Source organism: Dryobates pubescens, chromosome 20 (assembly GCF_014839835.1).
Source record: "Dryobates pubescens isolate bDryPub1 chromosome 20, bDryPub1.pri, whole genome shotgun sequence".
In the NCBI taxonomy this organism is placed as follows: domain Eukaryota; kingdom Metazoa; phylum Chordata; class Aves; order Piciformes; family Picidae; genus Dryobates; species Dryobates pubescens.
In genome coordinates this window covers 9,936,688-10,221,604 of record NC_071631.1, presented here as the reverse complement: position 1 = coordinate 10,221,604, position 284,917 = coordinate 9,936,688, and the positions used below count along the sequence as shown (strand labels likewise).

General features: G+C 47.5%; 7 protein-coding genes and 1 non-coding gene across 11 annotated transcripts; 3 read left to right on the top strand and 5 right to left on the bottom strand.

Annotated features, from left to right (window-relative positions):
• Positions 1-91,656: 91,656 nt before the first annotated feature.
• TRNAT-CGU (transfer RNA threonine (anticodon CGU)) lies at positions 91,657-91,728 on the bottom strand. The gene has a single exon. It is a non-coding gene; the product is annotated as a tRNA-Thr (tRNA).
• A 9,891-nt stretch (positions 91,729-101,619) lies between these two features.
• On the bottom strand, positions 101,620-206,070 carry RAB11FIP4 (RAB11 family interacting protein 4). Of its 3 annotated transcripts, XM_009911493.2 has the most exons (15): positions 205,663-206,070; positions 170,353-170,440; positions 160,732-160,820; positions 114,613-114,836; positions 110,647-110,838; positions 109,073-109,207; positions 107,631-107,666; positions 106,866-106,965; positions 106,541-106,644; positions 105,896-106,036; positions 105,277-105,358; positions 104,883-105,020; positions 104,250-104,408; positions 103,761-103,904; positions 101,620-102,250 (listed from the first exon to the last, which is right to left on the bottom strand). In XM_009911493.2, exons 1-15 carry the CDS (start codon positions 205,804-205,806, stop codon positions 102,134-102,136), a joined length of 1,893 nt encoding a protein of 630 aa, XP_009909795.1. In that variant the 5' UTR covers positions 205,807-206,070; the 3' UTR covers positions 101,620-102,133. The 3 variants fall into 3 exon arrangements, with proteins under 3 accessions (XP_009909795.1, XP_054026306.1, XP_054026307.1); XM_054170331.1 differs by lacking the exon at positions 110,647-110,838; XM_054170332.1 differs by lacking the exons at positions 160,732-160,820; positions 170,353-170,440; positions 205,663-206,070 and adding an exon at positions 125,978-126,053.
• Positions 206,071-212,591: 6,521 nt separating this feature from the next.
• On the bottom strand, positions 212,592-223,467 carry SCPEP1 (serine carboxypeptidase 1). Its single transcript, XM_009911492.2, has 13 exons — positions 223,367-223,467; positions 222,120-222,265; positions 221,149-221,238; positions 220,162-220,317; positions 219,641-219,715; positions 219,398-219,470; positions 218,422-218,459; positions 218,115-218,243; positions 216,658-216,742; positions 215,754-215,867; positions 214,737-214,874; positions 213,162-213,325; positions 212,592-212,799 (listed from the first exon to the last, which is right to left on the bottom strand). Exons 1-13 carry the CDS (start codon positions 223,416-223,418, stop codon positions 212,734-212,736), a joined length of 1,326 nt encoding a protein of 441 aa, XP_009909794.2. The 5' UTR covers positions 223,419-223,467; the 3' UTR covers positions 212,592-212,733.
• Positions 223,468-223,585: 118 nt separating this feature from the next.
• Positions 223,586-230,312, top strand: COIL (coilin). The gene is made up of 7 exons (XM_009911536.2): positions 223,586-223,842; positions 224,374-225,535; positions 225,877-225,963; positions 226,424-226,471; positions 227,025-227,100; positions 227,988-228,076; positions 229,377-230,312. Exons 1-7 carry the CDS (start codon positions 223,592-223,594, stop codon positions 229,464-229,466), a joined length of 1,803 nt encoding a protein of 600 aa, XP_009909838.2. The 5' UTR covers positions 223,586-223,591; the 3' UTR covers positions 229,467-230,312.
• A 2,292-nt stretch (positions 230,313-232,604) lies between these two features.
• On the top strand, positions 232,605-241,665 carry TRIM25 (tripartite motif containing 25). The gene is made up of 10 exons (XM_054170919.1): positions 232,605-233,256; positions 234,341-234,436; positions 235,066-235,299; positions 236,430-236,685; positions 237,180-237,255; positions 237,483-237,490; positions 237,587-237,691; positions 238,345-238,371; positions 239,535-239,630; positions 240,476-241,665. The coding sequence occupies exons 1-10, from the start codon at positions 232,648-232,650 to the stop codon at positions 241,006-241,008; spliced, it is 2,040 nt and encodes a 679-aa protein (XP_054026894.1). The 5' UTR covers positions 232,605-232,647; the 3' UTR covers positions 241,009-241,665.
• Positions 241,666-246,462: 4,797 nt separating this feature from the next.
• Positions 246,463-250,290, bottom strand: LOC104310127 (meteorin-like protein). The gene is given in 5 exon segments (XM_054170918.1): positions 246,463-246,560; positions 247,622-247,681; positions 248,581-248,988; positions 249,456-249,704; positions 250,194-250,290. Coding segments are annotated over 5 exon segments (912 nt in total).
• A 5,233-nt stretch (positions 250,291-255,523) lies between these two features.
• DGKE (diacylglycerol kinase epsilon) lies at positions 255,524-265,867 on the bottom strand. Of its 2 annotated transcripts, none has more exons than XM_054170578.1 (11): positions 265,058-265,867; positions 262,763-262,922; positions 262,167-262,286; positions 261,774-261,917; positions 260,100-260,257; positions 259,787-259,838; positions 259,527-259,640; positions 259,314-259,385; positions 258,681-258,808; positions 258,140-258,251; positions 255,524-256,152 (listed from the first exon to the last, which is right to left on the bottom strand). In XM_054170578.1, exons 1-11 carry the CDS (start codon positions 265,513-265,515, stop codon positions 256,144-256,146), a joined length of 1,527 nt encoding a protein of 508 aa, XP_054026553.1. In that variant the 5' UTR covers positions 265,516-265,867; the 3' UTR covers positions 255,524-256,143. The 2 variants fall into 2 exon arrangements, with proteins under 2 accessions (XP_054026553.1, XP_054026552.1); XM_054170577.1 differs by having other exon boundaries at positions 255,524-257,617; positions 265,058-265,866.
• Positions 265,868-268,339: 2,472 nt separating this feature from the next.
• C20H17orf67 (chromosome 20 C17orf67 homolog) lies at positions 268,340-271,757 on the top strand. The gene is made up of 3 exons (XM_009911491.2): positions 268,340-268,442; positions 269,149-269,249; positions 271,590-271,757. Exons 1-3 carry the CDS (start codon positions 268,388-268,390, stop codon positions 271,704-271,706), a joined length of 273 nt encoding a protein of 90 aa, XP_009909793.1. The 5' UTR covers positions 268,340-268,387; the 3' UTR covers positions 271,707-271,757.
• Positions 271,758-284,917: the final 13,160 nt, after the last annotated feature.

Sequence of the window (284,917 nt, the reverse complement as noted above, 5' to 3'; positions counted from 1 at the left end):
AAGTCTGGTTTTCAAAGCATTTTTGGGGGCCTGAAGTGAGTACAAAGCCTGATGGGATGTGGAGAGTGCTACAGGGAATGGAGCTCTTGTGCTGCGCGCCGAAGATTTACAATTATTTTAATTTAACCCAAATGAGAATATTATGAGCCAAGTTATTTTGCAGACATCTTTTCTGGATGGTTATTTGATTCCTTACACTTCGTATGGAAGATTTAAGTTGAGGTTTGGCCACTCTGTTTATGTGTCCAAAAGTATTCTGGAGTTTGGGTTTTCAAGGCAGGCCTCCTTAGCTTTTGCAGGTGCAGATTTTTGTCCTTGCAACAATGCTGCCTTGTGAATGACATTTGGAGAAGACTCAGCACAGCATGCAGAACATCACAACAGGGTGGGCAGCACCCAGGCTCCTGGGGTGGCTTTGAAACCCTTCTGCAAGTTTCTGCAGGGATGGGAGGAATCAGGCCATCTGTGCTCGCCGGCTGAAGGCTTCAGTGCCAGGCACTGCAGATGTTTTCATGCTTTACTCTGAAGTGGAGGGGATGCTGATGTGGGCATGACCTGTGGGATGGAAACCTGTCTCTGCAGTGCCCTGCCAGCTGTGGATCCCGAGGCTGGCAGTGTGAAAGCCTGCCTTGGGATCACAGGGTGCTCTGGGCAAGAAAGGCTGCTCAAGCTGAGCTTTTTTTTTTCTTTTTTTTTTTCTTTTCTCATTTGTGAGAGAAATAGTTGCTGCTTGGTCCCCCCAAGTGCCTTTGTGAGAGCCAACTGAAGTGACCTCTAAAAGCAGATCCTGAGGCTGTTCAGTGCAGACGTCATGAAGAAAGGGCCATCGTGTCTTTGGTGGCTCTGCATCAGCATTCATCTTCTGTGTGGGGTGGCTGTAAAGTCAGTTGTGATCCTTGGCTTGTGTTGTAAAGATGCTCGCTGAGCTACTGGAGGGGAAGAAATGGCCTGCAGAGATTTTCAATGTGTTTGTTGGGCCTCAAGTGCAAAGTCTGGGGGTTGTTTTAATTGTCACTTCTGCAGAGAGGGGAGATTTCCACTAGACAGATGGGAGACACTTGTTCTCCTTTCATTTCTGATATTAGCTGGGGATTGGAGCAAGTTGCTAAGGATTAAGCCAGGCACATTCTTGGCTTGGACCTGCCTCGTTTTCTGTCCCACTCATGCGACTGCTCAGGATTATCACCAAAGACTGAAAGATCTAGAGAGGAGGTCCCCCCAGTATGATGAAGCTTGAAGCTGGACTGGCTGGGATCTAGCTCCTACTTACATGGAGAGGAGCCTGAAGTAGGGACCTTGGCACAATGGTGATAGAGCTGGCCTGGGACAAGTCAAAAACTGCTGTATCAGGACAGTGGGAGAGGATAGAGCCCAGGCCAGGCAGAGAAATCAGAAGTTTGTGAGGTAATTTCCAGAACTGTTCCTGCTGCTTGCTGCTCTCGCCTTGCTCCTCTCCATCGCAGATCTCAACAGGCCTGGGGGGTGCCAATAGGCTGACCCTGCTCCCCTGCTCCTGCTGACCCCAGCAGAGGGTTCCAGTGGTTCTAGTGGGAATGGGAACTTGGGAGCAGAGTGGTGCCATCAGCTTCCAGGGGCCACCCTTCACCCTTCCAAAAGGCCTCACATTAATGAGGAGGTTTTTTGTCTAACTTGTGAGCCTGTTAAAGCTGCTCCCGGAAATGTTCTCTCTTCATATTTTACATTCCAGCATCCTTTTGTGGAAGTTAACAATGCCATGGAGATGGTCTAATTGCACAGAGCCTTGCTCGAGCTAGAGTCAACATTTCCTTAACCTCTTATTAAGCTTGTCAGAAAGGTACTATTATTTTTTTTGAGGTCATATTGCTAGCATGATATGCTTGGCTCCACGTCCTGTGGAAGTGCTCTGAAGATACTGACACACACTGCATTGAAGGAAAGAATGAAGATGATGATGATCTGAAGCCCAGGAATTTTATGTCTGTTAAAAGTTTAACTACAAAACCGTGGTTGCTGAACCATCTGCTTTTAATCTTCCTATTGCTATGCAGTCTTCTGGGGACTTGGGCTTGGTGAGAGATTTCCAGATCACTAAATTAATCTTGTCAGCTACAGGAAGCACCAGAGAACCCTTGGGAGGTGGATTCTGTGCTCAGTTACACCTGTGTGGACTCACCAGCCTCAGCTAGCACAGTCACACTACGTTTTCTCTCTGTAAGCAAATATCCAGACACATTGATCTACAAACTCCATTCTTGCTGGATTACTTCTCCAAAGCCTCTTATGGATAAATGGCCCTGGAATATTCAAAGCAATCTCTGTTATCATCAAGCAGGCTCACATGTCCATGTGGATATTGAATACATTCTGTGCAGATGAGAGGTCCACAAGTGCCGCCCCTTGCTGTCATGGCCTGATTGAGGGAGCCACAGCAAAAACTTTAAGTACAAAGTCTCTCTCTACAAAGGAAAAAAACCAAACCAAACAAAAACCAAACAAACCAACTAACCACACACCAAAAAAACACCCCCCAAAAAACACCCCCCCCCCCGCCAAAAAAAAAAATTACCCCAAACCCCCCAAAAGTTTAACCTGCTTCAAGTTCTTTAGATTTGGATGGCAAGCAGAGCTGGAAGCGGTCTTCAGACACCTGTTAGCTTCAGGAAATAGCCATGCAGAGACTAATTTCTTAATGTGCGTGTCCAACAGCATGACAAGTGCTCAACAAGTGACGCAACGGAGATGGCTGTTGCTGCCAGAGGGTTTGCTGGGATTCCACTCTTACAGAAGGTGCCAACTCTGCATTTCTGGTCTCCTCATTTAAGGGCCACATCACTGAGCAATGTGAAGAAGTGGTGGTCAAGGTCTGGGAGGTGTCTGAGCTGAGTTGGGGGCAGCAGCAACAGCAGAAACTCCTGGCACTGTGGCTTCACAGCTGCCTCTGCCCCAGAGAAGCTGTCTGGAACCTCAGGCAGCAGTTGAATGATTTTGTTAGAAAGCTGCATTTTCTGAAGCCTTGCTCTGCTTCTGTGCTTGGTTTTGCTGCAGAGTATCTCCCCAGAGTGTTTTCAGGTTCCATGTGTCTCAGATGTAAAAGATCTGCAAATCTTCCTAGTACTGGGAACCTCCAGGTGCTTGCTGAACAATCCAGTCCTGTGGGGTTGGGTCCTTTGGAGCTTTGCCTGGAGTAGCAGTGGTGGAGCTCCCAGCAGCACAAGAAGGGAAGCAGATTTTCCTTTCCCCGCCCCCCCCCCAGTTCTCAGGGAAAAGCCTTGTCAGTCTCTGTTGTGAAATCTGACATACAGCCTAAAAATAGCACCTCGGTGAGAGCTGAGTGTGTCTGCAGTGAGCTGACTGGAGGAATAGGAGTTGGCAAACCCACACTGATCAACGTTTCCAAAACTAATCTTCCACATCAGGTCTCCTCTTCCTTTTCTCTGTGCTGTTTAAACACGAACGTAAAAAGAAACTGTTAAGGAAACCCACATATGTAATTGTTAGGGGAGGTAGAAAGTTTTGTGGCTGAGAAAGAGGAGAAGAGCCAGATGATCCTGTTACTTCTCCTGCCACAGGCTTACATGACCTTGGCAAGCCTACATTTCCCAGATGCTTGACTGATGTTGGCTGCTGGTTCCCTGGACACGCTGCATGGGACAGTTGGGCCGGGTGTTTGCAGGAGTGTTGAGCAGCCAGATTTCCACTGGGCTGCTCCAAATCACAAGATAAATTTTTCAACCCTGCTCCTGAGATTTGTGTTCCTTGACCTAACATGATGAAAGTTGCTTTCCCTGAGAGGGGAGTGGTGGTAACTGGGACTGCAGTTGGGTGCTGGCTACGGAGCTGTGATCTTCCATACCTGCCAAGCACTGCCCCTTGTTGTCCCAGATTTCCTCATCTGCAGGATGCTCAATCCTGAAGAGTCAACAGTGAGTTCCTGTGTTAAAAAGAAGAAACAGCTGTGCCCAGAGGAGTGGGGCTCTCTTGTCAGTGGTGTCCTGTGAAAGGACAAGGGACAATGGATGCAAACTGGACCATGGAAAGTTCCACCTCAATAAAGCTTCTTTAATGGGAGGGTGTCAGCCCTGGAGCAGGTTGCCCAGGGAGGTTGTGGAATCTCCTTCTCTAGAGGCTGTCAAGACCCAACTGGGTGCATTCCTGTGTGACCTCCCTAGGTGACCCTGCTTTGGCAGCGGGGGTTGGACTTGATGATCTCAGGAGGTCCCTTCCAACCCCACCATTTTATGATTCTACTGCTGCTTCTCAAGAGAGTTACAGTTCTCAAGTGCCATTTGCCATCTGGGTGTTTGTGTTTAATTTCTATGTCAGTAGTTAGAGTCTGGTGTGAGACAACAAAGGATCTATGCTAGGTCAAGACAAGCAATGAAGCCTTCGTGCCCTAGGAGGGGAAAGAAGAGATTGTTTGTATCCTGCACCTTCCCAAATTATGAGGGAAGACTTTGAAGTACAAAAATAGTTGCTGTATTATACACATATTGTAGGATGTTTACCACTGGGGACTAATACCTAAACAATGAATGTCCAAGGCACTCCAAATGTGAGCCTGCTTCATTCTAAACAATCAGGGGGGGAAAAGTCTTGCTTACAACAAATGGAACTCAGCTATTTGTTTTCTTTTCACAGTGAGAGATTCTGTACACATAGAGAAGTTGCTTAGGGTCTGAAAGTGTTTATCCTGCCAAAAATAAATGTTCTAAAAATGATCACTTAGCATTCTCTGCATATTTATTTACCATGAAGAATCTGCTTACAGAGTTTATATTGTTGGGGTTTGGGTAATTTTTTTTTTAACATTTCAGCTTCAGTGGGGAAAAAATTGCAGCATGCTTCTTTCCCAACACCCATTTCTACTCAGTCATAAAGCTGGTTTGTAACTATTTTTGTGCAGGCTATGGTTAATCACCAGAGAAGTTTATTTAGCAACTAAAGGTGATTCTAAGAGCCAGATTTTCAAAGCAGCCTTTTAAATACAGCAGGGTGTTTGGAATGGCTTCTGCTTGTGTGTGAGAGCTTGGGAGCTTGCAGGTTTTCCTGAATACAGATGGGTTTGTACCCAGGATTAGTAAATTTAGAAGTAATAATATTGGGGTGTTGAACCAAATTCACATTTCCAGAGCCCTGCATGTATCAGAACAGCCTTTTTCCAGGAACCTGCAGGAGGAGGAGGTTGGTGGGGGAGACTTCCAATTCTGGATGTTCTCAGCCCCACCCATGACTTCTCCTCCCTGCCAATGCTGGTTCAGTTGTGGATTTGCATATTTAGAGAGAATCTTTGCTGCTGTATTTGAATGTTTTCAGAGGTAATGAATTGATCCTCCTGTAAAGCTTTATCACTGCTGTACAGGGAGAGAATCTGGGAAAGTGAAATGACTTAACCTGAGATCACATAAGATGCCTGAGGAGCTTTGGAAAATGCACAGATCTCATTCATTGGGAGATGCAAGCATTTTACCTGTGCCCATCTCTGCTCCCTCTGGCTGTGCCATCACTGGGAGAGTGCAGAGGGATATTGACTCCTTCTCTGGCCTTACTGACGGTCTCTCAGGGAAGTTTTTGTAGTGCTTCCACACTCTCTCTCCCTAATGTAGAAGTTTGCCTGTCTGCTCTCTTTCAGACCTGTAGAAACCACTCAATGAATTGCTAATGTGCAGTGGGAGGAAAAAGCCTCTAGAAGCCTTGCAAGTGCAAGATCTGAGAGCACTTAGAAAAGCAGAAGCACAGTTTCCCCTTTGGCAAAGGGCTTGGAAATCTGGATGTCTGCCTAAGGCTTATTTGGTGCTGGGAATCCTTTCCCATCTAACTCAGGTGAGCAGAAAGAGTAGATGACAGGAGCTTCCTAACCAGAAGGAGCATCTTGTGGGTATTGTGTCCTGGAAGTGTGAGACTCAAGCAACCTGGCTGCTCCCTTCTGCCATGCAGGCAGATTATGGTCTCTTGGCATGGGCTGGCCTTGTGCACACCTGCTGTGGCCATCATCTACAACCACCTGAAAGAAGGTTGTAGTGAGGTGGGTGTTGGTCTCTTCTTCCCTAGTAGCAAGTAATAGGACAAGAGAAAATGGCCTCAAGTTATACCAGAGGAGGTTTAGATTAGAGAGTAGAAGAAACTTCTTCTCTGATAGGGCTCTCAAAGGCTGGAATAGGCTTCCCAGGGAGGTGGCTGAATCCCCATCCCTGGAGGTGTTTAAAAGACAGAGCAGGCTGTCTGAATCATCATTGCAGAGGTTGTGCTGCTTAAAATGGTCTTTACAGCATGCAGGAGAATGAGCACCAAAAGTGCACAGCCAGGGACTTCCCATGCTTTGTGGTGACAATGCCCATAGTTACTACTCCCAATGTGTGCCCATGGGCACTGTGGGCACTAGTGCTCAGTGCTGTTGCATTTTGCCTCTCCGAGTGCTCCAGCATATCCCTACACCTCTGGAGACACCACACCTCAGGCCACAGCAAACTTTAAGGACACTTTGACTTTCCTGAGTTATTTAGAAAGGGCTTGGCATCTTCTCAGCCAAGGGGGTTCATCTCTATTGCTGTGACTGTCTCTAGCATGGAGACAGGAGTGTCCTTTACAGACAGAACATGTCCAGCACATGCTGGTTGCTGGCAGACAGGTACATAATGTTGCTTTTTAGCTTGCCCATCACAGTAGGTGTATATTAAATGAGTGTCATGGCACCCATTGCTCAATGGAGAAGACATGATGATCAGCCATAAAGGTGAGGAACAGCTCTCTGTGCTTGCAGTGAATAGCAATCAGGCAGCTAAACTCTTTACTGTGCCATTGTCAGATGTCCCTGTCACCATGGAAGGACAGAGGACAGGGCTTTTGTTATCACAGAGTTGAGTGGAGCACATCTAAATAGAAGTCATTGGTCACTTAACATGACTGACAGTTGCTATGTCATAACTCACAGATACCTGATCTTGGGGTGCTTAGCAGAGCTTCTGACCCAGTTATTTGCCAGGCTCTCTGCAGGCCACTGGTCTGTGTGTTAGATACGGCTTGGCAGAGCTGTCCTGCTCTGTTGTCACTGTAACTTGTCTTCTGACAGCTTGTGCTTGGATCCAGAGGCTTGGTGGGAAGGGTCTCACATGTAACAGCCATTTCACCTCCTACAGCAGGGATGGTCGTTGAAGTTTGGATGCCGTTACAGTTCCATGACCTCAGGAGACAGCTCTGCATTCACACTGCCAGGCTGGGAATAGTTGGCATGAGGCAAAAATTGCTATTGTGTCAAGGATTTGGCCTGGTTCCCTACATGATGGGAAACAGGCACAGAGCCCAGGCAGCATAATGCACTTGGTTTCTTGCTGAATGTTACCTGCCAAATCTGGAGCAGAATAAGCACTTCTGGCTGATGTCATTATTTTTTAGGTTCTTATTTATTTTTACAGACATCTGACCAGCTAGACGAGTGAGATCTAAACTCATCCTACATAGCTCTGTGCAAATACCTAACATGGCTACTTCTACATTTCAGGTTTGGGTGGTAAAGTACGTCCTGACCTGCCTTATAAATGCCTGTGGTCTAACTGAAGAGCTCATGACTTCTCTAAATAACTAGTTGAGATCTTTCTGTTTCTACTTACTGCAAGGCAGCTTTTTCCTCTTCCCCCCCCCCCCCCCTTTCTATTTTTCACCATTCAGCTAAAATGAACCACCCAAATATATCCAAAAATTGCTTTTAATGTGGTCCTGGCACCACCAAGTCCTAAGTTCAGTAGTGAAGGCAGGACAAGCTAATCCCATTCCATAATTAAAGGATTTCCCAGTGCTGGGGTACAATAAATTGCCCACATATCAATACTCCCCTGGCCTCACGTGCATCCTGTGCAACATCTTTCCATTTCACAGGATAAGAAGAATTCTGTGCTCCGGGCAGAGAAGTCAAATTCCACTGCAGTTGTTCCCTTCCTCAGCAAGCAGCCCTGCCACTGTGACAGCCTTCTTCCCTTCCTCCCAGCAGAGCTCAGCTGTGCCCTTCTCCTGCATGGCTGAATTGTGCTCAAACCCTGACAAGTGAAAAGGCTTGGTTGTTTTGGCCTAGAGAGCTCAGTTTCAGTGCAAGGCTGCCTGGACAGGACTGTTTCCCTGCTGGCTTCCTGCTTTCCAATGAAAACAGCCATGCTGGGCTTGTGTGCTCCTTCGGGTCGCAGTGGCGCTGGAGTGACAGGCAGAGCAGAATGAGATTGGATCCATCCCTTTGGTGCTGGGCTTTGTAGCCCTACAGCCCAGGTCCTGAAAGCAGATCCTTGAAGAGAGACCTGAGCTCAGGCAGATCAGTTTGCAGGACTGAGCCTGGAGAACCACAGTAATTAATAACAACTTGGCAAGCCTGTCCTGGATTTCAATCGGAGTTCTGCACTAGAGAGGGATGAGAATCCAGCATTAAAGTAAGGCAGACAGTTCACAGCAGGCTGAGGAGAGAGGCCAAGATCAACAGGATAAAACTCTCCTTTTACAAAAACTGCCCTAAACCTTTTTGTCCACACACAGGGCCTTAATTCAAGGCTCGTTGAAGTCAATGGGGAAAAGAACCCTCATTAATTTCAATGGGTTTGAATCAGTTTGAACCTCAATTCTGGCCAGAGGACAATTATTTCTAACTGGCTATGGATGAATTTAAGCTGGAAGTTAGAGGACAGGCTCCAAGTACAGAGCAGAGAAGTTCTGGAGCCATCTTCAGCAAAAGGCGAGGGAGCCTTCATAAGGTACTGGGTGTGTGGTAACCGAGAAGAGGTCTCTGGCCCCTTCCCACCCAGCAGTCCCACATTAGCCATGCAGTGGGCACTGGCCTGCCACATTCCTTCTTTTCCTGTAACTGCTATGCAGAAAACCCTATTTTAGGTAACTACTATTTTTTGCTTCTGACACACCTTCCTTTCACATGGAGATGATTATGAAATTATTGATTATTGAGGGATGTTGTGCGGCAAGGGCTGTTGACAGGTCTCACAGAACCACCGTGCTGTCTGATACTCACCTAACTTGGCTTTCTTGTTATTGTACTGGTGATGTGCCATTTCCAGGCATGGAACATTTTGTTACGGACCACATGCTTAAAATACCTCTTTCTTAAGCCCCCCTGCATTTTAGCTGAGCTCCCATTCCCTCCCCAGCACATGCTGTTACTGGGGAGCTGGAAGCCTCAGTGATGAGAATTTCTGGTGGCTGAACTACGAAGTTTGCTGTTGTTCAGGTTATGTGGCTGTGCCTTGCAAATGGCTTTGATGTGGCTGGGCCAGCATCCTCTCTACTTTCCCAGACTCTCATCTTCTTCTTCAAAGTTTCTGCTCCTTTGCTGTGTTTCACTTTTCTTTTTCAAGGAGGGGTGTGTCTGTGTACTGCCATATGAAGCTGGAGGAGGAGTTACATAGGCTCTGCAGAGTATTGAGGCATGTTGGATTGACAAACCTTCAGCTTCCAGTCATGCAAAGAAGGATGCTCTGTACTGGCACCTGAAGTGGGCACAGTTTACAGGCACTGTATTATTTGTAAGCAGCTAAGTATAGAAAATTCATGTCCTAGATGTCAGTGCAGTTAGTAGGAAATGCATGATTTAAGGAAGTACATGTTGGGTGTTACCTTGAGGATCTAACTATACTCTGTACAGAGTTCCCTGCCACTGTGTAGTGCTGTCAATGGCTGGCTGGTGGAGAAAGTGTAGTATTAGGCTTTTAATTAACATTAAATTAAGTATATGTGATTCAAGTAGCACCCAGTCCTCACTACTGAAATTAATTAGACTCTAAATGAAATTAAACCTACTTTATTGGCTATTGAAGTTAGCCCCCGTTCACGGCAGGATGACAAATTGCTGGCCGTACACACGCTGTAGGACTAAACGTAGCTTTGATCCAGCTTTGATTCCTCCTAAAACCCCTTACAAACAAAATTACTTTCTACTGTCAGATACTTAACTTACTTTCTTTTATCTGATATTGCAAATTATAACAAGAGAATCTGCAGTATCGCTCTCCTTACAAAAAATAACCACATTTAAGACAGTGATAGCTTTTCACAGAGAGCTGGTGATATTTTCTGAGAAGAAAAAAAACCAAACTGCAAGACAAAAAAACCAACACAAACCCAAAACAAACCCAAAACTCTTGTCCTGAGTGGATGCAAATTATAAAATTATTTCAAAGTTAAAACCAAGTTATGTTCTTTCTTCCTTGTCTTAATTGAGAGTGGAGCATTGCCAGCAGTTAATGAACTTTTTAAATGAGATTGTGAAAAGTTCTGACACAGAATCTAGCAAAATCAATAACCCTGTTAGGAATGCTGTTAATTTGTGGGAATAAGATTTTGATGCTAATGACATGGTAGAAAACCCCCCTGATCTCACCTAATTGAATCATCCCTTATGTCAGACCAAGAGCCACGGTGCGATCAAGGACAGAGCAGCATGAACCTGGAAAATATCAAATCAGTGGAGTTGCTCTGGCTTTGCACCCAAGTAAATCAGGGCAGAATCTGCCCTTTTTTTCTTGTTGGTTTGCCTTTTTTTTTTCCACAACAGCAAACCAGAAACGTGAGTGCTGTGAAGCACGTTCATGATACAGATTTGTTTTTCTTAACAACTGTGAAACGAACTGGCTCAGAGCTGGTGCCAAATGCAGCTGAGCTGCTGCCAAGTCTGGTGTGCTGATTTGTATGGCAACATTGGCAGGCGAAACGAAGGTTTACGTTGACTGCTACATTACACATTTATACAAGAGTGGGGAAGTGGTTCCAATTACCTCCTCTTCTGCTGCCTGCCCACAGCCAGGCTGAGGGGAACAGGCATCTTTTAATGAGCTCCTAATGAAACGCTTGGGCTGAGCTTTCAAAGCCCTCTACAGGGTGTGTTAGGGCCTTCTCTCAGCACCGCTGCGAGCACAACACAGCAGAGACCCTTTTGGTAGTGGGAATTAAGCTATTTGTTTTATGTATAAGTATAGTCACAGCTATTTCCTGCACATTCCAGGGACGGAGATGTCGCCTTGCCAATTCGTTCTTGACATATTTACAGAGGCAGAAGCCACCTTTGGACTAGTTTTTTTGCAAACATCATGTTCCATTATGAAAATGTTCCCAAGGCTGAGGGTGAAGAGTCCAGCTCAGAATATCTCCAGCCCCAGACAGTGTGGGCCAGTGTCTGATCTCAGCCATGCTGGGGAATGTCTGAAGTAATTCCATTAGGTTTTCAGCATGTGTTCTGGACAAGTAGTGGAGGAGCTGAGGTTAGAGCTTGACCTTCAGTCTTGAGTAGGTCCAAAGTGGGCTAAATTGCTGAGTTTGTGTTTTCTCTATTTTGGAAGTAGGAAATAGCCCCACTGAGTCCTTTTATGGGCTCTGCTTTCTCCACAGTGAGAGGAGAAACCATGAGGAAGTCCACTAGTATCCAAATTCCACAATTAGTGGTGCACTTCCAGAGTGGAGAGGGGGATTGCTGCTGTTGCCAACAAGGGCTGGCAACTCCACAGGTCAAAAGCAGTATTGACAAGCAGGCAAGCTCCAAAGACAGCTCCAGTACTGTTTGGGCCATGAATAATGAATGAAATGATGCACAGTTCTGGTACCAACCAAGTTTTTAACCCCTGGGACTAAAGCTCATGCCCGTGTGCTGGACTGAGCAGAGCTGGCCTGCTGAGCTCTAGCTTGATTTAGGTAAAACCACGTATAGCAAAATAAAAATAAACCCAAACAAATGCAAATCAACTGGGCAGTGGGTTGTGCTTTGATAGGACTCTGGAAGCTGATGGGGAAATTCACACTTCCCTCTGGTGTGCTTTAAATGAAACTGTGTGGTCTGGTAGGACAGATGAGAAGGCAAATAACCTCTCTAGGAAAGTGGTGACCCTGGTATCACAGTCCAGCCACTTCAGTGCTTGAATGGAGGGGTATCAGTTTGCGTTTGAGCCAAGACAGTGTCAATGCAAAATGCCAGAGTAAAACTTCTATGACTGAATTCTAATCTCTTGGAATAGGGAGAGAGGTGCTAAACTCCTCCTACCAGCCTCATACAGCCCAGATTGCTCTTCTGCACAAGGAGATGGCTTGGGTTTATCCACCATGGTCAGGAGTGGGCAATGCAGATGTTACAACCATGTGATGTTTAGGCTGTATTTTGCAACAGGTAGATTTCTGGGCATTGGAGCTTGACAGCCTAGTTTGCAAACTTGCTAAGGTGTATTCTGCATGTTCCCACATGTGCACTGCCACTGCTGAAAACTGGTGTCACCACAGCAGCAGCTGGCCTGTGGTCTTGTCTTCTGTATCATCAGCCACAAGAGCCTCTTCTCTAGTGGCAAGCCTTAAAGATAAACCTTGTTAGGAGCAAGTAAGATACAGTAAAATGGTGGAACTGTCTAGTAATAGAAAATAAGTCTGAAAGCAGGCCTGGCAGGTCACCTAGCCTGTGTCTGCCTGGTGGATGATCTTAAAGCTCTTCTCCAACCAAAATTATTCTGTGATTCCAAGCTCCAGAGAGCTTGCAGCTGACTGCCTAGCAGCAGAATGCCACAGCCAGAGGCTTATGGGTGATGCCTGCAGTCTCGCAGTTAACCCTGCTTGTGATAAGCTTTGCTGAAACACAGATACTGAAATCACTGGATGTTAGCCACTGGCTTTGTGACAGCCAAGATGGGTCTGGAATGAGGCTGTCCAGGAAAATAAAGGGCTTTAAACCAGACCATGGAAATGGTGCACTTGGCTGTAGTTTGGATGAAGCCTCCTCACAGGATAACACTGGTGAATATGAATTTGCTGTTCAAGGGCTGGGTGCCTTCTGTGGGTCTGGTTGTCTTTTGTGGTCAGGGGTGGGGTTCTGGAGCATCTTTTACCTTCATTGGAAACACACAAACAAGACAGGTGCTGCAGGGAGGCAGAGGAGCTGCCTGCTTGGGACGGAGCCTGCCTGACTCCAAGGAGGAGCAGTGGGCAGCAGTGCTGGTAAGTGTAGCCCAACCTGCCCTGTCCAAGGGCTGTGTTATGCCTGCAGCCCTCAGCCACTCCTCTGAAGGCAAGAAGAAATGAGGCATCTCCAGCTATGGGAATGGTGCGTGGTGTAGGTGGTTCAAATTGTGTTGCCATTGGTGAGAGACATTGGAACAAATCTGGAATAAATGGACTTTATTTTTTAAGGGCTGAATGTGGCAGCCCACCGTGAGGAGATTTTTTGGTAACAGACATCTGGATCCCCATGGGTCTGGTTTGTGCTGTCACTTGGTGGAACAAAATACATGAAATGCTGCAAAATACAGAATCACTGGATAGCAAACATGAGAGTGGATTCATGGCACCTTGTGACCTCACTAAATGACAGCCTGTGGGTCACTATCACCTAAGGGTATAGCACAGGGAGGCCTCCCAGCTCTTGAGCCTCTTGTTGCTGTAGCTTACAGGTGAGTTTCTCAAGTTCCTTACAGTATCTCCTTGCTGGCTTCTTGCAGTTGATCAGTATTGATTGCATATGTGTGTATGTGTGTTCAATAGAGAAAACCCAGCCAGGCTGGAGATGTGACTCAGGTGGTGAGTCAAAGAAGAGTGGGTTTTGTAGTGAGGGCTGCTCCTTGGCTTTAAGGCTGACACTGCAGCTGAGAATTTGGCTTTTATTTACTGATGCATTCCAGATTTGCACACAGCATATCAAAACCTAGGACAAGCCTAGGGAAGGGTGGGGTGCGGTGCTTAGATACTGTATCTGACTTGCCCTCCAGCCCGCAAGAGAAATTCTTTCCATCTGAGTCCTCCTGAGGTGGTGCTGGGTGAAACAGAGCCTTTGGCAGATGATTGTCTTGTCCCTGCTCCTGCCCCTGAGACACCCTAGAAGGTTCTCTTTGATTTTGTCCACTTCTGCCTCCTCTCTGGCATCCTGTCTGCCTTCAAGGGTGGTACCTCCCATCTCTGTGCTCACCAGGGTGGGGAACTTGTCATCTCATCTGCCTGCTTTCTTTTTTCACTTGTGGTGTTGGAATGGGCCTCTGGGATTAGTCAGGTGACTCTTCTCAGGAGGCCATCTTCATTGCCTAGACCATGGCGTGTCCTGACACTACTCCTTTACTTCCCAAACCTATCCATGTGTTCCCTGAGAACATCATATGGGTAGGTTTAGGAGGTAAAGGGCTTGCAGCCCTCCCAGGGCTCTCACTACCCACGGTGAGTGTACTACACCATGTAGGTACAAGAGTTGCATCTTGAGGCAGAGCTTCTAACTAAGGTGTTGCTGATGTGCAAGCAGAAAGCAGGATTGAGTCTTCTCCCCAGGGCTGTGCTGACTCTGCAGGCTTACAGGTATGGTAACCACATCCCTGTGGTCATTGCATTGAGATGCTCTGAAACTCAGCTTCCTAGTGAGCAGGTCTAGCAGTAAGCAGACATTGGTTAAAGATGGCAATCACTTTGATGGCCTTTGAAGTCAAGAAGCTGCTGTCTGCCCATGCACAGGTGATAAGCTCCATCAGATTCTGCATATCTTCTCTGCAGAAATAAGGGGCTGAAATGACTCAGCTGGGGCTGGAACCTGTGACTCTGTGTGTGGGTGTGCTGTGATTTTTCCACATGCAGGTTGAGTGTCAGGGCTGGCACCAAGTGGTAGGGTTGGTATCAGTGAGAGGGGATGCCCAGCACACACAGCCTGGGCCTGCCTCTTTTAAAGGCTGTAAGAGGTGGCACCTCCACCTCTCAGCTGCTGCTACTCCTCCCTGCAAGTGCAAAACCTGATGCCAGGGCCTTAGTGATCTCCATTCAGACCCAAAGATGGTCAGCAACTTAGGAGATGCTTCTTCAGGATGGCTTCAGGTATCAGACATGGCTTTCAGGAGCCCACAGTTGTGATAGGTCTTTGCCCTTGAACTGTGAGGTTTCCAGAACTGGCTTGGGCTAGTTCAGCATTGAGCCATTGCTTGTGGGGTTCCTCTGGGTTGTACATGGGGAAGAGATACAGAGCCGGGCTGAAGTCAGGCAGCCAGAGATATCAGGAGCATTAAGGCAGAGTAAAGTTATTTACAAAGCAATTGAACATTTTGCCTCCCTGCCCATCACATTTTTAATGAGCTTCTTTTACCACTAAGAATTTCATCCAAGAGAAAACTAGCAGATATCTGAGAGGCAGATGTACACCTCCAGCTCACCAGGAAGGCAGCTGGGAGAGGGCTTACTCTGAAAGGAAGGCCATTGAGAAATTGCTTCATCATCTGAATTTACTAAACCTTCCTAAGCTGTCAGTTAATGCAGCAACAGCACTTTGCAGTAGCTACTGCTTGGCAGATATAGGTATTGTTAAGGTATTTTATTTGTCAGTAAAAAAAATCACCTAGCATAACAGAGGGCTTGTGTGGAAATGGGGAGAACAGGGATTACTGGCCAGGGAATGGTCCATGGAGTGGCCAGATGATGAGTGAGCAGATGAGTCTGCTTCAAATCAGCAATTGTGTTGTGCTAAACCTTCTGTGGCCATGCCTGATTGCATGTGCAATGAGATAATCACAGTGTACTCAGAGCCCTAATAGCTCTACATAGACTTTTCTGACCCAAAGAATGTACATTCCACCTTGAGGCAAAAGGGGGGGGGGAAGACAAGATAGAAGAGTTAAACCAAAAAAAAAAAAAAAAAAGAGAGAGAGAGAGAAAAAAGAGGGGAGAGAGAGGAAAAAAAAAGGTTATGTGTTCCTAACTGCTGATTTGAAGCCAAAAAATTTAATGTCAAAAGTCTCTCAGATCCCTGCAGTAATTGCAGGCAACACATAGAAGATCTGAGCTCAAATAGCTCCAAGTGTTGAAATCCAACCCATTTTGGGTCAAGCAGCCAGTGGGGAAATGCTGCCTTTGTCAAAAGACAGTCGAAGCTGGTTTAGAGCAGATACACAAAGTGCCTGGGAGCTCTGAGCGGGGCTGGCAGCAGCACGTTTCACTTTCCAGGCTAAAATGCAATTAGGGCCTGATTCAGCTCTGGTACTAAGTGCTGCAGGCACTTCCATCGACCTCCTGGTGCTGAGTGGCTGCTGAGTCACCAGCCCCCAGTGGCAGTCAGGGCTGCTGGAGTCCTGGGCTGAAGGCAGCTCTGATTCAGCTGGGAATTAGAGCTTATTTTTATGTATAATCTAATCCTGGGTTGTGTGGTTGCTTTGCCTGCAGTGGCAGTTTGCAGAGCTGCCTGGCAGCTGGTGAAATCAATGTGTCTTAAAGTCCCTCCTGAAATGACAACTGCTTTTTGTCCTGAAAATATGTAGGAATTTCACCAGTGTTTCCTTCTTGGCTTCTTCTCCCACCTTCTGTGGGAAAGAAAGTAAAGGGGAAACCAGCTCTTTAAGAACCAAGAGTGAATTCACTGCCTTCTGCTTTTCAACAGGCTGCAATCACAACATGTCAGGCACATCTGAGTGCTGTGTCCATCTCTGGGGGCCCCAACAGAAGAAGGACATGGACCTGCTGGAGAAGGTCCAAAGGAGGCCACAAAGATGATCAAAGAGCTGAAGCACCTTTCCTACAAGGACAGGTGGAGAGAGCTGGGATGCAAAATCATCTTTTCCTCCTCTCTGGATGGCCTCACAAGTTTTCTCAGAACTCTGGGGACTAGCTGGAATGTATTTCCTCTGCCCCATTCTTTTAATTTTCTTAGTTGTAAAAGATGAGCATTCCACAGAATCACAGACTGCATTGGAAAGGGATCCTCAAAGGTCACCTTGTGTAGCCCCCTGTGTGAACATTGCAGGGTACAAGCTGGTGATTCATCCCTGCTGAGCAGGTGGCCTCTGCCCCAGCCAGGTGCTGGAGGCACACAGAGCAGCACCTCTTCTTCACCACCTTCCAGTAATTGCACAAAGTTCCCAGCCTTTCTAAAGCCTTTCCTTTACCTGTTGAGCTTCACCCCTCATGGACCAGGTTAGGGACAGGCTCACAGTCACTTCTAGTCCCTGGTTGGAAGCTCCTAACCACAGAGCTGCTCGAGAGGACCAGCCTGTGTGTGGTTGGTTGTAGAGGAAATACCAAGCGGTACTTGAAGTTGAAAAGCTCAAAGTGTGTTAGTATCACAAAATCTAATCTCTGCATCTGCTGTTCCAAAATCATGAGAGAGCAGCAAGTATCAGGAGGTCATGGAGATAAGTAGGACCCAACCAATGCAATGCTGTATCTGGTAGAGAAGCTCTTACTCAAGCCCCAGTGCTAAGGGGACTCACTTTCCTTTCCTCTATGTTCTGGTGCTCCAGACAAAGTTGCTCAACAGCCTACTGACAGTCAAAGAATTTTGATAGGAAAAGCAATAGTCCAACACCCAGAGTAGCCTCTGACACCCTCATATTGGATGGTAGTGGTGGATGGATGGTAGGACACACAGCAAATCATGCTTCTCTGGAGCCTCTAGGGCTGACATGAGAAGTCTGCTCAGAGACCTTGCTGCCCATGGTAGGAGTTGGTGGTGCACACAGGCAGGAGGAAGCAGAAGGTAACAGTGGTGATCATAAAATCAAGAAATTATTTGGGCTGGCAATCCCTTCAGTTTGAAGTGCAAAACTGTGTCTGATCTTCAATTCTAAGGGCAGGAACTACACACAGCAGGGCTGGCTGGGACTGAGCTGTGAATTCCATCTTGTTTGAAGATATAAAAGGGGGCAGAAAAACATGTTTACAGTCTTGCTCTGGTATTCCTGGGTACTTGACAGTATTTTTAGATCTGTGGTAGCCATAAATGACAGGTTTTACATGAAAACCATGACATTTGGGGCCTTTCCCAAGTGATGACATCACCCAGGTGCATGCTGTCAGTGCCCAGCACAGCTGTGAACACAGAGCAGTAGGTAAGAGAAGAGTTTGATCCAAAACTCCTCAATCTGCCTCTTTCCACCTGTAGCACATCAGCAGCTCATCTCTGGCATGCCCTGTTTCTGGTATCTCTGATCTCCCCTGGAAATCACTCCTTGACATCTGAGGTGTTTTATCTCCCTACAAGATGCCTATCTTGTCATAAAGTTTCTCATGGCTTATCAGCACTTGACTATTAGATGCTTAACATCCCACTTAATGCAAACCAGATTACATCCTGGGAATTAACAAAACAATGAAATGCCTTAAGGGGCAGAAGGGAAGATTCCCTGCAGATGTGTACATGTTTATGTGTGGATGTGTTTATCTACACACAGACACATGGAGCTGGGAAATCTGGAGATGCCCATCATCTTTCACTGTTTCCTTGGTTTCCATGGCTCATTCCTGTGCCTGTATCTGTGTGACCTTTCTTTTGTAGAAATGGTGGTGTCTACTGAAGTGCTGCATGGTGACCTTCTAAAGGTGTGATGAGAGGCTGAGGGCTGGTGAGGGGTCCCCAGCCTGGGAGCTGAGCTCTCTCCACAGTACCCAGCTGGCAACATTGCTCACTCTTGTGGCAAACCCAGTCTGGTCTGCTCCTGAGCAGGGGGTGACTTATCCCACTTGGCAAATATCCACGGAAGGATGCCTCCTCCATGGGAGGTTGCATGGCTGTGCAATGCCATGGCCAGCCTCATTCCTTCTTGGGAATCCCTCCCTGGGTCAGGGATGTGGGTCTTGTCCTGTCCTCTGTTCTCCGCCACAGATGAATCTTGGTTGAGTCTCTGAGTCTTCTCCAACATTGCCAAGGCTGCAGACCCACGCCCAGCCTTACCTCCATGAGCCACAGGCACTGCTGGCACAAGGCAGCCTCCCACGTGCTCCATGCTGCTGGAGAAAGCTCAAGTCCTGGGGTGCTCCAGCTTCATGCTGCATTTCATTTGGAGTTTTTAAAGCAGTAAATGACTCTTGAAGCCAAGGAAATGCCTGGCATTTTGCTATGCCTGTGTTTTCCTGTGGCCAGGCTGACCTTTATGAACACTAGACTCACAGCTATGACAGGCAGCTCACTTGAGCTCTCCCTTCTGGGAGCTGCAGAGGTTTTGTGATTGCTGGAAGAGGCAAAAAGTCTTTCTTCAGACCTTGATTTTCCCTTAGCAACCAACTTTCCTCCTTTCTCTTCACCTTTTACTTCTGTGCAACACACAGCTGATGCTTATTCTTGAAACAATCCTTTTATTGATGAAGAAGCAATCAGCCAAAATAGGCATCAGATGCCGAGTTTAGCCCAACTCTAGAAAATCCCTCACTCTGGCTGTTCTTGTGCTCACTCTTAAGCATGAGCTTAAGTCTGTTGTTCTCTCACAGTCACAACTGGGTCGTGCTGGTTACCCCAGTAATGGCAGGATGAGGAAGAGGCTCTTGTTGGGATCTCTGTGGAAGCATTTGCCTGAGCCGATGGTCAGTGGTCTGCTCTGCTGGGAGGTGAGTGCAATTTGTGGCTGTCCAAAGAAGGAGTAAAGCATGGGATCCCCTTTTAAGATCCTCTTAGACATGTCTGCAAAATGCTGAGCAGTGAGTAAGGAACCAGTGGCATGGCTGCTGCACACTGTGCTGTCCTCACCGCTCACAGTTACTTGTCTGTCTTCTCTAACATATTCTGGGCCTTACCAAGTCTTCAAACAAGCAATCAAACCAACCCCCCAAGCTCCAATCTCTCATCATAGAGGAATGAAATAGATTTTTTAATTTAAGTCTTTAACTGGGATTTGCTGCTCTGCTTTGAGGTGTGCTCGAGATACTTTGACTTTACCTTGAAACTGTGAGCAGCAGACCTTATGCTCTGCAGTGGGTACAGAGTGCTGACCTAATGGCTTCACTTAAGGAATGAAGAGAGAGCTATGCACTCGTTTATTGCTATGTAGTAAAGTCCTACAGAAGCTGTGGTTAGAGTGTGATTTGCTAAATCATAGAATCATTTGGTTGGAAAGGACCTTAAAGATGATCTAGTTCCACCCCTGCTGTGGGCAGGGACACCTCCTACTCGACCAAATGACTGAGAAGCACATAGATACCATAAGACATGTTTTACAGCTGGGAGCTGACACACACTGCTCACTTCAGTTGCACATTCTCTGTGGCATGGGCTGCTCCTTGTTGTGCCCTGCACAGCACCCAGCACTCTGTGGGATGGTTCTCAGCACCTGCTGAAGGCAAATCATGATAATCAGTTCTAATAGCTGCTCTGCTTCACACCCCTTCTAGCCAGCCAAGGCAGATCCCAAGGAGATGCCACCACATCAAATCGCTCCCATACTGCCAAATGGCTGAGCACTATTTCAGTGCCTAGCACCAGTGTTTGTCTGTGTGACCCAGCACAGAGGTGCTGAGCTCCTGTAGCTTTCCCTCCCCAGTATGATTTGTGTTCCCAGCTCATGACCTGCACTGGTTCTGGGTCTATGCTGAGGGCTCTGATGTACATGTGAGTTACCACAGCCTAACAAGCTCCTGCTTGCCATGTTCTTCACCACGATTGCCTTATTCATGCTCTTCCCCTAGCAGAGGCAGCAGTTCTCCCTTTTTTTGTGGAAAGGTGAAATTTCTTTGGCTTACTTTGGATTTGCCAAGGTGGGAGGGCAAGCACAAAGGTAGGTAGCACAGAATAGCTGATACCTGTTAACTTGAGTTATTATTTGTGATCCTAAAATTCCTTTATATGTTGGGATCATGCTCATCACTTAAGATATGAACCTGGTACCAAACAGGCAAACATCTCCTCATTACCTTCAAACCATAAGGAGCTATCTCCATTGGATGAGTGTAATAGATGTGCCTGGGGCTGTTCGAGCTAGGGCAAGATATCACAGGCAGGAAAGAATCAACACAGGAATATTAATGATACTTTACTTTGTTGGTGCAGTTTTCCCATATGATTACAAGTGATGAGTGCTCTGTGGGAGTAAGGAGGGAAAAAGCTGAGGTCCATGGTGATAGCCCATGCTCAGCTGTTCAGTCACACGCCACTCTTCATCTCCATTCATCTGTTTGCTCTTAGGCTGCTGTATTCTGTCCCCAAGGCTAACCATATATCATATATATTTAAAAGAATGGTAGAGTATAACTGGTAGAGATCTTAGGGTCTCTTTCCCAAACATCCCCGAGAATATGAAGATAAAGGCTTTAATCCTTGGGAACAAAAGGGTGTGAGTAATTCCATTTCATTGCATGACCTGGAATCTCCACCCATATAAATACATCAAAGAGTAGCTATGATTTCACTCTTTGACACCCATGGGTTGAGGTTCTCACCCTGGGAAGCAAAGAGCTCCTGTGGTTGGACTAGAGAGTGCCCACAAGGCTGGGTAATATGGATGTTTTCAGTGGTCTTTGATCTTCCTACTGGCCCCAAATTATTCACATCTCCCTAGTGCTGCTGAAAACTTATCCAACCACTCAAGGCAATTATTTTTAAATGTGTGTATGTTTTGGGCCAACTCCATGAATCCTGACTCATGACTGACTCAGCCCTTACTTAAGCAAAACTCCACTTGATGTCCTTATAGTGGAGGCAGGACTGTGATCTAGCCCCCTGCCACTGGGAGCTGGCTGCAAGAGCTCAGCACCAGCTCTCAGGGCTGATGCCCTCCTGCAGTTCCTGGCAGACTGTCAGTGCTCTGAACTCTCTGCACCTCTGCATCTTGCATGGCAGTGATGCTGGCTGCTGGGCAAAAAGCCCTGTCCTGCCTGATGGCATTGCTCAAACCACCACTTGTGTGATGGAGACCCATGCTGGCCTCATGCTTTGTTGGCTAATGGCTCTCTCAGCTAATCCCACCAGCTGGCTGTAAGGAATTCTGTGGCCCCGGGTAACCAGGAGCTAGTCTAGATGGTGATCAGGAGATAGTCTAGATGGTCTTGATTCGCTGGCTGTACGGCTAAACACTGGCACTGCAGGCTGGCTGGAACTCATCAGGGTGTTTTCTTTTTGTTATAAATGAATTTCAGACATGGTCAGCTCGCCATTACCTGCTAGAGGCTGGGGCAGTTCAGACAAGGGAAGAAATGAGGGAAGAGCAGTCTGGAGTCAGGTCTAGATAGCCCAGGTCTGGCGGGTGCCAATGACCTGCTCAATGCCAGCTCCTCTGGGCCGAGTCTCTCAGCTCTCCTGGCTCCAGGCAAGGGCAGAGCTGATGCAGGAGCTGCTCTGGCTGCCTGCACTCCTGCCTGCAGGAGTCAGCTCAGGTCTCACCAGCCTTATTAGCTCTGGCTCGGCACCAGCAATTCCTACCCAGGCTGGTTCCACACAACGTGCCTGGATGTAGGAGACCTGCACATACCAGCATGGGAGTGGTGTCCTGGTGTCAGGACTGTGGGAGAGAAACACTGGGGCTGCTTGCTGAGAGCAGGCAGGTCACATCCACGCCACACAGAGCGAGGGGCTCTGCCGAAGCAAGCTGCCCTGCCTGGAGGCAGCCGAGTGTCTCTGGCCTGGCATGGCTGATCCGGAAGCCACCCAAGGGAGACTGAGAGTGAGATAATAGAACTCATACAACTCAAATGTCTTGCAGTGTTCCTGCTGGCCAGCACTCCTGGCAGAGCCCATCAAAACCCCACCTTAGTGAGCGGGGCTGCCAAGATGTGGCTAAAGCAACCAAAGCCTCTCATGGAAAGGTCCTTTCCTTAGGCCTTGGTAATACTGTCATGCTTTGCATGTCTGTCCCTTGACAAACGGCCTGACTGGGTTTATTCCTCACTACAGCTAGAAATAACAGAGCTGCTGGGCCTGTTCTGTCCTTGGTGGTATTTAGGTGTTTGGTCAGAAGAGGAAGGATTGGCAGGATTGGGCTCAGATGTTGCTGTTGGCCTGCCAGATGCTGCTGCACCCTTTGTTGCCCGTAACCATTTCTTTCATCAAAGTAAACAGGTTTGAGTGCAGTTTGAGTAACTCACTGCTCTGTCTTTTGTAATGCTGCATTAATAGGCTTTGAGGAGATTCGTTTTCTGCCAACACAAACACTTTCTCGAGTGTAACAGAAATGAGTCCTTGCTTGCATTCGTTTGCTGTGAACATTCTGAAGGCTATAAAATAGTCATAAGTAGATGTCCCTATCTGAATCTTCTTTAGGCTACTCCAAGGCTTCCACAGCTGACTAAATGAGGGCCTCCTTTCAACAGGCAAGGGTTTTTTTGTTTTTTCTTTTTTTTTCTCTGTCTTTGTGAAAGTGAGGAGAGCTGGAACCTGCCTGACCCAGTGATGTTCACTGTCCCTCTGTCTTCCCCATCCCACCCCAGACTTCCTGGGAGGACACAAGAAAAGTTTCTTTGCACAGCTCCATGCTCTACACAGCACTCCACCTCTGTGATGTTTGAAAAGGAGTTTTGCATCTCTTAGATATTCTGAAGTTGTCAGTGAATTGTACAGAGGGGTTTAGTCCTTTTTGTCTCTGGCTTAGGTCACAATGCTCTCTCTTACTTGCCACAGTACCTGGTTTGCTGCCTAGACTTGAAATCTAAACCCCACCATAGTAAAAATGAGTCCTGTTGACTCCACAGGTGTTAGCTCAGCCCTTTATTTCCTTTAAGGCCACTTAAGGCTCAGGCAGCATCAAATGTAGACAGCACTATAAAGAAGTGCTGTAAATATCTCCAGCACTTTCACATCAAGTACAATTTGGACTCTAGTTGTGAACAGATGCAGAAATTGGTAGAGTCACCAAGATCTGAGTCAAGCCTGGGTAAAGCTGGTGAGTAAGGAAATTCTTCAACCCTAGCGCTTCTGTTCTCACATTCTTAGGACTTTAATTCAAAGCTGCCCCACACTGAAGAGCCTGGAAACAAGATCTTCAGGTCTTTCCTAGTTGTAATTAGAACACACCCAGACAGAGTACATGAGGAGAATTAAAGGAAGGAGATTTGCAAACCTTCTTGAAACAGCGAGCTTCTTAATTTTCCTTTAGAATTCAAAGGAGCCATCAGCCAAAAATATTTAAGGACTGAAGCAGCTAAGCCCCAGCGGAGTTCATGGCTGGCTTGGTTTGCTCAGGCTTATCTGAACTGTGTCCTGCAAAAGTGTGAGTTATTGACTCTCCCCTTTTCTCTGCTTTACAGTCTTCAGGTACCTGGAGGGTATCCCAGAAAAACAGGAGGCTGAGCCAGCCCTCTCAAACCCTGGGGTTTTGTAAGTGCTTTCTGAATCTGACTGGCTAAGCCCAAATTCGAATATTTAAAGATCTTCAGAGTTCCCAGGTAACACCCCCCAGCCCCAAAGGCAAAACCAGCTCAGCAGCAGTGCTCCCCTCTAAGCCCAGTCCATGGCTGGGGAGTGGTGCTGGGAGCCAGGAGCTGCTGCAGGGATGCTGTTATTTCAGCCTGGTAGTTTCTAGAAGCTGGGTTTGTATTGCTGTGGGTGAAATTCCTGCTGCTCATGGAGAGAACCAGCAAGGCTGAGAGTGTGGTGGGACTGAATAATGCAGAGGCCTCTGCTAGTCCTGTTGCATAGGAATGATTCTCATGTCCTTCAGGCAAAGCAGGGTGGATTGCTTTGGAAGAGCCTCTGCAGCAGTACTGCAGCAAATCAGGAAAACTATTGCAATGAATAAAAGCCTTTGGGGCATATGCTGTAGTTTTTGGGTGGCCATTGGGCTGTTCCCCTGCCTGAAGTGGTGTATTTGTCCTTGCAGCCCTTGGAGTTAACAGGCTTCAGGGAGCACCCTGTGCTTTTACTTCCTTGGACCTGCCACCCCAGCATCCACCTCCCTTCCCATCTGTCCTCACTCTGGTAGGATCCAGCCAGGCTGTGCCATGCCCACCAACCCTGCCTTCTTTCATCCTGGGCTCTGGGGCTGCCACAGAGCTGAGTTCTGCAGCATCCTGGCCTTGCTGTGCTTTCAACAGAGTCCTTTGCTCTCTAGCCCTACTCTGTTTGCCTCTTTGGGCAGGACAGCATTTAACACTCTCCCTTGTAAAACCTTGAATTAAAAAGCAGTGTCTTAGGAGGCTTAACTGGGATTAAGCAGCACAAACCTCTTACACAGAGCTAACACTAAGTAAGCTTTTCTAAATCACCAGTAGGTGAGGTATTGAGAGCTCTCCTGTCCCTCTCCATCTTAGCTGGGCGGTTTCAAGGGACATGATGGAAGCTGATTTTATTGGCTTCCACTAAGACTTGGGTGTTCAGTGCCTTTTTGGTCTTCTGGTGTTCCAGCCATAATGTCTAAAAGCACTTGCTGCCTTCCCAGGCCTCAGTGAGAACTGGTGTGGGCAGGAGTGGTTTCAGGTGATTCAGCAGATCCATGCCGAACTGCAACTCCAAATCTGGAGGCAGCTTTTGTGGGCAGCTAAAAGCAGAGGACATTGGCTAATTCTAGCCCTGTTGCTGAGTTACTGTGGGACTTTATCTGCAGCTCTGCTGTCCCCTCAGCTATCTTTACAGACACGACCTCTGGATAGGGATTCCTTGATTATTCTTTTATGCTGGAGTTAAGCTAAGGGGCTACAGTCATGCACCGCTTAAATTGACCCCTAATATCACCTGCATTGCACAATTCAGGGTGTGAAAGGCTTTCCTGTCCCATGGAAAGGCGGCCTGGAAATGAGGGGAAAGCACCTTTGTCTGCTCTTTCCTTGACTGCCTTGCCCTCCCCCCTGCCAACACTCTCATTTGGAAGATATTTATTAGGTGGGGAAAAGCAAAATGTAGACCTTGGGTATCTGGAGCTGCATTGCTCTGCAAAGCAGCACCTTCTCCCCCTCCCAGGGTTCTTGTGTCTTTAAAGAATCATAACAAAGAAAAGGAGCTGACACCATGAATTTTGATCTGGAAAATGAAATCTGACATAACCAGTAGTTACATTTTTCTTATTCCCTGCTAGTTTGCCTAAAGGCAGCTTTTAAATAATTCCTGCTTTTCACCTCCTGAGAAAGAATCTATTTGCTTCTGAATTAATTAGGCAGCATCATAAAACCCTCCAGAGACTTTGAAAGCTGCTGATTTAATATATAGTGGGCCTGATCCACAGAAGCTGGGTGGTCAGGGAAGTCAGAGCTCCTATGGCCATAGGTGATCATTTCAAACTTGGCTTTGAGATCCTAGCCACACTGGTACTCACTAACTTAAATCAACATCCATCTGGTAAAGTAATTTTCTAACAAGAACTTAGTTTTCTGTTAATCTGAGAGTTGAAAAGGGTTGAATTTTTGTCTCATTGATACGATTTTTTTTTTGACTGAAAAAAACCCAACCAAGTGGGCTTGCATTGACCACATGAAAATGTCTGTGCCAGGCTGTTTACAGGGTGGAGGTGGAAAAACTTTTATTTGACAAGGCAGAAGCAGAAGAAACAGATAGCAAAAAGAGCAAAGTTTGCAGGCAGGTGAGTTTTTCCTGCACTTGGCTTTTATGGCCTGGCTGGCCTCTCACTGTTCTGTATTCTTTGTTACATTCCTGACTTTGCTTCTTGGCATTGGCAATATCACCAATGCAAGTCAGGACAAGGATTAGATCAAAAGATGCATGAAGAACCAAAGATGGCTCTGAGTGAGATCTGGAGCTCAGATTAGGAGATCTAAACACCTGTATGTCTTTCAGGTGTAGGTTTGTGTACTGCTGGCATTCTGCTGAGGGCTTTGCTCACATAGCTGAAGGAGTATTTGTGGTCAGGATGACATCTGGCAAACTTGTCTGATGGAACAATGCTGCTCTTCTGAGCAACCTGGGCTAGAAATGCATGGATTTGCAGTATGGCCCAGACAAGAAAGACTTGTTTCAGGGATCACTATGTCAAACATCATCATGCTGCATTTTCTTCCCCCAGTAAAGCCCAGATAGTGAGTGGGAGCAAGAAGGCAGATCCAAGTTTGTAATTATCAGTCCGATTATTCGCAGCTATCCCTTCAAAAGTTGGCTAATTGGTGCATTCTCTGTCAAGGCACTGGGCATTGCACAGGTTCCTGGGGACTCCAGCAGTTTGGGAGGTGTGGGCTCAGGAGCCAGCACTAAGCCCAAGTCAACTCATCTCCAGCAAGATCTATATGGAAAGGAGCAAAAAAGCCCTAGGTTCAGAGAGCTGCTTTCTGGCATGTTCTCTTAAAGGCTGATGACAGAGGTTTGACTTGTGGGGTTTTTGTTTGGTTTGGTTTATTTTTCAGATCTGCTCACATACATTTCATACACTGGAGCTTTGCACAGCACAAATAACTTTTTCTAAGATGGAGAGGTCAGTTGCTTGTGTTCCTGGCATCAGCTTGGTCTTCCATGTCAGTCTGCCCTAGGAGGTTTTAAAAGTCAGTGTGTTCTCCTTCTCTATATCAAGCCTGAATTTCTTCTCAGGAAAAAAAAACAACCCCAAAACATTGTTGTGGGCAAAGTCCAAAGAGTTATAGCTTTATTTACAGTTCAGCTACCACCTACAGCAACATAGCTCATCACTAGCAGTGCCTTGGGCGTGTTTCCACTTTATAACTCAGTGAGACTGCTTACAGTGTTGTCAACAGGAGAAATGAAGAACCAGGGTGAAACTATGGCCCAGAAAAATCAATGGCAGAACCTCCATGGGCTTCTGTGGATCAACATTTCCCTTAGTACTGTGTGTGAGGAGCATGCATGTTATTGTCACCGTGGTGTCTGCTTGTTCAGCTGCTTTTCTCAAAGCATATTCAGTCCATGGACAGCCCCATAGGGCCTGGCAGTCCCTGAGGTACCTTTTCTGTGCTGTTAAATTGCTGGTTGTGTTTTCTGTCACATCCATCACTGCTTTTTCTGTCTTCAGATCACAGCTCTCTCTCTCTCTGGCTCTTGGAAATGATTTTGCTTCCTTTTCTATAGTAGCTCTGGATTTGAATCCATGTAACACAGGGAAGAAAAGCAGAAAGGATGTTTATGGACTTTGCCATGGCTACAAAAGATCAGAAGTGAACTGTGCCTAGTTCTGGTGTCCCCATCATAAGATGGGCACAGAGCTGTTGCAGTGAGTACAGAGGACGGCCACAAAGGTGATGCCAAGGCTGGAGCACCTCTGCTGTGAGGACAGGCTGAGGGAGCTGGGGTTGTGCAGCCTAGAGAAGAGGAGTCTGGGGAAACCTTAGAGCTGCCTTCCAAGACCTGAAGGGATCCTGCAGGAAGGTTGTAGAGGGACTTTTCATAAGGGTGTCTAGAGACAGGACAAAGAGGAATGGTTTGAAGCTGAGGCAGAGCAGGATAAGAGCGAGGAAGAAGTTCCTCAGTAGGAGGGTGGTGAGACTCTGGAATAGGCTGCCCAGGGAGGCTATGGATGCCTCCTCCCTGGAGGTGTTCAGTGTCAGGTTAGATAAGGCCTTGAGCAGCTGAGTCTGGTTGAGAGGTGTCCCTGCCCATGGTGGGGAGACTGGAAGAGATGATCTCTGACGTCCCTTCCAACCTAGGCCATTCTGTGACACTGAGTCCCTGGGTTGGGTCAGCAGGCCAGCACTCACACTGGGCTAGTGCTTCACTCAGCATTCCCTAAACTGACAAATCACCCAGTTTAGAGAAGAAATGGATGCATCCTTTTGTTCCCTCCTCACAGCCTTCCTTACCCTCTACCCAGATGACTTCAGCTGTGAGGTTCTGGGCAGGTTGGTTGTGCACAGACCCACCAGGTCTGCTTTGCAAAGACACAGGTATGCACCTGGACAAGTACCCTGCACAAGCCTGCCCTCCACACAGCTTTGGCAAGAGTCTTTCCAGCAGCTAATCTCTCTCTTGCTGGATTTGGGCAGATTCCTGTCTGATCTCCAGAAAGAGAATTTCTTTCTATATCCTGAGTGTCAGTGATATGCAAAGGCCAAACTGTGCTGCATGGTGCCCTTTGGGAGGAGCCTCCTGCCTTCCAGACCTCGGCTGTCACAGAAGACTATATTTGGCAGGTTGGGAAAGCAACATGAGAGGCACATGGAGCAAAAGCTGTGAGCATCAGCAGTTTACCATAAGTAAACAGTTTCACTTCTCTAGCTGTTGTGTTCATCAGTCTTGTAAACAGGGTCTCACTACAGTAAGGTGACAAAGCTGTCCCCTTGTGTTGCAGTTTGAGTTACAAATTGCCAACGCTCCTGTCAGCCATTCTTGTTTCATCCCTCTGTGATCCACCATTGCAGTGTTTAACTTGCCCCTGCAGAGCCCTTTGCTTTGCTGGAAGCAAAAATTCACCAACCTTGCTCTTGCAGGGATTAACAGAAGGACTCAGTTAAGTGTCTGGGATCAGCCAGCATTCTAAATCTCTCCAAAGCTGGAGAGTAAGATCTGACTGACCTGGTCAAGAGGCAGACAGTGGTGGCAACTTGCTGCTGTCCTGTTTAGAGGAGAACTGTGTGATCTGGACACTGATGGTGCAGTTTTGTCTGATAGCATCTGCTTTCCCTGAATAATTACGGACATTGCCACCTCTCCACCCATCCCTCCAAGCACCTTGGAGTCATAAGTTGCAATGCTGGAGCAAATGGAGTCATGCTTCGGGAATGATCTTCCCCACTCAAGGTGAATCCTTATGCCTGATGCATGAGAAGAGCAGGCACATGCTACAAATTCCTTACTAATTTGGGTTGCTAGTTCATCAAAAACATCCTCTCAAACACGCACAGGATGTATTAAGTTATGGTATAGTAAGCGATCAGCTTCTCATACTGACATTTCTGCTCCTTGCCAGAAACTCCTGGACTTCATTATCTCTCTCAGGAAACCAGATCTGGTAGTGTCACCCTGCAATAAATTTGTGTAACTGGAAACCTCTGCCCAGGCACACAAACATAAGAGGACAACTGAGCATTGCTCTTCTCTGAAGGCTGATATATAAATATATCCTGGACTGACCAGCAGCATCTTGTCTCTGCTGTGGGTCATGCAAAGTCTTAGCCTCCAGATCTTTATTTTCCTCTTTGAGCCTTGGTCCAGGAGCACTTCACCATAGGCACATAAAATGGCTTAGGTTGGAAAGGACCTTAGAAATCATCTACTCCAACCTCCCCACCATAGGCCAGGGACATTATCATCATCAACACTCAACAGCATCAGTAGATGCAGGTGATGGTAAAACCCTTCACACTCTTTAAATCATCTCTTGAAGTTCTGGATAACTGGGAATGCTTTTTGGTTGGAGTCCACCACGATGACTTCTTGGTGTGGTGTCACCAGCAGTGTTAGACCATGCAGCACATGGCTGAAGGCTCTCTCAGTAGGGCTAGAAAGGAGCATCCAGGCTGATATGATCATGGGACAAGTTCATGCAGATGATGAAATTGGAGGTGAGGACTCTCATGGAGTAATCCTTTACCGTGTCAGCTTTCAAATGCAGTGCAGCAGGTAAAGGTTTACCAGGCACTTCTTGAGTTCTTTGTGAGGCTGGTTTCTGGATGCTTTCTCAATTTAAACTTTTTTTAAATTGGTGTTCTTAAGGAATATCAGTATCAGTAGCCTGCTGCTTTGCAGAGCTCACACCAGCCCATGTTCTGTTTTATCTGGTTTCATACCAAGGCTTTAGCCCACACCGTTGCCTCTTATTTGCAATCTTGGCTCATTAAGGTGCTAATTTGATGAAGCAGGTTGTTGTCTTTACCTTGGGGGGATCTCTTGTGGGTTGATGCATTGATACTGTGGACAGCTCTGTCAATATGCTCCTCTTTGTTCTCAGCAAGTGCTGCAGCACGTCCTGCACGGTGATTTATGGTCCCCACCTCGTGTGTGCTTGGCAGGGGTAGCCAGGGTGTGTCCTGGGAACATGCTGGGTTTGGGTCATGGGGAAAAGGCTGGGAGAGGTTTCTGAGGAGACTTTCCATGGCTATGTCTCTCCCTGACTCCTTTCAGGTAAGAGCTCAGGGGTGGAGTTGGTTCAGCTCTTCACAGGGAGAGCCCATTTCTTCTGTAATCAAATGCTGCAATGGATTGAGAAGGTTACAGAGGTCCATGAGGCTGCCCCAGATAAATTCCCCTGATGGAGATGTTAAGACAACACACAGAGTGGAGATGGGCTGGGTTATTTCAGGGTAGGGCTTGGCTGACACCAGCCTGCTTCTCTGAGGCTCAGTTTGTCTTGATGGGATTCAAGGGATTGAAACCTCACCAGCCCTGTGAAGGGCTCCTGTCCCCTGCAGGGACAAGGCAGGTGTCAGAGACATCTCCAAGTGAGTGGATGGCAATGGTGAAGCTGAGTCCTGAGCACATGGTGGTTTGGGGAGCACCTGCAGGGCAGCTCCTGTCCCATCATGTTCTCTTGTCTGCTTGAGAAACCTGCATCTAAGCCTGCTCAGCACCAAGAACAGTCATTCCCACACAGGACTGGCTTGGAGACTAATTAGTGGCATACAGTGCATGTTATATATTACTGGTAAAAACATTTGGGGGGATGGAGTACTGATAAAGAGCTGTTTCTGAGGAGAGGAGGACATTTGGCATTGTCACAGTGTTGCAGAGCAGGTCTGGAGCCTGGTCACCTGTGGGAAAAGGCAGAAATACACCAAAGCAGCTCCCTCCCTTTCTTCCTACACAAACTTGGTGCTGAAAACTTGGGCCTGAGCCTCCCTGGTGATAAAAGTTAAATAATTATTAATAATCTGAGTCTCAGTGTGGCTACTAAATAATTTTCAGTTGGACATTATGTAAATTTGCAGCAATTTTTTGATTGGTCATGCATAATAAAGTAACTACAGTGATTAATTTTTCACCCTCAGAGTTTAATTAAGATCATTCAGGAGGTTTGGGCTGATGCACCATCCCATAAATCACAGCCCAAGCCACTGCCTGGCTTTCAGGTTAGAGAATGGTATTTTGGGGGGTGGAGATCTTGCTGACAGATAGTCACTGAAGTTGTCCTCATCGGGAGGGCCACCAATTAGTCTTCTGAGCACTGAAATGATGTCCACTGGTTATTAACACATGTGATTCTCTGTGTGCTTTTCTGGGTTTAATTTATAGATGGTCTCACTCCATGGTCTTTATTTCTGCTTCACTCAGGGCAGAATGAAGAGAGCCTTGTTCTGTGTTGGCCTAATCAGCTTGTGAAGCCAGGGTGACTCAGCTATCCAAAGGGATAAGGCAGAGAGCACCAGGTCACATTTTATTGCAGAATAAATGTGTCCAGGTGTGGCCCTTTGCAGGGACAGCTGCTGTGCTTTGAGTGCACAGCCTTCTCAGGCTCAGCAGAAGCTCTGCAGGATGCCCAGGTCACTGTTGGTTGTGTGTTCTAATTAGAGACCTCAGAGCTCCTCCACAGTGCCCCAGGTCCCGTGCCACTGAGCTCCTTTTTCATGCATGTGCTGCTTTCAGTGTGTGCAGCAAAGTGGGCAAGGTGTTGATATCCTGGGCAAACCTGGCTGGGATATGTGAGGGATGGCAGCTCCTGGGATGCAGTTTTCTCTCTGCTTTCTTTGGGTGCCTTCCTTGCCACTGGGCTGTATGCACCCACAGCTCTGCCCCACAAGTCATTGCAAGCTGGCAGGATGGACCCTGCTTGACTCATGGGAAAAGCATGAATGGAAAACCTTGCCCTGCTCCTACTGATGCTTGGGTTTCTTTTCCACTTGATTTTTTTTTTCCTTTCCATTTTAAATCAATCAGGACTTCAGCTAGGAAAGGATGCTGAAAGGAAGTGGTGCAGGTGAGCCCTGCAGAATTTCACACTGTGTATATGAACAGAAACTCATCTCAGGGGTGGGTTTGAAAAACATGAGGTGAAGGGAGGGTAGTTTCTCTGATGCCCAGAAGGTAAAGCATGAAATGGCCATCTTGCTAAATCCTCACCGCTCCACTTGTTATTCCAGAGTTATGAAATAAGCAGAAGATGCTCCTCTGGAATACTTGTCCCTAAATTGTCCTGGCTTATTCCAGAACAATGAATATCTTTGTTGTAACTCAGTTGTAGTCTGAGGAGCAATTAAAAAATAACTACTGAGCTTTTAACTCTTACCCCTCATCAAATTCTAACCTTCCTTTTAGTTTCCTTGCTGTCAATCCAGAATAATCCTGTTGAGATGAGGCAGTTTTCAGTTGGATCTCTGCAATGTGTCATTGCAAAGGAATGGTTCTGGATTTTACTACACAAACCTGGCTCAGGGTGTGTGAAAAGAGATGGGCTGTGTTAACCACAGCAAACCACTCCCTGGGCTGGAGTGTCTTCAGCCTCAGCACAGCAGTGCAGCAGGCAGCAGTTCTCAGGAGGACCAGACCATCAAGGCAATAATTAACATCTAATTTAGCAGTTAGATCAGCATCGAGCTGGGTTCCTGAATTAAGGAATGACTTCCAGAGGTGAGCAAGACTGGGGCTGCTTGCTCTGTTCTGCTCCACAAGGCCAGGCACCCATCTCCCTTCAGCTGCTTGGTGGTGAGGGAAGGCAGCTCCATTAATGGTGCTTCTGAGGGCTTGTGAAGGTCTAAGGAGTCCCTCCCCTGCTGTGATTTAAAGACAGCAGGGACATAAGCAGAGCCCTACACTCAGCATCTTCCTTTTGCGTAGGCAGTGCAAATGGCTTTAGGCACCTCCTCATTTTATTGAAGCTGAGAATCTCAGTATAAATCCACTTAAAAATCTGTCAAAGGCTTGTGGTTTGTGTTGGAGAAGTTGCAGACAGCTCTTTTCTGGAGAAGTGTGCTTTGCTCTGCCATAGTCTTGGTGACCAAGTCCTACCTTCTGCAAGTTTGGGTGGCAGTGCATAACAGAGCTCTGGGACCTTCCCTGCCAAGCAGCCATCCTCTATGCTGCCATCACCAGATGTCACCTCATGGTGACACAAGATCATCTCCTTAGGGCTTCAAGGTTTTACATCCCTGCTCTAACCCTGTGGACTTAAAGCTGGTGGGGATGGTTGAACCATAGGAAGAACAGTCTGTGCATTTCCCTTTGAGAAAGGTCTGTGAGGAAGCTTCATGATCTTTCCTGCTCCTAAAGGCAAGAGCAGGTGGGGGCTCAAGCTTCCTGCCACACTCATGGTGCCTTCATAGCCACCTCCTATAACCAGGTCCCCCTTAAGCTTCTCTTCTTGGCTCAGACCCCAGCAGCTTTGGCTTTCCCTAGCATTTGGCTCCTCCCCAAGGAGAGTTCATAGCTTCAGCACTTCTCTGCCTTTAAGTCCTAGGTGCAGATTCTGGCTTTGATAATTTCTTGCTGTTTGAAACATCTTTTTTATTTCTGCAGCCTCTTGCTGCACCTCCTTTCCCCCACAGCAGGTGAAGGACCTCCGGAGGATGGAGACAGAGTGCTCTGCAAGCTGCTTGCAGGCAGCTGCTTCAGAGATTGGAACTTCTGTCACTGACTTTCTGGTGCCTTTGTTCAGCCCTTTAAATTTTCCTTCTTTGTTTTAGCCTGTCTGCAGATATATTTTGATTTTCTTCCAGAAAAGCCTTCGCTTGCTCAATTAGCAGGAGAGCTCTTTGTGGAGAGTAGCTCTCCTCCTACCATAGCATTTGGCTTTCCCCAGAGAGGATCTGCCCCTGCCATCCTCACACTGGGTTCTGCTGGGCATCTTACTGCATGTTTTGCTGTCTGGTGCTTGCAGAGAAGGAGTTGTTGTGGCAGAGGATTCCAGATATTGTCACAGGTCAGGCCAATCCATGGAGTCCCAAGCTCCAGTTTGAGCTGCAGTTGCTGCTCTGTGCCCTGCTGGGTCAGTGCTGTGTTTTACACACACACAGAGACAGACAGGCTCTTTCACCATCCACAGTTTTTTATTTGCTTTTGTCTTACTTAATGATTTTGCTGCTTTGTTCAGAGCAGAGGTTATGAGGATACAAGTTAAACCTCTCACATGTTGGGAGGGAAAGGGAGAGCTGGGAATACCTTCTGAGCTTTATGTCCTACCCACACCATCAGATCTGGGCCCTGGGTTGAGACCCCCACCCTCGGCTGGGACCTGGGCATGGCCCATGCAGCACAGGAGGAGTTTGCAGAAACAAGCCTTGATCTGGAAGGCACCTCCCTGCCTGTCCCCAGGGCAGATCTGGAGGTTGTCCCCTGCCTGCCCTGCATCCATCTCCAGCCCCATCCACCACAGGATAGCCTCCTGTGGAGAGCTGCCCTCCTGCTGCTGGGCAACCAGTGGGAAACCTTGCAGAAGGCTCTGCCATTCCGTGTGTTCAGTCTCTGCCCGGACACTCGATGAAGAATTTCTCCTCTCAGGGGGTTTGTGGAAGTTTGTGTTGCTGTTTTCCCTCTTCTCACAGTCTGTTTTAATTGTGGCTTTGCCCTCATAAGCTGGGGGCTAAAGCCTAGCAGATTTGACAGTGTTGCTTCCAAAATCTTCTAGTTGAGGGGCTGCTTCAGCAAGACCTTCCTGAAGAGTTCTTCACATTGGCCCCAAACTCTTCCCTCACACACTTTGCGTGCTGTGGTGCGACAGCTCGACTAAGCCAGGGGAGCTGCCTCCTTCTCCGGGCTTTAGCCACCAAGACCAAATGAATGTCAGGACTTGACTTGACATGAGCACAGGTAAATATTAGGACAACTTCTGGAGCCTTGCAGCTTGGCTGAGCTGCCCTGGCCTACAACTTGTGCTGAGCTTGCTTTGTGTTTTCAGGACTAAACTTCTTATTGGGACCGTGGTGTTAGGTTCACATTCATAAGGACCAACTCTCACAAGATCCTGTGGTCTGCTTTGAAGCCCCTGCCTCATGTGAGTGGGGAGGCTCGAGGGGTTGCTGCTGGCACAGGGGTGACATTTGGCCTGGCTGGAACCAGGTGGCTGTTGGAGCTGGTTGTTTGCTCTGTGTGATTGATGACATCGGTGTGGCACACAGCACCGCCTTGCGACACAGCCCTCTGACGTGGCGGCCTGGCTCCCAGTGTGCCCTGCTGCAGAGGGAAGGGAATATTTCAGCAACAACTGAAACTCACGGACAACCATGCTACTTTTTTTTATTAGTATTTTCCTCCTGGAACAAAAGGCCTTTGTTAGCTTACAGGAACAGGGCACTGTGTCCTGCAGGGTCTGCTGTGATGGCTGTGGACATGGGAGCTGTGCCGTTAGCTGCTGAAACACTTTAGCCCACTGCCCCCAGCTCTCCAAGGTGAACCCATCCAGCTCACCCCAGTGTCATTTGATGAAGGGGCTGAGGGAACAGGCCTGGCTTCCCCTGCTTTGCTATACTCTGCTGTGTGATCTCAGGGAGGTCAGTGCGAGCCACTCCACAGCAGCCCTGAGGCCCCAGGTTTGTAGGAAATGTACATCTTTCAAACCCCAGGTGGTCTGCCAGTAGGAACTGGGCATCTAAACCAGATCCTGCTTTCCTTTCCCCATCTGCTTTTTGCTGGTCAGCTTGCACATGAGGTTTGCTTTTACACAGGGAGGTCTCTGCAGCCCCACTGGGGTCTTTATGCACTTGCTTAGTGTTAATGCTGGGACTGTGGACCTGTTGGGCTGGCTCCTAGCCTGCTATGATTACAGGGCTGGAGTTACTGGGAGGGTGGGCTTTGTCCCATCAACACCTCCCTGTCACTGTTGAAGCAATGCTACCCTTATATGTCAACACTGAGAGCATATCTGCTGCAGCAGCCCATCTGCTGGCAGCAGTGAGAGATGCCCTTTAATTCCTGTGCTTCAGAACAAGCCATCTGCAAATGGACCTGTGCCTGGAGCCAGGAGCTCCTGCATGTGCTGCAGGGCTGCTTGTGTGAGGAGGGGCTCCTCATGTGTATCATTTGTCTAACTGGCTCCAAATGCCCAACCTTCAGCTGCCTGTGGGATGCCCTGGAGGAGACTCCCCTGCCTTGCACACCACTGCTGTGTCCAAGCAGAACTGAGCTGCAGAGAGCCATGAACTGTGTGTGGCTGTGACTTGACACACTCCTGCGTCAGACACCTGGTCAGGGGCATAAATTTTAGGCATGGGATGGGATGTGGGTGCTATGATGAAGATGCCAGGCCATGTGAAGCTGCAACCTTGGCTGCATCCCTGTGCACAGCAGGAAAACCGGCAACAGCAGCGAAGTGAGAGACCAAGAGGTCTGAAATGAGTTCAGAGTTGGCCTTTTTGTCTGAATTGGAGTAAACATACAATGCTGTCTTCTCTTTTCAATCCAGAAAGCCTTTCCATGATCCAGCATTGAAGCACTGCATGTTTGGCTCTCTTCTGACTCATCCCTTTGAATCATAGAATCATAGAACCATTGAGATTGGAAGAGACCTTTGAGATCATCGAATCCAACCCTGGCAGTGACCAGAGGGTGAGATGCTCCAGGGTGCATTTCCTATCTCTGCTTAATCATGAAAGACAGAAAGGAAAAGAGACCTTGTGTTCAAATGAATTAACAGGGTCTCAGAAAACTGAGAAAGCCTTTCCTGGAGCATTGAGCCCTGTGCCCTGCCCTGCATGGGATTTAATGTCCTTAATGCCCATGGAACCTGGCTGCACACACCTTGGGCAGAGCCAAGGCGAGGAGCTTGGCAGCTGGGCTGTCAGTGCTGCCTTTGAGTCCTGCCTGGGCTTGGGCTGAAGAAGACAGATGAGCCATCACTGCATGCTTGTTTCTCTGGCCACAATGACTACAATGAAGTGCCTTTTTTTTTCCTCCCCAGGGAAGCCTGAGCATTCTGTACACAGGCCTGTCCTGTCAGCTTTAGGGATCTGGGTGCAGATGGAGGATGGGAATTCAGCCCAGCCCTTTGGGAGCTGCTGTCCCTGCAGGAACCATCGCAGTGCCGCTGCCGAGGGTATGTTGACTCTTTCTACTTTTAACAAACCCAGTGATTAAAGTGTCTCCTGTAGAGTTGTGCTAACTCCATGTGAATCTTGCACACAAACCCACAACAGCTCAAGATCTCCTCATGCAGCTCCCATCCCTTAGTGAGTCCCCACCATGCAGAATGGCTTAGCCAAGCATCTGCTGGCATCAGGCTGTTGCTTTTCTTCTAAGGAAGTCCATGGATGTCTTTGTCCATGAGAGCTGGGCCAGCACATGAATCTGCACGATGACACTTGCCATCAGGCACCAGAAGCACCAAAACAGCAGTGAGAACAGCAGCTTTCAGAGTGAAACTTGAGCGGAAAAACTGAGGGGAAGCAGTGCCTGCTTTGGCTTGGTCAATAGAGCCTTTTCCCAGTGTTTCCTGGGGAAGGAAAAACAAATCCACAACTCTGCTAGAGGCAATTACATCTTAGGTTGAAGCAAATATTTGATGTTATCTTGAAATACTCCTTTCAGCCTGGGGGTGCAGTTTGGCTTGGTAGCAGAAAGCTTGTCAAAGAGTAAGCTGCAAAGGTGAAATCTTTGAGAGAAGCTGCATATGTTCAGGGCAGTCTTAGCTCTGGCCTCTTCCTCTGAACATCTGTGGGGTGAGGGTTAATAGGGATGAGGATGTGTCAGCCCTGTGCCAGGTAGTGGATTTCAGCCTGCAGCAACACCAGCTTTTGCCATTTCACCACAAATTGTGAGAGAGTTGTTTTTCAAAGCTCTGGTTCCTCCTATCCTGTAATTATCTGAGAGTCTCAGCATTCTTTAAAGCTGAAGGTGAACTGACAACTTCAGTGATTGTATAGAATCCCTTGAAAACAACCCAAACATTTTAAAAGGAAGAGGGGCAAATAGAGGAAACCTAAAATTATGTTTCTTTGAAATCTGCAGATCTATTTGTAAGGCAAACTTGTGATTTTGTGGCCCAGGACAGGGCTCCTAAGTGCTCAGGGTTGGCAGTGCCGAGTTTATTTTCCATTCCTGGATTTCTGCGTGGCCTTACAGCAGGAAAATGCAAGTTTTTCTGCTATTCTGTAAAAGGAAGCAGATCTCTTTGTTGGGTGATCTCCAACCCAGACTGTAGCATACAATAACAATTCTGCAGGGCACTGCAAAAGGCTAAGATGTCACTTGAGCAGCACAGAACCCAGGCACATAAGCGATGTACCTCACAACGCTCTTCCTCCCTCGTGTTTCTGGCCCAGAGGGGAAGGAGAAGCATACAGTGTGTGTCCTGCAAAGTGAAATTACAGAACTCCATTTAATTAGATCTTTATAAATAAAATCCACATCTGCTGATTTATGATATATTTATTTCTCAGCCTTTGAAAGGATGGCTGCACTCACTTTGCAAACCAGTCATTTGCAGACACTGGGTCTGTAATTCACCAACTGGCACAACCAGAAGTTTGTGGATTTGAGTCTGGCCAATGCCAGCCCCAGCAGATCTGTTCCAGAGGCACGGGCTGGGATTCCCAGTGAAGGAGGCAGGGGAAGCAGACTGCAAAGGGCACCGAAAACATTTTTTTTCCTTTTCAAATGTGTAATTATAAAGATTGCTGGGGTTGTTCATTAAAACCCAATACTAATGTAATACATAATTATAGCCAAAGAGGCATCCTCTTTGTAGGCTCCAGCTAAAGGTCCCCTTCCCTAGGGAATATTTCGTGCTCTTTGTGCAAAAAATAGGTGATTACTGCCCAAGTTGTGAGTGAGAACTAAAAGCAGTTGGAACAGACCTTTCCCGTGTGAGGCAGAGAGCTCAGGACTGGATGAAGACCTAACGAAAGGTGCCTGTGAAAGGCTAGATGGAGATGGTTTTGCTCACATTAAGGAGGTGTCAGCTGTCCTGCAGTGTGTTGCTGTACCATGGGTTTCCGCTTCTTTGCCCCAGCACTGTAAGCAGGTTAGACACCTGCTCTCCTCTCCACCCCTCAGCAGGTTTGGATGTTGGTGCCTAGATGACTCCCAAGAACAGGAACTCAAGTGTGAGCTCTTGATGTGGTTTGAGCCACATTATGGTTTGTTGCTGCTGGAAGAGGGAGATCCTGTTCTTCCCTCTGCCTTCCAGCTTCTGGCCACATACTAGAGCTAGTCAAGCTCTGTCACTCAAACCAGTGGTTGGGGCACAGGGTCTCAATGTGAAGTCCTCAGCTTCTGCATGGACACCTTTGCTGCTGGACACAATGTGGCACACATTTTCCAGAGTACCATTTCTTCCTTTTTGCACAGTCGCAGAGCTACCTTCAGCTGACGCAGATGTCTTCAGGGAGTGAATACATACAGACTTGCCACCAGCTAACTGGGAGTGTTACTCAGAAGGTCTCAGTTGAAGCCCTGGAGGAAGGTGGTGGCTCAGGGTGAAACTGGAGTGTCAGCTCTCCTTTCACCTCTCTCAAACTGTAGCTACCTTAAAGAACATTTCTGTTCCAGTTGTAGAAACAGGAACTCAGCTGGAGACAAAACAAGAGCTACTAGTTGTTAGCCACTTCTAACAGAAGGTAAAATTGGATTTTAATCTTTAAAGTTGAATCCCTGAAGGACTAAGGCCTGTGACAGCACACTGGGTGTGTTCTGCTGCTGACCAGAAGGAGCCTGTAACAACTGATTTTGACTTCAGGGAAAGAAATTCATAGTTGTAACCACATTAGCCACTGCTACAGGGATGTAACTGGCTGTGATGGGTCAGGAGATTAGTTTTACCTCCAGTCCTAAAAACAGGTTCATTTCATCTGCTGTGGAGATTGCTTTGTGTCCTTTACTGTGGAGCCTTCATGTCATGGGGCACAGCTCTCCTCTCTGAGTGAGCAGGCAGAGGCTGAACAAGGCAGCTCTCCAAAGTGGGACTGTCACTGGGTGATGGCTCTGTCTCCACGACATTACAAACAGGCATCAAGGCACTTTTCACCAACACATTCCATCAATGCTAGAGACTTGTCATGCAGGGAGCAGACAGTGACTGCAGCAGAGGAAGCAGTGACAAGCTGCTGCCATGCAAGGAGACAAGATAAATCAATAGGAGCTAAATCAGCACAGCCAGCAGCCCTCGCACCTCCTCTGGAAACTCCATTAAAATCCACAGCCTAGGATCTGCAGAAGGGGTTGTGTGTGTGAAGGGTGAGTCAGGATTTGAAAGTGAGCTAATGTAAGTGACACCCACTTCTCAAACTGCCTGAAAACACTTACTGCCAGAACATGCTGCCAAAGACAAGAGTCCTACTAAGTATTTGCTGGCTGTCACTGGCCTAAGATAAATACCTTGGGAGGGGAATAGTGGAGGAGTCAATCAAAAGATAACACTGAGTAAAAGCTCAGTTGCATAACACGACAAGAAGTCAAATTTACCCAGAGCTGAACACACGTCTGAGTACTGGGGGCACAGTGAGAAGTGTGATGGCTCAGTCACAACCCAGAGAGGTGTGTTTGAGAACAACATACAGCAACAAGCTCTGACAGATGCCTCTGTGATGGAGCTGCTTGTGTTACCGTCCTGCTCTTGGGTGACCTTTATGATTCAGCTCAACTGATATCTGCCCTAGGTGTTCACAGAGCTTTGCCGATTTCTGACAGCATCCCACTGAGCACTGAGGTGCAGGCAGGCTTGTGAAAAGTCAGGCTGAGGGCCTGAGCCTAGCAGAAGTCTGCGCATTGGCATGGTGAACACAGGGTTTGCAGCACCCAGGGGGTGTGTGCAGCACATGCATAAGAACCTCAGGCACTGGGATCGGTGCAGAGGCACAGAGCAGCTTTGGATCTGTGGTAGAGTTGGTCTCTGTGTATGTGACAAACCAAGGTTTGCCAGAAGTCCGGCAGTCACTACTCCCAGCCTGGCTGCTGGATAACTAAGGGATCTCAGGCAGTGTATAAAAGCCTCTGCTTCTGCCAGGCTTGACTTGTATGGGAGAAAAAGAAGCATCCAGGGAAACCTGAACACATGGCAGCTCTGTACAGAGAAAATAGCAGCAGCAGTACACTCAGCGCTGGCTCCCAGACTCTCACAGCACCTTCAGGAGAATTTCCCTTTTTTCTGGTGCTGACAGGAGCAGGCTGGGAAAGCCCTCAGGATTCACAGGGGAAGAAGGGCTGGATCAGGGCTGGCTGCACAGCAGTGGATTTTTCATCTCTGCCACTTTCCAGAGCTTCCCAAGGAGTTCAGTATGTGCAGGCCTGGCTCTGTGCTATGAAAAGGGCAGAAACCTGAGAGTCACTTACCCAGTGCCTGCTAGAGGAATTGCAGGGATAAACTAGTCTGGTCCTGCACCAGTTTGGCAGCCCTTTGCAGAATGCTTCATGCAAGAGCAGAAGGGCACCACTCAGCAGTTACAAGACAACTTAGAGTTGTCAAAGCAGTTACAGAGCAGGAGATTCTGCCAATCTTGGAGGTATTCTTCAGCTTCAATCCCATTTCTCAAGTATTTTGAGCTCTCCACCTGGGAGGTGCTCTAGAAGCAGAAGGCATTAATAGCATGGAACACAGAGTAAAGGCTGCACAATGTAAAACACATGCAGCATGAGCAGGAGGAGAATGCTGTGCATGCTCTCTGCACTTGCCTGGGTCTCAAGCATGCATTAAATTCCAGCAAGTAAAGGCTATGGAGTACGGATCGTAAACTCGAATTCCACAGCAAAGATGTCAGGGCAGAGATCTGACCAATGCTATAAAATATGAGAAGTGATTTTAGGAGCCTCTGCTGTGATGAGAGGGATTCTGGAATGGCTTTTCAAAGGTCGGCTGCACAGCGTTTGCAGAGCAGGAGGCGCCAGGGCTGCTCTGCTCTTTTGTACCCCCCCTGATGCTGCTTCAGCCTTGGCTCTGCACCTCGCTGGGGGAGACTCTGCTTCACAATGGGATATTTGGGCACTGTGGTAATGGGAACTGGGAAAAACTCAGAAGGGCTTTCCTGCTGAATCACAGCTTATCTTCTGCACAGGAGAAAAGAGGATTCCAGATATTTTTTTCTGCTTTCATCAGATGCATGGCAAAGATCTTCCAGAAAGATCACAGGAAAAAAAAGAAGTTGTCCATCCTTGCTGTTTTCTTTCTACAACAGACAGCTGGGAGATAATTCACCCCTTATAGTGGTCAGGGTTACCTGTGCTGGCTTTGGTGTTGTGTGCATGCTGGAAATAAACTGTGGCTGGTGATGCCACCTAGATACCTGGTATGTAGCAGGTGGCACCCATATAGTGCAGAGCAGGAACCAAAGCCTGGAAGATAGGCTTGTGGAGCTTCTGTAATGGATTGCTGGTGGGAAGGCCTAGTGCTCATCCACAGACCAGATGCTGTAACCAGACTGCTCTGATGTGCAAATTCCCTCTGATCTGTTTTGGGGGACCTTTGGGGCTGCATGGGAGGTGAAGGTGAGAAGGGCTGCTCTGGCAAAGCCTTCATGGTTGTGCTTAAAATTGTTAGTTTATGTAAGTCATGTAAGTAAGATTGTAAGTTTAATGTGGAACAGGTTTTCTCTTCTACCTCTGTAAAGTTTGGTGGGTCTGGAAGAGCTTGTGGTGCTGGCACTCTGCCTTGGATGAGTGGAAAGGACCTTCTGGGGCTTCACTTAATGGCTCAGAGTCCTGCAGGCCTGGACCTTCTTCCTACTCCAGCACATCTGGTTTGGTGATAGTGCCTGCAGGTCTGTCGTGGACCAGACACCACATAAACCAAGAGCAGCTGATTTCCCATCCCAGCAGAAAAATGCTCTTGGGGAGGAGAGATGGAGGGTTTCAGGTGGTTGTACCAGCACCATGGAGCACCTCAGGGGAGTTCCCTGGAGAGAGATAAGGCAGAAGGTAGGGGAATGTCCATGTCAGATGCTGGTGGACAGTGGCTGTTGTGGGAAGTGCCCAGGTGGCTGGCACTGAGCTTGGCCTTGGGGAGCAAGGGGGAGGTGTCTGTGGGCTTGGCAGCAGGAGAGTGGCAGGATCCTCCAGCTACGCCAGAACGCGAAGTTCCACCATGCTCAGCCTCTGCTTGTGCCTCTGAAGCACTGAGCTCAGCCCAGAGATGGACAAGATCTTCTATGGGTGTCTAAAGAGATGTGCATGGTGCCCCTGTCTGAGCAACACCAACCTTGTGCCATGTTTCCTCCAGGACACGCACCAGCAGAAAGGCAAGGGACTTCATTAGGGCTAGAAAACAGGACAGTTTTGGATTCCCAGGGATATTTGCTGGCTTTTCAAATGCACCCAGTATGGGCTTACAGGAATTCAGACTGAAACAAGCTGAGCAGAGCTCACAGAGCTCCTGTCCCTGCAGGCTGTGGAAGTACAAGGGCTGCTCTGTCCTGCCATGCCCAGGCTGTGCGCTTCGGGCATGGCACAGCTCCAACACAGAGCTTCTCCTTGGCGCTTGAGCTAGGTCATTCTACAGCTCCCCTGCATCCCTGGGTGTTATTAATGGCACACCTGGTGCCAAACAGGATCCTTTCCTTTCTTAATCTGTGATTAACAAGGCTGTTAAAGTCATTCCCGGCTCTGCTGAAACCAAACAGAATTTTATATGACACACTGGGCAAAGGCTCTGTTTGAAGTCATCTTGAATCTTACTTCTAGGATTAAATTCTATGTAAGCAGTCACATTTTATCAGCTCAGCGACAAAGTAATTTATTTGTTAGTCTAATTTTAGTAACTTGTAGGTAATTCAATGTTATTTGAAAGAGGCTATAGAGGAGGGAGCAGATCTAATTTTCCACCAGCAGAGCAAGGAAAGGAGTCCCCTGGTCCCGCAGAAGGCTCTTGCCTGTTGTGGAGAGTTCCATGGAGTTCAGAAGAGCTGTTCCAAGTGTGTGAGGCAGCAGAGGGGCTGTGCAGGACCAAGGCCTGCCATTGTGTTTTTCTGGCAGCTCTGCTTGCCATTGCAGTGCATTTTTTTCAGTGTTGCATCTTCTTTTACTGTGTTGTGCAATGGCACTTTTAGTACAGAGCTGTGAGTGCTGAGCGCTGTACTGGGAGCTGCTGCACCCATGGAGGTGATCACTTGGGAGATCCCCTTAGAACCAGGGGAGGTGTCCCAGTCTCTGTGGCAAAGAGTTTTAGTGCCACGGCTGTGCCAGCTCTTCCGTGCAGCTGGACTGCAAATCCTTTATCAGCCTTATGTATTTCATGAGCATTCAGAGGCAGGGAGAGAACCTTGTGAACACAAAGATGAGATCAGATTAGCCTTTGCTAGGGGACTTGATTTTTCTTCTTGGAAAAAATCTTCTATGCTGAAAGCTGTGTGAAATCTGATGTGCAGGCCGTGGGGCTCTTTCTCTGCGCATGAAGGCATTCCAAGATGATTGCTGAGTGACCATGGATATTGTTTTATTGCTGCTTGGTGCTAACAGCTGAAGTAGGTTAGAGGAGTAGAGGGGCTGAAAGTTGATAGCACAGTGGAACTTTGTCCTGGAATGCTTTCCAAATGGAGACTTTCCTCTTCTTACAGCACCTGGGATTTCCAGGTGATTTTGATGGGATTGGGAGGCTCTCAGCAGGCTCCTCTGAAGCAATATGACTCTATTTCCTACTCCTGCTTCTAGCTAGATATTGTAGAGGCTGCTTCCCAATGGCCTGGCTGTGCGTGCCTTAACTCCCATTTAACAGTCAGCCTCATTGTGTCAGGGGGGAATTTCACCCCTAAGTGCTGCTCTTTTGTTTTTCTGTTGGGAAATTCAGGCTGAATAAAGGCCAAAGAAAGCTTAAAAGTTTCCCCTGTTTTTCTGCCCAGGCACTTGCATGCTACAGTACTGCTTGTACCCAAATCACGATTAACTCACACTGGTAACTGAAATCCCCCGTTAAGGGATCACAGTGGTGTGACCTAAAGTAGGAATGCCTTAATTTGGGGGAAAATGGTCTCATCTGGGATTCTGCAACATTTCTAGCAGCTGGCCTGACTTCTGGGCCATACACATCCCAGTCCTTCAGAGAGGCAATGTTTGCAGAAAACATTCCCTCCCTGTATTTGCAGTTCGGCTATGTAAAGCCATTTCATTATCTGCCTGACTTGTATGCCTGTGTTTGGGGAGGATTTAGAACACTTTAAAGAATACTCTGAGATCATAACTGCAGGGCTGTCTGTTGGTCCACGTGGTTGGGAAATCTGGATACCAGGAGAGGAAAGGCCAATATGAAAAGAATGATGTGACTCGATTGACTGTGAAATTGCTGTAGGAACAGGTGTAATTGTGATCGTAAACACTTGTGAGATGGTTTACTGCCAGCTTTAATCCCTGCAGAGGGGATCTTTAGGAGTAAGAGGAGAAATGTGAAAGTAACTTCAAAGGCTGACTTAAAAGATCAGGAACGGGAACCTCAGGTCTGGCCAATGAGCAACTGAGCACGGAGGGGTCTGTTGACTGCTCTGATCCATTGTGGTCCTCCAGGTAGATGCATCTGGAACTTCAGGAGCCCCCAGTGGGAATCCTTAGGGTGGTGGTCACCTCTAGCGGTCCGCTCTATCATGACCTTCCTTTTTCCATTGGTCCTATTTGTTTAGCAGGGTAACAAAAACTGTGTAGCAAATTGATCAGAAACCCCAGGAGGAGGGAAAATGAAGAGCAAAACTTGGCAGCTGTGGCACTGTCTCTGCCAGAGAAAGTGGTGCTGGGTTGGAGTCTCCCTTTGGGGAGGGAGGCACCAAAAAAGTGGGTGAAAAAGGTCGTATTTCCTTCTGCCCTGTGGAGGGCACAAAGCTTTCCTTTAATGAATGCACAGGAAATGTAGAGGCAGGCAAGGGGCTGATAGCTGCCTAAGGAAGTTCATTAGGGGCTGAAAGTCCTTCCTGTGCTGAGGGCCAGAGCCAGAAGCAAAATGCCACTGGAGCTCAAGGCTGCACAGTTCCTTGCAAAGGCCTCTTTGCTGGCTTGAGTTTTTCCCATTGCCCTTAAGGAAACACAACTCAGTGGTGATTTCAAAGAGGGAAAATGAGAAGCTATAAAGACAAGCATGTAGGAAGTGCTAGAGAGTGATAAGGAAGCCAGGGTGGTAAATCAAAGCCTGAGGAGGAAGGATATGGAGGGCCAGGCAAGTATAAATCTTTCTAAACCCATCAAGGAGCTGGCGGGGCCTTAGAGGGATGTGAATGGAGAGTCAGTGGTTGGAGTAGCTGAGAAGCTGAATGAATTCCTTGACTTGATAAGCAAGAGAGAGCAGCTAAAAGGTCACATGCTGTAAGGAGGACAGGGGAACACAGTGGTTTTCTATGTGGGGAGAGAGAGAAGGAGTATTATTGAAAAGTTTTATGTGTGTAACCCAAGCAGACAGTTGGGAAATTAAAACTATTAGCATAGACAAGTCCCCAGTTTTAGATGAACTGCAACCTACAATTCCTGGCCTTGGTTTCTGGTCTTGGTGTTTGAGAGGTCCCTGGGAGCAGTGGTGTCTGAGGAAGGAGACACAGAAAGCATTGTCTCCTTATCTGAAAAAAATTAAAAGGATATAACAGCAATTTAAAAGAAATAAAAATTAGGCAAGTTGTAGGGCAAGCAAAGTAGATACTGCAAGGGGGCAAGCAGCTGGCAAGGTTTGAGAGCTGTTCAGTGGACAGTGAAGTGGCCCTCAGTACCCAGCACCTCAGCTCTGAGGTGCTGTGAGCAGGCTGGACACGTGTTGAGTGCTCTGTGCTGGCACAGCACCAGCTTCCCACCACAGAGGTCTCCTTTCACAGGCAGCGCTGAGGGGCTGCTGCATCACAAAGCCTGTCACAGAGAAATGCAGTGCCTGGGGCTGTGCAGGTCCCCGGGAGCAGCCTGCACACCAGTGTCCCCCAGATTCCCCGTTCAAATGACAAGGGCAGCCACGGTCCAGTCTTCATGTTGTGATTTTTCAGGGAGTGCCAACAGCTTTCAGAGGTTGATACTCTGTGCCACTTGTCCCCAGCCACTGCAGCTCAGAGGCTGGGAGCTGGGTCAGATGGGTCAGTGCTTCCAGTTGCCCTGCTCTCCATCTCCCACTGCTCTGGTTCAAGGGGTGCAATCAGGGTGCAGCTCTGTGCTCAGATGTCTTAGTTCCAGTCAGAACCATTGCACCATGGATTTGATTTGTTGCAGGGCTGAGCTTTGGACAGGATTTCTCCTACATCCAGCATGAGTGGTGAGATCTCATCCTGTTGAATGGCAGAGGGCCTCTGTCAGGTTATCTCAGCCAAGTCAGTGTTGTCCAACCTTATTTTGAATGTATGGAGCTCTAAACATTTGGCACTACAGACCTGAACTCTCTTACAGCAAACTTAAGCCTCTTTACTGTCTCCTTGCTCATGGAAGTTCTTTGGAGCTTTTCACAGAGCTACAGAAAGAGGCTGTGCCTAAAGGCAGCACGGCTCAACGCCCCCACTGGGTTAATGAAGCTGTTGCTGCTCAGAGCCTTTTGTTTTCATAGCTGTGTGAAGATGGAGAAGCAGAGAGGAGGATGCAGTACCACAAGCTCTTCTCTCCTTCAAGAAATGAGGAATACTCTTTATTTAGAGAGGGTTGCAACAGAGTTCCCAAGACTCATGTCCCACTAAAGAGCAGAGGCACAAGGCTCCTCTTGTGAGGTGTCAAAGTTTCCCAGGAGACAGACTGAGCAACAGAGAAATGTTGCAAGTTTTTGGAAGAGAGATTTATATATATATGTGTTAGGGGAAAAATACCTCAGCTCACACATATGGAGATTCTTCTGTTGGCCTCTGTTTGCTATCTTTCTTTCTTAATTGTTTTCAAGGATTTAAAGGAACTTAATTAAAAAGGTACTTTTAACTACCCTCTTCTTTCCAGATATCAAACACTAAAATAAAATGAAGTATTGGAGAGGCTGTTTTATACCCCTTTTAAAACTGAACACAAAAGCCAAATGAGATCAGAGGGCTTGTTGGGGAAGCAATTTCCAGCACAGATGAGGAGCTGCTCCTGCCACTGTACAAGGAACAGCTGAACCTTTGTCTGGAAACCCACAGGCAGCTCTCATCATCCATCTTTGGGAAGTATAAATCCAAAGTGGAGCTCAGAAGGTGACTGGGACAAGGGGTGATACTTACAAGGAGTAACCAGAAGAGTGAGGCTTTTTCTGCATAGCTGAGCTGAGGCCACTGCTTTCTGTAGATGCAGCAGAGGAAGAACATCAGATAAAGAAAGGAAAGCTGTGGTTGGCAGGATGATTACAGAGTGTCATGGAGTGGCACATCTGTCCCCTGCCCCAGCTTTTGCAACTCAGTCAGGTTTCTTGGCTTCTGCTCTGGCCTTGGGAAAGGACCCCATAGCTCATGAAATTACCAATTTTGCTAACTGATCTGAGCCACAGCTGTATCCTCACAGCTCTTCTGCGCCATGAAAGCCACGACTGCACATCATGCAGTGAGGTGGTCCTTGGACAGCCTGAGTTTCCCAAGGAGACCAAGCTTTAGGTGTGGTCATCCTGTGTCCCTGGGGGTAGTTCAGACAATTTCAGTGAGACAGGATTTCTCAAAGCTCTGAAGCTCCTTGAAGTGCACTGGAGATGACAGGTGGAGGACACAGACACCATTAATATCCCCCAAGGAGAAGGCAGCAGTGAGTGCTCCTTCCACAGCAGAGACACCACAAGGGTGCTCACCAGACCTGCTGGTCAGGAATTGACTTCTTCATAACCTGCTGTGCCTGATCACCTCCTCTCACCACTCACTTCTGGATCCTGCTGGGTGGTTGTGTTGACAGCTTTCCTCACTCACCTGCCCATCACCCCGAGGCCTTAAGCTCTGCTGAGGAAGATACCTCAGAAGTAAAGGAGAAAACAAGGAGAGGATGAAGGTGCAAGAGGAGGGGAGCTGCAGCGGGTGACAGCTGCCCCTCAGCACATCCGTTGTTCCTGTTCAGAGGAGCAGCCTTTAAGAAGTGGTGTCAATTCCAGGAGCTGGATCACTGACTTCACCAATGTCAGCACGTCCCTGTGAGGGCATTCACTCCCCCTGCAGTGGGAAGCGACAAGTTATTATTTAACAGCAGAGCTCACCCAGAGGAATGCTTTTCTGTGTTCATGACCTCTAACAAGTATAGTGACTGTTTACTATACTCTGAGCCACCCAGCCGTAGCTATAATGTAATAATTATAGAGAAACCCTCCTAAAAATACATCTCTGATGCATCAGCAAAAACCCAGCAGGCCCCTCCAGCTGGCATTGAGCATCTAAGCTGAGCCCAGTTTGATAATCAGATGGTGCACTGCATTTTGTGCAGCTCTACAGAATCTCTCTGGAGGAGCCGTGGAGCCAGTGGAGGGAAGGACAAGAAGCGGCAGAGAAGCAGACAGGGCAGGAGCCACAGGTTCTCTTCCCAGTGGTCAGCAACAAGGGAAAACACCCAGGATGTGGCAGCACTCTTCATGGAGTGTTCAGGGAGTGAGAGTTCATTCTGGTTAGTTTAGTTCAGCCCTGCTCACTAGAATAGCATCTGGAGGTTCCTGCAAGAATCACCTCTTCTCTGTGTTCAGTGTCAGCAAGCCACAGCTGATGTTCTTTGAGGAAGTATCTTACAAAGGCTTCAGATGCTGCTACCTGTTAGCAGAGCCACCAAAAAGCCTCTCTTCTGCTGCTGCCATTCAGAGCTCTATGGCCATGGATGGGGTTATCCATGCTGGTTTAGCTCATCAGACTGGAGAGGAAGTCCAGGGTTCAGGTGTTTGTTTTCTTCTTCCAGCACTGCTGCAGTACAGCACATCCCTGGAGACAAGTTGGAATCTTCAGAGACCCTGCAGTACTTTGGTAGCCCTAAACGCTTCTGTGCCTTAATTTCCTCACCTGCAAAAAAAAAAGCCAAACACCAAAACCAAAGGCCAAGATGAAAACCCCTCAACCTAGGGCTGTGTTCAGGTTTGGAAAACACTTTTAGCAGCTTGAAGGAAGGTTTCTATGGAAGCCCAAACTGTAATTTATTGCTTCAATTCCAAAAGTGTTGTGTTCTACACTCCACACATCTGCTTCTTACAGCTATCTCACAGAAAAGAACTCAGCTCTGGTAGCTCCTGGCTTTGGCACAGCTTGTTGAGTCTGAGGCTCACCAACCTCTCCACAGCACACAGTGCTTCTGTCTAACTTTGCAGGCTGTGTTTGACTTGCCTGAACTTGAACAGTCACCACTGATTGATTGGCTTCTAAAAATATCCACCCGCCATGGTTCGAAGTCCAGAGAGCTCTTGTTGATTTCAATGGAGACCTTCCTGCTGGCCAGAGGCTAAGACAGACATCTGACAGCTGGCTGCTGCTCTCTGGCCTCTGCTTTCTGCCTCCTGCCCAGGGAGGGACTAGCAGAGACCCTGGTGCTGGGCCGTGCATGTGTCTGGCACAGCCCTGCTCCACCACACCAGACAGCTCTAGGTGCCCATGAACAGAGCCAAGGGCAGGATGAACACAACTCTGCAGGTCCCTTCCCTTCCTGCATCCCCATTTCTAGGCTCCCTCCCCCTGCAGCTATTGGGAATCAGTGGGGTGAGCTGCAGCTACAAGCAGCCCAGGAGGTGCTGTAGGTGTCCCCAGCTCTGGGAGTGCTCTAAGAGCCAGGTGTGCAACTGCTGCAGAGGAAGGGATGGCAGCATGCCTGGGGGAAAGCTGCAGGCACATTACTGAGGTCTCCCAGTACCTCTCTGTGCCTGGGGGTACTTGCCCCTGGTGAGATGGTCAAAAGCATGGTAAGTGTAAGAATTTAGTCTGCAAGGAGCTCAGCAGGGCTGTGTAGGAGCTGATTAGAGCTTTTCAAAGTCTTTCTAGAACCACTAGCTGGTAAAGATTGGGGCAGGGGGCGGGGAGGGAAGAGGCTCTTCCATGGTGCTGCATGCAACAACTCACTGGTGCTGGTGGTCTGGTCAGCAGGGCCAGGCTACATATGGTTGTCCAAAGAGAGCCAAACCTCTGTTTTAACTGTTACCTGGTTTCTGTGGGGAGCTGTGTGATGAACTCAGATGCTTTAAGGCTGTGCAGCTCATGGATGGGCTGCTGATACAGGCAGTTACTTAGGGTGTGACTAGTTGCAAGCTGAGGAAAAGTCTTACATGCATTGGGCCTCGAGGTTTGCAAAGGACTGTAGAGATAGAGGAGGGTCCTTTGCAGAAGAAGCCCTAAGAGCTTGAAGTGCATCTAGCTTGAAATGCATAGCAGCATATGCAGGTGTGATGCTGAGGTGAATTAGGATTTGAAGATGACTAGTTAAGTTCAATGTCTGTGACAATCTGGTCAATATTTGCAGCCCAGGAGGCTGACACAAGTCCCAGCTGCTGCTGCTGGCGTGGTGGAATGTCCATTGCTGGTGTTTGCTCAGCATCCGCTGCAGCTGCTGCGATTCATGGGGTTGGTGGCAGACAGGACACAATCCACAAACCTAGAGAGGAAGAACACCTTAGGTGCATAGTGGAGCACAGACTTGTCTGTAATGATAGTTTGTGTTGATTGGAGTGAGATACAGCTGAGGATGGACTCTTGTTGCCTCTGGTGAGATTGCACTGAAGCAAAACTCTCACAGAGCCTTTAGTTTTGGGAGCTCAGCACTTCTGAATTATCAACTTGTATCAAAGCAAAGTATCTGCCCCCACTTCTGACCTTGGCAGCCATCCTGGCACTGGGGGAAGGAGCCAACCTCAGATACAGATCTGAGACTTCCCAGACACACGGTGGCCATTGGGCCATTCACCCCTCCAAGTAGCACTGTGACACTCTCCATATTGAAGAGGGTGACTGAAGCAGGGAATGGCAGCTCTGTTCTCAGCCCCCTTCCAGAGAAAGGTTTGCTTTGCATGCTCCATGGTGGGCATCTGGAGCTCTCTTATTAATGCTTACTGCTTTGTCTAATAACACTGAACACTAAGATCCAAATCAAACAAGTCATGCCAATAAGCTAAAGATCTCACCTGAACCAGCAAAGTGGATGCCTCTTACCCCTACTCAAGCTTAGAGGTGGAAACCAAGGACCTCACTGCTCAGCAGGGGGAACACAGCAAATGGCAGCTGTGGGGCAGAAGCTGCCATGTCCCCCTCCCGACATGTGCTGCTCTTATCACCCTGGGCTTGAGGTGGAGGCAGATCAAGGTGAAGGGCTGGCTGTTCTCAGGGTTGTAATGTGGCATCTTCTTTCATGGGCTTTACCAAGCTGGGTCTTGTTTTGCTGTGGTGTAAGTGCCTCTGAAGCCCTTGGCCTTCAGTGGAAGCTGGAGTTTGTGTTGTGTGGTGCTGAAAGCCCTCTCATACAGCTAAAAAACAGCCCCAAACCTCCTCCCCTGGTGTTGAGCAGCGGTGTGGTGTTGATGTAAGCCTGATAGAGTCTGGCTTAAAGCAGCTGGGTAGCTGGCACTTTCATAGGGCACTTTTCTTTTTATTCTCTCTCTTTTGCACAATATTCCTCAAGTTTTTCTCTGCTTTCCCCCAACAAGCCCCAGCATTCATCTCTGTCCTCTTAGCTCTGCTTCCTGTTGTTCTCTGTGATCTCCCTTGTTCCATCTTTCTTCTCTTCTCTGGTTTCCTCCCTTTCATTTTAGCCCGTTTTTGTTCAGCCTGGCTCAGCCCATCCTTCCAAAGGGGAAGTGTATCTGTTTCATTCCCCTGTCTCCACTTCCCTCCCAGCCCCACAGCTGTTCCCTCTCTTTCCCGTTCCTACAGGCCCCTCTCCTGCTCACAGCACCAGCCACTGCCTTCTCTTTTTCCTCTCCATGTCCAGCCCCCTTCCTCCAATACTGGAGGTCACCACCAGCAAAGACAGAACACGAACCCGGAGAGGGATGTTGCAGCCAAGAGTGATTGTGCCTGGGAGATGCCAAGTATTGTCTCAACAGCATCAGTCTGGGCTGCTTTCATCTGGCTGGACCAGTTGCAGCACCAGCACTGACATTCCTATTCTGGTGGCTGGTGCCACACAATCTGTCATCACACCCCAGACATCTGAGCCTTTCCCTCTGCCCCAGCCTGAACGGCAGCAGGGATGTGATGGGCTGGGAGTGTTCGCTTCATTTCAAACTTGCTTTTCTCCCCGCCTTGTGCTGCACTTTACCAGCTAAGCACCAGGCACTGTGGCTGCAGATCTCTGTGCTTTGGCATGTTCTAGTTGTGCTCAGTTGAAAGTAGTCATGGAGCTACAGTCTCAGCTGGGGCAGACAATAACCTAACCGGCTCATGTGCAGGTACAGAAGATGCCTCCTGGCTCTGACTTGTTCTGCCACTGTTGTGCCCTCCGAAGTGGAACATGCTGGGGGAGCAGATGAAGAGGGAGTGTGGCTGGGCTGCATCGCAGCTCTGCCTGTAGTCTGGGCTAAGTTCAGCCTGCAGCTTAAAGGTGTGAAGAGGGAGCTAGGCTGCACTGTGAGTATCTGCCTCAGAAACCATCTGAGCCCTGCCTCAGGCATCTTATTACAGATGTAAGGAGTGACCAAATCTGGAAGGAGAACCTGTACGGTTGATCTGGCAGCGAGCAAACAAAACCCCACTGGAGCCCCCAGGCACGCTGTCTGCAGCCCTGGCAGCGGGCTGAGGCCCCAGAGCTGCTGTTCCGCTCACGCCCCAGCTGCCATCGCATCTCCTACCCTTTCCCTTCGCCTCTCCCCACAATCCTTGACTCGGGAAAGCCGAAGTCTCACAGCCCTCCTTGCGCGGTGCGGCAGGAGGCTGCGGTACAGACGCGGCCGGGGGAGAGCGCGGAGCGGTGCTGAGCTGCCCTGTTCCTGCCATCTTTGTTCTCTGCTGCATGTTGCAAGCAAGCGAGAAGACGACGCAGTCGGTCCTTCTGTAACGACCCCCCGAGACCCCAGCCTGGTCGGGTAGCTGAAGAGCTTCACAAAGGACGCTGCTGGGTAGGAGTCGTTCAAGTGAAGTCCGAGTGTTTTCCTCTGCAGGCACTGACCCGCTCTCACAGGTTCCCTCTCTCCAAACTTGACTCAGAGCAGCATGTGGATGAGTCCTTTGAAGTGACCATCCGCATTTTTAGGGGCAAATACCTTCGGAACTGAGATGGAACAAAACTCAAGTACCGCTATTAGCTGGCATTACCCCTGGCTAATGATGATGATTGAAGGAAAGGAGAAAGTTGAGTTACTCTAGCAGCCTGTCCAGTCTGAATGTATCCTAATGACCCTCTGGCAAGCTCCACAGCTCCTAAAAGTGCCCACCCTGCTTATAGCATTTAATCGTTTTAGCTTCTGATAAATCATCTGTTGCGGTCTGTTGAACTTTCTGAAGCGTTTCTTGCTAATGGCTTTTCACAATGTGATTTAAGGGCTGTTGTTATTAATGAAGGTAACTGCACTGAATGGTGATTTGATAAAGATGAAATAGGCATTTATGAATTCCACTTCCCTTTCAGCTGTTGCTAGGAATTCTCACTACTTTGGAATATGTTGAATTTAATCTTGATTTCTTCTTGTTAGAACTGGGCTATTGCATTCTGATTGTAGAGACAGAATATTAGTAGGGTTGGGCTAGTTGTGAAGTCCCTTGTGGTGGTGAAAAGCCAGTTCCTCCCAGCACAACCCAGCTCTCCGCAGCTCTTCTCAGCATACCAGAGAGGTTTCCTTGCTGTGAGAGAAAACAAGACTGGTTGAGGAATCCCATAGAGCACCAGTGGAAGAGTAGAGAAGCAGTTTGGGATCAGGGTAGATGTTTTTTTAAAGATGATGAATGGATCTTAATATTGATGGAAACATGAAAAGAAAATAATTTGTCCATGCTGGATGGGCAGTTTTTCTTAATGGGCTGTTCTCCATTACGTTGTCATTGCAATGAGTGAAGCACTTTGTTGTGTATAAATTAATTAGGGACCTGCATTTCAGTGCTGAGCTGTGTGGGATTGGCTCCAGTGAAACAGGAAATGTGGAATGTCTAAAGGCTGGTATCTGCCACAAAAATGGCTCTGTAAACACTTGTGGCACACAATAATGGGAAGTACTGTGAGTTATGTTGGGACTGCATCATAAAATTATCATAGGGCTAAACAAGGGCAATTGTGAGGAGGAATGTTAGCAGAAAAAATGGAAAACATGTTCTGTTCTGAGAGAGCTTTGCTTGATTGGGGTTTGATCCATGCAGGGAATGACGTCTGTGGCACAGGAGACAGGTATTAATCACAGGAAAGTATTTGTTTGCATAAGTAGCAGAAAGCCAGTTCTCTGGAGAAGAAAGAAAAAAAAACCCTTTCTTTTTCTGGACTGAGCTTCTGGTTAAAGATGGATCACATCCATGTGCAGAACCAGCAAGGACCAAAAGGCAGCGGGAAGCTGGAGAGGGCTGAGGGACAAGGGATGTGTCCCTGCCTGCCCACTGCCTGCTGTGTGATGTTGTAAGGCTCCTTCTCTTTTCTGAGCTCTTCATTACATCCCACCTTCCATGTATTTTCTTTGTTAGCTCTTCTCAAGAGCAGAGAATTCCTCATACCTTGTGTTAGTGCTGCCTGCAACTTCCCCAGGTGCTACAGACATATCCAGACTGCTGCTGCTCTGTCACCCTGCTCGTCCTCTCAACTCATTCTTTGCCACGCTGCACATCTTGGTGGGCCGGCAGCTGAGGCATTTCAAAAGCTGATGGAGATGTGATGCTGTCACTTTGCTCTGCTCTGGTGAGGCCTCACCTGCAGTATTTGACTAGATGACCTTTGGAGGTCCCTTCCAACCCAAACCATTCTATGATTCTATGCTATATAAAACAGTAATGTGGGTCTGCCTCTGATCTGCAGGATAAATCCAGGATCACTTCAGTGAAACTGAGTAGGAATGAAATTGGTGTTTGCTAGAGAGGAACTGAGACATTCTGTACAAAACACAGGACTCACAATGAAGTTTGTAATTCAAGACAGGAAAATGGTGTGAGATCTTGGCTGACTGCACCTTGCACTAGACTCCTCCCATGGGATGGCTGTGTTCCAGTAGAATCAGTCAGGTTTTCTGCACTGCTTTCCTCGCAGAGTGGCCTATAAATAATCATTATTGGTATTGTAAAGGAGGCTGTGGGCTCCTGAGCAGCCACAACTGAATTCTTAACTTGTCAGGTACTGATCCAGCTATTTTCCTAACAATTGTAATGATGGCTTGTGTGCAAAGGAAGGAATATAGTACTACTTTTTTTTTTTTCTGCCTAGGTTCATGAACTGATTTGAGCAGAGCTACCTGTGGCTGTCTGATGTTCAGGGGTAAGCATTTTTTTGTGCCACTTAGCAATGTTAGACCCTAGACCCCAGCTACTCTCTGCAGACAATACCAGTATGTTACCAACCTCCCATGGGGCACACCTGATTACTGAGGGAAGATTCTCAGCAATGAAAATGCAGTTTCATCCTTCTCAAAGTGCTGCTTCCCAAAGTCAGCCATGGGCCCAGAAGCACTCACTCTGTGATGAGTGCTGCATCATTAATATCCTGCTAACTTGCTAAGTGTGCAGGGCAGACACAGACTTCCTGAGATTTCAGTTCCTATCATGGTCAAGCATTGCTGTCCCCATTTCTTGTGGCCTAACCATGTCCTCTTGGACAACCAGGGCCTGACAAGTCTAATTTCATAGCATTCAATGGACCCAATGGTAAGGCATTGATGTAGGAGGGAAGTGGATCAGTCCCACTGATGGCAGTGATCAGGACTGCAGTCACTGTCACACAGGTGCTGAGTGCAGGGTGCTTTAATGACTTGGTCCTCAGGTGCCCAACTCAGTGACCATGCTGTAGGAAGGGAGCACAGCTACCTAGGAAGGGGTTCTGAATGCTGACACGTACCCCAACACATGGTTGTTGCCAAAGGGAGTTATTTCCTCTTGCAAATCTAGTCCGAAGAGCTCCTGATGTCGTCCTGCTCTCCTCTGTGAGCCCTCAGCCCTTCTGCAGCTGCATCAGGCCCCACACAGTCACAAGTCTCTGCTGGGAGGTGACAAGCACAGAGCTGACACTGGCTCTGTGAATACTTTTCCTCTGCAAAATTCAACAGGTGAGCACAACCCTTCGGTGGCCCAAGTGCTTTTGTTTGGCTGAGCAGCAGCCTTGAGCAGGGAGGGAGCATGCCTGCAGCTGCCACTGCTCTCAGGAGCAGCTACCACCTGCAGCTCCTCCGAAGCTTTTTCCCACAGCAGAGCAGCTTTGTCCTGAGCTGCTGGTTCTGCAGCAGCCAGACAGGCTGTGGAGTCAGTGTGGAGGAGGGACTGAAGGGTGTCCCTCTGATTTGGCATCACTGGTAGGTGGTGCTGGAAAGTCTGGGATTGCCAGTTAGACCCAGCACAAACTGGTGTCTCACTCCCCTCAGCAATTCCAGCTGGAAAGGCTTTCCAGGACAGATGGAAATGTGGCCCCTGGACTTGTTATTCTGACTGCAGAAAAGCCTCAGGCATCCAGGCTCTGTCCTGTCTGACCAGTTGCTGTGTGCTTCTGAGGATGCTCTGCTGCCTTTTCACTGGAAAGCAAAAGCAGTTTTGTGCCCAGCAGGCCGTAGATTTTTCTGTCACTTTTAATGGGTCTCCTCCACGCCTTCCCCTGCAATGGGGGAGCAAAGGGGTGGTACAGGCTGTGGGTTTTAACTGGACACCATCCCTTTAATGTGGAGCTGTGTTTTTCTTTCAAGGCCAAAAATAAATGCTAGTGAAGGAATAAACAGACGTGAGAAGCAGGCTTGGACACTTGGGAGACAAGTCTGCTTTGTGCTTCCCAGAGCAAAGAGCCTGCTCACAAGGAGGTTACTCTCTTAGAAAAACACAAGTCCTGTGACACTGCCAAGGTCAGTAGGTGCCCAGCAGAGCAGTGGGCATGAGAGGGGTATATTTCTCTAGGTATATTAAGGGAGAGGAGAGAGGAGAGGAGAGATTTCCTTTGGTCTGCCATTTCATCTCTTTCTACAGGGTTTGATGTGCAAGTTTGATAGCAGAAGATAGCTTCCATCTGTCAGCCTCACAGTGTTTTGGGAAGTGAGGGCTTTGCTGCTGCTGTGCTGCAGCTGGAAAAGCAGGTGAAGCAAGGACACATATCATGGACAGGTTCCCAGAGCACTTCTCACAGGAGCAGGGAAGACTGGTGGGGTTCAAATGCCAGAGTCAGGACAGATAGGCTAAATGACAGAAAGGCCAGGCCTTTTGAGGGGCTGAGGAGATGAGCACACCTTGTGTTGAGGGCAGGGCTTCTCTCCTCTAAGGCTGGCCCTGTACAGCCAGTCTCAGGCCCTTGCTGCCTGCCTTGGCTGTGTCTCTGGTGCTGGGTGACCTGCACTCTGGATGTGCTTTGCTTTCTTCAAAAACCAGACAGGATTTGAAGGAAATAGCTTGGCATTGACACCCTAGTTTTCAAGTGAGCAAGGTTAGACTGCTGCAGGGATCCCAGGGGGATTAGAAAGCTTTGTACTTCAACTTAGGTGCTTAACTAGTTCCTCATACAGTGCAGTATCTTCTGAAATGTGATCTTCAGATCCTTTATATCTCAGTTGTTCATAAAATGAAAATCCTTATTAATACTGAGAAGTGCCATGGTGCTACAGAGCCTCACACAGAAAGACAAGTGCAGTTCTTTTACTGTCTCTAAAGCACCAAGCTCTGAGTCATCTGGAGCCTCTGAAGGCTCTGGTTAAGAAACATCAGCTTTTAAATGTACCTCATTAGGGCTGAATCTCCAGCACTGTCTGTAGTCACACACCAGCTATACTCATCTTGAAAAGGGCAAGTGTTGAGAAATTAAGGGAACTAATTAATGGAATCAACTACACTGAACAGCTGAGGAGTTGAATGTGATGGAAACCAGATTCCAAAACTGGCTGGAACATGCAGAAGAATGAACCCTGAAGGGAAGAACACTGAATGTGGTGGGGTGAAGGATCAGCCCCAAACACAAGAGGCAAGTTACCTGGGAGCAGGGCAGGAGTGGGCAAGAGGTCTGGGCATCACAGGGGGCTTCCGTTCACAGGCAGCCAGGGACTGAAATCTGATGTCCAAAATCTGATGTCACTGCAGAGAGTGACCACCTGCTTTGCTCTTTGCTGGAGCCCATCACCCTACCACAGGGTTGACAGAACAGCTAATGCAGCAGGTCCTGAACAGCCATGGTGCCAGTGATGTGCTCAGTCCACCCACTCTGGCTTCTCAGGAGCTGTTCTGTCATCTTTACCACAAGGGTGGCACCAGAGCAGAGTGGTGGGGCAGCCTCATTCATACAATTCTGATTTCCTGAGGTCAGGAAATGTAGAAATGTCAAAAGTAAAGCTGTGAATTAGCCTTCAAAAAGGAAATCAAACAGATGGCAGAAGGTTTTGGCTAGATAAATACCAAAGAGAAAAAGAGATGTGGTCATTATGGAGTGAGAATGGGGTTAAGACCAGTCTACATGTGGTCTAAAAATGAATTAAAAGCACTTTGCTCCATTTTCAGCAGAGGTGACCATAGTGAAGAGTGATGCAAGGACAGGATTCTCGTAGGAACATCCATAAGGGAATGGAAGTCACCACATTTAAGACTAAAGGGAAAGCTTAAAGAATTCAATGTGCTCAGATCAAGGTGCACTGGCAGATTTCCATCCCAGGATTTGGAAAGAACTGGCACATTGAAGGAGCTCAGCTTAACCTCATATTTCCCTTTGCTGACTGATTTTTTTTCCTAGACAAATGAAATGCAGGTGATTGACTCGATCCAGACCTGAGTTGAGAATCTGATCTTGCACCACGTGGGAAATTAGTGGTTGAAGCTGAGAAGATGGGGATTAGTGTGGATGGCAAATGCAGAACTGCTAAAGCCAGTGACAAGGAGCTCTGTGGGAAGGAGAAATGCTGGACAGAGGCAGTTAATAAGTGGAACTCCCCAAGGGTCAGCCTTGAGCCTGTCTTTCTTAGCTGGTTAATGACTCTGGCACAGAGGAGGAATGTGGTGGAGAAATGTGCTGAGGACAGGGGCTTTGTTAATACAGGGGAGGATCAGAACATCAATCAGCAGGAACTGAATGAGGGAATTTGTCTGAGATTGAACAGACAAAGCAAAAAGACATGCAGTTAGAAATGAATAACTAGAATATCACATTGCTCACTTGAGGATGACAAAAGCAGGGTGGTGGGGAGAAAAAAAAAAAGAGAATTAGTTGCTCTGAGGGATAACTGTGAGCCACTGATCTGAGATGGAAGAGCAAACACAGTCCTAGAAGGTACAGGTTCACGCATGTTCAGGAAAGATTAGCAGGTACAGAGAAGGGCACTGGGGCTGATCAGAGGGTTTAGAACAAGAGGAGACTAGAAGAGCTCCATTTGTTTAGTTTCTCCAAACAAAGAGTAGAGCAGATAGGATTGTTTTCAGTAAATGCATCTGATAGGTAAAGATCTGTGAAAAAAGAGAATTGTTTAAACTAAATTACGATGCTGGCACAAGAACAAATGATAGTAAAGGCTGGAAATTTAAAATAAGTGCTGAATTGCCTGCCAAAAAGTGAGATACGAGGTAATTGACTCTAATAGGGCGAGACTGAAGCAGTAATCCAGAGCCTCGTGTTCCTAGATAACTTCTGGGCAGGGAGTCAGCCATGGTGATGGTTACAGGCAGGGAGCTGAAAGCAACAGCCTAGACCCACACCTCAGATGCGTTCCCAGCCATGGATTAGTGCAATAAATGACTAAGCCCCACACTGCCCCTCCCCAGTACTGATCTTTCTTACTGCCTCATGAAGCCTCCTTGGCTCTCCCCTGGAAGCAGGCGATGTGCTTGGCCCCCAGCCCTTCCCGCTTCTGATGTCCTGTCAGCTGTCAGCCCAAGGGCCTGGCCAGGGGATAGTGCTGCACACCTGCAAAGGGAAACCTGCAGCAGTGGGCACTGACCACTAACAAGCACTTTATGGGTGAAATTTGTTGACTGATTCATGCCTCAGGAATGCCCCCACAGTGGCAAGAGTTCCCCTGATCCTGGCACTCATCTGGGTGATCCCACAGGCCCCTCAGGAGGCCTGGGAGTGACAGGCAGTGCCCTTGCCCAGGGCCAGGGGCTCCCAGCTCTGCTGTGCTCTTGACACAGGCTGGGAGCTCCATGCTGCTTGTGTGAGCACGAGGAAATGTAAGCAGCTAGTCATCAGCTTTGGAAATGGGAGAAAAAAAGGAGGCTGAGAGTGAATCTTTTATTTCAACAGCTAAAGTGAGGTCCTTCCCTCCTCCTCCCTGTATGGGAACTGGCAAACTCAGCTCTTTAACAGTACAAGCTCATCTCAGCCCTGCCTATAAATAGATAAATGAGATTCCTCCTGTCCCAGTGAGTAATTCTGACATCCTCCTGGTGCCTTGCAGAGAGCTGAGTCACAGGCACTCTGCACTTCAGTCCCTGCATTACTTACATGGTCTCAAAGGAAATTTTAACACATCCAATGAATCATCAGGGGTTGGATCATGTTTAAAGTTATTCCACTGGCATTTCCCTTCTACTGTAGCAAGTCTGCCAACATCTAAAACTTCATCTAATCTGGACTCAAAATGCATTGAGGAAATGGCATGTTGACACAGACAGCTACGAATAAAAAGAGTAAGAAAGGTCTTTTTAACTCTCCATCGATAAACAAGTGACCTTCAGTGGAGTCTTTCAGTGCTTTGGACCCATTGATTCTGTCAGACTCCTGCCCTGCTTTTTAGCGGCTTATTCAAAAGGACTCAAAGCTTGAAATGTTTTAATATTCAATGGTTAGGCCTCTAATTTAATCTCCTGCAGGTTTCCTGCCAAAATACTATTTACATGGTGCTGAAGCCTGCAGCCCCATGCTCATTCTCTCACAGACACATTCCTGCTCCTACCCCTGAGAAATACAACATGCCTGCAGAGAAGAGAGAGAACCAGAGCAGTGCTGAGCACAGGGCACTACCATGCTGCTGCACAAGGCACTGAGCTCCTGCCTGAAGCAGTGACTCCTGATGGGGCACTCTTGTTTACTGCCTTGCCTTCCCCCAGCTGGTACAGGGTGAGCTGATAGCTTAGAAACACTTCAGATCAGACTAGGTCTTTCTCGCTTCCTCAGAAAACATCTGGAAGAAGGGAAAATTCTCCAGCAGAATTTGGGAGCTGTGAAACAAATATAAAACTTTCTCTCTGCTGGTTTCCTGGCTTGCCTTTTGTATGTTAGGACTGGCTGGGCCATTTCACCCCTGATTACCACACTCTGTTTCAACACTTGAGAAATGCCAGCTTACATTTGCTGGGTTGCTGCTGGGATTTAGTGTTCTGAGACCTCAAACCTGTGTCTTATTTAAACAGCATTTTCCTGGTACCTTTTCATCAACCGATTCTCCACCTGTGCACAGATTGTTAACAAGTGTTTGTTCAACACATTCCAGCATGAGCTGCAGTTGCTCCAAGAGACACTGCTGTCTTCTGCACTGAGGCTCACTCCTGACTTCTCAGCCCAGCACAGCCTTGGCTGCCTGTTTTCTGCCAGCTGTTAAGTGCCGTGGCCAGGCAGAAAGGGACTTGGGGGTACTGGTTGATAGTAGGCTGAACATGAGCCAGCAGTGTGCCCAGGTGGCCAAGGCGGCCAGTGGCATCCTGGCCTGTATCAGGAACAGTGCGGCCAGCAGGAGCAGGGAGGTCATTCTGCCCCTGTACTCAGCACTGGTTAGGCCACACCTTGAGTCCTGTGTCCAGTTCTGGGCCCCTCAGTTTAGGAAAGATGCTGAGTTGCTGAAACGTGTCCAGAGAAGGGCAACAAAGCTGGGGAGGGGTTTGGAGCACAGCCCTGTGAGAAGAGGCTGAGGGAGCTGGGATTGTTTAGCCTAGACAAGAGGAGGCGCAGGGGAGATCTTATTGCTGTCTACAACTACCTGAAAGGAGAGTGTTGCCAGGTGGGGGTTGGTCTCTTCTCCCAGGCAACCAGCACCAGAACAAGAGGACGAAGTCTCAGGCAGCAGCAGGGGAGGTTTAGGCTGGGTGTTAGGAAAAGGTTCTTCACAGAAAGTGAGATTGGCCATTGGAATGTGCTGCTCAGGGAGGTGGTGGAGTCACCATCACTGGAGGTGTTTAGGAAGAGACTGGATGGGGTGCTTGGTGCCATGGTTTAGTTGATTAGTGTTGGATTGATCTCAAAGGTCTCTTCCAGCCTGGTTAATTCTATTCTATTCAGAAATATTGGGGAGGGGGGGCGGAATCTGCCAGCAGAATTGGATATAATTCAGCTACCTGTTGACAAATGATGATTTAACAGCATGACCTATATTTTTATAGCTGACAGTTTTTTCATACTCTGCAGCTGGCAAACACCTGAGCTATTCTCAGAAGTTCCTCACTTGTGTCTTTTTCAGGTTTTTCTTATAGTGATGCCTTGCACAACAGAGATCCTTAACAGGGCAAGTGGCTGGTGTCAGCAGGATGCTGGGAGAGGGCAGCTCCTTGGTTGGCCTCCTTCCAACTGCAGCTCTCCAACACCTCCAGGCTTCTGCCTGGTGGGTCATGGGTGAGGCGACAGTGCTGCTCTCTGGTTCAGGTTGGGTTAGAATTACACAGGTTAGAAATAGGAGCTAATAATTTGAGATACATGAGGAAGCTGATCATAAAGGAATGTAAAGTCTAACCAGCTAGCTCCTGCTTGGGCCTTTGAAATGTGCCTGGGCAAATGAGTGTCTCTAAGGAGAACCAGATTCTGTAGGATGTGTCATCAGCAGCTCAGAGGAGACCACTAATCATTAGTGTGCCTTGGTCCCTGGCTATTTTAATCCTTGTTGGAATACACATGCAGTTCCCACTCCTAAAAATGGTATTTGACTCCAATGCACATGACTTACTTTGCCTTTCTTTCCCCAGTTAAGAGCAAGCTGTAACTACTTGGAAGTCCATGTGGTGGAATCCATAGATTTGCTTCTCATTTTTCATGGAGATAAAAAACCACCTTGGTGCTACACACAGCAGATCTGTGCTGCCAACCATAAATATCAGAATGTATTAGCAGCAGGAGTGTGGTGTGGATGTGCAAGGGCTGCTGTGATCAAAGACTGCTGGCCAAAGCCTGGCCTGTGTAAGGGAGCACTGGAGATGCCATTGGGCCCTACTCTATTATTAGTCCTTTTCTGTTGCACTTTATTATGTAATGATTAAAAGTGCCTCTTGCATATGCTGGCACTAATTAGGGCATGTCAGTCTGTTGTGGGAGAAGTGAATGAATCATCTGAAGTGGATGAGCTCGGAGTGTATTTGTAAACTGCAGGCTGCTGAAGCCAGCAACTCTTTCTTTAATTTTCCCTTTAAAAATGATGACCAAAAGTCACCCAAGTTTAAAGAGCAAAGTGCTCATCCAGAGGGGCAGGAGCACAGTGAATCCTTCTGCTTCTCAGGTTCTCTCAGGAGGCAGGTGAGCAGCCTGACAAGTCTGGGGCTGTGTCATTGCCTTCCCTTAATTACAGACTAATAAATACATAGCTCATGCCCATCTCCGTGGGCTTACAGGGACATGACTTACACACTGGATTGCTGCGGTTCTGACTTTCTCTGCTCCCCTTCTTCATCTATGAAGATGCTTCTGCTGACCTCTCACCCTGCACTCTTTGTACTGTTTTGGGTCTGTTCTTTGTGGGCTGTTGGAACACCAGTACCAATGCAGATGCACCTTCCAAGGATGTGCCATGTAGCAGGAAGGGTGGCTCTTAGTCTGCCCACTGTTACCCATTTTTCAGAAACAGAACTGTGGGAATGCCAGTCCCAAGGTGTTTTACCTCAGTAGGGTCATCCTACTGAGTATGATTAGGGAGGGCAGCTTCAAGGAAGTCTGGGGCAGTGCCCAACTGCAGCAGAAGCTGAATGCATCATGTGAGACTGAGGCTGAGAAAAGCCATGCCTATGTGTACCTTGCACACCACCTTTAGTTTATGTATTTCTGCATTCTTCCAAGCCAAATTGGAGGTGCTAATGACACTGAGCTTTCAATATAAAAAAACCCAACAAGAACCAACAAACCAATCCAAATTTGTTCTTGAAATCTCAGTGGCTCAGCCTAAACACTGTGAAATGGACTCACAGGTCTGCTGAGACCTCCCGGAATGCCAAAGAGGGACTGGCAGGGCTGGATCCCACCTGCAGAGTATGCACAAGGGATCCTGCATAATCCCTTGGCCACATCCCAAGTGTCCCTACAGCCCTCTGCTGCACCTACCCTCTGCTGTGACAGGCAGTATGGCAGCTGGAGGGGCTGTGTGTGACCTGCATGACTGGGAGAGCTCTTTCAGGAACAGAGGATAAAAATAGCCCTGAAGTGCTGTGTGCTGCCCCTGTCCCCACACGCAGTCACACACAGGAAGGGGGTCGTCCACATAGGCCCTACAAGATGTGTACAGAGAACTTGCAGCTTGCCATAAGGTACAGGACACAAGGGTGCAAAGGACTGGAACAGCTCCTCAGGCATTTACACAGGCAGAGTTCCCAAGGCATGTAAGAAAAAAATCCATTCATCAGGGCCCTGGCTCCAGGATGAATTGCAGGGGTTGCTCCGTGTGCATCCTCTACAGAGGTTCAGGATTGTCCTTCCAACTTAAAAATCCATGAATGGGTTTCTTTTCACAGTGGCAGAGCTGATAGGAAGAAGCTGGGGAGGCATATTCCAGCATTTCAGATTAAAAGTGCATTTATTTCAACACATAAATATTCCTGAGTAAGGTGCTGATACTAAAGATAAAACCTGTAACATAGAAACACATCCAAGAAAGTTACAGACCCTTCTTCCTGATTGTCCTGTTTTCAGCACAAAGAATATTCCACTGGAGTAGGTTGTTGCTCTGCAACCTGTTGGCAGTTGAGGTGAGTGGGTCCAGCAGGCTTGGTAGATACCAGAATCAGAGCCGATTAATTCCATCCACACATCTGGCAAGGAACCATTTAAGCCCTCCCATCTTGGTTCAGTGTCATATGAAAACATGCGTGGCTAGATGAAGAAATCGTCACGGAGAGCAGCAGATGATCTGGGGCTCCCTATGATGGGCCAGTGTCAGAAAGCGGTGGTTTCAAAGCAGGATGTCCTGAAATAAGCAGTTCCAAAGTGGCACATTCCTGGGATCAGCCTGCAGGGAAGGGCACTCCCAAACAGTCCTGTGGGGCCTTGAGTAGCTAAGTTTCCTTTGCTCCCAACTGGTTGAACAGTACCCATCCTTAGCTGATAGCAAGGTGCTTTCCTTGTGCCCATTGTCTCTTTTATGTGGTGCCACAGTCCCAGGGACAAGGATTGCCTTTTAGGGCTGGCTGACCCAGCCACACGTGGCTGGCAGCGGCAGGGTGGCTCCATGTGAACAGGCTCCCTCCACAGCAGCTGGTGGAGCTCCCGCCTCATACCATACCTTAACTGGAGCAGCCTCAGTCTGCCAGGGCGCCTCACAGAGCTAAGCCAGACCTGGGACTGGTTCAGGGGCTTCACTCTCTTCTCCTTTGCAGAGAATTTGGGTTTAAGAAAAGCAGTGGAAATGTTCCTGAGAGTAACAAATGACAAATGAGTAACTCTTGCTCCAGGGCCATAGAGCCCAATGAAAACTGAGTGAGGGATGTGTAAAGCAAGGCAGTGAGGTTGCTGTTTGTGTTTGTAATTCATTGGTGCTGGCAAGCAAAGCAGAATTAATTGATAAACATATCAATTAATTGATAAACACAACCACAGCCTTTCCAGAAAGGTGAGGAGTAACCCAACCAGACAGAGCGAAAGGGTTTGCTGCAGCCATGGGGCCAGGCTGGTCTGACTATCTACACACCTAGGCAGAGTTAGTAAAGGATTAAAGCTTTGAACATTGCTGCAGAATTCAATAAAATTAAAAACTTTAGCTCAACATTCAGAAGCTCTCAGAAAGACAAAGGAAGCATTAGAATGCGTAAAGGTAGCAAAGAACTAAGGAGTCTGGTTCTGTTTAACAAATTGCTGCTTTGCATGCAACTGCTGCATCCCTGGGCTGAGCTGAAAAATGAGAGCAGAAATAAAGCTCAGAGACAGGGGATGTGGATGAGCAGAAACTTAGAGCAGCTGGCTGAAGCAGGAGTAAACCAGGGAACTGGGAGGCTGGAGGAAGGACTGGTTTGGGTAAGGGTTCTTTCTCTGGGGTTGGATCCAGTGTGTCTCCCTCCAATAGGAGGAAACACAAACCAGACACAACAGGGAGGGAAAGAGCTCGATTTGTCCATCTTCCCCACTCTAATGTTCCAGTTCTTGTGCCCTGAGCTTCATACCAAGTACAAGCTCCACACCACAGCTCACATCTCTTCAGCTCCACTCCATCAGAAATACCTTCCCCAGTCTGAAACACTGCCCTGACCTGCAGGCAGCCTGCCATGCTTGCCCTGCCCCAGGCATTGGCGCTCTGCTCCCAGGCTGCAGGCCACAGTTGACCATTGCAAGAACAATAAGGATTTTTAGGGGCATTATGACTGGGTTAGTAAAACACAGCTGCCCCTGAAAGTCCCTCATTTTTCTTGCTGCCGCTCAGTCCGTCCCTGGGAGGGCAGAGGTCTGCCAGGCTCCTTTCTCCCCAGCATGGCTGTGCTGTCTCATGTGGGCAAGCAGGGCTCTGCTGGCTTGCCCAGTCCTCACTCCAGCCCTGCTGCCCAGCCGTGATGTGGCCAGCGAAGGTGTGGAGCTGCTCTGTCATCCCTGCAGGGCTCCCTGCTAACCAAATGTCACACTGCCTGTGAGCCTAACACCAGACGGTTCGTCTGTCATGGGCAGAAATGCCACCAAAGCCTGGCACAGCTAGCTGCAGGCAGCCTCCAAGCACCCCAGACCCCTAGGGCAGCTGCAGTAATGCCCTGTCCTGCAAACACACATAGTGCTGTCAGTCAGCTGAGTCCAGGAGAGCAGGGACTCTGGTGCTGAGCAGCTCATGCATGTCTTGGCCCTGGGCATCATAAGGGTTGGGCTCAATAATCTTGAAGGTCTTTTCCAACCAAAATGATTCTACCATTCTCTGAACCTGCAATCCCCAGGGCCTGGCTACAGCTCCCCGTGGGAGCAGGTCACACCCATCTGCCCACTGCACAGGCAGTTACTTTTAATTTATTAGTAAAGCTGGGATTGTAATTAGGAAATGACTACTGATTTCTCAACAACTTTCAGCTTAAGTAATATCTGAAAAAGATCTGTAAGTTCCATACTGAAATGGCTGGGAATTTTCAATCTCCATTCACAAGTCCTCCTGGAAAACCCAGCCCAGCCTGTCCATAGGGCAAGGAGTAACATTTTCCTGTTTAATTGATTGCTAATTTGAATTTTGATGGAGGTGGACTCAACAGAAACCACAGGCAGACTCCTACAATTCTGCTGCTGCTCCCCCATGAACCCTGTCTGTACGGTGCTGGGATGGCCCCATCCCCATGGTGGGGCTTGGATGTGTCCCTGCAAGCTGTTGCCCTTGAGAGGGACTGTTTGTTATGCTTGTCTTCCACAGCACTGTGGCAGAGCAGGGAACTCCTGAGCACTCTCAGGGCTTTTCTTCTTCTGGGCTTTCTCCCTGCTCCAGTTACAGGCTAGGAATAACACGATGAGTTGAGCATCTCTGAAAACCCAGAAGTGAGATGAGAGGGGAAACACAGTGATGTTCCAGAGCACAGCTCCCACTCTCCCTACCCAGGCACTTGCAGGCCTCACCCCGAGGTGTTAAACATTCAGCTCCAAAAGAAAGGCTGAGCTGCCTCACTCAGCTGCCCTGAGCAGCAGCTTGTTTGGAGTTGCTGCCATTCAAACATGCCATCTCCAGGGACACAGCAGGCTGGCGTGGCTCCCCTGCATGCAATGGAAACTCCAGGGCTTGGGGCAGTCACAAAGATCACAGCCAGGTGCCACACAAGACCAATCTCCTCAGCCCTGCTAACAGGAGAGGACACTGCAATGGCAGGGAACCTGACATCCAAACCCCCCTGAGGCCCTGTTGCTGCTGTACAAAACCATTTCATCAAGAATGACAACACCAATAAAAGCAGAGGCTATGCCCTGATTTGGTAATCAAACATGAGCCATGATTCTGCTCCAAAGAGGATTTGCATATTTGAACAAAAATACATAATAATAATAATAATAATAATAATAATAATAATAATAATAATAATAATAATGGCAGCAGCCCTCTCAATGCTGATGACGTTGGTGGCCTAAATTAAGCGTAAAAGCCAGAACCTGCAAGAAGCTCAAGCATGAGTCAGAGCAGCAGCAGTCCCACACTGAAAGCAGCACTCAGGGCTGCTTCATTCATTTAAGGAATCAATTCCTTTGTAATGAGCATCAAGTAGTTTTTAGGACTAAAAGTGAGATGCATGCTGTTATTATTTGCAGAAGTTCTTGGAGGGAGTCCCAGGTAGGTCCCTGCAGCACTAGGATGAGCCCCTGCCCCAAAGAGACCACCACTTCCCCAGCAGCCAGAACCCCACCACAGACAAACAGAGCATGCCCAGGGCACAGAAAAGCAGTATCAGTCATGGCAGATTGCAGCCTGGGTGGGCTGTCTCACCCCCCATTTTAATTTACAAGTACAGATGCCAGCAAGCACAGCTTCGTGCTGCTGCAGGGAACCCTTGGTGGAGGCTTTCCAAGCTCCTTCTCAGATTGCATAGACAGCACAGACTGTGTGTACCACAAGAAGGGGATACTGCCCAAGCTGCTCTCACCTGTCACCCCAGCGCCACTTCCAGCTAATGCACAACCAGATTTGAATCAGCAGAGCACCGATCTCTGTGTGACACTGATGTCAGCAGGCTGATTCGGGACTGAAGGCTTTTTGCTTTGATTTGACTGAGAAAACGCAGCCAACCCAAGGTAGAAAGTGACTGTAGTTGCTAGACTTGTTCCAGCTTTAGTCATCCAAGGGGATTGTTACAAACAACAAAAAACTGTTTCCCTGAATTTTTTAAGTGTGAATTGTGTCTTGACAGTTTCCTTTCAGAAACAAACATGGAAAACAAATCGTCCCCCCCACAAAACAAAGGGGCAGATCCTCAGCTGGATGGGACTGGTATTGCCACCAGTAACACCCACTCACAGGAGAGGCTCTGGCCATTCTAACACAGCTCCTGAGCCTGCTCTGAGATACAGCAGCAAGATGACTGATACCAACCAGGCCCTGAAATGAACGAGCTGCTTTAGTGAAATGCTGGCAAAGCAGGCTTCCAGGAACCACTTACTTGTGGGGTTTGCTTTCTGAAACTTGGCTTGTCTCAGGTTTGTCTCCCAATACCAAGATAGGGCTGATCATCACCTCGAAAGTGACATGCAGGCTCCCCAAGAAAATAGTACCTGTACAGCACAGGGGAGCAAATGCATGACTGGGATCCATCCTAGTCTAGCCCCACCCTGCAGCCAGCACTGGGGAAATGCCCTCAGCCCTACAGGTTATGGACAGCTTCTCAACAGGCTGTCCTTTGTGCAGGCCAAAGCATGCTCCACAACTGCTGATGTCAGCTGAGTTCCCCAGTCTCCCTCATCCACATAAAAATAAAAATACACATCAGGAAAACTCAGGAAATCTTTCACTTTACCAAGGAACTGACAACAAAGGCCTCAGCTGTAAGGATAGGCTCAGTTGGGGTTGTTCATCCTGGAGAAGGCTCCAGGGAAACCTTCCAGGGGCCTTTCAGTACCTAAAGGGATCAAGCAGAAAGCTGGGGACAGACTTTTTAGCAGGGCCTGTTATGGCAGGACAAGGGGTGATGGGTTTCAACCAAAAGAGGGAGATTCAGACTAGAGAGAAGACAGTTTTTACAATGAGAGTGGTGAGACACTGGTACAGTTGCCCAGAATGGAGGGAGAAGTCCCATCCCTGGGGACATTCCAGGTCAGACTGGACAGGGTTCTCAGCAACTTGCTCTAGTTGAAGATGTCCCTGCTCACTGCAGGGGTTTGGGCTAGAGGAGCTTTAAAGGACCCTTCAACACAACCCAGTCTATGATTCTATCCTCAAGACCCAAGGCACAGGATACACTGTACTGGGACCAAAAGGTGAAAGAACCTGAGCTTCAGGACTGGCAAGGGGTTGGTTTGGCCACATGGCTTTTACATTCCTACTTCTTTGCAATCCTCAGCTGTGAGCATCACTCCTCTCTGCCTGCCCCAACATCAGCAGAGGAGCTGGAAAGCCAAATTTATTTTTAGGAGTTGGTACATTCAGGCCCTGTTAATCTTGACTGGGTCCTTTTCAAAATGGCAGGGTTGGATAATCAAACACATTACACAGACTTTCCATGGAGGCCACTTTGAAAACCAGCCTCCCACCACCCACCACTGTAGGAGACATCAATTGGGAGGGTAATGTTTGATGCTGCACTGACTTGCCTCATTGTGGTGACCTCACTAGCATTTATATGTGGAGGCCTTGAAGCACAAGGAAATTAAAGCAGTTAAATGACTTTAAGTACATAAAACAATTAGTCATCAAAACATCTTCTAGAAGCTGCCACATTACACCCATCTTGAATGGCATGGGACCATTGCCTGGCTCACACTGGTGAGGAAGAGGATGGCAGTGCTGCCTGCTGTGACTAACATATTAAACTGGTTGGCATCATTACACTGGGACAGAAAGGGAGAAAAGTACCAGGGCAGGAGCTCTGGCGGGAGAGGTGGCACAGCCAACCAGCCCAGTGTGGCTACAGCTGCCCTCTTAAAGTCTCTTAGCCACCAATGGAAGGAGGGCCACATCCAAACAGCACACTGATAACAGTCCCTTGCTTGTGCTGACTTTCTGATACTATACAGGCCTGGCTGGACAAAACCCAGGCCAAAGTTCTGCCCAGGACCACTCTCAACACCCAGCTGCTGGGTTCACTAGTGCAGCTGTAACCCAAGGGTATGGCCCCCAGCACTGGCCCATCAATGCTGGAGGAAAGCCACGCATGTGAGTAGGTGTATGGAGAGCAAGCAGCAGCAGAGAGATGTCTGCTAGGACCCAAAGTGTGAGACCACCGAGCTGTGCCTGGATTTACCACCGCCAGGAAAAGCAGCTGGGCTGCTGGCATCAGCCTGCCAGTGCTGCCTCCAGTTCTGAACTTACCTAAACTTTGACCAGTGAGTTAGGAGTCAAGCTGACAGCTAGAGCCTGCCCAGCTTGGGCTTTACTGGAACAGAACCTGGGCTGGCTGGCATCAAGGGAAGCGAAGAGTTGTAGGAGAGTGGGAGGAAATTGCCAAGCAAAAGAGAAGTTTAAACCCTGTCACTTTAAACGAATGTAGAGCATTACCATAAAAGTAAATGGACACACCTTGCTCCTTGCATGGCTCTGCTACCCAGACCTGCTTTTCCACAGCTAGTCAAACACAACAGTCTTGGGTGCCTAACTCACTCTTTTAAGCTCATTTCCAAACTCCAGCCAAAAATCACTTTCTGATTCACCACTTTCTCAGGCATAGCAGCATTTAGAGAACGCCTGCAGGCTGGTGCTGTGCTACACAAAGTACATAGGAACATGTTTAATTGCTCCATGGACCAGGGATGTGATTAATCATATTCTTACAAGTTAAGCATGCACTTAAGCATGTCACTGACCCAGAGCTTTAAGTGGATCTATCAGGGATTCTAGTGCTCCCCATTTTCCAGTTCTTTGAGGCTTAGTAAGTAGAAAGATAGGATATTCCTGTGGTTGTACACTCCACAGAGTTCACCAACGTCTGGTTTCTGCCTTCTGTTTTTAAAAAACTCACAACTTCTGTACTACTTCTCCACACCAGTGTTGATCTGGTGTATTACAACAACATGGTTGTTATCAGAATATATTAGCATTATACCACCAGCTCATTATTATCATTCACAAGCTTTGAAAAAGCTTTGGGCTTTAGTTTTACTTTGCCTGAAAAAGGCTGCAGGTAAGAGCTGACATTCAGCTCACTCGCACGCTTTGGGGATTAGTTCCCTGCTGTCTGAGCAGTGTACAAAGCCCTGGAAAAAATAAATAATTATGAAGCATATAATTAAAGTCACTGCCCCTGCTAGCAGTGGACTCCTCGGATGGAAGAAGTCAAGCATAAAATGTGCATCAGCTATGGGTGCTCACGTAAGCTCACATTTCATTAGCCACGGCGCACACCATCCTGGGCATTTTGTTCACTGTGCTCTTCCACCTTTCCAGCAAAGTTCCCAGTCCACAATAATTTCAGGAAGGTCAAATGGTGTCCGTTCCCCAGGGAGGAACAAGCAGAGGAGACTGGGAGCTGAAAGCTCCATTTTTTTTAAAGACACAAGCGCCTCTTTCATGACTAAGGAAATCCCTACTCGGGGAGGTGGATGGACAAGAGCTGCTTCACAAGGCAGGAGCATGACCCGTGCCTGCTGCCAGCCGGGGCATGGCAGAGTCAGGGAACACCCATGCCCAAGCTCACCCCGTCAAATCCCTTCACAGACAAGCCAAGAGACTTCAATTAGAGCAAAGCCTGTGCAAATCAATTTTCAACAACCAAGAGCATGCAGGACTTGATCACAAGTCCTGAGGCACGTGCCTGAGGGAAGCCTTGGGAAGAAAAGATACAACTGATAAATGTTTTGGCTGTTCCTCTAACTAACCCCATCACATGCTGTTTATTGCCATCAAAAGTGCCGAGTATTGATATGGGGACACAGCAGAGAAGAGAAAAACTCACAGTCCCCAGAGCGACAGCTGGCTGAGCACAGCTACAGCCCTACACAACAGCCTTATCAGATGTGTTTTCAAGCACTTAAGCCTGTGCTTGCTCCCTGCAAGCAACTGACCATGATGCAGTGCTAATGTAACACCAATAGCCAGTTAGGAAGTACTTCCACATGGAAAATGCACTTCAAAGTTAGTAAAGATTTGAAAGTGACAAATTTCCAACCATTTATAGCCATACACTGCTCTAAAATGACAGCAGTGCTTGTGGCTGTTCATCCCAAACCATTACCAGCCATCAAATTTAGAGCAGGGACAAATCCTGAGCTGGTGAAGGGCAGGCAATCTCCAGTGACTGCAGGAGATGTTTTTATTTAGCAGTGAGCACATCTGCTCTTCCTTGGGAGAGCTGCAAGTCCATTCTGTGGTGCAGACAATCCACACACCCAACTTGTATTTTAAGATTAAACTCCTATCAGGTGTTTTGAAGTTAAACTGCAGTTTGTGTTCTTTCTGAAGGCAGTGGTATCTTAAAAAGCATAAAGAGATCCAAAACTTTATGTAACTGCTATTACATAACACCTTACACTGGCTCCTAAGCCCTTTCCTTACTCTGGATGTATTACATTTTCATTTGGGGCATGTGAAACAATACACTGTACAAGAGCAGTTACTCACATGGGGCTGGGCTGGGGTAGGGGTAAAGAGTTCACTGCAATGGAAATCCAAAGTGAGAAGCTTATTACTAACTTTGCAAAGACATCTGCAAAGAACAGGCATTAAAAATGTTGTTTCGTTGTCTCATGTAATAGCCATAGAGAGATTCAGTGCAGGCCTTGAAGGAGGCTGCAGGTAGTGATAAAGGCTGAACGCATGCAGAACTGCACACACAGCATTAATGTCATCGATGACTGTGAATGTACTCACTCAGGCTGTGACTTACACCCCAAGGAAAGGCCAAACTGGTTCAAATGTGCTCTGTGCAAAGCAAACTCTTCCAGGGAAGTGAGTGCAGTATGTGAATCCTGGAGCTAAATTTAGGCTGGGACTTGGCGTGAGGCAATTCTAATCTCAGTGTAGTGCTTGGACTAACAAACACCACAAGAGGACTCAGTGAAGCTCTGCTCCTTGTTACCATCAGTTCAGCAGGAAGTGCTGGAAGCTCTTTACTAACTCAGATTTAAGAAATTCAGCTTAAGTTACTCAGCTGAATTTCATTGTTCAGAGCAATTGTGTTCTGTTTGGGTTTTGTGTTTTTGTTTTGTTTTTAATTAATACTTTTTAAAAGGCAAACACAAGCTGGGGTTTGGGTGCATACAAAAGTTCATGTGAAACAGACAATACATTGAAAGCTCTACATCAAGCACCTTTAACTGTGCTGCTGAATAATCCACAACACTGACAAAAAGTGCACACTGTGAGTATCTGATTCAGTTTCATCACAAATTACATTCTTGGCCCAAGGTTAATTAAAAAGGGACAAGCTCACTTCTGATTAAAGGCCTTTTAGTTTCTTGCTCTGTAGAACTGTTAGATTTGCATGGGAATGTTTTCCTCCTCCAAAAAGATTTCCTTCCAAATGAACAGATGAACTCACAATTATACAAAATATCTTTGTAGTCAAAGCAGATTTTGTAATTAAAAAAAAAAAAAAAAAGGAGAAACTTTTAAATGCAGCTGAGACTTCAAGTCTACCTTTGTAGTATCCTTCAGGTGTAAAATACACCCAGAATGCCAGAACTGAGGAAACTTTTATCTTTCATAAACCATCCAAATGGCACTTCACTTATAGTTTTAAATCAGGCATATTTTAACGGAACTACATTCAAATGCTGCTTTATGAAACAAGCTCTCTTTTCACACAAGATTTTTCATGCATATTCTGGCTCCAAAGCACCAGATCAGTTTGCCACAACTTGTTTCACTGGAATTAATCAAAAGACTACACACACACACACACACAAAAAGCCAAGTGCCAAGGAGTCGAGCTCCTAGCCTCAGCACAGTGTCCTACCAAGCAGCACAGCCTGGAAAGTGCCAGCTGTCAGGAGCTGGTGTTTTAGACAAGAGCTCACAATCAAACTCCCAATTCCTGAGAAAGCCTCAGTATTTTGCTCCATAAATTCTTAATTCGTTTTCCAGCGTTTGCAGGTCGCTGCTGGCGCCACCCGCTCCAGGATCAGCAATTGCTGCTGCTCCTAAAGAAAATTCCATGTTGGGGAAATGTGATCTTCTTCCAGATGTTCCAGCACACAGCACTTCTGCCTAACCCAACCTGATCTTTGCTCCGTAACGAAGCTGGGAGTTAAACAGCTCCTGGAATTGATATTCCTTCAACTCCTGCACTTGCATATTTGAGTTTAACCCTATTGACAACATCTCTGCCAGCCAACAGAGCTGCTCCTAAAGAGGCTTTCTGCAAAACCAGAAAACCATGACTAATTTTAGCAGGCCTTCGGGCCTCTGGTAGATCAGTTCCTACAGGCTGCTGATTGAATTAAATTTAAGTGTTTTAAATTGTGTTCCTTGCTATATTTTAAAAGTTATCAGGCAAAAAGATCTTGCTGAACAAAATCTGCTTCCAAATTTAATAGTTTGAGGAAATTCCATACTTAGAACCACCAAAAAAAAAGTAAGATGCATGTATAGATTCAATCCAGCTGCAAGAATTGGTATGTCACAATTCCATTTCATCAAGATTTCAACAGGAAAAGGACAGGACAAGTCCTTGCCCTACCTGGAGCTGTACAGGACTGGGCCCTTCACCAGACTGGACTGCTCAGGGCAACATTTGCTCCTCAAAACGACCCCCAAAGCAGCTCACATTCCTCCCTGCTCTGTCAGCTGCAATGCAAGTGCCTGAGTGCTGTACTGTAACTGTCTGAGCAAGGCTCCCAAGCTGCTCAGATGGGACACTGTCATTCAAATAATAATAATGAATGACCACACGAGCGGGCATGATCTAGGGGTCAAGGCTCCAGTTCTGGATCTATAAATGGTGTCACTAACAAATCTCTGTTGGGAAAATGCTGAAATCCTGCATGATGCCATGGAATGTGGGCACATCATCCACCCACGTGGACATGCAGGACACCAGGAAGGACTTTCTGCCGAAGGATAGGAAGAACAAAGGCCTGTTGCCTGCTGCTACAGAAGGGAAAAAACCCAACAGCTGAAGCCTCAGTGGCCTATCAGCTCAGGAGTTCCAAATAAAATCCAAGAAGTCTACACTAAGCCAAATCTACCAAGTGATGTCTTGGAAATATTTTGATTATCCAGTGCCAGAGAAATATGCCATGAATCTGTGGTCCATCATCTAGGTGGGGAAGAGGAAGAATCACCCCTGCTTCATGTCCTTCCATCTGCAGCCATATGGTTTCTTTTCCGCACTGTGCTGGCTCACACTAAAGTTCACAAAGACATGAAGGCAAGTGGTGGGATCTGAAAGACCCATTCTGTAAGGATGGGTTTCCCCACTCCAGTATCAGACACTCCCCTCTTTGGGATCCCAGCAGTTGTAATCCTCCTGTTAATAACACCACACACCCCTGCCCCTGCTCACTCACTCCCCCAAAGCAGTTGAACCCAAGCAGAAACCCCACTACACCAAACAAAGCACTGTGCCTTGGGAATGCCACCCAGATGCCACCAGTCTTTCTTCTGTTACAGGAAAGTCAACTGGACTTCAAGGAAGGGGCTGAAGCCTTGGAGGGGTTCAGGTCAGCTCAAGCTACCCTGGAGCCCCTCCTAGGCTCTCATGCCCTGCTCTTCTCCCCTCTGGGTCCTGCAGAACGGAAGTGATGAAATCAGGAGCTGGAAGGGTTTTCTCAAACCAGCAATGGAAGGTACAAGCACATTCTCTTCCACATCTAGTTTGCCTCTGCATGCATAAGAGCTGGCCTGCAGCAGTAGCTGGCACAGAGCACACCCCTGCTCAGGGTTTGCCATCTGCAGATGGGGCCAAGAACAGAGGGGAAAGTGCCTGCAAGCTGGGTGCACGCTGGATGCTTCACTCCTACAAAACTCAGCCCTCACTAAGCGCGCAAGCTCTGAGACAAGTGTGTCCAGGCTTCTGTGGAAGGTCTGTCCTGAACAACAGGCACAGTCTAACTCTAACCTGCCCCTGATTACACCTATAACCCAGACACCGCAGACTTGCTACGCTCTCTGCCCTCCTGCAACCTAAAATACAACCTGGCTTGAAGGTCTGTGTTTGCAAACACAGAGGAGCAGCAGTTCCTAAACTACAGGAATATCCTGCATGAACCCCACCCTCCTGCCCAACAGCTCGAGCCCTTAATGCCTAGATAGTTTTCTTTCAGGCCTTATCACAGATAAAATATGGCCTATTTTTTTGTTGTTGTTGAAGGAGCAGAACGTGCCAAATATTTACCAACTCTTTCAGAAGGCTGAAAATGTCACTCCTACAGTGTAATAAACTTCCCCGGAAAGGCCCTGATAAATAGAGAGCCTTGCTGTACTGCCCAGAACTAGTTTAGTGTGGCCTGAGCATTGCCAAGTCTGACTGAGGAAGAAAGCATATTTGTACACACAGAAAGATTAGTGAGAGGAGCATAAAGTTTAGAAGTGAAAATAAAACAAAGCCCCATTATTAACCGGGGGGAAGAACTGAGGCTGCATCCCAGAGAGAGAGAAGAACATTATGAAAACTTCAGAGCTCACACTGTAATTTAAGAGCCTGTCCACAACTTGCAGCAGAAGCTTGAACCATCTTCTTTAGCATTTGGGAAATGCTAAACTACAGCCGATCCCTCCCACCCCCCACCCCTCCCGCCCAGCCTTCAGAGCAATATTATTTAAAAATAAAATCAAATATTTTTACTTTGTAATTCGACCCACAAAAAAGTCATTTGGGGCATGAGGGAATGTTCCCTTCCAGCCTGAAGTTTAATTCAGAGAGAATGTTTCAAGTCAGCAGTGTAAAACAGATGCTGAGGAACGCTGCGTGGCACCGCGTGGCCTCTGGGGCACTCCCAGGCGCTGGGAAGCGCCTGTCAGTGCGGCGTGTGCGGCTCGGCTCTAAGTAATCACCAACGGTCCAGATGAATGGAGGAAAAAATACATTCCTAGTACCAGCAAATCTATCAACAGAGCTCTAGCTGCTATAAACTACATCCACGCTAGCTCAAACAGATGAATGTTGCTGAAAAGATTGTGTCCTTTCACCTTGGCAAGTGCCATTACGGGAAAAAAAAAATAGTTCTGTAAATGCCTAGGGAGCTGCAAGCTGAAATGAACACGTTTAACAAGTCCCAACGACCGTAAAATGCTGAACGCTCACTCCCTACAGAAACCAGCTTTCGACTGAATCCTGAATGATGCACAATCGAAAGACAGTAACTCAAATTATGCTTCACAGTGCTCCCAAATAGGTCTGTGGAGGGACACACAAAATTTGCCAGTTACTTAAAGGCAGGAAGAAACCAATTACTGCTGGATAAAAAAATAAATTCCAGATTATGGTAAACCTGACAAAAGCTAAACCCAGCAGTTCACCCAGCTTTACAAAGCAAACCACAATTAAGACCATCTCTTATGAAAGGGAAAACTACAGCTACTCCAAGAGCCTCCACAGCAACACCGACACCCTCAGCAAAGATCACTGCTTGCCAGTGACACCTAAGAAGTTGTCCAAGAAGTTGGAAGGAGCTTGCTAAAGAGGCACAGAAACCTACTCCCCATTCCCCCCTTTCACACCATCAGGTTTTAATGGTAATGACATGGCTCCGTGTGCTGGAAGTATTTTTACACCATGCTCATCTCCTTGTAGCGCTGGCTCATTCCAGGGTGGATGATTAGAATCAGATTTCTGTGATTTCACTGCAGATTAATTTCCTTAAGAGATGTGGATCTGCAGAGAGGAAAGAGCTGCAAACAGCCCAACAGAACTGTCTCTAGCAGTACTCCCTCCAAATAGGCTAACTATTTTTGCCTTTACTCCTCACTTTCACATACTTTTCCTTTTTGTGGCCTCTAGATGAGAGTTCTCTGGGAAAAAATGGGCATATGGGAGAAAGAAATGTGGAAAAAAAAAGTTCCTTTAAATGTTGGGTTCAATGCAAGCCCCCAAGCAGTATGTGGAATAGGTCAGGAAGATCATCAATAAACCTGATGAAGAGGTTTACAAAGAAGCCCAAAGTAGAGTTGACTGTCCCCAAAGTTAGAATCACTCAAGGCACTGCACAGGAAACCATTCTGATAGTTGGAGGTCTGCATGCCCAGCGCGTGGCAGAGGGCACATTCATACAGATCTTGGGCTGTGTTTGGGTACAGAGGGCTGAAGAAAAGTATGCAGAGCTCTACAGTTCCATTTGCGAGCTCTTCCTAACTGTGAAACACTAAGTAAATATTGTTATTTTTATGAAGAAGTTCTACAGAATACAGCAACTGAAAACAGGGCTTGTTTGCAAAAAATGTCACAGGATCAGAGGATAAACCTGGTGTAGAGTTGTAAATTTCTCTGTACACATGCAGAGTATGGAGCCCTGCAGTGCTGCATCAAGAGAGAACTAAATTCTAAGTGACTCAAAAAAACACAGAAGAAGATCTTAGTTTTCCATTTCATAGACCTGAGCCATGAGAAGACTGCTCTCACTTGGCCTTTTTCCTGTTCTAGGTAAGTATCATTGACTTCACAAGTGAAGTAAAAGCAGCTATACATAAAATAAAATAATTAAAAAATGATGAGTAGCCTCAATTCTAATCTAAGAACTTAGAATGTAACAGAACACAGAAAGGCATGAGAGTTATAAATATAGTGCTATATAAGCAAAGAGTCATATACACACAGGGAGCTGGATGTACAGTGCCCAAAGAAGGAGCAGAAAGCAGTGCCGAGCCCACACCAGAGACAAACAGGGAGGACGTCGGGAGGGTGGGGGGCAAGCGCACTTGGCGAGTAAGAGGAGTTGCCGTACCTACGGGGCTACATTTATTAAATCAATCATAAAAATGGGACACAAAACGGAAAGCAGATGCGCTCGCTGAAAGTGAAAGCGGCAGAGGATGCCCACAGCCCTGCCGGAGCAAAGCCGGGCACTAGCTCCCTACTAGGGCAGGGCCCGGGCACTGCATCCTGCCAGCCCGCAGCCGGGCACGTAGCGGCCCGCCGGCCGCCAGCACCGGCAACAAGCGCAACGGTTAAAGCCCTTCCCGAGGTGGAAGAAACCAAAATGCAATTACGGTTCGCGGAGACCCAGCTCCGTCCTCACCCTACAGCCCACCCGCGGCGAGCTAGGGTCACCAACCGGCAAGAGCCGCCCGAGTAACTCACGCCGGTGTCCCGCCGGGAGCCGCCCCGGGCAGCTGCCCCGCCGCGCTCCGTCTTCGCCCGCTGCGAGCCCGGCAGGTCCTGGGAGCCGAGAACTGGGACTTTGTAGGCCAGTTGAAGACACAAACCTCTCATCTCGCCCGCAAAGACCCAGCCCTCAGCTCGCCCATCAGGCGCAGGCGGCGATTTCCTATCACTGTTTTTAATTGAACTCCCCTCACTGGCCGGTGCCCATCGCGGAGCCCCGGCCCCGGGGCTACCGGGGACTCCACCGAAGCGGAGTCATCCCTCGGCATCAGCCACCGCCCCCGGCCGCCGTGGAAAGCAGCGATCCCCGCCGCCCCCTCCTCGAACTTGCGAGGCGGCTGCTGCCGGGTCCCAGACTCGCGGACGCCCCGAAGCCAGCTCCGCACTTCGCGCCGGGCCCGCAGCCCCCGGACCGGGCCCCGACGCGCATCGTGACTCGGCACCGCCGAGCCCGATCCTGATCTTGCTCCTTCGGGAACTTCGTACGCTGGGAGGTGCGAGGGGCAACAAAAACACCTCTAACGGTTCCAACGGACAAAAAACGCCTAAAGTCCTCCGTTACCTGAGGAAGGAGCAGTGGGAAGTGGCTGGACGGGACCCTGCGGCCGCCTCTCCACCCAGAGCCGCAGGTCCCCAGGATTACGCCCGGGAAGGGCTCAGGCTGAACTACAACCGACAGGGGAGAAGCGGCGGCGAGCGCAGTCCGGTCCCTTCTGCCTCCCACAGCCCGGCTGCTCCCAGACGGGTATTTAAACTGGTATCGATCATGCTGGGATGTTTTCCACCCTTCCTCTTTGCCCTTGCAAAAGGCAAAATAATAAAAAAAAATAATTAAAAATTCGTTGCCACAGGGACACTGCAACATTCCTCCCGGCTGCTCAAACTGCCTTTGCCTCAGCGAGCTGAAAAGTCCCGACCCAAAAAGCAGGAGAAAGAGAAAAAACAACCCCAAAACAAACAACAAAACCAAACACCCCAAAGCAGCAATTCATAATTTAAAAAAAAAAAAAAGAAAAAAAGAAAAGGTCAAACCCCACCACCCGAAAGCCATCAAACCAGCCAGCGGCGAGCTGCTCCGTGCACACAGTCCCGGTGCGGCGGAGTTTCTGTCCGGCGGCAGACGCACATCCCTCGAAAGTTTGCTCCACGTGTTGCGACCGCGTCCCGGGAGGGTCGGCACTGCCCGGCACACCGGGGCGGTACAGGCCCGCTCCCCGCCGCTCCCGCGCCGTTTAAGGAAGCGGCCAGTCCCCACCCCTGCGCCGGGCAGCTCCCGCTGCAGCCCAGCTCGGCAGATTTGGAGTCTCTCCCGGGCTGCCCTCCCCACCCCCCTCCCGGCCCTCCGCTGGCCCATCCGGATCAGCACGAGGCAGCAGAAAATAGGCATCGCGGCTCCCAGTGCCCTGCCGGTGCCGCCCGGTGCCGCGACGCTGCCGCCGCCTCCCGCCCTTGGCCGCGCTCCTCCCGCCGGCGCCTCGGCCGGGGCAGCCCCGCGCCGCGCACCGCCGCCGGCGGACGGCGACCCCTGGCGGCCGCTCACGGGTAGCGCGGGGCGGTGACCGGCACCGGGACTGGAGCGGCGCCCTGAAGGACAGACTGCCGGAACCGGTCCTGCCCAGCGCCAGGACAAATTCTGTAAGAGCCGAGCTGCAGGGTGAGCCGCGGGGATGGGCATAGAGATCCCCCTGTAGCAAGGCCCCCTGCCCTCGCCCCGCAAATACCGCCAGCATCTCCCGGTGCATCTCCCCAGTCCATGTCTTTGTGAGTCCAGCCTTCTCCTGCGTACTCCACAGGGGCCGTGTAGATGCCCAATCTCTGTCTGGGCTGTTACAGGACCTGCTTTCTCCTCCTGCGTGTCCCGTTCCGGTACAGCATATCCACGTGATGGGCGAGCACATCTGTGCCCAGCAAGCACAACCATGGGAGCAGCAAACCTGGGGTGCACAGCACAGCCAGCTGTTGTACACGAGCCAGAGGGGTTTGTCAAGACTCCTTCATTCACACACATTCGGTTAAAATCTGTCCTAAGGAAATGCCAGGTGGCCCTCAGTCATATGAAGTCTGCTCAGCAGGGACAGCTGAAATGCCATGAAAAAGAGGATTTTCTTTCTTCCTGCTTTTCAGTCTCACATCACTCCTTAGCACATCCTCACCTGCCTTATGATTTTCAGCTTTCTGGACTTTTGGGAATTAAATTTTTATATGCTTTGGGTAGGTACCAACCCAACATGTCAGGGCCAGTCTGTTCTCCCAACATACAAGTGACAGAACAGGAGGAAATGGCCTCAAGTTGCAGCAGGATCAGTTTGGGTTGGACATAAAGAACAATTTCTTCCTGCAAGATGTCAGCAATCAAGGTAATGTTCCCTGAAGATCACAGCAAGAACACAGCTGAGCAGCAGGCCCACAAGAGGCACAGCCTAGAGTGAGTTTATGCAATGGGATGCATTTACCAATGAATACCTCCGTCACGTCTTCTGTATCTAGTGGGAAGACCCCAGCTAAGCAAGCAGCTCCAAACTGGGCTTCAAGAGCTAAGGCTAAAAAAGACCAAAACCAGCATCCAGAGGACTTATCTTTTAAATAGTTTGGTCCAGCAGGACACAAGGGCACACACCTGGATGTTCTCCTGTGTCTATACTGAAGCCAAATAAGACAGCCCTGGATGTGCAGGTTGAACTAGAAACCTTCATGTACTCAGAGCTTTATGGTACCAGCATCATTATGGATGTGGTAAGTGACTCTCCCTGGCTTGCATAGAGAGAACATGACAGAGAGAATGTGAACTGATCCATCATGAAACTGCTCTCTATCAACACTATGAAGCCATCCTCTACACAGAAGAGCCTGTTCCTTGGCTGGAAGCCTGATGAACATTTAGAGCCAAAGAACATGTTGTTTAGAACCAACACTTGAATGCAAAGTGCATCATGAACCATGGGCTAAAAGGTTGGAAAGAGAGAAGTTGTGTGAGGTGGAAAGAAGATGTACTGGTGGAAGGTCTAAAAATGAAAAATTTCTTGACCATCTGGAATGGTGACACCCATGAAGTCGTTCTGCAGTGATGATGCCTGGTGAGTACTGGGAAAAATGAAGGCTCTCAAAACCTGTGTAAGAGACAGTAACCTCTCTGGCGATGGATGGTGTAGAAATCACTTAGATGTAATGAGAAAAGACCTCAACAGCTTTATAAATGATGAGACTTAGAGACACAGCAAGTTACACCTACCAACCTCTTATTATCAGTCTCTCTTCACAGCCCCCCCCAATACTGTTCTTGCTCTTTGGCTGCATCAAGGATCTGCTCATAACACCATAGACCAGTGCTGAGCACAACAAATTCATAGAAAACAATGTACCTGCTACATGTCTGGAGGAAAGAGCACAAGCCAGGGAATGGAGCAGTTTCCTCCTACTGAAGCTGATGGCACACAGCTTAGCTGGTGTCCTGACCAACTGTTTGCTATTTTCAGCAGCCTCATACATGTTGCCTCTTGCCCCCACTGGTACTGATGCCATGAGAGCAGGGCAAGACTTCAACATTTTTTCCCCAGCAGGAGCTCAGCTGCAGGGAGCCTGATCCCATGAGACGTGCGGAGCTGCTGGCAGCTCGCTCCCACTTCCACTGATGGCACTGCCAGCCCTGTGGTGGTAACTGGGTAAGGCACATTTTCAGGCAAGTCTTCCCTTGGCAGGAGGCACTTCTGTACCCGAGAAGGTCAGGTCTTTGGACATCGTCCCCTCCAACAAATACCTTCTGACTGCTCTCCATGGTGTGCAGAACCCATGTGCTGGGAATGCACGACTGTAGCCCCTGTCTGGATGGGAGCTGGGCAGAGGATTAGCTCTGCATTCAGTTCAGATGTAATCACGAGCATATCAAGTTGTGAAGCATCACCACTTTCACAATTCTAAAAATAAACACAAGCAGCTCATTTGGAGCAGTTTGGCAGCCAAAGGGCTAATACATTAATAACATTAGCCCAACAATAGCCCAGAACAATAACTATGGAACAATAGATTCTATCACTTCTGAAAATAGCCCTCTTTGGAAAAAAAAGAAAACACTTTTACAGGAGCCAGGAACCAGATGTAGCGGCTTCTTTATAGGTCTTCACAGAGCAGAAGGCTGGTGTGATACCTCTGAAGCCAGGAGGGATCTTCTGTGAGTGGGAGCCTGGACTGCATGTTGCTGAGCTGGGACACACTTAGATCCCGTGGATGCAGTTTGGTCTAGTTGAATGCATCTGTTAATCTGAGCTTTTCTTTCTCCATCCTGTCCATGCTTATGTTGTATCTCTCTGAGATGAGATCCCTTGTTTTGCTAACTTTCCAGCCTGTGGTACTAGGCAGCAGGTAAGCAAGTGTGGCTCCTAGCCAACAGCTTGGGATTTCAGTATCAGACCTTGTTGACAGACAAACCTGAAGAAGCTAAACTGGAGAGGTAACTGGAACTGCACTACTGGCACAGGATAAAATTCACTGGTCTTCACCAGAAAATTGCTCCATGCTGGAGACTTGGAGTCAGATAATTTTTCTTATATCAGAACAAAAAAAGAATAGCAAGTTTATGATTCAAAGTTCTGAAATGTGCAAATGCAACATAGTGCAGGGAGCTGGCCTGACTCCATGTACCTCTGCAGGAACACTGAGCAGGCAAGTCCATTAAGGATTTAGAGAAGCTGCAGCTCACCTGAGATCTTCACTGCGACCTGGTCAGCTCTGAGCACCCTGTAATACTAGTGAGCTCCAGCCTCCATTTGCCCCTGAGACCCAGTCTGCTCCTCTGCTCACTGAGCAAGGCACTGCCCATCCAAAGAACCTCTGGCAAATTGTCAGCACCAGATGGATGCCCCACCTTAAATACCACCTTCATATTTAACATGTGTGCTGGTGTGTATATGGGGGAGAGGAGAAAAAAAAAAAACTCACAGGACTAACAAGCTATGATTAAGCCCAGAAATAATGATTTCCTGTTCAAACACAGAGCTGTGTCTCCTCTTAGCACAACTACCTCATCCCCAATTGTGTCCATTAAAGACAATTACTGGGGGAGACAGATAGGTGCAACCAGATGTGGAAACAACGGTCATGTTATACTCGGTGCCATATGCAGTTTAAATTCTTTGGGGCTGAAGAAGTTACATCTGAAAAAAACGTTTGTGTGCTTGTACACACAGGAGCAGCTGTCAGTGGGGAAATCCCCTTAGTCCACATTAATCCTATGTCCCACAATCCCCAGGGATTAAACAAATGTTCTAACATTATTTACCATAATGCCCCCTCCCTGCAGGGTTTCAGTCCATGAAATCCACTCCAGCCTTTGCAAGTTCCAGTTGTGAAGCAGGCTCTGCCCATTCTATATTTGGTAGCTTGCAAGAGCTCCTTCAGTTGGTCTCGGAGTGATGAAAGGACAGGAGTCAGGAATTCATCTCAGGCAGAGGTTCAGGGGAGCAGGCTCAGGCTCTGACTGGGAGCTCATCTCCCACTCCACAAGGCTGACAGAGGCACCAAGGCACTGCAGAGACTGCTGTGAAGGGACATTGTTCACAGGACTACACAAGACGCTTTCTTAAAATTAAAGGTGCTGCCACATTATCATTCCTCCTGGGAGTGTGAAATGAAGCTTTAAACTCAGCTACACCAGTAAAGCACCAGTAAATGCCTTTTGCTTCTTTTTTTCCTATGATGAAATATGTGAACTTGTGTACAATCCCTCTGAAATTAGTGGCAAGGATTCCATCACCCTAGATGCAGAGGCCTTTCAGTCCCAGTGAGGCTGTGACAGGGCAAACAGCACAATGACATCAAGCTATTATGACCAGCTGCACTCAACTGAGAGCCACTGTGTCCAGCAACAACACAAAAAAGTTTCAGGCTGGGGCTCCTGAGGACCTTCTGACATATTTGCAACCCTAGCTGATGTGTCCATTCCTGGCCTGAACTTCCTGCCGAAGTTCAGCATAGATCCTTTGAAGACAGTTAACATAAAATACTGCATTGGCTTTTGCATAAATACTGCAATGACAGTTATCATTAAATACTGTCTTTGCCTTGAACTCACATCCAGCTTCAATCCTTTAACTTAGATGGTTGTACCAACTGAGCACTACAGTTTGAATTGCTGCTGCCACCAACAAGATGGCAAACCACAGCTACAGGGAGCATCACCACTTCCTCTCCTGGGTGCCCACAGAGCTCAGTCACAAAATCCTGCTGCCATGACTCATGATATTCCACCTTGCTGTCAGAGGAGGAGCAGTGGCATGCTTCCTTCATCCTGGTCGGGGAGGCACACCGGGACCTTTTCAGCAGCATGTAAGAGATGACAGCAGCATTCTCAGGGCTGCACCTCCGTAACAGTTGCTACTGCTGTACCAAAGCAAAAACACTACTGAGATGCTTCAGGACTGCTCCGCTCCTTGTGTTTCTAGACGAGGGGACACCAGTGCTCAGTCCCTCCAGCACAGAATGAGGGCACTCACTACTCTTCCTAAAGCTGCCATAACCAGCATTTTCAAGGGAGGAAAATGTCCTTTTTCATATCTCACTGTCCTTTTAAAATTACTGAGCACTGCAGCATCCAGCAGATTACTGCTCGCAGACATGTACCTGCTCCTCCAGCAGAACAAATTGAGTGATTTCTGTTTCTGCTCCAGCTTTAAGCATCCAGACAAAAACATTTTTTATTCATCAGTGGTAAAAGGCTACAGCCATTTGACTTTAAACACAGACATGCTTCTGGGCTCTCTTCCAGGAAGTCTGTGTCACCCAGGCTTTAGATCGATATGTTTGTCTGCAAAGTCACCCTTTTGATCTGTAATTTTTCATTTTGACACAAGAAATGCCTTTTGGTCAGGCTTCGGCAGTCCATTAAATTCCAGGCATAATGGAAATGGGAATCACATTGCTGTAGCCATGTGAAGATTTCCACAGTTTGGGGTTTATTTACTCGGGGGTTAATTTACTCAGCAATGGATTTGAGATTCAGACAACACAGCAGATACTGTTCTCCTGCCTCATCTAAGATCTTCGTCTCCTGCCCCGTGGTTTGTTGGTGGTCTCGCAGCAGTCCTGGCTTTATAAAACACTTTGTACATGGAGTTGTCTCATCTGCAGAAAATGCGATCACAGCAGAGTATTGCAGGCACTGAGCATCCTCCAGCTTGGCTCTGGTCTTTACCATGTACAAGGGCAGGAACTGGGCGCTAGGACACCAGCCCCGATGCCAAAAGCAAGGGCTCTCACCAGCACATGGCCCAGCTGGCTCAGCAGCCGCTCACCCCTGGCACACCGCTCTCTATTTGTGCAACTCAGCACAAGGCTTTTCTTTCCAAGTTCAAGGTTTCAGGGCTTGGGTCGGTTATTTATTTTTTCCCCTCCTTCTTTAAAAATAACAAGGTGTCAGCCATCCCATGGAGGGATGCCCAAAAAGCAAGAGTGGTAGGAAGACAATCAGGGACATTTTGAATGGGCCAAGCGAATCTGAGCAAAGCTCCAGGACAATTTCCCCCCACTCAGCTCCACACAGCAGGCTGTGAGCAAGGCTGTGGGATGATCTCACCCATTTCCCACCCCAGCACCCATCTCCTCCTGTGCATCTGACACACTGCTTTGTAGTTGCTGAGGTCTGACCCTAGGGAGGACACGATACACACTCAAGAGAGTTACAAAGCGCTGAAAGTGTTGCTCTATTCCAAACAAAGAACATTATGCTTTTAGTCCTCACTCACATCTTACCTTTCAAAAGCAAGATTTTTCTGTCAGCCTCTCAAAAATACATAAACCACACAATTCAGAAGCACCGCTGGTATAAGCGATTCATTTTTACACTCAAAGAGGTCATGGAGATGTCTGGATTCTGAGTAACTGGGTTGTCAAACCAGAAAGGTCAGAAAATTCTGTATCCAAGTATGGCCAAGAGTTTCAGCAGTAACACATCATTTAAGTACATTAATTGTAATGTGGTTTTATTAGGTAATTAAAAGGGGCCTTGTTTTAATCCTCATTTAATAACTCCTTGGTTAATAGGGGTGATATATTCAGAGGGAGGCTGCTCAGTATTTGCTGGAATAAAATCAAAGCTCTTAAAGCAACTCAAGTGGGGCACCTAAAACATTTAATGGTTTTGGTCAGGACTTGGTGTCCAAAATAAACAACTTCCCCTCACCCACCAAGAAAAAACAAACCCCAAACCATCTCCAGCATAGTCACAATCAAGTCATAAGCATTTTGATTATAGTTCATTGGCACTTCAGGATTTTAGCTGTTGAAGCCAAAAACAAATTTATTGCCTCAGTAAGAAGAGGGGCCAGGAATTTAGGAGGGGAAAAAACATGAGATCTGCCTCAATACAACTCCACTGTGCCAGAGCTCCCACAGAAAATGAAGGCAAAAGTGAGACCCTAAAGAGAGGGGAGTGAGGAGAACCGAAAGTCCAAGTGGTGCCCACACCAGTGAGTTGGGAGAGAGCATCACGACCAGCTCTGTGTGAGCAGGACCATTTGTGTGGATTTGGGCTTTAGGCTGAACTTTGCTCACACACAGGGTCAGCTTACACAGTATCGTTAGCTTGAGCTGCTGATTTACATCAGTTGGGTCTAGTTTTTGATCTCCAGCTTTGCTGACCAACCAAGCAGTACCCCTGTCCCAAGCAAGGCAGGACAAGCACAGCTCACAGCTGAGTGACAGAGACATGTGTGGGGCCAGATTTACACATCCTGAGCTCCTGCTGCAAGAATCCTTAGTTATCCAAAGTAACCTGCAGCCCCAAATCCTGCCTGAGCCAGGGCTGGCAGCATTATGTCTCCAGGAGGCTGAGCCCAGCGTTGTGCCCTGCTGTAAAATGAACATGTGATCTTGGAGCTTCCCTGGGGAGCCCTCTGTGAGAGCTGGGCAAGGAGCCTGTGGAGGGCCTTCCTTGCAGGACAGCTGGATGTTAGAAGAGAATATTCCACTTCTGAAGAAACTGAAGTTGAGCAACAGAAAACCCAGAGCTCTGCTGAAACACCTGGTTCTTAGTCCTAGGCTCATTGCACACGTTTGGGCAAGACACAGCTGCTGGGGTTTATGGGATGGCAAGCCTGTTTCAGGGAGGACCTTGCTTTTGCAATTGGTTTCAACCAGAAACAAACCCACAGAATTCAGAAGTTCTCTGCAAAAGCTGCAAGGCAGTTTTTGAATCATTATAAACACTTTGATGTGAAATACTGTATGATTACTTAAAAAAAAAAAATATAATACAAAAGGTCAAACCAGGGTTTGTTTCAAAGCTGGAACTTTCATCCTCACAAGCCTCCTACAAGGCTGACAGGATTTTGACAGCATTGCATTTTCCAAGTAGAATTGAGTCTACATTTCCCCAAACAAGTTCTAAACTGCATTTCTTGGTTTTATATCCAAATATACCACGGGGGTTTTATGGTTAATTAACAACATACTCTACAGCTGTTTAGTGCAAGCCTCCCCAAACACCTTACACACACACACTTACAGTACTTTAAGAAAGACAGTCTCCTACTCAGTCAGTTGCAGGCTAAGTGTGTCACATTAAACAGCAAACCCCAGCTTTTCTAAGCATCAAAGGAAGCAGCTATTTGCCTGGAAGAGGCTCCTTTGCTCCTCCCAGCTATCTGGCTGTTGTGATTTTGCAGTGAATTGACTCTGTTCACATATTTTAAGCTGTCTGAAAGCAGCAATAATCAAAGTGATGTTCTACAGGGGCGGCACATGTGTAAAGCTTCACACAGCTTCATGTATTAACCCAGCAACCGAGGTCAGTTATGGTGTAAAGGGTACAAGTGCACCATACTTTTTGTAGCTGTATTTGTTTATTCCAGGATTCAGCCCCCCTTTTCCACTGAAGGTCTCTATGAGGGAATTACATCAACCCCAGCACCTATGAAATAACAGCAAGAGGGATTCATCACTTCCAAGCTCACCTAGAGCTTTTCTCCACAGCGATGCGGTGCCAGCATCAGCTTTATTTTAATTGTGATTTACTGTGTTCAGGACAACTGCTCCGAGACAAAACTGAGGGATCCCTCTGTCAAGAAAGTGCTTCCTGTGCTGCCTTACGCCGGTGTAATCCCGGGAGAAGACATCCAACACCAGACCTAGAGGGTCCCGAGCAGGTCCTAGATCCTCGCTTCCCAAAACCAGCCTGCAGCCCCCGTGTCGGCTCTTGCCAACTCACCGTCTGCTTGGATGCCACACGTAGACTCACCACAGCGCCTCCGGTAAACACACGTGGCGACAGCCACCTACCCCAAGGGTTTCACGGTGCAAATCCACAGGGATTGCGGCCACCCAAGGGCTATACTTTCCCGCTCCCCGAAACTTCCCCGCCGCTCGGCGCCTCGGAGCGGATTGGCGACACCCTCGGCCGAAAGCAAAAAGCGGCCGCAAACCACGCGGCGCCCGCGGCCTCCCCGCGGCGGGGCTGCCAACGCATTGCGCTGCCTCGGCAGGCACGGACGGGGTTCGAACCCGCGATCTTCGGTTTACGAGACCGACGCCTTACCACTTGGCCACCGCGCCTGACGGGCTAGCTGCACCCCCGCGCCGCCAGTGGAAGCCAGCAAACCGCCCGCCGGCCCGGGGACCTGCCGCCGGCGGCACCGGCCGAGCCCCGCCGCGCCGAACCATTCCCCGCAGCCCCGCCCGCTTCGCGGGGGCTGCTGCAGGAACGTGCAGGGCGGGGCACCAGGAACAGGCGGGACTGGCCCCGCGGAACCTGGGACGGGAGCGCGGGTTGGTGGTGCGTGCGCCATCCGGTGCCGAGGACTGGCGGCTGGGCCCTTCCCCGGTTGAGCGAGGTCTCTCGGACACCTTTTTCTACTGAAGCCACACGGGCAGCGTCCCCCGCGCCGAGTCCCTCGTCAGGGCTCGGCAGCATCACCAGCGCTGTGCAAACAGCCCCTCAGATGGTGGGTGAGCAGCGGGTTTGACTCTCCTGGCCGACAGCTGCTGACCTTTCTCACGACGGTAACGCCGTGCATCGCTACCGAAACACGGAGTTGCCGCAGGAGACAAACAGGAAAGTTCGCATGAGAAATGCCAGTGCTGAGCTCACACCCCAAGCCCTGCCGCTTTCCAGGGCCCGGAACCTGCTAAAGGGAATGGTCCCGCCCCGTCTCCCTGTTTGCGGAGTGGGAGGGTCCCTCCTGGAGCAGGAACGGTGGGAACAAGTCCTGCACCGCGACCTGGTTCAGCGCAGCTCCTGCCCCTGGCACGCTGCTCCCATTTCTCTTCCTGTGCCAAGCAAGAGCGTTTCCACCCCTTCCCTTGGGATAGTATCAGGCGGGTTTGTGTCAGGAACTATTTCCTCTTTACTTCAATCCCATTATCTTCTGTTTACATGGTAAAATCATACTGGCATAAATCATAAACACAATACTACATTATTAATATTTCCTCCTTTGGGTTTCCAGCTACCAAATATTTAGTCTTATGGCTAATACTTGGTTAAGACTCAAGAAATGAATCAGCTCTCATCACCACTAGCTGTTGGGCAGGAGGGAAGAATGTGAAGGATGTGGTTTGGAACCATTATTTGGCTTCACACTGAAATTTCTCCTTCTGGTTTCCAGTTTTCAACTATTGCTGGGCAGTAGAAAGTAACGTGGTTTGGGGCTTACACACACCTTCTGAAAAACCCAACCCAAAAAGAAATTAAAACAATCCAAGCCCAGTTAGAACTGCCTGCCTGTCTGACAGAACATAATCCTTCCCTTTACTTTATACCTATGAACGTCTGTCCAGGCACTGGCGCCCGTTTAACCAGATCCCAGTTACACGACCTTCATTACCAAGAGCACACACTGCATCTGCAATGTGCTCCTTCCACAAATCAATGAAACACGTGGGGGACAGATGACCAGCTCATTCCAAAGAGGAACAGTTGCTTTCCAAAGGGTAAGTCCCATTTTTAAGCATTAACACTTCCAAGCCACTCTCTGATGCTAAAAGCTTTACTCTTGATGCCCTGATTGATTGGGAAGCAGAACCCCAGCCATGCCATAGCAGTGCTCCTCCTCCCTCCCTAGCTCTGGCAGCCTGGATGTGAAGAGACTGGCCATTCTCTGCTAGGAGAAAGATTGGCTGCAACCAGCCACCACCCCTGATGGGAGGCTTTGGGGCTGCACCTTTAACCCACAGTTAAGCAGTAATTCAACAAATAACTGCTGCTGCTCTTCAAGGCATCCCCCTCAAACATACTCTGCTGCTTTGCCCAGCCAGGGCTTGGGTCCTCAGGCCACGCTTTGAACAAGGAGGCTGAAGGACAGGCTTGGTCCAGGGTTATCTCTCTGTCACACAGGAGAAGTGCTCAGGCAGAGCAGAGGATGGCAGAAGGGCTCAGATCAGCCCTACCCCATGACCCTTCAGGTTTTAAGTAACAGCCTGAGCACAAAAAGAAAAGCCACACAGTAACCATAAGACTGCATTACATAAACCACAACCTGATGTGCTACAGTACAGCAGGGACGCAGCACAGAGCTTCAGTAGCTACAGCCCTTGGTGCCACAGCTCAACTCTTCTTTCTTTTCACCAACAGTCTGTGCCCTAGTTGTAAACCTTACGTTACAACATTATTGCATCAAAATATTAATGACTCTGTCTGTTCATCACTCTAAGGACACAGATCTCAATGTGGGGGAACATGCCAGAAGACATGCTTACACATGATCACTGCAAGTTTTAAAGTCACCATTAACCCACATAGTTAAGATTACATTTGGGACAATCTTTAATTTACCAGTCACATGCTCTAACCCCTTTTGTGTGTCCAAAAAGCAGCTGGCTCCAAGGACATAATTTACCCCAAGTTATGCAAGCTGGGAGAGAGTCCCTTCATCATTACGTGGGTCAAAAGACATTTAGAGTGGAGTGATGCATCCCAGACTCCTGTCTGCCATCACAGAGCTGGCAAAAATGCTGTCACGTGGGCCATCAAGAACAGCAAAGGGAGCAGAGGAAAGCATCAAAGTCACAGCTTTGAGACTGCTATGCTGAACTGCATGTGCTAAGCCAACACAAGGAGATCAGAACCTGCTGCCAAGCTTGGGAGCTGCCCAGTGCACTCATGCAGTGCTCACATCAGATGCATTTCCTCTTTGCAACCACTTTCCTTGCCACCATTCAAGTTTTCAGTAGTCACAGCTCCTGAAATCTATTTCCTGCTTTGCTACTGCCTCATTTAACCTTTGTCTGACTTCACCTCCTAGGGAGTTCTAAGCTTTAATTCCTGGTTGCAAAATGACCCAGGAGTCGTGGCTTTCCCCAGTCTAATAGGAACAACATCATTTGTTAGAAACTACTACAAACTCGGTGAGGTACATAGTGATGTATTCCTATCCTCAGAGAAATAGTTACTTTACTTTCCCAGTGTGTCTTGCATACCAGTGAGGAGCTGCTCTGGAAGTAGGTCAGTAGTACAGCATGCTGGCTTGAACTGCTGAGATTTGGGAACAAAACTCCTCCTGGGATCTTGGGTGAAGTGGTTTAGCATACACAGTGAGAAATTTTCCTTGAGCCTGATGTTATAAATATGAACATCCAACATCTCATTGCCATGAGGAATTTGGGCATGGAGAAGACTGAGACACTAACACACAGGTAAGTTGCTCTGTGGTTTACTCATACAGTGGTTTTGCTCCAATTCCCCAAATATCTCCACCCTGGGGAGAAAAGCTGCTCAGCAACCCCCTGGGATGATAATGTAAAATACCTGTACCAGGATCAGAAAACACTGACAGCCAAATCAAAGCAGTTTGCACACTATGGTCACTTGAAGATCACTATAATGCTTTTTAAAAGAAAGCATTGGCCCTGCAATGTGAACTGCTCAGTGAAGTCTTTTCAAGAAAATTTCCTTTTCCTTCCTCTCTTGCTTCCAGCCCAGCTGGGAGCAGAGAACTTGCCACACACATGGAGGCCTGGTTAGTTGGCTTTACATCGTTCACCATCAATCACACAGGTGCAAGTCTTTTCCCCACATCAAGGGTGCAAGTGATACCTGGTGAAATGGGCTGGGAGCAGTAGCTTTTCAGGAGTTTAACTTTAAAGCCACTAAATCCCACTGTAGAAGCACAGCCATGAGCTACATGGCCATGACAGTGTGGGCTTTGCTGGCATTTCCATGCTAACCCTAACGGCTTCCCTCTGACTTGCTGCTTGGGCAGGGAGGCCAGGGGCAGCCAGCTGCACAGAGCTGCTTGCTTGGCTGCTTCCCCCAGGAGTCTCCCCAGCACACCACAGAAAGGCACCATTTTTCCCAGTAACAAACACCCCATGTCTCCATAAGCTGACTGTGGCTGCCTCTCTTCCAGCAGCGTTTCCCCAGAATAACAGACCCCATTTTTCGGTGTCAATGCCCACAGACACCAGCCCTGGCCCTGGCCGCCTCCCCAGGTGCCTGTGCCCATGGCGCCCTCCCCTCGCTCCACACCACGGGCTCTTGCAAAAAGCAGCCTTGCACCTGAGCAGCTACTCGCTTACTAGCCTGTTATTTTACTCTAAAATGACGGCCAGAGAACAGACCAGCAGGTCTGGCAGCTCAAAGAGGAGAAGATAAAAAAAATTTACCTCAGAACGCTGGTCGGGGGCGGGGGACCCGCAGGCACCGCTGTGTCCTCTGCCTTCCCGCCTCACATGCAGCCTGTTCCAATGGTGACTTGGCAAGTTCTGCCCGAGCCTGCACGAGGCCCAGGGGCTCCTTCTGTCTCCACTGCTTCCTGGGTGATGAGTCCCAGCTGCTAGTGCTGCCCACGGTTCTCAGCACTGTCCTGGCCCCTCACAATCAGCCTTTGCTGGGAGCACACCCGGGAGCTGTGGCCGCTCCTTAGGGCTTAGCAACGTGCAGGGCACCACTGGGCCACCCAGGGCAGAGCTTCCCCTCGGGCTTCTCAGGTGTGCAGAGGGAAGCCGCTGTTTTTAATTGAGCTGTAAACCTCCTCTCTCCAGCGTCCTGGGGTGGTCAATGCTGGCCATACGAGGCCAGACCATGCACCAGTGCCAGACCACCCTAAGGAGGTGGCTGCAGGCAGGGCTCTCCCCACAGCAGCTCACTGCTTCCAGGGACAGGATCCGGAGCCCCAGCTCGTCAGCCACACGGCCACTAATGAATTCTGTTTCAATCACATTAACAAGCTGGCTCCAAATCCTGCAAACAGCTCCCAGCTGGAGCTCCATTAGCTGTGGGTGGGGAGATTAACGGGCTGGTCCTGTGAGGCTTCGGCATTGGGTATCCACCCAATTCTTGGGAATTGAGCACAGCTGTGGCTGTCAGACAGCGCCTGTGCTGGGACCGTCACTCCCTGGTGGCATTCCTGTAACTCAGCCCAAGCTGATGAAGCTGGCACTTGGGCAGGTGAGAGCAGAACCCATCAAGTACAGAAAGAGAGGTGGGTACCATGCTATGAGCAGGGATGCAGGTGAGGAGGGACATTCAATCAGTCACCCACTACAGACAAGGTTTTTAGTCATGCAGGGAGAGCAAATAATTTATTTACATATCTGATTGTACATTACAGCTACCTGAAAGGATCCACAACAGCAAGGACAGCTTTATTGTCCCCAGAAAGTGTTTCAAGAAAATACAGAGAAAACAGTGTAATGGCACATTGCAGTAGCACTGACAGCACTTCAAGGGTGGTGTAAATCACAGAATGAGAGTAAAAATACTCATATGCCACTTTGGCTGCCTGCTTTTCTCAGTTGTTTGTTTGTTTGTGTGTTGTTTGGGTTTTTTTAAGTAACAATAGAGCAAGTGGACTTTGCTCATCTTCATACCAAGCAGCCTTTGCAGTAAGAAATAAAACCACCCCCTTGCTTCTGAGGCAGCTTTACAATGTCAGGTGGGTGCCAAATTCAGTGTAAAAAATGCTCTTTGCCGAGAATGGAACATATTATTGTATGGATCACATTTTGTATTTTGGGAGTTTTAGGGGATATTGATGATTTCTTTCTTGTGACTTAGCATAATTTGTAATCCCTCTCTGTCCAGGGGTCCAATGAGTGGGTATTGGTAAATCACGAGGCGTGAGAGAGGGAACAGTTCAAGCATCTCACCAGATGAGGGGGTCAACACTTAAGGAATGAAAGCACCAGATCAGGAAGAGGTTGGTGGGAGGGAAGGACACTTGTAGGACCAAGTTACAGATGGCCCAGTCTCATGACACATCTAATCAGCTTCCCAAATACTCCAGGAGAGTGCTGTGCTACAGACCCCAAGGTAAGAAACTTATTCAGCATTTGCCAAAATAGCAAAAGTGAGATGCTCAATTTCTCACATCTGCAAGGGGAAGGTCTCCAGTCACGCAGATCCAGGACCTGTCCTTAGGAAAAGCCACCACAGAAGCCAGGGAGCAAAGAAATCTAGAGCATTTTACCCTAAGAGTCCATGAGATGGTAATGCTCTTTCCATTTCAATGGGCAAAGTCAATCACTTGCCAACACCACAAAAATAATCCCAGAACTGAAGTGAACTTGAAATGGGCAACGTTTTTAAATTAGATTTTGGTCTGGTGTCCATTTCAAGTATAAAAAGAAGCAAAGTGGCTTCAGTGTGAACAAAAACTACAATCACCAAGTCAGGACCGTAAGGTTTAGTTGAGTGTTTTATTATTTTGAAGTAAGTGAAACCAACAAGTGGATAGAATTGGTCTTGTAAGGACACTAGAGCAATAAATCCGGGGAGCGTGTGTGTGACGCCATACAAAAGAGAGCAGCCCTCTGACACAACACTTCTAAAAGGAGACAAAGAACTGCTAATTTTGCTACATAATTCATACCATGCCCTAGTGCTTCTAAAAAAACCTGTACAAAATGAGGATTTGTTTTTTACATCTCGGAGGCACATGAATACAAATCTGATCTATTTTATATATACACATGTACATTACACGAGAACCAGGAAGATCCAACCAAGAAAGTGGGACAGAAAAAGTGCCCAAAAGAGGAGATTAAATGTGACAATAAAACGTATCCTCGCAACAGAGAAAGGCACAAGTACTAAAATATGGAACCATGCAGGAAAATGTTTAGTACAGTCTGTGCAACAAAGCAAAACAAATGGCTCCCACACCCCTCTGTACAGTTAATTCTCTGATAGCTCAGTATTTAAACATACTGTCAGTGCAACATTTACTGCCCTGCAGCGTGCTGGAGTGCTCCCCTTCTGACCTCCTTTCTCCAAACTCAGAATAATTTAGCTATGGATAAGGTGCTCCACACAACAGGGCTAATTCTGGGTGGTGCAAGATCACTGCTCTGGGTGGATGAGCAGCTGCAGCCCTCCTGCACCCCTCACTCTCTGTGCTGTCAATGTGTTCCTGACAGAGCAATCACCTGGGTGCCCCTTGCCAGGGCACTGTGGTGTAGCAGGGCTTTGGCAGGGTGAATGTCACTGCTGAGAACAGTGACATGAAAGTGGTACAGCTGTGACACCTGGGCTGTCAGCTAGCACCTACCTCAAACAGAAACACCAGTTCTACGGGCAGGTGTCCAGACTGTACCACACAAGTCTGTGTTTGTTATGATATGTTTTCATTAGGTGTAAAGTGTTAGTAAAAAGTAACCTCTCTCTAATCACTTTTGAACACCTGGCACTGCTCTCAGTTGTACAAGACTTTGAGACTTAAGCCAGAAAGCTGAAACCCCAAAGTCTAAGGAGCACAAGGTAGCTCTGTCAGCTGGCTCCACACTGTGGCAAGCCATGGTACAGAGACCCTGGCTGCAGATGTTTCTCTTACCAAGCTGCTGTCCTTACCTATAAGGTTCTCTTGGTAGGCTAAGCTAGGAGGGCTGTACCTTGTAAACAGTGTGCAAGCATGCAGTGGGACCAGCTACACAGGAGCAAGGGAAAACTCACAGGGATGTTCCAATGATCCCTTACCTGGATGGACTTGAGGCTTACTCACCCTATATGCTAACATGTCATGAGAATCAGCTTCATTTTGTCACACAGATAGGACATAACTTGTCTTCAGGACCACACAAAAGGCAGATGAAAACTTCCTTAAAAATAGCTGGGATGGTCACAGCTTGTCACTGCTGCACTTCAAAACCTAACCAATTTCCAAACAGCTCTGACTTTAATAGAAGTAACTCAAAAGGTGCCTCTCTGGGTGTCACTGTAGTGTTGAATCAGCACCACACTCCAAAACCATAACTAGGCAGCAGCAGTGACTGATGTCTGGAGGGAAGCAGCCAGTATCAGGAAAACTCTTGAGAGAGAACATTTCAGGTAATGTTTATAAAGAGGTATTTTTTCTACAGTAGCTTGTGTGTGGGGTTAGCCTGATGGAGGACTGAATAGGCTTTAGGCTATTAAAACTTTGAAGCTAAAAAGCTGGTTTTACTTAGAAACATTTAGGGGGAAACATTCAGTCATCAGACTGACCTGCAACAGTGTCATTCATATTTAAATACACTTCAGGAGAGAAGAGTTACTTACCAAAGTCAGGCAGCTCCAGCTGCAGGGCTCCTGCCTCAGACAGCCCTGCTAGTCACAGCAGCTAGCAGCATCCACTTGCCACCCTGAGACACTTTCCTGGGGTCTATAAGCAGCACAAAGTCCTTTCACAACCCACAGACAGCACCCCAGGGGTAATGCCATCACTAAGCGCAGGTGAAGAGTCCTGTGGGCAGGGAGCTGTAGGTAGCACCAAGATGGCCTAACTGCTCCTCTCTTACCTTCCGAGTGGCACATACAGAAACAGCAGCAGGTGGGAAAGGTGCACGTGTTGGGCGCCCAGGGTGTTCCACCTGCTTCTCCACAATCAGAAGCTGCTGCAACTTAGCACAGGACATTTAACACCATCCCCAGGTGGCAAGGGGGGAATCTTGCAATCCCTTTCTCCAAGTTACCCTAGAGCCTCAGGAAACCAGCTCTGAGACATCACTGTCTGAACACAGCTATGCCATCCCTCCCACACCACTCCAGTCCTCCAGACTCTGTGCACTGGCTGTCATGTCCCATTGTTACTTCTCCAGTCCCTTTCTAGTCACTTTCCACCTGCCTAATGCAGATACATAGAAACCAGTTTTATTTTCTTGCCTTCAAGAATGCTTCAGTACTTTCCCCCTTCCCATCACTCCAGTAACACATCACTGAAGGCAAGAGTACAGAGACTGCAGAAAAATATATATATATATTTACATCCATAATTGAATACATGGTTTATGTATTCAAATGCAGGAAAAATGCACCACATATACACACCAAGATACATCAAGAGAATACTAGGGGCAAGACACTGCCAACAGTAAGAAATACACAGAAAAGCACAGTCATTGCTACTGCAACATCCTTCTGGGGAATGTGTTCAATAGAGGAACCACCTCTGTGCACTGGGGAAAGCCAGCTACCTGGGCCTCTTTTTCTGTGCCAATTGGTGTGAATTAAAAGTGTGAAATATTTACTTTTGTACAAAAATGCAGGGAATATTTTTTTTAAAGCATTCCACTATCCAAACAACTCCACAAACTCCTTCCCTAAGCTACATTATTAATTAAAAAGACCCTAGCCCTACAGCACACAGATGCAGCTCAGGAGAGCACAGGCACATGTTGAAGTCCATCCTTATTTAAGGCAGCATTTCAGCACAGACTCAACTTTAAAGCTCATGTTCTGTCCCACTGACTCCTGTGAGCAGCCACAGCACATGGTGAAAGCTAAGCACCTGCATAAGTGCCCACCTCAGTCAGAATGTGTTCCCTGGGCAGAACCTTAGATACGCATGGGTGTAGTGGCAACTTCTGCAAGACCAAGCTCTTTGTATTGCCCGACAGGTAGAAGTCTCTCCACAGCAGACTTCAGTGTCAGGACCCAGCTGGTCCTCTCCACAGCTTGCCCACAAAATGTCAGTCTCAAAAGAGTGCAGTGTGTCTGGGGAGGGAAGGCAACTCAACACATGCTTTCAAGGGCTGGTCCTCCTCCCTCTGAAGTGAACTAGTTCATGCAATTCTTCTAGTTTGTTTTTTTTGGTTGGGTTTTAGTTTTTTGTGATTTTTTTTTTTAATTCATTTATTTTTAATAACAACTGTAATGTGGTCCTTCAGTGAAATCCTTAAAACTAAGGGTGAGGGGAAGGGGTAGGATCCCAGAATTCATCTTAATGGCCACAATAAACCCCTGAAAATAGGGGAACAGATTTGAAAAGTTTCTTAGCCTCAATGCTACCAGGACCCTGGCATAAAAACCGGACATGCACACACACACACACACTACAGAGCAGGCTGGCTCAGAGCATCCCAGAGCAGGCTCCAAAGTGATCTCACATAACAAGCACTTTGTACTGACAGTAGCAAACAAGTGGATGGTGATTCTCCACAAATAGCAACAATTCTGCAACATCTTCCTCTTCTTCCCTTTTAATTTGTGTCTTTCCTTTTCTCCAAAGTTTGGCTTTTTTCTTTCCTTTTTTTTTTTTTTGAAATCCTACATGTGGTTTAAGCACTAAAGCTAAATCAAACAGGAAATTGCACAGTCAGCACCAGTCAGGAACTGAACCTGGGGATGTTAATTGGTTTGTGGCACCCAAATTCCTGGAAGAACAAAAGAACAATTCCTGCTCCTGAAGTTAGGGCCACATCCACATGTTTCCATTGTCTTTTTTTCACCTTTACAACTAGAGGTAGAGTCATTTTGTCCAGTATCTAAAAGAGCATGATCCAGTTCTATTGTTATTACATTAATATACACAATTCAACTTATCACAGGTATTGAAAGTGCATGGAGGAAAAAAAAGTCGTCTACCCAAGCCAATCCAAGGACAACCAACAGTGTACCAAACATCATAGAAACACAGCCATGCCCACACTCACACCTAGTGTGTATGTGTATAGTTATAGCTTCAGTTACAGTATCAGAGTGGTGTTTAGATCCAGTGGCATGTGCAGAAATGTCAGGCAGTTGCTGCTTTTCCTTCTCGCATTCTCCTCAGTTCTTTATTTCCAAGATAGAAGGGTTGTGGTCTAGGATTGCCAAAATGATCTTGTCCATGTACTGTCGCAATCTGTAATTGATCTCTTCCTGTTCTTTAAGAGCTTCCATGAGCTGAAACACAACATTTGGAAGTTATTCTTGAACAATTTTCACTAGTTTATACAGCAGCAGGAAATTCAAACAGGTGAGAGAGTAGCATCTGCTCAGGATCACCAGGTCCCCTTTTTCATGGGTATTCTACCTCCAGCTCCTGCCTGTATCTGCTTCAGAAGCAACCTCTGTGTTAGAGATGTTTACTCTTAAGGGAGGTAGTGAACAGTCATCACCAAAGACCTTTTGTAGGTTATTTGAAACATTCCCTATCTACCACATCAATCCTCTCAGCATCCAAACCATGGATGAGATGCTCCATCTCAGGGCAACAGCTTCCCAATACTCAATGTGAGATCTAAATTACTTGGCATGAAAAGCTGCTGAGCGGAACAAGGATTTTGCTGGTTCCTACTGGACCACTATGGGCTGCCCTTCTACCATGTTCATTTTCATTAGCCTTTGAAAGTCCCACCTGAATCTGCAGTTTCTTGCCTTCATTTTGATTTTACAGGAAAAATGGCACAAGGCCAAAGTTTCTGCAGGTCTGTGAGGATTAATAAACCTGGGCCACAGTTGTAAGGGTGGCACTTTCCTCCTATTAGAGAGGGAGTGTTTACATGAGCCAGAGTCATGAGATTCAGAAGGAGAAATAAAGACTTTTCTTGACAACAGCAAAAGCCCAATTTGCTTTTACCTAATTAGAGCTCAACAATTAAAAGCCTTTATTCACAGTGCTCTGGTTCAGCAAGAAACTCAAGTATGCACTTCAAGGGACTGCCCAGGAGCCAACAGGGTCATTCAAGTACAGAGTGCATAATAACATGTGTCTCAGGACTCCTCTTGAAGAAGAAATGAAAGCTCTGTCCAGAAGAAATAAAGCATAAAGGCAAACAATTCCTTTTAATCTCCCTCATCACTAACCTGCCTTTTTCCCTGGGAGTTCTTGCTTATATCCATTGGCCTGATCTTGGGATGTGTCCTGGAGCTTAAAGGAAGCTAAACCAGCTTGACTCAGCCCATAATGGGGTCTCCTATAATATCTCCCAAAGCATTACCAGGTTATTACTTGCACACTACCTACTTTCTCCAAGAACTCAGCTCTGCTATAGGGAATACACAGCTCAAATTTAGATCCAAGAGAGAGCTCATTACTGAAGTAACTAAGGACTAAATCTGGAACAGAAAGGCAAAATTTCAGTAACTAGTTCTGGTAATTTCTAGATGAAATTAATGTCATATCACCATGAGACCCTAGAAGATGGATGTTAAAATTAATCCACTGTAAAACAGTTCACCGAGATTCTAACAATTCCAACCTTTTTGAGAGAGACATAAGGAAGAGTTATATTAAAAGCAGCATCCAAAACTACTGTTAGATTTAAAGCAATCTTCTAACACTCCTGAACTCCCAGCAAAGCAGATTTTTCTGTTCTTCATTTGTCAGCTTCAGATAATTCAACCTTGGCAGTTAATTACATGGAAAAATGCTTATTTTTGGATGTAGTACTTGATTTTAAAAGCACATTACCTCATCTCTTGATGCAGAATCAATTTCAGCAGCCAGTGACTGGGCCTTTGTTTGCGTTGCAAAGAGATTTTTAGCTTCATAAAGACTAAGACTTAAAATCTGTCCATTAAGATCATCGTTTTGGTCACGAAGTTTCTGATTCTCCTATTTAAGGATAAAAAGACATTGCTTTTAACTTCTTCCTACAAGGGTTCATTACAATATAAATGGCTTCTTAAAATCACAGGTAGCTTGGATGACATAGGGTAAGGCTGCAAGCTAACAGCAACTCTTAGCCACCAGTGACAAGTCCTCCCTGCCTGAGCCAGGCACTTCCCACGTGCACAATTAATGCTGCCTGTGCCAAGAAATCCCAGCCAGATGCAACACAGGGCTCTTGCGCTTGTGGGAAGCACAAAGCCTCAAGGCAGTGGTGCTAGGGGTCGCAGCTAGAGGCATTCTCCAAAGCCTGTACATTTCACAGGGACCAAGAGGCCCTTCCCTGCTCACCTGTTTCAGACGTTTTATTTCATGCTCCATCTCCACCTCTCTGGTCTTGGCGTTGAACTCACTCAGGCTGGATGAAGAGCTCCTCCCACGCCCTGGACGCTCACACTCCAGCTTGTAGAGCTGCAGGTGCTCCAGCTCCTTCCGCAAGTCCTCAATGAGCTGTGGGCATGCAAGCAGGCCATGTCTCTCCAGCCCTGCACCACCAGCCCTCCCTGGCAGCGGCTGCGCTGCACCTCTGTACTCTGCCAGTAGCACTCAGTGAGCCTGGCTGAGGTTGGACAGTCCTACAGTACAGCCCCTGGCTCCTCCATGGAAGCACAGGTCACTGCTGGAAGTGGCTCTGATCTCTAAGCTTCATGTCTGAGAGGCACAATTCCCCTTGCAAACATAGTAAGGGAATGTTAGGACTGCAAGTTCTCAAAAAGCTGTAAACCCTTTGGGTCAGGGACTGCCATTTTTTAGGTGCTCTGCAGCATTCATCACCCTGTGGGTACTCCTCCCATAGAAACACAACCCAGTCACACGTTCAGTGGATAGTGTATTTTCAGTGTTCATCCTGCCCACCCTTTTTCAGATGGGCTCCTATGCAGATGAGATGCAACTGCTTGGTCTCACATCCCTCTTCACACCCACCTCCTGTGTGGCTTCCCTCTCCTTGTTGAATTCCAGTCTGTTCTGCCTCAGCTTGTCCATCATTCTCTTGTACAGATCCATCTCGTCCTTCAGCCTCAGGCTGGTGTCTTCCAACCTGTCTGACATGCGTTGCCTCTCCTGGAACGAAGGGAGAGCTTCAGAGCCAGCTTGCAAGTGCAGGGGTCACCTCCAGTTTTACAACCCAAATCTACAGATGCAGCTGGCCATAAGCTGGTGACTGTCTTGGGGCATTCCTGCCACCAAAGGTGACCAATGTTCCAGTTCCATCAATGGTCTTGCTTAGGGAAGGCAAACTATAGGATCTGGATCAATCACTAGACAAGTTTGCTCTTACACCAGCACAGCTGCTGTGAAATTTCTCAGGAATTGTTACCTCATCTAATCTCTCTGTCTGTGACTTCAGTCGTGTGACAGTGCATTTCAGCTCCCCATTTTCTTCTTCCAGTTGCTGAACCCTGTGTCAGTAACAAAAATCTTACAGCAAATGCCTTTTCAAGCATGCAGTCATGCAAAATAACATGCCCCAAAAAGCCATTTCACTTGCACTTGATAAAAGACTGAACAAGAAAATCTTTCTAATCTTAGCATTTTTAATCATGAGCTGTTGGCTGCTGCTCTGCTTGTTCCTAGGGCCAAAAATCCTACACAGACCCTCAGACTCTAATGCATCTAACAACAGGTATCTAAAAAGAACTAAGTAGGAAAAAACAAGCAGACACAAGTGTTTGCTACAGCTGGTCACCATCCCCTCCTTGAATCCATGCCAAATACCCAGCTAAGCCATCTACGTGTACCATGTGGATGAAAGCATTAATGTAAAGCATCCTCCAAGCTTTTGGGTATTAGACATGCAACTGCACAGCTATTCTGTAGAGCTACTAACCTGGAACCATCTGTGCACTGCCTGGTTGAGAACAGCCTACCCTGACATGCTAAATAAAAATGGGAAAGAACAACTATTCTGTTCAGGGTGGCACCAAGATGTTTGTTACCTTGTATTTAGCAGTTCGATTTCGGTGCCTTTCTCTTTTTCATACTTGCTGTATGCTTCCCTGTGTCTCTTTATCTCTTCTTCCAGGGTCTGTTCTGCTGATGTTTCTTGGTCTTTCAATAGTTCTTCTAGCTCATGAACTCTAAGGAAACCAGATCTCATTTCAGTAACAGCTTCATAAACACTCCAGAAGAAGCGTGCAACTTCATTGCCTTTCTCTTCCATCCCTATTCCTTTATTCCATTTTATTTTACCATCTCTCTTGGCATTTAATCTTCCCAATAAGTATAGAGTTAAGTAATATCAGTTCATCTATCATTCTTATATTCTCAGTCTCAAGAAGTGGGGACAATGAGCCAGCCTTCTGCTCTTGCTGCGGCCAAGAAAACAAACAGTGGCAACTTGTAACCTTAGAGCTGGCTCTGTACAAGTCAGTTACATCTCTGTGCTAAGGAACTTGCTTGGACGGTCCCTGCCTGATGAAAATTCAGCCCTGCTCCACTTGGACTTCTCGGACTAGGCCTTATCTTAGCAGCATTAAGCAAAAAGCTTGGCCATATTTTTCAGACAAAGATGTTCCCTCTCTGAAGCTTTGTCCTGGCTTTGCTCTGACACAATAAAGAGAACTGTCTGCATGCTTGGTTACCTGTGAACCAGCTGAGTGTTCTCCTGTTTCAGCTTGCTCTTTAGGTCACCATTTGTCACACTGTCATTCTCCAGTTCTGTCACCTTTTTTTCTAAGTATGTTACCTGGAAGGGGAGGTGGAAAAGAATCAAGTTAGAATCTCTCTTCATACAGCTTTTCACTGTTTCCAGTTGGACTCTACCCTTTTCAAAGGGGACACACTTCCCTGCAAAGCCAGCAGGAAAATTAAGCTCTGAAATTCTAACTGTGAGTAAGAGAGCTTTGCCAAGTGATGCATGCTGCAGGATTTTGTTGGGTACATTAACTGCAGCACACAGCTTCTCACCTTTTCAGTTATATCATTATCACAGGAGTCTATACTGTCTCTGAACAGGTCTTCTGTGCTGCCATTACTGCTGCTGAAGTTACTGTTGTGGAAGAGTTGTCTGAAAGATCAGAAGGATAATTAATTTGCTTGATGAGGATGGAGGAGAAAGAGGGTAGTGTCTTTCAGCCTGGTTCTGTACTTTGAACATCCAGAGCTAAAATCCGTGCAATCCTTTCAAGTGACAAGCAGTTGTAAAACTGCTTAAACACAAGCCTCACAAGAGCCTGGCAGCTAAATGAAGTCATACTGAGCACAATCAATGATATTAGTTCTAGGGTGTGAGCTCTTTGTTGCTTTTGATAGGATCTTCCACCAGCCCAGGGCTGGTTCATTCAAAGGAATATCTCAATTCTCTACATCCCTTTTAAAGTGATGATCTTGTTTTCCTTTGCATTTTATCAACAAGGACAAGAAGACCCACATTCTGAGGGTGAAAACAGCACTAGCTGGACTGATGGATTACAGTATAAAGGAAGAAAGTTGGCAGGCAAGGAAGCAACTCTCTATGTTCTCAGCAGAGCTCTCTAGTCCAGGGGCCTGCTCCAAGCAGTGGCTTCTATACTCTGTAATATTCCTACTCAAATACAGGCCCCTTCCCCTGAAAACTTGGCTTGGCACCTTTCTGCTTTCCAAAACTTCGTCCTTCCCTCTCCCCCCATTCTCACTTATGGAATTTTTACAGCTGATTCCAGGTGTATTCACAAAAATCTTGAAGACTCTTACCTTCCAAAAGCCGTGCTTGATATTTTCCTGTTAGGGCTACATGGATATAGAAGGAATGATACAAGAATTAAAGACTTATTTGAGCAGTGTTGGATTCAATCTCAAGTTAAACTCCAGCTGAAATGCACAGCAAAACATACTAGTGACATTTTTAGTGAAGTAAAAATGTGACTGAGTCAAAAGCTGCAGTTCTCAACAACATGAAGGTGAGTGGAGCCACAAAGTACTGTGATTATTAATAAGTCAATTTTCCAATACTGTTAAATTTAGCAGAGATTTGTCAGTGTGAATCAGAGTGAAACTAACATTAGAAAGAGCACAAAGGGACACCGAGTTAGAGATGGATCCCCCGCTTCCAGATGATTTATAAACTGTCCTTCCCCACACAGTTCCCAGTTCAGCACAGGAATCACAGAACTGAGATGCTTTCCCTTTCCACAGATCCCTTTTGCAGCCAGACTAATGCTATCTAAATGAAAGACCAGCACTAGAACCAACTCAAAACATGCAGCTGCAGCTCTCACTGAGAGGATGCCACATCTCTCTGTGCACACGGACACACAGCCCTGTCCGGGCATTGCTTTCTTTCGGCCTCCATCATAAAGGCACCAAAGCCCTGTCTGGTCGCAGGCTGGGTGTTAGCAGACTCCTTGCTAGGACAGGACATTGTTAGGATCAAGTCCTGCTGTGTCATCAAGACAAGACCAAGCACAGTGCACTCTGTGCCATAGACTAAGCAGCCAGGCAGGATTTACCTTCAGTTTCTAGGGGGAGCTAGCAGCCCACCAAACAATTTCCTTCCAAACCCCTAGAAGATTGTTTGAAGCACTGGATTCTTTCCAAGTGCTCAGCACACTTTGGAAGTGGATGGAGTGGCAGAGATAGAAGTGTAAGGAAAAAGCTGAAACTGAAAAGAACCCCAAACGTAACTCTTGCCATGGTGTTCATCATTTTCTCCAGTTCCCCTGAGGACAGAAAAAATCCACCAGGAAAGAAGTAAATCTGCTGACCAATGGCTTCAGGAGGTGTGTGTAAGTTACATGCATTAGCTAAGGAACTGCCAGATCAGTTCCCTCCCATCAAGAGAAAACAGCAGCTAACTGTAGATCTGCAGCAAGCAGCACAGCAGACCCCACTTCCTGGGAAAAAGTCCTGGAAATAACACTCTCTCCCTGCAATCAAAGAATTCATCAGTTGAAATATTTGAGTTTGCTAATGCTGCTTGAACCTTAAGTCAGAAAAATACTTAGTACCTAATGAAGAAGAGCATTTTGATTGAGGCTAGGTGTCCAGGTCTGAATTTTTTTCTATTCAGTAAGCACAACACATGTAAGCCAGGACAAGCTATAGGGAAGGAGAGAGCTCTTCCTTCCTTTCCCCCTGCTGCTAGCTGCTGCCATTCCAGGGGGGCATTGCTAAAAGCACTACAATAGGCTGCTTACCTGTTTGCTTTCAAGTTTTTCAGCCTGGCTTCCAAATCGTTGAGCAGATTTATCTTTTTGCAGCACTGTGAGCAGTAAACATCCAGTAACTCGCTGTTATAAACATGCCTCATTTTTCGGGGGGTTTGGCCAGCACTGTTTGCAGGAAAGGAGAGATGTTACTGCCCATAGAACCAACTCACAGCAGCTCTGCCTCTTGGCTGTGTGCCAGAATCACAGGCAAGGGACTTGGGGAACCGTATCTAACCACAGCTCATCTAACTTGAAGCTGATGATGGTGAACGAGTAGGGACAAATCTGCCTGTGTGAGCTGAGGCTTTACAGAGGATGTGCTCTGGGTGTAAGAGGAAAGAATCAATTTGGGTGACTGGAAGAACAGCAAAAGGTATAGAAAGTCAATGTGATGCACACAGCAAAAGCTGCCACATTAGTCTGTTGCACCTCAAAAACGTCCCACTCTGATCCTGCACATGTTCCCATACACCCTGGCATGCAACCTGAGGAGTTTTTTTCTCTCCAAGAGAAAGACAGGAAGGTGAAAAACAAAGTGGTCTGATAAGAAGAAGTCACACAAACCTCCTCAGATGGTAGGATGGAAGGATCCCTAGAATGAGGAGGAAGGGAGGAGCAGACATAGGTCTAAAGAGGAGATAATGGTAGCTTTTGGCATGATAAAGAGAAAATAAACTCAAATAAAAGAGAGCAATCATGGCATAAAGTGCACAGAGCCCCATGAATGGGAATGGAAAGGGCTGCATAAACCTGAAGAAACAGAGGATGAAGGACACAAGCCACCATCATGAACGGGCAGTGGAGAAGGGTGCTGGCTCTGCATGCATGCCAGAGGTGGCAAGGTTGGATTACAAGTGCTTGAAACAGAGGGGAGCACATGGGGGCTGCATGCAGAACAGAGGGGTGCAGTGAGCTGGCCCTGTGTTAGCAGTGAAGCGCAAGACCTTTGTGTGCTGTTGATCCAAGCAGACAAATCCTAGAGCACCTTCATGCTCAGCTCTTCCCAACCCTGCTCACCCATTCCCTTGCTTGGAAAGGATTTTCACATCAGCAACTGACTTGGTCAGAGGACATCAGAGCTACAGAGACTGAGGTCACATGCAGGAAACTGGTAGAGTATTGTGGCATTTCCAGCTCCTAACAGACAGCAGCTACTTGGTTGTGCTCTCCAGGAGCTCTGTACAGAGCACTCCGCCTGGCAGGCTAGTGGTAAGGCTTTGTGGTAAGAGAACACTAGAAAGAATCAGCTCTCTTGCAGGTCTTCTCTCCACTGCATCAAGGCTGGTACTCAGCACTGAGCTGATTTCCAGCTTGCAGCAGGTAATTTCCAGTACTAGCCCCTAACTGTCTCCAACAGGAAGAAATCCTTACAAGCAGAGCAGCCCAGTTGTTCCAAAAGGACTGAGCAGAGGTTATCACAAACAACATATTTGCTCTAGCTCGCACAAAGTGTGGTCTGTCACTCGAAGGGCAGAAGGTGAGTCTGTGTAAGCAGTGTAAACTCTGGAGGGTCAGAGAAGAACAAAATGGAAAAAAGTGTTTCTTAATGAATAAGGAGCAACCTGGAAGATACAGATGAGCCAAGGTCAGAGTAGGCGTTGGTTCTGGTCTCATCATCAGGGCATGGGCTACTGGGAGTAAAATCCACATCATCTCCTTCCCCATAGTCTTCAAACTGTTCTTCATTACTGATCAGAGAGGCGGTGGAATAAGTTGAGAGGTCAGATGCTGCAGAAGGGTTGCGAGGACTTGACCTGAAACAAGAGGTCAGAACATCTCGAGGGCCGACTTTTATAGCATCTCACCTTGTATGGCATCTTCCACTTTCACCGCCTGTCCCCTCAGCTGAGCTCACAACCCACTTACCCTGTGCTACAAACTCAAGTGCTAAACACACAGGATGTGCATTTGCCACAGTGCCCTGGAAGACAAGAGCAGGAGAATCTAAGAACAAGCCACCTGTGAGACAGGTTTGGACACAACAAACCATTTAAGAGCACACCTCAACAACCCTCAGTCATCACTGCCATGTGGTGGTGAAAACCACTGCTATGGAACTTCTGCTTTGAGTGTAGGAACTGTGCATGGGATAGTGAGAGGAACATGAACAAGATGGAGATGCTCCATTCCACAATCAGTTTCCCAGTAACCCACATAAACCTCCTCCCACACTCCATGAGTTTCAGCCACTCTCTTTTGTGTGGTCAGAAAAAACTTCAGCTCACTGCATGCCTGAGAGTCACTAAAGCTACTGAGGTGACCTAACAGAGGTTGGTTTCCTGTCCTTGCTTCCATCAGGACAAAAGGTGTGATTCAGAGGAGCTACGTGCCACAAGAATGGGCTGGTTTACTGACAGAGAAGTACCTAAGAGCGTGCCAGACAGGGGATGGCAAGAACCTGTGGTCACAGAGAGGGGCCATAGAACAAGAGGACACAGTCTCAAGCTGCACCAGGGAAGGTTCAGTCTGGATGTTAGGAAGAAATTCTTCACAGAGAGAGTGATTACCCACTGGAATGTGCTTCCTGGGTAGGTGGTGGAGTCACCATCACTGGAGGTGTTTAGGAGGAGACTTGATAGGGTGCTTGGTTGCATGGTTTAGTTGATTGGGTGGTGTTGGATGATGGCTTGGACACGATGATCTTGAAGGTCTCTTCCAACCTGGTTTATTCTATTCTAATAGATCTGCAGAGCTGGGGACCATAGGAAAACAGCTGGCAGGGCAATTCTGAGCACATCACCTCTAACACAATGGAGCAAGTCTGCTGCAGAGGGTGCTTGGTGGTTCTCCTGACCAGAGCCCAGAATCCCCCGCAGGGTGCCATCTAAGGCTGGTATGTTTTACACCCAGGTTTGCTGAGCTCCCACCTCAGGCAGGCATCCAAACACACAAACCAGTGAACTCACAGTCAAATTCTTATGAACAAACTTCTTACAGAAGAGGCTAACATCTAGGGCCTGAAACACATCTTGCTTGTGAAGCTCTGGAGCTGTTCCTACTGCAAAGCAGAATCCAGTACCTCTGTGATGTGGACAAGGCACTGACCCCATCTGCTGACACTGGGCACAGACTGAGCTAAGTTTTTCTCTCTCTTTGTTTCAGTGCACAGGGCTCCAATCTTCATCTCCACCAGCTGAGCCATGGCACAAGCTCCCAGCTGATTCTGCTCTCCAGCACCTCAGCAACATTGCCTCCTAGGTTCCTCCTGATTCTACCTTGACCCTCTTAATCACTGCCTGCACTTTTGAAGACGGGGAGATTTCTCTTCATGTAGTGCTGCACTGGTGAGCTGTGAACAAGAGATGCAACAGTGTTCCTTTGGTGGATGGTGGGTGCAAGCATTATTTGCATATCATTCCCTCCAAAAGCAATTAGTAGAAGAGGAAGCCTGCCAATGTTTCAGTTATGTGCTCTTTTGTTTCTCCTGTTTTGATGAGATCCATTTATAACCTGCAATTCATTTATCTAATTCACATTAACAGAAATTAGGGCAAGCCAGCCTGGCACACTATTAAAGGATGAAGATCATCAAGATAGGAATACTAGAAACAGATCAAACTTATCTAATGAGGCTCCTTGGCTAGGAGGTGGATTAGTGAGACAAGACATCATACAAACATCTCTTCACAAATAGCTGCTGAGCCACAGACACTCTGTGTACTGGTGAGGTTCTGGGGGCCTCTGGTCTGAGTGTCTGCAACTGCTGTTTGCACCTCAATGTTGTTACACCAGGCCAGTTTAGGAAGAAGCTCCTCATAATGCTTCCATTAGGGCTGGAGGTGAATGCCCAGTCCTCAGCTGGGGATGATACTTGTCCATAAAATCCACTCTCCAGCACAACACCCTTGGAATCACCACTTGCCAACAGCCTGGAGCATAGCAGCCCCTTATCCCTCATGCATTGCCTGCCTGAGTTTCTCTACAGGCAGCTCTGTGAGCAGTCACCACTGCCAGACTTGCCTGCTGCTGCCACTGAGAACTTATAATTTACAATTATTCCTAGGTTTTGCCAAACTTCACAGTGCTTGGGTTGAAACAGGCCATGCTCAGGGTTGGTTGTAACAGCCACAAGCTGGAAACTCTTGAAGAATCACAGAGCCTTTATCAAGGGAGTTGCTGAAAGCAGCTGCTTTTCCCCATTTTAACATTTCCAGAAGGAAGCTTTCAGGTCTGGATTGATTTATTTAAAAGCTATTTTCTGGTCTTCAGAGCAGGACTTCAGAGGGCTGAGAAGCCTGATACACAACCCACCTGCTCCTTCAACAAACAGGCAGCATGGTTTGGCCAGGGTAAAAATCTCCACTGTGTCTTAACACAAACCCATGAAGCTTCTCAAGGGTTTTCCCAGATGTATGAAAGCTGAGGAGGCCTCAGAAGATAAGCCAAGTTCTATCAGTAGTAGCACAGCAGTTCTTAGTAGCTCCTACTCACCCTAGGAGGAAGATACAGCAGCACAAAGTCCTCCCCATCCCCTCCACAGAAGCCTGAATGGCAGAGCTGGAGGAATAAGACTCACTTCAAATGCAGTGGGACTAAAACTCACCTCAAGGACAGGTGCTTTGAAGAACTGGGAACAGCAAGGCAAGGAGATAAGTTGGATAAAGAGCTGATAAAATCTAGAATTCTCTTGATAAGAGTCTCTAGGATTGCTTGGGCAAATGGGAGAGGGGCAGATCTCAGCTAGCTGAGAAATTCTGGAGTGTAGCAAGGAGGCTGCACAAAGAGCATCTGAAGAGGCTCAGAGGAGAACTGCTTCAGCCATGGAAGAAGCTCCAGAGGCACATAGCAAGACAAGCCAAAATCAGGGAAGACAGGCTTGCTTACAAGGCAAGCCTGCCAGAACTCAGTCCTGTAGTACTGCATTAACTCAGTTCAAATCAAGTTGGGTCCTTTCTCCTACCCAATCAGCTTTTACCAGCACCCCTGTTACCCCCATGGGAAGAGTCAAGTGAGGATTACAGACACTCCTGTGTTAACAGCAAACTATGTTACACATACATGCCAGGACAGCCTGTGTTAAACACAATTCACTGCTGCACACTCAGGGTTATGAAAGATTAGAAACAGACAGAATTAACTTGGTACAGAGTTGCAAAGCAGATCTGCAGAGCCCACACCTCCAGAGAACTAGATGTACAGCAGCCTAAAGCAGCATTCCCCACGCTGCACTGCTTTGCAGGAGGTGTTTGTTTCAACTCCAGCACAGAAAGGCTATGGGAACACAGAGCTCCTCTGTTTTGGGAGATGATAACCAAGTGATCCATTCTGGATGGACCAAACACACAACACCCAAGTCCCAGGAATGCTCACAGAACATGCCAGAAGGAGCCAGGGCTGAGACTGTTTAAGCCACTTAGAGGACCTGAACATCCATCTCCCTTACATTGCAAATGGATATTAAGATTCTAAATCCCTCAGGAATCCTCAGCCTCCCCCAATAGGGATTAGCCACATCAAGGCTCCTTACTCCCTAGCTCTTTTGCACATGCCTCAAAACAGGCCTGCCATGGGGCAAAGCCACCACTCACTTGTCACCAGGCAGGAAGAGGCCACCAAGCACACCATCCTTCTCCTCGCTGCGACACACATCAGAGGCCTCAGAGCTCTGGGCACTCTCGATGGCACTGTCCATGTCAGACTCATGGTGAACCTCCTGATGTGCCAGGGTCATTGTGTCCTCATCAGCAAACAGCTCTGACTCGCTGTAGGTGCTCTCGCTGTCCAGGTAGGCACAGTCCTGGATTTCTCCACCCTGTTGAGAGAAGAATTGGGAGTCAATTCAGATCATCCTTCGAGGGCACAGGAGAAGCAATAATCCACTCTCTGGATGCCCTGGTAAGCAAGAGTGATACTGAATAAAAGCCACAGACAACAAGTCTGACCTGCTTTACAAAGTCTGCACCTTCCAGAAGGGCTCAAATTCTGTTCTATAGGAGACATCAACACAACACCCAGCTATAAACTGCAGTAAGTTTTGCCCTAATTTACTATTAAACTATGCTGGAAGCAATAAATGCCTTCCAAGTTTAATTATAAAAAGAGGCATCCTTTGAAAGAAGATAATCCAGGAAGTCACTGAGTTAGTCCTGTCATTAATAGCATCGATAAAACAAAAGCAAGCCAGAGGAGTCTAACAGTTTACTCTTTCTTTGAGGATGGGCAAAAATACAGAAGGTGAAAAAAGAGTTGGCAGGTGTTAAAACATTTATGGTAAGTCTTGGTGACAATCAAAGATGTAAGAGAGCAGGAATAAAGAAGCCAAAGCCATCTGTTCCTGCTTCCTGGAACCACATGTCTTGATTAAGTATCAACTCAAATCAGCCTTCATTCTCATTACGGCAATGCTTTGCTCTTGATGTTCATCCCCTCCCTTCCCTTCTTGCCCCATGAACACTCCCAATGGCCAAGACAAGCTATTTCTTTATCCCTGAGGAACAAATAAAAATTCCTAACTGAAAAATTGCAGCCAAATATTTTCCTCTGTCCTTTGATACTCAGCAACACAATAGTGCTTTGACAGTTCCCATCCAGCATAGCACAGCCAATGACTCCAGAACAAGTCCTGCAAGTGCTACAACTCTCAGCTCCACTCCAAAGCTCACCTGCAAGCTTCACAGGCAGCCTCACCACTGAACTGTTACCAGCGAGTTCAGGCGGTTAAGGTTTAGCTTACTGGCACAAGTAACAAAGCATTCCATTCACACATACACCTCACACTTAGGCCCGACTGCCAGCCCACCCAGGAATCCCAAGGCACTGGCAGTCTGGCACCATCACAGGTACCAGCTGCTCTTCTGATGAGCAGTTCACTGGCACCATGACACTGCTTCAAGTCAACCTCTGTAGCCTCTGGGCACTTCTAGGCTAGAGCCACAGAGGCTTTTGCAGAACTATGCTGGGGCCACCCATTTTTCTCAGTGCCAAAAGCTACAGCCGTTTAAGATCTGCAAAAAGCCTGCTACTGGAAATGTAGGTCTCACCCTCCACTTCCCCCCCCCCCAAAAAAAAAAAAACAATCTATGACTGTGACAACTCCTAGCATACAAAGGATTCAAGCCAACTCCACTTGCTCAAACCTAGTTAAGCCAGGAACACTTGAGCAGTCGCTTGCAGCATTTGAATCTCCAGGTACACACTCCGAGCAGCTATCTGGATGCTCTCCTTGCTGAGCTTTCAACAGGTCCTCAAGACACACAAGTGTTATCACTAAGACACTTCAGCCCTCTACAACAAGAAGCACATCTGTATGAGCCTTCTCCCTCTTTTCTGTGTCAGCATTATTAAGCCTGAAGCTTTTCCTAGGTACTGCTCCAAGAGGTGTCCAAAAGGATTTCTTCTTGGTCTGTGCCATGCAGTATTTACAGAAGCTACGCTGCCTGACCCAGACAGATTTATAGCCTCACAGCACCTTCAGCATGGCCATGACCTCACATCCACAGGGAGCTGGTAGTCTTGCAGGTCAGACACCAGCTGTGGAGATTGCCCTGGCCCTGCTGTAGGTTCTTCAGTTCATATTCTGCCCTGCACCTTGCATCCTCACAAGCAATTAGACCTTGTTATCAGGTGCTGAAAAAGTAAAGATTGTTAAGGGCAATTAAGATGTTTCAAAGCATCCAGGAATGTTTATCTAACATTTCTCCAAAGGTTCCTCCTGCATGCTAAGCCCCACAGGCACAGAGCTCCTGGTTCTCTTAACAACTTTAATAGTGTTATGGAATTGCACCAGCTGGCAAAAGTCTGATCCAGGAGGGAAAGAGAGCCATGGAGCACAGAGCATCCCTGAAGGTGGAGTTCACAAATCAAGGTGGGGGGGCAAGAGGAAGCTCTTGCACAGCCCCTACCTCCCAGTTAGAACATCTTCAGAGGTCTTGGCAAAGTCTCTGTCTAAGCAAGTTTTTGCAGCAGGAAAATCTCACTGGTATTAAACAAATTAACACACGAAAGTAAAGGTCAAGAAGATCACAAAAGACTCTCTTTTTGTTCCCTGTAGGTAACACCACACATTTGCTTTTTCTAATAATAGCAGCCTAGAGGCTCTTTAAATAAGTCCATTAGCAATTAAATGTGCAGTGTCATCTACAGAGGCTAAGGGCTCACTTTGCTTTCCTGTCACTTTCTGGCAACCTAACCTTCACACATCTATTTGTGTTGAGTCTTGATCTCTAACTACAGCACAGATGGAGCTGCACCCATGCTGGTCAGTACCAGCTATTCTTTTTTCAAGTGTAGTTGCTCTGGTCCCAGACTGGCACTTCTGAGCCCCATGGGAAAAAAGAAAAAAAGGAAAAAGAAGAAAAGAGCTTTTGGAGGCAATGACTCCTCATAAACCTAACACCTGCTTTACAGCTTCTGAAATGCATCACTGCAAGACTTGGAACCTCTCCTCAAAGCTGGTCCTCCCTTCTGCTGCCCCCATCTTGAAGCTCAGGGGAGCTCAGGGGCTGATGAGGAACAGATAAATGAAAAACATGAGCCTGTCAAGCTCCTCTGAGGAGCTCCCCATCAGCTGTTCTCTGCTAGTTCCTCACCATGGGGCAAGTAGATGTCACATAGCACACCATATCCTGCACTGCCAACCCACCTCTGTCCACAAATCTAGCACCTACCCCACAGACCTGTGCAAAAAAACCCCAAAAAACCCAGGATGTTTAGGACACCTCTCAGCTGCTCTTCCAAGTACCTGTCAGCCAAATCTCACCCCTTGCGCTTTCAGAGCAAGCAGCACGACAAACAATCCTACCATGGAGCCTCAGCTCCAGCAGCTGCATTAGCTGCTTATTTATGCTTTTAAGTGCTCAAGCTCTCCCCCACAATCAGGCCTAAACATCACTGTTTCAGCAAGGTGTACAGAAACTAGAGTAGTGCCACCCGTTGTGCTGAAGCCTGCATGACTCTCTGCTGTGGGTAGGAACTACATGCCTGGCTATTAAGCTTCGGGGTGGGGAATCACTGCAGGTTTCCAGGCACCAGAACACCTCTGATATGCAGCACAGAAATCCTGTAAAACACAGGGCTTGGATAACCATCCAGGTGTCTCTTCAGCTCCCTTGGCAAAACCAGCCTTCAGTTGAACTCTCATAATTATGCACTGAGCAAAAAGTTTTCTTCTGTGGTATACATAAATAACCAGTAGGGGAAAAAAATAGACAACCTTTAAAACAATAGTACAGGTTTTAAAAGCTACTACAAGAGGTTGGAAATGGGGCACGTTGCTAGTAAACATATACAGACATCAACACCTCACTGACTAAAGCGCTAAGATATTTGTAGCTCTAATTGCTCAGTGATCACAGTTTCTCACAGGACCATACCTTCAACGATGCCACCTAGCACAGGCTGCTTACAGACCACACCTAAGGAAATGAAACTCCTAAAGAAGAAGGGAGGGGCAAGGGAGGGAGGAGGGAAAGGGGCAAGGGAGGGAGGAGGGAAAGGGGCAAGGGAGGGAGGAGGGAAAGGGGCAAGGGAGGGAGGAGGGAAAGGGAGAGTGAGACAAAAAGCCTGACTGCACAGCTCCACTCAAATAATTCCTTCACAGTTCAGATACCTACAACACTTCATGTACTAAATTAGAGGCTGGCAAGGACAAGTGTTACTCAGGTGGCCTTAAAAGAGCTAACTCCAGTTTAAACAGTATGCTAATGCCAGGACACTTCTCTCCTGAGTCATTTGTTTTCAGTGTACATGCCATTAGCTGAAATGAAGTAAGAGAATGAGGTCCTGACGACCTGAATATGAATCACTATTTGTCATTCTGCTAGGCAGCTCCCTTCTCTGTTGGGTGAGTCAAAAGAGATGAAGTTGCTGCTTATCATCCGGGAAGATTCACATAAAAAAAACAATAATGAACGCTAAAATACCAGCGACACAACATAGCTGCGGGTAGCTTTAAAGCACTAAGTACTTTGCACTTTATCTAATCGGATGCTCAAGATAGCTCCAAGTGCTTCCCAGGCAGTCGGCCAGACGCTCCTGCAGCGGCTGCTGAATATTCAGCAACAGTTTGCTGTATAGAAGCACCTGCTGCCCGAAGATCCAAGGCCACTCCACAGAAACTAATGAATTCCCTTCCTCGAAAGAGGCAATTGTGTGGCTGCATTGAAGCCAGATGAGTAACACGGCCTTTCCTTTGCACAGCCACCTCAAACAGCAGCCAGGAGACAGAGATTCCCATGGATTCCTCCTGATTCTTGTGGGGCAGGAAAGCAGCGTCAGCATTAGGTGGGTATGGGAATAGAACTCTGCCTTGCCCTGCAGTGACCTTCCTGGGCTTTCCCAGGTTGGAAGCAGTCCCTAAAATATGCACATAAAGCAGCTGAAAGCGAGCAACTTGGCTGACAGACAGGCTCCATGACATGCCTGCATCAATACATTCATGCTGAGGAGCAAGCCTAGTTAAAATTCGCTACCATCACAGCCAAATCACCAGCACCCCCGACATTTAGACAGCCTCTCAGTACTCCAGAGGAGACAGGGAAGAAAAGAGGATCCTCGTCTGCTACCACTGGGGCAATTAGATTACCAAATGCTGGAACCGTCACACACGACCAGAAACAAGAAATGCCACAAGCACATCAGCCACAGGCACTGCCCTCACCAGGACTGTGCCCCAAACCTGCCCCCACCCCACAAGCTGATTGCTGGCTGTGGGACAGACACACGTCTGTGTCCCTGCACCCTCCCCATCCTGTTTCTTCCCAGCAAAATGCGGGAAAAGTCACCTCACCCCAACTAGAAGGGAAGAGGTACCACACAGAGGTGTGCCACGCTTGGTGGTCTCAGATGAAATGTCACTTACTGTTGCACAACTATCAGAGAGAACATCCAGGCTCTCTTTCAGCAGCCACTGCAGCGGAAGGCAAGTGTTCTGCTAAGTGCTGGGTAACAACGAAGAGTGTGAAGTATTTTTCACCCATGTGTTCAGAAACACTGCTCCATTTACACCCACTGGGCTACGAACTTCTTGTACAGCACAGATTCTCCCCCAGCATATTTCCTTTCCTTTCAGTTGTCAGGCAGAGGTGGAGAGCTGCTGATCTACCCTTTGATCTGACCAGGAACAGGAGAAACTACGTAAGAGGAAAATGCAGAAGCACCAAGTGAGACCACGCTTCTGCTTCCTGGAAGAGGCTGAGCTCTTGCCCATGCCGCTGCGGCCGAGCACAAGGCAGAGCAGGGGCTGCACAGCAGCAGGTAGGCTGATGGGGGAAGGAGGAAGGCACAGACACTGCTCCATCTCTTGCTGCAGCATGGATGAATAAGTTCCCCCTGCAGCTGAGTTTAAAATCGCCGAGTTCAAGATCTGTGTGCAGAGTACACTAAGCTGGTCACATAAGAAGCTATTTTAGGGCCACAAGTTTGTTCAATGCAGTAACTTCCTCTGACTGCAGAGTTACTCAAATTTACTCAAATCTACTATTTAAAGCTCAGTTAAAGGCAAAGTTTCACACACTGCTGCTGTGGGTACTGGAGAGACTTCTAAGGGCAAGTTTATTCCTCCGATCCAAACCCGGGATGGAGTGCTGGACAGCATCCTGGAAAGCTGCGGAAGATCCCCAGGCAGAGGGCAAGCTGCGCCTGTGCTGAGCACGCTGCCGGCCGCCGGCTCCTTCCCAGGACCGTATCTCAAACGGTCCTGCAGCTCAAGGACAACACATTGTGATCAAAAGACCAAGCTTCAGCTTCTGGGCTATTCACACCGAACCACACGAGCTGAGAGCACAGAGGTTCTGAAAGGCTGCTTTGTGCTCTGGATAGGAAGTTCAAAGTGAGGTGCAGGCTGGAGCCAGGCAGGGAACGGCAGGAGTCAGGAGTGTTTACACTCTGGTACCTGTCACTTTAATTGGCCCTAATAGACACGCCAGACCTCGTCATGCACAGGGTCTAGATCCAAGCACTCCTTTTCATAGGTCATTGCTTATGCTCTGAAAGTTTTAACATTAAAAGACTTTAGCAGACTGCTAATTTGATCTTCTGAAGAGAGTTAAAAAAAAAAATCAAACCAACTCCGAGAAAAAAGGCTCTTTCCCATTGCTTTGAAGTTGCGTCCCTCACTCCATGAGCTGCTTCCCACTACAGGACTATCAGACACTCATCGGTTGGCGACAGAATGATGAAGATGGCTGTGCCAGGGTCTCAAAACAAGGAGCAACATTTTGCAGAAGGAAAAACATCCAAGACTGCAGTCTTGGGAACAAAAGTACTTTGCTTTCACCTTCAGCATGTGTGAAACCAGCAGAGAGTTCAGAATAAACCCCACCAGATTGTTTGGCACCTTGTTCTAACACTGATCAGGGCACTTTGAGCTGCAAGGCAGCTCCCATTCTCTTTTACATAGCTAGAAAGAGAGATGCAAAGTGGCACTGTGCAGATATCCTATAAGGATGGCACAAGGGCCACTCAGGAACTCCCAGGCTGTCCACTCCATTGCGAGTGAGAATGAGACCTAATTATCTAAAAGTCTTTGGCAACATTTAGACTGTGAAATGCTTTTGACTGCAAGCTGCCAGACCTCTGCAGACTGGTACCAGAGCCCATCCCATACAGCCAACTGCTGGGACAGCCCCCAGCAGGTACCTGCCTGCTACCCTCTCCTCCAGCCAGGGCACTCAGGTCTGTCTGTTGGAATGGGCTGTGGTCAACTTGGCATCCTTTTTGCAGCATGGATATAGGGTGCTGCAGCCCTTGGTTTAAAGAAGCTGGCATACAACTAAAAAAAAAATCATTATTCATATTTGCCTAAAAAGATCAGCACAGCAGATAATAAATGTGACATAATTAACCCTCTTGAGAAGCCTTTGCCTTGAGATGAGACAGTCTCTATTTTTAAAGTCAGAACAGCAGTAACAGGGAGGGAGGAAAATGTCAAACTTTTAGCAGGGATAGTTCCCTGGGACTGAGGCTGAGGCCTGCCCACTGAACCTGCTCCTGTGGGTAATGGGGCCAGCAAAGGTGGCTCTGCTACTTCATGGGCAGTGGTGTTTATGTTGGCATGCACAGCTGGTGATAGAATTATGAAGATTGCTGTGCCCTGGGCACCACACAGCCAGCCACAGGCCAGATGTCACAATGTTCCTCACACACAGGAAACCCAGAGCTGCAGAGTTCATGGTGATAGACACTCCAAAGACACCCCAGCACAGACCAGCCTTAAGACCAAGGCTCAGAGGTAAGATCAGATGACATTCTTCTGAAGCCATGCTACAGCTGAATGTCTACACCACCTCAAAGAGAGCTGGAGGCTACTTGCAAAGCAATGTCTTTATTTTAGGCCTAAAGCACAGCACTTGCTTCTCAGTTCAGTTCCTTCATTAACCAAGCTGAAGTTACAAGATGCTTTTTGCAACACAGGAGACAGCTGAGCTCACATGCTAACTTGTTTTCCTTGAGAAGCCTCAAGGTCACCCAGTCCAGTAGTCAGTAAATAGCAAAAAACTTGCATCATCTTTGCCTGTGGGTGCTGCAGGCACATGGGTGAAGAGCTCCTTGAGAAGACTGAGTGATGCTGCTCCAGCTCACAGCAAGCTGAGGAGGAGGGCACTCCTGGTACCTCCACAAGTACCATTAGGTATGAGCTGTGAAGAACAGGAAGAAGTTGTCCCAGGCAGGAACAGTTCTGCCAGTGTCTAAGCTCATTATTTGCAGGAGCCTTGGCCAAACTTGCTTTCCCCAAAGAATTTGGAAATGATAATATTTGTATTTCTTTTCTATAGTGCCTGGCTTCCAGCAAAGATGAGGAAATAAAGACATTTAAAAAAACCAACAAAGCAAACAAGAGTTTTGCCTCACAAATCATATTTCTGTTTTCTCACCCACCTGGCTTAGATTACACTGCAGTGTCCAAAGGGGAGGAATGGCTGGAGAATGGGAACACTTTCAGGCCCTAAGAGATAGAGAAACATCTCGAGTTTCCCCAGCACAGCGAGAAACCCAGCTCTGCTTGATGAGTAGTTTATGTTGGCATCCAGAGGGAAAGCATTTAAGGATGTGGCTTTGCTCTGGTGAATACGGAAACAGTTCCCAGAGCTCACTGGCCAGTCTGAATGCAGACAAGCCTAAAAACTAATTTACTTCATGTTTAAGAAATACTGAAATAGCTCTGAAGAGCTCCTCATTAGGAGGAGGAAGGAGCTCCAGGACCTTGGCTATTTGTCAGCTGGTGTCTGGGCAAAGCACAGGTTAAGTCACCTCTGCTGCAGGAATAACTGGAACTGCAGCTTTTACCCAGTAAGGTTTGCAAGCACTGTTGGCTTTTTAAACATTTTATGTTTTATAAAAGGCATTCTATTGAATTTTGGAAGAAAGGCTCTCACATACCTGCTCTTTTATTTTCTTACAAAGTGAACACACTTAATGGTAGCTGCCAAGCACATGACAGCACTCAACACGTGACAAACACGAACTAAGAACCCAGTGCTCATAAACTCTGGCACAGCCAAACTGTGTTTTTTCACTTAGATGGTAAAACACAAAACAGGGCTTATTTTAGAGTGTACAACTCTGCACGGGCAGGAGATGTTTCTTACCCTTGAACCTGCACAGACAAAACAGATAGGGACCAAGTGGAAATAATTTACAACAACATTGGTTTGCATGCTGAAAACAAGATTCAAAGCAAAGCCATATCCAGAGAGCCCTGCTACTACCCAGCAGTATTAGCCGTGCTGTGTTGTCAAGAAGCACTCACAGAGCCTGTCTGATGTTGGGGGCAGTGATCACCCAAATGACTATGGAAAGAACAAAAGGAGCTGCAGTTCAGAATTTAAGGAGTCAGTTACCCAAACAGGGTGAGCATCTCAGAAAATTAATGCTTGGATACTGGTTCATTCTGCAGCAACCCATGATTAGTTTCATAAACATTAAAAATACTCCACTAGGACACTGCATTCCAAAGACTGAAAGAGTTAAGATCGAGGTGTGCTCAACTCATGTGGCAGGGCTGGTTAATCAATAACTGAGACAGAGCTATTCCCTTCCCCACGCTGTTTTGGCATGAGAACGGTTTTCTTTTGCACCCTTTGCACACGGCTGAGATCCCTCAGCCACCGTGGTGGTAAAAGCCCTGACAAGGCGACCACAGCTGAGAAACATCTGCATGTCAGGTGGCTTCTGGGAGATTTGCTGCTGTTTGCAGGGATTCTTCAAATAACAAAGTTAAATGAAGCCCATTAAAAGAGGTTTTAAAAATGCTAGAAGACAACCACATCTAGCATTGAGAACAGCTTAAGCTCCTCTCCAAACAGACAGCAGAATTTCTGCTATATCCTTCTGTAGCCACTTGAATGATTAATATGCCATACTAATGCACATACCTGGTGGTGACACCATGTTATTCTCCCCTCCCCAAAAATCAGAAGGGCAACAGGCATAAAAATCACTCTCATCACTGAAGTTCACACTTTACATCTTACTGAGAACCAAGGAAGGGAGATCCAGTCCTATTACTGGGGAGCAACCCCACTTTCAACATATGGCATCTGTCTGGAGTAAGACTACTTTGAAGGGGAGCAGGTATGGCAGCACATCAAAAGGCACCCAAAAAATGACAAATTATACTGCAAAAGGGCTTGAACACAGGTACCATGAAGTCCACCATCTGTCCCTCCTCCTTAATGTAAGTAGTTAAATCAGCCAAAGGACATGAAACCAAACTGTTATCTGTGCCCCCAAAGCCACTCACCTCATAAATCTGACAGAACAAACGAAGATTATTGCTACTACCAAAGCAGCAACACTCAACTGCCATCCAAAACCCAGCACTAGCAGGGCACAATACAGCATTTGCCTGTCCTGGGTTCTCTGCCATAGGTTACTTCTGCTTACTAGAAAAGCACAATTGTCCATCTCCATTCCAGACACCACAAACAACTCCAGACCAAGAGCTGTTAACATCTCTTGTTTCCCACTGCGGAAAGCTTCAGAGGAAGCTCTCTCCTGCGAGCTGCTCTCTTAGGCACATAAAGCAGGGGTCTGACTCCAGTCGGTTCATCAGGCAGGGCCACTTCAGACACCAAGCAGGGCCACACGGGTCCCACACGAGGGCTACACAGAAGCACTGAGGTTGGAAAAGCCTTCCACGATCTACAGTCACAGATGTGGCTGTCGTGACAGCCACGTACCAACCGCGAGTCATTTTTTCCTGCCTCTGTCACCAGCATCCCAGAGACAGCAGATGCACTCAGAACCACCGCTGGGTACTAAAAACCGTCAACGGTGACTGCAACCCAAACCCTTCACCAGAGAAACAATTACAGAACGAGTCCCATGCTGGGGCTCACCCTGAAAAAGCACTCTTTTCTCCTCCTTCCTTTCGGAAGATTTAAAGCCGAGGGATTTGGGCATCACCAGGTGCCAGACCCGAGTGCCAGGAGGCTCAGCAATGCAGAGGACCCCTCTCCCCCCTCCCCCTTCCCCCCTGACACCCCCATTCACCCTGCAGCTTTCCATTTTCCCCAGAGCCAAACCTCTCCAGGACCATCTCACCTCCACAGCGACTCCAACCTTTCCGCCTAAATCACTGTGGGGTGAAAAAAACCTCCTTAGGCAAACAAGAAAGGGGAAAAAAAGAACACCACGAAACACCAGCCGCGCCGGGTTTCGCTCTACCTGCCTTATTTCCTGCCTTCCCAGCCGCTCCGTGCAACCATCAACGCGCTGGCACCGCCACAGAAAGGGCAGAGAGATGCTCTTCCCCCTCTTCCTCAACCCATCTCACGACTCCGGTGGAATTCCACAGCCAAGAGCGTTACCGCCTTCGCGGAGCTGCCCCATAGATCCCTTTTCCCCCACGCCGCAGTCCCCAGGACGAGCTCCGGCTCTGCCCCTCAGGAGAGAGCCTGCCCCGGGGGCAGCAGCATACAAACCCCCAACACCACCCCGAAACTTCCCTCTCACCTCACACGCAGCTCCCGCCTGGGCTTCCCCTACCTGGCCCGGCTCCGGGACGACACTGCCGTCCCCACGCCCCGGTCCCGCCCGCAGAGGAGGCGGGAGGCGGGAGGCGGAGGCGCGTCCCCGTTTGGCGGGCAACAGTTGGCGGAGGCGCGCGCGGCCCGGCCCGCGGTTGCTACGCAACGAGGCGGGGGGGGAGGGGGGATGGTGTAGGGTGTAGCTCCCGGGGTTCCGTGACGTCAGAGCTGCATGGTGGGTGGACAGGGACACAAATGTCGCCCCTGTCCCACAGGGTTGGTTGTGGTTGGGTCCTCCTGTGAGAAATGCTCTCCTCCAGCTGGGTAGGGTGAGTGAGGTCTTCCTGACTCTGCTGGTGGTTTTAGTCCTAATCCTTCAGTTTTATCCAAAACTAGCTGTAACGACTGATAACAAAGCTTCCTGGGGAATTAAATCCTAGGATCTTTTAGGTTGAAAAAGACCTTTATGACCATGAAGTCCAAACATTAACCCAAAACTGTGAAGTCCACCACTAAACCATGTCCCTCTGCACCACATCTATGTGCTCCCAAAGACCTGCTGTCAGAGGAAAAACAGAGGAAATGTGAATCACCTAGAGTGATTCTAAACATCTCTATCTATATCTGCTCAAACCCAGGGCAGCAAAAGTCCTGTTCAGAAATGGTGTGATGGGATGGAGGAGGTACTGAGCAGATCTGGATGAGGGCAGGTGAATCATGGCTCCCCCCACTCCCCAGGCAGGTGCACTCACCAGGGTGTGGGACAACCAGCTCCTTGCTGCAGGTGCTGGGTCTGTGAGGACCACACCGTACACACCAGTGGGGGAAATTTTACAGAGTGATTTCACGTTTCCAATGACTCATAAAGTGAAGGGGATTCCCTGGTGGACAGAGCCCCTGAGGACAGTGAGATGTTGGGTCCCTGGATGGGGATAGTCTCTGGGGACACTAGGGTTTGCTGAGGATGACCTCTCCTGTCCAGTGTGCCTTCATTCCTACAATTGGGCAATTATAAAACGCATGCAGGGCCTCCCCATGCTGATGATACCAATCTAAAACACCCTCAGGGTGCGGTGCTCCAAAGCAAAGCAGACCTCATTAGGCAGCGACGTCTGGTTCATCCTTGATTTGAATCCCTTCAGTTACAAGATAAAGCAAAGCAAAACAAAAAGGTTGACCACACTCACACTGTTATTTTAAATTCACTTCACTTCTTAGAAGTTGTGTAACTTCCTTTTTCACAACGCCCCCTAAGAATTGTGTTTACTGTGCTAACAAAAAATTAAATGGAATCCGTTTCTGCAGCTTTGCAGTAGAGGACCCAAAGGCAGAGGGTGGTATTTGAACAAACATTGTCTGCAAAACTCCTGTCCAGGAGCCAAGCCCTGCCCTTACTGAGTGTCAGTTCTCACTGAGCATCACACACAGAAGGAAACACCTCCCTTTGAGCGCTTTCCTCCCAACCAGAATGACACTGAAAAACTTGGAAAGAATCCCCAGTCCTTACCCTGCTGTTGGATCAGGCTGCATTCCCAAACCTGCTTCTGAACTTAACTCTGGATATTCCAGGAATGTTACGCAAAGCTCTTCTGGAGTGCTTTAGTGAAGTGCTTGTATACAGAGTTACAGAGATGCTGACTGAACGATCAGTTAAGTACTTTATCCTCAAATGTTTTAGACTTCACCAAGATCAAAGATAGGGAATTTTCCAGAGAGGTACTTGGAGCAGAGATAAGGAAATGATAAAAAACAGACCAAAGTGAGCAATGACAAAGCCACTGTCTCAGGCTTCACTCAAACCCATCTCCTAGTCACCTGAACCTGCCCTATTTTCATCACAGTGACTTCTGAGTGTGTTCCAGACTTCTTCTGTGTTCCAGTAGCAAAAGAAATTCCTTAGCCTCATTCTTACACGCAGAGCATAAAGTAATCCACTGAACCTGACCCTTTACACAACCAACCAAAGAAAATGAAAAGTTCCCTCTGCTGAATAAGGAAGAACTGGGTGCCATACAAAGGCAGATGTGACCCCTGGAAATGGCAGGGCTCTGCTTCACACTCAGTTCCCATATTAATTCATCTTGTTTTTCCCTAAATCTCATCTGTGATATGCCTACCTGCACACAGTGTTGTTTGCAGAGTGTGTCTGCTTGTGAGTCCTGTCCAGGGGCTGGGATTAGGCTAGTGACAGTTACCTTTCCATTAATGGAGAGTAGACTTTTGTCCCCATTCCCACAGGAAAGAAAAGAGATGGCTACACAGGCAGAAGGTGCTTGGCACTGCCTGATCCCACAGAGGGCATTTGTTCAAAATATTAATATTTGGATACTAAGAGGAAGATTGCTAAATGCAAAGCTGAGTGCCTAAATCACAATCACAATCGCTGCTGGCTTCCAGGAACAGCCAGAGTGCCTGCTGGAAGCAGGGGCTCCTGGCCAGAAAAGGCTGGGCAGGGTATACTGTTGAAAGGGTTTATGGCAGGGCAACCTGCTGGCCTCATACAAAGCACTGCAGTTCCTTCTGGAGCAGTTCTGAACAAAGGCTGGCACCTCCTCTGCTGTTCTAGAGGCAGAATCCTTCCTCTGACTCTCACTAAGGCATCACTCACAGGCTAGTCACCCTAATGATAAGAAACTGGAGCTGAAATGTGAAGAACAGAGACTAATTAATAATGAAAATAATGAGATCACCAGAATGTATATACCAAACCTGCATCTTAATTGTCTCATGGAAACTGGCAACTCCAATCATGCTTCAAGAGCCTTTAATCATGCTCTCTCTGATGATTATTGGAGGCTATTTTGTGCAGATACTTAAGTCAAAATACCTTTTGTGTGAGTTTTTCCCCATCAGTAATAACCTGCCAAGTTACTACTGCACCTAACTGCTCTGCTTCAAAATGAGAGATTGCAGACTAGTAATTACAGCTGGTCTGATCTTCATCTCATCCACTCTCTTCTTATTTTGGAGTGCCTCCTTTGAAGCAAATGCAAGGAGACTAGCTTGAGTTACTGCAGTGTTATTATGACTCCCTTTTATTATGACAGAACAAGCCAAGAATGGTCCCTAATTAAGACAGTTTCTGCAGAAACACCGAGAGTGAAGCGTCCCTGCCCCAGAGATCTTACAATCAGAGTAGGCAAAGGCAGACTTTGAGGTAGGGCAAAGTGGACAAAGAATGCAGAATGAACTCTCTCCCAACTGCAGTTTCCTCCCATAATGTTTTTGAGGGGGAAGTCAAGAGGAGCCTGAGATAGGATGAACACAGGGAAAGTGTGGGGCTGCTGAGCTGAGGACTGCAGAGGGGCATGAAGCAGACTGCATTTACAGCCTCTTGAGAGCTTTCTGCAGTTTCTTCCTTGCTCTCTCCTTCCCTCCATCCCTGGATGAGGTGAGGAGGTCAGCTCCAAACTTCAGCAGGACAGGAGCATTGCTCTGGGTGGAGCAGGCTCAGCTCAACCCCTGCTCCTACTCTCAAGAAACAAGACCCCAGGTGTCTGCAGAGAGGCTTATTTTAGCAATTATGGAAGCAGCTCTTCAGATTCTACACTGTGGAGCAGACCATGGGGGTCTATTCTCCCTGTGATCCCCACTAGCCTTAATAAGAGCAGAGTGCTTGCTTGCCTGCTATCCTCAGGAATATGGCAGGCAGCCTGGCAGATCAAACAGCATGGGTCAAGGAAAGGGCTCCCAACAGAAGGTCTCAGTTCAGAGGAGAGCACTGAGGGCAGGATGGGGCTGGCTGAGGCCCCATTAGCATCAATTTCTTGGGCCTATAATGAAGTTGGACCTAACTCTCTGGCATGCAATTATAGCATAAAGACATTTCAGGGGACTTAACCATTGCTCTCTCTAGAGATGAGCTCCTTGCAACCTCTCTGCCATCAGTAGGTTACATTTTGGGTACTTAACGAGACTGCATTTGGAGGGATTTTCTGAGCTCCTCTCCAAAAGCCTGAGGGACAATAAGTCAAGCGCTGCAAATCCAAAGCAAGGATAGTGGAAGAGGACATGCATCCCTCTCTGGAAAGCAGGGTTTTTTTTGCTCACCACTGCAACTTTATCATTAGGTTTCTCATATCAAGCTCTGAAGGTGTCTTATAACAGTAGCTGTGAGTCCATGATTAAAGCACCTTTGTCAAAAACATTACAAAAATATGCTGGGCCCAAAATCTATGTAGCCCTTCTCAAAATGCCCAGTAATAACAATTTTTAAATGAAACAACAGATTACATAAGCAAATTCAAGTGCAAAATATGTAGCCTGGCCTTTAGAGACAGGCTGTGCAGGATGAGGGCATGGACAGGGGAAAGTGTGCGTGTCCCTCAGGCACCTCAGAGCTTAAACTAAGGTGGAGCCAAGCAGCTCCATGCTGCACCAGAGAGATGCAAACACATTTACTCATCGGTCTCTGCTGCAGCAAACTGACTGCTCCTTGTGGCTGCAGGGGCAGGAGGGCTTTACTGGCTGCTTTACCTGAGTAGGAGTGAAGAACACATCTCTTGTGAATTTCAGCTCTAAACACGTTTTCATGACATAGAATCATAGAATGGCTGAGGTTGGAAGGGACCTCAGAGCTCATCTACTCCAGCCCCCCTGCCATGAGCAGGGACACCGCTCAACTAGACTTGGCTGCTCAAGGCCTCGTCCAACCTGGTTTTAACTCACCCAACATGGTTTTAAGGTCTTAGCCCCAACATTGTGTAACATAACTTGTTGGCAGAGGAAAGGAAAAGAATCAGCTGGCCATGACAAGAACAGTTCACACTCACTGGTGGCTGATATTTCACCCACGGCTAACAGGAAGGTTGCAGAACAGAGCATCCTGAAGCAATTAAAAGCCTGTACTAAGCTCATGGGCACAACTTCACTTTGGTGCTGTTCTTTGCTTGTGTGAACATATCCCTTTAATCACCCAGCAATTCCCACTGGTCTGGATTTGTTCAGGGCACAGGCTGGATGGTACTCAGTGTATCAGCAGCCATTCAATGTCTGCTTTAGTCTTCCCGATCAAAGTGTAGCTTCATGTCTTATTTACGGCTACTACTAACAGCCTGCTCTGTAGACAGAACTATTTATTTCTCCCCGAGCATTTCTGTGGTGTTCATCACTCTGACATCTGAGTGCTCTGCAAAGATTAATTTATCTTCATAAAGCCCCTGCAAAATGAGAGAAGATGGCATTCCCATTTCACAGATCAGGAGCTGTTGCACAGACAGATTGAGGTCAAACATTTCTACTCATGATGGCTCCTAATAGGAAATGCCTCAGATCTAAATTTTTTTAGCTATCTTCAGATACAACACCAAAACAAAAATCTTCTGGTTGGTATGTTAAAGCAGAGCTCTGACTGGCTCCTTGTGAAGTCAGGTGCTGCAAGAACAGGAGAGGAGTAGGACTGGTTACTGAAGTGAGGATGAAAGTTTTCTGAGTGCCGGTCTCAGGAATACTGAAACCAATACAGACACCCCCTATGAATATAAAACACATCCTGAGCCCTCAGTGTAGCAGCAAAACACACCTTGAAAAACTACAGACACAGGAATTTTTCTCTGCAGTTTACAACACAGGAGCAAGTCCTGGGAGCACAGCTGAAGGTAGGAGGAATTGCAGGTTCTTTCTGCTTCCTGGGGTCTGGCCTGTTAAATATGGACAAACCCAGAAAGCTTTGTAGTGTGGAAGACCACCCTGAGAAGGAAGGCTTTTGTTTTATTAGTGTGTTAAAAGCATCTGTGGATCAGACGTGCCAGTATCAGTTTACAGCATGGAAACACTGCCCAGGGGACTCTCCGGACTCATCTTTTCAAAGGCTGGTACCTCTTTGTCAGTTTTAATGAAAGGCAGCTACCAAAACAAAGTGAGCCATGTGGTCTCAATGAAGCAGAGACCCTGGCAATCAATAACAGAAACAATCTGCACTTACTCGCTGAGAGAATTTGCTTTTAGCAGCAACATCTATATAACAAGACATCACTCAAGAACTCCCTTTGCTCTGTCTTGGGACAATGAGCACACTGTGCCCAAAGCACATCTGTGCTGATGGAGATTGGCAAATCCAGGGCAGTGTTTAGGCTGATAACATGTCCATGGAACATGCCTGGAGCTTGTAGGATGTTTGATCCTCCCTCTTCTGTTCTAAACCAGACAATTTTCTGTCTCAAAAGCAAACTTCTCTGATAAAAATGTTGATTTGTTAGTGCAGCACAGGCATACTTTCCTGCTGCACTTCATGATCTCTTTCTCAGAAGGCCACAGAAGTACTCTCCTGTCTCCAGCCCTAGTTTTCAGTAGATGAATGAAATGGGTCTACAGTTCAGGAAGACACCAAAACTCGGGGTAAGACACCAAAACTTGGGGTGAAGAGAGACATGGAAGCTAAAAGCAAGTCTCTTTCATTTGTTATCCCTGAAAGACATTGAACTGTGCCACAGCAAATGTTTGCTCGTTGAGACTTCTGATACACCTCAGGCTCCCAAACTGCATACGAGATAGATTGTTTAAATTACACTGCACATCAAAGTTTTATTTATTTGGAGAATTACATCTGAGGCCATTAATCTTCTTTGTTTTATCAACCAGTGCCATCTCCATGTAGCACATATCTAGTAGATGGAGCTGCTTGACCAGAGCTGGTCATCTAGCCAAATGCTATCACCGCCATCAGCTGGCTGTCCCTGGGGGAAACACTCATCAGGAATAAGGTGGCCTTGACTCAGTCCTCTGGCACTGACAGCTATGGTGTCTCCATCAAGGCTCAGTGAGTTTGCCAGAGAGAGAAGGCGGCTCTAAAGAGCAGGAGCTGAACTGCTTGCTTCATCTGACTGTTGTCACAAGACCCAGTTGGTGCAGATCTGGGGCTCAGTGACTCTGCTGCCTTTCAGTGATCTGGGACCTCTTGCAGTGCCAGAGACACTGAAGTGCCACACCAGCTAAGTTCCCATCTTCCATAGTCACCTGTGGCTGCATGTTGACAGCACAGTGTGACAGACCCTGAGTCCCCAGCCCCTGGCAGTCCCTGGGTCACCATGGATACAAGAGAGAGATGCAATGGTCCATTTCCTGTGACTCTGCACTTCAGTGACGCTGCAGTGCTCAGCTTATTTTTCACTCCTTGGCAGACTCTTGGCTCTTCACCAAAGGAGGAACCAGATGTTTTCAGTTCCTTCTGCCTGAGAGACACTGCAGCACTGGTGAGCAGAGGAGCTGCCTTGTCAGGTTAAGCATATTTCAGTAACTAATGTTAATAAAATCAGCTCAGTCTAAGTTGCAGCTGCTGCAAGTTTGTATATGTCTGGTTCAGGATTAATCTGGGGTTTAGGATCTTGAGTCATGCAGAAAGTCAGGGATGAGCTGAACCATTAGTTCTATCCAGAAAAAGATTTTTCCTTCTTGGATATGGCTGAAAACTAGCAACTACCAAAATATCAACATATGGAGGGAAGAGCCCCACAACTTCCTACAAATAATGTCTGCACAGCATTTCCAAGGCAGGGCTGGATACCACAGAGGGAAGTCCAATCCTTGTGAGAAACAGCCCTCTTACAAAGTCACACATGGGCAGTCTCACAGCTGAGACATGAAGTGAGTTCTAGCCTTCAAAATTATACCAATTCCAGCCTGGACCACCCCCAGCACATTCCTCTACCTATGGGATTTGTGGTTCCTGTTCATCACCCATTTGTACTCACACTGAAATCCAGCAAGCCAGGTGCTTCCATCAGCTCTGCCCCACAGCAGGAACTCAGGCCACCAGAGAATGCCAGCTCAATACATTCCATGGCATTTCATGTTGGTGGATGTTATCCCTGAGCTGCTGGCCACTGCCAATGTGGGTTTGGTTTTTTTTTGCAGCTCACAGGTGCATAACGGGAGGATCAGTGGGAAGAGAGAAAGAAAACAAGGGGTTTGCATCATGAGAGTGGTGCTTTGTAAAACAATCTTCCACAAAAAATAGAGAATAAAAGGGGAAAGATACAGGTAGAAAACTTTTGGGTTTGCCAAGCCCTGTGACCAGAATGTTGCCCTCTTCCTTCACAACACTCTTGCCCAGTCATCAGATCCCTTTCTCAGTGTTTCATTCTGGGATCAGCCAAGAGCCAAACTTGAGGCTCCCGGGGGACTGTAGTGTGATAAGCCAGCTGCATGAAACCCAGGGGCTAAGTCAACAGAGTTCAGTGAACGTGGACAGAGTGCGAAGCAAAGGGAATCTACTTAGAAATGGAGCATCTGTGAACAATAATTTGCCCACAGGGGCTAAAGGACTTGCTTTTCTCCCCAGGTATTTTCACTCCAAAGGTACATTAAAAGGCTTAGGAAATCCTGTCTTGATACTACAGCAAACAGCTCTGCAAGGGCTATGGCAAACTAAACACCTAATGCAGAGATGAGAAAACAAGAAGGGTTTTTCCTGTACAGTCATTTCATGTTCTAGCCTTTGCTCTGGCCCAGCCAGCTAGAGACAGAGCCTCTCTGGGCACAAAAAGCCCAAGATCCCAGACCACAAGACATAAAAACATTTCTGTGCACTGATTGCCTCCTCACAATAACCTCATTATCACAGCTGTCAATCAACAGGACAAACCAGTCACCAGCATGGGAACTGTGATAAGAGATGCTCACCCTCAAATGCATTTGCTGCCTGGGACAACACGAGTGCTGGCAGCTTCAGCAGAGCAACAGGCTCCTCAAAGCCAGAGCTGCGGTCTGTGCCCTGTCTCTTCTCTGCAAAGGATGGGTTGCACAAAGAGCTTCCCCTTGGCTCTGTGTTATGCTGCGGGGGCTGCAGTGCTCAGCCCCTGCAATTCCATGCCCAGGTAGCACTCGTTTGGAGGGAATTGTTTAAGGACCAGATGCACAGCTTCATTTAGCTTTATGACCCACGGTAGTGATGTCCCATGATCAGCTTGAAAAACCTAAAGGCCTTTTTCATTATAGATTTCCCAGCAAGTCTCCGCTTGCTATCCCCCTTCCCAAGCGGGACTCAAAACCTGAGTATTATCAACTGCTCACCTAGTATGAGACAGAAAGAGGCTGTGGCTTTTAAAGGTGTTCTGACACCTCCTTCCCACCCTCTAATTGCTTCTGCTCCATATTTGAGTGATGAAAGCTCAAAGAAACACTGAGAGGCTTTGCTGAACAGCAGGGATACAGCCTAGGTGGTCTCCAGCTCCAAAACTACTTCCATGTGACTTCTCAAAGCTCAGACAAGAAAACAATGACAAAGTTAGGACTTGGATGCTCGTTTCTCTGTTCTTGCAATGCCACCCCCGGGGCTCTGATGAAGAACCTCGCTAGGATGGATGCTACACAGGACTAAAATTATCCTCAGCTGGGAAATATTTTCCTCACATACTTGGCTTCAATCTCTCCCTCCTCCCTGAGCAATGGGCAGCTACTGGGAGATCTGAGGACTTCACATGATTAATTTTCTGCTGTGGCAGAGAGGATGTTTCATTCTGCATCTGTGTTTTTGTTCACTGGCGCTCAGACAAATGACTAAGCCGTGGGCAGCGATCTGGAGCGGCAGTAGCACGCTGGCTCCCGAGCACACAGCGCAGCACTTATGTGTGAGGGTGGCTGATGGGACCAATTGTCTGTCCTTTCCAAGTGATATTAGCATTTTATCATTAAATCATAGCTAACTTCAACACTGGAAGTCTCTCCAAGGACTGAATAAAGTATATCACAGAGCTCCTCAGCTGAAACCATTTTTTCTCCTCCCGCTCCTGGGAAAAACAATGTTTTTTTGATGTCCAAGGATGCTACAGCAAGCTGGCCACCAGACAAAGGCAGCCCACAATGAGCCAGTGAGCATCAGCACTTCGCCACAGCCTGCTCCAAAAGCTCCTGACATCAGTGGCAAACTTCTTTTCATTACAGACACATTTTGCATGAGCCCTGCAAATCCTTATTCAAGTTATCTTCTCTCACGTTGAGTCCCAACTATGCTACATGAACATCTCCATTGGCATGAACTGGTTTCCCTGGTAGGTACTAGTGCTGCCCTGCCTGGAGACTGAGCTGACCACGTGAGCAATGGCTCCTCCAGGTAGGCTGAAAGTCTCCCCAAGGCTAGGAGACAGGGTTGGAAACTTCTGGTACCCTCTGTCCACCAAGGGCAATGGAAAGTGTATCCTACCAGTTGGCTTTGCTCCTGCAGCTCTTTGAATGCTGCTAGCACCTCCTTGCCAGGAATAAACAACATCTTTCAGGCTCACAAAAAAATGCTATTTCTAAATGTTGGCATTTTCATGCAGTAGTGAACAGCAACAGATATAGAGTGAACACTCCAGATATACGGCAGCTCCACCAGAAGGTTTGCATTTGTACCTGTCCTGCAGACACAGCATGGAAACTGCAAGTCTGGGGTAAGACCTCATGCAAGTCTCAGGGGTAAAGTGCTCATCTTCCCAGAGATAAACCTTCTTTCCCTCTCTCCCACCCTCTCAGCAGAGCTGGCTCTGAGGATGCTCAAACCAGACTTCCATGTTCGTTTTTTAAACACCTTTCACTTCTCCCGTGTATTAATTGCTTCTGTTTTAAATTGGGGTGGCCAAAACTCAAGAGAAACAAGTTCAGAGGCTTTCTCAAATCACAGTATAACAGCAGGTGGTCTCCTCTATGGTAATCATACATCTTATCACTAGACAAAAGGAAAATGAAGAAAATAATTGCATTGTCCATATAGAGCCCCTGCTGTCAGTTATTCCTGATCTGAGGTGTCTGCTCCAATTCCTTCCCAGCAGATCAGCCTCAGGCAGCCAGAGGCAGCAGTGACAGCCCAAGGATGGATCAGCATCACCAGTCACTCCTATCTGATGTCCAGCATAACTGAAGACTGGCTTCAGCTGCCAGAACACAGACATTTAATGCCCCAGCAGAGCCCTAAGATACTCAAGGCACAGCCTCTCCAGCAGCCCATGCCCACAGAGCAGCAACACCTAACCACTGGCACAGACACCCAGGAGTCAGAGGCTACAGGTAAGAAGAGATACAGCCTCCAAGGGTGCTGCAGCACTGGCCCCCTCCTGGCTCCACAGCCTGTCAGTTCACCATCCAGTTTGCTAGGCTTGCTGTGATGCCTGTGCAGCTGCAGCCAAAGGTGTCTTGGGCAGAACCATATCCCTCTTTGATAAGCTGAGATGCTCTGAGCTGTGTGATCCATTCTCCACTCAGTCCCTCTGGAAAGTGCAATTTAACTGGAACAGCAATCACTGAGTTTCTCCACTTGAAACCCAGAGGAATGCACAAGACCCAGGGGACTCTCCTGTGAGGCTGCAAACACTGCTGGCACCTGGGAGCTCCTCACATGGCTATGCAGGCTCCTTTTCAGACAGTTATTGGATTACAACTTTCAGGCTCAGTGCTTTATGCTTTAGGCTCTGTCAGACATCTTTTATCAGCTGGTAATGTGACACTTCCTTCTATAAAGGTCTGAGATCTACTTCCCTGGCAGCAAGCCTTTTTCTCTAGGAGGTCAGCCTGGATCTCTGATTTCCGATGTGCTGCTGGCAGCAGGGAGATGAAACAATAAAAGAAGAAAACCCATTGGGATGGTTGTTATTTCCATGTAAACCTGACAGGACATCCTGCTTGGCGAGGACAGCTCAGTGAGCTCCCAGGCTGACCCATTTCAGCCCCAGACAGCAGAAGAGGCTAAGCTCAGAACTCTTGCATTCCTCCAAAATCCCACTGGGTTTAAGTGCTTGAGGTGATTAAAGAATGAAAAGTGAATCTCTAAAAAAAACCCAGAGGTGGCTGTCATGATTTAACCCCAGCTGGCAACAAAGCATCACTCAGCTGGAAATGAGAGTTGGAAAAAAAGAAAGGTAAAGCTCTTGAGGTAAGAAGTAGGACAGTGGCACAACAAATTCAGATACAAATCTGAGCAAAAAATGCACCACAAGAAAGATGTTATCTGCTAGTCTGGCTTGCTGAACAACCTGCCTTGCAAGATGTCCTGAGACAGGAGTGGTGCTCAGATGGGAAGGGAGTTTTTACAGGGGCTTGTAGTGAAAGGATGAGAGGGAATGGATTGAAGCTTGAGAAAGTGAGATTCAGTCTGGAGATTAGGAAGAAATTCTTTCCAGTGACAGTGGTGAGAAGACCCTGGAACAGGTTGCCCAGGGAGGTCAAGGATGGCTCCTCTGTGGAGATGTTCAAGGCCAGGGTGGATGGGGCCTTGAGCAACTTGAGCTAATGGAAGGTGTCCCTACCCATGGCAGGGTGGTTTGAACTACATGGTCTTTAAGGTCCCTTCCACCCCAATCTATTCTATGAATCTATGAAATATTTACTAAAGCTAAGAACTTAGATATCATCATCTCACCTGAATACCCTGGTTCCCTGCTTGGTGAAGAAGCTGGAAGAACCTCCTGCCGCTCTTTTATACAGCAGACACCTAGAAGAACATCTCTGGACAGTCTCTACACAGCACATGAGCAGGCAAAGCCAGTCTTGTTATTGCAGCATGCAAATTCTGTCTGTTACTGATTGCTCTGAAGAAGCAGCTTTCTTTTGGCATGAATGAAAGGCAATGACTAAAACATTGTATGAAATTGATTTAATAAGGTTCAGTGATTGAAATGAGAAAGATTTCCCTCAACAATTTGTTACAGGCCAGATCCAGCCACTGTGACCAGCTCTGCCATCAGCCTAATTGAAATCTGTGCAGTGAGTGGGGGTAACAGTCTTTGCTCTCAATTAACCCTGAAGAGCAGCTGAAATCTTTTTAATCATTCTGAATTATCAGCCCTTCTTTCATCTGGTTGTTCAAAAGGTCTGGATATTTATCCAGCCATTAAGAATCACAGAATGATTTGCAGAGGTACCATAATTTGGGATTGTGTATTAAACTGTGTGTTTCAAAGCTAGGACTAAAGATCAGGAGACAATTTGTATTTCATTTGGAGGAAGTAGGTAGGAATCACCTACAAACACCCACTGCAAGGTCTGCATTGAGTCCCAGCCCATCCTGGCACAGACTGCTGGCCGCAGACTGAATTGGATGCTTTTGGCATTTCCTTGATTTTGGTTACAGCTGCAGAAAATCCACTTCTGCCATTCTATCTTATGCTGACCAGCACCTCCTTTGGAATCACTCCTTATGGCTTAATTGAACTTGTTTGTAGGGAGCAATAACACCTCACAGGAGCTAAATGAGACCTCTTGAGTCTGGGTACTGTAAAATCTGGGGCAAACCAGGCCTTGGATTAGGTCTGTTTCATATGATCGAAAGGTCTCAGCAGGTACTACTGACCAGATCAGTGCCACTGGCTGGTCTCACCCCAAAAGCAGCAGCATGGGTGCCGTTACCCAGATGTGGCTCCCAAGCAAGAGGCAGTGCCTGGGCTCCAGGGCGGGACAGCAGCCAAAGCTGCAGAAGGCTCCATGTGACAATCTTCTCCTGACAAAAACCTCCCTATTAATAAAACAGTAGGGAATGCAAAAAAGCAGATTTCTCTCAGAGTTAAATGTTTCTCTGGGAGCTCCCCAAGGAGCCAGCAGCAGCCTGTTCCAGAGCTAACATGACTTTTACTGCTGTAGCCACGTGAGCAAGAAACACTTCAGTGTTGGGAGCAGTGAAGAGAGGCACAGAGCAGGAAAGCTGGGCAAGCAGAATGAGCAGCTTCCAGTAACACAACCCCCAGCTACTGGAAAACCTGAAAGGTTCTGAGTTTGAAACAACTCTTGACCTAATTAGGTGTCACTGTTACTGGAGAACAGAGGAAGGAACAGAAAGAGGGGGAAGATAAAGGTGGGAGAGAGAGTGACCTAAGTGCTCAGCAGCCCAGCCCAAGCTAGATCTGACCAAGGCTGAGGTTTTTAACACAGACAAGCATGCTCCATGAGGCATGAGGGAGGCAGAGATGAAAGGGGACTTGCTCTGTTCTCCTGGACAGTCTCCTCATGGAGCACACATTGCACATTTTGAAGAATGATTTTTTTGGTGGAGATCTGGAGCAAGCAAGTAACATCCAGCTTGGTTTCTGTTACTGAAATATCACATTTTTTTCTCTATGGGGCAGGACAAGTTAAGACTCTCTAAGCAGCCTTGCAGCAAACAAGTGTTACAGTGAATTGGGACAAGACATGATAAGGGTGTAATGTGTTCTGCATCTTTCCCAGAATAATTCTCCATTAGTCACAGCAGAAGCACAGTTCAGAGGCAGCTGGATCCTCTGAGCCAAAAAGAGCCTGGTTCGTGTGCATAGCTTACTTGGGTGACACATGGCAGTTCTCTGTGGGAGCAGGTCCAGCAACTCAAAACCAGGCAACAGTATACTCTTGAGGTCATCACAAGAGGCTGTAAGGGAGGCATCAGGAATATCCACATGGATACTGCCCTGGAGTGCACAGACAGTGTCTCTCCAAGGCAGTAGGCCCTGGAAAGCCCTAACAGTAACACACTGCAAACAAGGAACTCCCCACCTGAACCACCCTCTGCCTTGCCATGGCTGTTACAGTCCTTCTTAAACATGCCAGGCCAGGCTCTTATCTAGGATTTACCATCCCAGTGCTGACTTCAGTGAGATTTGCTGGTTTAAGTGGAGAGATTCTGGTCTGATATCTCCCAAATGACACTGGAAGTGGAGCAGAGCCAGGCCAACCAACTCCTTGTCACTTGTCAGACAGAGAGGTAACAGCCAGCCACAGCTGGCTTCCCACAGACACCCTGCTGGGAGCAGCTCTGGACAGCAGCAGAGCTGATGAGGTGCAGCAGGCTCCTCTGGCTGCTGTTCAAGTCCGACAGCCCTTTCCTGAACTGCACATTCCTTCAAACAAGGAACCAAAACTGCAAGGATCTGGCCTGCCCATCAGATGCGTGAAGCCTTTGAACTGAGTTTCTTTAAACTCCCATTCCTCCCCACACAAAGCATTTGTACAACTGCCCCATCAAAGAGCATCGATAAATCCAGCCCTGGCTTTATCCTCCCACTGCAGTGCTGCCTGCTCCTGAAGGACCAGACCTCCATTCTTTGCTCACTGTACTCTGTGACTAATCTCCTTCATCCCCACAAAAGGAGCTGCTGAGAAGTGCTGCTGTGTCAGGATGGGTGGCACAGGGCACTCCCTGCCCCTCACAGAATGACAAGCAGACTCAGCTCACAGGGAGCTGCTTGATTCCTGGCCCTGCACAGGAGCTCTGCACATTGCTGCAAGCTGCATTCCTCAGGACAGCTTCAGGCAACTGAGCTGGGAAGGAACTGCAGATGAGGGAGCCACACCACTGCCCTGGCCTCTGCTCTGAGCACCAGTTGAGGCCCCATCCCTAGAGACATTCAAGGTCAAACTTAATGGGGCCCTGAGCAACCTGCTCTAGTTGGAGATGTCCCTGCTGACTGCAGAAAGGTTGGACAAGATGTCCTCTGAGACTCTCTTCCAACTTGTGATTCTGTGATTGCAGCCAGCCCAGACCTCTACTGTGCCTGCAGGTCTCTCAGCTCTGTGCAAACACATCCCAGGCTTCTTCACAACATGTGCCACCTCTCTGCCCAGGAAAGCTCAAACCAGGAGAGCAGACACATCTGCAGTGATGGCTGGCTGCATCAGCACCATGGGAAGAGGTTGCCATGAGGACGAACCAGCCAGTCATGCCCACCCAGCCCACACGGGCATGACACATGCCAGGCAGGGAGGCCTGTGTGGGCCCACTACAGCACATGGGGACATGAGCTGCTGCTCCGAGGTCACACTGAGAGGCTGTGACAGAGGCTAGAGGTGAATTCAGACACCCTTATCCTAAACCGGTCATACAACCTCAACCTCGCCCTCTCCCCTGGTTTGGTGCCTCTGTGGGGCTTGCATTTCCACAGTCACTTTTTTTAGTTCATTTGGAGTAAGCAAAAAAAGCTGAGGGGCAACAAGAGCTCACTGCAGGGTCTGGAGCTGCATAAGAAAGCAGACATCTCGGAAGGACAGCTCAGCCCGGCTGAGTCCACCTCCTCAGAACGACACTGCCTTATCAGCCTGCCTGGGGCAGGCGCTGCCAGGCTGCTCTCTAGCATCAGCAGAGCAGGAGACGACCTGCGGAGCCCACGGAAGCCATGGGGGAGCCCGGTGAGGTTGTCCCAGGTCTGCTGTAGGTAGCACCTCACACAATGAAAGGGAAGGGCTGAGGGGGCTGGGGCAGGGGCAGGCTCTGCTCTCCCCATCGCGGGGTTTGCTCAGGCTCACCTCCTTCACTGCCACCGTGCAGTTAATGGCTACTTAGAGCAGCCTCACACAAACTGAAAGCAGGCTGCCGAGTGCTTTAACGGTGCCTTTACGCCTGATTTACATCCCTGATCTACAGCAGGTTAACAAAAGCTGGTTTCTCTGCGACGAAAATTTGCCATCCCTTAATTTCAAGTTCTACTTACCGAGAATGGCTCTGGAAGCCTCCGCAGGGGAGTGCAGGGTCTCTAAGCCTGTCTGGGTAGCAGAGAAGTTTTCTCTCTTGCCTTTGCAGGAGTGGGATGTGAAGCCAGACCTGGGACACTATGCTGCTGAGGGCTCTCCACTGTGTATCGTTGCCAAGACACCCGGGGCAGGCTCCAAAGCCTCCAGATCGCGCCCTGGCTAAGGCATTCCTAATCAAATGCTCCTTTCATGGGAGCTTCCAGTACGGTCATGGGCGACACACAGTGCAAACTGCATCATCTGCTTCGATTCAGGTAAAGCTAAACTCCCAGGCAGGGCCTGCACGGGTTAGAAGCTCGGCTGATTAACAAAACAGGTTCTATCTGGAGTTGTAACAACCTCTCTGCATTACTCTTCTGAAACAATTAAGCTTTCTGCTTCACCTCCCTGCTTTCAGCTGCTCAGAGGAGATCAGAAACCACTGAAGCCTGCCTTCAGGTCTGATGCTAAAGTCTGCAGTGGAATCAGTTGTTCCTGAACAACTCTATGAACCTGCTATGCCAAAACTGTATGACCTGCAGTTGCAAAATTCTTGGTATCTGGAAACACAGAGAATTCATAAAATCAGCTGCTGCAGTAACACAAGTGACTCAACCTCTGCAGTATGGCAACAGAGCTGTACCAGTCAGGCCTCACTGTGCCAGATGCTGGTACAAACACACAAGGTCTATCCCAAAACTCCCCAAATACAAGATGTATGAAGCTGCAGAGAGCAAGAAATACCCAGATGAATGGTAAACAGAAGTCTGAAATGCAGCAGGAGCCAAAGTATCTATCTGAAAAATTACCACCCTCTGTTACTTCTCAGACCTGTACCACAGGTGCCATTTCGGCGTCTATTTGAATTTGGTGTCTCTTCTATGTCATGATAATTGTGTTAATGACTATTCCATATCTTCGAGGTGTTGAGATGGGAAAGGTTCACAGAGCTCATGGAAGCCTGTGCAGAGCCAAAAGAGATGAGCAGACATTTTGCATTGCTCCTATGTAACAGCCAATCCCAAATACATTCCACCTTGCCCATGCACCAGCAATCTTTGCTTCTGCAGGCAAGCTGATTACAATAAAAATACTGACATTATGGCAGCCAGATCAAAGCAGTTACAAATGATCAGGATATCTGAGCTGGCACTGTTTCATTATGTTATTTTCTATAGCTCCTTGTCTTGAGTTAAGCTAGGCTAGCAGGGAAGGGTCAAACATTTAAAAGGCTGGAGGCTTAAGGGAGGACATACTTTAATCCTCTCCTTTCCTCCTACAGTCACCACTCTCAGTGTGTAACTAACTTAAAAGGAGCTCCTCACATGAGACCGCACGTAGTGTGGCCAAAGTAAACCAGTTCAATAGATCTTCCCAGTAGGGCCTCAGGTCCTGATTTCAAATACCAGTGGGTTAAAGAGAGTGGGAAGCAAAGGAAGTAGTAGGCTCAGGGAACTACCATGGGAAGATGACTCTGGTTTTGCAGATGGGTTTTCACCCTTCTTTATACTCCCAGAGACATCTTCTGGAAGAAAAAGAAGAAACTCTTCTGCCTGCTCCTGGCACTGCATTTGCCTTGAGGCCTGAAGTGTGCAGCCCTCAACCAGCTTCATCATTCCACCCAGAAGAGATTAAGCATGAATAGTTCTGCAAAAAAGATGATCATCTATTAGTAACACTCGTTATGGACACGCCAGGGAGGGAGACAGCCGAGAGGGTTCATATTCTTTACACACAGATGCTGAAGGCACTTCACTCTCAAGCAGCCAAGGCTTCTAGGTCAAATCACTTCATGGTTGTGTCTGGTGTAGGATCCTCTCCATGAAATTTTGGGATATATTAAGTCTGTAGAGCTTCTTAATTCAGCGGTTCTCCATTTCCTTCACAGAGGTGCCAGGAATGTGCAATGTGAAAAGAAAGGGCAACCCTCCACTCTCCACAAAGATCCCAGTACAGTAAGCCGAGCGTGATTACAAATACATCTCTCACATTCACAACTGCTATTAATCTTTCAGGAGGTCTGAATCTGAGAAGGTAAATTAACTCCTTATCTGCTCACACTTTCAAGCTTTTTTTAAAAAAAGCATGCCTGAAGTCTGGAACAAATTCGGTAGGCAGCAACCTTTTAGCCTTACAGGGGAAATCGTGCCTAATGAAACACTATGATTTTATCAGACTGCTTCCCTCTGCTTCCTTTCTGGTGGGTAATGGAAGTTCCACCCACCACTTAGTTTTGACATGCATAACCCAGAAAAGCCTCAGCTGGCTGTGCCAAGGCCAAGTGATAGGTTCCTTTGTTAGGAGATGTCTTGGGGCTCTTGTCGCATTCTTCTAAACACGTCAGGAAAAACGAAGTGCATTGTTAGCAGCCAGCAGAACAGCAGCAGGCAGCAGCCATTCTTCTTCTGAATGGGAGAGAAACAATTTCTGATGAAATATAGTTCCTGTTACATTCTTAGATTGCTTTACTGGATCACTGCCCTGTCTTTCACCAGCCTCAGGCTGAAAATAGGAATTCTGAAAGAGAAATCCTGATCCTCTTGAAAAAGAATTACAGGAAAAGGTGAAAGTTCTTGCTAAAAGAGTTGTGGGAGGTTTGTTTATTGATTTGTTTCTAATTGGAGTCAGTTTCTTAAAATGTTTCTTAAACGTTTATGTAATTAAACAGATCTGTTCAAAATCTGGTCAAAATGAAATTGAAACTCTACTCTGAAAGACATCAGAATGAGATTGAGACAATTTCCTTCCTCCCGAGCCAAAATATTGTTAAAATCAGGATTTTACAGATATTTCAACTTTAATAGGAAACAGCTCTGCTCTTTGAATTGGCATTTGGTCCACTGGGAAGACAGCCAGGGAGAGATCACACCAAGCTGGACTGCAGAGGTAAGGCACTGCTGGCTGCAGTGTGAAGGCTCAGGCTTCCTTCCCGAGCCATGCAATGGGTCAGTAACCACTCCTGGCACAGCAGAGCAGTTGTGGGATGGCATCTCCTGATACTTCCTGGGGTGGCTGAGCGTAGTGTGCGCTGCTCTGGAGAGCCACAGAGTCACAGAACCTAGGCTGCTCTGGAGAGCCACAGAATCACAGAACCAAGGCAGCTCTGGAGAGCCAAGGCTTGTCTGGAGAGCCAAGGCAGCTGTGGAGAATCAGCGCTGGCCCACAGGCTGCATCTGGGATCAGCTAGTGGCGCCTAGCAGGGGCTGCTGGCCCTAATGCTGCTTTTGTAGCCCAGCATTGTATAGCAGAAAGGCTTCAATCTGCTTCCTCAATGCCTGTCAAAATGCACTATAGCTGCACTATAGCTGAAGTTTCTCCTGGTGCCACAGCCAAACTACAGCTATTGAGAAGCTATCTCATTTCTTCCTAGGAGGAGATACAAAGACACATAAAAATGGCAATGAAATAACCCACAATAGACTGTGTTAACCACTGCTAGCTAAGAAGCCACCTTGATCCCTTTCTGCATCTAAGATATTCAGTACATGACACCAAGGCCTCAGCTCACAAAGACTTTTCAATCTGGGATTAAAGATGTTGCATGGGAAGCAGCTCTGGTAACCCACAGCAGCAGATTCTAGCTGGCAAGAAGGGAGGAATGAATGGCAGAGGGAAGACAGGAGGGGATCTGCACTGGGAGAAGGGGTGTGAAGGAAAACCACTCTTTTTAAACAAGTTTTACTGCCTCTGGGACCAGGAAGTTGCCTGACCACAGTGGAAGAGAAGAGCTACACAACCTGTGTGTTTTCTCAAAGCCTGGTTCCACAGGCTGCAGCTCCCCTTCTTGAAACATGATCAGAATCTGGAAAAAATCCCATCCTGGGAGAAGGAGCCCCAGCAAAACTGGGGAAGGCAGAGTCAGGGAGGAGGGATGTGAAGTCTCCCCAACAGCAGGTGCTGGAGGTGGCAGTTTTTCCCCAGGAAGACTTCATTTGTTTCCAGCTTGCATGATTGCTTCTGCAAACATGGCTGCCTCCTTTCAGGACTTTCTTGAAGAAACTTTTGCTAGTTATTCTCCAGCTGACTCCCATTTAGCCTTAGAGACTATTTTTAGCTGCATTTATTTCAGCACATATTCTTGGAGAGTCTCTGCTATTTATGTGGTCTCCATTTCCCTCCTCTTGGCTTCTCTGGAGAGAAGCTCCACGAGGTCAGCTATTGAGAGCAGAGCTTGCACATCATTCCTCCTCCTGTATCCTCCACAGAGCAAAGCCTGTCAGAGCACTTCTGAGGTCAAGTCTTTATCACCACCAAGATAGATAATGGAAAGAAGACAAGCCAAGAAAACTCAAGCACTCCAGTTCTTCAGACTGCTTGCAAGGCCATCCCGAGGCCAGGCTGGGCAAAGGTCTGATGATCTGGACACAAAACTGAGGGTGCAGCAAATACCCACAGAGGCAGCTGGGTACAACTGAGCACTAAGAAGCATGAGAAAATTGCTGCAATTTGTCTGGGGTGAATCTGACACCAAGACTTCAAGTCACCTCTTCATTTAGGGTCACAAAGCTTTAAAACCACGGGAGGCATGAACTCAGCAGCATGCCCCTGGACAGCACAGTGCTGGGTGTGTGTCTGCTGTTTGAGCTGGAGTTGGGTGTCTTAAGGCTGAATGTTATAACTTGGACACAGATACAGTGGGACACAGCTGACAAGCACCCCAAACACAAGCACTTGCATAAAACTCACAGCTCCACCAGTGGGAAAGTGCCTTACCCCAGTCTTCACTGCTTGCTTTCACATATGGGAATAGTCTTGATGTAGTAATTCATTTTCACACTTGTGAAGTCAGATGAATGGAGGGCTGTGGTGCTTTAACCATGCCCATACAAAAGCCTATTTTTATGACACATATGAGTTCAACAGCGTGGAGGTTCCTGCCTCCCACCCAGATGTGGTTGCAATTTTTGAATGAGTCTAAATTTTTTGATGGATGGAAGTGGGACTCATGCATGCAAACACACGCTCAGGAGACATCACAAATATTGACAAATCTAAACCAGAAGAGAATCAGTTGGAGGTAGAAGTGAAAAAACTCTCAAGATTCAAATGTTAGGGAAGCCTTGAGTGAAGATTGTAATTTTTATCTTTGAGGTCTTCCCACACAAGTAAAGTCTCTTCTCTGCCACGGGGACATCCAGCATGCTCGAATACACAACCTCACCTTCTAAGAGCATCTTGTACATTGATCCCAAAAGTATGGCTCAAGCTTATTAGCCTTTAATCTGCCAGGTTAGTAGGAGCTCACAGGGAGCCAACATATGGATGTACTTCTGAGCCCATTAACAGCTGTAGCAGAGCAGCTAAGTCCATTACACTGAGCAATAGAGTTGGTTGGACTCTCTTCTTGTGGCCAATATGGCAATGATTAGGGCTGCTGGTGGTTCAGTGGAGTGAAAGAGCTGACAGACCAAAGGGATCCCAGGAGTAATTCAAAGAGGACAGAGGAGCTACACTGGGAGTAGTGGCCCACTGAGTTCCTCTCCTTGAATCCCTTGCTTGAAAATAGTAGTTATGTGCAAGCTGAAGTCTGGGCTGCTAAATGGTAATTAGACAGCTACATGGGAAATAATTACCTGATTACGAGATGATTAATTAGCATGCTGTTGAGATACCATTATCCTGGCATCTAGGGAATACATTGCATTTCTTCTTTGCTCCTTACAGGATGATGGCAGCACAAAGCACTTCTGCTCTAAATCCCTACAGAAATGAACAGCTGAAGAGCACAGAGGGTAGCACTCAGTACCCAGGGACTTAGTGAAGCTAGAAATACAGAGAGCAGACTGACCCAGCCCAGTCCTGTCACAGCAGATCTAAAACAGACAAGGAGACAGTTTCACAAGGAGCAAGAACCACATAAGGTCCTACCTGCACTGCTCCCGACAGACACACAGCCTGCCAGTGGGAGAGAGCATCAAGTTCTTGCCACCTGCGTATGGCAGTGTAGGCAGCACACTGCGTGAGCTCAGCTCCAGAACAAGCTTGCACATTTTGATAGCTGGCTGGAGGGTAATAGCACATGAACCTCTGGCCCTTGAGACACCAAAAAAGGCTGTGTGTGCAGGCCATCAGTGCTTCTCACATTCAACCCCTTCTGCTGGGCCAGAGCCTGGCAAACCCTTAATCCAGGGAAAGCAAATTGCTCAGGTCACCAGCCCCTTTGGAGGCACCAGGAATCAAGTTCCTGTGTAAACTGCAGCCGCAAGGCCACCCAGGCCTCCTGGCCATCACCTCCCTGAGAGTGCTCAGGACTGCAGCCTGGGTGCTGAGCACACTGCCTTGAACTTTGCCATGTTAACTCTCAGCTAGACAGCCCCAATTAACACCTTTGTGTGAGCCCAAGCAGCTCTAGACAGTATTTTCAAATGTCACCACTGTGAAAGATGGGGAAAAAAATAGGTCAAGAAGATTATGCAGGGTGACTAATGATTGCTGCATGCTGGGCTGAGATGTGAAGTCTGGCTGTGTTTTCTAAGGTGCATAATAATATGTCCTGGGCTGACCTGTGGTGCTGTTGACACTTTTTCTGAGCTGATGCCTTCTCACAAATCCCCATTAGGCTGGAAGCTTGAACGCCCACCATGAATGATGCCAGCAGAGCGGAAGGGCTATCAAACTTTGCAGAACTCCCGTTTAAGTTTCACTTTGTTTCTCAAGAGTCAGGCAGCAGAGGCAGTTATTTAACTGTCAGGCCCTTTGGGAGTCGTTTGTTGCTGTTCTCAGGCTGTGGGGCACAATGTGTTAATTCACTGTCCCATGGAGTTGGCTAACAGGTAAGAGAGAGGAGGAAGCTGTTCTGCTGGGTGCAGCCAGCACATAAGAGTCAGAGGAATGTGCTCTGCCAACCAGCTTGCCATCCAAAGAGCCAGAACTGATAGTTTTATTCTTCTTTTACTGATAGAGAGGACAACATGGTATGATGGAGGGCACGGTTAAACTGCCCTGCCTAAAAATCACAGGGAAATTAATTCAGCTGTTTTCTCTCCCAGTCCTGCAGTTAGCATTAGAGTCTCTCCAGGTACCTCTTTCATTAACAGGGAAGTTAGAATTAATTTTTCTTGTGTGACAAATGTTCATTAGCCAAGCATTTGTATCCATCTTACCATCCTGCTCACAGACGTATGTCCCTTTCCAGCTACAGAACTTGGAAGAGAAGGCAATTCAGCTGTAGCTGACCTGAACCTAGAGCTCCACACAGGAACTCTGGAGCAAAAAAGTGATGCAGCAGCCTCAGAGAGTCACAGAAAACAGCCCTTTGTTTCTGTTACAGCTTCTTCATGGATTAGAGGATAAATATAGCAACAGAGAAGCTTCCTGGAGAAGCACAGACATACCAGGAAAAACATAACCTACGGTTCAGCCTAACTGTGAGAAGGATCTGAGAGACATCTCCTCTCAGACGGCAGAGGCCAGCCCTTGCATATGGGCTGTTGGCAGCCTAGCAGAAGCTGGGTGTGATGATGCTAGACTGGATGGTGCTGGGCCCTAGCCATGGAGCAGGGAACAGCAGGTGCAGATCTGTGGTAGGAGGCACTGACACCTTCTGTAGCTCTCACTGCAGCTCCTCAGAGTGCCTCAGGGAAAGCTCCCAGCTTTGGGAGGGACATGGAGCTGCCCAATAAAGCTCACCAGTGCGGGCAAAGCTAAGACAGCGTCAGTGCTATCAGGACCTCTCTGAAGCACCATCAGGTTGGTTTTGTACTGCTGTTGGGCAATGTGCACATTTAGACAGGGAACAGGGAAGCACAGCACAGCCCACAGCTGCCTTTAGAATAAGATTGCTTTCAATTCCCAGGCAATTCTACACTGGCAAAAGAAATTCCTTGCTACAGTAAGAGCAGTCCCTGTGAATGGAAAGGTCCAACCCAGGCCTTTCAATGGGGTCCCACTAAGGCATTGCCAACTCCAGGCTCATAGAGAGCCTGGGCTCTCTACCTCGCTCCCTGAGGTACTGCACAGGATTTAGCAAAGGATCAATTTCTGCTCCATTGTTAGGTCTCTGCAATCACAGGCCAAGAAGATTAGTTTTGCACATGGTCCTTGACTTAGGTCAGCCCCAAAGTGACAAGAATGCTTTTCTTTCTTTTAAAAAGAAGCCTGCTGGAGCCAACAGACAGATTGTTCCCTGCATCAATTTCTGCCCCAAGTGTAAAATCTCCAATCGCTCATCCTCTGACTTTCATCCTAATTAAACAGTGATAAGAAGTAATCAAGAGTATTGTCCATGGCCTTGGTGCTGCACAGAAGGAAATGAAGCCCATGAATAAGATTCCTGACCGGTAGCTGCACCAAGACTGGAAGCACAGACTGGGAACATTCATGCAAACTGAGACAGCCCAGCTTGGAGCAGGGTGAGCCCAGCTTGGAGCCTGCAGTGCCCCATGTCCTGTAAAGAACAGGTCATGGAAGGGCCCCTCCCTCTGCTAAATGTGATGAGTCTCCCAATACCATGTCAGCAGAGAGTAAACTACCCCCAGTTACCTTTCACATTCTATTTCCATAACCTGGTCAAATCAAAATGCTGAACTACTCTTAAACACTGATCCCTGCCCTTGACACTCACCTCTCCCTTCTAATTAATCATCTTCAGTGTAGAAGTGTTTAGATGCCGTGAGAAAAGAGGTCCTGTGAGGAAGTGAGTTGTTGTCAGGGGGGAAGCTTTGGGACCCCACACCATGGAAGCAGTTACAGATGGTGAATTAGATCAGGAAGCAGAACCCCTGTGGTCCATGTGGTTCTTATTACCCACTGATGCTTGTGGATGTGGCAGGAGTGTGAAAGCAGCCTTGGTCTGCTGGAAAGCAGGAGCTGAGGAAAAGGATGTGCCTGCCTGAATGGACTCAGGACCCACCAACCCTAACCCTAAGTACAACCTCTCGCCTTGCTGAGAGAGACCACCCAACTCACAACCCACCCAGCCTAACCCTAAGGACAACCTCTCACCTTGCTGAGAGAGACAACCCAACTCACAACCCACCCACCCCAGCACTATGGACAACCTCTCACCTCGCTGAGACAACCCAACTCACAGCCTACGCAGCCTAACCCTAAGGACAACCTCTCACCTTGCTGAGAGAGACAAGCCAGCCCCAGGGAGGTGTGCTAACAGGGGTGAGCCACAAGCAGATAAGGGAGGATGTCCTAATGCAGCTCTTATGTCCTAATGGGAGCTCATTCAGGAGAATCCTTCCTCTCTGAGTATCTGTTCCCTCCTAGAAAAAAGGCATTGTGTACAAAGACTTCTGCAAGCATCTAAGTCAGACTAACTATGAACATTTGGTACAGTAAATCCTGACAAACTCAGTGGCAATGGTTGGACTCAGTGAGGTCTCTTCCAAGCCAAATGATTCTGTGCTTCTCCCAAGAACAAATCAAAGTCTCTTGCAAAGCCAAATTCTTTATCAAGGTTCTGTTTACACAGGCTGGCAAAACCCCAAGGAATCACCCTTTTCAATAGACCTTTTTTACCCTTCTGTGTCTACCTTACACATCTCCCTTCCCAACACTTCCTAGCCATGGTGGTTTGAGCCCAGGCTGCCAGGTCCAGCTCTGAGCCCCAGATGCTCATCAGCATTGGCATCAGCTCCGTCCCCACTTTGCTGTGGTTGCATTATTCCAGCTTAACCTTCCCAGTAGCTTATCACAACACCGAGTACCAAAACAAGCCTGGGATGCAGTGTACCCATCCACCTCAGCAGGCTGCTCTGTCTCATGGCCTGCTTCCCAACTAGTATCAGTGTCCAGAGCTGGGGTAAAAGGGTGAGACCAAAGAGCAAAGCTCCCAGGGTCCTGTTTAATCATGCCTGGATGTCTGTAAACTCAGAAAACCTGACAACTGACACGTTCTTTCCTATTTCTCATCTGTTTAGACTGCAGCTCTCGGAGCAAGGATGTTTCACTCTGCTGCTAAGCACTGCCTGGCCAATGACAGTCCCTGTCCCTGGTGGCACTGCCCTACCAGTGTGTCCACAGCTCTGAAACCAGCCCGGGCTCTGCAAGGACTGTGTTGAATGGAAAGGAGCAATCTGTTCCACCAAGCTTAGGATGAACTACAGCAGCCCCTCCTTGGCATGCAGTGGCTCAACAGAAGCTGCATTTCTCTGCATCCTTATTGTAGGCAGGGCCTGTGTGTCCCTGGTTGAGAGAAGGTCAAATAGCCCATATCTCTTCTTCATTTTTAATCGTTATTTCATGCTGTTATTTCAGCTGCTGGAGGCACAAATCCCTCAGGGGTAATTCCTAGATGCTCTCTGGTAGGCTGCCCTACTTTTTCTTCCTGTTCTGTTACAAATTGCTTATCGCAGCCCTGATGTGTGATGGTGCCTGGCTCCCTGCCTCCACCCAAATCCATTCCCCACTGCAGCATCTTAAAAAAAAAGAAAAGAAAAGAAAAGAAAACCCACATTTTGATTCTTCTCCAGCTTCTAAAAATAACCAAGATAATCAAGATCTGATTTTTAGCTCCCTGAGCCCAGTTGAGCATGATGGTTTAATTTTAAAACAGTCCTGTGTCAGAGGACATGCCCTGTCCCTGCCATGCAGCACCTCACTGTGGTGGTGTCCCACCATGGGGACAGGTCTCAACAGCACCAGGAATACCTCCTGAGTGCAGACACTCAGGTGGGCAGGCCAAAGTCCATGTGGTTTTGTGGGGAGTTTGGACATTGCAAGAGCTGGGTGTGAAACACAAGAAAGGGAAGTGTGAAAGGTGCTTTCCTAACTAGAAAAGGTGTTGGGCAATTTCCTGAACTTCCTGGACCACTTTGGGGACAGTTCTGGAGGTCTTTGAACTCTAAATACTGTGGGTGTATAGCAGCAACTGCATGACAGGAATGATGCCTGTAAGATTTCACCTGTGGAGGAAGGGTTTTATGTAGGTGGGGAAATTTTTAGCAGCCTGTGCAGCTATTTTGTTCTGAAAAGTGAGAGAAGCTGCCTGCAAAAATAATAATAAATGCACTGTTCTGTTGGGCCAGAGGCTGGAAGGCAGAACAGCAGCAGTCAGACCCTTTTTGCTTGCTTGTGCAGTGAGGGATTTTGCTGGGTTTGTTTAGCTAGAACATCTCTTTGTGGTTGACCTTCTCTCTACAGTTTCATGATAACCTGGAATCTTGGCTTTATCAGCCAGCTTTTACAGGCATACACAGAACTTTCTTCTGAAGGAAAAAGTAAATAAAAATAAACCTACCTGAAGCAATGCTTTCTACTACCCCACCCCCCCCCAGCCCTTCCTATATTTCAGTTTCACAGCCTTTACACACACACATATAGTCCAAGAAGTACACTCTATGTCCCCAAACCTTCCATAAATGCAGCACAAATTTCCCCAAGCAGCAAGGAGACAAGATATGAAGCAGAACAGGAAATACAAAAGCAAACCCAAAGAGTGAGGCAGCTTCATGTTGTAGGGCTTTTTTTCCCTGGCAGTGCAGCACACACTGAATGCTGTCATAATATTTCTTTTGCTCGTGGTGTTAAGAATGCTGTGCTCAAGACACAGCACAAATTCAAGTGGGCAGGTTTTCAGTAGAGCAAACAAAAGTCAAACTACAGATTCCTACTTACCTGAAAGGTTAATCAATAGGGATGTGACACCCCTGCTAGAAAGAGACCAACTTTTACCTTTACCTCTGAGTCATTTCACAGCCTCTACCCAAAGACTGAGCCACTGCCTAAATTGGTTTATCCATGGCAGAGACAAGGATGGGATGAATATTTTGCCATGGCAACTGACAATTCCAGATAAACCACCCCCAAAACTGTGCTCACTCAGAAAATCAGCAGATTAAAAGCTTGAAGATAATGCCTCAGAAATAAAAAAGGGGTGAGACAGAAAATGTCTATTAAACAGAGGTTCTGTAACAGGTTTTCTAATGACAAGCTTTTGAATGCTATCAAAACCCTGCCTGGGCCACAGAATTGAAATAAATACTCAAAGAAGAGTCCCAGATAACATATGTTCAGAAGATGACTTTTCTATAGATGACTGGAAGGATACTGTGGTTGATCTTCATCCCTGTCACCAAGTCACAGCAAGGATGGCTGAACAGGGCACTTGCACTCCCCTCTGTTTGCAGCCACTGAGCCAAGAAGAGCCTTAAGAAGTGGTAAACTTTGTCCCAGACAAGTCCCTGTGGGTAGGGAACAGTGCTTGGTTCCTCACTGGTTTAACCTTCCTCCTCAGGAGGCCAGGAGTTCACCTGCAAGTGCAGGTGCTTAACTTTAACCCCAGCTAACTGGCAGCATCTGTGCCAAAGCACTGACAGACACCAATCCACCTCAGATTCCTAAGCCCCAAAAGACAGCACTGCCTGAACCTTGCTGCACTGGGACCCTCATCCTGGGGGCTGTTGGATCTCAAATGCCATAGCCACAGGTCACCCTGAGCAGTCTCCTGCTGCCTCCCAGGCAGTGGGATTGCATTTGGGGTGTTTTGGTCAAGAACTGAGAGGGAAAACATTTTGCCCAGCCTGGGATCTCTTTGATTTCAAAGTATTTTCTTGGCCCAGGATGAGAAGGTCAAAACCTCAGACTTTTCTCCATTTTGAGAAAGGGAAGAAATACATTTTTTTTTTAACTGGGCCAGAGTGTTTCACTTCTCCTGTGTTATTTCATTCAACTGCACAAGAACAAGTCAGGGGAAAAGTAATTTCCCTTTAAAAATGCCTGTGTGTGATGTCCCCCCAATCAAAAATTGAAACTGGTTTTGCAAAAGGAAATAATTCTCAGCGTCTTTGATGGCTGGTTTGGGAGCAGTCAGCATTTGTTTTGTTGGAAGATGCCTACCTGGCCCTGAGTGCAGCACTGCACATTCTCTGTGTAGCAGATCTTCAGGGCAGCAGTTTGTAATCAGCTGGAGCAGGCAGAGAGGAAGATTCTTTCTGTGCAGGTGTTTCGTCCCAAGGACACTCACTTTTGCATGTATGCACAAACATAAAACCCAGAATTCAGAGCAGTGCCAGGTGAAAGCAGGCAATTTCCATGTAAATTAGTCCTGACTGGGGCACGCTGTGCCTGCTCATTGCTCTTGGTAATTGTGCACTGGGGGGTTCTCAGCAGTTGTAGTTAATGTTGCTTTCTGATGCTTGGAATAGGAAAAATGAATTGCTGAGAGTGTTGCCCTTTGAGGTGACAATGAACTCCTCACTGGTGCAGACTTGTACTGCCTGTGTGTAAGCCTGCCTAGGAATGTGGAGTTTTTATCTCTCTAACTGCATGGCTGTGCTCATCAAGCTTTTCTTCTCCCCCCTGCCCCATCCAGTGGGGGATTCAGTCAACAACCACCACACAAACCAACCCAGATTAACTGCTGTTGGGGTCTAAGAAGTCTTCCCCACTGATTTCAACAAGGGCTCACATCAGTCCTGATGCTGGGCTTCCCAGAAGGCCACCCTTGGAGGTATTGAGCTTACTCATGGCCCTCATGCATGAGTGGAAGGAGAATGTGGCTGATTTAGGAGCAGCAAATAGAAAACAAACTTCTACATTAGACCATGGAGACCAGAGAAGACTCTGCTTCCCTTGGCACATCCAAGAGAGAGGCTCAAGCCATAATATTCCACAGCTGATGTGCGGAGGGGTGGGGTGGGGGATGGGGTGGGGGGGTGGAGAACAAGCATGTTCCAGCTTTTGCCTACTGCAGGAATGAAGATGCAGCTTCTCTCCCAGCTCCTTGAGGACAGACACTAGGATGAGCTGCTCGTAGTCACAGCATGGCTCCCACAGTGACAGCAGGACACCAGCAGCTGGGGAAAGGAAGCAGTCTGAAGGCATGCAGGATGCTGAGCACTGCACAGCACTAACACCCTGGGAGTCTCAAGCATAGCACTGCACAGCACTAACACCCCAGGAGTCTCAAGCATGGGCAGGGAACTCTTCCCAGGCCATGCAGACACTAAGCATCTGCAGGGCTGAAAACACAATGGGAGCCAAGAACAGCTGAGTGTGGGTGGTGGAGAAAACTGGAGGCTGATAAGAAACAGAGGGGAAAAAAAAAATGTTTCAATCTGCTGTGTTTAATATTGCTTCTTCTTAACACACAGGCTGCTTTTTTCTCTTATTTCCAGCTCAGGAACTTCTTAGCTGCTTTGTCTCTGCTAAGGCAGAGGCATCTCTGCTAACACTATGGCAGAAGGCAGGAGGAAAGCTGTGGCTTTCACTTACAGTTGGGCAGCACCTAGGCTTAATGTCAGCACAAATAGTGTCAAGAAAACCCTCTAACAAATCACAGAATCGATCATTATGCCCATGAGCACTGCTGACTCAATGGTCAGTGGAGTCATTGCTTCAAAACACAGCATCTATGAGATGAAAAATGATTTAAAATATCCAGTAACAAACTCTCCGAAGTTTCCCTACTAGACCTGACAGCCTTCAATCAAAATCTGCTTCCAGCATGAAGAGTGAGCTCAGAACAGCAGGGGTGCACAGACCTAGAGCAAACTAGGAAGGGTTACACTTTCTATGGGCTCAGCACTGTCCAGTCTGCACCAAAGATGAAAACATACCATCAGCCAAGCTCTGAAGGATGTGTGGTGCTGTGTGGGGTCAAGTTAGTGCTGATCCCTGACTGTCATTGTCTTTGGGGTGGCCACTACCCCAAACTGGGCAGAACTGAAAGTGATGGGGCAGATATTTCTTTGGCTCCTATAAGATTTGAGGTCTTTGCTTACTCCTCTCTACTGAAGTGACCCAGAGGGGTTTGGTCACTAGCAAATTAGCCTTGCTGCAGCTGCTGCTGTGCCTGGTGAAAGGGATGTCCTGAGTGGGACAAAGAAAGGGAACTTCATTTAACATGGGAAGGGGAAGAACTCTTAAGTTCAATAAAACATTCAATGCTTTCCTGGGCTTTGCTTACATAGCAAGGACAGGACAACTAGGGATGCTAACTGCAGTTCCAGGCTGCCAGAAGAGACCTTTGCAAGAGCCCTTTCACCCTTCCCCAGGACCGCTGTGTCTTGGTCTGCTTCCTGCTTCCACAGCCAAATGAATCCCCATTTGGATCACAGCAGAAAGGCCCTCTCTGTTCTGACACAGGTGTCAGCAGATATCCTCCAGCAGCTAGTGGGGAAAATCAACTTTTTCAGGAGCCAGTGGGGGACTGCTAATTGCCACTGAAAGTATTTTCAGAGAACCAGATCAGCCAGCAGTCCCAGCTCCATCCCAGAAGCAAACACCATTTATTTGTCATGTTTCAACAATTTTTTTTTGCTGTTCATACAGTGTAATTAATCACTTGGCAGGCAGGCAAACACACACAGGACTGGAAAGGAAGCTCATTCTTTGACATGAAGCAATCCTGTACCTTGTTAAAGAGCAAATCAATACAGCAATAATTAATAAGAAATAAACAACCTTGATTCAAACAAGGCCTCTGCTATGATTGTGTCTTAACACAGTCTCCTCTGCTGGGTTTGCCTCTGTGGCATTTGGGCATTGATTTCAGATGGGAAGGGAATTATTCACATGTGAAAATACAGTCTTTCACAAGCAGCTACTCAAATAGGTGCTCTTCTACCTGCTAGTGAGAGGCTCTCAGTTCTGCCACCTCTCTGGGTGGTCCAAATTCAGGCTCCTTTCGAATCTCAACAGCCAAAATATAGCAGGTGAAGAGCTGAAAAATCCACCTCCTATTGCTGATTCCTTTTCACGTAAGCTCAGATGCTCAGACAGAAAAATCACCTTGACCCAGGTCACTGCAATGCAAATCCTGGCCAGGGAGCTGCACATGCAGCCAGCCCCATTCCTCTGAGTCCTGTGGCTACTGTTCCCAGCTGGCCAGGAGCCCAGCAGGGCCTGGAGCCAGTCATTGGGAAATGCTGGGCATAGGCACTTTGCTTTGTGTGAGCTGGCTGAATCTGGGTCTGGGTTTTCATACACACACTTCAGCTGTGGACTTACTGTCAGCTACCATCTCCAAAAGGCTATCCAAGGGCTCTGAAGTGCTACCAGATGCTTGCCATAAAGCAAATCCTGCACACTGGGCTAGAGAGACTTTTGTCTCCCTTCAAACTGGAGCCAAAACAAGAGTTCAGGCTGTAGCAGCAAACATTGTGGAGGGAATTCAGGGTGGATAAATTGGCTCCTGGCAGATCCAGAGCATTTCTATTATCTCTCTAAAGGCTGTAAGAGACAGAAATTATACTGATAAACAGCACTTGACAAGCGGTGCCTCAGATGGAGCACAGTGAAGCTCTTCAGCAGGCTCTGCGTTCACAGGGGGCAGGTTTACTGCAGGTCCTGCAGCTAGGGGCTCTGCAGCTCCTAACCCCTAATTGCAATCCCACCATCCAGCTTCTGCTCCAAAGAGAGAAGATGCTCTTTGCAGCTGGAATCAATGCTGGTGGAAGTCAACAGATTTCCTGCTGATCTGAGAGCCCTGTAGGAACCCACTGTTTCTCTTTGCTCCTTTCTGCGTCACACCTGATCAGATTAGAGCTCAAAGGAAGGGCTCTCCCCTCGCCTGAAATATCACTGACACAGCCTCTTATGATGGACCTTTAGAAACCTTCCAGGGAATGGTCTTTACACTTTCAAGTGCATATACAATGGGATATTTTTTTTTCTCTTTCTTGGACAAAGTTTTAGACATTAAAGGCTTGACAGCTTTTGTTCTTCTTTATGGTGAAGGAAAAACAGAAAGCCAAAGCAGACCATTTAGAAAATGCCAAATGAAGTGCCCCAAGCTGCTGGTGTCAGGGGAGTCTATGGATCAGTTTCAATTAATTGCATCCAGTTGGTTGCAGTTAAAGGCTGGAGGTTTGGCACTTTCTTGCTGGTTTGACTCAACCTTTCTAAACATCTGAATCTGTTCAGCACTTCCTTGTGGCTCCTGCCACTTCCTGACACCCCCTTCACAGAATCATAGAATCAATAAGGTTGGAAGAGACCTCAAGGATCATCAAGTCCAACCTGTCACCCAAGACCTAATGACTACTAAACCAGGCACCAAGTCCCTGCTTCTGACCTTCAGAAAGCTACAACACAGGGAATGGGCACTTGGGAGGAGAAGCAAAAGTGAAAGCTGGGGGAAATAACAGGTGACAAGGGAAACCTTCTCTTCCTTTCCCTCTTCCTCTCAAATCACATTGTGGGTACAGAAACAGCAAAATAACAAATCAGCTAGGCACCTGCCCTTGTCTGAGCACAACCCCTGGAGTGGAATAAAGAAGATTCATTCCCTTTTGAAATACTTATTTGTGGCACCACAGCAGATGTATCCTTCTGCTGCTTGACAATTTGACTGCACCTGAGAATTAGATGGACATGCAAAGGCTGTACTGGGATGAAAATCAGATTAGGCAGGCAACTACCATTTGTGCCATTGGGAGCTGCCTATAAACTTGGCTGCATCACCAGGAATTCACATTCAGTAAGGTCTGGGAGATGGCAGGAGGGGTTGTATGTTTTCAGTGTGTGTTTCCTTGGGAATAGGGGACAAATCTCATTAATGTGATAGCCTCAAATCCACTTGGGCCTCAGTTCTACTCAGTTTCCTCAGACTGAAAACTCCAACTCTCTGACAGGCAGAAGGTGCTTACAGCCAGTGCAGAGCCTGCTCACAGTCTTTTCCCAGTCTTGAACTGACACCTAGCGAATGGTTTCCACACTGCACCTCAAGAGCAGAGACTGCAGTTGGAAGATCTCCTCTAGAGGGCAGCTGTGCCGAGGAGCTGTGGGATGAGCACGGGATTTAGAGCATCCTCTCCCCACCAGGACAGCTCATCTGCCCTGTGGGCAGGTGGGGAAGAATCTGGTTCTGCTCAGAGGCTGCACAAATACTGCACTGGCCCAGTAAAAGTGGGCAAAATGCTGCTGGGCTCTATGGAATGATGCTGCCCACTGCAACCACAAGAGTGGCTAGTGGACATCAGAAGTCCTGCCCAGGAGTGATCAGCAAGGTTTCCACCACAGCACTGCCAGATCAACTCTTTCTGAAGAGACAGGTATGGATAAGTGGCAGGAGTGGTGCAGTTTGCAGCCCTCTCACAGTTTGTCTTCCAGCACCTTCCACAGCAGATCTTTGGGTGACAGAGGATGTGAAGTTAGGTACAAATCAGCATCTTCCACTTTGTGTGGTGCCAGTGAGCTTCTATGTGATGTCTCCCTTCACAGCTAAGCAAATACTGAGGCTTGTGAGAGCAATGCTATGCAAATCCTAAATACTTTCATCCCAGCTGACAGCTACCCTGTGTTCAGTGTATCTGACACCAGTATGGAAGGCCTGCCAATAGTCACGAATTCAAGAAGGAAGAGTCAACAGACCAAGCAAACCAACAGCACTGACAATGCCTCAACTCCACAGCACTCCAGGGGCTTCCTCAGCCTCCTAACATGAGATGGAGTTAGTGCTTCTCTTACCTGGTAGTAGTAATCAACATACTGTGGCTCATAGTGCAGAGGCTCAGAGTTTTCAGGAGACAGGACATCTTTTAGTAACTCTTCACAGCCTGGGAAGAAGAAACGAGCAAATGGTCAGGCTGAGAGTGGATCTCATGAGATTGCATGGATAGCGAAGGGAGAAACACAGCTTTGTACCTCATCCATATGCACAGAACCTCAAAAGCTCTGGGATATGTTTAAACAGCTGTGACAAAGTTCTGCCCTCAGAATCTCTGCACAGCAGAGATTCAGCGTGGGGCACTCCAAGAAGGGCAAGATGTTAAACTTGGCTGCCTGGGGAGGGCATCTTCCTATACAACTTGCCCTGCCTGTGATTCATGTTTCCCACCCAGCCATGATCCTTTTCTTTCTCTTGCTTTTATCTTTGTGTCAGCTTGTGCTTGGCTGAGGTTATTTTCTAGTCCTCTTACAGAGCAGAATTCAATTTACAGTTTGTGCCTTTTTGACATTAATAACCAAATCTTATTACTCATCAAGCAGCCTGGTGCCAGCACCCTCTGCCAGAGTCCTTGCACCTCTGAACTGCTTACTCTGCTGAAAGGTCTCTGATGGTATGGAGCCTCTATTCATTAGGGTGAGTTATCTCCAGCATAAAAGAAAACAAATGCCAAGTGCTACACACTTGGATGCAGACTGGTGTAATGAAGATGTGCTTACCCTGCTCTAACAATCCCCAGTAACAATCTCTTCTGCCATCATTTCAAGCCTTCTTTACCTAACTCAGTTTTACTAACAACAGTACTTCCAGCTAAACACCTCCAAGCAATCAATCTTCATTTAAGACCATTACGTGAGAAGTTATACCCCACCCCCACCCACCCCCCAACCTGTTTCTTTGGTGGGGAAGTCACAAAGGTTGTTGGTTTTCAAAGAAGGATTTCACTGCCCAAAATAAGGGGAGTCAGAAACCTTTCTGCCTCACACCCTTGCAAAATGTGATAGAAAAGTGGTAGAGGCCCTATGCCTGGAAACATTCCAGGTCAGGCTGGACAGGACTCTGAGCAACCTGATCTAGTTGCAGATGTCCCTGCTCACTGGAGGGGGCTTGGACTAGATGACCTTTAAAGGTCCCTTCCAACCCAAAGCATTCTGTGATTCTGTGAAATGCCAGCCAGACTCATTTGAGCCAGAGTCATAAATAGCTCCCAGACCTCCAGGGTCTCAAATCTTGTGTCTTCTGTGCCCTTTCTTTGCTGTTCAGTTTTCACCTAAGATTATTGCTGATCACATTCTTTCACTTTCCTTTTCCATCAAGGCAGATGCCTTCATGATAGTCCTGGGCTGTTTAAATTCAAGTCCATAATTCGTTGAGTGAAAACAGTGGGCAGAAAGCGTTTCCTTCTTTGCACCTAACCTACCTGGGGCAGCCCTCACCACCTCTTCATGTGAGCTACCTGGCACAGGCTTTTCTGTCCTGATCCAGAACCAGAGAGGCTGACCAAGCACTTGACCCATTTCCAGAACACCACCAGACATTTAATCCAACTTGTTTCCCTATTTAAAATGGCAAACAAAGCCAAGCCTTGCTTTCATTGCAGTCACAGGCCAAGCTCCCTGGCACTGACAGTCTCAGATGAACCTACACCCCAGGTCTATCACCTTCTGCAAAGGTGACTTCCTGGTGGGAAGATGTTTAGGTGTGCAGCATCCAGAATCCCCTCCAGGAGAGGTCTACGTGGATTGCAAGCTGGCCTGACAGCTTGGATCTGCATCCTGCAGGGAAGATTTGCATGTTATTACACTCCATAAAAAGGGGAAGAAGAGAAGGAAATGCTAAGAGGCCATTTTCTCTTCGAGATTACTGAAACACATCATTGCTACCATCACTATCTAAAGACATCTGAACCTGTTCCAAGATCCATCAAACCAACGAAGAATGCTCACTACCTTCAAGAATCTTAGTGCTGTGCCACTGGTTTTGTTCCTGATAGGAACTGTGTTTAAAGAACAAATTCTCTGCTGCTCTTTTTCCCTGTGGAGGCACAAATAAAGATCTCTGAGCTCTGTGGTGCTGGACTTTTCCCTGGGCCAACCCTTATCACAGGGATCTTGGCTTTGGCACACTGTTGGGAACTACATCAGCTTCCTTATTCAGTGTTTTTCTGCAGCAGTGCTAATATATCTCACCTTTTGCTCCCCTTATCTAGACAATAATTTGAATTTCCCAAGTACTCCAAGAGGTTTACACAAGGGGCTGGTGTGTCTCAAACACTGTGCTAATGTCTTCTTGTTAACAGAGTGTATTTTGGCCTGGAGCCTGGGAAATGCCAGAGAGCTAAATGAGCCTGTCAGAGACCAGACAGAAAACAATGGCAAACCCAAGGTTTACTCTGGCAGATTTCTGTATGGAAATATCAAGGTCCTGGACAGCAATCTGCACAGGGAGCACACAAAGTGCTCTCTGCCACCACTACTGCTCCTGAGCAGAAATATGCTTGCCTGGGCTTGCAGAACTGCCATGATGGATATTTCCAGCTGCACAGCAGCGTGCACCCAAGGCTAGAATCTGTCCATGAACAAGCTCTGCAAAGAAGTGAAGGAATACTTCCTGGCTGCTTTAAGGATCTCCTGCACTGCAATGTCTTCATTATTGCTCTAACTTAATTTTCCTGGAAATGGTAAAACTGAAAGCCTCTTACATGGCTGATTAGAGACATTTCTGCTTGTATCACAGGATATTGGTGTGCTCGATGTTGTCTCTCCCTTGTTCTGGTTGGGAAAATTTCCTCCCCTAGGTTTTTGGGCAGCACTTGGAGAGGAGACCTCATGGCACTGCAGTCATAGTGAAGCAGTAGATAGAGGAAAAGAGCTCCCCAGGGACAGTTTCAAGCCCCTGTGTGTTTCCTGCTGCTGCTCCATGCAAGGATGCTGTCTAAGGAGGAACAGGGCCACAGGGCTGTGCATTGTACAAATCCCTGTGCAGGGTGACACAGGAACAATCTTCTGTCTGGAGAGAGAAATTAACTGTCAGATCACAAAACCAAAGTGGCCAGAAGCTGCTGAACTGTCTTCTCTGGCTAAAGACACCTGATGGGGCAGCACAGAGGCAGCTCCTCTGTGCCACTCAGGAGCCTGTTTGACGCACAGATGTGTGTCAGGTCCTGTTTAACGAAGCCCTGACTCACTCCCTACTCTGGTCTGTCCTAATCAGCTGAGTTAAAAACTATTCATCCTAATATTAAAAATACATCCACAATCACAGTTCATTTGACCAGAAGTGGGTTAGGGAGTAGCATAAGAGCTTGGAGTTATTTGCACTTTGCAGGGCAAAGTGAAAGAAAATCTCAAGTACCGTGCCGTGGTCAGAAGAAGTCTGCTGCAGAACAAGAGCTCCAAGCAGCAGCAAACCCAGGAGGTCATTTATCCTTTCTTTTTTTTTTGGTCAAAATAGCCAGTTAAGATTTTCCCTTTCTTTGAAACACCTGCCCAGGACTGGTGAACTCCCAAAACACAGTGCTGGCTGGCCACAGGCAGGACAGGATCATTTTTAGTCCTGAGCAAAAATGATGAAAGCAGTTTACAGATCACTGACGGGCAAGACATGACCCTTTATCTCCTTTCAGTTCACTCAGGATGAAGCCAAGACTTTTTTGAGGGAGCTTAAAAAAAATTACCTTCAGTTTCAGGTTGAAATCTGGTTTTTCACACCCCAACAAAGTCGCTTTGCAGACAGACACTCTGGCCACAGGCAGACAGGACTGGGAGCAAAGTGATTCCCTGCGATGCTTTGAGCAGGGGATTTAACCCATAGTGCATCAGGCAATTTCCACAGGCAATTAAGCAATTGTAGCATTATAGGAAATCAAATCTGGTTACCTAATTGAATGGGGCTGGTTCCTGGCATTGTTCCTAAGAGCTTTTGTTTTATCTGCTCTTGGATCTTTGATGGTGGATTAGGCTCATTTATGGTTTCGGGCTGTATTTAGTAAAATTTAGTTAAGTCTCTGAAAACTCTGAAGTACTTTTAAGTGTAACCAGCTTCAGTTCATCAAACAGCTATAGTGTGATTTACAACAGGAGAGCTCAGCTCTTCATGCTCACATGACAGCCTTGGAGCCATCCCAAGTACTACTGCGGTCAATAAGTTATTCTTAACAGAACAGATTCATCAAATCATCTCCACTTAGGGAGTGCTGTGAGATTTGAGGTCTACAGCTAAGACCCTAAATGAGTTCATCAAGACTTTGAGGTTTTCTGCAGTGCTTCACTGCAGCTCTCCAGGTCTTTGATATTGGTAGATATTACATACATGTGTCTGGCAAGTGACTGCACACATCCATCTCCTATTCCATACTGGATCTTCAGGGCAAAGTTGGTGCAATACTGTTCAGAGCTATGGGACTACAAATTAGATTTTAAAGCTAGCTGGAAGAGATGGTCAAATCCCAGCACTGGCTTTGTGAGAGATGTGTTTGTTTGGAGCATCTGAATGCAACTATAAAAGCAAAGAAAAAGAAGTCTCTGGTGGAACATGAGGCCAGAAATAGCCTGCCTGGGTTGTTTTGAAAACCCCCTAAATTTCATACTTTATTACTTTCATTTTCTTTCCCAGTCCAGATAACCTGTCACAGTCTAAGCTACCAGAACAGCCAATTTCCCCTTTTTGAACATTTCTTTAAAGCTTTGGGCAAATCTGTGTTATAGGAATTTTCATCAAAACTGCCACAAACTCATGGAGAAACAGCTCTACACTTTAACTTTTATCTGCTCACATAAAGACTGCTTCCAGAAGCTTTCCAGCCAGCTGCAATAATTAGATGCCTAAAGATCCAGGGAAGCACTGAGATGGATTTTTGAAGGCAACTAATGGTCTGTGTTACTATTTTAAAGATTCAGAGGTTGCTATTGCTGCAGGTGGGGAAGTATAAAATTCATCACTGTGCCTCTTCCACACTGTTAATGAATATGAAGGAGCTCCTGCAACTCTCCATCTTCAAATATCGTAACAGAGCATAATTTAAATGTCCTTAAAACTTCTACAAGCTGAGGAAGAGACTCTCTTGCTCCAGGAGAGAAACAGGATCTGTGGTCTCATCTGAAAAAAAGCCTACAGTGACTCTGCTCAAGCACAAAGATTCATCACTGCAGAAATGTTCTGTGCTGGTATGACTCAAGTTGGAAGGGACCTTGGAGATCATCTGCTCCTACCTTCCCACCATGGGTAGGGACACCTCTCAGCTAGACTCAGCTGCTCAAGGTCTCATCCAGAATGGCCTTGAACACCCCCAGGGAGAAGGAGGCAGACACAGCCTCCCTGGGCAGCCTGTTCCAAAGTCTCACCACCTTCCCACTGAAGGACTTCCTCAGCTTCAGTCTAACCCTGCTCTCCCTCAGCTTCAAACCATTCCCCCTTGTTCTGTCTCTAGACGCCCTCAGGCAAAGTCCTTCTGCAGCCTTTCTGTAGGATCCCTTCAGGTACTGGAAGGCAGCTCTGAGGTCCCCCTGTAGTCTTCTCTTCTCCAGGCTGAACACCCGCAGCTCCCTTAGCCTGTCTTCACAGCAGAGCTGCTCCAGCCCTTGGATCATCTTTGTGGCCTCCTCTGGACTCCCTCCAACAGCTCTGAGTCCGTCTGCTGGGGAGACCAGAGCTGGAGGTGGGGTTTCAGCAGAGCAGAGTCAAGGGGCAGAATCCACTCTCTTGCCCTGCTGCCCACACTCCTCTGGCTGTGGTTCAGCACACGGCTGCCTTCTGGGCTGCATGAGGGCACTGCTGGCTCCTGGGGAGCTTCTCAGCAACCAACACCCCCAAGTCTCTTTCTTCAGAGCTGCTCTCAACCCGCTCTCCATCCAGCCTGGATTTGTGCCTGGGACTGGCTTGACCCAGATGCAGGACCTTGCACTCTGACTTGCTGAACCTCATGCATTGGCATCGTCTCTCTTCTCGAGCCCATCAGGAAAGCCACTGCCCTTTAATTAGTACCCAGTGATCAGGGTTGTTTCCACGGTTGAAAAAAATTCTGAAGTCAGAACACATTTGCCTTTATCCTTTAATTACACATTCATTTGCGTTCGTGCTGTATCCTCTCATCCCTGTGAGCTGCAACACGGAGGTCAGCAGGGGGAGCTCAGCCTTTATTTGTCAGGGTTTGGGGATTTTAAGTGGAATATCAAAGCAGAGAGACTATTGCAAAGACAACAGAAACCTTAAAATAGAGGAATAGGTCAGAATTAATTAGAGCCTGCTAAACGTAGCAAGAGCCTGGTATGCTTGGAGCTTCCCAGCCTGCACAGCACATTAGGAAGAGCAGCTCTACTCAGCCTCCATGCATTGTATGTTGCAGAAAATATTTACCACATCAGTGCAATAAATTCAGTGCAGCAAAACCAGTCACTGACTCCACTGAGCAAACAGGAATGGATCCCCAGCTGATCCTGCTGAAATCAGAGGGAATTCAGCCTTTGAGAGAAGTTCTGGCTGCTCTCAAAGTCTCTAGGCAGTGCCACTTCTTAGCCTACCCTGGTTTGACAGAGCTGCTAGGTAAGGGGGTGCATGTGTAATTTCATGGCAATTGCTCTCCAGACAGACACTGTTATCAGAAATAAAGCCATGCAGTGAGCAGACAGAGAGGACAGCTTCAGCAGGAGTAAAACCTTCCTATTCCCCCATCCCAATGAAATTGCTGCAAAGCTTTAAATTTGATGGCAAGCCTGTCCCTGGCTCTGGCAGAGCCTAATTGCGTGGGGAAAGCAGCCTAGGCAGCAGGGGGCTTGGCACAGATGCTGAGGCAAAGTCCTTTAATCCACAAAGGACCAGCAAAAAGAAGCAAAGGTTTCCATAAATAGAAAGCACCCTGCCTGCCCAGCATTCCATCCCAGACACCCAGTGGGAATGAGCTCTTCAACACACTTCTCTCTGGCATAGATAGCTCTGCTTGGTAAAGTCCTCCCCATCACTTCCAAAGACCCCTGCTGTTAGTGAGACTCCTCAGCACATCCCTCCCCACCCTTCCTGCTATTCAGCAGCCAGAGAAGATTAATGGTCTTTTCTGTCTGATAGCGCCAGCAGCTGCTGTGGAGGTGCATGACTCACATGTCATGAGGTCTGTCCAGCTCAGAAGCACTATGGAGGGGACAAGGCTTGATGTCCACTTGTAAAGGAACAAAACACTTCCCATTTGTATCATGCAGAGTGAACAATGCCCTGGTTTTATGGGGGAAACAGGCCAAACTGCAGATTGTAGATCCAGAGCTTGAGGTTTCTTCCTTCAGCATGAGCTGCTACCACTAGTTACAGAGCAGACACTGACAACACCTCAATGTTTGGGATTTTTTCAGGTTCCAACATTGTTTTTCCCCCAAGATCCATACCTGCATCTGAAATGCTACAGTCAGCATTGTCAGAGGTCAGTTCTTCTCCACTAAGGTCTGAATCTGTTGTTCCAGGTGCTTCAAGCCTCATGCTTTAAACAAAGTCAAGGCACTGAACTACCAATACCACCTTGACACTACATCACTTCTGTGCAGCAAAAGGTAACTTCAGCATCTGATAAAGGCAAGAATCTATGAGATATTGATGAGACTTCAAAGGAATTTAAGAAACATGGCAAAGCATCAGGAAAGTAAAGCTTGAGTTTAACCATTTGGCTTCCAGGGCTAAGAATAACACAGCTTCATACTCCTGAAAAAAACCACTGGATTTATAGGAGGATCTCGTTTTGCACTCTTAATCTGATTGCCTCAAGCATCTGCAATAGGCTGAGATGTCAAAGCACTGTATTTATAATCTGCTGCTGCCAAGATAAATTGGTTTTGCTTGATGACAATCCTGCTGCTACCCCTGGGGTGTGGCTGCACCAAAAAGCAAGAGGCAACACCAGGGTGGAGGCTTTCATCTCTGAAAGGCAGCCGTAGCCTGTCTGAACTTTGATACCAGCAGTTTCATTTTCAAGAAAGATAGAGCTGGTACAGACCAACCAAACCTTCATGCTGTGAGGTAAGCAAGAGAAGCAGCTCTGCTAAGGAGAAACTGTGCAAGCAGGCACAACAATCCCTTATCAGAGACAGACACAGCTGGCTCAGCACTGACGTTGCCTGAGTGTTAACAGCACTAATGATGTGCTGAGAGAGCTCTGGGTGATGCTGCAGAGCAGGATGATTCCTCTGTGTCTGCTCTCATGTATACACTGATACCCAGCAAGCACATCATATGGACCCTGCTCCATGTAAGGGTGTTAAGCTCTTCATAAATCTGGAGTATCCCAGAGAGTTCCATTCAGTCACATCTTTGCTGACTAGACTTTAGGATATCAATACATTAATCAGGTCCCACCAGGAGAGCAAGGATGGTAATTCCCAAGGGATTATGGCTCTCCCATAACCATGATGTCCCTCACAGTAAAGGCAACTTAGCTGCCCACTCCTTCACTGAGGCCACTGCCCTCTGGAATCAAGGGCACAGGTACTACAAAAGAGATCTTCTGGATCACATCTTTCCTGATCATATTTTGTGCACAGCCTTAGACTGTGAATTACAGAGGACAACCAAATTATTTGCAGGGCTTGTGTCTTCTTCAACCCAGGACCCAGTTTGCTGCAGACCAGGAAAACCTCTAGTACAGGCTGTAATGCCTACAGGCTCACATACCAAATTTCCTTCTGGGCTTTCTATTGCCTTCTCCTCAAACACATCAGTGTCACCTTGGAAGGTGTCTCCAAGAACATGGACTGAGATCTGCTTCTCACTGTAATTTCACAGAACTGTTCTGTCCTCAGCTGCCATAACTTTAATTAAAATGGCTGTGGCGCTACCTTCTTGCATCATTATGGCTTCCTAATGAGCTCATTGCAGCAGACTCTCCAGAGGCATCTCCTGGAACCACACTGCCATCGCTGTGACATTCACCCTGTCCCTGAAGTGGATCCTCTGGGCTGTGACAGCACTCTGGCACTTTGCTAAGGACATACTACGTGTCCAGAAAAGGACAGGCTGGACTGTTTTGCTAAGGGAAGCTAGAAAACTGTCTGACAGCAAAGCAGCTGAAATCCCTCTCCAGTTTGTTTTGTGCTTTTGGCTAAGCTCTAGAGCAGAAGAATATCGGCCAGGGACTCTCTTTCTTTGCAGAGGAGGTGTTTTGATCCACCTGGTCTTTAGAGTTTGCATGCAACCTGTAATTAACCCTTTTCATTTCAGTATATGTCCTTAGGTACTTAACTACACCTTCAGGTACCTCAGAATGGGTATAATAGTCTTAAACATCCTAGGAGAGAAGCTAAAGGTCAAGAGCTCTCTAACTTCTTTCCATAAATCAACAGCAGAATCCAAGCAGCACCTGCAAGTACCAAACTTTGGCACTGCCTGCTAATCACCAAGCTACTCTTTCTTCTCCATGTGTCTGTAGAACACATTACCTTTGTCTGCAAAGCAGCAGTAAGCCAACATGAGCCCCTGTTCACCGCTCACCACTGATACGTGAGGTGCACAAAAGGGAAAAACATGCTGGCTCTGTGCCCACAGCTGCCCTCCTGTCACTGCAAATAACCACAGTCAAAAGAGAGGATGCCTTTGATCATTACATTTCCTGCAGCCACAGGAACATTAGTGGAACTGAATTGGATTACTTTGAAGAAATATACACATACCTTTGATAGCAAAAACTCCATGACAGAAGTCCTTAAAATTGATTCTTCCCAAATCATTTGGGTCCAAGTACTTGGCCAGTTTTTCCACCTAAAAGACAAGATCATAGAATCCATGTTGAGCTTGGTGTATCAGCTGTTGCTCAGGTGGTCCACACCTTCCACAAAACCCCCAAGTTGGGAAATAGCTGTAGTGTTCACTTCAATCAACCAACAAATTGTTCTGCAAGGAGAATTCATGTCCTATAGTTTGATTATCTGGTGCTGAGCAAGACATGTGCCCTAACCAGAATTTCTTCAGCTGGGACATGTTCATACTCTCCCACGTGAATCCCAAGAGCTCAGTAAGAGGTGAATCTGAGACCCAGCCTCTCATCTCAGGGCAGGGTGCTAACAGAATCTCCTTTCTTAGGAGCCCTTGCTGTGTGTGCAGCTCACAGGAACACAAAACCTTTGTGATCTGCATCCCTCTTATGTAAAGTTACTGGGGAAGGAGAAAGGACAGGCAAAGATGTGAACAACACACAGCAGCCTCAGTCCTTGAAAAGTTCAGCTTATAGGGGAGAAAACTCATTGGGCAGTTGGGATCAGGCAAAACTTCCTTGCCACAGAAGATACAAGTTTTGTGTATAGAAATATATTAACAGCACAAAAAAAGATTCATGTGGTAAGACAGAGAAGGGTTCTGTTTAGTCTACTATGCAAACCAGAAATGTTCTTAACACTTACAACCTGACCTTCACAGTTCAGCCTTTCTGATCACATTTCATGGTGAGCAGATATCACACAAAATCTAAATACAGCCACCAAACTGGTATTTGCCCCAAAGAAGGTTTGTCAGATATTTCAGGAGGGTTTGGGCAAGAGATAAGCAATCTAGACTGCAGAGGCTGTTGTGTGTTGTGCTGTCTAGAATAAAGGAATCAAGAAACAAGTAGCTGAAGAAGAATAAGGAGAGAGGCAGTCCAGGGAGGTGAGCACAGTGGTGGGACATCCTAGCTGGCTGCGTTCCCCTCTGTGATAAATATGCTGCATGGCATTGTGCTAGTCCCCTCCTGTCCCTTTACCTGTGGTACCCTCACAGAGGCAGAGGTGGCTTCTTGCTGTTTGTAAGCAAGCTCACAGTCAGCTGCAGCACAACCCTGGCCTTCATCTGGGCCCTCCAGACACCCAGGAGTATAAACAAGATGAGCGTAGGAGGGTAGGAGGCAAGCACAGCAGGCACGTAGAATGCTGCACGGTCCTGGGGACTACAAAGAGAGCTCAGCTATGTCAGTCTGAGCAGCAGCAAAAGCCCAGCTGGAAGGAAACACAGCAAATGAATCCAGATGACCCAGTTTCTCAATTTTCTGGTGGATTTTTTTGTTGTTGTTGCTGGTTAATTTTTTCTACAAGCTAGCAAAACCCTAACAGTTTCTTAAAGCTCTGCAGATAATGCACTAACGTTTGTGCACATGGCACTTCTTCCTTCACATCCTCTCAGTGTCTATAAATTCCTTCTGTGCCAATGAACACCACCAGCAGCCAAGGGCCTCATTTAGAACAAGCAAATTGGGATGAGAAAATGACAACATTTTCACTCCCATGAAAAATCCTGTGCTGAATGAGAAAGGAAGGATTTGATCCTGACATTGAATCCTTTCCCCTCTCTTTTGCTTAGGAAAAAATAAATCAGCTGACGCAGGCAGGGTAAATAAAGAGCTCTATGGTGAGTACAGAACCCAGGGCAAGTTAGAAATCTTCTTTAAAGTGTCATATTGCAGAAAACTATAAGTGAGTAGATTCAGATTGGATACTAGGGACAAGTTCTCCATGAGGGTGGTGAGACACTGGAACAAGTTGCCCAGGGAGGTGGTGAAAGCCTCATCCCTGGAGGTTTTTAAGGCCAGGCTCAATGTGGCTCTGAGCAACTTGATCTAGTGTGAGGTGTCCCTGCCCATGGGAGGGGGGGTGGAACTGGGTGATCCTTGAGCTCCCTTCCAACCCTGACAATTCTATGAAAACTTCAACAACTCCAGTCCTGACAGGTGGGCAAGAGAGGCCAGCCAGCAGCTATTACGCAACTCACCATCAAATTCCCACCTCTCTTATCCCAAGCCATTACTGTAGCTCCACTAATTTCTAGCAGCAGAGGTTTCTGTTGCCAACACAGCCACTCCACCAGGAAGTGAAGTTGTATTTAATGGCTACAAGGCCAGCTGTAAATCCTTGCTGAAGCCAATTAAGTAGAGCTGTCTTGATAGGGGACAGATGAGTCAGTGTTATCCCTGCTCACCTTCACAACCAGCACAGCTGTTAAAGATCAAGCAATGGCAGAAATTCCTTTCTTCAAACTCTGTCTAGGTGCATTTAAAGCAGTATAATCAAACAGGCCATTGAGGCTGGCAGCAGCAAGGTTTTACAGCTCCAAATCTTCCTGACCACTGTTGTAGCTGAAATACGTGCAGATGTGTCAGCCTGGTGTAAGTCAGCCTGGTTCCAGAGGCTTTGGTGAAGACCTCAGTGTGGCCACTAGCTGAGCATCTGTCCTCTCATGGACACAGCAACAAAATCTAATCAGACAAGAGTCTTCTAGGTTACAAGATCAGCCTGTAACTCTCCCTGACAAATGGCAAGCTCCCATCATTGTAATGCAAGTAAATACTATTTCAGATGCTCCCAGGGCTGCTTCACAGAATCCTATTTCCTCTTGGTCTCTTGCTAAGAGGCAACAAATTGTGTTTTAGGTTTCAATGTACAGATTCCTGCAGCCAGATGGGAAGTCTCTACATGATTCGATGTTGTGCCACAAGACAGTGGAGTCACTGGGTGCTCCCAGGGAATCTGGCATATTTAGTTTATTTCTCAGAGCTGACCCAACGATTTTAGTCCAACAGTTGCTCAGCCAGATGCAATTACCTTCTTAAAATCAAATTAAATCAAATGTTATATCCCTGGGTGTGTGTATGATGAAGGCACAGAGAATGCATTCACATTGAGATCTAAGCAATGTCTGAACAGTAAATGAAATTATCGCCTGAGCAGAGTGCTTCAGTCTCCAGTTCTCCCTAAATGCAATTTTGCAGGTTTTCAATTAGATTTTAAAATGCAGATAACTGACACCAGAATTTACAGAGCAGCCTGATAGAATTCATGCTACAGGTGCTCACATCTTCAGCCAGTGCTAATCAACACAGCTACCAGCACAGGCCAGGGGCTACAAGGACCGTGATCAACTTGGGGCCACGTTTAGCTGGGCACCTGCATGGAGTTTGTGCACTAATGCACACTGGTGTGGCACATAAATCCCTGCTTATGTGCAGAGATTCCAGTCTGGAGTGCACTTGGGTTTGCTTTTTACCAGAGCTTTCTGGGGTGAGGCAAGAAGCTCTTCCTAGTTACTTCTGGGCTGAAGGCATTACTTCAACTTAAGCTCAATTTTGAGCTGGGGCCAAACAAACTATGCCATCACAGGTGCCCCTTAATCTTCTCTGCTGGCTCTACTGCATCAGCCATCCTCCTGTTTCAGCTTGGAGAGGACTAATGTGCTATCCTCCTCCTCAGAAAGGGTTGCCTCCCAGCAATTAATCACAAGCTGTAACACTTATTTATTGCCTGGGGAAACGTTAAGGGCTTGTCAGCCTAACTGCCAGGCTGCGTGACATCCAAGCCTGGTTTTCTTTTTGCACTCAACAGCCCCTTGGGCTTACGGCTACTGTAGGCTGCTAGTAAAGGAGGAAGCTGCAGCCTCCCAGCCCCTCAAATGGACTGGGCAATGAGCCTGCTCCAGTCCTGGGCACAGTCAGATTCCTGAGCCCTACAACTCCAGGCAGTGCTGGACTCTGCCAATTCCACTGCAAGGGACACTGGACTACAAAACCAACCACTGCCAAAATTCAGTGCAGAAGTGACGCTGTGGTTGGTGTGGTACCTACAGGCATCACACCACGTGCCTTAGCGGTTAACATCATAACCATTATGATGAGCTAGAGGCTGTTTTGGGCTGGGAACTGACACTTCTGTCTGCACTGCTGCACAGAGTAGTCCTCCTGCATGTGGGACAGCAGAAGCAAGAGCTGGAGGGCAAACTACTGCAGGAAGAGGACAAGGACAGACAAAACCAGGAGCAAGCTCAATAATCTACCTGGCTTTATTGGCAGCTGCAAGGATCTCTCTAAAGAATCCTTCAGCAGACACCCAATAGTCTGTGAGAGAAGACATAAATCATTTTTGCTTTGGGAAGCAGTCAGAGTAACCCAAACCCTCTGTCCCTATTGTTTAACTTGCTCGGATGAATGGGTGATTGTCCTTCAATGCAAACACATTTCTGCACTGTAATAACAGGTCACTACCATTTGCCTCCTCTCTGCTGGGTTTCCCAGCTGCACTGACTGCTCTGCAAAGAGGGCTTTGTCCTTACTGCTTTCTGATATGTAGGGGGAGGGTGGGAACACCTTAAAGAGCCTGAAGTGAAAATAAAGGGACAAGGTTTGATGTGAAGAAACAATTTTGAAATCAAACCCAGCCAAGGCAGATAAATACTAATGAGCAGGAAGAGATGCACAGAGCAGTGGACAAAGAAGTAAGGTAGTACCTCTGGTTCAAAATACAAGTTCTGGTTGCACCACAGAGGTGAAGGGCTGAGGCTTTGAGGAGCACTGCAGATGAGCAGGCTGGCTTGGGTGAGGAAGCAGGAGGGGCTGGAGTCTCAGCCCTGAGGCTATGATTTACAACCCAGCTCTGTACAGACTGGACACAGCAGAGTCTCAGCAGGAAATCTGCTATCCTAAACCCTACCCAGCAAAGAAGAGAGAGCAGGAATTAAGTTAAAAGGCCAAGCACTTAAGAGACCTGGGCTGCTGCAGAACCAGCTGCTAGATGCCAGAACTGGTAACACAGCTGAGTCCAAATGCATTTGGAGAGCAGAAGTGAAATCCTGGCATCAGTGAAGCCAATGAAGAAACCCACAGGCAGCCCAGGGGCTGTTCAAAAGTTCACCTGTAAGGGTTTTACAACTAGTAGTGCACTGGGCTATTGTTGTGCCTGAGTACAGTCAGCTGTGCTGCCTCTGCTCAGTTCCTTCCACAGGGGTTTTGAATGGTGCTCTGCCACACAACCCTGCAGCCTGAAGTTTTCAGGAGATCTGCTGTTTGTGCTGAATTCATTGTGTCCTAAAGATTAGAAGGAGGGCTTTTTATTTCAAACTCCATCTAGTCATCTTGTTCCAGCTCTCACAAGAGCAGTGAAGCAGGCAGAGGCAGTGAGCTTGATGAGCTATTATAACATTCTTGATTTTGGTGCCATTTGCATATGAGAAAAAGATTTGAGTTTTGTCAAAGTCACCCAACTCAGCAACTAGGATGATGCTCAAGCTAATTCCCTTCCTGGCATCCCTGAGCATGCCTCTTGTCCCAGGACGTGCAGTGCCTCTTAGTACGAGCACACACTCTACGTTCCAGGCATCTGCATGACTGTTAAGAAGGGAAAAGATTTTTATAGATGAGGGAGTGGAGGAAAAGGAGAGATAAGGACAGGTCATGGAGAAACCTCAGAAGAGATTTATTGAAACTGGTCTTTTCTTGCAAGTAAGTTCAGTGAAGGGCACCTGCTGGCCAAGGCATCCTCACAGGATTCCTGGCCAGCTCTCAGCCTGATGCTGCCAAAACAGCTTTGTTTCCACCCCCCCACCCCCCCTTTTTTTTCCCCCCCAGCAAACATTTTGTGACTGGAAATGAATCCTGCTTCCATTTCCAGGCAAGAAAAAAAAAATCAGACCTCTACTGACCTCACTGAATTGTCTTCAGAAACTGACCAGCACAGAAGGGAATCTGTCAGCACAAAGAAAATGTGTCTGTATTTGATTTAGAGGTAACTGATTTCTGAGGCTCACAATGGCCCCATCCACTGAAATCTTACAGCAGGACCCAAATTACAGCCAGAAGATGCCCTTTGAAATAACTCATCTCAGCAGTTTGCCTTCATTCTGCAGGAGTCTGTGAGCACGTCTCACCCTGAGTGGGAGCAGGGCACACCTGGGAGCTGGGAGGATGGCAGGACAAGTGCTTGCAACAAAGGTCAGGCTGTGCTGTGGCAGGCACAGCTGGGCAGCATCTCCTGCAGCAGGAGCACCTGGGAGAAACATCAAAAAGCAGCTACAGGAGATGGAATATGTAAATGCTGCAGGGTGGAATTAGAGAGGTTCCCACATGGTTTGCACAGGGAGCAGCAGAGATGCACTCACCCTGATTTTAACAGACTGGCCTTATCTGGGTCTGGGGCCCAAGCTTACACCCTCACTGCTGCACAGGGCTTCTTGTTTTGCTCCCAGTCTAGGTTCTTGAATCCCAAAGCAAGAGGGACTCTTGATACTGTGACTCAGTAATTCCCTGCCACTCCAAACCTGCCTCCTTCTCTCCTCCATCCTGCTCTCCCTTTACTCTGCAGGTCCTGATCCTCCTCTGCTTCACCCTGCAGCTGGCCCCATCTCTCTAGACAGTGGTCCTCTTTCACCTCTCCTCCTAACAGCCAACACTACAGACAGGTTTCGCTGTTCCCTTGCTTGTATAACCCTCCTAAACGATGAATCCAACTATTAATTAGTTCCCTCCAAAGGGCTACTGCAAAACCCAACCTGCCAGAGCATAGATGCAGAGGCTAATGGGTGCTCAGCAGACCCATTAGTGCAGGGTACCAGCATCCCTACTGGCATTTGGTAGGATTGTTCCTTCTCTGAAGGTGTTTGGTATTTGTATCCAGAGACTGGAAGTAAACATAAAGCCACGATGATGCCATCTGCAGATGACAGACTGATAAATAACAACCATGCAGAAAGCCTCACTCTGGTATGGATAGCTTCCTAAGTGAAGCCCACACAGGCAAGGTCACGAACTAGTACAGAATACAGAAGAGAAGGAAAAAGATTAACACATCTGGTGAGATAAGGAGTGTCTCTCAATGAGCTGGGATTTATGGATGCACTGGAGAGGAATGAGGCTTCTCTCTGGTTTCCTGGCAATTCTGGGCATTATTTTACACACTTGTGGTACCTGCTTTCAGAAGGGATGCTTAAACCCCAGCCAGCCTGCAGGGAACTGACATAACATGCAAGTACTATGGAAACACCTCATGCAGCCAAACTTAAAGAGAGGGTTTTTTGCTCTGTTTAATTTGACAAAAGGGAGACCAAGTGGTGACTTATTACAAGGTACAAAGACTTCTGCAAGCAGGAAATTGCAGGTTCTAAAGGACTCTCTACTACAGAAGAGGAAAGAGGAAGAACCATTACTTGCCAATTAAAACTGAACAACCTCACATTAAAAACAAAGCACAATTTTTATTAGCCTGGTTGTTTACTCACCAGAACTATCAACCAGGATGGGGATGGAACTATTAAAAGGCGCTGAGGTCTTTTGAGAAGACAAAGAGATATACCTGGAAGATTCACCTAGCCTACAGTAAGTGGTTAAAAGCTGTTCTGTCACCCTTTCAGGACATCACACCAGGCGACCTGATGCTCTCTCTGGACCTGATTCCACCAAGGACCACGTTCCTAGCCAGACATGTGAGGAGTGGAAGAGCAGCATTTAGGAATCAGAGCCCAACAACCAGCCAGGCAGTCTGTGTAACATAAATAATTCATACCACTGCAAAGAGCATCAGGAATTTCCATCAGCTGCTGTCTGATACCAAAGCATGCAGGAACACGCATCGTTGCTGGAAACAATGGTTTGGAATGTGCTTGGAATTTCAATGTCAAGCATCAGTCACTGTCCCTCGGTGCTCTATCAGCTGGCTTCATTCCAGCCCCAAAGCTGGCACGTCTGTGTGATTTCTGTGGGTTCCTTCAGTTTGTGCTTTACCTGGGGACAGCCAATTCACCAGCTAGGAGGTGCATTTTGGGACTGTGTCCTAAATGACATCAGCAAATTTGTTGAATAGTCTTGGCCTTGCCTTTGAGAAAATTCCTCAATCTGTTGCATCCATAACCATAAATAATGCAGACCCTCTGATCTGATGGAGAAAATACCCATGCTGTGGGAATTCTGCTGAGTGTGTGAAATGTATCAGTGACTCAGAAAGGCATGGAGAGAAAGAGGTGGTTTCAGAGGCATCGCAGGGGGCTGAGTGCATTGGAAGCAAGACAGGAAGCTTGTGCTGCTCGTGTGTTATTAATGCCCTGGGTAAGCATCACCTCGGCTCAGGTGGGCGACAGATGGTGGATGCATCTGAAGTGCTGAGGCAGGACTGGAGGAGCCCTGCAGGTCTGCCCCACACACAGGTCAGCTGCTGCCCTGCAGAAATGCAAGGACAGCCAGCACTCTGTATCTGCTGAGCTGCACCTGCCCACTCCCAGGGGAGAAGCCTTGGAGCACCTTCCAGAAGTCACAAACAGGAGAGAAGGGCAATTAACTGCCCCTTCTCAGCTCATAGGAGTGATGAGAGCAGGAGCTGTGGGATCCATACAATGGCATCCAGGGCAGAATGGCTCACCTGGCTAGACTGGGAATGAGATTGGATCCCATGACCATGGAACTATGGCATGGGAGTCAGAGCTGCAAGGAATCCAGCCAGTGCCAGGAAAACTGATGCTGTGGTTTCTGTTCCCTGCTGAGTCTTTAATACACATGATGCAAACCTGATTGGGATAACAACAAACACAACCTACCCAGCAGGTAGTACCTACCCAGATTTTGCATTTACCATCCTCTCAGTCAGGATTTCTTACCACATCTGAGACCCAGAAGTTATTGCACCTAAGGGATCCCTTCCTTGCACCAAATACCTCACTGGCTAACCTCTGCTTACAGAGCATTTTCTGTCCACAGAAAATAACCAGTAAATGTTGAAACAGAGTGGATGTGGAGAGCCCAGAGTCTGACCATAGCTAAGAAAGGAACATTGCCTGGAATTAAGAACTTTTCAGACCTTCCTCACAATACACATCTCACCCTCTCTTCAAGCCAGAGACCACCAAAATCCTGGTGAGATTTCGCTCTGCCACCTATACCCTTGGAGGCTCATACAGACAGTACCCCTAGAACAGCACTTCTCATGGGTGTCATCCCTCCTAATGTAATGTTAGAGCTGCCAGTGAGCAAGCACCAGAATCATGAAGCCAGCATCTCTCTACAGACTTTGCCACCATCCATGACCCACGTGAGAGCCTCTTCTTTCAAGTTACTTAAACAGAGCTGATTTGAGCAGATTCCCTTTCCCTCCTTCCCTCTGATGCTGTGTTGCAAAACAAGACATTTGGCTGGGCCCACCGATCTTACAACAGTCTATGGGGAATCCCACACAGTCTGGAGTACCATGGGAACAGACAGCAAGGCTAAAAATATGTCAGAACCATCTGTTCATTTGACAGTGATTCTTTTTTTTTTTCATGTGTGTATGCTGCTCTGGAAAAAAAAGGGTTAATGTCTTGAACTGTTTTCCTAAACCCTCTGGTTCACTGTCAAAAAGGAGATCTATTTCCTTTATTATAAACTGCATGGCAATGTTTAGCAAACTATTAATAACCTTTATTAATGTGAAAAGTGCCAAATGTATCAAAAGGTTCACTGTACAGTTAGAATATATCTCCAATGGGAATGTACAGAATTTGGACAACTATAACAACTTGACCATTTTATGCAAACCAGGAGGAACTATCAGGAAGAGAATACCCCAGGAGCGAAATGGCTCTCGACCACAGTGCGGGGGAGACTCAACCAGAACTGTTATGCCAAAGAGGCAGTTAATTAATTACTCACAGCTGGTTGTACCCAGGTAGGCAGTGCTGTTGCTGTGTATTAGAGGCTTTGGGGCACTCTCACACACCGGGCACGGCTGGTTGCCAGCAGGAATGCCACGTGGCCTTCGATGGCTGGTCCGGCTTCAGCAGACGGCGGGCCCTACCATGACATTCACTCTCTCGCTAACATAAGTAAGGCTGCATTAACACCTTCCCTTCCACTTCTACCAGAGCTGAAAGCAAGGCTTCCTGCAAAACAAGGCTGCTAGCAAAAGCTGTGACAAGCTGAAGCGAAGGCTAGCCCATTACCAGCTCGTTCATTAGTGTAAATAAAATACAGCATTAAATAGCCAGATATCAAGGGACACAGGGGATTGGTCTTGTAGGTGCTGCATGCTTTGCCTTTAAATAAGGAAGAGGAAAATATTTTGGTAACATCTGGTTTATCCACAAGTGGTGCAGTGTGGATTTATTTGCAGAGTAAATATTCTTCTTCTCTGCACTTGTACTGTGTATGATCATGCTTATCAGGGCATAAAGGCAACTTACACAGAATAATGGCTTTCACAGCTTCCAGTTGTGTGGCATCAGCCAAATGGGATCCACTCCAGGAATAATTATCATTTTTTGAGGTAAAAGTGGGAAGAGAGGTGGGGCACACAGTGACAGCTCATCGGCCTGCACCTTCTCAGTGCCTTCCTTGCTGCTACATCCGCAGTCACATCTTAATTGAGGTGTTACCAGACACAAAGAACAAACAAAACACCAAACGCCGTCTGGAAGAGGCTGGAGAGGGTGGGGAGAACAGAGCAAGCCTGAACCAGGTCTGGTAGATAGGTCACAGCATGCGACTCAGATGTCCCCTACACCAGTGAAAACACAGCGCCCAAAGCAAGACAGATGCTGCAGAAAATTCACCAAACCAGAGCCTAGAGATGCTGCTGCTACAGGTCTGCTTCAGGCTTGTGCTGAGATCCAGGCAGTGACTCCAGACTGCATGGCTTACACAAAACCAGAACAAGAGACTTTTTTGCCAGCCATAGGGTGGCACTTCATCTGCTCATCTCTGACTGACAGTGCAAAACCATGGTTAAGTGCAACAACAGACTTCTGAGCTGTGGCATCACCCAAATTTGTCAGCACCACCCTTGCAAGTTGGATTTCTAGTCTCAAAGATACAAGGCAGCTATCACAGTTGACAGTCACTTCTCCTGACTGTGTGCTTTCCTTGCTATTTTCCCTCCTTGATGCCTAAAACTAACCCAATGTGCACCCAGCACAGAGTGCTGTGATTCACACACAGCATCTTTCAAAACCAATTTAGATCCTGGTGTGAGAGCCAGCCAGAGACCTGCCCAACAGTTTGGGAATCTTCAGCTCTCTTAACCTAGTCATCTGAAATCAGTTTTGAACCCAGCTGTTAAAAGGGATTGTGGTGAGGTTTGGGCACGCTCACAGAGGAGCTCAGACAGACAGCTCTTGAGATGTGATCTCAAATGCAAACGCCCAAGCAGCAGTCCTGACATGAAACTGACTGAAAGCAATGGCATGCCAAATTAATGCTTGGACAGAAGTCCTGGGAGGAATGAGCACTGGGAGACACAGGTTAATTAGGATGATAAACATCAGGCAGAGAGCTATGATTACAGGAACAATCTTCCACTTAGCTAAAAAGATACTTAACCTTCCAGAAAAGTGGAGCTGGGAGATAACCTCCTTCCCAAAGAGCACAGAGGAGGAAATGTGCACTGAGTATCACTTTCTAGGGTGGGATAATTACCAAGTCTGCAGTGAGGGTGACGGGTTTGAAGAGCAGCTGACTCCTCTGACGTCAAGACAAGGGAAGCTCAGATGATCAAGCTGGGCCAGCTGTGGCAGAGCAGGAGGCAGGACTGCTAATGCTGAGAGAGCACAGCGGTGTTCTAGAAACCTGTGGCCATGGCACTCGGGAATGTGGATTAATGGCCATGGTGGTGTTGGGTTAATGGTTGGACTGGATGATCTTGGAGGGCTTTTCCAACCCAAACAATTCTATGGTTCTATGAACCCCACCAAGGGCAAGCTGCTGGGGCTGAGAGAAGGAGGAAGCCCTTGCTGCAGCAGCTTGCACAAGCAGGCAGATCCCTGACCATGGCACTCATACAGCCGGCAGTGTTAATCTTGTCCAGCTACCCTGTGCCTCATGGAAACCACCAGTTCCAGGCAATATAAGAGCCCAGCAGCTGCCTCATAGCCCCCATTCCCATGCCAGGAGCAATTCCCTCATGCAGAATTGCACAGAATCACAGAAATGTCAACATTCAAACTGCAAAGGAGGATGTTTTCACTGTACGAAATCAGACATAGAAATCCACAGTGATCTTTGATCTACAGCAAGAAAGACATTAGAAGGACTGCTAATCACCCAGCATTTTTGTGTGGAAAGGGAGAGATGAAACACAAAGGCTGTGTGCAGAGGAAATGCAGGCTCTGCTCTTTCCAGCCCCAGAAGCTGCAAAGGGTGCTTCATGGTACAGGAATTCCTGTACTCTGCACCCTTATTAACCACCACAGTCTGGTCACTATTAGTACTTCTCCAAGATTAGAAGGCTGAACGGAAAAAAGACCCAAAGCCTAATGCAAAGAGAAAGGAAATTAAGGTGCACAGCCATGACAGGATTGTGCTTTTGGGGTGTGCTCAACTCAACTGTTAGCAATTGGCATTGTGAGTAGCTCAGTGTGGGACTGGACCAAGCACTCAGCTCACTGCACACACCATTGAAAAGACAATATCTGACACACAGGTAATTTTCTCTCCTGGCACAGGATTTTACTTTCCCTTCTTACCCAGAAACAGATGGACTGGAAAGAGAGCTGGGCCCAGGGACTAAGAAGGAACAGCAGATTTTGAAACAGATTTGGCTAATGGAAAATCCCTGCATCCTGGGCAGAAAGGTGAGCTGGGCTGTGGCATCACCACCTGTGGAATCAGGGTATTTGTGTGCCCCAGTCCAGGTGCTCTGCACCTGCCAGCATGCCCTGGATCTGCTGTCCCTGGGAGTGCCCCACAGGGGACACTGCCTGGCCACAGCCCCTCTTTAGCTGAACAGAGACATCACTCCCTCTAACCTTCCTCTGGCACACAAGGGACTAAGCCCCTCTCCAGAACCAGTAACAACCAGCACAGCAGGAGCCAGAGCACCAGCTGGTACTCACTGCCTTGTGCTTTCCACCAGGAAAGGTCAGAGTGGTCCTGTGCTGCCTTCCATCAACTGAAGAATCACCACTCCCAGGCTCAGGTAAGCAGCTCACTGCTCCCAGCCCATCTGTCAATCAAGGGAATAATCATTAGAGAGGCTTTTCTGCCTGCCTGTACCTGGGACTGCTCATGCCTGTGCACCCAGCACATCAGTCCACAGGGTTGCTCCTGGGGTGTGGAATTGTTTCCTCCTAAAACCTCTTATGAAGTTACTATTGTGGCCTTGCTCATTTCCACTGCTGCCTTTCCCCTCCTTGGCTTTTAGCAGGGATTTAGCTTGCACTTTCTGGCAGTGTGTATATATTTATCATCTCTCAGTGGGATATGTTGATATAATTTTTTTTTTGGCATCTGTTGATGCTTTGTGCAGCATGTGAATTCATTTTCCCCACACATTATATTCAACCCAAAGAGTCTGAGCCAAAAAAAGCCCAGTAATTTGGATTTTTCCAGCTAATATACCTTCCCTGTAGGCATTATGACAACACAAAGCCCCAGACAGGGAAAATTAATTGCTTGGAAAGTAAACCAAACTTATCCTTTATTTGTAAAACCAGAAAAGGCACTGCTGAGAGTGAACTGGGAGAGCTGCTCCTGAGATGGATCTCCAGAACTAAGGTCATCTTGGGTTAGACTCTGTACCCTCAGATGTGATGGTCCCTGGCACAAAAAGGCTCTGAGCAGAACAGGAGAGGCACAAAAATGACAGGCAGAGAGAAGCAGCTGGGTGATGACAAAGCTGAGCAGAGGAGCAGAAATGATGCTACCAGATGGTGTCTGACAGAGGGACCATAGCAGTGGTCCTGCTGCTTGTGGCTCTTGAACACAGGTCAAATATCTGAGTGATGTCATTGACCCTGGTGTGGACACCTCTGCTTGGAGTCCCTGATGAGCCAAGGCTGAAATCTGGAATTTGGGGCTAAAATAAACTGCTTGGCTGCTCATTAGGAGGGCTGAAGTTCCACCCCCCAACATTAACTTTGCCAGACCAACTCAGAAGCAAATGAAGCTGTATTTACAAGCAAAATCTACACTCTACACTGGAATGCAATGAATAGGTACAAAATACACAGTATTTACAAGATTTACAGATATTTACAATTAATAAACAGCACAAGGACCCCCCTGGCCAAGGACCAGGGGAAGCTACTAGCTTCTCCCTCCCTGCCCAACCCCTTACACCCCTGTACAAAAGGGACAAGAGAAAGGAGCAGAGAAGTTAGACTTAGCCAAGGCCAGCCAAAAGCACCTTATCTCTCCCGAGCGAAGCAAAACAGCCAGAGATCAGAAGAGAAAAGGGAAGAATTGTTATGGTACAGCTCCTCTTATTCTAGATATTTACCCAATGAATTTGTTTAGAATAATATTTTGTTTTCCTTTCCACACCCAATAGTGATTTATTGATATTTTTCTACTTTTCTGCTCAAAATCTGTAACTACGTTTTAAAGGCATAGCCTAAAACCACCACAAGGGCAGATCTAGACTGGAAATTAGGAAGAAATTATTGATGGTGAGGGTAGGGATATACTGGAACAGGTTGTTCAGGGAGGCTGTGGATGTTCCCTGCCTGGAGGTGTTCAAGGCCAGGCTGGATGAAACCTTGAGCAACCTGGAGTAGTGGGAGGTGTCCCTGCCCATGGCAGGGGGGCTGGAACTGGGTGAGCTTTAAGGTCCCTTCCAACCTGTACCATTCCATGGATGTATGAAAGGAGGTAAGAAGCTCACTGCAGCTCACATTCTTCCCTGCAGTGTAGAATACCTCTCCCCACTGCCAGTGAGACTCTGCAGTTCTGCTTTGGAATGCCTACCCAGGAGGAGAGAGGATTGTTTTATCCTTTTCACTGTATCTCACCCCAATCCCAGGCATAACACAGACAGTAAAACATTGCTGAATCCCTTTTAAAATCAGAGGAGGTGTTTACACTCCCTTCTTGGCCTTTCAGTTCACAGCTGCCAGATTAAACACTCTTGGCAATTTATTGATCCCCTGTGAAATCCCTAAACAGGCAAAAATTGATTACTGTGTGTTTTCCATAACTTCCAGAGTACAATTTCTCTCAGATGCTCAGAGATTCTGCTGCTGCTACCTCTCAGCCTGACAAAAGTGTGCTTGCATCTATTTTCCTCTAGCATAAAGATGTCATGTGGGAGTTACAATCACGAGGTGACAAGATGCAGAGATCACAATGGATTTACACTGCAAGGCCCTCACCCAGCTGCATTTCACTGCAGTACTGGGTCTGAAGCCAGCACACTGCTGATGACTAGATATGGGATACACGGACATGCTATGGACAGAGCACTCCTGGTGCATTTCCTGGGGCACAGTTCCTGATGTGTGTTACCTGCAAGTGCTCAGAAGATACTTCTATGGTAATAAGGATATAGTTTACACCCTTCAGTGATAAGCTTCAGCAAAACCCTGTAGCAAAGGCAGATGGATAAAACATGAGGTGAGAAGCTGAGAGCCTGGAAGAACAGAAGGAGCCTTCCGAGAACACCTTTTTCTGGACCAGATCACCAAAGGAATCCTCACTGGGTAGTGTATGGCTGGTTTCCTCATCATGGAGTAAAGTATGTAGTTTCATGGGTGGTAACCATCTGGATGGAGTTAAGCAGGCAGGCACTGTCACATCTGCACAGTGTCTGCAACTGCTGGTTGCAGACTGGGGTCTGAGGCCTGCTTCTGCCCAACAGCTTCATGGACTGGGAGCCTTTTTGCAGGTATTTTCTTAAAATCTCCCTGTGAAGAGTCTGCCTCTGGGAGGTGCTGATCCTGGGGGCTGCAGCTTGGTCAATATGTAAGGGGAAATGCCAAAGGAAGAAGCAGCTGGTGGCAAAAGGCAGTGCTGGTGCTCAGTCAAAGCTCAGAGGCAGTCCCAGCCCACAGCAGCATCTCGCACTGCAGACAGACCTGCTGAAGAGTCAGCAGCTGCTGGATCTCTTCATCATGCTGGTTTGGACAGGATCCATGCACCGTTTTTGTAAGAGCAGGAGTAACAACCTCGCAGGCAAGGTGTGCAGATATTCCAGAGATGGGCATCCTGCCAACACTGACTCTTGAAGGGACCAGAGACAAAGCCAACATCCTGGACAAATTGTGCTGTGTCTCCCACCAGCAGGAGAGACACATTGCTGCTTGCTCAGAGGTTACACAGTGGTTTAGTTCACTGTAACAGGAATTCCCCTTCAAAGGGACCATCAGGAAGGTCTTGCAAATGCCTCTCCAAACACAGCCACCTAACCAACTGGGCCCCCAAGCCCAGTAAAACTCTGTGCAGTTATCTTTGGTCTCCGGCATCCAGGGAGACTCCAGGTCTCTTTGGAGCAGCATCAGCAGAGCTCTTTCCTGCAGCGTGTGTGTAGCAATGAGATCAGGGAACACAGCAAGGCTCCACAAAAGGGCATATTTAGTCAGTGAAAGAGAAGGGCAGCATCTATCTGGCCAGCAGTCAGGGAGCCATGGGCTGCCAGAGGAGACAATTCCCCTGCTCCAGGGTGTTTTGCATCTTGATGATAAACTCTTGTGGCTAAATTGATTCTGGCTCCCATCATGTGTCTCTGTGCTCCCTGTTTATTTACACTGCTGCACTGGTGAGAATTATGGAAAGCTGCAATAATTGAATTACTGCCACAATGGCAAAGCCTTCCAAAGGCTGCTGCCCCAGCACAAGCTTTGTCTGGGATAAAAATGACCAATTAATAATAATGAATCAGAAGAAAAACCTTAGAGCATAGTGCACGTTGACTGGTGCACCACTACATGGGAGCAGCAGCAGCAGCAGCCAGAGGTCAGTCTGCATGCCAAAGAAACAGAAGGTGACATTGGCACAAAAAGAAGTATTAGAAGGTAATGTCTGTGTCCTTGTTACTACCAGATCCAGGGAACATGGGTGGAACAAAGGACTCAGGAAGATGAACGACAAGAGCTCCAGGGAAGCTGCAGAGTTTTACCATGAAAGCCTCTCATCAACAAACCTCAGCCTAAAGCTTCACAAAACCAAAGGCTCATTCTAGTGTTGCTGGCTGAGGAGGATGCCTTGGTTTGGGGACTAAGCTGTTGATCTCACCAGTGCCTTCGTCAGCACCAGTGCAGGATGGCCAAACCTTTATGGGCTAAGAGATCCTCACCAAGCCCTGACCTTGATGGCCAAACCTCTTATGGGTTAAGAGATCCCCACCAAGCCTTGACCTTGACTGCCCTGCTGGAGGCCATTACAGCAGACAGGGACAACGGTGGGTCCTGAGACTAGCAAGAGGCTGAGAGCCTGACTGGATGCAGAGTAACACATGTGTAACCTGCACACACAGCTGTGGTGCACGGCCAGAGCTCAACGTGAGAAGGAAGCTTTCCAACAACTTGTGGTCAGTGTGCAGGATCAGGCAATTAGCAGCAAACCCTCTTCACCAGGGGTCAAGCTTCTCACCACCAGCAGCACTCAGCAGGAGCAGTGAGTCTTACCAAGGGATTTAACAGAGTTCAGCAGCTTGGTGGAACTCAGCCACATATCAGGAAGAAGCTGCAGACAGCAGCCTTGCTTCTTCAGTGTCAAACTCCTGAAAGCCAGCTTCTCTCTCCATGATTTCTGCTGTTTCTCTCAGCACTGGAAAATCCCTTGCCTGTACCATGGGGTGCTGTGTTTCTAGGGCTTTTCCTTCTTGCACTAGCTTGCTAAGTAAATTTTATATTCATGTAGGCTTGACCTTTCAGAGTAAGCTCTAGGCTTTCTTATCTGATTTTCAAGCATTTTCCAGTGTCTGTATGCCAGGATCAATTACTCAGCTGATTCAAGCAGTACAGCCTCCACTTGCTCCAAAAACCCACTTGCTGTGTGGGCTATTAATATCTTACTGGTCATACAGCACAGGTATAAATTCAGTGCTAATGCAGCATGCTGAATTACAGCCTTGCAGAGCAAAGCTTTAAGACCATCTGTGAATCAGGTACAGGCAACAGCTTCTGAAGGTTTCTGGTCCTGGCCATTCAAACCCAGCACAGCACCTCTAAGATGTGGTCTGATGGTTCATTTTATGCTTGGATACATCACATACTGACAGCAAAGGGAATCTGTGGCAGCCACGGCTAGGTGTGAGGTGCAGGCTAGTGCCTCAGACAGACAAGACAATCTGTCACTCCTTGAATAAATTATCTGCTCAGAGAAGAATATAATATGATGCTGTTCTCCCCAAATCACTCTCTCTTCCCATTGCCCTTTCATGGCAGTTTAAGCTGCACACACTGCCTGCTCAGCTGTGGGATTTTGCAAACAGAGCTCAGGCACTTGGTGCCCCAGGGGCTGCCTTCTTCCATCTAAAATCTCAGCAGCACCAGCAGCTTCTTTCAGAAGAGACAAGAAGCATCACCCCAGTCAATAATGCAAGGAAGCTGGCCCTGCAGGGAAGGTGAGACTCTGAAGCTTCAAGAGCAAAGGAGTGGGAAATTAAAGTGGGAAGAGGAGAGGGATTTCTCTTCCTAAAAGGCACAGCAACACAAGGTGCAGTCAGAGCTCATCTGCACTCACATTGCCTCGGTGTCAAGCAAGTATGCATAGAGCAGGGTGCTCCAAGCTTCTTGAATCTGCCACACTGGAAAAACATCTCCAGAGATTCCAGAGTTTTCTGTACCATTCCTGATGTGTTGTTCTTCTCTAGTCCCTGCTCAGCTGAACACCAATCCTCTGTCACTTACACAGACTTTATTTTTTTTTCCATGATGCTGCTGTTGCCCTCACTGAAGCAAAACTCTGAAAGTGCATGAAAAAACATCTAATGGCAAGGATGGAAAAAGGCTGCTCCTTGTCTAAAGGGCAGTGGTTCAGCCTGAGCAGGAGCTGCTGGCCCTGCTCCAGATTGAGCAGAACTGGTATAAAGGGAATTCTGCCTGAATAAAGAGCTACAGACTGAACTCCTAGAGAAAGCCAGCTCAGACTGTTTGAATACATTAAAGGAGGTCAAATGTTAAGTAAATACTCAATTAGGGAAGGAGAAAAAGTAATTAGTAAGGCTAATTCTGTGCTGAAATGGTCTGGATGGTGCATACAGCCACTCATCCCAGCACCTTCTGTACAAAACAAGGCTCAGTTCTGAAGAGAATCACTCAGCTTGCAGCAGAGCTGTGTTAAATTACCAACTCTGCCACAGGCTCTGTGTTTTCCTCATGGACAGGTCATTTGCCTTGTTGCATGTCCACTCCCCAACCCCCCAGGATGGTGCCAGTAAGTCCCTACCAGCTGAGGTGCTTAGACACTACAGCAATGAATGCAGAGCCACCTGCACACGTAGGTTTGTACACATTAAAGTAGGTACTTGCAGCAGGTACAGCACTCCAAGAACAAGTACGAGGTCAAGCAAATTCCTCTCTGTCCCTAGATCTAGTCTTAAAATAGATCCTGTGTGAAAGACTCCTTACTGAAAAATAAGATGTTCTGCTTCAAGCACTGGAACAATACTACAGTGGGGAGTTTGGGTGCAGCATGGACACAGGAAAACAAGCAAATGCCTTATGCAGTGTTACATAAAACCCATCAGAGACATCAAGCCTGGCTGCTTTGAACCTTTTTGGCCTGTGCTCTCATCTGCTGCAACACAGTTCTCACAACTGACATGCAGAGGTAGAGAGTCTAAAAATAACCAGTGCAGGGGAAGGGAGAGAGGGATGAGGAAGAAAATGTTTCTTTGGCCAGGCTGACAGATTGGGCAGCAGCTCCCAAGGCCCAAGGCACGCTTGGTTCCAGCCCTGCTCTCCCTAAATGGTCTCGGTGGCAGCCCATTTATGGAAACTGAGCATGGCCTAAATACATATATAAGACATGCAGGAAGGGATTTTTTCAGTCTGAGGACAGGCCAGAAATTGCAGCAAATCAGCCCAAAGAGAGCTCTGACACAAGACAGAGTCTAGCTGCTAGTGAACTGATGTAGGACATCACCCTGATGCTAAGTCAGATACACAGAGCTGCTAATTGAGTACCAGCAACCTAGTCCCCAGCCTCTTTAACCAGAGGTGACTTAAAGAAGCTGTAAAATTGGATTTAAAAAGAAATTTAAAAATAATAAAATCATCCTCACATATTGCCCTCTGCTTCCCCAGCACAAACCACTCTGGGAAGCCCAAGCAAGATCATACCCTTGTGTGCAAGCTCTCCTCCTCTGCTGGATTGTTATCCCAGGGCTCAGAGTTGAGTCACAGGGTCCTGTCACAAGTTTATGGTATGCTGGGAGGAACAGTGTTCTTTCCTCCTTCCTACTTCCATTCTCATTTACCTACAGCATATTCCACTCCTTGAGCAGTTGATGCTGCAAAAGTGAAAAAGGCTTCCTGTAAAGTATTAGGAAAAGTGACAAAAGCAAAGTAATTGCTCTGTGCGGATTGAGCCTCAGCACACACAGCACATTTTATGCTGTCACCTAACTAAGCTTATACAGTACCTGGGAACAATTTGCAAGCAGCCACCCAGTAACACCCAGATTTCATCTAACACTTTCAACTACCTTGTATTTTTTCACTGACATTGACTCCAGCTTGCTGCTGGGAGATGTGCAGATACGGTAGAACAGGAGATCGGGCAGGAGATACCAGGAAAGCCAGCACAGATGTACTGCATCCCAAACCCTGCCCTTCCAAAATGTCCTGATGGAACAGAAAACACTGAGAGATGCTGGACTAGATGTGCAGACCTCCCACAAACACCCACTAGAGTAAGATCCAAAAGGCAACAGCAAGGCTCCCAGGAGTGTGAGCCATTCTTTCAGGGACAAGATTTAACAGTTGGCTGGTTCAGATAGCAGCAAGCAAGAACAACAACAAATTTTACTTCCTTCACTATAATCAAAGGTTTTCTCAGACTCCTTGTGTTACTTTTCCCCTAGTGAAAGCATTCAGAGCTAGGCTGGTGTAGTAGAGGATAGACAGCCTGTAGCTCTCCCGTAATTATCAGCTGTCATCTCATCTGCAAGGCTCCTGCTGCGTCAGAGGTACAATTAACTTGTTCTATTCTAGCAAGGGCATTGCTTGAGTGAAATGGTTTGGAGGCTCTTCTTCCTCCCAACAAAGCTGTGCTCTCAGCTCAAACTGTTTGTGCCTCAGCCCAGCAGTTGTTTTACTCTAGCCTCAGACTAGTCAGTGCTGCAGCTCCAGGTGTCCTGCTCTGTGGCTGGCTTTTACACACACCTCAACCCAGGACATGGGTAGACTGTGCAGGATCATTCCTGACCTATGGATGGTCCACTCAGGCTCCTAGGTCTCTGCAGTACTCCATTCACAAGCAACCATGCTCCAACACACAGAGAAGATACAAATCCTGCAGTCAGAAATGTGGGCATTGTGCAGTTTGGTTTAATTTCATCTCACCATGGCATTCAGTAAACATACTTTGGCTTATAGAATATAGCAAACACTACCTCAGCTCTTGAAGCTAATTGGATCTGTGCTGCTATTTCATAGAACCAGAAATTGTCCAGTCCAACCATCAACCCAACGCCACCATGGCCACTAAACCATGCCCCCAAGTGCTTGTTCACACATTTATCGAACACTTCCAGAGATGGTGACTTCACCACCTTCCTGGACAGGCTGTTCCAGTGCCTGACCACTCTTTCAGTCAAGAAATTGTTCCTAATATCCAACCTAACCCTTCCCTGGTCCAGTTCCAGGCCATTTCACAGGCTCATGAAATTTCCTGCAGGCTCTGAGCTCACCCAGTGCTCAAGAGTGGCTCTCCAGAGTATCACCCTGCATGGCAGATTACTGCCTGAATACTTATCCAAAACATGAGACCAACATCCACAGGCAGCATTTGGGCTGTCCCTTCTAAGCCATGTGCCCTCTATATGGAGCCTCTTATGTGGATTTGCCCTTTTGGAAGGAAGAAGGGGAAGCAGGGGCACAGGGTATTGCAAACTCATGTCCTGTTTGGAGCAAATAGTGAAGAGTGAGGCATGAAAACCTATGGAGAATGGAATATTGGAAAGGTCAGGTGGCAGCAGTAGAACATCACACACTGCATTACACTTGACCAGAATAATTTATCAGATACCCTCAGCAAATTGTAACCCTGGTTCCGCTTCCCCACCCCAGGAATGAACTCCTCTTACACAGCAATTGCTGAGCAGGCAGTAACTGCAGCCAGTGCAGCCCAGTGACACAACTACCATTTATCAACCACTCCTGGTCTCCAAAAGGACAGAATTTACACACTGGAGAGTGTCAAGATAAAGCACTGATTAAATGAAAGTCACTGCAAATTCTGCTGAGCACTTTTCACCTCATTAAAAAAAAAAAGGAATAAACTCAAGACCTGCCAAAAGAAGAAAAGGAAATATGCCAATGAAATCCCCACACAGCAAACAGGCAGCAAGTTCACATTCTGACAGTGACAAAAAAACCAACAAAGGCAGCAGCAAGTCCTGGGCAAATAACTCACCAGTAAAGACTGGGAGTGAAGGAAAAATGCTGGATGCTCAACTTGAGCACAAAGGGATCAGTGACACTAAACTCATGCAAGTGATGTGAGATATTTACCCTCAGAAGCAGAAATAAAGGTACCTAGAGCTCTCAAGGTATATTTCTAAAGCACTGAACTGCAGCATCTATTCATCACCTCCTTGTTTCTTCTGTGACAAGGTTGCGGAGGTGCTTTGGGAATAGGGCTGCTGAGTTTTTAGTATGCCCTGGGACAGCTCCTCTTACTCTAACAGAAGCATTCCAGGCCCTAGTCCAATCTCAAAGTGGCATGAAACAGAACTTATGCAAGTTCATGACTCTAGCTTTGGCAGGACTGAAGAACAGGCTCAGACCCTTGAAATAGCCTGCAATCCAAGGGGAGAAAAGTCCTAAACAGAATTTGTTCATCTAATAACATGCAAAAAGAAATTCTAAACTCTTCCAGGTGGTTTTCCATGAGGTCACCAAAGCCTCTGGTTTTCTTTTGTTGATGTTGCTTCCCAAGTGTCAGAGCACAGACAAGTTATCCCTCTTATCTCTTTTATCCCAATAAAAAACAGAATATGAAGCTTCTGGGATTTTCAGCAGTGAAGACCAAAGACAGTCAGCCTAAGATGAAACATCTTGGCTTGTGTTTGAACAGATCAGTGCAATCTTACCACAAGGACAGACACTGACAAGATTTAAACAAGTGCTCAATTTGCATTTCAATTTTCATCCAGAGCTCACAGGCATTTTGGTCCAGGTTTGGCTGAGCCCAGTGAAGGCAGAACTGGGAGTCCTGCACAAGACCAGAGCTTCATCTTCCTTCTCTGCAACAGCCACATCTCCAGAGGTCTCTTCCAACCCCTACCATTCTGTGATTCTCTGACAGTTAGAGGCAATTTGGCCAATTTCCTGCCAGGTAGAGGTGCTGACACCTGCACACAGCACACTGTGGCGCTGACTCATGCATCACTGTAGCAACCTGTCACAGCATGTTGACAGACCTGCACAGAGGGAATGGGAACCTGCTTATTTTCTTGTTAATCCTCCCACTGTAATTCAGCTTGATGGAATTGCATGTGGCCTTTTGTTCTCAATGCACAGAAAACCTACATGCAGGGAAGGTCCCAACTGGAGGATGCTGTCTAGATGGTAGAAGTGATTTTTTCAGTTCTGGGTAAACAAATCTGTTCAGATATTTGAACTCCGGGCTTTGAATTCCCCCAGAAGAGAGGAGCTTCACTAAGAGTTCTAAGCCTACACCAGCTAGGAAAGATTTAAGAACAGAGAGGTGTGTGGCACCAGACTGCCACCCCTGCAAGAGACAGAGCATACATCCTGCCAGGGACCTCAAAGCAGGGCTAGAGGGAGCAAGAGAAAAAAAGAAGAGACTGGCAAAGAAACAGAAAACAGGAGAGTTAGCAAGACATGGAGGAAAAGATCAGCTAGATGTTTAGCACCTGCCTTACACTAAGTGTGAGAACAGTTGAGCTGCTTGGACTCTTAGACCTCTGCCTTTAAAGTCTGCAAAGCTTTGCTCTCCAAGAAGCACACACAATCCATGCACTGGGGTGAGCCAGCGCAGCACTTCCTGCAGAGATTTCCCTTGGTCTCAGTTATTTTGCTGAACCTGGTGGCTCTTCGCTGCAAAGTGCTAAGCTTGCAGGAAAACAGAAAGTCTACTTGCAGCTAGCCTCAGATGTGATGTGTTCAAGCACCTTTTCTGCACCTGGGTTATTTGCCAAGGTCAGATCTGATTGCAGACAGTAGGTGGAGGGTACCTGTATGAAAAGTCTTTTGCATATTGTGTTTAGTGGCAGGTACATGTGAGTGTCCTCACCTCTCAGAGGTCCTTAGTGAAGCTATAGAGCAGTTTACTTTCCCATATTAAAAAAAAAAAAAATATTCCCATCTCTCAGTTGAATTTATTTAACTGTTTGAACATTTTATGCCAAACAAGAGGAGTCGAGGGCTTGAGTCACCCTGGCTAACACTGGGGTGCTGGCAACTAGAGGCCCCAGTTCAGTCAGAAATCACTGCCAAGGGACAGGCAGCATTTGTTTCCAGACCAACTATGTTGTCAGAATATTCTGTGTTATCATTCGGTCTGACAGCATTATCTCAAAGTGTTGACTCAGACCTGCCTTGAAGATTTCCTCTGGAACATCTTGATCAGTGAGCTAATTTCCTCCCCAGCCTTGCTCTGCTGCTCTGAATCTCCCCTTGCAGGGATGCTGAGCAGCTTAGCTCCAACTCAGCACAGCCACGGAGTGTGTGCTTCCCATCTGTCCCAAACTCCCAACAGGACACTTTGCTGCAGGAGGCCACCAACAGTCCTGCTGAAGCCAGGACTGTTCATACACCCCAGCAGACATGCACTTAAGGACCAGCTCAGAATTTTGCAGGCTCAAATCCCCCATCTGTCAACGCAGGTTTCTGGTTCCCCATTTTCTATTTCCTAGCCTTATTCCCTTAGAGTTAGCCCTTGGCTCATCAGGAATATTATGCTAAACTGATTTAATATCTCAGCATTCCTGACAGCCTTAAATATCTTAAAGCTTTTACAATCTCAGCAGCTTCCTCCACTGCTTAGCTCTCCTTACAGATGATGAAACAGAATCAAGCAATAAATTAAGGTCTGTTCTGGAAGAAGCCCATAGCAGGGAATGAAAATGACAGATTTCCACCCTGCTAGTAGAATTTAATAATGCAATGTACTTTTGCTCTGGAATTCTATCACACAGCTAAAACCTTTGAAAGCTGTCAGTTTTTACATCCCTTGTGCTTCCAGATTAATTTCCAAAGACTCCTGCTAAGATGGATGCCCTCAATCATACAGGACTTCTTGAGGAGGAACAAAAATAAGGCTGAAATTCAACAAGTCACTGCAATCTGCATTCAGCTTGAATCTTTTATTCCACTCCCTCCCTGTTCAACAGAAACCATCACACACAGAAACCATCTGCATACACCTAGACCCCAGCAACACCACTGCAATCTGGACATGTACCTGAGCACTCAACACAACTGCAGCCTGTTTATTCCTCTCCCTCACTGCCTTTATCAGGGGTATAAATCCTGCCACACACATCAAGCTACCTAGCAGTGTCTGACTATACTTATGCAGAGGAGAAACACTTGGAGGTTGGTTTTCTTTTTGCCTTTTTCTTAGCATTGATGGATTTTCAGCACAAGTAATGGAGCTGCTTCTTAAGCCCCTGAGTGTCCTGAACTCTGGAAGGTAGCATTCATGGCTGCTGGGGGATCATCAGCTCAGCTTTCCTAATAAAGGTGTTCCTCATTTGTCTCTCTTTAGGAAGTGTTAAGCATCAGCTGCACACCTGGGGCCATCCATACACACAGTTGCCATGGCAGGTTATTGCCTGCCACACCTCATCCAGACATGTTCCAGATCAGCTCTGTCACCTCTTGGACTTCAGCAGCTACGATCCAGTCTTGGCACATGCAAGGCAGTGAAAGGCTGCACCAAGGAGACCTCTGCTGAGGTGCTGTACAGACCCTTTTTGATTAAAGATTTTGACAACGTTGCCAAATACTTCCCCCCCCCACCCCGATGCAGCTACATTGAGCTCAGCTTTCCAACCTAATTCCACAGAGAGCTTTGGCAAGAAATGTCCATTGCAAGCAAGGATATCAAACTTCAACCACTTTGGAGCCATGTTGTAGGTTATTCTTGACTGGGGTAACTTTGCACCAGCACCCTTATTTCCTTTCCCCAGTACTCTTGGCAATAGTATTCCCAAAAGTAACAAATTAGAAATTATTACAGGATGCCAAGTGGCTCAGTGGAGCCGAGGGAAATCTGATGCATTTCTTGACTGCTTCCTGCATGAGCATGGGCTCTGCCATGCCAATCAGTGCCATAAATCTCACTGAGAAAGGTTTTTACTGCCTCCAAGCTTGCATCCAGCCATAAAAACCCGGGAGAGCTGTCACCTTCAGCATGAGCTCAGTTGAAAAGTGTTCCACTAAATACTTGTTACTGCAGAGGTCTCAGGATTAGGGAAGCACCTTGCAGCTGATCAGAATTAAAGATCATCTCTTCTGCAAGAAAGCAAAGCAATGGAGCCAGTTTCCCCAGGAACAATGTGACCTTTTGTTTATTATGTGCCTTGTTTGTGCCAAGAGAGAATGCAGCCCACTCCAGGCTGTGCAAACACAGAACTAAGCTCCTCTCACCCTGCAGAGCCCCTAAGTCAGGTACAGGAAGACAATAGCCAAAGGGAGACAAAATCCTGAGTTTATTTGGTTTCTCAGGAGTCATCTGCAATTTAGGACATGCTGAAAATTACATTTAAGAGAACTGATTTTCAGCATTTTACCTTAAAAGAGAAATGGTGCTGCCTCTGCCCACAGGGCTGGGGTGAGTAGTTGCTCCCAGGTTCTTCTGCAAGCCACTGGGAGATTTCACATGCCCTTCTCTGACACCTGCACAATTCCATTTGATGTCTACAACAGATAGGGCCAAGAGGACAACATGCTCTGAGCATTGATACAGCATGATAGAACCTGCCTTCAAGAGCCAGCAGCCAGTGTGTCCCGTCGTGACACTCCTATTTGGAGCAGCAAATAGGAGAAAGCAGAGGGATCAGATCTGTAGCAGCTCTTGCTGAGTGAGAGCCAAGGCTGGAAGAATTTAAGCCTTCATTTCAGATCTCCTACCATGTGGCAGACCCTGAATATTCATTACCTATTAAAAGCTTTGAAAGTGTAAATTCATCCCACAATCAAGCCAGCTGATTTATTCACACAGCTGAGTCACACTCATTTACAGCCTGTGACCTAAATCTATTAATCCAGCATGCACACCATTCCCTCCCCCCCCCAAAAAAAAAAAAAAAATATCTTTTTCATTTTGGTGCTATTTATTGATGGAAGATGACTATTTTAAAGTAGAATGTGGCATTTCCCTTAAGCAATGCCTGACCCACAGCCCAGCACTGTGCTGAGTCTGCCTTCCTTCGCTGGTACCCAGTAGTGGTGCAGATATTGCTTCTGTTACCCAGAATATAATGAGCCATTAAATAGAGACTCCACAAAATCTTCATGAGAATCACATCATCTCTTTAATAAGAGCCTCTGAAGTGCCAAGCAGCAAATATCACAGAAACCTCACCTAAAGGGAACAATAGTTCCCTCATTAATAACAGAAAGCACAACAGCCAGTTCCGACAGTGGGGAAAATTGCTCTGTTGAGAGCAATGTGTTATTGGGTCTAGCACCTCCAGAGTCTTTTCCTAAGGCCAAGGTAAAATTTTGATAAGGCTCTGCTGTGGCTGGAAATAAAAATCACCTTTTCAAAATGACTGGAGCCTTTTGGAGTCACTGACTTCCAGTAGAATTAGAGAAGCATCAAATACAGTCTGGGGGTTTACTTTTAAAATGCCATCAAAATGTAATCTTTTGATAGCTTTTCCTTCCCTCCCCATCTGATAGCCCCTGACATTCCCTGAGTTCATCCCTGACATCACAGGCTCCTGAAGGAAGAATGAGTGTTTGAAAGGTTAGTTAAAGTTCAGTCCAGTGCTGAAATTGCCATCACAATCTAATTAGAGTGTGCACTGAGCACACACTTTAGGTCTTAAAATCAATTTCCATTCCAGGTTGGCCATTTACCCCTAGAAACCAGCTCCTGCATGTGGCTATTAAGATACAGACTCACACATATTCCACCAGCACAAACACTGACACCCTGCTTCACAGCCTCCTGCCTTTCACCTGCATTGCCTTTTATTCAGTCACAGCTGTCCCTCTGTTCACCATCTATCCATCTGAAGAGAGCAGCCTTCTTCCTTCCCTCCTTCCCTTTGCCATCCTTCTGCCCAATTCACTTACAGAAACTACAAATTGATGCTGGTGATGGCACACAATCAGCATTACTGACAGGGTCACCAAAATTAATCAGGGGTAACAGACAGGTTGTAAAATGGGTAAGTTTCTATCAATAGCATGAACAATTCCAATTTTAATGGTATTTGGTTAATGGGAGCAATCCCTTCTGTGAGTGGCACACCTGCAGTTCGGTGAGTGACACTAGCTCACAAAGCACTGTGAGCCTTAAAGCAGTTACATAGTGCAAAAAGGGGAGGAAAGGTACCAGTGAGGTGCCAGACCAGCTCAGTGAGGTCACATCACACAAGGCACCTTCAAAGGACTCCAGGAATGCCCTTCTGGAGTCCCACTTCCTTACACATACACACACGGAGTAAAAGTTTCTGCATCTCTGTCTCTGCAGAAAGTGCTCAGAGGATGCTCAGCTTGGTGTCCTTGTGGGCTCAGGAACCAGCTCTGGTGCAGCCAAGAGTGAATGCAAGTGTCCCTTCAGCCATCCTGACTCTCAGATCTCAACACAGAACAAAGTAAAAGGTGAGGGGAGGTAATCAGCCCAAATATTTCATTTCTGTAATCCATGTCAACCCTCCCTCCTGTGAAAAAGGTATCTGAAGTGTCTCTCTTCACACTTCTCACCCAAAATAGACACACTAGCTATTTCTTGCTACATGAGGAGAGTCTACACTCCTACTCTCTTCACCCTGCCCTGTAAATCCAGGGAATCAGTGCCACAGAACAGTGCAGCATCTACAAAATGCAAGCAATGACAAGCACCAAGTTATGATAAGTGCCACTGAACAGAACATTTGCTAAAGAGCTGCTACAGCAGCCAACAGCAGTAAACCCAAAGGTATTTCACAGCCACATTGTTCCACCAACTCAAGCAAGCAAGCTTTCCACCTGAGATGTTGTGTAAATCATTCCTGTTTATATCCACTCAGATCTGCTCCTCTCCAAAACTCCTTTCCTTTCCAGACAGCTACTGATTTGCTGTAGCACAACCAGAGCTGACTGACCACCAAAAAGCACAGTGATGAGGCCAAAAGCAAAGCTGGCCTTGAAGATGTAAGGAATAAACTGGGAGAAGAGCAGAGTGAGGGCAGGACATTGTGCACTACTCCACACAGTCTCCAGCAGAAACCAGCACCCAGACAGAGCTGCGGTGCCGTGCAATGACAGCGTTGATTACAGTCTGTTCATCACCCATCCCTTGAGGCATCATTGATCCCCACACAGCCTGATCTAGTTGGAAATGTCCCTGCCGAGTGCAGAGGGGTTGGACAAGATGAGATCTGAGTTCCCTTCCAACTCGATGCAATCTGTGGATTGCACAGTACTTGGTTTCCACTCATAGTGCTGTTGTAGGAGCAGGTCTCACAGTGCTTGGGAGTGTGCCTGATGCTCTCTTAACATTCCTGTGGTTAATCACTCCCTGCACGTACTTAACTACCTTCAGCAGCAGCCTAGGTTGTTATCCAGCAGCCTCTGCAAGCATCTAGGTCAGGGCCACACGTGTCTCCTAAAACACTGCACATTTTAAGAAGTGTTAGAACTTCTCCAGCTCTCAAGCTAGATCAGATCTTGAGCTGATCCTGATCAGATCAGGGATTTTGAAGTGTTGGTGCACATTAGCATTAAAACCAGATAAAAATCATAGGAAATGGTATCATCAGCTTCACAGAGAGTTAAAACAATGACTTTTACTTATCTAAGCTTTATAAAGCAATTGATTTCTTTCCACTTTGTTGCTGTAAAAGCACTGCTGGCCAGCATGAGTCAATTGCACTAAACTGCAGGTAATGATTCAATTCAGAATCCAAAAAGGAAATGCTGTACTGGGGATCCTCCCCACAAATACTAGATGGCAGTGGTTGCCCTCCGTCCAAGACTAACCCTCCCTTGCAGCACTTTTGTCTAAGTCACTTTTCAAAGCTTAATCGTGTTGGGAGGAATAAAATCAGTACGTGGCTAGAAATGTGAAATCCTCCCCAGGATCTGCAAGAGCAAATTTCTGGAGAACATGTAAACATGTTACAGATGAACAGTACTGATTTTACAACTTAGCAGCATGGCTTGAGTCAGGCATGGAGAGGGGGAAAAGGAGTGTGTGTGGAAATTTACATAGAGGATATCTGGTCTTGCTAGGCAGCTAATGCTGTAACTTCCCCACTTGTACATGCTACCTTCCAAGCTGCTCACAAAAGATGCAGTGCTGCCTTCTGTGCTTGAACCATGTGCCAAAGCTTTTCTTCACTTTGCATTTAGTAATTCATGAGTGGAACAGGGGAGATTGAGGCTGGAGATGAAGTTGTTGCGAGTGAGGGTGGTGAGACACTGGAACAGGTTGTCCAGGGAGGTAGGGGATGCCCCCTGCCTGAAGGTGTTCAAGGCCAGGTTGGACGAGGCTTTAAGCAACCTGGGCTGGTGGGAGGTGTCCCTGCCCATGGCAGGGGGTTGGAACTCGATGGTCTTCAAGGTCCTTTCCGACCCAACCCATTCTATGATTTAATGATAAGCCAACACCATATCACTGTACCTGGACTAACTGCAAGCACTGAGGCAGTTATGAAGCAGTCAAGAATTACCATCAAAATTGTTTGCTTTCCCTCTGAGCATCAGGAACTGTTTCAGATCACTGACCTGCATTGCATAACACAGCACCAACCACTTCTTAACCACACAGAGAACACCCTTCGAGCTCCTACCTTTGAGATGCAAACACGTTACACAAGGAATTAAACTCATGAGTGCTCAGCAAACCTGCAGCTTCTCTTCCTAACAGCACTTCAGAAAACATTTGAAAACATTAGATGTTTGATCAACAGTAAGCTCTAAGCTTGCTTTATATTTACAAACATAGTCAGTTTCAGGATATACCAAAAGGTTGTTTGAAACATAATCACTGCTGCTTTGTGTTGAATTAGGAAGGCTACCGTGACTGTACCTTGACTAATCCATAAACTTAATACTCCACTGTGCCATTTCAGAACTGCAATTTTCCAAGGCCCTGTAAATGCTAATGAAAGATCTGGGTCATTAGCAAATATAGTCATAAGGAATCTAAATGCATGGCAGCCTTGCTGTAACCTAGAGAACACTATCACACAGGAGTGCTCTTTGCATCCTCATTACAGCCAGGCTAATATTTTATTTGTTCTGCCAGCAATTATTTCCAGGAAAACCAGAGAAGAAAGCAGTCATAAAGAACTCTTCCCTGCCCCATCACAAGGATGGCAGCATCACTTAGTAACACCACAAAGCTTTTATTTCAGTGCCTCAGTGCCAAAGCCTCTTTTCCCCATGGCTGCAGGTAAGCCCAGAGCATGCTGCACAGTATCAAGAAGATATGAACTAGTCTCTGTCACCATGAACACTGACGTGAATATGCAGTGATTCCATTTCCTGGGTGCAGGTCCGGCAAGGAGCTTGACATTCAGCCTTTTTTTCACTCAGGAAGCCTCCATGTTGTGATGCAGTGAAATGACTCCTGCTCCTCACAGGGCACACCAGGTGTGACAGAGTGGTTGGGGCTGTGTTTAGAGTATGACTCCCATCAGGAGTCTCCCCTAGGAGACACCTGAGAGCAAGTCAAAATGCGGCACTGGGACTGAGCCAGCAGCCACGATCTACTACCCAGGCAGCACTTTTGATGCCTCTCATTTCAGCTCAAAACAAGGATGAATGGAAGCAACTAATATTAGCAACAAGCATTTCCCTACTTCAATAGCTCCTTTTGGCCAGCAAGTTTCCTTTTTTCCCATGGAATTATGTGAACTTTTTTTCAGCAACTTCTGTTCTACACCACCAGTAAACCACCGACCTCAAAGGAATTACTGTCCACTGGCAAGAATGACTGATATTTGTCTACAGATTTTATGAGCTGCTCAAGCTCCCTCTCAGGTGGGACACCGCTTTAAACTGAGGAGCAGCTGTTGATTTTACCACAACAAAAGACGACTGGGTGAGCACCTGCATGGTTTGCACACCTCCTGGAGGTCTCAAAAAGTTGTCAACATGTTCAAGATGTTTCACTTGTGACTGAAAACTGAATGCAGAGCTTGGGTAGAATCTGGCAGGATGAAACATCAACTGGCACTACCCTGAAATACACATTCACAGAACTGGGGCTTGCTAAACGTGTCACTCACAGCGCTCTCAGACACCCTGCTGCTGGTGCAACTATCTTCCCAGGGAAAGGGGACCAGATGGAGAGCCACTCTTGGCATTTTTCAGAGTTATGTGAAGTGTTTCTTCAGCTAGTGAGCACATGCCACCCAGGCAGGTCGCTCTGGAAACAGCCCTCTCTGCATGGCTTCAGATTCCTCCACAAACAGACCATTCAACAGGGAAGCCAGGCCCAGCCTGCTCTGTTTAGGCACTGAATCAAAAGTCTCAGCAAGGAATTTGTGTTGTCAGTGGAGATAAAGAAGCACCTCTGAAGGATTTATTTCATCCTTGGGTCCTGTTACACCCTCTGAGTGTTCAATTTCTCATCCATGGAGGAAGATTAATCTGGACAATTCTGATACCATACTAACTTAGGAACATTAAGGAATATGCAAGCCTCAGAGAACGTATCTGTTGTGTAAACTGAGGATCATTAACTGTGAAAGCAGTAAGAAATTGTAACTGTGGGCTTGAGAAAGAAGTGAAGAAGAGCGAACTGGTTTAGCGGTCAGTCTGTCTCATCAGCATATCAGGGAGGAAGAGGATGGATGCCCCAAATGACCACCAGGAGACCCCCACAGTATATAACTCACAGAAGTGCAAGAGATTCACAGTGTAATGAATTCCATGAGCTGATATGAATGTGCTAATCACTTCCTAGAGAAGTGATGATGATGTATGAGGTGTGAGCAGATATCCTCTGGACTTTGCTGGCTTGGTAGGAAGGATTTGGACAGGTTAAACCCAGGGGCTGAGGTCCTGCGCTTTGATCACAACAACCCCAAGCAACACTACAGGCTTGGGGCAGAGTGACTGGAAAGCAGCCATGTGAAAATGATCTGGGGCCAGCTGAACATGAGCCAGCAGTGTGCCTAGGGGACCAGCAGTTCTCACTCCTGTTCCTGCCCAGTAAACCAGCCCATCCTGAAACCCAGATACTAACAAGTGTTACTTTTCTATTGCTGTCATCGTTGGGAGTTCCAATTTTCTTTTCCTTCCCATTGCATTTAAATATTTCCCAACTGACATACTCCAATTCACTTTAGGCTTATGAGATCCCCACCTGAATCCTCCTTCGCTGCTCACAGAACCTGCTCCCCTCTCACAGCCTTAGAGATTTCTAGGAGCAGGAAGGATTGTTACGATTCTCAGTGACACCCTGCTGCAAAGCTGCCACTGGGATTTGGCCTGACTTCCTTAGTGCTGCAAAGAGAAAGCCTCTGATCTACCTCCAAAGAAATGCAGCTGTGCAAAAAGCAATTCTGATGCAGTGTACCTGGCAGTAAGGATTTTTAAATGCTGCTATTAGTTTGTACAAAATTGTTCAACATGCCAAGAAACAAATAAACCCAGAAATCAATAAAGCTCTCTCCTATTACTCATTTCTCCTCCTCATTTTGCTGGTTAACATAAAAACCTCCATCTACTCATTAAGAAAATGTTTAGCAGACCTGTGACTATGTGCAAGCAATAAGCCTTCTGTCTCCTGATTTTGTGTGCTTAATTACCAGCAGCAAGCCAAAAATAAGTCATTTGCTCCAACAATTAGTGTGAATTCACTCTGGTTTTGCTGCCTCTTTGGCACCCCTTTATAAAGCACCATTTTATTGGCTCCTCATGTTAATTTGGTTTATTATACTTTAAAAATGGTCTGAAATTGTGCCAAGGGAGGTTTAGGTTGGAGATTAGGAAAAATTTCTTTCCTAAATGAGTAGTCAGGCATTAGGAACAGGTTTCTCAGGGAGGTGGTGGAATCACCATCCCTGGAATTGTTCAAGAAACATGTGGACATGGCGCTTTAGGACATGGTGGTCTTAGGTTGAAGGCTGGACACGATGATCTTAAAGGTCTCTTCCAACCAAAACAGGTCTGTGATTCTACAAAAAAGTTGGCTGATACTGATTTTTCTGAGTCCTCGCCTAGTCTCAACTCGACCCCCCATCACCCAGAATTGCTGGGGCACATCGTGAAGCACCCAACAGCTAAGTGCAGCATCTCGAGCTCTCGCAGGAATGCCAGCCTCTTGCTGGTCACCGTCACCGGAGGTCCAGCCCTTGGCTGACTCACTTCAGGGAACCGTTTCAAACCAAATGCACCTTATGGCTCTCGCAGTCCCTGGCCCGAATCCCGCTCCCGTTTACACTGATGTAATAGATTTACACTGGATTTACACTGCTCCCACTGACGCAGCTGCTCCAGTGAGACCAGCGGCACAACTCCAGATTTACGCTGTGTCACTGGAGGGCTGTACGGAGCCCTCGCTTCCAGACATCACCTGAAGGTTTTAGGGGGCACCTGGGCCGGTGCTTCCCCGACTTTCAGCCGCCGCTGAGCTTCAGTGGCCCGCGGGCAGCCTCAGCTGCGGCTCCCTCCGCCCAGGCTATGCTCCCAGCGCCCCACAGAGCCCGGTACCCCGGCGAAGACGCGGCTCATCAGGGACGGAGGGGTCCCACACTGTCACCGGAATATAAATGCACCGCCCCAAAACGCAGAGAGACCCCCGAAAGCTCCAGGAACGGCCGGGGAAGAGGGCACCGGAGAGGGTCAGGACACTCTACCCCAGGGGACAGGCAGCCGAGTTAGACTGAGGGGTCTGGACCGCCCTGAAGGAAGGAGGAAGCTCCGGGACCCTCAGAGGGCAGGAGGGAGCTGGGCTGTCTTTGGAGAGGACTCAGCGGGGAAAGGAGAGAGCGACTGGGTGGCCCTGCAGAAAAGGTCACCACAGGGAGGGCCATAGGACCCCAAGAGGGATGGGGAGAATCTGGGCCGTGACGCGGGACGTTTGGGGACGGGGTGTCCGGGTGGTCCCGGCGGGGTCTGGCCAGGCAGAGCCACGGCCCGTTCCCCTCACAGCAGCAGGTGAAAGTCGCGCGGCGGCCGCGGGCCGGGCAGGACCGGGGGTCGCCTCCACTCACCTCATCCCCCTGGCCAAACTGCAGCCCCAGGGCCACGAAGTGCTCCACCCGGATGAAGCCGTCCGCATCCTCGTCGCACACATCGAAAACCTCCTTAAGCTTCCGCAGGAACCGCAGCAGGCTCGCCGGCTCCATCGCGGGCATTAGCTGGAGGCCAGCGGCACGGTTGCGGCCGCAGCAGCCATGATCGCCCGCGCCCTCAGCCGGTGCGTGACATCAGCGCCGGGCAGCGGGGCGGGAGGGACGGCGAGGAGGAAGAAGAAAGGATGGAGGAGGGAGGAAGGGGAGCAGAGGGAGGAGGCGACCACCGGGCGGAGAGAAGGAGCCGAGGATGGGAGAACAATGGGGCAGAGCTGAAGGATGAGGAGGGAGACGAGGCGGGAGGGACGCTGGGTGCTCAACAGGGGCGGGGCCGCCGCCAGGGGGCGCAGCGCCGCCGGGCGGAGAGAGGGAGACGGTGAAGGGAGACTGTGAAGGGAGACTGAGGGGAGCGCAGCTTAAACGGGAAGGGACAGGGCCAGCCTGGGTGCAGCAGCGATAAGGAGCTTCCCTGGAAGGAATGAGGCAGGAGGAACAAGGGAGGCAGGACGAAAGAGGAGAGCAAGCTCCCTACCAGCATCCGGGGCACAGCCGGCACCCCCGCGATCCTTTCCCATTCCCCTCCGCTGCTCCACACCTCAGTCCTGCTCCCCAAATAAAATACTAAGCACCCTACGATTGATCCTGGGGAAAAGCCATTGATCCTGGTCTGAAGAGGTCCAGGCCTGGGGAGAAAAGCAGAGTGGAGAGTTTAGGGGCAGATAAGGCAAAGCGGGACAAGCAGAGCTTCCCCCGCTCCAGCAAGTGCCCAGGCTGAAGCACAGGCTGGATCTGGCTTAGCGCGCGCGCTGCTCCCCCCTGCTTTTATGAGGCACAGCTACTAACGAGGGGATGGCCCTCACTGAAACCTCCCACACCTGCTCTGCTCCGCGCCTGGACTTTCATTCGATCTCTTTGTCCCTTTTCTTACTCCACAATTTTTGGACTGCTTTTAAAGCCCACCTCTGTAAGCTGCCAGAGGGAAGAGCAGGAATGGTTTTGGTTCCTACGTTGTGCCTCAGGCCAGAAATAACAGGGCAGCATCTCGGGGTGGAAGGAGCACTGGCTGAGTCAGGCTGAGGTGCTCACTGCCTCTTCAGCACTTCCTTCCCACAGTGTCGGGTGAGCACAGGTGACCATCCATCAGTGAGGAACGTTCTGCAGGTGATTGATGAAGCTGGCATCTAAAACGACCGTGAACGTGCACAAGGCTTTGAACAGAGACAGCATCCATTCGTTTGCTTCTTGCAGTATCCATCTGGCCCTTGGCAACCCTGAATTCCATGATTACATCAAGCTAGTCAAATTCACCTCTTTTTCTAGGAACCAATACAAGCGTTCTCAGGAAGTTTTGTTTCTTTGATCCCTTTTATGTGCAAATTCAGGGCTGGGAAGAGCCTACAGGGCTGTAAGTCAGCTGTCAGTCAACAGCTGCACTAGTAATGCAGCTTTCCCCACATTCACCTCTGACACGGAGGTAAGGAGCTGGTTCCAGAGCCTCTGTCACCTTGACCTTCCTTTAGTTTTCTAACAAATGCAGAAGGGTTCTCATGTTCCCTTGCTGATGCACAAAAGGGTCTTTCTGGACTGTAAAAGAAAAAAAAAAACACACCAAAACCAAACCAAAAACAAAACAATAAGCTAAATCAAAGTACAGAGATCAGAAACAACCCTTGGGAAGCAAAGGATTTGTGAAGAGATGTGAGGAGATCTGAAAGAGAAAACGCAAGCAAAATATTTGATCATCAAACTTCTCTGAAGTGGTTTAGTTAGAGCAGGATTCTTAAGATGTGCAGATGTTTAGCTTTTATTTCAGGACCCTTGAACTCATCTTTGGGTTACAAGGAGATTGAGATTAGCACACCCCCCAGAGGCACCTATTAGAAGTATTCAAACATCTATGAGCTGGTCCCCCTCAGAGCTATGGTGAGCAGATCTGTGTGTAATCAGCTGCTGTTAGCCTAACTGCTCTGAAGGGCAACCTCCTCAAAGCTTCTGTGTCATTCTCCCACCTAGTTTGCAGAGACTCCTCAGAGTGCCTCCTTGCACCACCTGACTCACCTCTATGGACAGCTGTACAGTCCCAGACAGGGAAGTGAAGTCACACCAAGTATTGGGGGAGGGAGTTATGGAATATTTATTCCTGTTTGCCATGACCAGAGGAGGAATTCCCACACCCCAAGAGCGGTCAGCCTCTGTCTCATGGGATGCCATTAATCTCTCTTATCTTCTGCTAGAGGAAGAATGAACTTGGTCTAGATAGGTTAGTTAGGGGCAGCATAAATTTGGACCCAAACTGTCATCATTAAAATCTGTGTCATTCTTGCATTGATTCACAAGGGGTGAAGAGGAAAAAATGCTTCAGGTACAGCCACTACAGTCTGGGAAATTAGTAGGGAGGTCTGAGAAGTGCTACAGACAGCTTGAGTGCCAGAAAGCAATGGAAGCAAGCTGATAGGAGATCTGAAGAGGTAGAGGCTGTCACTGTAGACAGCTGAATATTCTGAGCAAAGATCTGACAGCTGGGAGATTATTTGACAGCACTGACTGCAGGAGTACTAGGATGTGAGATGCTGTCAGTAGAGGGGCAGGATCTGAGAGCTGCAGGTGCCCCCAGTCTGCTGTAATTGAGTCCTGACCTGAAACTGGGCCCTTGTGCTGGCAAAGGACAGTTTGTAAGGCTGAAGCAAGGGGGAGCTCAGTTTTTGTTGCCGGTGGATGTAGCTGACATCAGCCCTTGCTGATCGCCATTTCTCCAGCTGGAGGCAGAACCTGTGGTAGACCCCATGGGCTGGTTTGCTTACTGCTATACACCAAAATATTGTTTAACCAGAGATATTGGGCAACATCTTCTCTTCATTCATGGTACCACCATGTTTACCTGTTAAGAGGAACTAAAGATTTCACTGAGCACCACAGACCATGGCTGTCATTTGCAGGCTTTCTTTGCAATCAGCTCCTTTTCCATCAATGTCACTTCTACTTAGCCAGCAAATTGTAATCTGGTGTCAGAAACTGCATCCAAAGGAGCACACTCCCCAAGGCTGATGACCTTATCTACAATTCTGGTTGTGTTCCAGCACGTGGGAGTAACACCTTGAGGCCCAGCCTCTCAGCAAAATTCTCTTCATAGCATACAGCACATAACCCTCACTGAATAATTGGCTTCTAACGGTCTCATTGCATTTTGAATCCAATCCTGGTTTCCATTGACCACTGTAACTCTGGTTAGGGACATAACAGATGTGTTGTATCAGTTGGGTTGGAAGAGACCTTAAAGGCCATCCAGTTCCAACCCCCCCCTGCCATGGGCAGGGACACCTCCTACCAGACCAGCTTGCTCAAGGCCCTGTCCAGCCTGGCTTTCAACACATCAGACTTGGAGCCTCCACAATTTATCTGGCCAACCTGTTTCAGTGCCTCACCACCAAGAAGGGAAGAATTTCCTCTTAATTTTTAACTCCAGCTCTTTCCAGTTTGAAGCCTTTACCCCTTATCCCATCACTCCCAGCCTTTGTACAAAGTCCCTCCCCATCTCTCCTGTGGCCCCCTTCAAGTACTGCAAGGCTGCTCTAGGGTCTCCCCTGAACCTTGTCTTCTCTGGGCTGAAGAACCCCAACTTTTTGAGCCTGTCCTGCTGTAGAGGTACTCCAGACTGACCACCTTCATGGCCTCTTCTGAGCCATACTCAAATGCTCTGTTCTGGTTCAAGAGGGCTAATTTAGCTCATTTGCAGCCCTAAAGCCTTGCAGTGGTTGTGCTCATGAAGCCCACAGCATCTGTTCTCATCGCCTTATCGCTAAATTCAATGATCCTCTGTATCAGCTGCCACAAACCCATTTCCTCTGCAAGTCCACAGGGTTCCAAGTGCTGCCCAACTCTCTGCAGGGCCAGCAGCTGCAGTGCTAAGCTGGTACGTTCCCATGGCATTTGAAGGTCTCTTTACTCCACCAAGTGGCCACTGCCCTGCACTCTGCTGCCACCGGCCAAGAGAAGCCAGTGCTGGCCACCTTGTGCAGAGCAGCAAGGTGGAGGTGCCGTGATTGGTGAGAAAAAGCATACAGAAAGCAGAGGTGAATGAAAAGCATGGGATAGAGCAAAATTCCTTCCTGTCCCAGGAAATACCAGTCCTCCAAACACCGTGGGGACCAAACCTCTCTTTTTGGTACACTCCCTGCTGCCTTCTCTTGGGGAAAGGACTGTGTCAGCACTTCTCTGATGAGCTCTAAGTAGCTGGGTAGACATAGATTTGCACATCAGATCAGAACATGCAGTGGCATCTGGCAACCTCCTGAGTTGCTGTGTGGTTCACCGCTACAGAGACCCAGTGGGGAGAAATCGGTCATAGTCCAGTTTGTGGGAGCACCCAACACCCAGCTCTAATAAATGAACACAGTACTATGGCCTTTTTACTGCCTTGGTTCTCAACCTCTAAGTTAAGGGCAGGTGAAAAAACAAACAAGAACTATAGGCAGGGGGTTGGATTTGCTTCCATGAAAATTACCCTCCATGGTAGGCAAAAGTAGTTAGTGGCTCTCAGGCTACATGTACAGTCACAGCCCCCTGCTGCAGATGACACCAGGCACTGGGGTGTTTCCTTTTGACTGGTCCAGCAGCTGTAGAGTCTTACTAATTAATATTTAGACTGAGTCACTCCAATGGATTTGCCAAGTGACAGCCCTTATCTAGCCATATCTCACTGCATGAAATCACAATGGACAAAATGTGTTACTGTTGAGCAGACACACGGCAGGACTTCAACTCTTTCCAAAGCTGCTGCTGGACAGGTAACCTACCTCTGTGACGATTCAGAGCTGTGACACAGCAGTGACAACCTTTGGTGAAATGAAATGAAGGACTCTTTCTTGACATGAAAGGATAGCTGCTGCTTTGTAGTTTGAATTCAAATGGGTGCTATTTAAGAGCCTGTCTCCATGGGCAAGGATTTATATTCTAACACGTTCAGCTTTGGCATAGCCACTGAACCAAACAGATCATTACCAGTAGCTTTCTTGAACCATCTTTTGTCCTCTTAAGTCACCTCTTTGCCAACAGAAAAACCTGCAGAAGCTAAACGAAGCAGGACAAGAAACAGATGTCTCAGGCACACTGGGCATGAGCTGTAAGCAATGTGGAGGAAGATCCTGTCTGACAAAAGGCAAGAACAGCAGAAAATGCTCCTTCTAGAGGTAACACCTCCTCAATCCTTCCCCTCTATCAAGCCCTACAACCAATTAGGCACAATGCAGAGCACTGAATATCTAACAGGATTTGGGGTCACAAGCCAACTCAAGCTGCTCATGCTCAGAAATACCTATTTGCTTGGTGAGTTATTTTTAACTACTCCAAGAATGCAGACATGCACCTTTACACACTCCTAGGACTCTTCTCTTTCCTTCATCCAACATTTGACCACAAAGAGCCTAGAAACAGTTGCTGGATTGATCCTGCCTACCCATTCCAGGCTGCCCTTCCTCTTGGGAAGGGGGAAGGAGGAGAGGGGCTGTAGTCCCCAGTGCATGTGCTGCTCATCACCCCATGCAGCCATGGGGAACAGCACAAACCTGTCCCTTCCCTCTTGAACGTGCCAGCATCTGCAGGGGCTTTACACTGAAAAGCCAAAACAGAAAACGTGGTTTTCAAGCAGCAAAATCAATGTGATGCCAGGAGGAGATGAATTAGACCTATTGCATTTATTGAAAAAAATGGTTTAAAAAACCAAACACAACAGGATTTGTGTTGCTGAAGTCCTGAAGGATACAGCTCAGGCAGAGACCAAAGAAGGAAAGCCATTATGAAGTGACAATACTCCAGCTGCTGGGTGACTGAGTGTTTACCCAGCATTATGCCTCAGCCTTTGCTAAGCCACACTAATCAGACACTTCATGACAGTTTCAGCTGCTGGAGTAATTGAGGGGCTGCTATTTATTCAGGATTCTGGCAGCTGTAGCAGGCTGCTGTGCCTCCTATCAGACACCAATAAACAGCCAGCACTGTACCCCTCAGCTGAAGTTACATAATGTCTGACCACATCTTCTCTGGACTGGGCATAAACCCCTGATGTTTCCAAGTACTACTGGGATTCTACAGAACTTAAATGGCTCTGGAAAAATATGGATCCAGATAGAGGTTCTAGCCTCTCTAACATTCCTGTTGTATTTCAGGGTGATGCTATTATTGCTCAGATCAAGCTCTCCTTTCCACACTCTCCAGGATAAGCTCAGAAGGGTTTAAGAGACTTCTGTCCATTGGGATTCTCTCCTGCACAAGAGGAGAGCATTAACAGTTTGGGTAGCAGTCATTAAAGAGAATGAAAACAAGAACTACATGGTCAGATGTCCCTCTGAGAGGGTGTTTTACTCTCTCCATAGCACTCCTGTGCTGAAGAATCTTGCTTCCTAGTTCAGGCATCTCAGTAAGATGAGATAGACTGGAATTCATCCAGGGCAGGACATCTCTTCAGGCACCTCCATGTCTTCAGATTGTAATCCTGCCAGGTGACTCAAGCAGAGGCATGAGGATAAAGTAAGGCACATTCCACAGCCCCATGAAACAAGTTAGCTCTTAGGAAGGAACAACCTTACTTGGAGAGCAAATCTCAGAATTCCAATCAGTTTTAGTCTTGGTGTGTGAACAGACAAGAGAGCATTCAGGAAAGGGCAGCTTTGTGAAAAGCACAAAATCCTTCCAAGTCAGAGGCTCAGAGCTTGACGTTTGTTAGTGGACTTCCTGCTGGAAGAGTCAAGAAAAGTGTTAAGGCAGCAAATCACATCTTAAAAATAATCAAAAGCATCAACTCATTCAAGGGGAAAAATGACCAAAAAAAAAAACAAAAAACAAAACCCAGCCTTTCCAAAAGGGCCTGTGCACATTATCAGCAAACCCAGAGAGGCTGTGTCCAAGCACCACTGTCACTCCTGCAGCTTGTTGTTCTGGACTCTCCTTCTGCAGGAGCACTGCCAGCAGAAGCCAGAGCAGCTCGCCTCCCCTTCCCTAGTGCTGCTGTTGGGTCACCATCCTGAGCATCTTCAGTGCCATCTCTCCTTGATCAGATGGTACCTAGCACAGAGAGGAGAGCACATGGTCAGCAATTGCTGTAAGGAAACAGACAGCAAGTACTTGGACATCATTCATTTGCCACAGAACCATTTTAACTGAAAAGACCTATGAGTCCAACCATTCTTTAACTCTACCAAGTCTGGTTTCTCAGCACCACATCTCTGCCTCTTTTAAAGGCCTCAAAGGATGGGGATTTATCCACTACTGAGAAGCCTGTCCCAGTGTTTGAGAACCCTTTCAGTGAAGAAGTTTCTTCTGATATCCAAACTAAACCTCCCCTGCTGCAACTTGAGGCCAATGCCCCTCATCCTAAATGCTGATGTGCCTGGTGATACATCCCACCCCAAGAAATGCATTATTACCATGTGCCCAGCCTTCAGAATCCAGAAGAAAGCCAAGTTCTCATAGGCCTTGTGGAAAGCAGCTGTCTCAGTGGATTCTGGAGACACATAGAGTGGCTTCCACCTCTGCTGGCTGAACTGGGCCAAACAAGGCCACTTCAGCTTCCGAATCCATGCCTCCTGGCCTGTTAGAGAAGAGAGAGATGCTCGATTGCCAGCACTGACGTGGCAACTTGGGAGCCCCAGTTCAGCTGAATGCCCACTGTACTAGATACCCACACAGCAGAGTAAATAAAGTCTCTATGTACTCAGATTCTAGAAACCATTTTGCTGACCGTAAGAGAATGATCAAGGCTGTGTTCAGGACAAGCTGAAACAAACCAGTGAAAGGCAAAGGGAAAAAGCAAACAGTGAAGATGTATGGGAAATGGAGAAGCTGAAGATGTGCCTCTGGGAGGCTCTGCAGCCCTAGCAATTCTCACGTTTTGCTTTACCCCTCAAACACCATGAATGTGCTGTCATGGAGAAGAACCAGCCACACCAAATGCCCCTTCTGGAAATCAGAAGAGACATTGCTCTGTTTTTTTATCACAGTCACTCATCAAGAGGAGCCTCAAAAGGTTTTCTCTTTTCAGGTGCTTGCTACACAAAATGGAAGTCAACACAGCAAAATAAGATCAGTTCCACGACACCAAGGGGGACAACACTTTAGGCTACCTCTGAACTACTGGAAGAATTTACATGTGAACTACAGCTCAATTTTATCACATTTGGAGCTAAACTGGAGCACCACCAACTGCTAATCTGTTTTGACAGCCTAAATACTCTGCTTCCCTGCTTTATTGACTGCTGCGTTGTTCATGAAGGGCATCTGAATATCTAAGTGGGCAGAAAGATGAGATAAAGCTTTTCACAAGGTGGAAGATGTTTGAGCAGTCTGTGATGGCAGATTATTAAATCAATAAGAAGAGGTGAAGGAAGGGAGCATGGCAGCCTTGCAGCAACACTTGGCCTGCCTCCCAAACTTCTTCGTCTTGCAAGCAACAAGAGACAAAGCCCTTGAGTGAGCAAGATGTGAAGGAGCCCCCACCTTACTGAGCAGCATCTGTCATGACTTCTCAGCTGCACCCTCCCCAAGCAATTACCAACACCCTTGTTCCTGGCACCCTGCTGCAGGCCACTTGAAGGCTGACCTGTGTCTTGCACCAATCTTTGGCCCAAAGAACAGGATCTTCAAGACACAGCAGAAAGGGTAATCTCCAGATATTTATTCATCTAGCCTCATTCATGAATGAGCATGCACAGATCTGTACATGACAGAATTATTAGCTACCCACCTACTTATGGGCTTCACTGAAACAAGCAATTACTGGTGCTACAGATCCACTTCCCAACAGTACAATGCAAGTAAGGGAATGGCCTCTCTGAGGCATGTAAACAAAACATGCCAAGTGCTGCTCATTCCTGACTGCAGTACTTAAGTGCTGCCAGTCAGGAGACGTGCACAGAGCTGGAGACTTGAGTACCAGCATGAGTGCAACTTCATGTTCTGCTTGTCACACATCCTGCTCCCAGCCCAGTCAAGAAGTCTCTTACCCATGGTGTCGACAATGAGATCCAGCTGCCCATTGTAGACTGTAACATTGACCTTGGCTGCCAAAAGCTGATCCACAATATCAATGACAGGTTTCATGAAGTCCTCAGCCATGTTCTCAAAGACTTGCCTGGACTGACCTGGTTGGAACCAGAAAGAAGGCAGCTTTTAACTGATGAAGGAAGGAGGTCATCCCCAAGCAAGGACAGAAGAACAAGAGGACGCAGTCTCAAACTGCACCAGGGGAAGTTTAGGCTGGAGGTAAGGAGAAAGCTCTTCATCACAGAGAGTTGTTAGTCATTGGAATAGGCTGCCCAGGGAGGTGGTAGAATCACCGTCCCTGGAGGTGTTCAAGAGCGGATTGGATGTGACACTTGAAGCCATGGTTTAGTAGTCATGAGGTCTTGGGTAACAGGTTGGACTTGATGATTCTTGAGGTCTTTTCCAACCTTACTGATTCTATGATAAGCAGCTGGCCAAGGATTTTAAAACACAGTCCATGGCTGCACAAAAAAAGGTAGTTCTAGCCCAAAGCATCAGGCAGTGGTTTGTCCAAGTAACTCCAGAGAACCAGAAAGCAGGCATGCTCCTGCTGGAGCTCACAGACAGCACTGGAGCTTCTGCCTGCTCTTTTACACATACAGCAGGCTGGTATCAGGCCTATAAACCTCCCCTCCCTGTTTTACACCCACATGGTATCAGGCTTCTGGCAGAGAAAAACTGACAGATTTCAGCAGGATTGCATGAAGATAGAAGCCAGCTGCTGAGACACACGAGATCTTCTCCCTCCCCCTGTATTCTTAGCTGCTTGGCTAAAGATAGCTGCAAGCAGCAGAATCGGAACCGCATCTGCTCCCACAGGCCTGCCCCATTACATGCTCATTTCTGAGAATTCCTCCTCTTAGGCCCAAGGATCAGGACAATTTCACATCACTGCCTTGGTTTGTCTCTTCCTCCAGTCTGCAATACTGCCAAAGGCAACAATACAGCCATCCAATCCACAGCAGCCAGGAGAGTACCTCCCCACTGTACACAGTCAGGGATGATTTGCAGCTTCTTCCTGATGGGGCCATTCATCAGATCCTTCAGGCTGTCCTTGCCCATGGTTTTGACATGGCGCCGGTAAAGCCTCACTGAGGAGAGAGGACACTTTGATCACTGCACAGTTAAGCCACTGACCCTGCACAGAGAATTTTCAGTGCTCCAGTCACAGCCAACAATCTCTTGCCTAATGAAAATGCAACACCACAGAGATTTGTTGACTTCTACTTGACACCACTGAAGTCAACCCTTATTTAGGTCAGGGCACGACACAGGAAGAACCCAACCACCCATTTCCACTTCTGGCTGACATCACTTTATCAGGGGACCAGCTTTGCTTTAGCTACTTGGTACAGCCAGGATTTCCCCCTTCCCCCTCCCCAGCATTTCTTTGAGCTGCAGTGCCTTGCTTTTGGGTCTTAACTATGTCCTTCACCTTCCCTGCTGAAGCCAACAAACTGATCAGGAGCTTGAAAGATTATACACATTTGTTTTTTCACAGGGATGGATGCACATCACAGGGTGAAAGTCAGACTGTTTATATGGACAGGGCATTTTTGTGTCCTAGCTTGAAAGCAGAAATGAAAGATGTTAAGAGGAAGCAACTTAAAGGTCATAAAACTGTGTTGCAATTATACTGACTACTTCCTTGGAGTAATCTGTGCAGGATGTATAGGTGGAGGTGTAATCTATAGAAGGGTTGTTCCACATTCCTATTTATCCCTATTTATGCAAGAGCAAACAAGTTCTGCTCAGGAGAATACCACAAAATGGGATTTGAGGGTCTCATTGAAAGGATGTGTTAAATTGAGGCTGTTCCCACTATCAAGATTGAAGGTGCATGAATGGCCTCAGCAGTTCAAGCACTGAAACACAACTTACTGAGATGCAGATTTTCTTGTTCACTTGCTTTCATTTCTGGAACATCCTTAGTCATGATGTTATAGAAGTTGACATTGTCTGTGTTCTGAAAATACAAGATAATGTCAGTACCACTGCCACAAACACTTCTCAGATGGGAGAAGCAGACTCCTCAAAGTTCCTAAGGGGCTTTGTGACCTGTCGCTTGACCTACATGTCAGGAGGATGCTTAAGCAAGCACTTTGGTTCTCTGTTTGCTTTGAGAAGTTGGGAAGGGGTTCCCCAAGCCTTTGTTCACACACAGGCTGTACCAGAGATGTCATTTACTCCTCTCACAAGGATGTGGAGCTACAGGAAGCCTTACGCCCTGCAAATGACTGCAGGCAGCCTCATTACTCATCACAGAGCTGAAGTGCCAGAGATGCCTTCAGAAGCCTCTTCTGCCAGATCTAGCCTAGCCTGACTCTGCCTCTTGCTCAACATTCTCCTTTCAAAATCTGAAATGCTTCCTCAAGAACACGGTGATAGGCATCAGCCACCCCTTCTGACATCAGGACATGTCCAAGAATTGTAGTGGCAGCCCTGGTGCAGACAGCCTGAAAGCAGAGGACGGGTATGATCAGTGTTGCCATTCTAGATTCTTGAAGCCCTGCTTGATTCAATTTTTGAATTTTTAAAGGTTCTGATGCCTAGGTCAGAAATCAGGTCACAAGAGCCACCCTAGAAATGAAGAGCCTACGCCCTGACAGTGATATCACAGCTGGGAGAGAAAGGGAAGCAGATTTGAAGAGAAAGGCATAATGGGAACCACAAGTTCCTTCCAAAGTGAAACAAACCAAGTGCAAGGCACCGTCAGATACAAAGCAGCTCTCAGATGAGTCCCTCCCATCTGAGGAAGCCAGAGCCTTACTTGTACTAAAAATACACAAGACAATGAAATGTTGAGCAATCCTTCAACTAGCAAAACAAGAACAAAAAAAACAACCACCAAACTTTTAACCATCTTTTAAGCTGGGATTTGCTAAGTAACAAGATGCAGCAAGCCACAGTAACAGGACATAACCTGAGGTTCTTTTCCATGCCATGCACCTCTTGTAGTTCTGTAAACAAGGATCTAGGCTTAGCTTGAAACCTGTGTCCTGCTGGATGCAGTTTTCAGTATTCCAAACAAAGCTTTGAAGGAGATAGCTCACTGTAGCTGAAAGTGAGCTCTACAGAAATCAGTGGGACCAGCTGTGTGCTAAAATGTAAGCATTTAGGTGCTGGGTCAGGTTGAAACCTTCATGCAATGCTGCAAAGCTCACATGGGTCACTGCCTCTCACAATCACACAGTGGTGCAAGCAAACAAACAGCTTCTGATAAAACAAATACTGCCAAAAATGGCTGGGACAGGGCCTGGAAAATTTGTGCCCAGCCAGTGCTTATAGAAAAGGCAACCTGAAATGGTATCTCCCCAGGCAGTGGTCAGAGACCTCACCTCTTCAATGACACTCTCAGCCTTGCCCCAGAGCTCAGTGGCCAGCCCATATTGGTTTTTATTTATGGCAGCCATTATTTCTTTGGCAACAGCAGTCACCTCTGCTAGCCCATTGTCATCAAGGAGAGACTGGAAGACAAAAATAGGACAGCTTTCATTACAATTCCACATTCATTTCTGCCAAACAGCCTCCATGCAGCTGAGGTTTTTCCCTCTGCTTAAGAGCTAACCTTACAAATCAACATCCATTTGTACTGCTTGGCAGTGCAAGTAACCAGGTGAGAACCAAGATGAAGGAGGTACTTACAGTGCTATAAAGGTAGGGCCCCCAAGACAGCACAGAGTCTAAAGAAACAGAACAGATTGCAAACATCTAAGTTTTTGACATTTGATTTCCTTTTCCTTTATTGTAGCAAGGCTGCAATAAGGTCATGGAGATGAATTCAATCAGTTAAAAGGTACTGGCAGCTCACTTTAGCCCAAAGGTTATGCACCACAGAGCAGGTGCTTTACAAATCCTGAGAACCAACAAAAGCACTGCAACAGCATTAACCTCCTAAACAAAATGTTCTCACCCCAACTCTGCAGCATATGGCAGAGAGCTGACAAATGAATGGGCATTGGCTAAGCTGCTCAGTCTGCAAACTTACAGGGTTAAAAATGAGGTAATAACCCAAACCTGATTTATAACAAGATTGTTTCTACAGTCTCAAGGATCAGGTGATAAGAGACAGAGGAATTTGCTTGACACTGTCACATGCTGCAGAGAATCTGTGAAGCCTGCCCTTGCAAATCTCATTGAAGGACCAAGAGACCTTCAGCTTGCTCTTTGTCCTGCACCAGACACACTCTCTTGCAGGTCTGTGAGCACATCAGTTCCTCAGCACAAGATCTTCCTGTGCAAACAGAAAACTTCAGCTGCAACTTTGTTAAATCCCTTGGCAGCAACATTTTAAGTGCAGTACTCTGACCAAAACACCTCAGAGGCTATGGAGATGTGTAGGGACATTTCCCCACCACTCAACTGCCAGTATGCTCCTCACTGACTCTACTGACTTTTCATAATCTAGATACATTCTAAAGGTAGATTCTTAAATCACAGCTTGCAGTCCTGAATTAACTCCCCAGAGACTCATTCAGTTAAGGCAGGGCTGGCATTTTTGACTCTATGAGCATAGGGAATGATCAAAAAACCCAAACCCCAGAACACCACCACGAAGCCCAAACCAAACAAAACTCAAACCAACAACAAACCTCCCACAATCTGAAGTTTTTAAACATACCCAAAGGAGAAATCCATGAATCTCCAAGAGCAGTCCCCATAAAATTGCACCTTATTGTCCCTTTTTGCACAGCCTTGACAAGTAAGAGGAAGAACAAAAGCAAAACAAACAAAAAATAATCAACTTTTAGTTAGCTATTCATGCCTCTCACTTTTATTTCTGTGAAAAATGTAAGCAGCAGGCAAATACAAACTTGTAGATCATGCTTTAAAGTGACAATGAACTCATCCTCCAAGCACTCACCTCGTGCAGAGCTAAAGCAATGCCAGCAGCCATTTTGCCTCCATAAGATTCAGAAAATATATAGAATGGGATGGTCTGGAGAGAGAGAGAGAGAGAGAGAAGCCAAACAATGAGGGCAGAAGACCTCCAAGTATTTCTCACATCCCACAGAAGCCAAGCACTGCCTGTTCACCCCTCACCACTCACTGAGTGTTCTGCTTCTAAGCTGCAGACAAACTTCTGTAACATCCTTACTGGGGAGAGTTTTGAAGTAGGCTCTTCAGTGTTAGGAACAGCCACGATCCTGTCTGCTTCTCAGACCACAAGGCAGACAGGAATCCCCCACCCCCCACTGCTTATCTAAGTAGCACCAAATTCAAGACAGCTTCTGCAGCAAGAGGTAGTGTTGACACCTGCACTGACTCCCACCAAACACATGCTGCTACGTGGAGGTCTGCTCACTCATTCTGCTTGAGATCTGTTTAAAAGCAAAGAAAAAAACCAAACCTTGTGATTCTAACAAAAAAAAATTATGTGCTTACCTGGAATTCTGTTCTGCTTGTGAAGAACTCCCCAAGAAAAACCATCATATCAGACACTACTGTGGACAGGTTTTTGGCAAACAAGCTGCAGTCATCCACATAACTGAATCCAGCACCCACAGGATTATCCACAAACAAGATACTGGCTGCCTGCAGCTGTACAAGAAAGAAAGAAATGTTTGTATGAAACCTCAGTCTGGCACCAGCAGAAACCTTCATTTTGAGGGAAAATATGATTAACTGAGACACCAAATCTCTGACCCTGAAAGCTTGCAGAAAAATTTAGATGCAAGTCCAACAGAGAAGGGGACAGGTGAGACTTGTCTGTCAGAATGTAAAAGGAGGATTTTCTTTTTGAGTTGCTGGGCTTTTGTGAAATTGCTATAGCAAGTGCTCTCTAAGTGTCCAAACACAATCAGAAGATGAGCACACAGCTGGCATAGCTCAGAGCAGAAAGGCTCATAACTAGGGAGGTACAACAAATTCTGCAGCAAGAAAGGTACCCAAAACATCCCAGTGATCACCCACACAATCTAGGGAGCTGCAGGGCAGTTAGACTATTGGTAGCTCAGAGCACTGGTTAAGCTGATTGAATAAACTTCCACCTTCAGAGGCAGCTGTAATTTGTTTTGCCTTGGAGGCCACCCTAGGCTTGTCATTAGGAGCTGTTGGTTACATGTTGCCAGCCATCCAGAAAAACCGCTGCAGCTGTGTCCAACAAAGCTAGGATCTGAAATAACATCTTCTGGAATTTCCCTGCTGTGGGTTTCCCATGTGTCTGCAATTCAAATTCATGGAACCCCAGATATAACCCACCCACTCAAACTAGCTATTGACCATGCATCAGTTCTAACAAGGCTCTTCTTATTTTCATATGAATTCTTATAGTTCTGTGGAACTTAGTGAAAGCTGGGCAATTTTTGCACAGCAATCATTTGTTTACCCAGGCAACAAAGCTTTGCAATTAGAAACTGAACTCTACTATACCCAGGTTGTGTTTCTTGGTTTCAATTCTTTGTCTAATGGACCAATCTCTTCAAAGTTCCCAAATCCACTGCCTGAAGCTCCTGGACCTCCCTGTGGGGAAACACCAAATGACAAGCAAGTTAAAAGGCAGCATGGTATAGATATGACAGACAGGAGGGGAACACAGCAAGTCAGTAAGGAGAATGAGACACTGTAAATTTAAATTGGTTTTTGCTCTCCATGCCAATTTGCAAGGCAGGCTCCCTTCCTCACCAGCTCTCATTGTCTGTACAGAGGCTTTTTCTGAAAGCAAGAATTTGAGCAATCACCCCCTTGTGAAAGCATCTGATGAGCTGCATGCTGGGTGAGTGCAGCTAGAAAACCTTTCCCCTTAATACCAAATGCAGAAGTTTGCTCTCAAGTCACAAGTTTACCAGCATGTGCAGTTCACTGATGAAATAACCCAAAAAGACCAAGTCATCAGGTAAGCATAGTCAGCAGTAACTTCTGAAATCTACTGCTGCAGGGGAAGGTGGAGCACACACCACTGCCTTTGATCAAATGTGATTGAATGGGACCAAAGGCTAAACAATCAGTCTTTCTTACTCCTTACCATTTAGAAACCTTTGTTTATCACAGATTATTTTATCTACTCTTTCTCTCTCTCTGAGCATTGTTTTGACTGTAAGGCCTTCAGAAAGGGAGCTGTGATGCTGCAATGTACTTGTAGTATGTGGCTCTAAAAGCACTACAGCTGTATGATAAGAGCAAGCTCTCTCTGTGCAACTTAACTCCATGGGAGGTGAGCAGCTGAGGACACCCCACAACTGCAGAATAATATGTTCATTATTTCTTCCTAAGCTGGGCACCTCCTTCACAAGGTGAATCATTTAGAATTGGGCCAGTCTAAATCTTGTCTCTGCAGAGCTGCAAGAGAGCTCTGAGACTGAACCAGGCACAGATGGGATGAATTATCTTTCACCAAAGCTTACCTGAAGCCACAGGATGAGAGGTAGCTCTGTGAAGTCTTTGGTTGGGTTGTTTGCATAGTAGAGCCACCAGAACATGTGGGCCTTGCTTCGAACTTGCACATATCCCCACAGCTCTTTGGGCTTTTGTGGTTGCCTCAGAACTACACCTTGGAGGGAAGAAATAAGCAGCTATGTAAAAAGGCTCTGCTTTGGGCTTTTTGCCAAGTTTGCCCCAAAACATTAGATTTCAGGCTTAAGTGTGACAATTATTAGTGCTTCCATTACAAAAAAATCACTCCAAGAAACCTGCCCATACTTACACCCACAAATACAGCTGAGTTATCATCCATGAATGAAGTTAAGTGGTCAATTAAAGGCTTACTTATCAGGGCCTGACATCATAGCTGTTGCCAAAACAGCAGCCCAAGAGCCAGGAAATCTTTGCTATCATCAGGGAAACATTAAAGTTTGAAGGCCTGGACTGAAAGCACAGCTCTACTAGGCATGATGGAGTAACTCACACCAGCTTCTGGGGCATCAGGGCTCCCTCAGGGATGCAACACTTTGATCTTAGTCTCTGGGAAGATCAAACCATTTTATAGTCCCCAACGAGAGTCAGTGCTGGATAGCCAGAGGAGTTGCCTTTAAACGAACCCAAGAATCCCACCCTTGGTGGGGCCCTGAGCAACCTGCTCTAGCTGGTGATGTCCCTGCTGACTGCAGGAGGGTTGGACAAGCTGACCTTGGTCTCCTTCCTCAGGATAGAAGGCAGCAGTCCCCCGGAGAGGCAGCAATATGGTTCTCAAAGGCACGGCACCGAGTCCTTGCCGGGCTCCACAGCGTGGGCACCACCACACCTTCCTGAGCAGCCCCCAGTGCAGCAGCGCTGCCCTGCTTCATGGGGAGCCTCTCACACCCGTTTCACCCAGGTGAATCAACCGGGACCTCAGTTACCACGCTCCTGCTCTAAAAACGATTCCCCGGGGCTCCAGAGAGGCCAGACCTCGATCAAGCAGGGTGGGAGGGAATGTCTCGCAAGGTCCCGGGAGTCCCTGGTGTCCCTAGCACAGACACGGCGGCAGCTCAGGCTGGGGCCACCCGGGGCCACGCGCGGGTCCGCCCCAAGCTCGCCCAGCTCCCAGCCCCAATAACAGCGGCGGCAAGGGGCAGAAACGTCCCGCCGCTCACCCAGGCCCCATACGGTGCCCGGAGCAAGGCCGCAGGGCAGGACACTCCGTTCCGCCGCACACCGTCCCTCAGCCCAGTACCTGCGGCCAGCGCCAGCAGCCCCAGCCCGGTCACAGCGCACAACGACCTCATCCCACCAGCAGCTTTCGGGGTCCGGGATCGCACTCTCTTGTGTGCGGGGCCAGCCCCACCCGCGGGGGGCGTGGCCACAGCTCGCTCGTCTTCCGCCCATTTTGTCCCCTGCGCGATGCCGTCGCCACCTTCTGTCCTCCCGCCCCCTCACGTCGGTCTCTTTCTGCTCCAAGATGGCAGCGGCCGGTGGGGCTCCGATGCGGCTGCGGCTGCTCTTTGATTACCCGCCGCCGGGCAGCCCGGGCTGTGCGCTCTGCTGGCTGCTGCTGGAGCCCAGCCAGGTGCGCCTTGTCACCGACCTCGTCAGTCTCATTCGCCACAGGTTCGGCTTCAGTCGGCGGGCCCGGCTCAGCCTGTTCCTGGAGGGAGCATTGCTGCCCCCCACTGAGAGCGCCCGCCTCGTGCGGGACAACGACTCGCTCCGGTACGGTGGGGCAGGGGGCCGGGCGCAGCCGGCGGCGGGAGAGGGGCGCCTCGGGGCCCTGGGACTGCATGGCACCGGGGTCGGGAGTGGTCCCTGACAGGCCTGAAACGAGGCTCCCGCAGTGGAACACAGATGGGGTCCTCGCGGTGCCCACCCCGGGGATCTGGAGAGGTGTTCTCGGGCACTTCCCGCTGTTCCCCGAAGCCAAACAGCTCCCTGAGGGACTGAGCTGGGCATACGCGGGTACCGTTCATCGTTCTGTAAAGCCTGCAGGGCCTTAGAGACCCCAGGCTGTTTCAATGGGGATGGAGAGCCAAGGGGTTAGGAATCGCCTCAGGGATGGAAGGAGAGCAATGCCTCCAACCCCCGGTGCTCCCGGCATCTGCCTCGAGCATCTGCACTGCCTGGGCAACACCTCTGTCCTCAAGGCTGGGAGCCTCGGGTCCCAAAAGACAGCTTACCTGAGCTGCAAACACGGGGGGAAGCCTGTTAATGATCCTGAACAGTGCTTCTTGTTTGCTGTTCTGACAGAGTAAAATTGGAAGAGATAATTGCAGATGAGTATGAAGAGGTTGATGGTGACTTCTCTTCTACACTAAAAGAAGCCAGAAAAAGGCACAGACCAAAGCATGAAGAGGAAGAAGTCTCTAGAAATGAAGACAACAGGCATAAAAAGGAAAAGAAAAAGAATAAACATAATCCTGAGTATTTCTCTTGTAGGGAAGAGACCTCTGTAGATACTTGGGACTCTCAAAAAAAGTACAAGAAAAGAAAACGAAAGGAAGAAGCTAGTGGGAGAAATAGTCTCCTAGAAGGTAAGGAAGAGAGCTCTACTGACCAATCTAAAAAGCTTAAAAAAATGGAGAGGGAGAAACAGCTGGCAACAAAAAAGAAGGATGGAAAGCAGACAGAGGCTCCTGCACCAAATGTGGCTTTAGAACAGGCAAATGGTAAAAGTAACATCAAAAAACCCACACCACAGCCCAAAAAAAAGAGGGCAGGATCTTCAGATTCCTCCAGCACATCATCTGACAGTGACAGCAGTGAAGCAAACGTAAAGCAAAATAAATCTTCCCAAAAAGCTGTAATGGCAACGCTTCCCAAAGATAAATCCCAAGCTGCTGCCAATGCTGGTGTGAAAACTGTTGTCTCTAACAAAGCTAACACTGAAAATGCCACAAGGACTGCAGTTAGTGACAATGCTAAAAAATCCCAGGCTTCTAGTTCAGATTCTGACACCAGTACAGAGGATGAGAAGGTGGCAACGGCACAAGACAAGAAGTCACTGCCTAGCACGGTGACAGCTGTGAAACCCAGTGCCACCAAGGCTCCCAAAGCAAAGAGTTCCTCCTCAGACTCTGATAGCTCAGCCTCAGAAACTCTTGTTATTAAAAAACCCACAGGAAATGCTGGGCTGAATAATTCCTTAGGGAGGCCCTGCATTCAACAGCTGCCAACCACCACTGCCACCAGCTGCCAAGGACCACTTGTCAGCCAAGGCCGGGGCCGGGGGCGTGGAGCAGGAGGTGATAACTTCTGGAGAGCACAGAGGGGCCGTGGGTTCCGTGGCATGACGTGGGGCCAAGGCCGGGGGAGAGGAGCAAGCCCTGGCTTCTTCTACAACTATAGCAGTGAAGGCCAGAAACAGAAGCACTTAAATGAGGCTGCAACAAATGCTTCTGCTCTTGCCCAGGTGAGTGACCAGCTCACAGTTCCCCTTCTCTTGCAGTTTTGACCATATGAAAAACTGACAGGAAGAGTCATTTGTAAAACCAGAAACACATTAGCAGCATAAAAATTAATTTAGTAATCTGATACTCACTCAATTTAGTTAATCTGATACTCTGTCTCCATTGAGTAGCCTGGGGATGTTTAGGAAACAATATTGCAGTGATTGTATAATGTATCTCAAAATAAACTCAGACCTGCACCTTGCCCTCCTCAGAACTTGTTGCAATCCCTGCAGCAGAAACATTGTCTTTTGTGATTGCTACAGCAGTGATTACTGCAATGGCTTTGCCCTTTGTTTCACAGGATCCTGTGGAGGTCCCCAAGAGAGATTACAGTGTTTTACCTCTTCTAGCTGCTCCACCGCAAGTGGGAGAAAGAATTGCCTTTAAGGTAAAGAACTGGTGAAATCATGTTAAAGGGCTTGAAATTGGTGTAGTTGAGCCACTCAGGTTTTGCAGGACATGCTCCAGATAGCTTAGTCCTGACAATGAAAAGCTTACACTGAAGGACTTCATTTTACTTTGTTGGGGGACCGTTGTCCTAGGAGTGCAACTGCAACTCTTGGCATGCAAATAAATTACATTTCACTGTAAGATAAAAAAGGAAATGAAAATGAGATCACTGCAGTTGAGGAGACTGGGATCCATCTCCCTGATGTGCTCTCACAGTCTGCCCTGAACATAAATCCTTTGGAGCAGTGAGTCCTGGCACTGTGATCAGCATCAGGATGCAGGAGTTGGGAGACTTGGTCCTTACCCTTTGCTCTTGCTGCAGAAGGGTGTCTGGGTGTAGGTGACATCATCAAGGATCAGGAAAAGTTGTCATTTGTTATTTGTATTTCTTCCCACAGCGCTTGGAACTAACTGAAAATTACAGTCCTGAAGTTTCGGACTACAAGGTATTGGGTTTATTTCCTCTGATTCCCTCACAATATTAGGTGAGGCTTCAATATTTTGAGGTTGTGCAGTGTTTTTTTCTTGGCCAGCTGACTCTGCAGGAAACATGAAAACACCAGAACCTAAAACTAAGGGAAATGTTGGCAAGTGGATTTAAAAAAACCCAACAAACATTATTAGTGATCATTAACACCTTGGAGATGGCAACAAATGCAAACCTTCCAGCAGCTATGTTTGAGTCTTCTGCTCAAGTCAAAGTAGATTCTGAAACTGGTGCAAGCAAAATGTTGTAGCTGCTTCAAATAACTTAGTTTCTGGCCAAGTTCTGATTAACCTACAGAGATGGTGACAGTGAATAACTTGGTTTATTGATGCTAGTAACTGCAGGCTGATGAGCTTTAATACTTGGAGATTTTATATATGGAGATAAAAAACATCTGCCAGACAGATACAGTCCTCAAACTGTTACCAGGTACCACAGTGGCTGTAGATGTGGAATATTTACCCAGTGCTGAAGTGTCTCTCACTTGGTTCTTTTCTTGTTGCTTTATTAAGGAGGGAAGAATAACTGGTTGGAATGCTGAGAAGAAAGAGATTGAGCTTGAGATCCTGTTTTCAGCAGCAGGACAGTGTAGGTACCCTGGGGCAACAAGTGCTGGCTGTTCTGTGCATCACTTGGGAAGCAGCTGGTGCCAGCCACACTCTGCACTTCAAGAGCATTTCATAGGATGGTCTGGGTTGGAAGGGACCTCCTCAGATCATCCAGTCCAACATCCCTGCAGCCAGCAGGGACATCCTCCACTAGAGCAAGTTGCTCAGAGCCTTGTTGAGCCTGACCTTGAATATCTCCAGGGATGGGGCTTCAGCCACCTCCCTGGGCAACCTGTTCCAGTTTCCAGTTTCCTTGGGTTCCTTCTTCTCACTTACCCCCGCCCCCCCCGCCCCCGCAAAGACCATTTGAATAGAGAAGTTCTAACACTCAGTAGCTGTACTGCAGATGCTGGTAAGTTGTTACTAACTGAGATCCCATCAGTTGGAATCCTCATCAAATCCACTTCTGCTCTGGTTTTGTTTCCTGAAGAAATTACAATGGCTGTATGGGATTAGAGAGGACATTCTGGCTGTTCTCTGTGACACCAGTGAAGCCACTGTCTGGTGGATGTTCAACCGAGTCCCTGCAAGGACAAAGTGCACTTCAGACACCTGAAAGCAGGTCTCTGAAGAAGGTCTGTACTGGGGTGACCATTTCAGGCAGCATTCAGGAATCAGTATATGAGTCTTTTCCTCAACTTTAGGCAGCATATTGTTGGTTAACTTTCTCATGCTTATAGTTCTGTTAGGTAATTACCTTAATTCTGGTCTGTGTCATCCAGTTCTACCTCACATTCTGTGTTACAGTTGTGAATCCAAACACACATGTCAAAAAGCCCCTAGACCAGCTGGCTTGGCTTTGCTTTCTAACCCTGATAAACATTTTTGTTTGTAGCTAATGGAGCTGTTTGTTTGTTTGTTTTTCAGCTGCTAAAGAGCCAGGGAAATTTGATCTGGTTTACCAGTCTGCAGATGGAGCAGAACTCATAGAATATGCTGTTCCTCAGGACACAAAGGTACCTGGGTGGCTTGTTCTGAAGCCTGTTACAAATTTTGCATAGCAGAGAGAAGCCCTGCTCTGTGACTGCACTTCAGTGGGATTCCTTTCAGAACAATTTGCCTGATTAAACTAAATAGAAGGAAAAGTAATTGTTCCCTTCTAACAAAAACAGGCATGATCACAAGGTACCATGTTACTGACAGCTTCCCAGTGTGGTGGGGGTTGGAAGAGAGCACTGGAGATCATCCAGTCCAACAGCCCTGCTCAGGAAGGGTCACCCACAGCAGCCTGTCCAGGATCACAATGGCCAGGTGAAGTTGTAAGCTTTCCAGAGAAGGTGGCTGCACAGCCTCTCTAGGCAGCCTGCTGCAGGCCTCCAGCAACCTCACACAAAAGAATTTTTTCCTTCTCTTCAGATGGAACTTCCTGAGTTCCAGTTTTTGTCCATTGCCCCTTGTCCTGTCACTGGGCACCACTGTCAAGAGTCATCCTCATCCTTTTGCCTACCACCTTTTAGCTCTTGCTGAGCATTGCTCAGATCCCCTTTGGGGCTGTTCTTCTCCAGGCTCAGAAGCCCCAGGGCTCTCAGCCTTTCCAGCAATCCTCATCTCTCTTGAACTGGGTAGCCCAGAACTGGAGCAAGTATTCCAGATGTGGCCTCACCAGGGCAAAATAGAGGAGGGAGAGGACCTCCCTTGAGCTGCTGCTCTCACCCTTCATAATGCAGCCAAAAATTCTGTTCAATCTTTTAAAATTCCTTTTTAATTTTTTTTTTATTCCAGGGTAGTTCCCTGCCTGCATTCCCCAGACACCAGACTTAAGATAGCCAGATTCCAAACCAGTCATCAAGCTGCTGTTTTGGCTAATAAAATGAGTCTAGATAGAGAAGCAGTTCTTCCAAGGTTCTACATCAGAATCCTAGAATGGTTTGGATTGGAAAGGACCTCCAAAGGTCATCTAGTCCCAGCCCCCTGCAGTCAGCAGGGACATCCTCCACTAGATCGGGTTGCTCAGGGTCTTGTCCAGCTTGACCTTGTATATCTCCAGGGATGAGGCCTCAACTGCCTCCTTGGAAAACCTGTTCCATGCACCGTTTCTTTTACCTTCATCTCTCCTTACCCAGGAGGTCAGGCAGGTTGAGGGTCATCAGGAAGATTAATGTATCCTCTAAACCTCAATGGATCCTCTTGATTCAGGAAGGGAAGATCTGTGGTCTTTGTTCAGTGGTGCTGCTGTTCAAGTCTAGGCAAAACAGAACATAGAAATGGTCCTTGCTGGTGTAGCTGCTCCAAGTACTGCCTGTGTTTTGTTTTCAGATAACTGAGAGCTGGGATGCGCTGATAGAGCCAAGACTGATTGTTGAGCCTCCAGTTAATGGATCCAGCACTGCAAATGGAACAGTTTGAGGTGTGAAGAACTGTAAATAACTGTACAGATGTGGTTGGTGGACTGCTGCTGTCTGGTTCTGGGGCCTGCAGATGAGCTGGTGGATATTTTTAATAAATGTTTTTAAAAGGAAGCTGTGACAGAAGAAAGAGAGACACTTCTTTCTAAACACATGTTTTTCTGGAATACTTTCTGATAGGAGTTGGAGTTTTTTAACACCAGTTTTTACACCTTGCTGCTGTGAGCTGTGGAAGTGGAATGGTTTGGTCAAGGAGGTGAAATGCAACCTTGTACTGTCAGTCACTCCATGAAGGTGTCTGGGTTTGGCTGGAGCCATGTAACTGCCATACAGAGGAAGCCTGCTGTAGGGGTGGTGAAAAGCAGCATCTGAAAATGAAATCGAAGTCTTGTTGATGTCCACATCTCTTCCTCTGCAGGTGCAGAGCATGACACAAATGCTATGACCTTGCTGTTGGTTACATGTCAGGAGGAGCTTGTGGATGTCAAGCTCCTGTGATTTCAAGAGGCAGATAAATAGTGCTATTGTTAACTGTCATCTTTGCCTGGACCCCTGGAATTTAATGTGAATCCCTGGCAAAATTGTGTCCTGAAACCTGTTTGCTTGTTTGTTTTAAAACAGACCCTTTTGCTCTTTAAGTGCTGAGGTTTCTGTGCTTTCCTCTCCCTGACAGGAGAATGGGTCACAGGGTGGTGGCAATGCACTTCACTGGCACCTCTGCTTGTTAGGAGCATTGAGGTGGCACCTCCTACCCACACACAACTTGCACCTTGGCAAGTCTTGCAGCTTAAGATTGTTCCTGTCCTGGGGAGTTGACTCTTTAAGAGAAGACATGGGGGAAATAAATAGTAAAATTAGTTACAAAAGAACAGCTTTAAAATTGTACAGCATGGTTTAGTTAATGGGTACTGCCCCAGCTGTCAGTCACAGGGGATCCTTCCCACCCTCCCCTGCAATTTAGCATCATGGGGTGGTTTAAAAAGTCTCTTGGAAGCTTTTACCAAATCCTAGTCTCATGACTCAATATGTAAGGCTGTGCCTGAGCCAGCAAGCTTTGGTCACACACCAGGCTGCTGGCCCACAGACAGGGAGCACCTGCAGCTAAAGGGGGGGCAGCCACAATCTGCTGAATGGGTCTTAAAGGGGACCTACAAGAAAGCTGGGGAGGGACATTTGACAAGGGATTGCAGTGATAGGATGAGGGGTGGTGGCTTTGAGCTGGAAGAAGGAAGATTTAGACTGGAGGTTAGGAAGAAATTCTTTCCAGTGAGGGTAGGGAGACACTGGAACAGGTTGCCCAGGGAGGCTGTGGATACCCCCTCCCTGGAAGTGTTCAGAGCCAGGCTGGATGAGGCATTGAGCAAGCTGGGGCAGTGGGAGGTATCCCTGCCCATGGTAGGGGGATTGGAACTGGATGATCTTTGAGGTCACTTCCAACCCAAACTATTCCATGATTCTATAAAGGCTTGAAAGTTTGCTGCTGTGACTACAGACCCTGCAAAAATACAGAACCACTGTCAGCTCTGTAGGAATTTGGGGTTATTTATAATTTAGAGGGGAAATCAGACCCACTGAAACCACTTGGGAGTCTTAAATCCATAGAAGTTGAAGAGTATCAGAACAGCCATCTCGTGTTGGGTGTTTGCTCAGCTACATGCACAGAGCATCAAACATCTCTGATGGGCTTCCCACTTCCTGCTCCAAGCCTGAGCGGCACTTTCAGTCAGTGGTATCTGGGTGCAGGAATAGATTTCATTCAGAACTACACGAAGAAGTCCTCAAGTCATTGCAAGGAAGCCAGTGGAGCAGTAACTTCAGTATCTATTGATATGGGGAAATGCTTCTGTAATTGTTCTTGTCAAAGGCTGGGGTGCAGGCAGCAGGAGTGGTTGGGCTTAGTCAGAATTTCAAAGGATGTAAACATTGCTGCTCTTTGGTCCCACCTCTGCTGACACACACCCCACAACTCTCTTAAGAACATTCCTTTTGTAGTCTGTCACCCACTGCCTCTCATGTGCCCTCAGCTGTTCACATCCCCTCAGACAGCAGTTATGAAGTTCCAGAGAACACATCTCAAGAAAGCTGTAAATGACAGTGGAGTCAAACTCATCTAGAAACTGACCACCATCATGCAGATTACACATTTGATCCTCGAGCTTTCACTCCTCTCACAGCCACTGCAGCTCTGAACGTCTCCTGTTGTCCTTTCTGCACTGAGACCAAGCAGTGGATTGAAGCCTGTGACATACAACCCCTCCATATCTCATCCTGAAAGGGTCTGAGACTGGAGCTGGGTACTGATGTAGGTAGAAGTCAGCATTATCTGTACAATGCAGGTGTACAGTCACCACTCAGATTTAATTGACTCTTCCAAGAGAGCTGGCCAGGAGTCTTTTTCAAAGCACTCACTGAAACAGACAAACCTCAGTGCTTTCCTCAAAGTTTTTGGTGGTCTCAGAAGATTAATGCCACCACAGTAGCCTCCCCATTCCCTAATACTTAAAAAAATACCATTAAAAGGAACACCATCAGCTCTCCACCTGAGGTGCCCTTTGGCCATGGTGACATGGACATGAAACAGAATTTGGTTGATATTTCCCACTCCAGATGAAGATGAAGAATAGATACATAGGAGCTGCCCAAGTTAAACAATCCCAGGAACGACTAAAACCTTGAGGCTTGAATACCAAGGCAGGCACCTGACTTGTCTTTGGCAATTAAATATGCAATAAGCTTTTACCTGCATTTTTCCAGTTCTTACACACGAAAACCTGTTTGAAGGCTGAAATAAATCTCATGTGGCACTGTGCTTCTTCGGGACATGGTTTAATGGCCGTGGTGGTGTTCGGTTGAAGGTTGGACTCGATGATCTTAGAGATCTTTTCCAACCGAAACAATTCTACGGTTCGACGGTAAATGCAGTCGGCGGCAGCCCCGGGGGGAGCAGGCGGACGCGAACGCGCCCGCAGCATCCCCGTCCTGGCCGTCCTGGCGCCGATCCTCGGGACAGAGTCGGGGGCGTCCGCAGCTCCGCGGGCGGGCCGATCGGTCCCGGGTCGCTGCCAGAAGCCGGTCCCGGATCCGCCGCCCCTCCTGGCGGGGCGGGAACCAGCCGCGTAGATTCCCGGAAAGCCTCAGCTGCAGTTTCGTTTCTGGTGTCCCGGGCAGCAGAAGCTGGAGCAATGGCGTCGATGTCGGAGACGAGCCTGGAGGGCCTGGAGGAGGAACTGACCTGCTCCATCTGCCTCTGCCTCTTCAGCAGCCCTGTCACCATCCCCTGCGGGCACAACTTCTGCACCAGCTGCCTGGAGCTCACCTGGGAGGGGCTGTCGGGGTCCTTCAGCTGCCCGCAGTGCCGGGCCACCTTCAAGAGCCGCCCGCAGCTGCAGAAGAACACGGTTCTGTGCAAGGTGGTAGAGCAGCTCCAGGGCCGCTCCGGGGTTGGGAAACAGGAGGAGGAAGAGGAGGAGGAAGCATCAGCAGAGCGGGGCGGGGAGGAGACCCCCATCTTTTGCGATAGCTGCCTGCAGGCTCCGGCCGTGCAGACCTGCCTGACCTGCACCGCCTCCTTTTGCGCCGAACACCTGCGGCCACACCAGGACAGCCCTGCCTTCCGTGCCCACCAGCTGTGCCCGCCGCTGCGCGACCTGCAGCAGCGCAAGTGCCAGAAGCACGACAAGCTCTTCGAGTTCTTCTGCAGACAGCACGGCAGCTGCATCTGCTCCCTCTGCCTGCTCGAGCACAAGCTGTGCCACACCAGCCCCTTGGAGGTAGCCAAAGCCAACGCTGAGGTGAGCAGTGGGGAGCTCTCAGCTCTGCCCAGGGCTGAAGTACTCTCCGAGGGGCACCCCAAGCATCTCTTTGTTCGCCCAAGGTCTGGCAGGTCCCCGGATGCTGGGGTAGTGGGCTGTGGAGTGCTGGGGGAGGCAGGACCAAGGCCTGGACTCCTAATCCCCCTCCTGCCTTTGGTAAATCGTTACTGCCCTCCAACGCGGCACCAGCACAGCCTGAGCCTTTCTTTCCGTGTTCCTCCTCTCTCCAAGATGGTGCCCCAGGGGCCCGGAAAGGCGTCAGGGAGGTGACTGCCAGCTCCTGCCCTGGGCTGGGCTGACTGAGAGGGCTCTGACCTCCTGGGGTCACCAGCAGCTCTCAGCCTCCTCCGCTTGCTGTGCAGGCTTTGCTAAGGGCCCTACCCAGGCTGCCCGAGGGACTGTAGGCAGATGTGGCTCTGTATCACTTTTAAGAAGCAAAGAACTGTAAAAGTAGCCCAGAGAGATCTCTTATTACATAGATGAAAGGCAGGAGGAGGTTTTCCACAGATTGGCAGGGAAGAAAACCTGGGTTCCATGTCTTACAGCACAGCTGAAGGTGGGGCCTTGGTGAGAAAAGCATGCTTGAAGGGGGCAAGCTCCCATCTGTGTGCTGACCCTCAGAAGTCCTCCCTGATTTAGTTTAGCAGCATCTTGAACTAAAGGAGCAGGTTACTGAGCAATAAAAGTGCAATTACACGAGAGGGGTGGATAACAGCATTAAGGCAGTGTCCAAGTCCAGCCTGAGAGATAAGGTAACTGTGTCAGCACTGGGAGCTGCTGTGCTGCTGAGAGCAGCCAGTCCTTAGCAAGAGGGTGAGTCAACGGCAGGCACCTTGCTGTTGGGAGAGGTGGAGCTGCAGGGAGGGTCTTGCCTCCACAAGCCATATGTGCAGGAGATGACTTTTACATCGTGGCAAGTGTAAGGAGCAATCCATCTTAAACCAAGAGTGCTTGGTGCTTCCAACAGTTGGTTAAAACTTTCTGTTGTAAACTAGCACAGCCTGACCCAGAGCAGCCACGGCAAATGCTGCTCTGAAATGCTTATGGATTTCTTCTGTTGCAGTTGGTGCTGAAGAAGAAACTGGTGGAGCTGCATAACCAGAGTGAAAGGACTGCTCAGTTGATAACAAGGGTGAAGACAAACCAAAGCCAAGCTGCTGTAAGTGGGGGACAGCAAAATACCTGCAGGTTGCTTGATGTCTACTGGCCACTGTGTGGTGCCTGTGCTCCTGTGACAGCAGTGGCAGGAGAAGATGTGACTGGGAAGGAACCAGAGCCAGGCAGCTCTGTGGGAGATGGAAGCAACTGTGGAAGGGCTTTGTACCCCCACTGCTGGCACTCCCAACACTTAATGGGGCTCAGACACATCCTTTCATGTCACACCAGCAAGCACATGTCACTGCAGCCCTAGCTGAAGGATCAGTGAGCAGTGCAGAAATGTGGGATGGCTCTTCCCCATAAATGATCACCACTCATCCTTGCCCTTAGGTGATGGTCAGGGATGCCATCTGTACTGGGGGCTGCATCAGGTACCATCCTTTCTGAACCAAGTGGTAGAGACCAAGAAACTGAGGAGCTGCCAGTGTAGCACTTCTGTGAGGATTGTCTGGATTCCTTGGGAGCAAATGAGTTTTCTTTCCAGACTAAATACATGGATTTAATGGTGCCTGGCTCAAGTAGTTGAAACCTGCATGTTCCTCGAGGGCTTTCTTGTAGTGGTAGTAAGCAGTATTTTGTCCACAAACTGTGCTTTTGAAACTGCTGTCTGTCTGTCCTTGTCTGCTCCAGGAGACAGCTTCCAGAAAGAGAGATCTGATCAGAAGTGAGTTTTCAGAAATTAAAGCTTTAATTGAAGAAAAAGAAAACAACACCTTGAAAGTCATTGCAGATGAAGAAAAAAGAGTTTACAATAAGTTTGATTATGTTTGCGGTATCCTGGGAAATAAGAAGAAGGAAATTCAGTCTCTGACAGATCAGATTGAGATGGCCCTGACTGAAGGTGATGATGTTCTGTTTTTGAAGGTAATATGTCCTTAAAAGGCAAATCCAGACCTTCATGTCTCTAGACTGCAGAATCACAAAAGCCTGCTGTGAGAGTCCTGCTCTCTAGACACCTTCAGTCCAATGGTGCAGCTGTGTGCCTGCTAGGACAGCATGCACTGACCAGTACACAGCTACCAGTGAAAGAGTGCTGGGCTTTGCTACCTAGCCCCACTTCAGCCACTACCTCTGCCACAAGCAGAGGGACCAGTGACTGAGAGAACTCTTCCAGAGGTGCTGCACCTCTGTGCTGTGGTGCTGTCTAGTAGATCTTACTGCTTCAGCTGAGAATTTACGCCTGTGGGTTGCAGCTGAAATGCTGCCATGGGTAGTTGTGGGGGGAGAGCTGGGCTTTCTCTCACCACCACATAATTTATTGACCGGGTGGAAACACCAATAAATTTATGTGGTGATGAGAGAAAGCCCAGCTCTGCACCCCACAAAGAAACCACAGCTAACTCAGTCAGAGAAGCAGAAATGGATAAGAGCTATATTTACAAGCAGGATGAAATGCAGATTAATATATACACAATATACAATATCTACAATATATACAGAAATATACAGGGAAGAACGTAATACAGAACACCTTTCCCTCCTCCAAGAAGAGGGGTTCCCCCCCCTGCAAGTGTACCCCCCTTCTCCCCTTTCCTCCCTATTTTCCCAAAAAGGGTTAGGGAGAGAGAAAAAGGTAATTATTAAGGAGGAAATTCTGTTAGCTCAAAGCGTATGCAAGAATTAGTTTCTTATCTGTTAGTTGAAGGTCAGCACCCGACAGAACACAGCTGTTGCTCAGAGAGACTGAAAAACACAGACTGAACTGACTGAGATTCAAACTGAACTACAGCTAAAAATTTAAAGTTGCATTCTACCAATTAGTTTAGACTTATCTTTGTTTTCATTTTAATACCAAAACATTCAGCCAGAGTGTTCCAGTAACTGTCCCTTTCTTAAAGGCACAGCCTAAAACTTTGGTCAATAGTGTCTGACTGTAGCCTTTGCTCCTTGGAGATGAATGCACAACACCCCCCCCAGTTTTAAAGCAATCTGGTTGTGTTTTTCTGTCTTCTACACAAGGTGGTTCTCATGAGATCTTCCATTTGTCATTTCAGAGAGCAACAGCACTGCAACGCACATCAACTAAAGACGCCTATGTTCCCACAATTGAAATGGACCAAAACTTGATGCATTCCACTTACCAGGCTGCCGTTAACCTTAAAGACACTGTGAAGCAATCAGTGCCTCAGTGTAAGCAGAGAAAAAAAGTGGAAAGTACCCTGTCAGTGGGAGAAGTGGCATTTGCTGCCATGGCTTTGAGCTCCAATGAGGAATCTTCCCCCTCCAGTGCTAATATCATTAAAAGAAATGGTACAGCAAGTAGAGTTGGTTCCTATAATCCCTGTCTTCCAGCTTCTGCAGCCTTCTGTTTCCACACCAAAATGCTGCAGTCTGGGCTAAACTAAGAGAAGAAATGTCCCACTTTAATCTATAGATGGAAAGGCTGCTGTGATGCTGTAGCATCCTTCTATAGAATATAAGAGGCTTCTGGCACAGCTCAGCCTTTATTCCTCACAGTAATTTATTTATGCAGCAGGGTTGGTTGTTAGGATGTGGATTTGATGCTTCACAGTGCTAGGACTATGGTTACCCAGCTGTGAAGCTGCTGCTGGTGTAAGTGGTGTAGAACAAAGCTCTACTTACCAGGTTAAACAGAACTATCTTCTGCACGGGGGCATGGGCTGGCTTCTGCACTGAGGATCACTTTAGTTCTATCCAGCTAACTGCAAAATGAGGTTGGAACATGTCTAAATCATGACTGTTGCTGGCAATGCAAACCATAACATAAAATATCTTCATTGCAGCAAACCCACCCCCTGTGAAAGCTAAACCCACTGCAGCACCTGCTGCAAGCAAAACTGCTGGGAAAAAGACACGTAAGTACTGAAGACCATCATCTCCTCCTGACCATCACCCCCTCCTAGCCATTGTCCTCTCCTAACCACAGCTTTACTGTTAGCTAAGAATCCAAGCCGCCACCTGGGAGCTGTGGTGGTGGGGTTGGGGATTCTCTCCAGTAGCACCTTGGCATGGAAGGGGAGGGAGGGTGGTTGGGGCTGCTCAGTGCTGGATGCCTGCTGAGGTGTACGATGGTTGTGTCCATGCAGGCTGGAAAGCAAAGGAGAGACTCGCCTCCCTCTGGTTCTTGCAGGGTAGTTTTCATTTGAAGTAAACATCTGGTGGCTTGTTTGATGGCTTTGTGTGCATTGAGTCCTGCTCATGAGCTCTTCACCTTCTGTTTCTTTTCTTTCTTCCCCGCAACAAGACAAAGTCCTTCAGCAGACTCAAGGCACCTCACAGGTGGAGGCAAATACCAGTAAGTGGTGACTAATGACAAACATTTTGCTGGCCACATCTTGGCTGGTCTGAAGCTGGGATAATGGAGACAGTCTCAATGGCAGCTTATGCTGGGACTTTGCATGCCATTTTGTCCAGATACCAGCATTAATGCAGCCCTCTGGCCCATCTGGGAGATCTTCCATGTTTTCCTTTGAAATAAATCTGTGTGTTAAGAAACTGCTTCTGCCCCTTCCACTGAGCTCTTGACACATGGCCCACCCCATTCACAAGGGCTGGGTGTGGAGCACTCAGTGGGGTCTGCTGGGGGTGCTGGAGTTGAGTGGACTTGCAGCTCCTGCATGAGAAGTTTTGTTGTAACAAGCAAGGGAAATATCTGTGTGCCTCGTAGGGACAGGATTATTACCACCTGCCTTAACAGGCTCCATCCTGGACTAGAGGTGAAGCTTCTTCCAGGCTTGTGACCCTGTGAAATAGGAAGCAAATAGTAGATTGTCCTTCATCTGTATGAGTGTACTTGCATGTGGCTTCAGCATGCTGGACTGTCAGCTTCATCTGATGCTGCAGCTTCAGAAAAAACATGATGATAGTGTCACAGCTGCCACAGTCCATCGGTGCCCCTTCAGTCTCAGTAGAACTCACAGTTCTCTTTTTCCTTTTTTTCCTCTCCAGAGGAGAAGAAAAAAGCTCCTAAAGTTGGTGAGTCCAAGCTTCCAGCATATTTACTCTTAATTTTCATTGACTGCTCTTAAAAGGGTAAGTAATGGTCACTAGTTCTGGTGTATTTAGCAGAAGTCCAACCCTTGCTCTGAAAAGGCTCTTACTGGTCACTGTGAGAGCCATCAAATGCTGAAGGAGGTTTTCCAGAGACAACAGGGGGGTTCCAAGCTCAAGCAACCTGAGCTACTGTTCACTCTAAGCTTGCAGGGACCTCACACCTCTAGATCACAGAATTGCAGAACATTAGGGGTTGGAAAGGACTGTGAAAGCTCATCCAGTCCAACCCCCCTGCCAGAGTAGGATCACTTATACCAGATCACACGGGAACACATCCAGACACATTTGGAATGAATCCAGAGAAGGAGACTCCACAGCAAGAGTGGAGCAGCCTGCTCCAGGGCTCTATCACCCTCACAGTGAAATTTTCCCTTCTGTTACCATGGCACCATCTTGCCCCCAGTGGCCCTTGTCCTGTCCTTGGACATCCCTGAGCAGAGCCTGGCTCCATCCTCCCCACACTGCCCCTGCACATCTTTATCAACAGGAATGAGGTCACCCCTCAGGCTCCTCTGCTCCCAGCTCCAAGCCCCAGCTCCCTCAGCCTGTCCTCACAGGGAGATGGTCCACTGCCTGCAGCAGCTTTTTGCCTCTCTGCTGGACTCTTTCAAGCAGTTCTCTGAGGTTCTTCTTGAACTGAGAGGCCCAGAACTGGACACAATATTCCAGATGTGGCCTCACCAGGGCAGAGTAGAGGGGGAGGAGAACCTTTCTTGACTTACTAACCACTTCACTTCTAATACACCCCAGGATGCCATTGGCCTTCTTGGCCACAAGGGCACATTGCTGGCTCATGGTCATTCTTCCATCCACCAGGACCCCTGGGTCCCATTCCTGTGCGCTGCTCTCCAACAGGTCAGTCCCTAGCCTATCCTGGCTCACAGGGTTGTTCTTTCCCAGGTGCAAGACACTATACTTGCCCTTGTTGTATTTTATGAGATTTCTCCCTGCCCAGCTCTGCAGCCTGTCCAAGTCCTGCTGAATGGCATCACAGTAGATGTCCATCCAAGCTGAGTGTCTGGGATGATGTCCCATGCAGGCTTTCTTCCCAACTGACCAAACTCTCTTTTCTTCTTCCAACACACCACCAACCACAGGAACTCCAAGTGCTGCAGCTGCTGTTTCAAATAAAGAGCTTATGGAGAGCTTCATGAAGAAACCCAGAGAGGAGCTTTTGCAGTGTAAGAGACTCAATGATACACTACTTAAAGATGAACTTCCTGCACCTCCTGCCCTGCTCTTACATGCCCTCTGTGGTTATCTGACAAAACTACTTTTGAGGGGGTTTAGTTAGCCTGGTAGGCTGCTACAAAAGGAGGAAATTTTTGGAGGAGAAGGGGGCAGGTTTCCAAGTGGTTCTTTCACCAGATCAATCAAGTCTATCTTTGATTCTCAGGTATCTTTCCATAGGCAAACAAAGTTTTCTCAGTAGTGGCTTTGGTTTTCCCACAGAATGATTGTATCAGGGTAGCCTTGAAACATGATGTGCCCTGAAATGAAGGCTTTTACATGAGCCCACAGTGGCTTGCTTAAGATGCTATTCCAGATGGTAGCATGGTACATAGCTTCCACTGACACATCAGCCATCCTCTTCTCCCAGCATCTGTTTGGCTGGGGAAGGAATCCCCCAGGAGTGCAGGAGGGAAGGAAACCTGTCCTCCATTTGCCTGCTGTGTAAAACAGAGCTGCAGATGAACCCAGCAGTTGTTATTGGGACTAATTACTCCTGGGGAGATTCCCAATGGAATCCAGAATAAAATGTTCCCCTATGAGAACAACTGGACACTGGAATAATCTCCCAGGGGAAGCAGTGGTCAATTTAAAGACTCAGCTTGCCAGGATGCTAGGCCAGCACATTGCAACTCCATTGTCACCTAGAAAGGTTCAATCAAATGATCCCTGGGGTCCCTTCCAACCTGGCATTCTGTGATACTGTGGAGGAGAGCAGAGCAGGGAGATAAACACACCCAGGAACAAGTGCCTAGGCAGGGCCCTTCAGTCCCTTCTTCGCTCTGTGTCGCTGCAGATGCTGCTAACATCACCCTGGATTTCAACACCGCTCACGACAAGGTGATTCTGTCTGACAAGTACACCAGGATGGCAGTCTCGGACACCCCCATGAATTATACCTACCACCCTCAGCGCTTCATGGATTGTCCCCAAGTGCTGGGCTTCCAGTGCTTCAAGAGAGGCATCCACTACTGGGAGGTGGAAATGCAGCAGAACAACTTCTGTGGCATTGGGATCTGCTACGGCAGCATGGACCGGCAGGGCCCCGAGAGCCGCCTGGGCAGGAACAGCAGCTCCTGGTGCATTGAGTGGTTTAACTCCAAAATATCATCCTGGCATGATGATGTAGAAAAGTGCCTGCCCAATGTGAAGGCTACCAAGATTGGGGTGCTGCTCCACTGTGAGGGAGGCTTTGTGCTCTTCCTGGCTGTTGGGGAGAAGCATAATGTGATCTATAAGTTCAAGGCCCAGTTCTCTGAAGCCTTGTACCCTGCCTTCTGGTTGTTTTCCAGTGGCACTGTGCTTTCGCTCAGTGCAATGAAAGATTAAGGCCTCAGATCTGAGTGTAGTTTGCAGATAATCAGTCCTACAGCAACTCTTCTTTAGTCTAAAAAGTCTCAAAGATTCTATGTTTCAGATAAAAAAATGAGTAGCTTTTTTAAGCAGTTTGGGGAAATCTGCTGATGCTTTGGTCTGAATTGCTAGTGCAATAGTGATTTAGTATAATGTATGTATAGTATGATTTAGATAGTGATTTAGTAGAAATGTCCATGATGGAGAGGAAAAGCTACACTGAAAGGTTTTGCAAAGACCCTAACTGTCCTTCTAAAGCAAAGTGATGGTACAAACCATTGTCAGATGTCTTCAGTAGCCACCGTGGCTTCTGTGGTTTGCTGTAAAGGATCCCCAGAGTTAATATTCCAGTCTAAATGTGTTTTGCAGGTAGCCAATAGCCCCTTTGAGAAAGAAACAGGAAGAAGTCCTTGACAAATTCAGGTTCCAGGCTTTGAGGTACGACTCATTGTTGCCTTTTTCTCTATAGGCAGACTGTTGTCCATCATCAGGGTTTGCAGTACACAAGTTCTGGGTGTATGGCTCCATGAGATGGTGCAGTCAATTGTTACTAAGCTCGGGTCACAGGACCTGAAGTTATAAAAGGCAACATGACAAATCTCAGAATGGAAATGCAGCGGCTTTTACAGAGTTGATGGAAATAAATGACATCAACTCAGAAACTGGGAATATACCAGCAAGGGTTCAGGGAGGCATCCTGCAGAGCAGGGCTGTGCACCCTGTGATAGCAGAGCTTGTTGGATGAAACAGTTTGTCTCCTGTTCTGCTCCAGAACATGTTTCACAGCTTCACACTGCAGGCTCTTCAGAGGGATTTTTACTGTGCTGAGGAGTCCAAGGAGTGCATTTTGGGCTACCCAGGGAGGTGGTGGAATCACCACCCCTGGCGATGTTCAAGAGGGGATTGGACGTGGCCCTTGGTGCCATGGTTCAGTCATGAGGTCTGTGGTGACAGGTTGGACTCAATCTTTGAGGTCTCTTCCAACCTTGGTGATTCTGTGATTCTTAGCTTTCACAGGGAGCATAAAGGTGCTGGTCACTTAAAGCAGGGCCTCCTGATGTAAAGCCTCTCTGTGAGGCAGGATGTTCTTTGCTGGTGTATCTTTAGTTGTTCAAGTGGAAGAAACTGGATTTCCTATGTGCTATTGGGACTCTGACTTGAGGAGTGTCTAAACCCTCTGCACAATGCTATTTCCTCTCTGCATGAAGCTTGTGGGTAGACAGGTGAGGCTTCTGAAGCATGCAGGGAGTCAGCACAAAGGAGAAGGGTTGGGAATGGGTTTTACATTCTCGTGGTATGCTTTGCTTTGGCCTGTGCTGTGTCTTCAGAAGTCCTGGCCACATACAGAGGAATCTGGACCTCTGCATTTCTTTCTTCCAACTTCAAAGCCATCAGTAGGCAGCCAAGGTGTTTGGGGCTCATAGTTATTTGGGCTGCGCCTTGTTGATGCCTCTGGAATTGCTATCAATAAGACATAGTTCTTATTTTTAACTCTCATTTCCTGTAGTAGCCCATGAAGGGAAATTCAAGTGAGAGTTTTCCTCTACTTTGATTTGTGAAACTTCCCCTCAGGGCATGTGGTGAAATAAGCCACAAAGCTACTGCTGGCAATTTGGAAGGAAATTGTTAGAAGGCTCAGAAGAACCTCTGTGACTACGTCTCAAGGAGACTTGCAGGAATTCAGGCTCAGTGCCTCAGTTTTTGCTTGGTTTGTTAAACTCCTGGTACTTTGTCAAGGATAGCATCAGTCTGACAAGACACTTCCTTTTCTTGGGGCAGAACAGGATAGGAAATGTCCCAAAAGGGCCACGGCTGTGTCTGGAGGAGTTGTACCATCTCAAGGGTCTCAGCTCTCCAAAGCACAGTCCAGCACTGAAACTAGCAAGCTAAGCAGAACACTAAGCAGAGGGAGGCTGTGTCCTGCCTGGAGCCAGTCTTTCTTCTTCCCTGCACTTGCAATTTTTCAGCAGTGAGGGACAAGAGCAGTTCCCTTTGAAACATTCCATCCCTGCCTGGCTGTGCCACAGGGCTGCAGATCCTCTCAGAAGGGTGCTGAAGGAGTGCTCTGTCCCCTTGCTCATGGAAAAAATGGTGTTCCAATGGTTTGTGCAGTGGACAAAGTCCACCTTTCCTGTTGCTTGCTTCTTGCCTTTGAAGAGGTGTCAATATGAACCCCCAAGTCTGTGGGATGCTTTAGCCACAGTCTGGAGTGACACTCAAGCAAAGTGGAGCAGCTCCTACTCTACATTGGACCAGGTTTGATTCTCTAAATGTGGCTTTGGTATAGGACCAACAGTCTATAACACAGGAGGTGCTGTGGATTTCCACAGGCAGTGGCACAAGCCTGCTGTTGTAGTCCTGATTCTCTGGTTTGTTTGTCTCCTTTTGTGCCATGAATGACCAGAGAGGATAGGAGTTTCTGTTGATTCAGAAAGAGATGGGAATTGCAGAACTGCAGTGCTGCAAACTGTTGGTTTGTTTAGCTTTAGATATCTTGGATATAGCAAATTATTGGGGTGATAGAAAAAAAATCAGTCACAGCATGATAAATAATGGTTCAAAAGCCTCTTCAACACAAACTGGAGTGATTTTGCTTAGCCATTAACTATCAAAGTTGCACTGCTTGTAACCAATGTGTAGATGAAAGCCTGTGTTTTAATTATACTTCTCTTTTTCATGCTATAAAAGAACCCAGCTTAGCCAGTCTAGAAAAAAAGAACTAATTCTGGTGTTAACAGAATCATAGAATCAATAAGGCTGGAAAAGACCTCAGAGATCATCAAGTCCAGCCTGTCATCTAACACCTCATGACTAACTAAACCATGGCTTCAAGTGCCACATCCAATCCTTTTTTGAATATCTCCAGAGACGATGACTCCACCACCTCCCCAGGCAGCACATTCCAGTGGCCAATTACTCTTTCTGGGAAGAACTTTCTCCTCACCTCCAGCCTAGACTTCCCCTGGCACAGCTTGAGACTGTGTCCTCTTGTTCTGGTGCTGGTTGCCTGGGAGAAGACACCAACCTCGACCTGTCTACAACCTCCTTGAGGGGCCCAGAACTGGACCCAGTACTCAAGATGTGGCCTAACCAGTGCTGAGTACAGGGGCACAATGACTTCCCTGCTGCTGCTGGCCACACCATTTCTGATGCAGGCCAGGATGCCATTGGCCTTCTTGGCCACCTGGGCACACTGCTGACTCATGTTCAGCTGCTGTCAACCAGTACCCCCTGGTCCCTTTCTGCCAGGTTGCTCTCCAGCCACTCCGACCCCAGCCTGTAGCACTGCATGGGGCTGTTGTGGCCAAAGTGCAGCACCCAGCGCTTGGACTTGTTGAATGCCATCATGTTGGACTCTGCCCATCTGTCCAGCCTGTCAAGGTCCCACTGGAGAGCCCTTCCACCCTCTAACAGATCAACACCTGCTCCCAACTTGGTGTCATCTACAAACTTACTAATGGTGGAGTCAATCCCCTCATCCAGATCATCTGCAAAGATATTAAATAGGATTTGGCCCAACACTGATCCCTGAGGGACACCACTAGTGACTGACCTCCAGCTGGATGTGGCACCATTCACCCCACCTCTCTGGGCTCAGCCCTCCAGCCAGCTCCTGACCCAGTGCAGAGCGCTGCTGTCCAAGCCACGAGCTGACAGCTCAGCCAGGAGTTTGCTGTGGGGGATGGTGTCAAAGGCCTTGCTGAAATCATACCTTTGGTGATGGAGTCACCATCCCTGGAGGTGTTCAAGAGGGGACTGGATGTGGCACTTGAAGCCATGGCTTAGTTAGTCATGAGGTCTTGGGTGACAGGTTGGACTTGATGATCTCTAAGGTCTTTTCCAACTGTACTGGTTCTATGATTCTGTGAATGAAGTCCAGGTAGACTACATCCACAGCCTTCCCCACATCCACCAGGCAGGTCACCTGATCATAGAATGAGATCAGATTGGTGAGGCAGGACCTGCCCTTCCTAAATCCATGTTGGCTAGAAAGCCACAAGGATGTGGTTTTGCTTTATGCTTTGCATTAAATGATTTGCATGCTAATGTACAAGTAGGAGAAACTCTTGCTCTCTGAAAATATCATCATCTGTTTTAATCCTTTCTTCAATGAAACACATCAATAAAATACTGCAGTTAGGAGGAAAAAAAGGAAATGTTTATGTAGTCTTGAACCTGCTACTTGTACTCATTTATCAGCCATGTACTTCAGTATCTGTTCCTTCATATAGATGTGCCAGCTGGACAGCCTTGGCAGGGCAGCAGCCATGCATTTGATGCCATCTGGTTTATGGCTGTGCCTGTCACTGGGTTAGAAGTTAACTCTTGTTGATTTCTTTTTCAGCTGTAGAAGTGTAAGGATCATGGTAGTTTGAATTCAATAAATACTCAGTGCAAACCCTAACTCAGTGTTTTGTTCTGTGCTTGAAATTGAAGCAAGCTGGAAGGCAGAACAAGGATGCTAGAGGGTACAAAGTGGTCTTTTCCTGCATAAGTCACTGAGTTACACAAGCACTGGGGTGGAGAGAAAAGGAGGAGAGGTGCAGAGGCTGTGGTATCCTCTGGGCTATCAAATGCTGACCTGAGCTACACAACCTTTACAAGGAACACTGCATCTGTGCCTAGGATGAGAGGAACACTATCCACTAAATGATCCTGCAGGGTAAGCTCCAACCATCTCACAGGTTCCACAGGGAGGTTCTTGGGGCCCCAGCCCTGGAGATATTCAAAGTGAGGCTTAACAGGGCTCTGGGCAACCTGATCTAGTTGAAGATGTCCCTGCTGGCTGCAGAAGGGTTGGAATGGATAACCTTCAGAGGTCCCTTCTAACCCAGATGATTCTGTGTGGGCATCAGCTGGGGGCAGATGGCCTGAAGACACACTTTGTGCAGTGGGATTGCTTAACAAAACCTTAGGTGATGGCCAGCAGGTCCAGCTTCAGTCTGGAAGCTGCAATGGATGATGATTGCTAGCATCACTCAATGAAATAAAACTGGAAGGTTCCTAAGATGCTGCCTCCCCACCTGGCCAGCAGTAAGCAGCCCAACAGAGCTGTGCTGGTGGCTCAATAGACTTTAAAAATTAGCCAGGACAAAAGCATCTACAAAACAAGTTAAAAATTGACTTTTCTGCTTCAAGTTTCTCCAGGTGAGTTAGGCTGATGAAAGTTTGGGGGAATGAACTCCCATTTCTTCCTCTACTTCCCAGTTCCTCCCAGCTGAGTGGCTGTTACTTCTCAAACAATATCAGTTAAAACCATATCAGTGTGACTCCTGTTCAAAGTTCATCACACTTAGATTTTCCTTGGCAGCTATTGAAAAGTTCAGGACAGCCTTGCTCAGCCGAGGGGAACTGTGGTTACAAAGAAACACAACAAAACAAAAAGGAGTTATTTCAGAAGTCAATTAATCCTGGCCTGCCAGGATTTCTTCAGATTTCTTCCAGGCTCACATCTGTCAGCCCTGTGTCTCCCAGGCTGCTGTCAGATGCTGTTACACGGCCAATAATGGCTTTATTCACAGCCTTCACTGCACGTTGTGTGGCAGGCACATTTATGTAGCATTTGAGGGTGGAACAATCCCATTGATGCAAAATAGAGGCACTTATGGGAGCTGGGCCATTAAAATAATAAAAGCTAATTGATAAGAGGCAGATAATTAAGTGAAAACATCATTCTGAGCAGCAGCATCCTGGCCCTGAATTAGTTCAACAGAACTTCAGGGAGGGGAGTGAGTTGTACTTTGTGTTTGTATTTAACTCCTTAATGCTTTGCAGTGGAAGAATAGAGTTTGTACTTTTTACACCACCTACATTCCATTTCAAAACATCAAGTAGTTCTTGTTGGAGGGGGAAAAAAAAAAGTAGTGGTTTGTTGTGTGTGGTTTTTTTTTTCTGTTTGTTTTGGTGTTTGGGGTTAGGTTTCCCACACAGAGAAGCTAGACTTGGCCAAGGCCAGCCAATAAGCAAGTTATCTCTCCCAAGCAAAGCAAAATGGCCAGAGATCAGAAAAGGGAATAATTGTTATGGTACAGCTCCTCTTATTCTAGATATTTACCCAATGCATTTGTTTAGAATAATCTTTTGTTTCCCTTTTTACACCCAATAGTGATTTATTTATATTTTTCTACTTTTCTGCTAAAAATCTGTAACTAAATTTTAAAGGCATAGCCTAAAACCACCACAATCTGCCTCTTCCTACACAATTTCATTGCCTGCTAATACTATCCATCTAATCTAAAACAATATCTACACTAAGGAGTGTGCAGATTATGAGGGAAAGGAGAAAGCATATCCACTGGAAAAAAACCCAGATGAATGAAGGAAACACACCAAGTATGTACAACATGTGTGTGCGTCTACGCATCTGGTTTTGCTGCCTGTGAGAGCCAGCAGCATGCTTGTGAGAACCAGGAAATGAGGACTTTGAAAGAGCTTCTCCCTCCTCGCCTTCATTTCCTCCCACCTTCAAATGCTTTTTCACAGAGTTAGTCTCCTGGCAGTCATGGCACAGTCATTGAGAAAAGCAGCAAATAAACCCAAGTAATCAATGCATAATTCAGGCAGAATGACTTCTCTTTAGCCAACTTACCATAATCACTGCTGCAAATGGCCATCAGAAGCTCCACGTTGTCACAAGGGCGGCACATAACTGGGAAAGAGAAGAGTCAGTGACTCACAGCACTGTGCCATGGCCCTTTGCTAGGGGACTGCTGATTTACCAGAGGAAATAGGGCACAGCTACTTGCTTAAAGAGCTTTATGAGCAGGTGCAAACCAGAATTCTTGTTATGCAAATACACCAAAGGGAAGAAATAAACACAGAGAGTCTGTAAAAGTCTCCAAGTGATGTGGGAGCCTGATAGCACTGAATCCCTTCACCAACTGCTGATGCACACAAAAACTAGAGCAGAAAACAAAGCATCGGACACATCCCTATCCTCTACCACCTTTTCAACCTTCCCACATTTGTTTCTTTTTGACAGAAACAGGGAAGAGACCCTCCTGTATTACTTTTGGCTTACATAAGACAAGAATAAAGACAAGCATCTATGTGAGTGTGCTGGGAGCTGCCATGACCTCAGACACTGCAGCTCCACAGCCAGGGAACACTCCAGTACTGCCCACAGGGAATTTTATTCTAAGTGATGGGGTAGTAGCACAAGTAATTCAATAGATTGGCAATGAAATAAAACAACTCACATCTGATGCCTTCTTGAGTTTACCACCAGGTGGTTCCTGTAATCAATCAAGCTCTGTTCCCCTATGAATGGAATTCTGTATCCACACACTTGGCTACACCCTGTTTGTTCTATCAAAACCTGCTGTCTTCAGTACTGGGCAATCAGGCCTACAGGCAATCCTGTGCCTACAGATTTCCCCTCTTGGTGGCAATCCAAACCCATCCTGCACCCACTGAGCAGTCATCAGTCAGACCTCTCAGCCCAAACCAGCTTGTGTCACTAGGGTCATGCTGGCAAGGTCAGTGGCTACCAGATGCCACCCTGGGTCTGCCCCAGGAGTGGAGCCCTGAGGCCGGCGCTGCCCTTACCTTCCACCAGCACCATCTTTTTGAAGTCAAGGTCAGCAGCACTCTGGCTGCTCAGCAGCTCATACTGTAAGCTGGCGGTGTGGCAGCCGATGTCCCTCTGTGGGATGGCCTGCAGGAAGAGGCCCACTCGTGGTGTGTGGGCGCTGAAGCAAGACACATGGTGGGGTTGGGCCCCTTCTGCCTTGCTTACCACCAGATGCAGCTGCCCAGCATATTTCACATAGATGCTGGCACCCTGGAAGTCGCTGGCAGGTTTGATGCAGACTGTGGTGTGCCAGGCACTGGAGAGGCTGGGCTCCAGAACCACTCTCAGGGCTCATGCTGGGTACATTGATTCCAGGGAGCCCTTGGCGCAGCACAGGTGGACCTGCTCCACTGCACAGGAACGTGGCTCCCAGCTCAAACCGCAGCCAAGACAAGACCAGAGGCCCATCTCTCAGTACCCACAGGCAGAACCTGACAGTCCCTGCCATGCTGGCTGCCCAGAGGTGCAGCTGCTCCCACTCCCCAGTTACCATCCTGCAGCTGGGAGCCATGGGGAGGGGATGAGGATTGCCCACACCTGCTGCTACACTGGGGTGCAGAGAGGAGCCCCAAGGCCTTTTGTCTACCTGCAAATCCACACAGGGCTGCTGGAGCAAAACCATCTGAAAAGAAGCCAGCAAAGCACAGAGGAAGAGGATGGTATTTCTGAGAAAGCTTTGCTGCCTGTTTTCTTGTCAAACTCAGCACAGCGAGGCCAGGCGCGCAGCTGCCCTCCGGGGCTGTAACCGGCTGCTCCCCGCGCAGCGGCTGAGACCGCCGGCCCCCACCGGCACCCACCAGCCCCCGGGCTCGGTTACTGGGTCCGGCCCGGTGCTCGTTCCCCGCCTATCTGCCCCTCCAGCTGCAGAAGTCGGTGGCTCCTGGTCGCTGTCCCGCGCCGGCCAGCAGCAGCAGGAAGCGCAGGAGGGCCGGGAGCCAGGACAGGGCCCGCAGCGCGGCCGTCCCGGAGCCTACGCTCCCCGCACAGGGGCTGCTCCCCTTGCGGTCTGGGCTTTGAGGGCCGGCGGGTGGAGGCTGTGTGCGCGCTTCCGGGGCCCCGCCGCCCTCCATCACCGCCCCTGGTCGCTCTGGCAGCACCACTGAACCCCATCAGAGCGCGAGAAGTTCCTTACACCAGGCGGGGACACGGCGAGGTTGGCCACGGCGGCCGCTGCCTGTCTGCCCTCTTACAACACACAGCCCCCGCAGCCCCCCCCCGGCCTTGAAAACATTTAAAAGTGATTAATAACAGTTTCTCGCCGCAGGTTAGAGGCAAATAAAAATCGTGTCAGCGTAATCAAAGCAAACACTGACTGATTGACCGAAATGCAATGGTTTTAACTCCTGCTTTCAGGGGTCCCTGAACACGAAAGCCCGAGGGCCGGTAATTACCATGCTAAAGCCAGGCGGTGCCGGCTGGTAATTGGATTCCTATATGCATTGCCCTTTCCATCGCCTCAGTGAAGTGCAGGGGGAGCTGCTCTTCGGTAGGTCTGAGAGAGCCAGGCTCTTTGCCGCGGCTGCTGAGCGTGGAGTCAGCATTTCGCGGCCGAGCGCGGACAATGGCGCTGGGCGCTGCCGGGGGGTACGGCCTGGGCTCCGCTCGCCGTTGTTCGCCCTCAGCCCCGCGGCCACCGCGGCCCTTCGGCCGTCTGTTACTTTGCGGTTAGCAGCATGTTCCCACATTGCCTGCAGGTGCGCCAGGAAAGAGAAGCGGTTGGTCTGCTGGATTTCTGCGGTTAGGGCTTCTTCTGAAGAGGAAAATACCTTTCCTAGAGGAGGCACTCTGAAATCAGAGCTTTAGCCATCGAGTATCTTACCATGCGACTCTTATCTGGCCAAAATGGGACTCCTTGAATTTTATCCGGACCCACATATAACTGTTACACTTTTCGTTCACCAAATATTTGACATTTTTACATTTATTATCAAAAGACAGAAATGGAACTGCAGGCTTAACTTTCTGAGACCCTATCCTTCCTATCCCACACAAAGCTGTGCTGCGACTCCTGACACCTATAGGCTAAAGCCTGGCTCAAGTTGGTGCTGAACAGGCTTTAGTCCAGAGGTCCTAGAAACATTTTAAACTGCATTAAAAGTCATTCTTGTATTAACGTGAGTGCCAGTGATCCTCAAAGCTCTGTGAAACCATTGCCTTACCCAGTGAAGAAAAAAACCTGCTGAGTATCTGTGCTCTGATGCCCACGGGAATAGATAGCAGCACACCAATGGCCTTTAAAAGGTTTGGTTGTGGCATAATATAGGAGTGAAGAGGCCAGAGCCTGTTATTGCTTTTGTGCAAAGGAGATGGGGGAACAGAGGAGAGGACTTGGGGAGGGGACTGACACCATGATAAAGTGGGTCTGGGGACATCTAAAGGAGGTCTGTGAGCATCTGGCTTTCTAAGGATATTCAAAGCTATTTGTGAGAGGAAAGGCAGCTACATCCATCTCCTCCTTTTGGCATGACATGGCATGTAGGCGTCTCTGTAGGGTCCCCACAATATCTGGGGTGTTCTATGGAATTGCAGTGTCTCAGGTTTTGGGGTCCCGCAGGATTTGGGGGGGGGAGGTGGGGGAGGTGTCTCATCCCGTTTTTTGGGCTCCCCCTCATGCCCGGAACTGCCACCCATGGCCCGCCCCCCCGGCTTTGAAATGACTCTGCTGTATTTCCCCTATTCTATATAAAGGCTTCTAGAATACAAACCCCAGTTCTAAGTAGAGCCACCTAGGGTTTTGAAATATAAATGTAAATTGTGTATATATTAATTAAACCCGGTGGATTTCCCTTTGTGTGTCTTGTTGGGTTTTTTCCTTAGTTTAGATGGAAAAAACTCTGAACAGAGCCCAGCTGAGCTGCCGCGCACAGGGGCAGGCGACGCCCCGTCACTGCTCAGTGCTGCCACCCTGTGTTTAGTTGTCGACACTGCAGCTGTGCAGCGGCGCGTGCCGCCCTGTCAGTGCTCAGTGCTGCTGCCTCGCCTCTAAATGCTCTGCATGCTTGAAATGCCTGAAAAGTCTTTGGAGGACGGGGTTGGGGAGGAAGCGGGGTGGGAATAGAGGTTAAAAATGATTTAAACGTGTAGCTATTAGTGCGAGGAGTTAAATAGACAGAAATCTCTTATTTTTTTATATAGACACTAACAATTCTTCTCCATTTATAGTTAAAAAAGGATTGAGAAATAAAAATCCTGTATCTACTCTACTATAAAAAGGATTTTAGACGACCGAAACGCGCGCTGCAAGCGGGCGGGCGCGTTCTGGGCGAGTCGGAGCATACACCAACTCGTTGCGATGGGACCGGACCGGAGCGGAGCGCAGCTATGGACTCTGCGCATGCATCTTGCAGCGCTGCCTGGCCACGCCCCCGCCTGGCCACGCCCCCCACCGTGCCCCGCCCACCCCCCGCGGGCCGCTCCTGCGCAGCGCGGAGGGTCTCGAACGTTCTCACAGGATGTTATGGGCTCCGGATTTCTGCGAGTCTAACGCCCCTGCCAGAGCAGCGCCAGAGTCTAGCGCAGGTCGCACAGGAACACATCCAGACAGGGCTTGAAAGTCTCCAGCGAAGGAGACTCCACAACCTCTCCGGGGAGCCTGCTCCAGTGCTCTAGGACACCCACAGTACAGTTCTTCCTCACGCTGAGGTGGAAGTTCCTGTGCTGTAGTTGACATCCACTGCCTCTTGTCCTATCACAGGGCACAAGTGAGCAGAGGCTGTGCCTTCCTTCCAGACCCCCAGCCCTCAGATATTTATAGGCATTGATTAGATCCCTTCTCAGGGCCTTGCAAGCTGCCCCACGCCAAGAAAAAAATGGACAAGTACTGGCTTCAACCATGTCTGTTGGAGGCTCAGTACTGGCTGGTCATTTCTTTGCAAGCAAGTGTCAAGACACCTCAAAGCTGTGAGCAGTCAGGTTTGTTCTGAGTTTTTGTTTTCTGAGAGGTGGGAATGGTGCAGATGGCTTCTGCTGATGTTTGGACACTAAATAATACAGACCTCAAACTGCACCATAAGGAAACAGCTGCACTGGCACAAGTACACTGATCCATCCTCTTCCTTACTGCCCTCTGGGGAACCCAAAGTGTCACCTTTCTTGGATGTAAAGCTCTCCAAGATATTATAAACTCTACTTTTGTGTTTATTACTTGCATTTTAAGCTTATCCCCCCCCCCCTACTGAGTGCAACTTGAGAATATGTTCACGAACACAATCATTACAGATCCCATCACAGCATTTCCAAGCTGAAGAAGATCTTTGTTAACATGCTGGTATGTTCTTGTATGTAGTTACCACTATTTTAAAGCTACAGCTCTTAAAAGTAACATTTTCACACTGTTCTGATCCCTACTTACTGGAGAGAAATAGCTACTACACATATTGAAGTTACCAAGCTACAAAAATAAAAATCCATTCTGTTTAGCTATAAAAACCTCTAAAAAGAGAAGACTGCTGGAGGTACTCTGAGACTACAACAGCTGGGATCAGACAAAATGGCTTTTGAGGGGTGTAAAGTTTGAAGGCAGAATGCAATGAACTCACAACATGCCCACTTACTCTTAAAATTATTTTTATGCTGGATTCTAGAAACGATTTGCAAATGAAACATCACCAAAGATGGATTACAGACAGCACGAGGGTACAGAGCACAGCCAAGAGGGCAGTGTGAGCGAGGAGCAAACAGTGCTGAATACATTCATACTTTTGAGCAGGTTAAGAGCTGGATCCTCAGCTCATGTAAGTCCCCATCCCTAGGTTTAGTCAAGGCATGTGGCTTGACTCCAGCTACAAGTCTCTCCCTGAGATGCCCCAAACCTGAAGTGGGTGTTCTGCTCTCTTAGCAAGATCAAGACACTTGGATCAAGCTCTGTTTTCAGACCTGTGGCCTGAAGCAAGCTCAGCAGGGAATGCACAGATGCTCTCTGTGTATGTAATTGCCAAATGAAGAAGTGTCCTGCTGTCTCATTCCCATGCTCCAGCAGCAGCTCTCACTTCTCAGCAGCAGTCAGAGCATTTTCAAAGCAGTGCTTCACATTCAGCAGGATCCATCAGGTACTAATGTACTCCTAGTATATATCCAAGCTTACTCCTAACTAAAGGGTCAAATCTTTTTCCTTTCCAAGAGGAAGAAAACCACTAGTAGTCAGCATGCAGTGCAGAACAAACCAGGGTCTTCAGTCAGAACACATGCAGTGATTCCCAAGTGTTCTACTGCTAAGCAGAGATTAACTACCCAGGTTACAGTGGTGCTTTACCAACAAGCATTTGTGGCCAAGTAAAAAAAGTGTAACTACTAAAACATTGCTATGATTTTGCTGTTCTCAGCTAAACCACAGTGCTTTGAGACTTTTCAAGCAGTGAGATACAGTAACACACACACTAAAAACTGTGAGCTTCAGTGCAACACAATACAGAACCAGAAAGAACTGGCCAAAGTAAAACCAGACCCCCAGAGAGGCTCTCCATGAATGCTCAGTTTTTGCACTGCATGCCACAGGACTTGAGAACCCCAAAGTAAAAGCAATGTCCTGGAATCTGACCAAACCCAGACACACTGAAGTGCCTGCAGCAATAAAACCTAAACTTTGTGATTTCACTTCTGCTGTTATTATCCAGCCTGTACATTTCACCCAAGGGGGTGCTGCATAAGGACTGCCAGAACAAACTGCTCACGACTTTGTCTTTCCAGTACTGACCAGGAACAGGGTAGGGGAAAGAGTTCCTCAGTGCTGGATCACGACCCAGGTGCAGAGCGCCCTCTGCTGGGTAAAACATGTACTACAGGACCTCCAGCTTTTCAGAGCGGCTGTGCCGGTGCTTCATGCACCTGCAACATTAAAACCCCACAGAACACTTTTACACTTACATCACACACAAGGTATTAAGCAACTACAGCTCCATTACAAATCAGAAATGTTCATTTTTGTTTCCATTAGAATCTGGGAGCCTACAGACTCTGGAATTTTAGACTGGACTGAAAACAGTTCAATAAAAGCAACATAAAACAGGGTTTAACCCCATTTGCAACACAGTAGAAAGGAGGATACCCTGAAACCAAGGGACAGCGTGTTGGAAACAACAAGGCATCCTAGCAGCCTGCAGTGCTAATGCTGTATGTTTAAAAAGAGCTATTTTTTGTTGTGTATGACAGCTGCATGTAGTTACAATAAAAGGATGACCCCATGTCTGATTTGGAACTGGACACTTGAACCTCACAGAGTATTCTCCACACCATAAATACAACTGTCCAAGAGGCCTCCTCATGCTTATAATGGCTACATTTGCTACCTGGCATTCACTGCAGTCACTGACAGTCACTGTGAAACACAAACTTCTTCACTTCCGTCTGTCCACGACACACAAAACCATTCTCCAGTGGTTTTCCCAGAGAGATGCTTCTTTCACTTCCAGTTCTCCTTTCTTTCCCCCCAAGGAGTGGTGGATTGACATTTCACAGAGGACTGCACACCTTTAGGCCTGGCAGCAAGCACAAGGACCTTGCATGCACACAGCCCAACACCACCAGTGCCCACTCAGGCAAAGTGCAAGAGGAGAAGCCAGCTCACCCACTGGGAGACTTTCAACCTCCTGACATCCTAGGTGCTGAAAGAGTGAAGTTCTTCAATAATTAAAGTTTACTATGCTATAAACCAATTTAAACAATCTGATCAACTGCAGGTAACTCTTTAAACTGTTTTATGACTAAATCCAGTAGCCAGTGGTGTCATTTCTCTGCTTTTCATAGCACAGACATTGCTCCTCCTGTCATTTGGTTGTAAACAGTGGTGACCCAAGAAGAGAACTTCACTGTTTTTAGGCTGTTGATAGTTACAAGTTATTTAAATAATTAATAACTTAATTAATAGAATTCTTGAAGCCAATACAAATTTAACCTCATAATTAAAAAAAAAAAGAGGACTTAGGGGAGATTTAAACCATTTTTTAAAACATAGATTCAACTATTATCTTGTCCTCCATATTTACACACAATAAAATAATTCAGATGAAGTGCATAAGGCTAGTGAATATGGAATTTACAAGTGGCTTCTGCTCTACAGTTCATGACACTCATCACATTTTCAGGCAGGTATAAATTCACTGCTCATCAGTAGTACTTCAGATCTAGCACACAGACTTTCTACAATAAAACCCCATCAAGGTAAAAATGCTCTCCAAAGAGGACTACAATTGAAGGTTTTAAAAAATACTGCCTTTGCCATGGGTGCAACAAATTCCTCTAAAATCTCAACAGTCCATTCAGCATTAATGCAAATGCCACGTGCATTGCTGCGAAAAGTTCACCCTGTGGTATCAATTTCAGTTTGCATCAAACAAACAAAGACTGGGGGAGTTCTGAGAAAAGCAGCAATGTTCAGAGCTCTGATTGAAGCTTTCAACTTCTCTTACAGTCTTGGCTTGTGCAAGATACATTCAGCATGAATTATTTTGCAGCTTGGAAGATCCCTTCAGTGACTCAGTTGGACTTGACTGAATTAGGGACAAGTTTGAAGCCTCAACTCATTGCTCTTACCTGCTGCAGGCTTAAAGTACCTAGGATAGAATAGGATAAAGGAAGCAGGTTTTTACTTTGCTAGCTGTGAAGATGTTTTCACCTGAGAAGCTTTGAACCTGAGAAGCTTCAGATATGCCAAACTGACAGTTTCTGTGGCTGAGACCCCATACAGCAGGACTTTACTGCCAGCACAGACCATCAATCTTTTTCTCTCCTAAAATCGAATTTCAGGTCCATCAAGCTATCTTTGACTCCTAAGAGCCAAGCAGAAACCAAATGCTTCCATTCTTGTTTCACAATCAAATTACACACATGAAGGTCAGGACATGCTAACCTCTGCAAACAACTCTGAACCTCCACACTTAAAACTGAAACAGTTAACAGACTGACTCACTATTGACTATTTCCAGGTAGTTACAAAGCAAGACCTTCAACAAGGCTTGAAAAAACAAACACATCTACCAATTATGTCTTTAAACCCCTCCTCTAAACAGCTTAAAAAACAAAAGACAGATTCTTTGTTCAAGTGTTCCTCCAAGAAGCCTCCCCAACAACTACAAAGTTGCATTTACAAAAACTAGTAGTCTCTCATTGACCTGAAGCAGCATCAGTCACAGGATCATTCAGTGCAAGTCACAAAGTTGTATCTTGAGTCCTCAGGACCTCAGGAGTACTCTGTTTATGGCTTACAAAGCTTCTGAAAGAGGTCATTGGCTAACAGAACTTTTCCAGAAACTTCTGGTCCAAAAGCATCTTTCTTCCTAGCTGCCTTCCCAAGAGCTCCCAGATCCTCTGCTCTCCCAGTCAAGCCTATTAGATATACACTGCACAAGCTGGTGAACAGGTAAGGATTTGTCTTGCTCCCAAGAAGAGATGGCAACCAGGAGAAGTCTGCTGTCAGAAAACAGCCCACGTCCTGCTTGGTCTGGGTTTCTGTTCTGGGGGAGAGGGCAAGTGGAAGCAGGCCAAACTCCCAGCTGTTCCCCTTCCCAAGGGCATCAAACTTGGCAAACATTATGTGCAGAAGATCTGATTGCATGGCAAGGAAAGGCTGCAGCATCTCTGTCCTGCCACTCCAGCAACTAACTCTTCCAGCCAGGCAGGCTGGGCATCACCACTGACCTGAAAGCCAAACCAGTTGTGCGAGTTCAGCTGTGACAGTTTTCATGCAGGTAACAGCATGGCTTTTTCCTCAGCTCTAGTTCACTCACAAGTATGAACCTTACAGCATAAACCTGAAGCTAGATTAGGTGTTCTCAGTGGTTTAATGAGCTGAAGTCCATTGCTGCATGACATTCAGCTCCACCAGATCTACTCATCCTCATCTGTCTGCTCCCTGGCGGGCTCTGGCTCAGACGTGCTGGACGCGTCGTCGTCGGTCTGCTCCCCCGAGTGGTACAGCATCAGTGCATGAGTCTTGTGAGTTATGGTGACAGTGCAGGGCCCCTGGGCCCATGGCTCCCCATCCACCTGCATTGGCATCTTGGAACTCTTCAGGATCAGCTGCATTGAACAAAGAGCACAGGGTCACAGCAGCTCCCAGGAGCAATCAAGGCAACTTTGAAACCACTGATGCTTCATCTTTTCAGCATACAATTATTTCACAGAATTCCAGGTTGATGGGGGGTTGGAAGGCACCTCTGGAGATCATCCAGTCCAACCAAAGCAGGTGCACCCATGGCAGGCTGCCCAGGATCACAATAGCCAGGTAGGTTTGGAATTTCTCCAGAGAAGGAGACTCCACAACCTCTCTGGGCAGCCTGCTCCAGGCCTCCAGCACACTCACACCAAAGAATTTTCTCCTTCTGTTCAGGTGGAATCTCCTGGATTCCAGTTTGTGCCTGTTGGACTGTTGTAGGCCACCAACCACAACAAGAGAGTACTGTGAGTTACGACAGAATTACTTTTTACTGAGAAGAAAAACACCCAGCTCAGCTTCAAACTGCAGCTTCAGCTCAGACAGTTGAGAGTTTCAGATTCTACACCATGAATTAAACCCGAGGTGGGCTGCTAGGCCCCACTTACCCTCACTGTGTGTGCCTGCCCTAGGCGCACAGGATTTGCTAGTTTCACCTGAATCTGGGCACAGTGAAAAGAACCATGAACGCCAACAACTTCCAGAAGTCCATCATCATGCCTATCAATGAAAAAAAGGAGACTTTTTAGTGATGCTTATGAGCTGTAAAATACCTGCCCAGATGTTCCACAGCCCTTTGATGGCTACTCCTACAGAGAGGACAAATGCTACTCTACAAAGCTGTTTAACTTTCTATTTCTGCTGGACAACAAACCACATAAGAACACAAGTATGGAGCAACAGCCCAGCTGATACACTCCAGCTAGCTCCTGTGGATAGATGACTTTCCAAGGTGCAGAGGTGGATTTTTCTTCCATAAATCTGTACAATTCTCTAACACAAAGGAAATGAAAACTCATAGATGGCCTAGGGTCACAAGGACTCCTTCTGACTTCCAGACAGGTCTGGCCACATAAGGACAGCTTGCTGGAGGGAGCTATTTCCACTACAAGTAATGTTAAAGGGGAATAAAAAAGCTGCACTGTGTACCTTGCCAAGGGGTAAGGTTCATCACCCATTCCTTCCCAGAGCCTACAGCCACCTCCCCAGTAGCCAATATTCAGGACAATGATGCCTTCCAAATTGGGCAACTCGATTCGCTCACCGTCCAACTCTAGCTTTAAAAGACAAACACAAGTTAATTACTGTTGCTCAAAGCAGTACTTCAACATCAGCCAGTTCAGCTCTTGATGCATTTAAAAGGCTTCCAGCTGAACAAAAGCTGGCCCTGTACAAATGGAACTTGTTTGCTTTTCATACTTAAAAAAAATGGCTTCAGATTTTACAAGATAGCCTAAAATGTAACAAATCTCTGTTAGCAGAGAAAGGAACTCTCACTTATGCAAGTCCCTGGGGCTAAGGCAAATTTTATCTGACCATCAGTACTTGAACTGAGACAAGGCCAGAAAAATTTGTAGAAAATTTTCAATAAGCTCAAAGCCTTGAATTCCAAGAAGAAAGCTGCAGATAGCTAAAGGAACTTGAAAGATACTCCAAGTCCAGAGCAATCCTTACACAAATATCACGTAGCTGAAAACTGCAAAGCTTTTCCCCTTTTCTTTCACAAGTTAAGTTTTCACACCCCATTGACTGTCCAGAGAAGCAGCAAATTAAGAAACTTACCTCAACCTTTTTGTTAAGATCTTTACATTCTTGTACTAAGCAGTCTTTGGTTCCATAAAAAAAATAAACAGCCTATAAAAACCAAAACCAACAGAAGAAGGAGAACAGAAAACAAGTTAGGAAAAGACAATGCAGGGGAATAAAGCAATGTAAAGCAAAACACCAGGTCTAAGTCAAGCCAGCAAGGAGAAAATGGCACTTTACCAAACATACCTTGTTGATAATTCTGCTGGAAAACAGAGAGGGAGTCTTCTCACGGTGAGCATGAAAATTTAAAGCCATGAGAGCATCAGGTCCTATAGAAAAGTAGTTGTTCATTGTGAATACCTGCAAGACAGAACTTCCAGTTAGGCTCTTATTAAATATTATTATTAGGACTTAAAAGTCAGGGTGTTTAATGGGGGGGAAGTTACCAGAGAGGTATAAACACAGAGGTATTCCACAGAATCCATATTTATACTTGCAAACCATACCTTTGGTTTCCTTAAGTTGTAGTATCCTTTGTTTGTTACTTGAACCTTCCATCTGAAAAACAACAGCTATGACTTAGACTCCTGACAGACTGTTCTCAGTCAGGAATCTCATTTCTGTAGTGAGACCAAGTCAAAGGACTCAAATTTAGTTAAATTATGAAAGAACTGAGCCTTGTAGAACAACTAAATAAAGACTAATTTTGGACCTCAGTTGCTTTGCAGTTCTCTCCAGCAGTACAGTGCTGAAAACAGCCATCAGCAGAGCTGCAGCAGTGTTTGGTTCTACAGAACTCATCTCTGCCCTGTTCCTTACCTGTCCAGTTTGATTCCATCTGCCTCCATGACGTTCCGTAGGATTTGCTCCACAGGGACTTCTCCAGCATAACCTGCACCCCAGCCCAGTGTGTTAGACAGGTCATTGCCTGTTCCCAGAGGTAAAATTGCAACTTGTGGAATATAACATTCTTTCCCCTAGGATACAAAAACAAGAGTATCAGCTCCTTCTTCAGCCTTCCTTTTCTCTCCTAAGGAAAAAAGCAGTTTGTGCTGAGGATTGAACTGGCAGTGCTAGGACAGAGACAGCACATTTAAGTACTTGGTGTAGGGGTAACACAAAGGAAATGTTAGACAATGAGAAGGAAAGGGAATACCAACACAACATAGAAACAAGGTGTGGGTAGGACTGAGCAGGGCATGCCTCCAGAAGAATGGTGCTTTGGACCTCTAAGTGGAACCCTGGACTTCTCATCTGATTTCCTTGTGCTGCAGCCATAGTAAGTTACTAATACTACTACTGCATATGTCTCTGGGAAAGGATAGTAACACCAAGAGAGAGGTGACCCAAAAGGCTGTGGAGCACAGCAATCACCAACATGCTCTTACAGACTGAAGTGAGCTTAGGTCTAACCACCAGAAGGACAGGGGTGTATCCAACCAGGGACAAATTCACATACTCAAGAGGACAGTCAGTTTCTAAGCTTCAGAAATGCCACCTCACACACACAGATCCAGCTGTCACCAGCTGCAGATGCTAGACCCCTTTGCAGATCACAGTGTGACAGACATTTGAGCGGCCACCTCAGCAAAGGTCTTAGCTCTCTTTCCCACTGAAGCAGGAGCAGCTATTTCAGATGTACCTTGGCCTTTGAAAGTCAGCTCTGAAAAGTACTTGCACTAAGTGGTTACTATTTTTTCTACATGAGTTATCAGCCAGGTAACCTCTATTTGAGAGTCAAGATAAATGAAGGGAGCAAATAACCTGCTGCTGATAACCAGAAGGTTTGATGATAATCCCAGCAGTATTAATGTAACTCCAATGGCTCCATTGGAATACTTGGAAACAAAGAACACAGATTTCATCAACTATTTTGCCTCTGAGGGACAATATATCAAGTGCCCGAGGCCAAGTACCCAGATAATCATGTTCATTAGCCTTTATGGTTACACTTTATTGCATTTCTAATTTATCAGTACCTACAAATTCTCTGCTTGCTGCTAATAGGTGAGGCTGCAGACTGATAAGGTTGTTTAGAACATAGGATAAGAAGCAAACCACTGTATTCATTCATACACTGGCAATAAAAGCAGCAGAGCTAGCAAAATGATGAGGTTGTTAAAGAAGATTGAGTGTGCTAGGAGAGAGAAGCAGGCTGAGCACATTAACCATTGTTATTGATGCAGTCAACAACAAAATAAATCTGCTTAGACAAAGAGGAAAGAATAAGGCATAAAATATTCTTGTTTCACTGAAAAGAACAAATGCAAATGTTATTTAAAACCTAAAGCTTTCATAGCTTTACTGAACTACAGGGACTCAGAGCAAGATGCATTCATCCCCCACCACAAATAAGGAAGTCTGCAAATATTTCTCTGCAGGCTTACTCAGGAAGATGAAAACAATAAAAGCAGGTAAGAGAGGGGGTGTAGCACTTCAGCAGTTCCAAAACTCCTTTCGCCCTAAGACATCTTTTAATTTAAAGCCCAATACCTTTATCTTCATCTCATCAATTGCATCCAGGACCCAGCCAACTGTGCCATCCCCACCACAGACCAGAACCCTGACAGCGTTGCAAGGCAGCAAGAGACAAAGCTGGAGTGCTTTAGCAGGTGCAGTCTTGCTTAGATCAAAAACCTGGAAGAAAGGAAAACAGAAAGTTCTGTAAGTTCACAGAACACAACTCAGGGTTTGCCTCACAGATAAACAACTTCAAGAAGTTCCCTCTAATGCAAAACAAAGATTCTCCATTCATAGTATTACATTAACAAATAGAATGGCTTGGGTTGAAAAGATCTTAAATATCTACTGCCACCAAGTAAGCAAGGTGGTGTTTAGTCGAGTTCAAGCTTCTGTTTTATGATGGTGGCTTCTCACTGTACATACCTGAACAGGGTTCAACAGAATTTTAAACTCTCTCAGCAAAGTTTCACCCATGTTGTTCCCACTGCGAGTATTAGCCAGGACGATCACTGGCATCCAGTGCTTCCTGCTGTAAGGGACTACCTGCAAGAAGGGAAAAATCAGGCAGGCATGCAAATACTGCTCCTTTGAAAACCTGCACAGCTTTGCTCCAAAACCTGTCCCCTCCGAGTGCTGCAACGAGCAATTAGTCTGAAGTAGTCAAACCAGAAATAAACACTTCTGACACACCAAGGTTGAAGATTTTTGTTCTACCGGGCTTAGAACAACAAATTCTACAATGTTATCAACACAGTGGCAGGAAAATCACAACACATTCAAGGAAGAAAAGGGCAGAAATCTCAGGGTTGTTTTGGAATTACAACCCCCCAGTGTCTGCTCATGCTTCAGCTACCACATTAACGAATACCAAACACCTTCTAAATCACACTGCAAGTCCTTCAGATACATTGAACCATTTACCTGACAGTTGTTAACCTGACAGTGTGCTGAGTCCAAGTCTGAGGACGTGGGGTTTGGGGGTTTTCCTGTTCTAAACCCAAGAAGCAGCAGCCCATTACCTTTTCATAACTGGTTCTTTTGTCTTTCCGCAGCTGGTTGATTGTAGACAAATAATATGGTGGAATAATTAAGTCTCTGAATTCTCCAAATGTGCACTCCTCAGTCTTCAAATGATCCATCATGCACTCGTCGTGTACAGTGTACTGACACCACACACATCTGGGGAAAAACAAACCAAAAGCCATGAAAAAAAAATAAATCCTCAGACAGCAGGCACTTGGATTTTGCTCCTTCATTTCAGGTGGACCAACTTGCTGAAGAGCACTGATGTTTACAAGCACCACTGTAATATTCTATCATAGAGTCATAGAATGGTTTGGGTTGGAAGGGATCTCCAAATGCCATCCAGTCCTAGCCCCCTGCAGTCAGCAAGGACATCCTCCACTAGATTAGGTTTCTCATAGCATTTTGGAGCCTGACCTCCATTATAACCAGTGATGAGACCTCAACTACCTCCCTGGGCAGCCTGTTGCAGTGTTCCACCACCCTCATAGTGCAGAACTTATTCCTCACATCCAATCTAAACCTTCTTCTCTCATTTCAAACCATTGCCCCTTGTCCTGTCACTGCAGGCCTTTGGAAACAGTCCCGCTGCAGCCTGTCCCCATAGCAGAGGCGCTCCATCAGGTCCATGTCCTTCCTGTGTTGAGGGCTCCAGAGCTGGATGCAGTACTCCAGGTGAGGTCTTATCAGAGCAAAGTGGCACAATCCCCTCTCTTTATCTCTGGCCACACCACTTTTGATGCAGCCCAGGCTGCCAATGACCTTCTGGGCTGCAAGTGCCCACTGACGGCTTCTCATCCACCAGCACCCCCAAGTCTTTTTCTACAGGGCTGTTCTCAGTCCCATCATCCCCCAGGCTGTACTGATATCCAGGATTGCCCTGACCTAGGTGCAGGACCTTGCATTTTGCCTTACTGAACCCATATTCTATATATTGCCTATATTCTAGGCACATTACAGAGCGAACCATGTGTGCCCTGCAGGTTGTGCTGGCTACAGAAAATGATGCAACTTGGTGATGCGCTTCTAAGCCTAGAAAAGCATTTGAATCCTGTGGAGAAAAAAACAACCAAACACAGATGCTTTAAATGAATTCTGTTCCTTTCAATTCCCCAAACAGGTGCTGTAAGTATCCCTTTGGCTTGTCTGCAATAATAACAGACTGGAAGCCTGTATGAGAAATTGAACTCTTGATCCTTAAAGAGCCCGGAGAAAACCACACAGTTCAATTTAATAATGCTGAATAGCACATTTCTTAATATTGCCAACAGCCCTTTAAGTCTGAAACCTGAAAGGTTACACAGCACTATACAAGGCTGATGGGATTTCATCATGCAAAATTGCTCAGCTTTTTGACATATTCTAAAAGCTGTCCTGGAAAAGGGACTGGAACAAGAGCTGCAACATCCACTGCCAGCCTCTGCAGAATGTTAATCCTTTTCTGCTCCATCCAAAGCCTTGGTTTAAGCAGATGTGAAAGCTATTTTTGGAGCCTTCTGACTAATCCAGCACACAACTAGAGTAGCAATGATACTATGGCTGTCATGTGACTTCCCTTCCCTCTCTTCTTTCCTTTTCTTTCCCTTTTCCTTTCCCTTTCCTGTCTTTGTCCCTTTCCTGTTCCTTCTGCTTCCACTTCCTCTTTTGCTTCCTTAAACCTGCTACAGGACAGTTGTTTGTTCTGGTTACACTGAGCAGAGGAAATAGCCTGAAATTGTCCCAGGGGAGATTTAGGTTGGAGATTGCAAGAAGGGTCAGGGATAGGAACAGGGGAGTCGTGGGGTGACCATGCCTGGAGGTGTTCAAGAAACCTGTGGCCATGGCACTTTGGGTCACAGTGGTTCAGGCTGGTGGTTGGACTCGATGATCTTGAAAGTCTTTTCCAACCAAAACATTCTATGATTCCGTGACATTTTGGTGCCCTGGATCATGAACTCAGATTGCTCTGGCTATCCACTGCACAAATCACAAGTGCATTAAACCCTTCTTAAGGTCTAAAGCAAAAACTCTTGGGCATAGAGAGCCTTTTAAATCTAATTACACAGTGGCTAGCACATCATGCTGGAGTAATGCAATTAAGAGAAGTGGGCATGAGATGCAATGCCATACTCTTAATCTGACTCAAATTACCCACAAGCATTTTAAGTTTAGGTTCCTTTAGGTTGTTTTCTAACAGTTTCACATTTGACTACCGCAGGATCTTCTTTGGGGTGCTGTGCCCCAATAACCCTGCACACAACCCAACACTGACATGGCATCACTCTCAAACAAAGCAAACTCCTCGGTGCTACCTGTAGTCGCAGAGCTTGGGCTGTGTGCCACACTGCTGTTTGCAGACCATGCAGCAGCTGCAGAGTGGGACGTTGCCCCGGATCCAGTGGTGCGGCATCGAGCTGTGGGCTCCGGCGCTGCTCCTCATCATGATTTCCTTGCAGAGGAATCGCCGGTCGGCCTTCTTGAGGCAGCCCTCGCCGACACGCAGCCCGCAGCAGCTGCAGAAGGCGCCCTGCAGGATGTGCTGGGCGCAGATGCAGCAGTAGGTGGGCTGCCCGAAGAGGTCTGTGTAGTGCCAGTCATGTTTGCTCTTGCGAAAGATGTCTCGGATCAGCAGCTGCCGCCGGGACCGCTGGAAGCTGCACCACAGGGTGATCAGCACCGGCAGGAGGACGGAGCACAGCGTCCAGAACACCAGACTGCAGTCGGCCAGGCCCGAGGAGGCCGCGACGCTCCTGCTCCCCAGCCCTTCCATCCCTCAGCAGCTCGACCTCGCCGGCCAGCCCCTCACACTGCCCGGGCAGACAGCAGAGCAGGTCCGGGCACGGTTCCCTGCTTCAAGGAGCCGACGCGCAGCTGCACGGAGCATCTTATAATCCCTTACTAGGGCCCAAGCACCTCCTGCCCCCCCACATCTGACCTCCCAGCCGAGCGCAGGCTTTCAGGGCTGCCCAGGGGCGAGCGCTGCCTGCCCAGGTCCAGAGCAAGGCCAGGCCCTTCTCTCGCCCTACGGGAGGGCTCCGACTCACGGCTCCGGTTGCTCCGCTTCCACTCGGGCTTCTCTGCACGGGAGGACGGGCGGGAAGGAAGGGGAACGGCCCCACGGCGTAGCCCCCGGGCCCTCACACCGCCGCGCCCCCTCCGCTGCTCTGCGCTGGGGGCCTCCGCCGTCCGCCCCCGTTCCCCCGCTGCACAGCGCAGAGGGAGCTCCTGGCGGCGGCTCCCCAGGGGCAGCCGCTGGGCTAAGCAGCAGCGCGGCAGAAGCAGACGAGCGGCGACCGCCGCCGGGGATGCGGCGGAAGCGGAAGCGGCAGCGGCAGCGGCCGAGGGCGGTTGCCAGGCGACCGGCGCCGCCCGGAAACGGCGGGGAGGATTCATCAGCCTTGTGTCGCGCCAACGCATTCCGTGCTGGTGGCCCCCGCCTGTCGCGACAGGCAGCTCGGCTTCCTTTGCAGTAGAAGCGGGGCGGGAGCTCGCTGGGGCGCAGGGCCCCAGGGCCGCAGCGGCGAGGCGAAGGGCTGAGTGGAAGAGTCTGGGAAATGCTGGTGGTGGCTTTGGGCTGAGTTCTTGTGTTTGTTCCTGTGCTACCCCACCCGTACGTGCTTTCCCCCTCTAATGTCGTTCTGCCCTTACATACCGTGCTGCTTCCCCGACAGCTGATCTAAAACAAATAGTCACTGCCATTAGGAACTACAGGCTTTGCACTTTGGAACCAGTCCCTTGAACAATAAATTCAAACAATATACACGAGCTTTCCTGGATTTGGGGCTGCTGCTGTCTTAAAACACCTGCTGTAAAGGGCAAGTACTCCACAGTCTGACAGTACTCGGATTTCCAAGGAAAACCCCATCCTGAGGTAACAATCTCAGAGCTGCTTTGTCTCCGTCACTGGTGATACTCCGGTCCAGCCTTCAAACATACAGGACCCTCTGTCTTACCCCATAGTTCCGTCAGACATACAAGTGCCTCACTAACTGGGAGCAGTGCTGCTTGTCTAGCCTGGCTGGCTCAGGAGATGTCTCACTGGTTTTCACCAAAGGACACTGAAGATGGCCATCCCAGGAGCATTTGTGGAGCCCCACTCTGACCTGCTCTTTGGTTTCCTGATCCCTCCTGCATCTTAACATTTTTGAGACCCACAGCTCTCTGCCAGATTTCACTGTCACTCAGCAGCAGACACAGTGGCACAAACAGAATAAACTCCACTTCTTTAGGAGATAACAAGGCACTGAGAAAAGACCTGCTCAGTGCCAGGCTGGCAAGCCCCAGCTGAATCCCTGTGGTGCAGCCGGGATGGGGTTGTGCTGTACCTTCCTATCTGAGGGGAAATGCTCATCACTCACACCCCTCCTACATGAGCCCCTGGTGAATTCGAACTCCTCATTTCATACACAGGAAATGTGTCAAAGGGACACATTTCTTTTCCTACAAACTGGTGATGCTGGTGCTGTATGTCCAGCAAGGCACTGCTCAGGAGAGGTCCAGATGGTCACATTTCTCAGGTTGGAAACTAGCTATTTGCCAAGTAATTTGCTAACCTCCATTCTTACTCCCCACTGCTAAGGACATTTATAATCCTGTTTTCTACTAACTTGTCTTGAACAGAGAAGGATTATGTGAATTTTCCTTTGCATGGTTCTATTAATTTGCTAACAGTCTCCCTGTGGTGTTTTTCAGCAATGATAATTTGTCTTTGTTTGGGTTAAACCACATCAACATGTGATTCTGTGATGGAGTGGAGTTACATTTAGGTTGACTATTAGGAAGATTTTTTTTTACTGAAAGAGTAGTTGGGCATTGGAGCAGGCTGCCCAGGGAGATGGTGGAGTCATCATCCCTGGAGATGTTCAGAAAGTGAGTAGATGTGGCACTTCGGGACATGGTCTTAATGGAGTGTTGGATAGAAGGTTGGACTTGATGATCTTAGGAGCCTTTTCCAACCTTAATGATAATTTTTGAGGAGGGGGCCCCATTGCAGCTGCCTTTGACATTAACATTCACTAAGGGGAAATTCATAGATTCGCAAAATGGTTTGGGTTGGAAGGGACCTTAAAGATCATCCAGTTCCAGCCCCACTGCCACGGACAGGAACACCTCCCACCAACCCTGGTTGCTCAAAGCCTCATCCATTCGTCCTAGCCTTGAACACCTCGAGGGAGGGAGCATCCAAGACCTCCCTGGACAACCTGTTGCAGTGTCTCCCCACCTTCACTGTAAAGAATTTCTTCCTAATCTCCAGTTTAAGTCTCTCTTCTTCAATCTTCAGTCCATTCCCTCTCGTCCTAGTTGTTTCCTCTCAAAACCAATTGTTTAACTTAGGCAGCCAAACCCGTTCCTTGCTCTGCTAAACGAAGGTGATGTGTTTTGTTTTCACAAATTTAAACTACCCAGTGTGTAACTCTGAAGTGGAAAAGAGGTCTTCTATTCTCTTTCCCTCAGGAACAGAGTTATGCTGAGAATGTGCAAGCAGATAATAGCCCAATTCAACACTTGAGGCCAGATGTCTTCAGAACCATGGTATCACTGCAAGTAGTCAAAGCATAAACAAACAGTTGTGACTTCAAATAGGGGAGTGCCTCTGTCAGTGCTACTCATTTTGGAAGAGAACAGGAGAAAGCAAGAGCAAAATGCAGAAGTTACTTCTGCTTGTCTCCTTTTTGGTCCTGATGAGCACTTTATCAGGTAGGAGCTTATCTGAAACAAACCTATATGTGTGTGTACAGCTGCACAGCATGTTATAAAAGTATTAGTTCATCAGCCTTGTGTTTGAGTGTCTTCATATTTCATGTTTAATGCTAAACTAGTTTTATATTGCAGGCTTTCCAGGACTTTTTTTTTTTTAAACAATCCTGCTATTGTATTGGGTATTTTGACTCTCTGCATTACCACACTGTAGTCATTCATTGTAAACACCCCCCCCCCCCCAATGTTTAATTTTGCTAGCTTACTATTTTAATATTATTTTACCAAGGTCCTTCAAGCTGAATGCTGAATGCAATCTCTCCTCTGCGACAAAAGCCTGACTTACTACTTTGAAAAAAAAGAACCCTAAAAAGGAAAGCACCACAGAAAAGAGCAAAGAGTTGGAAGAGCTGCTAACATCTGGGGTTAGATGGTGCTGTTATCTTTTCTCATTTTAGAGAGGAGCAGGCATAGGTAGGGTTGGCTCCATACTGGTAGAACTATAGAAAGCAGGAGTATAAAAATGGTTTAAAATTCCACCCATCTCTCCTGGAATGCAATATCCCCTGGGAAGGGGCTGGAATGAAAGAACACGTTGTCTCTAGACAAAACTCAGGTTTGGAGACATTTTGTTTGACAACAGACAGATAAAAGACTCACTTTTTGGGGGGCATTTTTGATCAAATGTCTGCTTTTCTGTCTTCAGACTCTTCACCAATTTTGCCTGAAAAAGATGCCAAGCAGGTTCTGAGGAGTCGTCGTGAAGACAGACCGAGGAAAGCTGGTTTCCCTGATGAGCCAATGAGGGTGATTCGTGATGTTTATTTTAAAATTACATCATCTAATTAAAAAAAACACAACCAAAACCACAATGCCAACCCCCCCCAAATATATTATTGCTTAGTGTTAAGTTTCTGTAGTTCTCATCCCAAGCAGCACATTATGGCTATCACCCTTTTAGGCAGCTGAGTTCTTCCAGGTATCATTAACAGCTCCCCCCTTTAACATTCTTGCAATCACTGTTAATTATCATTCTGTAAGTGCTGGGCATTGCTGAGGAAATGTGTGCTTGCAGAATGTGGAAATGATTTATCAGGGTTCAAAAAATGCCAATTAAATTACTGAGAAGAAAGTGGCTTTTCATTTGTAGAAATGTGGATTTCCTCAGGTTGTCCCTGAAAAAGGAAATAACAGGAAATGTCTTCTGCTTGCAGTACATTCTGCACTCAAGGCAGAAAGGAGAGGTAGGTGTCAGTGGTCAGTGTGGAGATTGAGGTAGTTCTGAAGTAGCTTTTAAAATCACTTCCTTTCATACCCTTATTTATGGATGCCAGAGGATGGGTTGTTCTGACATGGCACAAGGTTTTAGTTGCTAGCTTAATGCAGCAGCGTCTTTTGTGCACGCAAGGTTTGCCTTCATTTATTTCTAAATCATATTTTGACAAAAGAAAAAAGGGAAAGAATTAAAGAGCCTTCTGTTTCCCTTGCTTTGACAACATCTAACACATAATCCTGCACTTCTCAAGAGGTACTTAAGGTATTTTTAAATGACTGCCTGTTTCTTTCCAAAGTAAATAAACTGCCAAACCAACACTGTTCTGAAGAGGCAACCGGCCCCAGAAGTTGCAGAGCACACAACAGGCTGGGCACGTGTGGCAAAAACACAAGGGGCTCAGTCTGGGTAGGTGCTGGACACTTCTGAACCCTGCAATACACAGGGTGATGATACCTGGCAGGACTGAGCTATGTGGAATCCTAGTGGACAGCAAATTTCCCACAGGCCAGCAATGTGCCCTTGTGGCCAATAGGCTGGCAGCATCCTGGGATGCACGAAGAAAAGTGTGTCCAGCAGGTCTGGGGAGGTTCTTCTGCCCCTCTACTCTGCCCTGGGGAGACCACACCTGGAATACTGTGCCCAGTTCTGGACTCCCCAGTTCAAGAGAGACAGGGGGTTTGCTATGGGTTCTCTGTGACAGAATGAAATGAATATTGGGATGAACCCATCTCTGCTCAGCTATTTTTAGCAAAAGCTGTTTGTACCAGGCCAGATCTTGCTGAGCTGGGCAGTTTAATTTGCAGTTCTTCGTGACATTGTTTGGTTTTGACAGAGCTGCTTCAGTGAAGAAGCCTGTGCAGCTGCAGGCAGCAAGACCTGCATCTTTGAGGACTCAAAAAATGTCATTTATATTACCAGAATGTTTTAATCTTACTGTGGCCAAGACCTTGCTCTTCATCATGTGCCATCTTCTCAGCCACACAGACCCATTCTCCCTCAGCTCATGATGCAGAGGGGTTTGAGCCAAGTCTCCCCATGCTGCAAGGATAGAAAGCACAGTAGAAGGCAGGATACGGAGGCTTCCTGCTGGCACCCAGTGTGCCAACCCTCTGGTCAGCACAAAGAGCAGAGAGCTGGATGACAGCAGGAGGTCTTGGCCATGCAAAGGGTTTACACTGCAGCTTCCACTCCTACAAAGCTCCTCTGCAAAGCCCTGGGGGGTGTCCTTTGAACATATTGCTGTTCCCAAAGCTTATGAGCCCTCCTGTGCTCGGGCTGCAACTTGTTCAAGCTAAATTTTGTTCCTGATAGAAGCCGAGTTTTTTGTTCACAGCCCACTTCAGCTTGATAACTTGCTGCTTACACCAACCCCCTTATCCATTAGAAGAGATAATTCACATTAGTTTATCTCTCACAGAATTCAGATGCATGCTGATTACTAGAGCCCTTCAGACTACTGCCACATGATCCTGCAAAGGGTTAATATTTTTGAATCAGCAGGAATCCATCTTCAAAAGAGGCTATGACAGGCCTATCTGTGAGAATCCTTCTGTCCTCTCAGGACCCGCAGAGGTTTCTGTGTCACTATGCAAATAAGGAATGTGTATGCAGAATTCCTCTTTTCTTACTCATAATTCCTATGAATATTGTAAAGTTCTTGCTCAGCACCTTTACTGATCTGGATGTTGATGTCTTTCACTGTCTATAGCTAGGTTGGGGCAGGCTGCCTGGCAGCAGAGTTTCTCTATATTTGATCAGTTTAAGGGATAAATTAATTGTTTTTATATTAGCTGTAAAATTCTCCTGGTTTGCTGCCCTGACATTAGCTTGGGTGATTCTGTGATGCAATCATTTTTCCCTGTCTTTAACAGGAGTATATGCTTCACCTCCAGCGCCTGGAGCAGAGATCAGAAGAACAATTCCTTGAGCACTGGTTGAACCCACATTGTCTCCCACACTGCAACAGGGATTTAGTGCATCCAGTCTAAAGGCTTTGCCCACCCCACACTCAGCAGCTTTCTGGATGGGCAGCTCTCTGTATGGGCAGCTTTCTGGATGCTGGAGGAATCCTGAATTACAGTTTTCTGGGTTAAATGCCAATATTGTATGAAGACACAGCATAACATTTCTGCAATGCTACTCTCTGTTTCATTGCCTGATGAGTATTTCCTGCATTGCTTCATAATAAAAGCTTGATTCAAATCAGTTTTCAGATGATATTGCCACCTTAGTCTCCCATAATATATGCTGACAAAAATCACTGGAGCGAGGCTCAGTGTTGTGCAGTACTAAAGGGATGTCAGACAACTTTCTAGGTTCAGCAGCTGGGCAGCACCATGGAGCAGTCTCATCATTTTGTAGTTTCTCTGCACATCTTTTCCCTTTCTTTTATAATTCTGCCAGATCAGGCACATGTATCCAAACATCCCTTTTCTGCCTGTGTGCCTTTATAACTTATGCCTTGGTAAAGAATATCTTGCAGTTAGTTGGTAAACATATGACATCTGCAAAACAACATCAGAAATGTTCTGATGGCTCTTACATGACTCTTATGATCTGTAATGGCAACAGAATTAGTTATGAATGGACCAATGTAACTTCCAGAGTTTCGCACTGCACTCACATTAAGAGTCTGAGGACTTGTAGCAAAGACATAAGGTAATTACTGCTGCAATAGAGCATTTGATAGGCTGAAGCAGATCAACAGTCCTTCTAATGTACTTCCCTTCCAGTAAGTGACCTCTCCTAGATGATTCCAAGGAAATAATTTAAATCTCAAAGCATCAAAGGCTTGCTTTCCCTTACTGTCAAAATGAAATCAGAGATTAAATCTGGGAGTGTAAAAAAGTATAATCAGGCTGCTATTGTGTGCTTCATTTGTAATACTCTCAATACACAGACCTCAATTTGCATATCTCTGTTGAAGTTAAAGTCATTAGGTGAAATCCTGGCTCTGTTTTCTCTTGTGCAGTGAAACCCTTCATGCTCAGCCCAGTTATGCCAGCTTTCATTTGTCCAAAGTGGAATGAAGTACTTTTCTAAAACAAAAAAAAACCCTCAACTAGTTATATTCAGGCAGGAGTTAGATAATTAGGAAGGTTCTAGGTCTGCCTCAGTAACACTGAGCTAATCCTTAAGAAAATGTGTAAAACAGAGATTGTTTACTGGTCTGAAGTTTGCTTTTCCACATTAGGGCTTAGAGGATCTCATATAGGGCATCTCCAAAACTGCATAAACATTACACTTAGGTACAGCTACAGAAATGATTTTAACAAGCTTTATTCAGAGTCCTTCGGTGTGGCAGTTCTCCTGTGTTTTTATTCTCTTCCTTTACCCAGAGCTTTCGTTCAAAGCTATGCTGTGCTTGACATCCCCCAAAACTGAGCTGGATCAAGCATGTTCAAGGACTGGTCTGCATAGATTCATAAAATGCTTTTGGTTGGAAAAAGCCTTAAAGATCATCTAGTTCCAAGCCCCCTGCCATGGGCAGAGACACCTTCCACTAGACCAGATTGCTTGAAGTCTCATCCAACCTGGCCTTGAGCAACTCCAGGCAGGGGGCATTCCTGACCTCCCTGGGCAACCTGTTCCTGTGTCTCACCACTCTCACTGTAAAGAATTTCTTCCTCATCTCCAGTCTGACTCTGCTCTCCTCATGCTTCAGTCCATTCCCCCTCACCCTGTCACTACAAGCCCTTTCAGTATCTAACTTGAGTCGTTTCTCACCTGAAGACCTGCCCACTAGATGCCACTGTTTCTGCATATAACCAGCGCCACAGCCCTCGAGGGACTCAAAGTTCTGCGTCTCTTCTTCTAACCCCTTGCTTTCTCACTCCTTCTCTTAAAGTGTTTCTGAAAACAAGAAAGGAGTCACCTCTAAACCATTAAAAAAAAATCAAACCAAATCTGCCAAAACCTTCAGCAAATGGCTTCTTGTTTTCCCCTTTGGATCCCAGGTTGCTCTGAAGTGGGATATTGGTGTGGTGTCTGCACCTAGGTATGCTACAGAAAAAATGCTTGGAAGTTTCTACATTGTAGTGGTTTGTGACTTTTAGTGTCTGCCATTCAAACACTGAACCTCAGAAAGGATTTTGTATGTTTGCAGAAGCTCTTTGCTCTCAGAGCAGATCCCATTTGATCTACCTTCAGTAATTCCGATATAGAACCATGGAGTTGTTTCTGTTGGAAAAGAACTCTGAGATCATCCAGGCCAACCAGCAACCCAACACCCCCATGGCCATCAAACCATGGCCCCAAGTGCCACGGCCACAGGTTTCTTGAACACCTTCAGGGATGGGGACTCCACTACCTCCTTGGACAGCCTGCTTCAATCTCTGACCACTCTTGCAGCAAAGAAAATTTTCCTCATCTCCAGCCTAACCCTCCCCTGGCACAATTTCAGGCCATTTCCTTTCCTTCTATCACCTGATACTAGGGAGAAGAGACTGACCCCCACCTCACTCCAAGCTCCTTCCAGGGAGTTTTACAGAGCAATGAGGTCTCCCCTCCTGTGTTCATGATACTCTGAATCAAAGGAAAGCTTCAGTTATGAGTGGTGTAGAGCAGAGTCTGCTGTGTCTGTAGGAAGGGACCAGTTCCAAGACATGGGCTGCATCTTGTTCTGTCCAGCTCAGACCTTTATTGTCAATTCTAAGGAGGGCAAGAGGCAGCCACAGCTTGCTTTCATGCAGCCCTGTCAACCAGGCTTGGACATTTATTCAATTTGCAGTTGTGAAAAGCACAATTTTAGGCTCAGAGGTGGCACATTTCAATTCAAAGCAAAAGCAAAGCAAATAAATGCAGTGGATTTGTGTCTAGGTTTGGTTTTATATATGTTTATATTTACAGATATGTGAATGTGCTGTAAATGATAGAAATTAAGCTTATGTTTCATGGCTCTGAGTTGCATTTCAGCATTTTGGCCTTCCAGCTGCAGGAATTAAGGGTTTCAAGAATATTTTATGCCCAGAGTAATTTATTTTAAACTCTTCAATATCTGAAGGCATTTCAGTCATGCACTGGGGGAGGCTTGGGGAGGTGGGGTGTTAGTATTTTGTATTTTATATAAGAGCCATAGCAGAAATAGAAATCCCCCCCTTCCTTCTTCTCTGTTTGCCATTTGATGATTTTTAGAGCAGCTCAGGGAAAGAGAGAAAAATGTCTTCTATTTCACACTGCACAGCTGCTGCACTGCTTGAGAAAAACATTTTAAAAATTAATATGGCTTTGGGGCTGAAAACATTTCTGAAGAGGCACTTCAGCGCAGTGAGCTTCAGTGAAGTGAGCAGTCACAGCAAGAGCTGAAGACCAAAACCCCTCCAAGCTGATAGTGAGCCAATTTATTTGGTTTTTGGGTGCCTTTCCTCCAGAACTCACTGTGTGTGATTGTATCAGTGACAGCCTTCCAGTTCAGCCTCAGTAAAGAATTGCCCATAGATGTGGGAGCTCGTGGTCACTGGAGTCAGAAGTGGCTTCCCTTCTTCACCTCAGGTGTGGATTGGACTATCTCAGATTGGACTATCTGAGGTCTGTCCTCCAGGCCAGCTTTAGTAAACTGGGGATGCTTTTGTGTAGTTTTTATCAGCTACGCAGCCTCCTCCTCTGGGTACAATCTTTAGCTGTGGTTAAAGTGCCTATGAAGGTTAAACCTTCTCAGACACATTAATAGGTAAGGGTACAAGCTGTGGCTGTCTCATTTACCTCTGCCACTGGTCACCCTGTTACTAATCATTCCAGCTGCACCCAGAGAAGACTCATCGCAAAGGGACTCTGTTTCATCCTACCTAAGACAGAAAGAGGAGCCTCTCAAACAAAATAGTCTGGCAGTAGATTTCAAGCAGTACACTGTGCAGAGGGCATTGCTGTGCCTTTGGCAAGAACCCATCCTGTGGAGACAAAGGGGACACCTCTCTTTAGCCCAGGTTGCTCAAGGCCCCATCCAACATGGCCTTGAAGCCCTCCAGACAGGGGACATCCACAACCTCACTGGGCAGCCTGTCCCAGTGTCTCTGCACCCTCACTGTGCCTATTTGTTCCCTGTTAAAACCCAATCCCTGTTACAGCAAGCAGTGCACAATCACCTCCCTGAGGAACGTTGCTCTACATCATGCAGGAAAACTTAGTGACTTGGGGCTGCAGTGGCTGTGCTCAGCCCTGTGGTGACAGGGTTGATGAGGTGGTGCAAGTGATAGTGGTGGTTACTGCAATGCAGGAAGCTTAACATTTACCACAACATCAGCACTCAGACATTGCTCACTTTGTTAGACTCCCATTCAGGCTTTACTGCCTGCAAACCTCACCTCCTGATCTCCTTTGCTGCCTCACAAACAATGCATGCCCCTGCTCAGGTTGATTGTCATTAGGTTGGGGTGCTTAGCAACTGTAAATACATCACTTCAACTGTCCTGAAACCTGGAGGGTGGAATAATGCTGAGCAAAGCCGGGAAAAAAAATCTCTTAATTCTGCTGAAGTTTGCAGTGTTTGCATTTAACTCAAAAGCTTGACAAGTGTACATTGTTGTTTATTGAGAGCCACACTTGCAATAGAACCTTCAACTAAACTTGAAGGTGCAATGCTTCCAAAAATGCAAACCCACATCAAGAAAGAACTCCTGGAGCTGCAGGCTCCCCAAAGCTAGGCATAAGGCAGTCTGCATATATGTGGGCATGGAAAATCGCTCGGCCAAAGTTTATATAAGGAAAATAGAATCCACTATTCTAAAAGGGGTGTCATAAAGTTTGATGTGCCTATTTCAAAAGCATTTGGAACAGATATTACCCTGCACCCCCCCCAGCCCAGACAGAAATGGCTTTGCTTCCAGCTTTAGTGCCAACTCGCTGGGGGGAGGAAAAAAGAATTACACTTTCTGGCATTTTGGAGGACATGGGGCAAAGCTGGAAGGAGCCCATGTGGGAAAAAAGCTGAGGGAGATGTGATGGGAGGGAGCCAGGGCTGGAAAGAGCAGAGCTGTGGCTGTGATTGAATCAGAGGAGGCCAGCAGGGACAAACACCAGGCTGGTTTGAAGAGCAGAGGGTCCCTGCCTATGCTGTGTGGAAAGAGTGCCCCAGCTTTGCTCTTTGATCCTGCAGCCTAATTCAATCCAGGGACAAATCAAAGTGCAGTGGGTGTGTGGAGGTACAGGTGTGCACATACCTCCGGGGGGATGGAGACAATGGGTAAGTGGTGCTGCCCCTCTCCTCAGCACCTTTCAGCCCTGCACTGCCTAAGCCAGCTCCTGTGGCTGTCCCACTTTCCCAGGGCCCAGCTCTGACACACACACGGAATTGTTTCCCAACCCCAGAAGCAGAGATTGAATCACAAGAGCTGAGCTTTGGGGTGCCTGATTCCCTCAGGATATTGCAGTTTCACAGTGCCAAGGGGCTCCAGGCTCCAGTCACTCTGGAACCTGCTTGCCCTGGGGCTGTCCAGCACAGCTCTCTGCTGGGCTGTCGGTTTGTCAGCCTGTCATTCAGTCTGCCAGCACTGCCTGCTTGCCTCAGAACCATGCCAGGTCATCACATCAAGTGGTGGCTCACATCACTCCCCTACCCAGAAACATTGAGCAGATCTGAGATCAGTTCAGACTTACAGATGAAGCCAAAGAAAGTTTCTCATGTTGATAAAAGGCCAACCCAACCCAACCCTCCTTATGGGGCAAAAAACTTCCATAGCAAGACTATCAGACCCAGAGAAGCCCACAGCTGCACCTCTCTCTCCTGTGCTCTAAGGATGCCTTGACCCACAGTGGTGGTGCCTCAGAGATTACCATCGGCCTCTGGAGCTGTTGTCCTGTGCTGACCCTCTTCTCGTAAAAATAGATCAGCTGGCAGAGGAGGGGCAGTGGATGCCAGTCTGAAGGCACTGAGGGTCTGCCTTGTGCTTTGTCCACCTGTAGGCCATACATCTCTCTTGAAGCCACTGAGAAGTGACCTATAGAAAGGGTCTCTGAGAAGTGACCTACAGAAAATGACCAGTATGGCCATCCCTGCTTGAGCCCATGCCATGAGAAATGGAAGAGCACCACAAATTCTGTCCAAACAGAAATGTCTTTTTTTCTGTTCCTAAAATATGCCTCTTAGGATTATCTACAAATAGCAGCAGGGTGTTGTGAAGCAAACCCAGAAGGCTGAGTTTGCTGCTCTTTTTTAGCCTAGTGGAGAAGTTTACTTTGCGACGCTTTGTTCTTTGGTTCAGCATTGCTTCTGCTTCGGGAACGAGGTGCTGTGCTTAGGAGAAAAGTGGCCATTTGAACTGAACTGAATGTTCAGCTATGTCTCCCGTGGCTGTGTCCACTCAGCCCCACTGTCTGTGTGTCTTTCTGTGTGGTGTGATATATGGCAACAAGACAGAAATGCTGCATTCTGGGGCATGAAGTGGCTCAGTGGAGGAGGATATAAACCAGATGTGCAAGGTATCCTGTGTGCACTCAGTGTACCCCCTGTGACCTGTCTGGAGATGATACAAATACAATTGTTTTTTGAGACAAAGAAATAGAAATGAGCTGCAAGAGCAGGGAGGGAATAGAACAGACCAGAGCAGTTCAAGGAATAAGGAATTGTTTCAAGCTACTAAGAAAGAAAAAGCAATAAACCACTGATTTCTCTGAAATGCTGTAAAACAAGGAAGCTAAGTGTCTTTCTCTGTGTTTTGATTAAAACCATGAAGATAGTTCCCTGCAGGAGCCTCCAGTTTGTTTCATAGACTCCTTTGTTAAATTATCTCAGGGTGCAGTTATGGTAAAGCTGCCTTGCTGTCACCTAAACTTTGATCCTAATTCTGCAGCAGATTATAGTGGAATAAGAGCACTCCTCATGGTGAGTCCTGACAAGCTGATTTTAGAGGTTCCATCTGAAAATAAAACCTCACTTTGGGTTAGTCTTTTCCTCCAACAAGGAGCTTACCAGACCCTCATTTGTCACAAACCTCCATGGCTATCAATGTGTATGAGCCTCCACTGTGCCAGGGATAAAACCAGAAAAAATCTAAGAGTTTACACCCAAATTCTGCTGCCCTTACTGAATGGGTGACACAGACATGCTAACTGCTAGGGAGTGTCACAGACTCTCACCCATTGCAATCAAAACAATGGCAGAGGATGATCTTGGGGGGAGGGGTGTGGGGTGTGGGGGGGTGGTGTGTGTGTGGTGGTGGGGGTGTGTGGTGATGGTGGTGGCATGTTTAAGCTCTTTTGCAGCATACAGCTGGATTCAGAAGCTGTTCAAGGTGGAGTGAGCCTTGAGCAAGCTGGTCTAGTGCAAGGTATCCCTGTCCCTGGCAGGGGGGCAGGGCAGAACTGGATGGTTTTTAAGATCCCTTCCAACCCAACCCATTCTATGAATCTAACCAGCAATAATTATCATCAGCTCTGTGATAAGACTGAAAAGGAGGCAGAGGAGAGACCTTCTGACTCTCTGCAGCTTCTTGAAAGGAGCCAGGAAGGGGTCAGTCTCTTGTCCCAAGTAACAAGTTAAAGGACAAGAAGAATTTGCCTCAAGCTGCACCAAGGGAGGTTTGGGTTAGATATTAAAAGAAACCTCTTCATTGAAAAGGTTCTCAAAGACTGGAACAGGCTACCCAGGGAGGAGGCTGAATCCCCATCCCTGGAGGTGTTTAAAACAGACAGAGCCGTGGTGCCGAGGGACATGGTTTAGCCCCAGACTTGCTAGAGCTGGATAATGATTGGATTTGTTGATATTAAAAGTCTCTTCCAACTGAAACCATCCTGTGATTCTATGAATTCTTCTCTTGTGGTAGAGTTTGGGAGTGGGAGTTTTGCTTTTTTCTCTTACCTTGGCTGCTGGTGCAGCAGGTCCCAGCAGTGGCCCTTCCCATTCCCACACAGACGGGTGGGGAACGGGTGGGCTGGGAAGGGGAGCTGAGGAATTCTGGTTTGGCACCCCTCACACAGCAAGGCAGCCAGGCAGCAAGGAGGGGAAGGCAGTCAGAGCCAAGCACAATGCTAACATGGATTGCTGCTTTTGGAAAGGAGGAAACCCGGGAGCCACAACTGAAGCCTTGCTCTGCTGTTGGGATAACTCAAGTGTTGTGTCTGTTGCTCCCAAGCCCAACAGAACTAGGACAATATTTCACTGATCTTTGGGCTGTGTCTCAGAACTGAAATCCTCATTGTTTAGATAATTTGGAAAAATTCCTTGTTTTCCTTTGGTTGGCTGCTCTCTGGAAAAGTTTAGGATGGCATGCACGTTGTGGTAAGAAAGGGAAAAAAATGAGAACAAACAAGAAGTGGGAATTAATTTGAGATGCTGAGAGAACTGAGGAAATTACAGAGTGCAGAAGGAGGCGACACAGAGAACTGTGCTTACTGCTGGAGGACTCCTGGGACAAGGAGTGCCTGAAAACCCCAAGAGTTCAGTGGCTATTGAGAAATGGGAAGGTGCTTCTGAGAAAGGATCACAGAATCACAACATGATTTGGGTTGGAAGGGACTATTAAAAGCATTCTAGTCCAAGCCCCCTGCAATGAGCAGGGATATCTTCAGCTAGAGCAGGTCGCTCAGGAACATTTGCTCACTGATAGCTGCTGTTAAACAGTTCACCCTCCAAGAATAAGCCTTTGTATCAGGTCGCATAAAGACTGGAAAGGGCTGAATCATAGAACTGTTGAGGTTGGAAAAGACCCTTGAGATGCAAGGAGTTACCAAAGAATGTGAGAAGTTCACAACCTAACCTGGATAATTTCATTTGTGAAGCTTGGATGCTGCTAGTTTAATCAGGCCGTCACTCGATGCCCGTTTGGGCTGCTACTGAAGAAGTAGTTCTTCCATTCCCTCTTCCCCTAGATGATCATTTCTGCCTCTGTTACAGCAGCAGGAGCATTCATGTGGCTGTACCACCCTAAGAAAGTCATTAAAAAAAAGTGAAAAGCACAGACCTAATGGAGCTGATATTCAGCTGGATCCCTTCTGTGGTCCAACTCATTGCACAGACATAGGAACACTGGTGCCAGGCAAACATGGGTGAAAAAAGTGCCTGGGTGCAGGGGAAGAGGGGGGAGAGGAGTGGAACAGCCCCTTTCAGCAGCAGCCAGATTTATGCCAGATTAAAGTGACCGTGAAACCGCAGCCTCTTTGAGGAGCTCCTTAATTTCTTTTCGGGCACGTGAAGAATCAGCTTTTACTGCTGTGGAGTTGAGAGCAGCACAAACAGGCTTCTATCATCTGCTGGACTTGTGATGTGCTCCATGCTCTGCCAGAACTTCTGGGAGGATCTGTGGCAATTATAAGGAAACCCATCTAGGGACAATGCCATTGCAGTGTGTGTATGCCGCCGCTTCAGCAGCTCCGTCTGCTATGAAAGCAAAGGAGCTCAGGAGCAGACAAGAACTGATATGTGAAAGCAGAGTAGAAATCTGACTGCATAAATTAAAAGGAGGGGAATGCAATGGATTTTGAATAGCTTCTTTCACATGACAGTGTTCTCCTGGAATCAGCAGGCAGACATTGCAGCAGAAAAGCTTTCCAGTGCTCTGAAATAAATACTGGTATTTTCCTTAGCACAGAGGAGTTAAATGAAGTGGCAAATCCAAACACGCATGTGTGTGCACATACATTAGCTGGAGACAGACAGTGTGGGCTGCACGGAAAAGGCCTTGATGTGGAGTATGGATTGACACAGAACATGGACAAAATGCATTGCAAGCTTTCTGCATTATAGGATCACAGAATCATGGAATTATTTGGGTTGGAACAGCTCTCTAAAGTCATTGATTCCAACCACCACCCAACACCACCATGGCCATCAAATCATGGCCCCAAGTGCCATGGTCATACATTTCTTGAACACCTCCAGGGATGGGGACTCCACCACCTTATTGGGCAGCCTGTTCCAATCCCTGACCACTCTTGCAGCAAAGAAATTGTTCCTCATCTTCAACCTAACCCTCCCTGGCACAATTTCAGGCCATTTCCTCCTCTATTACCTGATGCTAGGGAGAAGAGACCAACCCCACCTCACTGCAGCCTCCTTTCAGGGAGCTGTAGGTCTCCCCTCAGCCTCCTCTTCTCCAGACTAAACCACCCCAGTTCCTCAGCTGCCTCTTGTAACACTTATTCTCTACACCCTTCACCAGCTCTGCTGCCCTAAGACATCTTCTTTCTGGGCTGAAACTGCAGCTGCATGGAAGTCTGAGCTTCCAGCTTGTAATTTCAGCTTCCCTCATCAATTCCTTGCATATCACTTGTTGCGGAAAGAGTGAGGAAATTGTGGGCCAACAGCTCCCTTAACCAACTGAGAGCCTGCAGAGGAAGGTCTGATGGAAGAGCTGAGCTCTATAGCCACTCGATTACAATGTGGACAAAATCTCTGCAGCAATCCCAGAAGCAGAACAAATGAGGATGTGCTGGGATCCAAGGACTCCTGCAGGGTGTCCAAGAAGCAGCTCAGTGTCATTTTATGTCACTGCAACAATGACACCAGGACCAGCAGTGCTAACAGGAACTGTTTTGCCTGCTCCACAAGAGTCTTAGGTCTTTTTAGTGAACTACCACCCAAATGCCTCTATGACCATAGCCATGGCCCAGACTGGTTATGGTCAGTGTGATTTGTTGCCATTTTCTTTGATTATTTTCCATTTTCTTCAATTTCTGATTAAGATTTGTCTAGTTTATATGCAATTTAAAAGCAATTATTTGTCTTTTCTGCTCCTCTGTTATGACTCCTTGATTTAATTTTGCAGGTGTTGATTTGATGTTGAGCAACTGGCATTTCAAGCTTCAGTTGTCCTGTGCTAGTGTAATTTCAGTGTCAGCTCCCCTCGGGTTTGTTCTTTCACATTTATTGATTTCAATGTATTTCCTAAAGAGTTCTGAACTGTTCTCCTGTCTCAAACAGCACTGAAAACCTGGCAGAGTTTGGTTTTCTTGTTAAAGCTGATTTAAGGCAGCATGTTTTCACTGGTACCTCTAATGCCCTGTGGGCTCCATGTTTATTATGACATTGGGAAGAGGATATTTCTGCTGCTAGTAAGGTTTGATTAGTTTTTCTTTCTCCCAAGCACTGACATGTCTCCTCTGGGAAGCTGTCCTCTCTCAGCTGGCCAGCTCTTCTCTTGCTTGCCTGCTCCAAAGCCTGCTGAGGTTGATTCCCAGACCTTTGACTCAGATCCACTATCCATGTCTCCTGATCTGCTGTGATACCGGAAATTATTCACCTCTAACTGTCTTACTGGATTTCAGCTGGCCTTGGCGACCGGCCTGCTCTGAGGGTTGCCTTGTCAGGATGCTTATTTACCTTCACCAGAACCCCAGGAGGAGTTCCACACACAGCATTCAAACATGCTCAATGAAATGAATGATTTAAAAGGAAAAAGACAGCACTCTGCTGCAGTGTGGTGTGCCTCTGCCATCAGCGAAGGCTGCAGCCAGGCATTTCACTCAAAACAAACCATGCAGCCTTCCCAAACACCCCTCCTGAGCAGACCACCAAAGCACTTAGCATCTCTCTTTTGCTCACCAAATATTTTTATGATTTTCCACAAGAAACAGCCAGGCCAAATGCTAATAACCACTGAGAGGATGGGAGTACATCGTGTCTCCAGACACCGTGAAAATAAAATAAATCACTGAAGGAACCAAATTTTACATGGCTTGGCTTGGCTTTGAAATCCTGCTTGGCTCCAAGGAAATGCTGAACAGAAGTGTGAAGCACACTGAGGAGCACAGAGCTGATCTTGCCTAGATCCTGGAGCGCTGCTGCTGTTATCAGACCATTGCAAGCTTCAGCAGCAGCCAAGAGGTTTAAAAGCACCAGCCACAGTCTTTAGAAACCCTTCCCCTCTAAGATCAGAATGTCAACGTTAGAGCCTGTGTCCATACTAAAAACTAACATGCACCATTGTAACAATGAGGGCAGTCAATCACTGTGGTATCTTATCTGGGGATGAGCACAAGTCCTGTTCCTTGCAGTCTTTCATAGGATCATAGGGTGTTAGGGGTTGGAAGGGACCTTCAGAGATCAAGTCCAACCTGCCTGCCAGAGCAGGACCATAGTATCTAGCACAGGTTGCACAGGAACACATCCAGATGGGTCTTGAAAGTCTCCAAAGGAGGAGACTCCACAACCTCTCTGGACAGCCTGTACCAGTGCTCTGTGACCCTCATAGTGAAGAAGTTCCTCCCCATGTTGAGGTGGAACCTCCGGTGCTGTAGTTTATATCCATTGCCCCTTGTCCTATCACAGGGTGCAGCTGAGCAGAGCCTGTCCTCTCCCTCTTGACCCCCAGCCCTCAGATATTTATAACATTTGTTAAATCCCCTCTCAGGCTTCTCTCCAGACTAAAAAGCCCCAGGGTTCTCAGCCCCTCCTCATAGGGCAGTGCTCCAGTCCCTCAATCATCCTGGTGTTTGCTGGTATCCAGGGAAAAAAAATCACTCTTGCAGAACTTTTTTTGTTTGTTAAAACTTGTTCTCTTGATCTGAAAAGCACAGATTTTCCCACCAAGCAAAACGATAATGTTGGAAAGATTTCAATGTACTAGCCACCACTGTGCTTTATTTTACAAAGTATTGATGGGTTTGTTCTTTTTGCATGGAGGCAAAGCAAACCATGAACTGCAATTGTACATTATGAAAGATTTATGGAAAATTAAGTTATTTTAAAATCCTCTTCTTTCACCACTTCTCCTTTCCCACCATATCTGCCCCTTTTCCACCCTACCCACCCCATTTTCCCCCTTTTTCCCCTCAAACCCAGAGCACCTGGCCTCTATAGGAGTCTCCTCCCATCTCAGGTGTGGCCACTTGGCCCTCCCTGCCCACTCCCCTATTTAATCCCCACCAGGAGAAGCAGAAGCCCCAAGCTGAGCCCATCTGGGCTGGAGGATCCACCTCTCATTGCTGGTGAGTGCCTGTGGTGCACACTGGGTGATGGTGGTGGTGACAACAAAGGCCGGGGGGCCTAGTGGCCCCCCGGCTGTTAGGAACAGGATTCATGACTACTCCAATATCATCCATGGGTGCTAGTTGGGGTTTCTCACTGGGAGTGAGCTCCTCTGTGTGGTATCTTGGCTGGTTGGTGGTCTTGCCCCTGGCTCTGGGATGGATGCAAAAATGGAGCAGAAGCTGTTTAGGCAAGGTGGAGGATGGTGTGGAGGGAGCAGGAGCTGCTTTGGGAAGGTGAAGCAGGGTGGTGGTGGAGCAGCAGCAGATTTTGTTGTTTCTTCTCCTTGTTTCCCTGCCCTCT

Coding starts and splice junctions, on each gene's coding strand:
- RAB11FIP4 (XM_009911493.2), bottom strand. CDS start 205,806: ATGCCCGCGATGGAGCCGGCGAGCCTGCTGCGGTTCCTGCGGAAGCTT. Junction 160,821..170,352: donor TGGAGTTTTTGCTATCAAAG/GTATGTGTATAT, acceptor TCTTCTTCCCAG/GCTGTGAAGAGTTACTAAAA. Junction 106,037..106,540: donor AACACTCAGCTGGTTCACAG/GTAACCAAGCAT, acceptor TGGTTTCCTTAG/AGTTCATGAGCTAGAAGAAC.
- SCPEP1 (XM_009911492.2), bottom strand. CDS start 223,418: ATGAGGTCGTTGTGCGCTGTGACCGGGCTGGGGCTGCTGGCGCTGGCC. Junction 219,716..220,161: donor CAAGCAGAACAGAATTCCAG/GTAAGCACATAA, acceptor CTCTCTCTCCAG/ACCATCCCATTCTATATATT. Junction 219,471..219,640: donor TTGCTTTAGCTCTGCACGAG/GTGAGTGCTTGG, acceptor TTACTTGTCAAG/GCTGTGCAAAAAGGGACAAT.
- C20H17orf67 (XM_009911491.2), top strand. CDS start 268,388: ATGCAGAAGTTACTTCTGCTTGTCTCCTTTTTGGTCCTGATGAGCACT. Junction 268,443..269,148: donor CCTGATGAGCACTTTATCAG/GTAGGAGCTTAT, acceptor TTCTGTCTTCAG/ACTCTTCACCAATTTTGCCT. Junction 269,250..271,589: donor TCCCTGATGAGCCAATGAGG/GTGATTCGTGAT, acceptor TGTCTTTAACAG/GAGTATATGCTTCACCTCCA.
- COIL (XM_009911536.2), top strand. CDS start 223,592: ATGGCAGCGGCCGGTGGGGCTCCGATGCGGCTGCGGCTGCTCTTTGAT. Junction 226,472..227,024: donor CTGAAGTTTCGGACTACAAG/GTATTGGGTTTA, acceptor TGCTTTATTAAG/GAGGGAAGAATAACTGGTTG. Junction 228,077..229,376: donor CTGTTCCTCAGGACACAAAG/GTACCTGGGTGG, acceptor TTTTGTTTTCAG/ATAACTGAGAGCTGGGATGC.
- DGKE (XM_054170577.1), bottom strand. CDS start 265,515: ATGGAAGGGCTGGGGAGCAGGAGCGTCGCGGCCTCCTCGGGCCTGGCC. Junction 262,923..265,057: donor CCCAAGCTCTGCGACTACAG/GTAGCACCGAGG, acceptor GTTTTTCCCCAG/ATGTGTGTGGTGTCAGTACA. Junction 259,839..260,099: donor GATGGAATCAAACTGGACAG/GTAAGGAACAGG, acceptor GTTGTTTTTCAG/ATGGAAGGTTCAAGTAACAA.
- TRIM25 (XM_054170919.1), top strand. CDS start 232,648: ATGGCGTCGATGTCGGAGACGAGCCTGGAGGGCCTGGAGGAGGAACTG. Junction 235,300..236,429: donor ATGATGTTCTGTTTTTGAAG/GTAATATGTCCT, acceptor TTGTCATTTCAG/AGAGCAACAGCACTGCAACG. Junction 237,692..238,344: donor ACAGGTGGAGGCAAATACCA/GTAAGTGGTGAC, acceptor TTTCCTCTCCAG/AGGAGAAGAAAAAAGCTCCT.